The sequence below is a fragment of the Xenopus laevis genome, chromosome 1S (assembly GCF_017654675.1).
Source record: "Xenopus laevis strain J_2021 chromosome 1S, Xenopus_laevis_v10.1, whole genome shotgun sequence".
Classification (NCBI taxonomy): Eukaryota; Metazoa; Chordata; class Amphibia; order Anura; family Pipidae; genus Xenopus; species Xenopus laevis.
The window spans coordinates 107,980,926-108,269,283 of NC_054372.1; the positions used below are offsets into that span (position 1 = coordinate 107,980,926).

The 288,358-nt window shown below is 38.4% G+C and overlaps 1 protein-coding gene and 1 pseudogene across 1 annotated transcript; both read left to right on the plus strand.

The window, feature by feature from the left end:
* The first annotated feature begins 6,765 nt into the window (after positions 1-6,765).
* LOC108704809 lies at positions 6,766-143,307 on the plus strand (annotated as a pseudogene).
* Positions 143,308-184,504: 41,197 nt separating this feature from the next.
* sh3gl2.S (SH3-domain GRB2-like 2 S homeolog) lies at positions 184,505-267,257 on the plus strand. The gene is given in 9 exon segments (NM_001096047.1): positions 184,505-184,633; positions 250,848-250,916; positions 255,440-255,512; positions 258,814-258,957; positions 259,644-259,777; positions 260,644-260,802; positions 261,355-261,458; positions 264,008-264,141; positions 266,742-267,257. Coding segments are annotated over 9 exon segments (1,062 nt in total). The 5' UTR covers positions 184,505-184,588; the 3' UTR covers positions 266,942-267,257.
* The last annotated feature ends 21,101 nt before the right edge of the window (positions 267,258-288,358 follow it).

Consider the following 288,358-nt stretch of genomic DNA (forward strand, 5'->3'; position numbering starts at 1 on the left):
CAAATAATTTGGGTTTCATGTTTGTTACTTTTTTTTATACTGCTTTGTATCTGGGTGACAGGTCCCCTTTACATGGATATTAAAGCAACAGCAGCACTAAAAACGGAAAGTGTTTTATATAGAATTAACTATAATGTGCTGTTACCCTGTAAAAAAAAATTGTCTTTGCTTCAAAAACAGTAGCTTATATAAATATGTTGCTGTGTAGCCATGGGGCAAACATCCACGTTTATTAGGGCATAAAAGAACAGAACAAAGATCTTCCTAGTGTAAACCTGGCAGGCCCACATCAAACAAATCTGTGCCCATGTCCAAGCTGATTAAAATGAGGGTTCAGCCACACGTTGCTCCCTCATCCTGGTAGGCCCTGGGCATTTTTCCCCTTTGCCCATTTATTAAATCACCCCTAATAGATTATAATAGGTCTAGTTCTCACATAAAAAGATAAACAGAGGTCAAATTCCATTCATGCCTCTCCACAGGACTATGGAAACTCTTTCTAATATAAAATAGTGCATGTTTTGCCAACATACAGTTTATTTCTGAATGTGGATGAAGGGATACAAACTTTTAATGCTAACAAAAATATTTTCATGTTACTGGTACTTTAACACTGTTGCTCAACCATTCTTTGTAGGCCATTCTTTGTAGGTGAGCTGGGGCTTTAAGAACTTTAAGGACCCTCTACAAAATGCTGCATCAACAATGTACATTAACTAAATTTTTACAATGCTTCAATAGGACATTGCATTTCATAAGACCAGTATTATTAACCCCAGCAGATTCTAAAAGGCAGAATGGTAAAGTAGCAATAGGGCCATGTTTTATTTATAAACCTAGCAATTATTATCACAGTTAGCCAAATGTGATCCTAACTCCGATTTCATTTGTACTTTGCCTTAAGGGAAAATGAATTTCTCTTTGGAAATTGCTACCTGCACCATATGGTATAATGCTTGGAAATTTACAGATGTTGCAGAAATGTGTTTTTTTTGTGAAATCAAAGCAATGTGTAAGTTGATTCCTAGGGTTTCACTTGATGAAACTTCTGTCTACAACATTCATCAGACACTGTCACAATGAATTCATTTGCAAGAGATAAGTTACCTGTAATCACAAACTCAGAGTGATAATCTAATGAGTTAAGCATTGAGAAGACATATGTAAACATCTTACGAGGATGTTTTCCAACATCTGCTGGGTGTTAAGAAACACACAGCTCTGAGTTTTGAAAAAGACCTCTACAGAATTATAAACTATAATATCAGCCATGCTACTGTGTATCTGGAAGTACATGTAACACAGGTTTGGATCCATTATCTGGAAACCCATTATCCAGAAAAGATGCCGTCCATAGACTCTATTACAATCAAATAATCTAATTTTTTTTTTTATTTAGAAAAACGCTTTCCTTTTTCTCTGTAATAATAAAACAGTACCTTGTACTTGATCCAAACTAAGATATGATGAATCCCGACTGGAAGCAAAACCAGCCTACTGGGTTTATTAAAGGTTCTAATGATTTTCTAGTAGACTTAAGATGTGAAGATCCAAATTACAAAAAGATCCGTTATCCGGAAAACCCCATGTCCCGAGCATTCTGGATAACAGGTCCCATACTTGTACTTTGTTTTACAGATAACAAGGAATATGATAATTGGAAATCATTCAGTTGCTACAACTAGTATAATAGATCACAAGCTTGTCTGGTCCAGGGTAAGAATATTATTCAGTTTCTAAATAATTAGAAATATAATAGACAATTAATACATGTGAGTTGCTGTGCTACAAACGTAATTACATTCAATCAGTGCTACCCTTCTACTTTGGTTTTCAAGAAGTGTCCCCAATGTTCAGTTGATCTAGAGCACTTACGTGTAGCGATGAGCGAAATTTTTCACGAAGTTTCATTACAAAAGCGACAACCGTAGACTTCAATGGGTGAAAAAATTTGTTGCGCCATTTGTTGCATGTCAAAAAAAAATTTGACACCCATAGACTTTAATGCATTTCATCTCATTTATGCTGTTATGCAAATTTTTGGGGAATCTAATGGGTCACATTCGCCCATCACCACTTACATGCCATTTCTAAACTGTTAATAATAATATGGAACAGCTTTGCAAAAGGAACAGAAAAATGCAGAATGCTTGCTGCGATTATCATCTATGTTACCCTATTAATATAGAAAGATATACATAACACATAATACATTATTATTATCTATTATGTATAGCTTACTATTTTAATCGGGTAATTAAGATGATAATCACAGAAAGTAATGCTGTAATGTCAGCAAGGACAGTTATAGGATCTATCATCCAGAACATTTGTGACCTGGGGTTATCTGGATAAGGAATGTGTAAGGACTTAACCTGGTGGTCTAGTGAGGTCTAGGGACGCCTGCCTTGGGGACACCCGCAGCCCTAGCGCTTTCCTTCTTAATGCCGCTTCTCCTATGGCGTGCACGGCGAGCACTTCCTAGTTTTATGCGCCAGAGCATCATGACATCATCACGTTACGTCGCAAAGCTTGAATATTTAAAGGGGCCTTGGGCTAAAAATCATTGCCCATTGCACGACTGAGCATTGACCGGGAGCCTAGCACTAGTTCTGGATTCAGGGTGTCGATCGTGACAGAATGTTTTTCATAATTTGAATCTCCATACCTTAAATCTGCAAACCACTTTACGTTAAAGGCATTCTGTTACAGAAAAACATGTTTCTTTCAAAACCCATCAATTAATAGTGTGCTCCAACAAACATATCTATTTTTTAAAAGAGTAAACACATTTTATTTATATTTAATTTTTAAATCTGATATGGGGCTAAATATGTTTTAGTCATGTGACTTGTCACTATTACTGCTGCAATTTGTAGTGATATAACCCCTCTCCTTAACCCCAGCAGCCAATCAACAGAACAATGGAACGCTCTCTATCACAAGATAACAGCTCCCTGGTAGATATGAGAACAGCACTCAATAGCAAAAATCCAAGTCCAACTGCAGCTCCTCCAGTTACATTAGCTTATCTGAAAGCAGTTCCATTGTGAAGCACTGGCTCTTTCTGAAAGCACAGGATCAAGCACAATGGCCTATGATGGCTGCCTTGACACCAATATTATGGCTAAAAAAATACATTTGTTGGTTCAGGAATGCATTTTTATATGGTAGATTGACTTATTTGTAATGTCAAAAGTGTAATTTGTAAATAAAAACTACAACATAAAAATCATTGAAGTCCTATTAAATATCTACAATAGAATTGTTTTGCCATCAATATGGATTCCTGAAGCTTAGTTAGGCTCAATGTACTGTTTTATTATTATAAAAATGTAATTATTTGCTTAAAATAGACTCTATGGAAGATGGCCTTCCTGTAATTTAGAGCTTTTTGGGTTGCAGGTTTGTTTTAGAGGTATTATATTTAATGGGTCTTAGTTTTAATATGAGTTAAATTAAGTTGGATCTTTTTGTTCTCCTATTTTTACCTCTTCTATACCATTATGTAAAAGAGCACAAAGTGAAGCAAAGTAAAAGAAGGAAAAGGGCTCTGATCTATAAATTCTTCAGTAAGACACTTTGTTAAACAAAAGTATCTGAATCTTAGTAACCACTTGAGAACCAGGTTTTAAACATAGAAAGCCAAAGAATACAGCATGTCAACCTGCATTTAGGAAGCATGGAATGTGGTATTCTAGAACCTATTACTCTTATAAGTTTGTCTCTGTAATCAGAGTTTAAAGTTTTGCAGCACAGCCCATATTTATTTTGAGTGATACGATGTAAAACAGCCATGTGATGTAGAACACACAAGAGTAAATATAGCATGCATAGCATGGTCTTTCAGAGCAAATTATAATAATTTCTCCATATGGTTGGATTATTGAAGCCATACAAAATCCTTTAAAGCCCATGACAGACTGTGCAACCTGACTTGTTCAGTTAAAATTGCCTGGTATCCAATAGGACTTTCACTAGCAGATATCAACTATGCAAAACAGACCATGCTAAAACGTCTGTCTCTGCCATTTTTATGAAAATGTTTGTCCCTTACCAGATCACCAAAACCTATTTATTTTTCCAAATTACAGCTTCTTCTTAAAACAAAATTCGGCATTAACAGATTCACTCAATAACACGTATATTGCTTTGAGGATGACAAATTAATAGAAAGATGAGTAGCAATTCCTTTTAAATTACAAAACAAAAACATTTCTCTTGGGTCAATTTTTGGTTTAGTTTGCTTTTAGTGGGCTAAATTGGATAATAATTGTTTGGTTTATTGAAACATAATTGCTTAATTACTATAAGTGATTAGGCGTACAGTTCAATTCTTATATCTTCTGTTTATCATGTTATTAAAAAGAAAGTTATTAAGCAAATGGCATTTGGGGCACTAACAAATGAGAAATAATTTTTTCTCCACAGCTGTGATTCTCCAAACTGGCATCATGTGACAAATACAATGAAATATGCTGCAGCCTCTTGGGAAATAATTTCTTTAATATAAATAATGAGTAATCAAGAATAATTATGGAATTATCAGGTCAACAATATAAAGTGGTGATACTTTTGCATGCCTGAAAATGCTGAATTTGTATTCATATTTGAGTACATTTACAGAGCCTTTTAGTATCTTCATATGGTATAAACTGTAATAGAATTTATAGTTAAGGAATAATGGAAACACCCTCACTCAATCTGTGAACTTGATGTCACTCTGCTTATAGGCTAGATATGTATATGTACAGTTAACTTGTTTTCAGTTGTTTTTTCCCATTGATTGTAGTATCAAATTCCTTGCTACAGTTGCTCATCTGTCCCAGCTGATTTCTTTTTTCATACTGCTATCCCTTCAACCAGTTTGGTGTGAGCTATATATATTTACTGTGCTTCATTTATTTATTTGAATGTGTATGTGTGTGCATGGGTTTGTGCAACTGAATAAGCTTGGGGTTGCAGGAATTGCTACTGCAGTGCTATTGTAGACAACTATACTGTGATATTTGACTGGTCAGCATTCTGTAGTTCCAGCAAGTGAGCTAAACATGGGAAAAACAAGCTAAGACTATTGGTAAATGGTTCCATGATGCATAGTTGCTAGTACACATAGATGGGGATCAAAGGCTAAAATTTGCACTGGGACACCAGGGTCAGCAGTTATGGTACTACTTCCTACATAAAAAAGGACTTAATGTCCTTCTACACTACCTGATACAACTCTGTATCCACTTACTCTTAAAGGGGGTTGATGACTGCTGTCCACTGAAATTGCTGAGTTGCGTTTCTACACATAGGTCTGAGAAATTCTGGACATATTTCAAATTGTTGGACTAATTGTTACTTACAATATATCACATATAACATGGGGAAACAAAATAAATTAGATAATATGAAATGAGAAGGTCTTCATGTCCATGTGTCAAGCACACCAGCTTCAGACATTGGTGTATAGATAGAAACTGACCTGTAAGTCTTAGGACTGATATTGCCCTAAACACAAACAGTGGGAAGTATGATTGTTGAAGAGACTGCACAAGTCATTTATTGCAATATATATATATATATATATATATATATATATATATATATATATATATATATATATATATATATATATATTTGTGTCCCAATGGTGTATTTTTTCTTTCTAGGATTCCTACTGTCGATACATATATGTAACAATAAATAACATATCGACCTTGCATTTCTAGTATGCAGATGCTGTGCAACAGCCTTTACAAAGATATAAATTGGCTACCATACACTCACCAAAAACAATACAAAACTTTGCGTTATAAGTTTTTAGCGTGTATTTGGGCAACTTATTTATGTATGTTGAAAGGAGAGATAAACCTTTTTCTTAATATTATAGCCCAAAATATTTTATACATTTTGTATATACAATAGCTTTTCCCCTTCTTACTTTTTATATTGCTTTTTCTTGCCTTTGTAAATTACTACTAATTAAATCATTTTTCTAGTACGATATTTTTAAATCCTGTATGCCTAATTGATCTCACAATATCTAATTGTTTAGGACAAGAATCCAGCCTCAAATCCTTATGCATACTGATATTGAAGATCAATAGTGCTACACATTGGATATGTCATTTTTATACTAAATGTGTTTCTGAAAAAAAATATGTACAGTCCATAGGGAAATTACCACTACCACCTGTTACATTATCTAGCTCTGCAAGAAGACAAATGCATTTATTATGTATATTTTCCTCTGTCTTTTTTGTGTTGGAGATATTGACAGAAACCCAATGCCTTACTTTTTTTTTAGTGATATAGAGCTAACATTTGTACTGAATGCTGAATGAGCAATGATATAATAACAGTGCTGTATTCTCAATATGCAAACCCACATTTTAAATTAAGAGAAATTCTAGATTTTTTTAAATAGAAATATTCAGTTTTGCCCAAGAAATTTTGAGGTTTTGACTATGTTAGTGGTGAGCTGGTTGTCAGTATTCTTGTGCAAGGAAGTTATAGGTCTTACTTCTGTTTTCTTATTTTATACTAGTGTAGCACACCAGTGGGTGGGCCTGAGATGTGTGGAAATAGTTTTACTTGCTGCCAGTGTATCCCGGCCACCCTGAGGCTATGGGCAACTCCCAGCAGTGTGTAGTGGCCCCTTTACACACCTTACTCTCAGGTGAATCCTGTGTGTCTCTCTTGATGCACAGAACAGCCAGGATAAAAGTGACAACAGTTCAGGGGGTTGCTTCAAACAATAACTTTTTTATTGGACAAATGGCAGTGGATCTGTCTCACAGCAGTCAGTGCAAAAAGTGGAAATACTTCACACTTGGGGGAATTTCACTTAAGGGCGAATTTTCGCCTGCACAGGCTTCACCACACTTTGCTCCAATTCGTCCGGTACTAATTCGCTACCACTACGCTAAAGGTGGCCATACATGGAGAGATCCGCTCGTTTGGCGATGTCGCCAAACGAGCGGATCTCCCTCCGATATGCCCACCTTGAGGTGGGCAATATCGGGCTGATCCGATCGTGGGCCCTAGGGCCCAACGATCGGATCCTAACGATGCCCAAACGGGCGGTCGGATCGCGGGACCGCATCAACGAATAGATGCGGCCGCGATCCGACGGGATTTTCTGTCCCATCCGATCGAGATCTGGCCGACTTTCGGCCAGATCTCGATCGGTGAAGCCCGTCGCGGGGCCCCATACACGGGCCAATAAGCTGCCGACACGGTCTGTCGGCAGCTTTTATCGGCCCGTGTATGGCCACCTTAAGTCACTAAAATCTGAAGTTATGGTTTGGCAGCCAAACGCTGGCAAAATTTCGCTAGTGTAAATTTGTCAGCGCAAGCATTTCAAAGAGAATTTTCACTAACATTCATTTCTGCATAGCGATACTTCGTTAGTACACTTGCACTTAGGTCAATTAGAATAAAGCGGGTACATATAAGTCATACTGTATATATGTCTTTATCAGTGATGTTGGAAAAATTGCTTGAAGTGGCCACTTATAATTGAAAATATTCAAGGAAACAAAAAAGTACTGTACTAGACATGAGCCCACCCTAAAACAAATGTGGCATGCCCCTCAAATGGTTAAAAAAAGCTATAACAAAAACTTTTAACCGTTACAAATATAATCCCACTTTAAAATATGAAAAAACGCCAGTGTTTTTTTAATAATTTGTTTATAACTTCTTGGGATGCAGGATATGATGTCACTGACATAAGATTGAGGAGGATGTAGCTTCATCTTATCTGTTCGGCATGTCTAAGCTGGAGAAGGAAACGCTGGCAAAAGGAAAATTTGCACTTTAGTGAATTTACGGAGTAACAATCGTTTTAATGAAAATTCACTTGCGAAAGAGAGCAAAACTTCGTTAGCGATGTACTCTTTGGCTAGCGAACTATCCTCTACGCCTGTTGGCAAATTGGCAATGTCCCTGTGGATGGGATTTCTGTCTAATTTTCGCCAGCGACACCCACTTCTGCCCCTTGGTATACTTAGTAGTAGTAACTCAGATAAATCAGTCTCAGGGGTGTCTTGGTGATTTCCCCCAGCACTAGGGATCCCACGGGGGTATCTTGCTCCTTGGCACTTTCCTTGCTCCTCTGCACACCCACCTGTGTCCCTGTCTGGTGACTTGATCAGCACAAGGTTGCGAACCTCAACTACTCTTCTTGTTGGAGTCAGAAAGCTATTCGCTAAATACATTGCCTCCTAGAGTGACTATGGGATCCAGGCCATGAGCACGTGTGTGCTGCCTTTCAAACATTTTAAACACTGCCACCTACTGGGCACAATTTTAACTGCAATGAACCTAGGAAAAGGGACTTAGCTACCTGGGTGAATCAGAGGACCACTTAGGTGTCCAAATACAGGGGAAACTACCTGAGTAAAACATATCTACAGGGTATACCTCTAAATTAATATTTTTCATGTGTATTCCTTATTTTTAAAATATTTTAGAAATGTATCTTATGAGATCTTGGTCCTATCAGCCTTAGTTTTATTAATGTCTCTTCCTAAGAGTCAAGTTACATTTCTTCTTCTCTGTATAGATTTTGTCATTTCATAGATCTATTCACTTGGCAGTAATAGGTGGACTACAAAAACACTGTAATTCACTGGATTCAAAATTATATGACCTTCAGGGAGGCTGCACAAGAAATAACTACAGAAAAGATAACTACAAAATTAACAGCATTCAGGTGGGTAGAGGCAATAGTGGCAGGTATGAGAACAGCCAAGCTGCCACTTCCAACTTGTTGCCCTTGTCAAAAGCACAAAACCAAGGGGAATGGCATTTAAATGCAAAGGAGAGATATGCTTTTTCACAGTACATTTTAGCTGGACACAACTTTGCTATTTATAACATAAAAATATAAATTTGGTGATTCAGAGCCAAGTGAACATTTATCTGTTACAGTAGACATGCCTGCTGTCATCTGAAAACAGCCACAACGGAATCCCGCTAGAGTTCAGACATGGGATTCAAAACTGCAGCCAAAACACACTGATTCTGCCATATGTTTTTCAGCAAGTCTTGCTGAGATGATAGAGTTATAGCCCAGGGCAAGATCCGAACATGACCTAAACCAGTGAGCAATGTGAAATGTAGAACTTCAATTGAGTTAATGTAGCAGCTTCTCTGTATATATACAGAGAATGTCAGCAGTCTGATCATATTTTTTTTTAGGTTACCAATAGAGCTTTGTTGATTTTATTACTAAATCCTCTACTGAAGACAATAGTGCTCCTGTATTCAGGACAGTGCTTGAAGCAAGGCCTTTGATAGTAATACAATGTTCCTGACTAAAGACATGATCAGCAATAGCATAGCAAGAAAAAAAAAAATTAAATACAGACTGGGAAATTGAAAGATGAAAGATGAAAGGGTGCAATACATCCTGCACTACAAATAAAAAATATTTTCAATGCATTATTATGACTTCACAATTTTGTCTCCTTTGCAAACGTCCCACAACTACCCCTTTTTCTAATGGGCTGATTTACAATCTAGGTGCTAAATTGCACCAGTGCAGTTACCAACAGCAACCAACCAGATCTTTGCATTCATTTTCAAACTTGTAGTAGATTGTTTAAATCCAAATGCTATTGAGTCAATAAGCAAAATGCCCTAAATTGGAAAAGATGAAGGTGGATGGTGAAGGTGGGCAATCTTAGCATAGATTATTGTTGCCATCTGTCACAAAATCAGGGAATAGGGAGGAAGGGGTCATGGAGATAAATGAAGAAGCAGGTATAAAGGAGAACAAATCCTCCAATAATAAAAATTCCTACCCACTACCCTACATAGTCCCCCCTCCCTGCTTAGGTGATTACCCCTGAAAGTGTCCCTAATTCATTACTCACATATAGGTGCAGAGTAAGCACAGTGGAGCTCCTGGGCGCCATCTTCCGGCTCTTCTGTATTCTTCGGGAAGTGAATGCAGTATTGGTGCATACGCAGTTGCAGCAGTCTTCCAGTTCGTAGCAACAGCGCATGCTCCAAGGGAAGGAAGAGGACCCAAAGAATAAGGCCAGAAGATGAACTCCGCTACTCTTACTCTGCACCTATACGTGAATAATGACCACTTTCAGAGGTAATCACCTTTGCAGGGGGAAGCAGGGAGGGGGGACTATGTAGGGTAGGAGGTAGGGAGTTTTATTATTGGGGGAGTTCTCCTTTAACGGAAAGAGGGCAGATCAGTCAGGAAGGAAGACACTGGTAATAATAATACTGGATTCAAGTAAAAAGATAAAAGAGGTGACTAACAATCCTAAACAATGTACAGTGCAACCCATGGTGTGCAGTTGGTTTAAACTTGTGATTGAACATCTTTTTTTCTAATTATGAAAAAATCTGAATGTAAAAAACTTGATCGAATGCAATTGTGCAAATTGACTTCTACATGAACTCGCCAACTTTTAGATGTCAACTTTTTTACATTTGTTTTTTTTTTTTTTTTTTGCTTAAAGGGGACTTGTTATCCTAAGAAATATTTCCAAATTCTTTTCTATCATGTTAGTTGAGCAAAATAAGCTACATTCATTATTTGAATTTTGTTTCCTTCAGGCTTGGAATTACACAATCACAGATAGCAAGCAGATGCCATTTTGTGGACACTGTTATTGAGACAAATTGTGTTTCACCCCAAAATCTTGTGTAACACCAAATTGGGGTACCTAATGCCCATGCACAGTGCCCCAACAAGTGTGAGGAGGGAAGGGGGAATGTGAGGAGAGCAGTGACATCCAGGGATTGCTGAATGGAAAGTGAAAGTGATTGACTGCTCCATCACTATGCCTCAGGCATAGAGGCGGGGCGGGTAATATTAATTGACAGCTCAGATATTTAAACACCTTTATAACAAGTATGGATGTTTTAATGAAGAAAAGAATTTAGGATCCATGTGTAATTTGCAAATCAGTGTAGATGACAGGTCTGCTTTAATAAATACCAGACATTTGAGTTTTTGAATTATAATTTGATTGTGAGTTCTTATGCAAAAAAAATTTGAATTGTGGCAAAAATTCAAATATGAACCTTGATAAATCATCCCCTTAATGTATTATCATATATTTAAGTGAACTTGTCTGAGCTGTGAGCCTGTGAAACTAATTTTAGGCATCATATTCAGTTTGGTGGTTTTTTAACTTGAACTATAAAAGTAGTAATTAAAATGGGATTATAACATGTATTTATAGACTGAACTTTAAACTTTAGCTTATTCTATGTTAACAGCACACATTATGACAATAATTTCTGTTGCATATGTTTACCTTGTACCTTCAAAACTTTTTTCAGTTCAGTTGGTTTCAGATAGTTCACCACATACCACTAGATCAGAAAGCAAAATACATGTAAATGTTTATTTTTTTGTGAATCCTGGGTCATAGCTAGTGTGGTCTTACTCCTTTATGGAGCAGTACCAGGGTACTTGCCAGTACCGGTTATCACAGTAGCTCTTTTGGAACCCAGGATATTGTATCAGAGGGCTGACAAGGAACCTGCACACTTCAAAGTTATAACATAAACGAAGTACAGATAAGGGTCAGGGGAAAATGTAGTCAGGAACAGGTTAAGCTCAGGGTGGGTGTCAATAATCATGGTCAAGTACATAATAAACAATATAACAAGTCTTAAAAGGCACCTGTTGCCAGAATATATTATCCCCAACCAAAGGTGCGGGCTAATAGAGCCTGCACTCCAGTTGGGGGTAACTAGATTTTTCTTTTTTATAAATTGCCCTTTGCCAGTGCTTGGACACTCGCACTCGAGAAAGCTCCCAGTGCGAGCAGCCATGCCAGTCAGAGCGCATGGGCATAAAACACTTCTGATGTCCCATGCATAATGAGCAAGTTGCAGCACTCATTATGTACATACGTGCCGGAGCATGGCCCCTTGAATGCAGTGCAGGTGACCTATGGCAGGGGGTATTAGAAAAGAAACAAACTACAGTTACCCTCTATAAGGCTGCACCTTTGGTAGCATAGCAGGCATGGGACAGGCAAAGTAGATAGGCAGGCTTGGGTCCAGTTGCCAGTCAGTGCGTCCAGGTTGGGCATTAATCTGCCCAGATGGATCAACCCTGAACTCTAGCATGTGGCCAGAACCTAATCCCTCATGCAACAGGGTTTCAAGTAGACACACGAGGTGATTGGGAGCAATAATCCAGGATCCAGGACCACAATTTCTCCTAGGGCCATGGACTTCCAGATAAACCTCTAGTATAATGCCTTGGATCTTTTAGAACTCTTACACATGAGAATTTTTAACATGTGTCCATTGCTTGAGCTCAGATAAAATTGCACATCCACTTTACCAGCACTCCCCTTATTATAGTTCCCATAGAGCAAATGCATCAGTCATTTTTTCTCCTGCACGCCCATATGAATGAATGAAGCAACCCCATGGGAATGCAAGGTTTAACTTTTAATCAGCTGAGGCTCCAATTTTTTTGCAATCCAGGGTTCAGTAATAACATAATTAAACTAAATTTAAGGTACTTATACAGATTTTTTAATTATTATGTATACTTCAAACTTCAGTACTGTTTCTAGAATGCATGGTCATTTTTATTTGAAAATAAAAATGTTATGGCTTTTGGGTGCAGTTCATGACTAAGGTTACATTGAACACAAGACTTGGTGGAGTTTTGTTTAGGCTAATTCATCGAGCCGGGGAATGACTTGTCTTTGGTCTAAGGCGCCATGGATTAATAAAGACTTTTTAATCTTGGATAAGATGCTGTTTCTTGCTGTATGGAGTTTTGTTTAGGTACAGATGCACTAATCACTAACAGATTGCATTTACAGGATAACAATAAATATATGTAGATATGGTGCCTGTATCATATTTATATTCATTATTTAGATAAGTCTGAAATAAATAGTAGCTATTTTTATTCTTTATTTACAGTATATAGTTCCAGTATATTCTGCAGAGTTCTACAGTGATATATCATTCATATCAGTCCCAGCTCTAGTGGATCTTACAAGCTGAAGTCTCTGACGTTCACACACACTATGGTCAGTTTTTCTTATCAGGAACCAAGGTTTATTACATCATGGAAATCAGAGTGCAAACCTGCAGGATATTTGGTCAGATTAATAATTTTCTCTAATTTTAATTACTGTTCCCACCCCAAATACCATTGTGACTCAATTTTGAGTTCTAACCCACAGGTTAAGCACTCCTCCATTAGAGCTTGTAGAACTGAGGCCTAGTGACTGACTATACACTGAATCAATACCCACACCCATATCTATAATTTAGTACGACCCCTGAGCTACAACCGACCCACAACAGCTCTTTCTACATTTCCACCCTCTTCCCTCAAAATAAGGAAAGCAAAGGGAGAAGTGCTTTATTTACAAAGTAAAACAGAGTGCTTTCACAGCTAAATGCACTTACCAACCCACCAACCACCATCCCACAGGTAAATGTACCAGCAGCAGATCATGATATAGTGAAATCCACATATTGCTTCAGATATTCACTTCTGCAGAACTCCACCTAGCACCACTGATGTTTTCACTCATCCTGTGAGGCTATTAACCTTGTAATTATTTTTAGCCCCTTCTTTGTGGCCTTCAAATTATTCTTTGTGCAGTTTTTAAAACTGCATGTTTAAATATATATTCCATGACATAGAATTTCTCATTCATCTATTCACACAATACATTTGTTTTAGTTTGTTTCAGAATGCTCATTTTAATTTTGCAGCACTGACTACTGGGTGTAAAACGTGCGTGGACATACAGTATTATAGTATTAAAACGATGCTGCAGTGTTTGTAGGATAAAGTGATTTTACTGTGTATACCAAAGTAAAGCATTCTTTTCTGTTATCCGTATTGCTTATCCACACTGCATCATTTCCCACAAGCCAAAGAGCTGCATATACTGTCAACATTTGGTCATTAGCTTTCACAGAATGCCCATGGGGGGCTGCCATTCAAGGACAAAAGGAACAGGATAGCTCTGTAGTATATCATGGAAAATGTATCTGTTATCTACTGTGTATCCTGTGCTTGAATGGCTGCCCTCATGGCTGCACAGCAGCTTTTTTTTTTAATATAAACTATATTTGTGTTTATGAAGCAAACACACCTATTTTACCAGTGCAGGGCAACACTACATTATATTGTCATTCATTAAAAAAACTTTCTTAATTTTTTTTGTGTTACTGTTCCTTTAAGTTGTAGTTCTCAACATCTGCAGTCTCTGCCCTCATTCTACCAGCCCTACTGTTAAGTCTTATTTTTTTTTATGTACTTTGTTTTCTTACCAGTTGCCATTGAGTAAATGGTTAAATGCTTAGAATCAACATAAACAGAATCATGACATGTTTTTTTTTTGTTTTTTTTTAGGCATGCATACACTTACTAAAATGCACCTACAGTCTACATCGTTTTAGCTTTAACTGTAAGATATTGAATTACAATTCATGTTACTGTCTCAGTGGCACATCAGTGTGTTAGAGGAGTCCCACTTTTGTCAGTTTCCATTCTACAAAAACACCTTCTTTTAGCTGCATCTATTATTAATCGGGACAATACAAAGAGAAAATATTTAAATGAAGACGATGAAAGTAAAATATTCAATCATTTATTATAATTCGATATGATAATGTGTTAGCTGTGCTATTTTTTTTTTCAGCCATCTGGACACCCCGTTTAATTTGCAAGTTATTTTATCCTAAAGGTTGTTGGTTCATAACATTCACTCTATTGGTTAATTACAGTATTGTTCATGCCTTTTATTGTTTATGTTTCTATTTCTTGCTTGACCAGCAAACTGGCCTTTAGGCCAAAATGTTGCTGTTGGGGTCCTGTCTGAACTAAATATCAGATTCCATCAGATTCTATGACAACAGAAAAGGTGGTGATTGTTGAAAATGTATTCGATGAATAGACAGCACCACACATGAGGTATATTCTTAAAAGGCCTTTATTCCAAAAGGGCTTGTTTCTGGACAGAAAAACAGCAGCGACGTTTCAGGCTCACAATCGCCTTTTTTCAAGCTTGAAAAAAGGCGATTGTGAGCCTGAAACATCACCACTGAAACTCGAGGAAGTTATAAGCAGGGATTAGCCCTTGCTACATTTATTGCAGAAGTGCACTTCCGCAATAGGGCTAGTCTCTTCTTGTAACTGCCTTGAGTGCCAGTGAAATTTTCTTATCAGTTTGGATTGGGAGGTTTCCCAAGCCACCATCACTAGGCACTGGGCATGTAGAGGTTAGTGGAGGTTAGTGTATCAGGTTGGAAAAAGGATGAAACTTTTGATGTATATGAGGAGACAAATGCAAAAGTTGATGTCTTTGGTAGAGAAAGAATTAGAGTGGCTGGAGTTCTGATGGGAAGATAAATACAGTGGCTAGAGTTGGAGAGAGAAACAGGATTTTATAGATTTAATTGGACAAAAATGGTAGAAACATTGATTAATTCGCCCAAGAATAGCACTCAGAATCATGATTTAGGGCAAGTAAGGTGCACAGGCTTATGAGTTGGCACAGAGCAGACTAATTCTGTATTTGGGAAAGACAGGCCACTGCTGAATTTCATAGAAAATTTTAGAGACTGATCCAACTGGGGAGAGAGAGGGCAAAGTATAATGAACTGGAAAAAGAGAAAATTATCTGTGGTGACAATGCAACATTTAAACAATAGTTTCTGCAGACACCATTAACCTTACTGGAACACAAAATCTTAGGCCTGTAGACGCAATGTTAGAGGAATTCTGTCATGACCTAAATTTCTAAAGTGCACTGTTTACACTGCAAATAATTCACTATACACTATACACTATACTTTTTTTTTAGTTGTAGTATTGGTGTGTAGGCAGCCTTCTTAGGAAATTGTGCCTGATCATGTGTTTTCAAAAAGAGCCAGCACTTGATGGTCTTAAGCAATCTAATATAATGGTGGAAAATCTGGCATTGGGACGGCATAAAATAAACACACCCTAATAAATTTGTCATTTGTTTAACACTGCTTTTCTAACCATTTTTTTTTTGCCAATTTCATTTTACAGCATAATGAAACTGTGCCAACACTTTACAAGGAATAATCTACCCCTTTTGTAAAAATTTAGGAGTTTCTTATCCCAAATGCTTAGTTTTGGTATTTTACTGTTTGCATATTTTTCCCACAAATACCACATGGGAATTTAATGAAATATAGAGCATTATCGGAGCAGATGTTTATAAAAATCGTTAATTGTGTATTTTTTTTTCAACGTGTGGTGAAAGAGTTCCACATTTAGTGAAAGTATATTGGCCACAGTTGCCAAAAGTGTTATCATCTCTTGCTAACATTCCGTTTAAAAACAACAAGTTAAATGTATTAACCTGATAACTGGTATATGTCTTATATAGATTTTATTATTCTTGCTATAGTTTATAAACAAGTGTACCATTTCTACCAAGTCACTTAGGGGCAAATTTACTAACTGGAAAAAATTTGCCAGCGACGGCTACGCAGCCATCGTTTGCCAGGCGTAAATTCCCTAGGACAACACTAAAATGCAAAGTTGCATCCAGAGAGCCGAACGCTAGCGAAGTTTCGCTAGCGTTACTTCAGCAATCAAACCGAAGATGCTCTAGCATTGGCTAATTTGCATACGCCGGGAAATTATAAAGTTGAATGGACGCATTACGTATATGTTGCAGCAAATAAAATACATTACACAAGTCCAGGGAACCTTAATAAAGAAAATAGAGTTGTTATAATGCCCTACACATGAGCCCACTGTATAGTTTATGTTCCATATGTTAGAAAATGTATGGGGGAACCCGTACCCATAAAAATTTATGGACTTTTGCAGGCTATCACTCTGAAAAAACGAAAAGATGGCAGCGTTTTTTGGGACTTAGAAAATTTTTACACTAAAAATTGATGATCTATGCACTCCAATGCACTGCGCCTGGTCTGAGCTGGCGAAGGCAAGTCTTGGGAAAGAGGTAATGTTCAGTAAAATCGGCATCTTCAAAATTCACCTGGCGATAGTATGTGAATGAGTATTAGCATTGCTTCTATATCAAAAACTACAGATTTAGTTCCATTACCTTCCTTATTTGATGTTACTGCCTCTGTATCAGCAAATTCATACACCAAAATAAGAGTGTTAGGTCAAATATGAACGTCGAACTAAAATACAAATGTCACACATGATGCAAAATAAAAGTTTCTTGCTACCACAATAAACAACATAATGCAAATTAATGTTTATTGCATTGCAGATGTCTTAAATGTATCAAAATATACCATGCTGGCTCTATTAAAAGGTTGTTTATGTTTTGGTTAATCGGCAATTTTGTCAACACTCCATTGGCATATCTCACATTTTCTTTGTAACATGCTGTTGGTAGATTTAAAATACGCAGAGCGCTTTCTGATCAGCAGGCGTGAAACAAGTATACTTGACAATCATTGGGTATGCTGCTGATGGATTCCTCGCAGGGCTGGACAGCTGGAAATTCTGCTTCCTGTGCCAATTTCAGGCAGAATGTAGAGTTTGCTTTTTAAAGATGTTGTTTGGCTCCTGTAACCATTAAGGGAGCAATTTTAGGATGTCTATTAATTGTGCCAAGATGTTTGAAAAGCTGTTTAATAATTAAACAAAATAAATACATGTGAGTCTGAAACACTTAGAATTGCTCATCTACAACCAGATCAGTGTATTGCATTGTTAAGTTGTATAAAATGTTTTTTTATGAACTGGAGAGCTAAATAAGTGTTATTTTCTATAGTTTTTTCATTAGCTGTTGATTGACTGTGTGGGCATTAAATTGAGACTGTTTGTCAAAATAAATTCATATAAAATGGAGATTTTTGCAGCCTTTAAGGGCAGAGACACAAGCTCAGATTTGGGGAGATTTAGTTGCCCGGTGATAAATCGCCTCTTCTTTGGGTCGATTAATCTCCCCGAACTGCCTCCCGCCGACTAGAATCTAAATCTCCAGAGGGATGGCACTTGGTGCGCTTCGTTTCCGAATTCGCCAGAAGTTTCCTTGTGAGGCAACTTCGGAAGACTTCGATAAACGAAGCGCACAGATTGCCATCCCTCTGGCGATTTGCATTCTACCCGCCGGGAGGCAGTTCAGGGAGATTAGTCACTGGGACAGAACTTTGTAGGAGTAGGAGTGAATAAGTCTTTTTGTTTTTTAATTGGCAGACTGCGACTTTTTATTATTGCAATCATTAATTTAAAAAAAAAACACTCTAACTAGACAGTGATTTTGTTTGTTTACTTGAAGGGTACCTGTTACGATAAAATATTTTCCCCCACCAAAGGTCTGGGATAATAAGAGCCCACACTCTGGTTGGGAGTAACAATAGTTTTTTCTTTTTTGCTAAAAAATTGGTCACCGCAGAGCTAAGACACACGCACTGGGAGGGAGCTCCCTGGTTGAGTGGCCATGTTGGAGCACACGCATGAGCATAATAAGCAAATGCTGCAAATTGATAATTATGCACATATGTGTGATTATGGGCATGCTCTCTGCAAAACATGGCTGCTCACACCGGGAGCTCCCTATCAATAGTGGGAGCGGGATACATTTTTAAATGTATTTATTTTTTTAAACCACTGTTACCCCCAGCTGGAGTGCGGGCTCTATAAGCCTGCACCTTTGGTGGGGGAAAAGTACTTTAGGTCAAATGTAAGTGTAAACAGACTTTTTATCACTGGCTTATTTTGCTTGATTTCCTGATAAGCAATACTAAATATTCTGTGTATTCTTCTCTTCAGGTAGACAAAGAATTTATATGGTCACTATGGAAGTGTCTACAGGTGGCTAATCCTGATATACCACAAGTGATTAGTTTAATAGTGGACATGTAAGTCTTACCTGAAATGGGAATTCCTAGCTTCTCGAATTTGGGTAAGTCTTGTATTTTAAAAACTCATTTATCAAATGGTAAGCACTTATGTTCACCCATTGAAAATACGCTTTTAAAAATCCCCTAGCATTAACTAGAAAGTGGGTATGTTTTTCTGTGGAGAGCTCTAATCTCACATTTTGATAAATCTGCCCTTAATTGTAAGGCAATTTATTCAGAAATATATATACATGTGTTTGCTATGTAGAGTGATTTTATGCCTTTCACCACACTTGAAGCATGTTCATTGCTCTCATTCTGTCCTTTGATGACCTGGTGAACAGCCCCTTTAAAGGGAGTTATAGTTCACTTGATGAATATAGCTTGACTATTAAGATGCTTTGCTATGTTATATATCAAAGTTAAGGATTGTGGCAGCTAAATATACATAGTCCATATTTCAGGGGACCCAGTGTTTTCCTGTTTTTGCCCCACTCATATCCCCAATACCTTCTTTTCTGCAATCCCCAATACCTTCTTTTCTGCAATTGCAGTAGCAGACACTGTTCCTGGTGGTAGTATGGATATCTATGTAGGAAGGGGAGTGGAAGCTGTTTCTCACAGAACTTTCACTTTATCCGTATTCCAGAGAGCTGCCACATGAACTGCTTTGCATCCAATCAAATGCTAAAATCTCTTTTGCATCCACTGCACGCTATAACTTCCAGAAGCCATTGACTCCCACAAGCTGCACTCTATCTGCGACATCAATCGCGTTCCATTCGGCATCACTGTTGCAGGTCACAGATAAACATAATTATTCCTCTTTTGTATGCACAGATCCACAATGGAGAATGCTGTGAAATTGTCTCCCACTGGTTAATTTTTTATAATCAATTATAAAAAATAATTGTAATAGGTACAAAAGTTATGGGTACAAAGCCTTAAGGTGGCCATACACAGGCCGATAACAGCTGCCGACAGACCGTATCGGCAGCTTATTGGCCCGTGTATGGGGCCCCCCGACGGGCTTCTCCGATCGAGATCTGGACGAAAATCGGCCAGATCACGATCAGATGGGATGAAAAATCCCGTCGGATCATGGCCGCATCTATTCGTTGATGCGGTCCCACAATCCGACCGCCCATTACTATTCATTAGGATCCGATCGTTGGGCCCTAGGGCCCATGATCGGATCAGCCCGATATTGCCCAGCTCAAGGTTCAATTTGCAATATGGAATCCAAAGAAAGAAGGTCCCCCCATGCCAGTGGTTAGTTGCAATGTAGTAAGCAAGAGGAAAATTATTTATGGTAATGAAATTATTGAATCAAATCAGATTGGAATTTTAAGCATGAAGGTACAGCAGAAAAATGTGTCAGACTCTAAAATAGTAGTGACAGATGTAATTGTTTTAGACCTTGCTTCCCTCAATTTATTTTTCCACAAATGCCAGTTTGGTAATGACACGAGCAGAGTGGGAATTGCAGAAAGAGAGGAATAGGTTGTTGCAGTCAGTCAAGAGTGTGGTGGTTTGAATGAATGTGAGATCTGCATTAATCTACTGCAATGCTGCTTCAGCACAACTGGAAATAATGACCTCTTAAGACCAAACTTGCAATTTACTTTATGTAAAATCTTTATGTCATGGTAAAGCCATTACTGGTTTTAACTAGACTTGACTATATCCTCTTGCAAAATTGGGCTCACTGTAAAAATCTCTGTGCTTTACAAAATCTAAAAGCACATAAATGACACATGTAACATTTTATTAGGTGTAAGCAAAATGTTAAGCTTTTATATTATTTTATATTTTATAGCAAAGATGGAACAATTGTGATGCAGGTCAAATTTTATATTTCCAGGACAATTACACTTTTGCAGTTGTTTACTTTGCAAACCTGATGCCACTGTCTAAGTTGAAAACACATATCTTGTATTCCTGCAGTTACAATGAATATTCAGAAATAAATAGCAAAAAAGGGAATGTCTTTACTGTGCAAATGAGTAGAGACACCTGGGAGCTCTGAAAATCTCTAGGTATTTTTAGGAAGTCATTGTGCAATCTATAATGCACTTTCCACCTACTTGAAATACCATTGATCTTTAAATTATGCAAACAGAGTCACTTGTTTCTTTTGTTGCTGTACAGTTTTATCACAGAAGCAGGTAAAGGGAAGAGCTCTATCTAATCCACCTACACTGATTTCTCCCACTGGAGACCTTGAAAACAAATAGAAGTTCGGCCTCATTCATTACAAATCTTGATTTAGTTAGAGTGGTAATGTGGTGTTTGTTACAGAGAGCTTTCTGTTTAGAAGGATTTAACTTGTTTATTTTATTATTTTTTTCCACACAAAGACAAGTTCTTTCAAAAATACATGGCCCAAGAGAACACACTTGTAACCTGAAAAAGAAAACGTTATCAGTATTCGATGTTCTTGATATAAATTGTATGACACCACCATCATGTAGGTTCCATAATTGTTGTTATTTGTTCTGCAGAAACCATTTTTTTGGTCTTTATTAAAATAAAAAACAAGGAATTAATCTGTAAAGGGAAGATCAGAAATAGGTGTGAAACGGAGGCATATATTTTTCTAAATGCAGGGCAATGTTCCCTCTAATTTTTTGCCGGCTGTGTTCTCCAAAAAATTCTTGTGCACACACTTTCTAAACTTGTGTGCACACTTTTAAAAACAGCGAGTACCACTATTTATTGTGAGCACTTACCTCAAAATTTGTGTGCGTTCACACGAGAGCACAGCTTAGAGGGGATATTGATGCTGGACAGTCCACACCCCAAAGTTACACCTACTCAAGACATGTTAAATGAATTGAATAGCATTTTAAATATGCCTGGTTGTTTGCGGAGTTTTGCACTTGTATTTGTAAATGAGCAGCATTTTTTTTGGTGTGTGTGATACAAATTGTTATATTGAAACATGACATTTTGGCAATTAGATTTAAAAAAAAAAATACAGATACAGAATATGTATTTTATGCTACAAGCATAAAGCCATTGGAACATTTTTTAGACATTGGGTTGTGGTTGTGATTGTTACACCTACATTACTGCATAAATATAGATCTATACAGTTGTATGTGCTTAATTGTACTCTTTTTACTTCCCTAGTTTTTTTAATAAATTATAGAACTAGTTGGCAGTGTGCCGGCCCTCCCTGACAGATATATGGCCAGGTTTGGACGAGGTAAAGATCTGCTTGTTTGGTGATCCTTATGTATATGGCATGTTATAGCCCATCACAGTAACAAATGGTTCAAACTTTTAACTATACACATTTTTTTGCTGAACTGTGATGAACAGTTAGCAAATGATTTGTTGGTATGCTAAGCGATTTTGCTAATTCTCTTTAGTCTGTGAAATTTTAATATCTCATTTTGTTTAAAATTCCCTTAGCATTGAATGCAAGGCAGCATTCCATGGAGAAGAGCAACATTATGCAGCCCGCATGTGTGCATATCTGCATATCGGAGCACAAAATATTGACATGATAATTGCAGTCAAGCCTGAATGAACAGTGGCCACTGGGATTTCAGCTGGTGCTGTACCAACTGGATGGCTGCTCAGGACACAGTTTGAAATTCAAGGTGCAAGTTAGCACTTTATTCAGCACAGAAAGGCATCATTTAAAAATCCTCAGGGGAAATGCTAGTGAAGCGCAGATGTTAAAACAGACTGCTCGCAAATGCTGACTTTTTTGTTCTTTAGCCCTTCAAAAGGCTTATGACTGTCTAAATATAGAATTCTTAATATAAATGATAGACATTTGAAGTTAAAAGCTGCATTTAAATAAAATAATTTGAAAATACTATATTTGGCAACTTTGCACTTTCATATTTTCCTGACAGCAATATTATAATGTGTTTTTATTTAATTTTTTATATAGAAATATTTGAGGTCTTTATTTATAGCTTGAATCACGTAGTGAACTAGGACAGTTTGAAGTTTGGTTATTAGTATAGGTTAAGAGCAGCTTAAAGGGGATATTATATTTTTACATGGTTCTAGAAAATGTACAGTTTATGATACACACCTTCATAATATCCAGTTGATAATCTTGACACCCAAGTGAACAAACTGGACTAACCAATGCAATTAAGAGGATCATATATTTTAACTTAAAATTGAATGTCGAGCCTTATATTTTACATATGCTCATATATGCTTTTAGAACATTTCAGTTCTTTTTTTAACACTCATTATCATCTTGGTTAGCCAATAAAGGTATTTCCTTCACACCACATTTGTTATACGTCATATCAAGAGTTTAGCCATCTAGCCAGTATATATTATGTAGTATATGAGAAGTACTGCTACATTAATCTAGGGGATCAGACAAGTCCTTCTGTTTTTCTGTTTGTGACATCATCCAGCCCAGTAACAGGCTGGAGAGCCATCTGATTGGCTGAGCATTCCGGTGCATCCCTGGGAGAGGAGGAGGACCCAGGAGAGTGCTTGACTTTGGAGCAAAATGCACAGGGTTACAGACAGAGCTTCTAAAGGACAGAAACCAGCCAGAGCCAGATCTGTGCAGTGTATCACTGCTGCTTGAAAAAACAGGAAGAGCTTGTGTTGTGCTCTGCTTTGAGTAAGCATTGAGCTTCAGGGAGAGCCAGTTTCTATCTTCTGCCTGTAGATACTGTAGCCACTGTATGATTGCCCAGGGTGAGGACAGGTCTTGCTCGTGTAGCTGCCACATGGGAGCGGTACCTTGGGGCAAGTAGAGCTATCTGAGAACATAAGAGCTGTTGGGGAAGGGACGTTGAACTGACTGGAATTATTCTGCATTTATCCACTCAGAGTGGAGTGTGGGACTGTAGCATTGAGAGCCTGTGCCAGGAGTTGATAGTCCACACAGGTTCCCCAGAGCAAAGCTATATTGTGTGATTTACAGTTTTTGCATACAGTTTTACATAAGGTTTATATTTTTTTTACTGCAAACTATGTTTTATTTTTCCTAGTGGAGATCCCCTAAGGTATGTTCCTCAGTGCTTACTAGGGGGAGACAATGTGCTGTAAATTCCAGTTCCCAGTATCTTTCATAAGCAAAGAGAACTTCAGGGCCCTGGATTGCAAGGGTTGTTATTTAAAGAGACAGTAACTCAATTATGGTTATAATAACTTATGAATAATAATGTGTTCAGAAAAAACAAAATCATTTTTGTATCCCATTTAGGAACGGAGTAGTGCTACAAGTTACCAGTTTTTTGTTGTTTTTTTGCAAACGTGTAAATATTAGCATGTAAACAATGGAGAAGCAAAGCCATAATTGATTAATTATTTCTTTTACTCCTCAATATATTCCATTATCTTTTGGAAGTGTTTCTTTGCTCCAAGCAATATTTTAATTCCTTATATTGGTATCACCACATTACAAGGACTGTTGTCTTCAGGCCAAACACGTAATTGGATTCCATTGCTCTATAGAAAGTCAGACTACTTTCAGCTGAATTTGATCCCAGGAGAAAAGAGGTACTTGTTAATTTGGGCATGAATGAAAAATTCAAATCAATAGACTTATCTGGGAAATGTTTAAATTTCCTTCGTTATAAATAATTGTAGGTATAGTGTTTTCAATAGCAATGACAGAAGCAAGGACTTAAATTCTGTCTAGTGTATATATGCTGTTTATATGCCCTTTCTTTTTTGTGTAGCACTCTACCACTGAAAAATTAACAGATAATATAGTAATGCTATACTGTTTCTTTTGTTTCTTTATGTCTCTTTTTGAAATGTCCTGTATCTAGGCAGAGATTTGTTTTTGCAAGTTGTTAGCACAGGAACAACACTGTACCTTTTTTTAATCAAAGTGACCAAACTCTGACTGTGAAAGTAAGTATAGGTCTCTCATTTGGTTTGCCAAAAGATTAAGGTAAAATGTTATTTCATTTGAAATATGCAGTATAGGTGACCATACATGGGCAGATTAAAGCTGCCCATTTAGACCAACACCTTATTTGCCCGTGTATTGGGCCCTCCAACAGCCTGCCCAGCTAATGTCTAGGAAAAGATTGCCCAGATGTTAATGTGGTTGGTTCAAAAATCAAAAAGCCTCACCGTGATTGCCTGCATGCTTTCCTTGTGATCTTATAGTTTGGCCTAATGGCCAAATTATTTGATCAGTCCAATATTACCCACCTGAAGGTTTTCAAGTTACTCACTTGAATTTCCCATGATGTTCTCTCCTTAGGACTTTTTACTAGCTCAAGATACCACTATTTTAAAGCTTGCCACAATAATAATGTTTTTGGCCTTACGGTAGTACATTCAGGGTCTTACACCTTGATGAGCATGATAATCTGATATAGGCATATATGTTTATAATTATTAATGCCATGTTTTTCCTAGAGTTTAGGTGTTTTTGCAACTGCATGCTGATTTGTGCTGATGTGTCAAAACACTCTCAAAGTACCTTGCACATTGCCATAAATTTGATTAAAGTTGCAGTGAGCATCATCAGAATGGATGCTTTAGTCAGTTTGGATCAAAAATGACATTAGCATCCAATTTGTACAGTGCAAGTTTGTAGTGTCTTTTGATCCAAACTTCTATGTGAACTCTGTAATTAATACCAAGTCCAGGGTGGTGGCAATTTCAGTGTTCCCCATCATTGCCGTCTTAACACAACTAATTGTATGCATAAGAGTGGGAAAACTCTCTCTCCAATATATTCACTTGTATAAGATTTGTAAAAGCATATTGCGCAAAGAATGATGATAAAGGTAAAAGGTGATAAAACACCTTTGATAAATATACTGATATAAATCTTGTGCAAATTAATAAAGTACTGCAAAATTTCCTTTTGCAAAAAATGCACCCATGTCCAGTATTTGTAAAATCACCTAAATTTTTTCAATTTCTTTTTCCATTTTACTGAATAACGGGCTGCAGTAAAATCTATCCTGTGATATTTTTAATTCCAAGCAATGGAGCTAAATATTTAGGACTGCGCTGCCTGGGGGCATATTTTAGATGGGGCCTTACCAGTGCTCTATACATTGGAAGAATGACCCCCTCCTCCCATGTATCTATGCCCCTTTTAATACAGCTCAATACCTTATTTGCCCTTGATGCTGCATCCTGGATGGAATTAATTGGGCTGCCTAGTTTTGTGTCATCTGCAAACACCGAAACATTGATTAATGAACAAGTTAAATAAAAGTGGGCCCAATACCGAGTCCTGTGGAACCTCACTAAGAACCTTACTCCAAGTAGAGAATGTACCATTAACAACCACCCTCCCGATCCTGTAGATAGTTTCCTATTCATGTGCAAACATCTATATTAAGCCCAACAGTCCTTAGTTTAGAAAACAGTAGTTTGTGGGGCACTGTAGCAAATTATTCAGCAGAATCCAAATAGATCACATCTACTGCCCCCCAGGGCTGGTCCTATCAAATGTGGGGCCCAATTGGGACCATGTTGGCGGGGCCCCTAGACAAAGTTTTGCTGGCTCCCGACACACCAAGTATTTAGGAAAATACGGGCATGCAGGCACAAAATAGAAAGGAAAGGGGCAGACAAGGTAAGAGAGTGAGAGGAGTTGGGGGCAGGCCAGGCAGCATCATGTGCTGGGGGAAATATTACCTGTGCTGCCCTCTGGTGCGGGGCCCACAGAGGCGCGGGGCCCAATTGGGCCCAATTGGTCCAATAGGCCTAAGGCCGGCCCTGCTGCCCCCCCCCCGCTGTTCAACATGTTACTTACCTTATTATAAAAAGCAATCAAATTTGTCTGACATGACCTATCCTTCATAAAGCCATGCTGATTACTGCCCATAAAGCCATTCATGAGATCACATAACAAACCTTCAAATAATTTGCCTACCATGCATGTCAAATTAACTAGCCTATAATTGACAGCCTGAGATTGTAAACCATTTTTAAAAATTGGAATGACATCAGCTTTCCTCCAATCCATAGGTACCATGCCAGATAAAACGATTCTGGGATGGCAGTGGATGTGATTTACTTAGACTTTGCTAAAGCATTTGATACAGTGCCACACAAAAGGTTACTGGTTAAATTAAGGAATGTTGGCCTGGAACATAGTATTTGTACCTGGATAGAGAACTGGCTAAAAGATAGACTACAAAGAGTGGTGGTAAATGGAACATTTTCTAATTGGACCAGTGTTGTTAGTGGAGTACCGCAGGGCTCTGTACTAAGTCCCTTGCTTTTCAACTTGTTTATTAATGACCTGGAGGTGGGCATTGAAAGTACTGTTTCTATTTTTGCAGATGATATTAAATTGTGCAGAACTATAGGTTCCATGCAGGATGCTGCCACTTTGCAGAGTGATTTGTCTAAACTGGAAAACTGGGCAGCAAACTGGAAAATGAGGTTCAATGTTGATAAATGCAAGGTTATGCACTTTGGCAAAAATAATATAAATGCAAGTTATACACTAAATGGCAGTGTGTTGGGAGTTTCCTTAAATGAGAAGGATCTAGGGGTCTTTGTAGATAACACGTTGTATAATTCTGGGCAGTGTCATTCTGTGGCTACTAAAGCAAATAAAGTTCTGTCTTGCATAAAAAAGGGCATTAACTCAAGGGATGAAAACATAATTATGCCTCTTTATAGGTCCCTGGTAAGGCCTCATCTGGAGTATGCAGTTCAGTTTTGGACTCCAGTCCTTAAGAGGGATATAAATGAGCTGGAGAGAGTGCAGAGACGTGCAACTAAATTGGTTAGAGGGACGGAAGACTTAAATTATGAGGGTAGACTGTCAAGGTTGGGGTTGTTTTCTCTGGAAAAAAGGCGCTTGCGAGGGGACATGATTACACTTTACAAGTACATTAGAGGATATTATAGACAAATGGTAGGGGACCATTTTACCCATAAAGTGGGTCACCGTACCAGAGGCCACCCCTTTAGACTATAAGAAAAGAACTTTCATTTGAAGCAACGTAGGGGGTTCTTCACAGTCAGGACAGTGAGGTTGTGGAATACACTGCCGGGTGATGTTGTGATGGCTGATTCAGTTAATTCCTTTAAGAATGGCTTGGATGATTTTTTGGACAGACATAATATCAAATGCTATTCTGATACTAAGCTCTATAGTTAGTATAGGTATGGGTATATAGAATTTAATTAAAAGTAGGGATGGGTGTATGTATGGATGCTGGGTTTTCATTTGGAGGGGTTGAACTTGATAGACTTTGTCTTTTTTCAACCCTATGTAACTATGTAACTATGTAAGAAATAGAGGCCAGTCTAAAACTGAACTAAACTCTTTTAGAACTCCGGGGTGTATTCTGGCACTGGTGTCTTGTTCACATAATTTTTATTAAAGCTTTATGAACTATATCCTGAGTCAGCCACGGACTACATTGAGCTGAGCCATCAGTGCAGTTATGAAGTGAGTCTGGGAATTCTGACTCCTCTATTGTATACACCGAAGAAAAGAACTGATTTAGCACATTTGCCTTTTCTGTATCTATTACAACCATACTGGTACCATTATTTTAAGGAACAACGCTCTCAGCCCCCCCTTTTTACTATTAATATAATTAAGAACTTTTTAGGGTTACTCTCAGCCTCTGCCGCAATGCGCTCCTCATTTTCTATCTTTCCCTTCCTGATTGCAATTTTACAACATTTATTATAGTGTTTATATTCATTAAATGCAGCTTCTATCCCCTCAGAACTTTTAAATTCCTTTCTCTTTTTTCCTATTAACTTCTTTACTTCTATATTAAGCCACATAGGGTGATTATTGGTGCTTCTACTTTTACTTCTTAAAGGAACAGTAACACCAAAAAATTAAAGTAGGTAAAAGGAATAACAATATAATGTATTTACCCTGCTCTGGTACAGCTGGTGTATTTGCTTTAAAACACTACTATAGTTGACTTAACAGTAGGACTTAGAACGCCGGGTTAAAAAGAAGCAGACATCCACAGTTGCGCCAGCATTCAATTATATATCAGTGCAAGGGGGGAGGGGTGTCCGCCACATTTAAAGCAATTATACTATATACAAAAGAGGACTTATCCCCCTATCCCGTTGCACTGTAGAAAATTAGACACAATGTATTACAGTAAAAAGCAATATTTATTAATAACCATGCTAGTGAAACAAATTAAAACATATTTAAAAAACCAACAGCGCTGCTGGAAACAAAAAACGGGGAATACCCTGATGTTAATTAGTGACTCATTCTAACAGTAGGACTGGTAGAATGAGTGCATCAGCATGCAGATGTAGAGAACTACTACTTAAAGGAACAGTAACACCACAAACATGAAGACAATATGATGTACTGTTGTCCTGCACTGGTAAAACAGGTGTGTTTGCTTCTTAAAAACAACTATAGTTTATATAAACAAGCTGCTGTGTAGCCACGGGGGCAGCCATTCAAGCACAGGATATACAGTAGATAACAGATACGTTCTGAAGAATTCCATTATATACTTCAGAACTTATTTGTTATCTGTTGGGTATTCTGTGCCTTTTCTCCTTTTTTCAGCTTGAATGGCAGCCCCCATGGCTACACAGCAGCTTGTTCCATACCTGTAATATTTCATAGCCTGGCATCTCATTATAAATGGGCCAAGGCCCAGAAAAAACATAGTGCAGCCCTATCTTTTCCACTTTTCATTACTTGAAGATTTAGAAGAGTAGCCTGTTAATGATCTGGAATAAATGATCCGATTTCGGAAGATCATAAAAACTAAATATGGATAATTCTTGTGTCTCCGTACAGCACAGCTAAATGTTAAATATGTGCAGCCTCATGGGAAAAAGACTAGTGCTTAAAAGTTTTACAAATTGACAGTGTACCCTGACTCAATTTCTCATCCTAAAGAAGTCTTCAAAAATCCATGTCTTAGTCATTATGGTTAGTGATGGGCGAATTTATTCGCCAGGCGCAAATTCGCGGCGAATTTGCGCGATTCGCCGCCAGCGAATAAATTCGCGAAACTCCCGCGAAAATTCGCTGAAAAAATTCGCCGGCGTCAAAATTTTTTTTTCGAAAAACGGACGCCGGCGTCGGAAAAACGGGCGCCGGCGTCGGAAAAACGGGCGCCGGCGTCAAAAACGGGCGCCGGCGTCAAAAACGAGACGCCGGCGCCGTTTCGCGAATTTTTCGCCGTTTCGCGAATTTCGCGCGAAATTCGCGAATTTTTCGGCGAAGCGAAACGCCGCAAATTCGCCCATCACTAATTATGGTACATCAGTGATTCTAATTAGCTAAACAGGAGTTTGTTTCAGCCATTGATCTTCATAAACTTCCTGACAAAGTCTAATTTTCGTAGTGCTTTTCCTAGAATCTGGTAGACTGTGTTTTAACCCAGCAGTTAGTTTTATCTTTTTTTTTACTTTTAAGGTAAATTTTAAGTCAAGGATATGATGTAAATATAAGCAAGCAAAATATATGGGCCTAGATGGAAAAAAATACTGGTACTGTACATAACTGTCTCTCTCTCTCTCTCTCTCTCTCTCTCTCTCTCTCTCTCTCTATATATATATATATATACATAAAATTATGTTTATCGAAATTAGTAATGTTACTCATCGTTCAGAATCAATTTCTTTGCAGAAAAAGAATGTCATAATTGTCTACAGCAATAATTTGCTGTCACTTGCCATATGCACAGTGATTAATTCTGGCGGGGATGCTGGTCACAGATAATTTCATTCTTTGCTACTTAAAATGACATTTATCAACAAGACTTGGCAAATTGAACTGGTTAGGTACAAATTAGCCATGCTAATATATATATTTATTTTTGTAGAGAGAAGTGTAAAGCAGAGTCCAAAGACTGGAAAGTGCTGGAAATTTTGCAGGCAAAGGATGGCAGAATACAGGAACTTGCACAGGTTTGTATGGGATTGCTTCCCCATGATTTTGGATTTATTACAAAAGCTTAGAATCTGTGAAAAAAAGAGAGCTGCAATACTGTTCATACATGGAAAAATATATTACCGAAGAGTCACTAATCACTTCATAATAATGTTAACTATATCTTACATTGTTTGTGCACGACCCATTGCATTGGATCCTCTGTAACTAAAACAGGTGATACTCCAACTATATTTTAGTGCATCCTTCTACTCTTCTGACCCCGCCATTGCTTTTAATTTGGTCTTCCATACGTCTTGCCATATGCATGCATGGGTGAAGGGCAGCCTCTGTTAAAAGATTGGGGATTATGTGATGCTATCAGATCCGTGATCACATCGCATTAACACCAGGACCACTATTACCACTATTTAATTATACATTTTATAAAAGGGACGAATACGTTTTACCTGCAACTTACTAGCTGCTTTCAAAGTAAAACTCCCAAACTTGGCTGCCCTTTTATTATAAAATGTATAATTAGGGGGGCGTGGTTTGGCTATGGCCGCGAGCAGACGTTAGCTGTTTGAGCTCCGTGCACAGAGTCAGCATTGAGCTTGCTTTTGGACCTGTATTTCGCTATGGGCAAGAATAAAAGAGGTCGGAAGAGCCCTGATGACCTGGAGATTGCTCAGACAACTCGTTTGACGAGATTTTTTCAAAGACGGTCTGTTTCTTGCTCAGATGTCCGCGAGGATTCACCCGACGAGGCGCCATCTTTGACATTGACGCACATGGCAAAGAACTTGCCTGTTTCCCCAGAGGACCCCGAGACGAGCACTGACTGTCTAGCAGAATCGGATATGGCGGCAGGTATAGTGCCCTTACCTTCTGTTGCTCCTGTAACTGCCGTTGACCCCGTCATTGCCGTACCTACAGCGGCCTCCCCGCATTGGGAGAGTGGGGAGGATTGGCAACTGTCTCTATCTCCCCCTCCTGCAATAACTTCCGTTATTCCTATATCGGATAAAGGGGACATTTTGGCCTCTAGGGCCGAACCAGCCTCCGAACCTATATTTCCCCAGTCACTGCAAACTGCGTCACAGCAGTCACCTCAAAATGGCGGTCTAGGGCAGCGCATGCCGCGCACTAACAATGATAACGCTACCACGCAGATGGATTGGGAATTAAGGGCACATATTCTCTCATTACCGTCTCGGAGTGATATTGAGACGCTTGTTCATGATACTGAATCTGCATTAAAGATAGAGATTGCCGCCCTGCATGGTAAATTGTCTGACGTCGGGGGAAAAATATTCTCAATTGGAGACGTCAGTTCTCACTAACTCAGAGCACATCGCTCAAATGGATGTAACGATCACTCAATATGAGGCCCGCTTTTGCCATCTGCAGACTCTTTTGGATGATCAGGAAAACCGATCTAGACGGAATAATATTAGGGTCAAAGGCCTTCCTGAGTCGGTAGGCCAACAAGAACTTTCTACTGCAATAACTGCCCTGTTTAATATGCTTTGGGCGAACCGCCTGAGAAATCTATTGTACTGGACAGAGTTCATAGAGAGTTGAGGCCGAAAGATCTTTTATCTGATTCTCCACGTGATGTTATTTGTAGAGTCCACTTTTATAAGGTGAAAGAGGCCATCATGATGAAAGCCAGAAACAAAAACGAGATCGATTTTGCTAATGCCAAAGTGAGGCTATTCCAAGATCTTTCCAGGAATACCCTACGTCAGAGGAGAGCTCTTAAACCTGTGTTGGATCTTCTTCAAGAACGGGACATACGCTATAATGGGGATTCCCTTTTGCCTTGTCCGTTTTGAGAAATGGTAAGCCGATCACTATCAGGGCTCCTAGGGATGTCCCCACTTTCCTGCAACACCTGGACCTTCCACAGATTTCGGTCCCGAATTGGCACTCCTGGGAATGGCTCATGTCTACCGCTGATCAACGGAGCAACCCTGCTACTTCAAAGAATCGCCCAGTCAGAGACCATACACCGCGAAGTGGCCCCAGTACTTCCGACCAAGAAAAGAGTGGTAACTACCTGAAAGCGTTATGTGACTCTTTGTTCCATTTGAACGAACTTCCTATTTTTTCAAGTACCGATGCTTGTCTGACACTCTAAGGGTCCAGAAGCATTACATATTAATGTTGCGTTTTACTTATGTTACTCTGTTGCACTAGCCCGGCTAGGTTGCTGCTACATTTATATAACCATCTTAATGTCTCAGTCCATACTATACCCTACTCCCCCACATAGGGTATTTGAACCATCCGAGATTTATGTAAGGTTTGCCTTTACTAATTGCTTTTTTACTGATGGTTTGGTTCATTTTTTCAAACAGTTAAAATGTTTTGGGAAAACATTGTTTTTGATGTTAATGCCTATTCTTCTTTTTCAGTCACTTGGTCACTGCTCTGTCTACATGAATGCATATCTATCTAAATATGTCTGACGTTAAGATTTGCTCCTACAATGTCCGTGGCTTTAATTCTCCAACAAAGAGGTCGCAAATATTGACAGGTTTGCATAAACAAAAAGTTATGATAACAATGTTACAGGAAACCCACTTCAAGTCGGGTCACAGGCCACAATTTACAAATAGGTATTATCAAACATGGTTTTTCAGCGATAACCCTGAATCTAAAAGTAAAGGGGTGGCAATTGCTTTCCATAAAAATCTTAATTTGTCGGTTATAGATTCGATCGTGGATCCTAGGGGACGGTACCTTTGCATTAAAGTTAATATCTCAGGCCAGATTTTGACGCTGATTAATGCTTATGCGCCAAATCACAGCCAGCATAATTTTGTGGAGAGTTTATTGACCCGACTTGATGGTTTTTCTGAGGGGGTACTTGTCATGGGTGGTGACTTCAATGTCTCTCTAGATCCTAGGGTTGATACATCGACTGGGACATCTTGTGTACCCTTTAGCACAATTAAAAATATAAAATCTCAACTCTACACTAACCGGTTGATGGATACATGGCGAATTTGCCACCCCACTGATAGGGACTACTCCTATTTTTCGCAGGTGCACCAGACTTATAGCAGGATTGATTATTTGTTTGTGTCGCACTTTGCTCTGGATTGGGTGGTGGACTGCAGTATAGGCATTCAGTTGCTCTCGGATCATGCACCCATATTTCTTACTGTCGTTATCCCCTCATTAGAGCGTAAGGCATGGTCATGGAGGTTAAATGAATCCTTGCTTAGAGACACGGATTGTGTAAATGAGATCAAGGCTGAAATTGCCTGTTTTAGGGACATACATAAAACTGATACTACCCACCCGGTGACAAAATGGGAAGCTCTTAAAGCGGTCCTCCGAGGCATCTTTATAAAACATGGCACTAGACTGAAAAGAGCTAGGTCTAAACGTATATCTGATTTATGTACTAGCATATCGAAATTGGAATTGTTGCATAAATCCTCTTTATCTGACAATGTTCAAAGGGAGCTTATTAATGCTAGGGAATTATTAAAAGCTGAATTACATAAGAAGTCGATTTATGGTTGGCAGAAATCTAAATGTTATTTTTATGAACATGGCAATAAACCTGGGAAAGCTCTAGCACGTGCTCTTAAGCAGAAAATGAACACCTCCTTTATTTCAGCTATAAAAACCCGTAATGACAAGGTGGTGTTCAAAACGCAGGAAATTGCCACTGCTCTACAAAAATACTATTCGGATTTATATAACATTCAGAACCCTCTACAGCATACGGATAAACAATTTGTAGTCAAATTGAAGGATTATATTCAGCGAACTGCGCTCCCTTGTCTTAAGCAGACTGATATTGATGCCTTGGAGGACCCGATAACTATGACTGAATTGTTACAAACTTTGAAACATGTCAAATCAGGGAAAGCTCCGGGCCCAGATGGGCTAACTGCCCTCTTTTATAAGACGGTACAGGATGATATTTCGGATCTCTTACTCTCTGCTTTCAATAATTTTGATTCTCCTCTTAGAACCCCCATGACTATGCTGGATGCTCATATCTCTCTGATTCATAAACCTGGGAAGGACCCTTTGGCATGTTCGAGTTACCGGCCTATATCACTTTTAAATGTAGATACTAAGCTCTATGCCAAGATACTCGCAGAGCGACTTCAGATTCACCTTCCATATCTTATTCACTCGGATCAGGTTGGTTTTGTTCCGGGCCGAGAAGCCAAGGACAATACTTTGAAAGTTATTACAATCATGGATATTGCGCAGCGTCAGGGGGTCCCTATATTGGCTCTGTCTACTGATGCTGAGAAAGCGTTTGACAGAGTCAATTGGACCTTCCTGCAAGAAACTTTGTCTCAGATCGGATTAGGGCCCAAGGCTAAACAACGAATTATGGCACTCTATTCGACCCCCCAAGCTAGAATCAGGGTAAATGGGACACTGTCGGACCCAGTGAAAATACACAATGGGACGCGTCAGGGATGCCCCCTGTCCCCGTTATTATACGCTTTAGTTATGGAACACTTGGCTGTAGCAATTAGAAGTAACCCAAACATTACTGGTATCGCTATAAAAGGGAAAGCACATAAATTGGCTTTGTACGCAGATGACCTGTTGACCTTTATATCCAATCCGATTGTATCTCTTCCAGTATTGATGTTAGAATTTAAGACCTATGGGGATTTTAGTAACTTTAAAATTAATATGGATAAGTCTGAGGCATTGAATGTTTCTTTACCAGCCAATATGCAACGTGTGCTGCAGTCCAACTACCCATTCCGCTGGAGGGCGACATCAATAAAATATTTGGGTGTCAATGTCTCGGCAGATCTAGATAAACTTTACCAACTTAACCATGAACCCTTGCTTACCCAAATCAAAAAAGATCTTATACATTGGAGACCTCTTCACATCTCTTGGTTTGGGCGTATGAATACAATAAAAATGAATGTCTTGCCGAGAATTCTTTATTGTTTCCAAACCATACCCGTCCGACCTCCTAAATGTTTTTTTGATAGATTGCAATCTGCTTTTATTGATTTTATATGGGAGGGCAAGAAACCCAGGATCGGTAAAAATATTTTAGAACGACATAAATCGCGTGGAGGCTTAAGTCTTCCCTGTTTGAGAAAGTATTTAAGGGCTACTGTACTTAATAGGATTCTAGAGTGGTTCCACCACCATGGGACTAAACAATGGATTCAGATCGAACAATCATTAGTGGATAGACCGTTACAGGCCTTATGGTGGTTGAATCCCTTTTTGCGCCCTGATGTTAGCACACTTCCCAAAATATGTAGGGATACTCTCTTGCAAGCTGATCAATTCCTTAAAGTATCACCATCTCTTATTGCACGTAATGGTCCTCTTTCCCCTATAATAGGAAACCCTGATTTTCCTCCAGGTATGACCCGAGGCCTCTTCTTGGGGAGGAGATATAATGAGAGTCTTTATTGTTCTCAAGTTCTACAGAACCAGCAGCTTATCCCTTTGCCGACCCTATGCCCTCTAGAAGCTGACACTTTCCTTTTGCGATTAAAATATACACAGCTCCAACATTGGCTAAAGAAGCGGTTGAGTTCTTGGCCTCGCAATTTGTTATCTTCCCCTTTTGAAATGTTATGTTCTCAAGACTCACCAGTGCAGCATGCAATATCTGTGTTATACAATTTACCTGAGCCTGGATCGGATAATGTATTACCTAAATATACGGTTAAGTGGGAAAATGAGTTGCAAACACCATTTACGAGGCAGCAGTGGGAAAATAGTTTTTTGTTGACACATAAATTCTCCATTGCGTGCAAAACTCAGGAAACTAATTATAAAATATTATCCAGGTGGTACAGATGTCCGGATATTCTGCATGCAATTTACCCTACTGTTTCAAATCTTTGTTGGAGGTGCAATAGGGAGACTGGTTCTCCTACACATATTTGGTGGTCTTGCACCAGCCTACAGCCGTTTTGGGCCTCTGTATTTCATATAATGGGTAAATTAACCGGATTAGATTGGCAGCCAACACCGGCTGTGGGTTTGCTGTCTATCCTACCAGGTTCTGCTACGAAATATAAAAAATCGTTAATTGGTTTTTGCTTAGGTGCAGCTAGATCTGTTATCCCCCGTCACTGGAAATCTATTACTCCCCCGACCATAGCTGAATGGATCTGTGAAATGGGTAATATCATGCGGATGGAGGAGTTACTCAGTTATTTCCACATGACGCAAGAGGCCTTTGTAGGCACATGGTCTCCTTGGGTACTTTACCTGGAGCAAAATCGCTGAAAATAGCCACACATGGACTAGGAGCTTGCTTGATTTTATGGACTGTCTTATTTTGTGTCTACTTTGCTATGCTGTTCGTAGATGACATCTTGTTGATGGATGGGCGAGTGACCAAGTGACTTTTCCTTCTCCCTCTCCTTTTCTCTTCTTTCATTCTTTCCTTTCTCCATTTTTTCTTTTTCCTTTTGTTATTATGTTTTTTTGGTTTGATTGATGGCTTATTACAGAAGCTTATTCGTACTGACGGAAATGTGCTCTCACTGGAATTTGCTTTAGACATGCTGAACCTGATGTATGTATTGTTTCCTCATGTGTTATCATACTGCATTTCCATGTACTTATATGCTCTGCAATGATTTCTTTGCTTTTTTGAAAAATAAAGAATATACAAAAAAAAAAATGTATAATTAAACCATAGAATTCTTAATGAATCAGATGAAAATTGAGCATAGGACTGGCCAGATATGGGATGACTTTGACGTAGTTGGCCAGCTTAAATATATTGCAATATATGGACAAACAATCCCTGTTTTGTTTAAAGGGTAAGGCATTTTTCAGTAGCAGTATGCACAAAATGTCTCTGTCTTAAATATATTGATAATGGGTTGAGTGCAGAGGAATCTTGTATTTGTCTATATGTATTTTGTGGTCACACCCTCATTGCACCCCCGCCTAATGTTTTTAAAAACTAGTGGTGAGCACAACTTTCCCTTGTTTGTTAACCGTCTAGGATGCCCAGCGGGTAACTGAAGGGGTAAGTAACATGCAAGCACTTTTTTAAATAGGCTTATACTGTCTTGAGTTTGTTTAATTCAGGACAGTTTAAGCTTGTTTAAAAGATGAATTAAAAACAAATTTGCTGGAGGGCGCAGTTTGCTGTAGTAGATGGCAAAGAGATCATTCTAAATTTATCAATGCACCATAATTGTAAAGTTGTTCTCTCCCCTTTCACTTTTACAGTGAGTAACAAGTCAACAAGTGCCAATGCCCCTAGATTTTTTGACAGATCTCATCCTACCAGCTGAATTTAGATGCAGATGAAGCATGAAAACATTTTGTGTAAAAAAGAAGGCTGTAAATGTTACACATTTTGTTTTGGGCTTCTATACCAGCCCAAGGCAACCACAGCCCTTTAGCAGGGAAGATCTGTGCCTCCAAAGATGCCCCAGTAGCTCCCCATCTTCTTTTCTGCTGATTCACTGCACATGCTCTGTGCAGCTGTCACTTACTGACCTTAGGGACCCACTTACAATATACAGTACTCATAGAAGATAACTGTCACAATATAGGGCTGATAATTACTACATGGCAGCACAGAAACCAGTGCAACTAGCATCAGAATTTAATAATCAGCCTTGTAGCATCAGCTTATATTACAGGCCAACCTCATTTTCTGCTTGATAATTTGCAACAATCCATAAGCTTAGCTTCTCAACAGCTGCTCAGAGTTGAGCAAGTTTGAAGTCCTGAACAGTGATGGGCGAATTTCTCCCGTTTCGCTTCACCAAAAAATGTGCACATTTCCCGCGAAATTCATGAAACGGTGAAAAATTTTTGAGACACTAATTTGGACACTGGCGACAATTCGGACACGTATTAAAGTCAATGGGCGCCTATTAATTATCACCGGCGTAAGAATTGTCGCTGGTGTCGCTGGCCTCAAAATATATTTGAAGTCGGCGAATTTTCACGGAAATTCGCAGCGAATTCGCACCTATCGAATAAATTCACCCATCACTAGTCCTGAATCATTGCTACTGTTGGGAAGCTGCAAATTTAGTCTGGTGCAATAAGTGTAGTATGTAAAATATGGCATTTTTGGCCATATTCATTTTAAGGGTTTAGTTGTCCTGTAATGCCTGATTTAAAAGATGAACAATCAAGGCCCTCCATATTAACATTCTGCACCCACATCAGTAACATCAACGAATTCTGCTTTTGGTCCACTAGATAATAAAGTAGAAGAATTTTCAATAAAATAAATTAGAAAATATATATGCTAAACATCAACCCCAGTAACTCCTATTTAGGTATAACATTAGTGGAAAAATGGGCTAGTAGCAATGAGCACAAATATAGTTACCAGCTTGCACACCCTGGCTCTCCAAAACGTGTATTGCCCGGTGCCCGGCCGATTCGTGCTAGTAGCAATGAGGACATACCCTATTCTAGTCACTGAAATGGGATTTTATTTATTTTGACTGTGACAATCAGTGACATACCATGTGCATATATTTTTTTAATGAATAAAATGAATTTGACTTATTTTATGCAGGTAAACTTTAGTACATTATGCAAATCGAGTATTAATAAGAATTCATAAATATGTCAGATGGATTAGTCTTAATAGGAGTTGTCATAAGGCAGGTCTGTGAAATGGATCTGTTTATGCATGCCAACCAATAAATAATTTCATATCCTGGATGTAGCATGCATGGACTAATTATAACTGATTTTAATTGCTTATAGAAGCAGCATGGGTCGTTATAAGCACATTGCTCTCTTAAAAAAATGTTTCCATTCCATTATTCTAAATGTAGATGTAAAAGTCCATTTTATTATATGTAATCAGAAATGAAACGGGAACATATTTCTTAAAAATCATTAAAGTTTAGATCAAAATGTGCTTGCTTTTTTTCTTAGTAGATGGATACATGACATCATAGAAACTTTAAATCTTAATTTCATTGCAGCAATATGGTGCTGCATTACATAATAATGTGTAACTCTTCCTCTTGGCCCACTGCCTGCTAATGATATGATCATCTTTAAGAGTCTGCTTCCTTCCAATATCTACTTAAACAGCAATATGTATGGGGAGCTTGAAGATACATAAAAATGGATCCAGTATCCTAAAATAATCTTTTTAAGCAAAAAATGTCTGGATTGCATTGTTTAAAGGATAAATTCTATGCTACTGTGTATATGTGGTAGTAGAACAGGTATACCCAGATTTGTGTTGAGATAAGATTCTGTAAAATGGAAAGTGTGAGTTTAGAAAAGCTTTGTAATTTGGCATTTTGTAATATACAGATTACTCATTCAGTTTGGAAGAATGTTTTTAAAAAATGTATGGTTTTTAGGAGCTTAAAACACACCTAAAACATGTAGTGTGTATTTGAAGTAGTTGAAATATAAAACATTAAGTTACATATCCTTAAATCCATATGCCTAATCCTCCCCTGTGGATAATACTGCACCCCCAGCACATGATTGTACACATTAGGGGCTGCCTAACAACAATTTCCAAATTCTAACAAACACAGAACAAACCCTGTTAGGTAGTATAGGGCAGGCAGAGCATGGCACATACAAAGGGAGCATAGGGAAGGCAAAATACAGCAGGAGACAGTCAGAACCACTCTAAAGGTGGCCATAGACGCACAGATAATATGAATTTTCGTACGATATTTGGTGCATGTATGGTAGGAAAAGAACCGATATTGGCAGAAGACTTGGATATCGGTCGGCTAGTCAATCGGGCTGGACGGAAAATTTTTATCGGGTGCCCAAAACATCAGCCATTGTTAGTGCTGAATCGTCAGATACAGGTAGAATTCTATTGTCTCTTCCTGTATATCTGATGATTCAGCTCTACACGTGTGTATTGAAACAAATGTTCTTTCTTGGAAAGATCTTTTCCAAGAAAGATCGTAATTGTTACTTCTATGGCCTCCTTAAAATGAATAAATCCTTAAAATGAATAAATGCCTACAATAGAGGTGTTACAGGTGTGAAGGGGGGGATTACAGGTGTGAACAATGCAGGAGTTTACTATTTGAATTTGAGGTGTAAACAATGCAGGGGGGAAGTTAATCTCAGTACTGATACCTTTAAAAGTTTACTCAAGATAAGGAATCAAAGCATGCAGACTTTTATGTGAGGGGCCACACAAGGGGTGGTTCGGAGGGCAGATGCGGCCCGTGGGCCGCCAGTTGGACAGCACTTTTTTACCTGATTTTCTAGTAGACTTAAGGTATGAGGATCCAAATAATGGAATGATCCGTTACCCGGACAATTTTGGATAACCAGTCCCCTAGTGTGTATATATATATATATATATATATATATATATATATATATATTATATATATATATATGTATATTTTTATATATATATATATATATTAAGTTGTTCTGTAAAATATTCTCCCTACCAGGAAATTCTCCTAAACAGCGAAACAGCACAAATGGTTCGATAATTGTCTTCCCGTACACATAACTAAAGTGTGGAATTCTGGCAGTGAGAGTGTTAAGAACTCAAATTTTCAAATGATATTTCACAGCTGGTTTGTTTTTTTTCTACTTACAGTTACAAAATGCAAATAGTTAGGCTTTCTTCTTCCAGCAATTCTATCAAGGCTGGATATATTCAGATGAGAGTATAAGACCTTATATTTTACCTTGCTGTTACAGCTGTACTAGTAAACATGCTAAATCTTGCTTACAGGTATTTGTTTATAGGTTTTAAGCAAAATCAGCTTTGGTTTGCAAAACCTCAAAGGAGCAATCGATTAACACCGACATGTCATTGCTTTTTCTATATTTTTCCCTTCTTTTAATCAAACAGAGAACATCAGGGCAACAACAAGAAATAAACAACTTACTTCAGAGAAAGATAGCTGTAGATGAAGAAACTATATTGCTGAAGAAGGAACTGAATGACCTCCAAGAATAATTAACAGATAAGAGTCAAGAACTTAAGGTACATCATCTGTTTAACTGTTGTCTTGTTATGAAGTTTCCTGCTTCAAGCTGTGTGCCACTGTGTGACATAGAAAGGGACATGCACTCCAGAAGAATTGCCTGAGGCCTTGATGTAAATCCTCATACAGCTAACTCCATGTTACTGCTTTAAAGGCAAGAATCTAAGGCTTATAGCTTTTAGATAAATAGTTAATGATGGGAATGGAGCAAACGAACGCAGTGTAAAGATGTGGCTTCTTTTAATTACAATCTGATGGGACTGGTATTATTTATTGATAAAGCCGAGGTCTGGAATGATAAGTCTGTGTGGGTCTCAAAAATAGCTGGGGACATCATCAAAGGCATTTTGATCAATTAAAGTATTCCTTGCAAATTTGTGCTCATCAGAGCTGTCAAGTAGTTAGAGAAATAGGTCCTCTCCACCTGCACAAATGAAATGCATAGAATTTCACAACTACCCATACAAGCTTCAGGGGCCAAGGTCACTTGTGCTTGATCTGTTGATTATAACCTGCACAATTTGCAGCCTTTGCTTTGTGACAGAGTAATAAAGAAAAAATTAAAGAAAAGGCAAAACAGGCAGCAGCGACTGTAAAAAATGTGGAGCTGGAAAAGGAGGGGTTGAGTAAGAGTAGTGCTGACCTGCTCAATGACCTGGAGAAAGCAAGGAAGCAGGAGGCACAAATCTGGCATTGATGGCAAAATAAAGGTATAAGGCAGAGTAGCTGCGTTCCACATAAGTATGATCCTCCACACTTCTCTGTGGCATACACTTATGCTTTGTGTTATTTGCTGTGATAACAACTTATGTATTCAAACATGCCAGTGGGGACCAGCATTCATTGAAATTCCTACACTTAAAACCCACAGCTATTTAAAAATTGATGGCGCAAAGCAGGAAGCTGACATCAAATAGCCATCCTAAAGTCTAATCATTAGGCAGTAAAACAGATTCTGTTCTTAAAGAATACAAGCAGTTTTTAAGTTTAAGATGCTTCCGATTTTTAGAAACTCTGTCAATATTTTCCATGTTTAATAATGTAGTAAAGCATTATGCTTTCAAAAGATGTCTTCATTTCATATATATGTAGCATCCATCTTGTGGCTGTTTGGAAATAAAGAATACATTTGTGTTTGAAGTTTAGTTTGTGTAATATACAGACACACTTTTTCCCTTTTGTGTTTCTTTTTTTTCATGACGTTTTTGCTATTTTTCATTTTACATGCTTTTGTATAGGATATGGAAGTTGACTTAAAAGAAGCCAGAAAACAGATGGAGGCTATGCACAGCAAAATAAATGGGCTGTCATCACAGGTCGTTGTAAAGCAGACAGACATGGTGCAGAATGAAACTGATTTTGAACAAGCTGAGGTAAGTATTACCAGTTAAAGTGTTACGTTTGGTACGTGCTGTATCATACGCTGTGAAAAACGTAGGGATCTTTTTATCATGCTGTGTAAAAAGTGGAGTAAAACATGTGATGTTGCTCATCACAACCAATCCGATCATTGCTTTTGTTGAAATGTAATTGCTGATTGGCTGCTATGGGCAACATCACCGGTAATGTTTTAATCCACTTTTATACAGCATGATAAATAGGCCCCTCATTTATGTCCTTGATTATCCTTTGATCATACTTTCTGCATGTAGCTTGAAGGCACTGCCACCTTTTCATGCCTTGGATGAAGCTTTTGGCTGTAGGTTCCCTGTGAACATACTCTATATGGATGGTGGTCGATAGTGTTTTAATACACTGTTCTGCTGATATACAAAGGCTTTAGTGGCCCTTAAAGTATGTGGAGCATTTTAATGAATACAAACATTCTTTTTTCACCTATTTGCATTATTTTATGGTCATGCTGCATCTGTATTGGATGGATGACATCAGCAGAAAAAGAAATCTATATAAAAGGCTTATATGGATCATTTGGAATCAGTCTGTTTTCTGCATATCTTAAATATGGGCGGCTAGAATATTTTTTTGAGCATGCTAGAAGTATATTGGGAATACTGGTGGGAGATTATACTTTCAGGTGCTTAATCTCTATCTTCTTTAAAATTCTGTTTGACCTGCCTCTTAAATGTATCCCACCCATAGCTTTCTAAGGTATTTCAGCTAATGCACGTTTGTTCAAATTCTCAGATTTCATCAAGTACAACTAAGAACCTGTTTTAACTGTTTAAGTGACATGATTTTTGGCACTTCATTTGTGTTAAATGGAAAATTGCTTTTGAGCTCCCCTATTAAGGAACTTTTCCCAGGAACACACTGTCTGTCTGTCTAATCTATCATCTATCTATCTATCTATCTATCTATCTATCTATCTATCTATCTATCTATCTATCTATCATCAATCTATATATCAATCATATCTAGCTATCTACTATCTATCTATCCATCTATCTATCTATCTATCTATCTATCTATCTATCTATCTATCATATCTATCATATCTATCATATCTATCATATCTATCATCTATCTATAATCTATCTATCTAAATTATATCCTTGTAAATGATGCTTGGTGATGTCATCAATTCTAATCAGGGGTGATGTAATTTTGTTCTTTTGGCCTCATGCTTGTATATGATCATGGAACTCCTTGTGATTTATATTATCCTTAAATTTTAAAATAGATGGGTAACTTTTTCATAATAGGAGAACTATATCAGAAATATAACTTATTATAAGCATAGAAATACAATTGATTTTAAAGCCCTATGTTTTTAGAGCACCCAAAAACATATTTGTATTAAGAACATACAACATCGATTCTAAATATGCATTAGATTAATTGTATTATCTGGTATGTAGACACTTTAAAATACAAATAGTGCACATTTGTATGGCTGATCTGTGGTAAAATTTAAATTTTTTGTAAAGTTTCTCAAAGTTGCCTTGGACTTGAGAGTTTATACCATCTTATCTCCAATATGTCTTTTGGAATAGAGATATTGAAATGTAAAATGTAATCTGAATACAACCAAGCAGGGCTGGGAGTCAAAAGCAGCCTTGACAAAAAAATTATAGCAGCCCACATATAAATATGCGACACTGGCAGCCAGGCCTCCACCCAATAAAACAAAAAAAAAAAACAAATATCGGTTGCCAGGGCTCTCTCCCATAAATGTTAAAAAAACATATTGGTGGACAGACCCCCCCAAGTTAAAATAATATAAGTGGGCAGACCCCCAAGTTAAAAAAAAAACATTGTTGGCCAGGGTCCCCCATTAAAGTAAAAAAACATTGTTGGTTAGGACTCTGCCCCTATAAAAGTTAAAAAAAAAAACAGTTGCCAAGGATTTTTTTTTTTAAAAAAAGACCATTGGTGTTCAGTGGAAAATTTGGCAGACAGCCTTCTTCCTCCGAGGAGACAGCAGCTTCTTCATTCTTCGCAGCTTCAATTCTTTTTGGCAGTTTCTGCTTTGGCCCCCGCTCGGCTTTGCCTCCACTTCCCTGGCCAATAAATAGAGACAGTCCTGGCCTGCAAAAAGGCAGCAGTTTGGGATTCAGAATGGAAACTGAATAGGATAGGGGCACTATAGAAGGGTAAACAACCAAAATTGAATTATTTCGAGGCAGAAATAGGAAGGCATATTTTTTTAAAATGGAGACCACTTGAAAAGTTGTTAAGAAAAGGCAAATCTGCAACATTTAGATTTAATTTATAAACGAACTCCCCCATTAAAGTTTTTACTGAAAATATTGCTGTCCTGCATAGTGTAGATACTCACTATGGTTTACTTTTTTCCTTTCACGGTGCAAACCTGTGTGTTTAAAATAAATAAATGTTCAGCCAGTATACAATTCTTACTTTTAGAATCCTATGTCTTAACTGTGGGTTCAAAGGTGGTGTTGGACTTCAAGTGAAAATGTCTTTACTACCTTTGTACTCCAAATTGAAAAATTGGTATCTGTGGTACCTGCCCACTAGACACCTGAAAGAGTGACAATGCAGACCAAAATGTGACAAAGGGAGGGATTCCCCTAGGTTCCCCACCTGTAAAAAATGTAATATTTGTTACATCTGTTGCCTTTCCTTCTGACTGGTGGACTTCAAGTCCCAGCATGCTTTACCCTTTGGTAATTTTTAGAATATCAGAATTTCCTCCCTTTCTTTAATAGGCAAACCACAACCTTGGAAAGAGCAGAAATGGGGTTCTGCTGGCGTACAACAAGGAAACCCAATACAAACTAATTTCCTTTTCCTAACCCTGGCACCAGTTCAGATTATGACATTTGCATTATATATTTTCTAGTGTACCATAGCAGATATAGTTATATTTCTAATGGGTTGATAATCGGTAAGTTACATCCATATTGTTTTTAATTGTGTGATATTCTGAGACAATTTCCAATTTGTTTTCAATTGTTTTAGTATTCATGGTTTTGAGTTAATTAGCTTTTTATTAAGCAGCTCCCTAGTCTGCAGTTTTAGCAATCTGGTTCCTAGGGTCAAAATTGCCCTAGCAACCATGCATTGATATGAATAAGAGACTGGAATATGAATAGGAGAGGGCCTGAAAAGAAAGATAAGCAACACAAAGTAGCAATAACAATACATTTTAGCCTTCAAAGAATTTGTTTTTACATGGGGTCAGTGACTCCCATTTGAAAGAGTCAGAAGAAGGCAAGAAAGAAAACATAGAAAATAAAATAATGAAGACCAATTAATAGTTGGTTAAAATGAGCAAATCTATAACGTACTAAAAGTTAACTTAAAGGCAAACCACCCCTTTAATGTTTTACTGATTTACTTTTTCACTGTAATAACACAGTACCTTGTCTATAAAGTTATTGTTTATCCAGGTCAAGATTTTCAAGATTACTTAGCAAATTCAGCTGGTTTACATTTACCACTACTATACATTGAAAGACATTGTATGACAATGTTTACCACGGTCAGACTGGGCCGGCAGGACACCGGGAATAACCTGGTAGGCTCCCGGCCCTCATAGACCCTGCTGGCCCAGACCTACTCCCTACAGCCACTGTGCTCCTGGACCTTCCCGATCATAAACAGAAAAGAGCAGGTATGTGGAGGTGGTTTGCGACTGTGGCAGGGTTCCATGGTTGTATGATGTTAACTAAGGCCCCAAGTATTCCATATTCCTGCCACTCTCACTGAAAACAGAGATACGAAATGTATATGTTCCATTCTAGGCGTTCAAGGAACTGTCCTTATTGCACAATATGCGTGTAACATGTTGTCCTTGGCTTCGTAAATCAGGCCTGCGTTGTTGACTGCTTGTGGCAACGTTCTCCACTACTGGTAGCTGAGCTACCCATGGCAAAGTCTTTTCATGTAATTGGGAAGGGATCTTGGGTGAGTAGTGATATTTTGATGACCACAAAAAGTAGTGGTATTCAAAACAATGCATGTGCCATAGTCTTAATCATGGTTCTGTTTCTGGTAACAGTGTATGCATAGGCAGAGGGTGATTTTTGTGCTTGGGGAGGCGACTTAACCCATTCCTTGTTTTGATTTTATCTCTTTGCTTATATCCTGTAAACACAGGGGATGTCACAGAGGAAAGAGCAATTAGTGTGTTGTACTGTGTTAAGTCTATGATAGTTAACTAGTAATGAGCGAAAATTTTCACAGAGTTTCACCGCAAAAATGACACCCATTTCTTGCACATCACAACAATTTGTCATCCATAGACTTCAATGACATTTGTTGCTGTTTCACAATTTTTTGGTGAACTCAAACAGGTCACATTCGCCTCTCCCTATAACTCTCTACAAATTAATATCTGTGGCAGGTAGGTGAATACAAGAAGCGATTTTAGTTTGTATAATGAGACTTTGTTAGTTCCCCAGTAATAAATAAACAACATGTCAGAACATTTATTTGCCTCTCACTAGTGGCAAGATGTTGATGTGTAGCGCTTATTTTTACACTCCAGGCTCATTAAGACACAATAAGAGACGGTGTTTAATGAATAGGGGAGGTGGATTTGACACTTGACACTCCATTTTTTCAGGATGCCCCCCTATTCTGCTGTCCCACGTACCCTCCTATTTTTATTGCTCTCCTACTAGTTTCAGTCTGTTGGTGCCGTTACTGTATTCCTCTTTTAATTATTCATTTGTCTCTCTCTTTTTATACTCTGTTATACTCTCTTTTTAAATTGCAAGTCCCAGTCCTGCCATTAGGAGATTAACTAGGCTGCAGAAGGCTTCAAATTTCTTCTACCAGCCTAGCCAATCTTCTTGAGACTGTCCTGGGACTTACATCTTGAGGGGAAGTAAAGCTTTTTCTTTATTATTTTTTCCTTCTCTTGATTCTTTATTATCAACAAGGTTTGGGAAGGCTTAGCCTTCCCTAGCCTTAATGAAAATCCACCCATGAGTGTATGTACAAAATCCTGAAATAAGATTTCTAAAGAATTGAAGGGCATCTACAGCCTTTCTTAAAAAGGATGTCTCTGCACTTTTAAATGGCCATTTTTTCAACTATTGAAAGATACTGTAGGTTGTTGGGGTTTTTTTTCTACTATTTTGTCTGAAATAACTTTTAAGTTTTCATATATTCTTACAACAATAGTTCTGTTTTGCTCACGGATGCTATTAATCATGGACATAATAATATGGATAATTATACAAAAGATGATGCGATCCGCATCGGAGCTCACCCAGTATCGCTGTGTTCTCCTGGTCGCAACCTGTGTGAGACGCCGGCCACTTCCCGCCGGTATTCAGTATGAGACACTCGGTATTCTCATCACGTTCGGCGCTGATCCAGGACACGATTTGCAGACTACAGCATCGGTGTAAAAAGTAGGCTTTATTTCAACACACACATGGTTGGGGGTTACAGCGGTGGGTATGCAGGGCTGACTGACTTACGCGTTTCTTGCCGGATCTCCCGGCACTTCCTCAGAGAAGTGCCAGAAGCTTCTGAAACTTTTATTCTAAATATTCTAGACTTTTTGTTTTTAAACAGTGCTGCTCTGACTTGACTGACTTGATGAATGTATTAAACAATATATACCGATTTCTGTCATGCTCTCCTTCCAGTATGGAACACCAGATTACGAGTGCAGTGCATCATTACATTACATTGTCGTTCATTTAAAACCAATTTTTTGGAGTTACTGTTCCTTTAATTGAAAATCCATCTGCTGGTTGTCCACCAGTTTTACAAAATGTTCATATTTTGGATAACTTGACCTGTTATTCAGCCATAAAGGAACAGTCATACCAAAAAATGAAAAAAGTGTTTTAAAGTAATTTAAATATAATTTTCTGTTGCACTGCACTGGTAAAACTGATGTTTGCTTCAGAAACTCTACCATAGTTTATACAGTATAAACAAGATGTTGTGTAGCTATGGGGGCAGCCATTCAAAGCTGAAAAAGGAGAAAAGGCACACGATTCATAGCAGATAACAGATAAGCTCTGTAGTATGAATGGGATTCTTCAAAATGTATCAGTTATCTACTGTGTATCCTGTGCTTGAATGACTGCCCCCTTGGCTACACAGCAGCTTGTTTATATAGATTATAGTGTTTAAAGCAAACACACCAGATTTACCAGTGCAGGGCACCAGTACATTATATTGTCATTCCCTTTCATTTTTTGGTGCTTCTATTTCTTTAAGGGTGCAATTACATAAGCTTTAATCTCTGAAAGAAGTATCCCGAAATGTCACAGAATGGCCAGAATTGGGTAAATTAAGAGCAGGAACATTGCTAGCAGTCATTTGCACTCTATCGACAGGCGACTTTTCGCTCTGGTGAATGGACATTACTCTGCAAATTCACTCTGCAAATGCAGATTTTACTGAACGTTACCTCTTTCAACAGAGTTGCCTTTGCAACCTCAGACCAGGCAAAGTGCTATAAAGCAGCTAGATTTTCCTCAATCTTCTGTCACTTACATCATATTCTGTGAGCTAAAAACGCATTAAAGGTTTACAAAAATGCTGGTAACTTTTCCTTTTTTGAAGTGGAATTGCCTGCAAAAGTCCTGACTTAAACTTTTTTTTGGCTAACAATCTTTTTTTGGGTAACTGTTTTCTCCACAAATTTCATAACATATGGAACATTCATTTTACCGTGGGCTTATGTGTAGGGCATTATATTAAGTCTCTTGTCTTTATTAAGGTTCCCTGGACATGCATCAGGAAAAGAGTTAACTTCTATACTTAAGACCTCCATAAGACTTTAAATTACCCGCTGTAAACAAATTGGCACAAACAAACGCTAGCGAATCTTCACAATGAAATGCTTGCACTGCCGAAGTAACGCTAGCGTCTGCGCCTGGTGAAGTGGTGCGATGTGTGCAAAGCGACCACTGGCCACAATTCACCCTTTAGCAACTCTGTGTAATGGGCCCGAAGGCACAGTAATAGTGTAGACCAAAGAGGAGACCAGACCAGGTTCGAGGTACAAGAGGGTTTATCCAAAGAATCGTCAAAATACAGGCAAATAGGTCAGACCAGGCAGAAGACAAGCAGAATCGAAAAACAGGCAGAAATCGGTACACAAGAATCAATATAGAAGATAACACCCAGGAACTCTCTAGCAGGAACCTATAGTTGGGCAAGGACTGGAAGGGGAAGTGCGTTTAAGTAGTCCCTGGGTTGGCGCCAATTTTGACGCGCTTGCGTCAGACGCAGACGCCAGCGTCCTCACGCTGGCGTCCTCACGCTGGCGTCGAGACGCCGGCGCCCGATTCTGACGCCGGCGTCCGTTCCGTCGCCGACGACCAATCCTGGAGTGGGAAAAAGGTGAGGTCATAGACCTGTGCCCAGCAGGAGCCATGTGGTGAGGCAGGCAGTCGCCATCTTGGACGCCATCTTGAGAACATGAGATAGATTCCATTACAGTACCCCCCTCCTTAGGGGGGGCCTCAGGACCACCGAGTCTAGGGGAGAGAGGGAATAGTTTATGGAATCTACGAACCAAGATGGACGCATGGACATCTGAGCTCCTGACCCAGGAGCACTCCTCGGGACCGAACCCCTTCCACTCGATGAGATATTGAAGAGTGCCCCTGGAAAGACGAGAGTCCAAGATCCTCTTCACCTCGAATTCCTGGTGATCGTCAACCAGGACTGGAGCTGGGGGAGAAGAAGAATAAAAAGACACAGCAGGCTTAAGGAGAGAGACATGGAAGGCATTCGGGATCCGCATCTCTGGAGGGAGTTGAAGACGAACCGCCACCGGATTGATGATTTCAATGACAGGAAAGGGACCGATGAATCTGGGACCAAGCTTGGGGGTAGGAATCTTCAGGCGGATGTTACGGGTGGAAAGCCAAACTTTGTCACCAGGAGCATAGGGTGGAGCGGAAATCCTCTTCTTGTCGGCAAACCTCTTCTGGACCAGGGAGCTCTTCTGCAGATTAGAGGCAACAGCAGCCCAAATAGCCATCATGTGGGCAGCCTGATCGTTGGCGGCAGGGACATTGGTGAGGAGAAGATCCTGAGGGAACGCCAATGGATTCTGACCGTAGACACAGAAGAAAGGGGACTGATGCGAGGAAGAATGCAAAGCGTTGTTATGGGCGAACTCAGCCCAGGGAAGGAGATCCGACCAATCGTCTTGACACAGGGAAACATGGCAGCGAAGAAACTGTTCCAATGCCTGGTTCACTCTCTCAGCGGCTCCATTGGACTGTGGGTGATAGGCAGAAGAAAATTGCAAAGAAATGTTGAGAGCTTTGCACAAGGATCTCCAGAATCTAGACACGAATTGTGAGCCACGGTCAGAGACGATCTCGACAGGAAACCCATGGAGACGAAAAATATGTTGGATGAAAAGCTTGGAAAGTTCAGGAGCAGAGGGAAGTTTGTGGAGGGGAATGAAATGAGCCATCTTGCTGAACCTGTCAACGACAACCCAGATGACAGTGTGACCGGAGGAGACAGGCAGATCCACAATAAAATCCATGGCAAGATGAGTCCAAGGACGAGATGGAATGGGTAATGGAAGAAGGAGTCCTTTGGGGGGAGAATGTCCAGACTTGGAAATGGCACAGATGGTGCAAGAAGAAACAAAGTCTTTGACGTCCTTCCTCATGGATGGCCACCACACCAGGCGAGAAAGGAGTTCGGTAGTCTTCTCCACTCCGGGATGGCCGGCCTGTTTAGAACTGTGAGCCTGGGATAGAATAGACTGGCGACAATCAGGTGGAACAAAGGCAACCCCTAGAGGAATATTGTCAGGAGCAGAAGCTTGAGCGGAAAGGATTTGTGAAGCCAAGGAGGGAAATAGGGCAGCGACGATCTTAGAGGGAGGCACAATGGGTTCAGGATCTTCGGAGCAGGGAACTTCAGGAACAAAACTTCTTGACAAAGCATCAGCCTTTCTATTTCTAGAGCCAGGACGAAAGGTGATGATGAAGTTAAAACGGGAAAAGAATAGTGACCATCTGGCTTGTCGGGGATTCAAGCGTTTGAGGGACTGGACAAATTCAAGGTTCTTATGGTCTGTAAAGATGGTCACGGGGATGGAGGATCCTTCCAGTAAATGTCTCCACTCCTCCAGGGCGAGTTTCACTGCCAATAACTCACGATTCCCCACATCGTAGTTCTGCTCGGAGGAGGAAAATTTCTTAGAGAAGAATGCACAGGGATGTAACTTTCCATCCGAGGATGATCTCTGTGACAAGACAGCTCCAGCTCCCACATCTGAGGCGTCGACTTCGAGGAAGAAGGGAAGAAGGAGTTCGGGGTGTCTGAGAATAGGTGCAGAAGAAAAGGCAGTTTTCAAGGATTCAAAGGCTTCCAAGGCTAGAGGAGGCCAATGCTGTGGTTTACCCCCTTTGCGGATAAGGGCCAGGATAGGAGAGATCTTGGAAGAGAAACCTTTAATAAATTGTCTGTAATAGTTGGCAAAGCCAATAAATCTCTGGATAGCCTTGACACTTGTGGGGAGGGGCCAATCAAGAATTGCTGAAACCTTGGCTGGATCCATCTTGAAACCCTGCTGGGAGATGATGTATCCAAGAAAAGGGATGGAGGACACTTCAAACGAACATTTTTCCAATTTAGCGAAGAGACTATTCTTTCTTAGGCGAAGAAGAACTTCTTTCACTTGGGAGCGATGCTCGTGGAGATTTTTGGAAAAGACAAGAATGTCATCCAGATAGACGACAACACTTTGCCCCAACAAGTCTCTGAATATATCATTTACGAACTCCTGGAAGACCGCGGGGGCATTACAGAGTCCAAATGGCATGACTAGATATTCGTAATGCCCGTCTCGGGTATTGAAGGCGGTCTTCCATTCGTCCCCTTCACGAACTCTAATGAGGTTATAGGCACCCCGAAGATCCAGCTTGGTGAAGATCTTGGCCCCTCTTAACTGATCGAAGAGTTCGGAGATTAGGGGGAGAGGGTAACGGTTTTTAATGGTGATTTTGTTTAACCCCCTATAGTCGATGCATGGTCGCAGACCTCCGTCCTTCTTTTCGACAAAGAAAAATCCAGCACCAGCAGGGGAGGAAGAAGGGCGGATGAAGCCTCTTTGGAGATTCTCCTGAATGTAGGTCTTCATGGCAGCCATCTCAGAGGGGGAAAGAGGATAGGTGCGACCCCGGGAGGCATGGAACCAGGAAGAAGTTCGACCGGACAGTCATAGGGTCGGTGAGGAGGAAGAGTCTCTGCAGAGCCCTTATTGAAGACATCAGCAAAATCTTGATAGACGGATGGAAGGAACAAATTGGAAGAAACAGAAGAAACCTTGATAAGGGGTACGGCAGGTAAACAGTTCTGTTGGCAATAGGGGCTCCAGCGGGAGACTTGAGTGGAGGACCAGTCAATGACTGGATTATGGGAGCACAGCCAGGGGAGCCCCAAAACGAGTGGAGTTGAAGGGCAGTCGATGAGTAGAAAGGCCAATCTCTCCAGATGCATGGTGCCCACTCTAAGAGAAAGTTCAGCGGTGGTTTGAGAAATAATGGCCGAAGACAGAGGGCGGTCATCAATAGCCAACACTCGCAGAGGAGAGGCCAAGGGTTGTAGGGGAACCGCATGACGAGCAGCAAAAACTCTGTCCATGAAATTTCCAGCAGCACCAGAGTCCAGGAAAGCTTGCACTGGGATTTTCTGGCAACCGAATTGGATCTGTGCTGGAAGAAGGAAGCGTTGAGTAGAGGGTTGGGGAGAATAACAAACACCACCCAGATAGGTCTCCCCAAACCTACCTAGGTGTTGGCGTTTCCCGGCTTCACAGGGCACTCATGGGCGAAGTGCGATTTGCCCCCACAATACAGGCATAGGCCGGCAGCCCTTCTCCGTAGCTTCTCCTGTTCGGAAAGACGAGCCCGTCCGATCTGCATGGGTTCCTCAGTAGATGGAGCAGAGGAAGCAGAAGCCGCAGGAGAAGGAGAGGGGAAAGCAGTAGCCGGATTGAAGCGTAGGGGTCTCTGGAAGCGGGGAGCCAGGGTGGATTGGAACCGGGGATACTTCTTCGAACGCTCTCTGTTGAGCTCGACTTGAAATTCCCTCTGTCGGGTGTCAACCTTTATAGCCAGCGCCACCAGATCCTCCCACTGAGAAGGAATTTCCCGGGAGACCAAGTCGTTCTTAATACGCATGGCTAGGCCGTTGTAGAAGGCGGCATGGTACCCATCATTGTTCCAGGTGGTCTCCGCCACTAGGGTGCGGAACTCGATAGCGTACTCTGGAACAGAGCGAGTGCCTTGCTGGATCTGGAACAGGCGAGCCGAGGATGCCATAGCTCGACCAGGGGCATCAAAGACGATCCGAAGTTCACGGATGAAGGCTCTGGCGTTGTCAATCAAAGGGTCCCCCTTCTCCCACAGAGGTGATGCCCACTCCAAAGCCTTCCCCTGCAGGCGAGTAATCATGTACCCCACTTTAGCTCGTTCGGATACAAACTGTCCTGGCAGCAGGGCGAACTGGATCTCGCACTGGTTGATGAAACCTCTGCATGCATCAGGATCGCCGCTGTAGAGGGGAGGCGCAGGAATGCGAGGTTCCGAAGGCTGGAGTGGGCTTGCAGGAACGGCCACAGGGACCGGGGCCACAGGTGACAATGCCGACAACTTGTCCAGAATAGCTTCTAGAGCCTGACCGAAGTGAGACTGCTGGGCTTCGTATGACTGCATGCGGGAAGCCAAACCGCGGATAGCGCCACCGACATCAGGTGGAGCTGGGGTCTCCTCCGAAGGGTCCATGGCCCAACTATACTGTAATGGGCCCGAAGGCACAGTAATAGTGTAGACCAAAGAGGAGACCAGACCAGGTTCGAGGTACAAGAGGGTTTATCCAAAGAATCGTCAAAATACAGGCAAATAGGTCAGACCAGGCAGAAGACAAGCAGAATCGAAAAACAGGCAGAAATCGGTAAACAAGATTCAATATAGAAGATAACACCCAGGAACTCTGTAGCAGGAACATATAGTTGGGCAAGGACTGGAAGGGGAAGTGCGTTTAAGTAGTCCCTGGGTTGGCGCCAATTTTGACGCGCTTGCGTCAGACGACGCCGGCGCCCGATTCTGACGCCGGCGTCCATTCCGTCGCCGACGACCAATCCTGGAGTGGGAAAAAGGTGAGGTCATAGACCTGTGCCCAGCAGGAGCCATGTGGTGAGGCAGGCAGTCACCATCTTGGACGCCATCTTGAGAACATGAGATAGATTCCATTACAGTCTGCCCCCAGGTAGCCATGGCAGGGTATATCTGCAAACATTCAGTTTTTCTTATATCTTATGGCATGAACACAGGGGTTAAGGGCAGAGCCCGTTGCCCCCTTCTGCTTCACCACTCCATAATATAATCAACCTAATGACATACAAGTTAAGTGGCAGGTGGAAGGCACCTACATGACTTTGCACACTGTATGGTTTATAGTATATGACCCCTAAATTGTCACACATTTTTCAAAAAGCTTATATACTGTATATATACTGTATGTTGGTGTGTGGGAGAATATTGTATCTCAACATTTCAGGCAAAAGTCAGACAACATTTCACACAAAATCTTAACCCTCACTTGCCTTAATGGGTAACATATTTTACAAACTGGAAGAGAGGTCTCTCCTTACTTTTGTTATCTCTCTTTCATCCTTCTATAATTGTAAAATGTGGAAAAATTGTGAATAAATTAAAAAAAAAAAAGCATAACCCTCATACAGAGGAAAATCCAGCCCCTGGCTTTTATGAGTAGATAGCCTGTGATGTTGTTTTTGTTTCATCAGGTAGAGTGTGGCAAATGTTGAAAGACTTTACTCTATTTACAGTGATTAGGGTGCCTAGTTTGGCATTCACTAGTACAGCCTGGTCAACAGGTGGATGCTTTGGTTGTATTATAGGGTTTATCCATAGTCCTTCACCTACCCATGGTAAAGGATGAAAGACATCTTTGAAGCAGTGAACCATACTTATTTTACTCTGTGCTAAATATTCTAGTTTCCTCTTGCCTTAAGGTTCTTTCACTTAAGAAAGCCAATAGTGATTTTTCCCCTACTTCGTACCTACAGTCATTTATCAGCAGTCAAGGTATCATGTATCTAAGACATATCCATTTGTCTCTAATGGTATCTAATGATTTACAGTTACATTTCCCACCGTGTATTGACGTTTGGTGACATTTTGTGCAGGTCAATGGACCTGAAATAAAAAAAAGACTAGAAACGAGCAGTAAATGGAAAGTCTGAAATGTATTATTTTAGTAACCTTTAGTGTGAGATAGTTTCTTTTAAGCAAATGCACTTTTGGTGACATCATATAAAGATTCAGCATTTTCAGGAGTATAAGAATAGATGCCTCAAGACTCATAGTAAATCATTACTACTTCTCTGAACTGACAGAGCCAGATTCAATCACTGACCTGTTACTACTGCTTCTCAATTGAGTATTCTGATATTTAGGGTGCAGAGCTAAAAGAATTACAATTAATACATAGTAGAGTTTACATTTTATTTTGTTTTAAAGTTTGACATTCATTGGTAGTATTGTGCAACATTCAACTTAATTTACCTATCCATCATAACCACTACAGCAAAACTCTGAAACCTACATCTACCTATATATGTGTAAGTTGTAAAAACTACAAAACAATCATTGGGGAAAAACATTAGAGGTTTCAAAGAGTGGGAAAGTGAAATATGCCACTTGAATTGAACTTTTTCTGGTAAAATACTTTATTAAGTGATACTTTACAGTATGCATAAAGATCGGGGTGGGAGGCAAGCCCCACAGCTGATCATATAATTTGGAGAACAAACCTCTTAAATTCGTTTTTGTTCTGTTTATATAACACAACACTAGGATGGCCAAATAAGTGTGTCACTGATTATTATATAATTTGTTTTAAAAACTCACAATGGACCAAAATGGAAGTTAATGTAATTTCATATGTAATGTTTGCTTCAGATCTGGTAACCTGTAGTGTTTAGCAACAGACCTTTTAAGAAATCATTCATTATAATGTCATACATTATGTTCTGTTCATGTTTATTGCTATGCAGCACTGCTAACATTAGAGGGTGCCCTCGAGAGCAGGCCAGAGAGTATCCCCGGCACTATGGTTTTAGCCATGTGGAGCAGAGTTTGAAGCTTTACAGCTTGTTAAATACTGTAAATGCTACAACCAAAACCTTCTGTGTGTGGGTCAAGACTTTACAGTAAACTATAGCCACAAATCAGGTGTTTATAAACAGAAGACAAGTTAGTGCTACAGGTTTCAAGAACTGGAGCAAATATTGATGATGCACTGGTTATTGCATCACTTCAAAGTATTTGAGAGAGCAGGGCCAAATTTGGATCATTTTGGTGGGGACCCTAGGCAATGTGGGCTTCTGGACTTGGCTGGCAAATTGTGTCTGCCTCTTCTGTTGGCTGACGCTTTAATGCTGCCTGCTCACCTGTCTATCCCTTGTTTCAACTGACCCTCAACATTTCATGGCACATTCTGGCCCCCAAGCATTTTCCTGACTGTCTCAATCCCATCAAAGATACCTCAGTTGGACCATCATGTGAACTTGTGAGGGGGTGGCCAGCCAGCGATGCATTATTGTATGCATTACAACGTATTTGTTGAATGTTTCCTAAAGGAAATTTACTACATTTATGATTTGAAAAAGAGGTGTCAAAGGAGGCTGAAAACGCAGGCGATATAAGCAAAAAAATAAAATAAAATTGTGGGAGCTGCTAGCATTGGAATGGCATACCAAGAATACTAGGAAAGTGCATGTTTAACACAAATAACAATTAAGGGTTGCATGTTTGCATTGCAATTTATCATCCTAATGTTGTCATCAAAGTTCATAAGCATATAAGGAACGAAAGACCCTTTTATGCTTCAAGTACTTTTTTTTCTTTTATTTCTTGCATTGTTGGAACAGGAAGTAGTTGCAGGAACTGCAAAATTTAAACAAGCAAAGAAATGAACAGGCATCCCAGCAAGCTAAACTGATCCAACAGCTTCAGGCTCTCAATTTGGACACTCAGGAAGATGCTCACACTACTGAAACAATCTCATACCAGAAGGTAAGTGTAACTAATTTCTAGACGATTTAGGGTGGGATTTGTACAGCAATGTTTTCCTTTATTTGTAACCTTGCTGTGACAATTGTAATATATAACCGTTTCTTTTTGCAAATTTAAAGTGAAATTCGAGAAACAGCAAAAAATTTGCAAAACGCCTTGAAGTCTATGGGCGTCAAAAGAATTATGACGCACAACTAATTTCGTCGAGATTGACACTTTTTATATGTGCGACTATTTGATCCAAATGCATTAAAGTCAAGGGGCGTCCAAAGAATTTTTTCTATACTGCTAATTAATTTGCTTGTGGAAATCCGATGCAAATTTATGTCTGGCGAATTAATTGCCCATCACTAGAGAACAGGTGTCAGATTGTTCGTATCACATTCTTAAACAAATGTAGTAAGCCATATATAGTATAAGACATTTAGGTCATTCATGTCTATTTATATTTACAATCTATATATCATTAACATTATTTTAAAACAGTATCAGTAGCAAAAAAGGAGTATCTGTTTAGTTCTTTCAACATTACATATGCCATTTTACTGTAGAGTAGTCTACAGTCCTTGTTTACTCAAGAATACGTTTTAAAACAGAACCTCTTAGCAACACTTCACTAGGACTTGAATGTCCTTTGTAACAGCTTTATTTTACCTGTGTTCGTGTGCATCTCTAAGTTAGAATAGGCAGGGCTTAAATTCTTCTGTACCCAGTGAAACATTAAACATTTCCAGGGCTAGACTGCCTTTGGCTAATCAGAGGATTAGAACTTCTGCTAATGTGAAAATAGGCAACTGCCACAGGAATAAAACAGTTGTAAAGCATGCCATGTTGTTTCTGAAGTGTTTAATAAATATCTACATATATATATATATATATGTTGGATTTACGCACACCATTACTGGCAACAACTGACCCGAGTGCTACTCACAAATATGTATAAGATGCAGATCCTGGAAACGTAAGTGCACATCAGGAGCCTTTAGACAAAAAAATTTTTGTTTAAAAGAAGAAACTTTTTATTAGAACATTTTAAAAGAACAGGCCAATCAGCAAAGCAAAAAAACTGCACTCACAGGACTACTTAAAGTGCAAAACTAATTAATATTTTATTTTGACGTTTCGGCTATTCACAGGAAGTGGCTTAAGTGAGCAGCCGAACCATCGAAATAAAATATTAATTTGTTTTGCACTATAAGAAGTCCTGTGAGTGCAGTTTTTTTACTTTGCTGGTTATCTATCTACATATAACCAGCACCCAGGTGATCGTGTTTCTGGATTTTTGTGTGCACCAGTTTTGGGTTGGATATATGTATGTAGCACCTATTTGGTGGTATTTTGTCAAATACCCACTAGCAGGGTAGAGCATTGTTACATGCGACTTACACAATAGGGTCAGGGCCTTCGCCATGTGGAAGTGTTCCCTCTATGGCGTAGTGCAACTACTCCCCCAGGCTACTGTGCACACAAAACATACAAAAGATGGGCGCCAGGCGGTTCTTGCAGTAAAACAGGAAAACGGTTTATTTAACTATGCACAAGGCAAGTGACCACAGGTTTGTTACTCACACAGAGCTGCAGGCATTAGACATTACTCACAGAGGAAAGATGTCCATTAGGCATTTGCAGTATTCACACACATTCCCTCCTGGAAGTTGTCAGGAAAGCAGCTTCTACCCTACAGTCCCTCTTCACTGAGGTCCCTGACTGGAGGCAACACACAGAGCCTCTGGGAAGCTACTTCAGCTGCTCTTTCTCTCTAACCTCTCTGCCTTTCTCTCCTAGAGAGACTATAACAAGTCTGGCCTAGTGTAACTATTCCTCATTCACGGGGTTTCCTGGTCCCCGACTTCTTCTCCAAAGCACATGGGCCTTTCTGGGTCTAGCTGTACCCAGGCTCTCCTGGGCACACCCAGCTGGATCACCATCCACAGGCCAAAGAGGAAGTGGCCACTCCCTACACACACTATATAGCAGTGTAGCAGGGGAGTGTCATTACACCTCTCAGCCAATAATGCTAAAGGTTATTCTGCTACAGGGTCTCTTACCCATTAACCCAAAGAAAGAATGAAAAGATTAACTCTCTATAGGGCCAATTAACCCTATAGGGCCCTACATGTGTATATTTATATATATATAAATTTTGTTGGCAGCTTTACAATGACTTGAATGTCTGTTATGAAATGGGCAAAGTCCACTGAGGCTCAACTCCGGCAGAGTAATATTGCAGCTACATCAAAAGGAACAGCAGATTAGCCGGCTCCAAGTGAAACTTCAAGAAGCCCTCAGTGCTTTACCCCAAGTCACCTCAAGAACGCCGGGGCGCGCGCCATAGAGGAACTGGCAGAGCAAGGGAAAGGAGCAGCGCAGCGGGCGTCCATGGCGAAGGAGCAGTGTTGGACCCCGCTGCTCACTAGACCACCAGGGTAAGGTTCCTTTACACACAGGTACAGCATTAAGAACTGTAATGTTTTTATTTTTCATGATTGCTTGGCCAGACCAGCATTATTATTAGATATGGGTTGCTTTCTCTTTCTATTGTGGATATTGACATTCTCTTTTAACCTTCTGACTGCAGAGAGAGACAGCACGCATTGGATAAGGTTTCCTCTTCCTCAGAGAGAACATCATATTAGCCGTTAGTTAACCCTAGTATTAATTATGCATGTTGCAATAACTAGTAACACTAGTGCACAATAATGCTAGGTAAGATACACATTGCTTAAAGCAAGAAATGTTAATTCTTTTTTTTTATGTACACTGTTACTACCTACGTTTTTTTGCAAGCATTGCATCTTATTTTGTTTCTTTGCTGATGCTTGTCATGGAGGTGCCACTTTAAATGTATGTATTGTTGGGTGTGACTTTAAGGGGTTAGACACCCTGCCTCTCAGTTTGTCACTAACCCACAGGTTAGACTGACACAACCACACACCAAAGACAGCTCCAGCACCTACTGGCACCACACAGTTACTTCACGTATTGGGAAACCGCCAACTATTAGGCATCAACAAAACTCTGTTTCATAACAGTCAAAGAGTTAGCTTCCACTAATTCACCATAACTCTAGCAGTACATGGGTTAATTTATCATATCTGTGGGATGTCTGATAAACCAGTCCCCAGAAACCATCTCTCTCTTGTGGGTGTAGGATTTCCCTGTTTGGTATCACCAGGAGAAGTGACCTCATAACCGATATTTGATTAATGACGGTGTGAACTCCTAGTCAGGGAGTATATGGATATAATTTTGTAATCCACATATTTTTCCATACCTGACCCCTACATTTCTTGGTTTACCAGCCATCTCCTTTGATAAATAGTTCAAAAGGAAACAAACTGATATCAGCTGGAAAATTCTGTCTGGCCAGAAAATCCTGTGGCAATACGAATTCATGAACTACTTACACAGCTCCCTGCTGAAGTGCAGGGAGGATTGTTGTGTGCTTGAAAGCAAATGGACCAGGTTTAACAACCCTTACAATGCTAGAGCCCTACTGCTCTGGCATGGCAATGGCCATTACTATAGACCAAGTAAATGGTTTGGGGATTATGTAATAAAAGGTGCCAATTTTATTAAATCCCTTTATACCCATAGCAACCATCTGCAGGTAGCATTTATGGGTCACCTAGTTAAAAGCAAATATATTATTGGATGCTAACAGTAAAGCTGGCCATACACTATAAGATATTCTTAAGGTCACCAAATTAGCAGATCTTTCCCATGATATGCGTGATATTAAGCTACAATGACTAAATCAGAAATACTAAATATAAATAAGCAAATATGACCGCTTACTTAAAAGAAAATTTCTCTTTTAAATGGGCAAAGCCTAATATTAAATACCTACGTATAACAATTCAGGCGGATATTTCAAAAGCTTATCAAGATAATTACTTACCTTTGCTAACCTCAATACAAAAGTCACTTTTCAATTGGGATAAATTAGGACTCGCGTGGCTGGGAAGAATTCAAGCAATTAAAATCTTTATAGTTCCGAAATTCCTCTACTTGTTTCAAGTGCTCCCAAAACTTGCCCCTAAAACCTTTTTCACATTCGTAAAATCTTTAATTTCTAGATTAATTTGGAAGGGAAAAACACCTAGAATTAAAAAATTACTAGTCCTACCTAAAGACAAGGGGGGACTAGGTCTGCCAGACATTTACCGTTATTATGTTTCTGCTCATCGCCTTCGTGTTCTGGAATGGTGCTCTAAGGACAAAGAAAAAGATTGGATTATTCTTGAGCAGACCTTAGTCAAATACCCTTTAGAAAATACTTTATTGATAGAAAAGAGATCTTTAGTGCGGGACATTTCCGACCACCCTTTAATGAAGACAGCATTATTCCTTTCTCTATATATATTACAACCCTTGATGTGTAATCCAGAATGTATTATTTTATTTATTTTCATACAAACAATTAAATTGAAAGATTGGTCTAGAATTTTAACTCCTTGGGAACAGATGTTAATGTCTTCGCTAAAAATTACTCATCAAAGATTTATAAATTACTTCTAGTTCATTCGTCCAAAAAAATTCTGTACAAAATGGGAAAAAGAACTAAACGTAAAAATTACAACATTAATGTGGAATAAAATTATATCACTAAAATTATATCACTACATTTAAAGATTTCAGGGCATCAAAGGCTAGCGAAGCTGCATATAAACTAATTACTAAATGGCATTACGCCTTGGCTAGGTTAAGTAAAATGAGCCCGAACATGTCTAGTTTGTGCTGGAGGTGTAATGTCACAGAAGGTTCCCACCATATTTGGCTCACATGTTCAGCCCTGGAATAATTTTGGACATTGGTAATTTTTATAATTAAAAAATTACTAACCCTAGTCTAGATATTAACAATCAAACACAAATATTATTGAATTTTGAGAATGACAAATTAATTTCAAATTGTCTTACTGCATTTACTACACGCGGCTAAAGCACTCATTCCACAAAAAAAATGGAAATCGACAGAAGCACCAACGATTACCGATCAAACAAATGGAAGAAATTACCCACATAATACATAAAAAGAGTTGTCAATTCTGGGACTTATGGTCACCTTGGATAAACTTTATGGAATCATTAACTTTCCAAATAAAATAAATCAGGTTTATGTTATGGGTAATTATTGATCATTATGTGTTAAACCAGTGAGAGAGAATATTTATGACACAACTGTGGGTCAAATCATGCTGTTTAGGATAAGATTATTAATATTTTTTTTCACCTGTTATTGCATACTGATTATTCCTTATCCCGTTTCCTTTCTTTTTTTTTTGTATCCCCCCCTTTTCTTTCTTCCTTCTATTTTGTGAAAATCACGAAATAAAGAATATAAAAAAAAGCTACAATGACAGGAATACCTTGATCTGATTTGAAAATGAAACTTGCCTGATCAACCTCTTAAATCTTCCAGTGTATGGCCACCTTTACTTGATCTGGCCAAGCTTCCTGTCGTTTTATTACATATGGAGATATGATTTTTGCAGGTATACAGTAGTGCATAGCTATGTTTTTTTCTAGCCTGTTAATGGTTATTTTATAAAGCCTTGCCCCTCAGCTTAGATAGTGTACACGTCAAAGATGAGAATTTTGACCTAGGTGTTAATGATGATAATAGGAGCCCATCTGCAGGGTCTCTGTTTTTCACACTTTCAGTATTCTTTTCTTTTCTTTTAGTCTTTGTTCCATTTATTGCCTCCTGCTGTCTTTTCTTATTAGCAAGTTGGCCGTTAAGATCCCCTTCTAGCTGCCTAGTCTATTGCCCTTATGGTTTTCCTTATGGTTGGCACAATCAACAGCAAGGATGGCAGCTTAGATAGTAGGGATGCACCGAATCCAGGATTCGGTTGGGATTCGGCCAGGATTCAGCCTTTTTCAGCAGGATTTGGATTGAGCCGAATCCTTGTGCCTGGCTAAACCGATTCCAAATCCTAATTTGTATATGTAAATTTGCATATGCTAATTAGTGGTGGGGAGGGAAATCATGTGACTTTTCGTCACAAAACAAGAAAGTAAAACTTTTTTTAAAAAAAATTTCCCCTTCCTGCCCCTAATTTGCAGATGCAATTTTTGATTCGGATCAGTATTCGGCCGAATCTTTCATGAAGGATGCAGGGATTGGGCTGAATCCCAAATAGTGCATCCTTATTAAATAGTATTCAGAGCCCCCACTAGCTGCTCCTTTTTTTAAAATGGTGGCATGCTGTGTTGCTGTTGCCTACCCCTCATTCCAGTCCTGATGGTATTTTGTAAAATTTCTTGAAATGTATTTAATACATTATAACCATATACTCTCCTTAATAGTTTCTCTTTAACACTGGATTTATTGTCATATGATGTGGAGGCAACACACACATTGGAATGCTGAAGGTGTATTTGTTTTGATTGTTTGTTTCCTAGTTTTGCTGATGACCTAGATGTTAGAAGAAGTCTAAAATAACAATGCTGGAGTGGAGAATAGATATGATTAGAAGTAGAACAAAGGCCCTTTTTTACAGCACAAATACAGCTGTAGTCAAAGCTTGCTTCTGCAAATCACAGAGCCCAAGAGCTCCTGAAAGAATGTCAAGAAGGATTATTGTCCTTCCTCACAGTACTTTCTGCTCTGCTTACTCTTCGTTAGAGATGTCGCGAACTGTTCGCCGGCGAACTTGTTCGCGCGAACATCGGGTGTTCGCGCTCGCCGGAAGTTCGCGAACGTCGCGCGACGTTCGCCATTTTGGGTTCGCCATTGTTGGCGCTTTTTTTTGCCCTCTCACCCCAGACCAGCAGGTACATGGCAGCCAATCAGGAAGCTCTCCCCTGGACCACTCCCCTTCCCTATAAAAACCGAAGCCCTGCAGCGTTTTTTCACTCTGCCTGTGTGTGCTGAAGAGATAGTGTAGGGAGAGAGCTGCTGCCTGTTAGTGATTTCAGGGACAGTTGAAAGTTTGCTGGCTAGTAATCGTTTCGATACTGCTCTGTTATTGGAGGGACAGAAGTCTGCAGGGGTTTGAGGGACATTTAAGCTTAGGTAGCTTTGCTGGCTAGTAATCTACCTTCTACTGCAGTGCTCTGTATGTAGCTGCAGTGGGCAGCTGTCCTGCTTCTGATCTCATCTGCTGACTGCTGCAATAACAGTAGTCCTTGTAAGGACTGCTTTTATTTATTTTTTTGTTGTTTTACTACTACTACTACTACTACTATAAGAGCCCAGTGCTATTAGTCTAGCAGTGTTGGGGAGTGGGACTGGTGTGCTAATCTGCTGCTCCTAGTAGTTCAGCAGCACCAACTTTAATTTTTTTTTTTAATATTCATTTTTTTTTATTTTACTTTTTTTATTTTACTACCGCTGTAGTAGTGTATAAGTTGACCTTTTAGGCATTATTTGCCCTGTAGGCATTTTTTGCCCAGTGTGTTATTCAACCAACTGCCATCTAGCTGTGTGACCTTGTTCACATTCTGTCTAAATATCCATAATATTACCGTCTCCAGAAAAAACACCGGAGTGACTTTTTTCAAGCAGCCATAATATATTTTACGTAATCCGTATCCATCGCTGTAGTAGTGTATAAGTTGACCTTTTAGGCATTATTTGCCCTGTAGGCATTTTTTGCCCAGTGTGTTATTCAACCAACTGCCATCTAGCTGTGTGACCTTGTTCACATTCTGTCTAAATATCCATAATATTACCGTCTCCAGAAAAAACACCGGAGTGACTTTTTTCAAGCAGCCATAATATATTTTACGTAATCCGTATCCATCGCTGTAGTAGTGTATAAGTTGACCTTTTAGGCATTATTTGCCCTGTAGGCATTTTTTGCCCAGTGTGTTATTCAACCAACTGCCATCTAGCTGTGTGACCTTGTTCACATTCTGTCTAAATATCCATAATATTACCGTCTCCAGAAAAAACACCGGAGTGACTTTTTTCAAGCAGCCATAATAAATTTTACGAGATCCGTATCCACCGCTGTAGTAGTGTATACGTTGATCTTGTGGGCAGTATTTGCACAGTGTTTTCTTCAACCCGCCATCTAGCTGTGTGAGCTTGTTCACATTTTGTCTAAATATTGATAATATTATCGTCTCTAGAAAAACCACTTGAGTTACTTTTTTTCAAGCAGCATTCATATATTTTACGTAATCCGTATCCACCGCTGTAGTAGTGTATACGTTGACCTTGTAGGCATTATTTGCACAGTGTTTTCTTCAACCCGCCATCTAGCTGTGTGAGCTTGTTCACATTTTGTCTAAATATTGATAATATTATCGTCTCTAGAAAAACCACTTGAGTTACTTTTTTTCAAGCAGCATTCATATATTTTACGTAATCCGTATCCACCGCTGTAGTAGTGTATACGTTGACCTTGTAGGCATTATTTGCACAGTGTTTTCTTCAACCCGCCATCTAGCTGTGTGAGCTTGTTCACATTTTGTCTAAATATTGATAATATTATCGTCTCTAGAAAAACCACTTGAGTTACTTTTTTTCAAGCAGCATTCATATATTTTACGTAATCCGTATCCACCGCTGTAGTAGTGTATACGTTGACCTTGTAGGCATTATTTGCACAGTGTTTTCTTCAACCCGCCATCTAGCTGTGTGAGCTTGTTCACATTTTGTCTAAATATTGATAATATTATCGTCTCTAGAAAAACCACTTGAGTTACTTTTTTTCAAGCAGCATTCATATATTTTACGTAATCCGTATCCACCGCTGTAGTAGTGTATACGTTGACCTTGTAGGCATTATTTGCACACTGTTTTCTTCAACCCGCCATCTAGCTGTGTGAGCTTGTTCACATTTTGTCTAAATATTGATAATATTATCGTCTCTAGAAAAACCACTTGAGTTACTTTTTTTCAAGCAGCATTCATATATTTTACGTAATCCGTATCCACCGCTGTAGTAGTGTATACGTTGATCTTGTAGGCATTATTTGCACACTGTTTTCTTCAAACTGCCATCTAGCTGTGTGTATTATCGTTTCCAGAAAAACCAACTGAGTTTTTGTTGTTGTTGTTTTTTTAAAAATAATGCCAGGCAAAGGCAGGCCGCCACGCAGAGGCCGTGCTAGGGGCCGTGCTGCTATGCAATCCTGTGGCCCTAGCAAATTGCCCAGTTTTAAAAAGCCAATGACCCTGAACTCCCAAAATGCTGAAGAGGTAGTTGACTGGCTTACACAGCACACCCCATCCTCTACCGTTTTTAACTTTACCACAACATCCTCCTCATCCTCCACTGCTATGGCCACCCCACGTAACACTTCCTCCACCACCGGTGCCCCTTCTTCACTGGAGTCAGAGGAGTTATTTTCCCATGAGTTTCTTGAACTGAGTAATGCGCAACCATTATTGCCAGAAGAAGATGAAGGAGATGAGGACCTTACACCAGATTTAATTCTGGCAGAGAACACGATAGAGATGGACATAATGAGTGATGAGGAGGAGGTCCCCGCTGCTGCTTCCTTCTGTGATGTGTCAGAAGAAATTGATGCATCTGAGGAGAATGATGATGAGGAGATTGATGTTTTGTGGGTGCCTAGTAGAAGAGAGCAAGAGGAGGGTAGTTCAGATGGAGAGACGGAGAGTCAGAGAGGCAGTAGGAGAATAAGACTTAGAAGAAGCAGGGAGGACAGCCCGCAGGGATCAGTAGGGCAACAACATGTATCGGCACCTGTGTTCAGCCGGCCAACGCACCCGCCATTGCCGCCAATGCCGCCAACTTCTACTGTTACCGCCAGATCGCACACTTCCAAAAAGTCAGCAGTGTGGGATTTTTTTAATGTGTGTGCCTCTGACAAAAGCATTGTAATTTGCAATGAGTGCAGTCAGAAACTGAGCCTTGGTAAGCCCAACAGCCACATAGGTACAACTTCTATGCGAAGGCACATGAGCGGCAAGCACAAAGCACTTTGGGAGCAACACCTCAAAGGCAACAGGCAAACTAAAAGCCACACTCCTTCTGGTCCAGCATCTTACTGCTCTACCTCTGCTCTCCTTGACCCGTCTGAACCACCCTCCACTCCGCCTTCCACCTTGACCACCTGTTCCCATTCCCAGTCATCTGCCACCAGCCAAGTTTCTGTGAAGGCCATGTTTGAGCGTAAGAAGCCAATGTCTGACTGTCACCCCCTTGCCCGGCGTCTGACAGCTGGCTTGTCTGCACTCTTAGCCCGCCAGCTTTTACCATACCAGCTGGTGGACTCTGAGGCCTTCCGCAAATTTGTAGCAATTGGGACACCGCAGTGGAAGGTACCCAGCCGCAATTTTTTTTCTAAAAAGGGAATACCACACCTGTACCAACATGTGCAGAGCCAAGTTACCGCATCTCTGTCACTTAGTGTTGGGCCAAAGGTCCATATGACTACTGACGCATGGTCCTCCAAGCATGGTCAGGGCAGGTATGTCACCTACACTGCCCACTGGGTGAACTTGGTAATGGCTGGGAAGCAGGGAATGGGTAGCTCAACAACAACAGTGGAGTTGGTGTCACCGCCACGGATTGCACGCGGTTCTGCCACCACCTCTACTCCTCCATCGCTCTCTACCTCGTCTTCTTCCTCTTCTTCTTCTTACTCTGCTGCTGGGTCCTCCTTCTCCTCCTCCACACCTGTGCACCCCCAGCTCCCCCTAGGCTATTCGACGTGCCAGGTACGCCGTTGTCACGCTGTCTTGGGGATGACGTGCCTGGAAAGCAAAAACCATACCGGATCTGTACTCCTGTCATCTCTGCAGTCACAGGCCGATCGGTGGCTGACCCCACACCAACTGCAGATCGGAAAAGTGGTGTGTGACAATGGAAGCAATCTGTTGGCAGCGTTGAGACTGGGCAATTTAACACATGTGCCCTGCATGGCACATGTGTTAAATTTAATAGTCCAACGTTTTGTCTCCAAGTACCCAGGATTCCAGGACGTTCTCACCCAGTCCAGAAAGGTGTCGGCCCATTTCAGACGTTCCTACACAGCCATGGCACGCCTTGCTGACATTCAGCAGCGCTACAACATGCCAGTCAGGCGTTTGATTTCTGACAGCCAGACTCGCTGGAATTCAACGCTCCTTATGTTGGAACGTCTGCTGCAACAACAAAGGGCCGTCAACGAGTACCTTTTTGAACTGGGTGGTAGGACTGGATCTGCAGAGCTGGGGATTTTTTTCCCCCGTTACTGGGTGCTTATGCGCGATGCCTGCAGGCTCATGCGACCTTTTGAAGAGGTGACAAATATGGTCAGTCGCACCGAAGGCACCATCAGCGACCTAATACCCTTCGCTTTCTTCCTGGAGCGTGCCGTGCGACGAGTGACAGATGAGGCTGTAGACCAGCGTGACGAGGAGCTGGAAGCGCGCGATTTCTGGTCGGAATCACCAGAACGAACCCAGGCACCTGCTGCAACGCAGGGAGAGGTGCCAGAAGTGGAGTCAGAGGAGGAAGGTGGCTTTGTGGAGGAGGAGGAGGAGGACCAACAGGAGCAGGCTTCCCAGGGGGCTAGTGGTGACCTTTTGGGGACCCCTGGTCTTGTACGTGGCTGGGGGGAGGAGACCGTGGATGATGCAGTCCTTGATAATGAGGAAGCGGAGATGGATAGCTCTGCATCCAACCTTGTGAGAATGGGGTCTTTCATGCTGTCATGCCTGTTGAAGGACCCCCGTATCAAGAGGCTTAAGGAGAAGGACCTGTACTGGGTCGCAACGCTACTAGACCCTCGGTACAAGCATAAAGTGTCAGAAATGTTACCAACATACCACAAGTCCGAAAAGATGCGGCATTTACAAACCAGCCTGCAAAACATGTTGTACAATGCTTTTAAGGGTGATGTCACTTCAGGAACTCATCAACATTCCAGGGGCAGAGGTGCCAGTAATCCTGCCACGAGCGCACCTGCAAGGACAAAGCCCTTTGGCCAGTCTGTAACGTCAGACATGCAAATGTTTTTCTGTCCAAGGCAGCGCCACAACCCTTCTGGATCCACCCTCAAAGAACGCCTCGACCGGCAGGTAGCGGACTACCTGGCATTAACTGCAGATATCGACACTCTGAGGAGCGATGAACCCCTGGACTACTGGGTGTGCAGGCTTGATCTGTGGCCAGAGCTGTCACAATTTGCCATGAACCTCTTGTCTTGCCCAGCCTCAAGTGTGCTCTCAGAAAGGACCTTCAGTGCAGCAGGAGGGATTGTAACTGAGAAGAGAACTCGCCTAGGTCACAAAAGTGTCGATTACCTGACCTTTATTAAAATGAATGAGGGGTGGATCTCGGAGGGTTACTGCACGCCGGAAGACTTGTTCTGACTTCTATGCAGCTGTCCTTCTCTTCAAGCCTCATGACTCCACACACAGCTGTCCTTTAGCGTCCTCCTCCCTCCGCCACCGTTACAAACTAGGGTGCAAACCCTACTGGTTTAATTTTTTCTGGCCTCTGTGCTTCAGTGGCTGCAACCAAAAAAACTGGGCAAACAATGTCTACAAGGTCAACGTATGGCAAAAAATGACTATTTTCAGCATTTATATGGCATATTTTTTCTGGCAACTGTGCTTCAGTGGCTGCGACCAAAAAAATGCATATTTTCTGCATTTATATGGCATAATTTTTCTGGCCTCTGTGCTTCAGTGGCTGCAACCAAAAAAATTTATATTTTCAGCATTTATATGGCATAATTTTTCTGGCAACTGTGCTTCAGTGGCTGCGACCAAAAAAATGACTATTTTCAGCATTTATATGGCATATTTTTTCTGGCCTCTGTGCTTCAGTGGCTGCGGCCAAAAAAACTGGGCAAACAATGCCTACAAGGTCAACGACGTTGACCTTGTAGGCATTGTTTGCCCAGTTTTTTTGGCCGCAGCCACTGAAGCACAGAGGCCAGAAAAAATATGCCATATAAATGCTGAAAATAGTCATTTTTTGCCATACGTTGACTCAACGTATATGGCAAAAAATGACTATTTTCAGCATTTATATGGCATATTTTTTCTGGCAACTGTGCTTCAGTGGCTGCGACCAAAAAAACTGGGCAAACAATGCCTACAAGGTCAACGTATGGCAAAAAATGACTATTTTCAGCATTTATATGGCATATTTTTTCTGGCAACTGTGCTTCAGTGGCTGCAACCAAAAAAACTGGGCAAACAATGTCTACAAGGTCAACGTATGGCGAAAAATTACTATTTTCAGCATTTATATGGCATATTTTTTCTGGCAACTGTGCTTCAGTGGCTGCGTCCAAAAAAACTGGGCAAACAATGCCTACAAGGTCAACGTATGGCAGTTGTTTAAAGAGAACAGTAGATTACTAGCCAGCAAAGCTACCTAAGCTAAAATGTCCCTCAAATCCCTGCAGACTTCTGTCCCTCCAATACAGAGCAGTATCAAGCAGATTACTAGCCAGCAAACTTACTATCATCTGTCCCTGAAATCACTAACAGCTCTCCCCCTACACTATCTCTTCCAAGCACACACAGGCAGATTTTTCAGATACATTTTTGCCCTTGATCCCCCTCTGGCATGCCACTGTCCAGGTCGTTGCACCCTTTAAACAACTTTAAAATCATTTTTCTGGCCAGAAATGTCTTTTTTAGATGTTAAAGTTCGCCTTCCCATTGAAGTCTATGGGGTTCGCGAACCGTTCGCGAACCGCTCGCGTTTTTGCGCAAGTTCGCGAATATGTTCGCGAACTTTTTTTCCGACGTTCGCTACATCCCTACTCTTCGTGCTAATAACAGCTTTACAATTTATTTTCATAATAAAATCCAATGTTTTGTAAGTAATTCAGACTTCTGCTCTTTTAAATCTTTTTCACCAAAAAACTCCAGAAACAGTGTTTTCCGGTTGTGGAAATAATTGAGATATTTTTGTAGCAATCTTAAAGAACAAAACATAACATTGGAGAAAGTGCTTTTCCCTAGAACATAGTATGTTACTGACATTGTTAGTATGTATTCCTTCCTAATCCTAGATTTAATCTTTTTTTTCCCTACTATACAAGGTTGTGGTTTAGTGGTGCAGCACTGAATACCACAATTTTAAAGAAAAGTGGCTGGATTTAATCATGGCCATATGATCCAAGCAAATCCACATTTGTGCCTTTGGTCAGAAATGTTTTTGTCATCTCATGGCTCATAAAGCTCACATAGTAACCTGGTAAATACAGTGATCGTCGAGAGATGTTTTTTAAGTGTTACAAGGAAGCCATTTCCTATAGAGCAAATAATTAAAAATTGTATATAATGGTAATTAAAATGCATAACTCCATATTAGCAAAACAATGCATTTGGGTTTATTTAACGTTTAAATGAGTTTAGTAGATTTAAGATATTGGCCTTTTAAATTATGGAGAAAACTCTTATCCAGAAAGCTCTAGGCCCCAAGCAGTCTGGATAAGAGATACCAAAAACTGTTTTTGTCAATTTTGGAAAGAAAAGAGGACTTAAGTTGACTATTCAGACAAAGTCAGCAACTCTGATGGGCCTCAAGGTGGGTTCGCTTGGCAAGATTGCCAACTATGCAGATATTTCCATGTATGGCCAGCTTTATTCCTCATGTAAACCCATTAGGCTGGTGGAACAGGGGGAAATTAGCTTCCAAGCTATAAATCTTTGCTACTGCAGGTAACAAGAATGTGGGATGGCATTCACGTAGTTTCGTTTCCCGAAATTGCCTGACGTTTCCTCGTGAGGCAACTTTGGGCTTCTTCAGAAAGTAACAGCGCTGCAAATGCTGGGGAAGCATTTAGAGGAGGTTAAAGAAATTAAGAGGAGACTAAAGCTGTCCATAGACTCACAGATATACGCTTTGATTTTCTGAATGATAATTTTTGTACTGTGATGACTGGTCAATTAGTCGACTTGACAGTTTAGAAAATTTCTGTCAAATAATATCTTTGCATGTATTAGCTATCTGACAATAACCATTGTTTACTGCTCAAATTATTTTCGGGACATAACTTTCATAGAATCTTTTTGTTATCGTAAGGCCAAGCTTATCTTGAAACAATCTTTTAAATATACACTTTGTCCAACGATTTCAAGCGATATCATCTAGTTGAAGCCAGGAAAACGGTGCGTAGCAGCTTGTTTGGCCTTGCAAACAATTGGACAATGGATAAATATTGCTGTGAACGATGGAAATCTTCTAACCTTCCCATTCGATTCTATAGATAAAAATCTATACATTTTATACATTCGATTTTCTGACCAATGACGGACGAAAAACCATTAGATGCCCGATTGTTCGGTGCCCACTAACCTCACGATAATTTGACCGATTTGTCTGTCTTCACCTTTGTAATTGCATGTCTGTGTGTAGACACGCATACATATGCACACACGTGCACACTAGAGACCTGTGCAGTACAATTGCCTATTTTACGAGTTGCCATAAATTCAGGTATAAAGACTCTAGTTGTTCTAGATTTTACATTTGAATGTCGTGCCAAATTCATACATTTTAATGGACTAAGTTTTGCTGGCTGCATCATTTTATACACAGCTTTAGATTAGCCCTGGATACTAGGCAAGTTTTTACTTGCTAAATTGCTACTAACAGGGACACTGGGTGGGGGATGTAACAATAGTATTTTTTAAGAAAATCCCCCTTGCGGGCGGCCATGTTGGAGCACATGCATTTGCACTCACTGTGTGCATGTGTGTGACTTGTTATTGGTTGAGGTCTCCTGATTCTACAGTAACCAGTATGCACAAAATGACCAAGCTAGGACACTCGCCTTTTGTATACATGCATGCTCCCTACTTGTGTGGGGACATAGCCCTCGCAAGAAAGAGTCACTGAAATGTTGAGGGTCCAGTTAAAAATAGGTGCAACTTCCAGTTTTTTTTACCAGAATTTCATTGTCCTTGCAAAAGACCCAATGTCCTATATGAGTTTAATTTAATGAAGTCAATTTTTAATCATGACAGTTTTGTTGGCTGAAGAAATATTTGTTTAGACAAATCTTTATGGCTCAGTTTACTTATTTGAGCAGCTTTACTGGTTACTCATTAATGACTTTAAATTGTTCTACTGTATGTGCATTTGTATACAGAATAGGGTTAAAATGACAACCTCCCTGGCTGTTATCTATTTAATGTCTTGCCAAATATCTTTAGGGAAGTCATGAAAATCTCATAAGACATGAATCAAACAAAGCACTCAAAATCATCCTCCATTTATTTCTGAGCAAATTGCATGCACAAGTACTTTAGGTGCCTCATCAGTAAGGCGATTTGCATGGGGAGGGGATTAGAAGTGGATTGGAAAATTATTAAATTACAAAACATACAGAATTGTCCACTGTGCCACAACCCTTGATGTGGTCCTCTCCCAATTGTTCTGCTTAAGCACCTATTGTTAAGGTGGTCTTACATGATATGATCCACTAGTTTGGCCAAATGAGCGGTTCTTTCCCCGATATGTCCATCAATGGCAGGGCTATATCAGGTTAATCCAATCGTTCAGCCCTAGGGCCAAATGATCAGATTATAATAAAGGAAATGGGTGCCGACAGGACGAGGACCACATCAACTAGCCAATGCAGTCTTCGATCACAAAGAAAAATCAGATTGATATCTGGCCGATTTTTTGACAGAGAGCAATCGGGGAGACCCGTTGGAATCATTTTAAAGGACCGATATAGGCAGCTTTAATCTGCATGTGTATGGCCACCTTTATACATAGGGCCCTAATTGGACAGATCTGCTGCTTCGGCGAACTCGTTAAACAAGCACATTTCTGCATATATACCTAGCTTAATATTCCTCTGCAATCACCATACAAACACACACTAGAATACTATCAATTATAGTTGTAGTTTATCTTTAAAATGTAAATTACGTGTATGATTAATAAATATTTAATTGTGTTTATTGAACAAATGCGGCCTGTGTCTAGCTGTCTTGTTTCTTATGTTTCCACGTGCACCTGCTGACATCAAAGATTGGTTTAGTGGAGAAAGCATACACGGAAACTCTGTAATTAGCTTGAATTGAATATTTTCATTTGTAATAGAAGATCTGACAGGTAGTGATGGGCGAATTTGCGGCGTTTCGCTTCGCCGAAAAATTCGCGAATTTCGCGCGAAATTCGCGAAACGGCGAAAAATTCGCGAAACGGCGCCGGCGTCTCGTTTTTGACGCCGGCGCCCGTTTTTGACGCCGGCGCCCGTTTTTCCGACGCCGGCGCCCGTTTTTCCGACGCCGGCGTCCGTTTTTCGAAAAAAAAATTTTGACGCCGGCGAATTTTTTCAGCGAATTTTCGCGGGAGTTTCGCGAATTTATTCGCTGGCGGCGAATCGCGCAAATTCGCCGCGAATTTGCGCCTGGCGAATAAATTCGCCCATCACTACTGACAGGCATGCTCTTTCTTCTGATATATATGTATATACTGTATATCTGTTGCAACTGCTAGAACAATCTTTTACATTTTCAAATGTAAGTCTCCTCAGTAAAAAAAAAACTGCTACTAAAATGTTCAAAGGATTGATCAGAGGGGAGCACAGGTAGCCTCAACGGGCAAGACATGCTTGTTTTGAACTGTAAACAGGTGCTACAGACTAAATCTCGCAGATTTTCGGACCATTCCAAAACACTGTGATGAAAACATTTCTTCATGGTAGTGCAAATAATTTCAAGAAGAGAAAAAAGTTATCATTATATTTATCATCATCAAAAAAATAACTGAATAATTTGAGAATTTGATGGTGAGAAAGATAATGTCCTTTTAGGTTTCTTTACATAATGCTATTTAGGCTTTTATCAACATGCTTGTTTTGCTGATGTTATTCTAATGTTAATAGCATTTTGAAAAGAATATGACATTGTTTATTCTGGGGATAATTGAGCCCCAACTGTCCAACAGCTCTACAGCAGGTTACCCTAAACTGTGTGTATACATATATAAATACACACATACTCACACTTTGTGTGGAATGTGTCATTCACATTATCATTTGGAATGATACTTTGGGGCAAATTTACTTACCGTGCCAGCGAAGGCTTTGTTGACATCGCAACACTTCACCAGTTGTAGATTCGCCAGGACAACACTAATTCGCGGAAATCCGAAGTTGCTTGCGAAGTTGCACTAGTGTTACTGCGGCAAGCAAATCGAAGTTATGCTAGCATTGGCTAATTTGCATATGGCGGGAAGTTAAAGTTAAATGGACATATATGTTGCAGCAAATACATTACATGCACAAAGCCAGGGAACCTTAAAATAAACTAGAGTTGCTATATTGCCCTATACATGTGCCCACTGTATAGTTTAGGTGCCATAAAAAAATTACGATCTTTTGCAGCCTATCACCCTGTAAAAAGTAAAAGACGCCAGAGTTTTTTGGGACTTTGAAAAAATGTCAACTATTATTTGACCAAGTCCTATCTACTCTACTGCACTTTGCATGGTCTGAGCTGGCAAAGGCAAGTCTGGCGCAAGAGGTAACGTTCAATCAGATGTCAATCTTATTGAATTAGCGTAGTTTCGTTCTTTCACCATTGCGCAACTTTGCCTGGTGTTAGGGTGCGGAGTACCGATAGATTCTATCTCCTTCGCTAGCGAAGTTATAAAAAAGACTTGTTAAGAGATCATATTCAAAGATTTGTCCTAGTAAATAGCATTATGAGCGGCAATCAGCATGGCTTTATGAAGGATAGGTCATGTGAGACAAATTTGATTGCTTTTGATGATGAGGTAAGTAAGATGCTGGATAGTGGGGGAGGGGGAGGCAGTAGATGTGTTCTATTTGGATTTTGCCAAAGGGTTTGATACAGTGCCCCATAAACGACTGCTTTCAAAACTAAGGTCTGTTGGGCTTAAGTTGTTTGCACATGGATAGGAAACTGGCTACAGGATCTTGTACAGAGGGTGATTGGCATTGGTACAATCTCTACTTGGAGTAAGGTTCTTAATGGGGTCACTCAGGGCTCGGTATTCGGCCCATTTTTATTTAACTTGTCCATTAATGACTTAGGGGAGAGTATTGTAAGTAATGTATCAGTGTTTGCAGATGACACAAAACTATCCAGCCCAATTAATTCCATCCAGGATGTGGCATCCTTGCAACACGATCTTGACAAACTGGCAATCTGGGCAGCTAAGTGACAATGAGATTTAGTGTTGATAAGTTATGCACCTGGGATGTAAAAATATCCAAGCCACTTACACCCTTAATGGGACTGCACTAGGCAAATCTAGTAGCAAGAAATGCCAGTCAGCAGCATCAAGGGCAAATAAGGTCTTGAGCTGTATTGAAAGGTGCATAGATTCACGGGATAAGGGAGTCATTCTTCCAATGTATAGAGCACTGGTAAGCCCCCATCTACAATATGCTGAACTGTTTTGGTCTGCTCAAACAGGACATTATTGAATTGTACAGAGAAGGGCAACTAAGCTGGTAAAATCTTAGCTAAGAGGAAAGACTGGCCAAATTGGGGTTGTTTACAATGTAGAAGAGATGCTTAAGGGGTGATATGATAATTATTAAGTTTTTTTTTTTTGCCTTCCTCTGGACCAACTGGCAGTGGTTTCAAAAAGTTGAAAGGTTGAACTTGATGGATGTGTGTCTTTCAATATTAATTTAGCCACTGCCTTTTTTACTATGGTGGAATTGCAGTTCTAAATTGTATGCTACACTTCACTTACAGGTTATTTCCATTTATTAAAGGGAAGCACCCTCTATGGTTTGCTGAAGTTCTACTTTATTTCACTAATGAAATTCTAAACATTTTAGGAAAAATTGGTGTGCAATTATTCAAACTGTTATTACCGGTAATGTACGCTCAATGACTTATGGTGGATTAATCAACCTGTAGCTGGCTTGCCATCTGGGTGAAACATAGTTAGCTGATTTTCTATGAAAAAGAGTAAAGTAAAGTGTTCTTAAAAGTGTGTTTGGTTTAATTTTCTAAAAGAGAAATAGCCTCTGTTCAAAGCCCATCTATATGATTATCTTTGTTTCTTTAGTAAGGCCAGTTAAAGCTGAGCAGTTTAGTGTATTATTTAGAATGAGAATATTTTGCATCATTATTGCAGATGCTCGCTTTTAACGCAACACTGTAAATATGAACAGAAAAAATATAGATATGAGCCTAATCTGATTCCTGTGACTCCAGTGAATTCACTAAATTAGAGAGCCCATTGTTACTGTTCATTAATGATCTCATGTCATATGCTTTAACCGTTCTTGTCAATAGCTGATAAAGAAAAGCTCTTATATTGTGGGAAAAAAGAGAAACAGCTGGATAAAAATATCCTTGTTTTGGACTTCTATCAGAAGAGCTGTTTTGAATTTAGCAAACTACTACTGAGGCAATATGGTTCACAATTTGTGACCCAAAGGTAGTTGTACATTACTGGAATACAGCCTACTGTGCCTCACATTACACAGATGTGAAGGCCTGATTATAGCGGCTTCATAATTAACAGTGATCCGATTTGTTTTGTGGCATAAATGGTGCATGTGTAGAACATTAGCCATGGCACTCTCATTCAAATTCAACTCAAGGGCTCAGCGGCAGGCAGGTCACGAGCTTCAGGGAGTAGAAGAACAAGCTCCTCCATATGTTCTTGCTGCATCTTACTATGGCTACGAATGCAAGATAAGTTCCCCAAAGAACCTAATCGTGTTCTGTAATTACAGTGCGGCTTTCTGCTGGCTAGAAATGAGGGAAAAGCTAAAACACTCCCTCATCAGATAATTTGTAAATCACTTTACATGGCGGATGCCTAACTCAGTTGGTTTTCAACTGCTGAAATTATAAATAATTGTAACAGATGTGGCAATATGGCTGGTCTCCAATAAACGAGGCCCTTGGTAATTTGGCCGACCCTTTGACAGGCCAATTTAATAAAATGTGAACAAAATCTTCTTGCTAATAATTTATCATCCCTTTTCCCCACTGAATAAACTTAATTACCCTAGCAGTTAACAAGGTCACACCCAGATGCCAAACTCGGCTCCAGTTTTGATAATGCAATCAGGAACTGAGAGGTGATGACAGTGTTGTTGTTTTTTCATTACCTGGCTTCACATAAACACAGGTGGCGTAGTTTTCTTGTCAGTTTTTAATAATTACAGGCTATTATGGAATGCATAGTTAGCAGACTGAAAACCCCACTTTAGTGGATTTGAGTATGATTGAGATTTTACTGTAGGTAGAAAAAAAACAAGAGACAAAAAGTCCATAGTTAATACTGTTAATATTAATGTTACAATTTTGCTGTTAAAATTATTTGAAAGCTGTATATTCTGCATCAATAGGATTTTTTTGGCATTTACAGGATTATGAAATTTAGTCCAATGCAGTCTAAATTCTAATTTCTATAATCGGTGAAAAGTAGCAAAACTTGTTGGATATGGATTGGGCAGGTTAAACTGTATGTATCATAACAAAGCATCTAAGCATATTTTTAGTTTAAATATATAAAGTATCATTATATGGATATTAAGGAGGTTATCTATCAAAATCTAATTTTTTTTTTTACATTATTTATTATTATTATTATTTAATCGGATTGAGGACAACCTCAATAAATGATTTACCTGGCCCAGGGTACTTGTGAGTAAGCCATCCTCTTCCTTCGTACTTTCTTCATGTGGGCGTGCAGGTACAGTAGAGTTAAAAGCCCGGCTTACTGCACATGTGTCTGCCACTGGATTTTGTGCAGTTTTCTTCCAACAGGAGCACCGACCTAGGGTATCAGGCTAATTGTTACAGTTTTCTTGGGGGGGTGCCCTTACATTTGCACCTCCCCCCTCGTGGATTGAATCTTTCTTTCTCCTTTATATACAGTAACATGACTTAAAACAGAGTTATAATTAAAGGGAGTGTAGAGATGTCAGCTGTTAATGGGCCCAAAAACCTCAAACAGCCAATACAATTTGGAGGGTGGCAAAAAAAGAAATTCAGCAAATAAAAGGTTCAGGTAACATAAGAAATCCATGACTGGAAAAATAAAGCATTAAAGAATTTTGGCTGGTGTCCTGATCAATATGCAACAAGACCAGAATTTGCTTGCTTTCTGCCATTAGATATATTGTAACATATATGACCACTAAGTAAAGTAAAAAGGGAAACATACGCTTTGTACATAAAGTGCGTTGTACAGCAGGCATGCTTTCCATAGCTTATAATCACAATATTTCAGGTTGAATGAAAAGTAAAGCCTTTTATCAACTAAGGAAGCACCTGCAAAGTCTACATCAGACTCCTGATAGATGCCGAATTTCCCTGTACCTTTGGGCAAAATTCAGTTGTGCAGCAGGTTAGTGATGGCCATGTCTGGCCACGTCATCCTGTGAGTTTCCTGGTCACAACTCTGCTTTTGACTCTCTTCATGGTTTTGCTTTAATACACCTTTCTGGGGACATACTACTTCCTGGTTTCTGAAAAGTCACTTTTTTAAATTGTGAATTGATGGATTCTCCAAATTGAAGTAACTCTACATTTCCTGGTGGGTGGTGCCAAATGGATAAGTGTATGACAAAGAAGTGGTATTTTTACTTATAGTCTGTTTTTTCCTGATATTTCCTGCAATGATCAAAGGTTAATGCAGGGCCACTAGTTCATTCTCTATCAAGCAGACCTCTCTGATCAGAAGCTTCCTGCATAGGGTGCCCTCCTTCTATTTTCTATTATGTTATCTTGGACAAGCATAATATCCAAGGCTATTGTGATGCTAAAATCTATAGTTTGCATAGATATGGGTATATATAGTTTGCAAAAAGATAACCAAAAAGGAAACCAGCTCACCACTATTCCCCTTGACAGGTGCTCAGTCCTCAGCATCCCCACTGTATCCAAATCACAAACTCGGCAAATAGACTGCTGGAAAAGGCCTAACGCATTTCGGGAATGGATCCCTTAATCATAACCTATGATTAAGGGATCCATTCCCAAAACGTGTTATGGCCTTTTCCAGCAGTTTTCTACAATAAATTCTGTCCAGAAGTGCCGTCTATTTGCCGAGTTTATGATATATATAGTTTGTGTGAATGTGTATATGAATGGATGCTTGTAATTACATCATCGAAAATTTGAATTTACTATTCGACCCTTGATAAATCTATACCTTAGTGCTATGACATATGCAGCATATTGATCGCTGCATTCAAATGAGAGCAAAGTGATCCAAAGAGAGCAGCGGAGTTCTAATTTCTTCCACAAAGCATCTAATAAAGTTGTAATGTTTTGTTTGTGGGATAAATAGCTACACACTAAGGGGGTTATTTAGTCAAAGAGGAACTAAAGTCTAAAATAGAATAATGCAGTAGTATTTTGGATACTAAGTATAAACATGAACTTACTGCACCAGAAGCCTAATTAAACAAACGATTTATGCTTTTAAAGTTGGCCGCAGGGGGCTGTCATCTTGTAACTTTGTTAACAATCTTTGCAAGACCAAGACCCTGCACATGCTCAGTGTGGTCTGGGCTTCAGTTGGGAGATTAAATTTAGGGATTCTCATAAATTATCAAAACAGCACAAGTTAAATAGTATCTGATACAGCAAGACTAATTAATAATCGGAATATGCAGACTGCACTGGGTATGCAGATACAAATCTCTATGCGGTCACTGGCTGCTCCAGTTCTGGGGAGTAAGGTGGGGGGCTACCCCCTGCTGTTTGAAAGTATGATTATTTCCCTGCAGAGCAGTTAGGGATGTCTGAACTTTCCTATCTGCAGCAAGTAAAACAAAGGGGGAATTTCACTGCATGCAGTCAGGTTTCTTATAAAAAAGGTAGACATTTTTTAATTAAAGTATATTGATGATAGCTTTCTTTTTCATTAAAGAAAGTAAACATTGAATATTATTTTTTTGCCTTTACATCCGCCTTTAAGTCTGAATGCCAAAAACTTGAAACATTTTTTTACTATAAAATATGAATTTTTAGTGGAAAAAAAAAAACCTCAAATTTTTAGAGATTTATTATACCCTGAGGATTGAAAAAGTCTGAATCTGAAAATCTGGCATCCCTATTCAATTTGGAAGTTTCTGGAATTAGCCCGAAAATCCCATTATTTCAGACTTTTCGTGTTTGTCCCTGATCCAATTAAATCATTATTTTTTTTAATAATAAATAAGGTCCAATCTTGGATTCTAGTTTGATCGGACTTTTTGTATTATAATACTCAGATAAATTCGGACTTTGATAAATAAGGCCCCATGTGAGTAGTAAATTGGTAACCGACAGAGTGTCATTTATAGTATCCTATAAAAGCTTTGTTGATAGAACAGCAAGTAAATTTTCTTGTTGAATGTGTTAAATCCCACCTTACAGTGGGATTTAACATAGCAAAAGCAGAACTGCATACATCATTACTTGTTAAAGTATGACCTGGTGTTGGGTGCATTGGCAGTACAATATAGGATGTTAAACTACAAGATTTTTTTTCCTGGAATGTGTCATTATATTCAGTTTTGTCTTTGAATCCTGTTAAGTGAACTACACAAATGTTTCATTTGTTATATGAAGTTTAGCAAGCCAAGGAGAAATGCCACAGTGAACATTATTCCTTCTTACAGTATGTAAAATATTTAGCAAATAATAGGCCTTTTGAGAAATCTCTGGGAGCCGTTCAAGCGGTTTTATTTATTTTTGGTATATCGTCTTTGGTTTTTAATTACCTTTCTAGGACTGTGAACATCCATCCTTGGTAGAACTGGAACTCATAATAGCTTCTCAGAAATCAGAAATCAAATTTCTACAGGACAATCTTAAAACAACAGACCTTCAGTTAACTTGAGTAAATAATTGTGGTGCCGATCCACTTGAGAGAAGCATCCTGAGGGCTGGGAGAAAGCATGAGGTAGGAAACCTTTATTGTCTAGTGCATTTGTGTCAAATTGAGGTTATTTGAATCAAAACATTTTTCCCACAAGGATTTCAAGAACTAACTTTTTTAATAACACACTACTTTGCTCATAATTTTTGCAACCTCTTAAATCATTTGCCAAAGGCTTGTTATATCTTTTGCTCTATGGCAATGACTACAAAATATTGAGGTAATTTTCTGAAAAACTGCTTAATTTCTTACTAGATATAATGAACAATTACAGTTTAACTATTTAGTTCCTTCTGATTCTGGTGACTGTGGTTAAATTTCCAGAATAAGAAAGGCAGCTCACAAACTTTGGTGTTAACATTTATGGCTACGCTAGGGTATGGGACAAATCGGATTATATATTGGAATATTAAAACACTGTAAAAAAATGACCTTAATGGATTCTGTTATGGCTGCCATATGAGTAGGTATTTGCAAAGATAAAGGAGGAAATTCACTAAAGGGTGAATTTTTGCCAGCGACCGCTGTACCACACTTCTCCCCACTTTGGCAGGTGCGAATTTTCGATAGCATTATTTCGGCAGTGCTAGCAATTCAAAGTTTCATTAGCGTTAATTTTTGCCTAGCGAAACTTTGTTACTACTCTTACGCTTAGGTCAAGTTGAATAGGGCGGTACATAAAAGTCGCGTGGATGTCTTCATTAGAGATGTTAGTGCAAATGCTTGAAGCGGCCACTTTTTATTACAAATGTCCAAGGAACCATAATACAGACACAAAAAATCCTCTAACACCTTAGACATGAGCCCACCCTAAAACAAATGTGGCATGCCCCTCAAATGTCTGGAAAAAAAAAAAAATATTTAATAGTTAGGACTTTTGAAGGAAATTCCGCTTTAAAAAAGTAAAATTCGCCAGCGTTTTTGACAACCTTTATGAATTTCTGGCATACATGTCACTGATATAAGATTGAGGAAGATGTAGCTTTGTTTTATCAGTTCGCCTGGTCTAAGGTGGTGAAGAAAACTCTGGCAAAAGAGGTAACGTTCAGTAAAATTCACACTTTAGTGAATTTGCTGAGTAACGACCGTTCAACAGAGTGAATAGGGCCACAGGGTACGAATGTGTACTAGTGACGGTCTCTTTGCTAGCAAATTGTCCTCTTTATTAGTAAATTGCCTGCGGATGGGATTGTCGCTAGCGACAGCCACTTCGCCCTTTAGTGAATCTGCCCCATTGTATTGGAAATCTGGGGATCTGTGTGGTTTAGGAAAGTGCTGACCTTAATAGGTAGCAAATACATAAATGGTGCATAATGCAGTCATAGCACCAATTTTTACTTATGCAATCTGTTGGATATGTTGCTGTGCATGTTTTCATACATATTTGAAATTCCCAATTATATTTATTATTTTAATGCAAACAAATCTTTACATTGACTGAACATAATTTAGTTTTTATATGCATAATGTCACATTGTTCTGGTTCCCATCGCTTTTTTATGGCAGTGTAAATCATGCTTTATTTATTTGATAATTGGTCAGATGAATTGAAGGCCAGAGGTAACGATATTCAGCCTTGGAAGATTACCAGCTGGCCAGATTTTCTGTAGTGATCTTCACACTTTTACATATAATGAGTTTATTTGTAATGAGCGTAATTTGCATGTGTAAATCCCAATCTGTTTGTGACATTGCAGATTGTTCATTCATGCAGTTGACCTAAAGGAATTTTTTTAGTAACGGAGGTTTTCTGCATGGCCAAATAAAAAATTTGACTTTATAACTTAACATAACTTAAGTAATGCCTTAATGTGTAAATCTGTACTGCTGTCATTTCAGGCTTTATGGTATGTGAGAGATGCATACTTAGGGGTTTATTTATCTCAATATCGGCTACAAACTGCGATCTAAGCCGCTCAGGTTTTTAACACTTATTTATTATTAAATTTTCCCAAAAATTACCTTTGCGGGAAAAGCTCAGAATTTACCTGAAAACTCAAGATTTTTTGGGAGTTTTCACCCAAAAGCTCCGAAAACATTGTAGAATTTCCCAAACCCCGACACAACCAAAAATCAACGAGACTGTTCCCATTGACTTTTATGCAACCTTGACAGGTTTGAGATGCCGTGTTTTTATATTCTGGCTTTTAGCCCTGGGGGTTTAATCAATTCCGAAAAAATCACAAATTTTTCGGATTTCGGAGTTTAGTAAATAACCCCCTAATACTTTGTGTGATTTAAATGTGACAAACTGTTTATTAGCGCTTTTTTTTTAACAAAGGTTTGCGGCGTAAGAAGAAATTATTTTGTTTGCTTGTACATATATACCCTCATACCGTTGTGTTAATATAGAGTATGGGTAGAACCACACATGGGCTAGGATGACCAATGTGACTCTATTTGATGGATCTAGCCAACTCTGTATAGAGCTAATTAAATACACAATGCATCTGTTGGGAATAACATTAGAAGCCTCCATAACTTTTGCTAGCCTAGGTTTGCAATGGACATGAGGACCATGTCTTTTGTTTAGCTGAAAGCAGATGGTGCTTAATAAAACACTACCTGCAGTGGTCCATGCCTTGTAATCGCCATTATACTATAAAGCACCACAGGAATTTTCTCATCTGGCATCATACTTACTAGGCCAACCACTATGTTTGCTTTGAAATGTAATAACTCTGCCGCTGACTATTCTGTCACATCCATAGTGCTTCAATGGTGGGGCACTAATTGTGGTATTCATTTTAGACATTCAATTTTTTTCCTAAATAAAATATCATTCGAATTGTGGATAAAATCACATTTATTAGAGTTTGAAAAATTCACATTACAGGTATGGAACCTGTTATCCAGAATGCTCGGGGCCAAGAAAATCATGTAAACATTAAATAAACCCAATAACCTGGCTGTGGCTCAAATAAAGATTAGATATATCTTAGTTTGGATCAAGTAGAAGGTACTGTTTTAGGGTAGCGGCACACAATGCTATTTGGGGAAGGTTAGTTGCCCAGGACAAATTGACTCTTCTTCGGGCGACTAATCTCCTGCAGTGCCTTCTTGCCGTTGCCTCATGAGGAAACTTGGGGCAACTTCGGAAAATGAAGTGCTCCGACTGCCATCCCGCCGGCGATTTCGATTCTAGCCAACCGGAAGAATTGCGGGGAGATTACTTGCCTGAAGAAGAGATGATTTGTCACTGGATAACTAATCTCCCCCAAATAGCATTGTGTGCCTCTACACTTATTACTACAGAGAAAAAGGTAATCATTTTTAAACATTTCGATTAATTTGATTATAATGGTATAATGGATTGGCACTTTAACCGGTGCCCTTTTGAAGCCTTGAGCTTTCCATGACAGGAGTTGTGTAGACCAACACACATCAGGTGATTAGGGTAGTGATACAATGCAAAATGAGCAGAGGCAGTCTAGACACAGAAGAACAGACCATAGGTCAAGGCAAGCAAAAAGGCAAATGGGAAAATATGCTAGAGATCTGTGAAGGCAGCAGGCAAAATGCACAACTTTAATTAACACTGTCACCTTGAGACATAACCATTTTTGCATGTTTATAAGAAAATACTTTACACAGTTTTGTAAACAGTCCTTACAGTTTTTACAGCCCTTGGATCTGTGACAAAGGTGTTATTCAGAGAAAGATTTTGACACTTTTACAGATTTTTTCAAACTTTTACAAATATTTTTTTTACAGTATATTTACTTAAAACATTTTCAATTAAATCTTCTCTATACTATACACAACTGAACATCTTATCTGTTTTGTACATATCTGCACGCAATTGTTTGTGTTTCACACAGCTTTGATTTCTGTACCGAATCCAAGATAGTGGACTTAGCTTTGGTATACACATTAATTAAAACAGAGAATAAGCCTGTGTAGCACCAGACCTTATTCTGAACAGAAAACCTAATCTTAATAGTTGCATCTATCAGTATAAAAATGGTGCAATATTCAAAGAGCAGTAGTTTTGGGTCAGTGACCCCACACCTGAAAGCTAGAAAGTGGCAGCAAAGGAAGACAATTTAATTTAAAAACTATAGAAAATATATACGGTAATAGAAATATATATCTATATCTATATATATATATATCTATATATATATATATATATATATATATATATATATATATATATATATATATATATATATATATATATATATATATATATATATATATATATATACATATATATAGTGAATAAAGTACACCCTCTTGTAAAATATAAGGATATTATAAGTTACCGAGGAGTTTCATGACCATATAAAAACACGAGGCCGAAGACCGAGTGTTTTTATACAGGTCATGGAACTCCGAGGTAACTTCTAATTTCCTCATATTTTACAACTGGGGGTACTTTATTTATTATAATACACAAGTTTCAATGAGTCATGTACAGAAATTACATCAGAACTCACCGTTTATAACTGATGACATCAGAACTCACCGTTTATAAGGATATAATTTACAAGATATTCATGGCTTTTGTGTATTATATATATATAATCTTCAGAATGGCCCGCACTCCAAGTAGTTCAATTAAAGTGAATTTTATTGAATAATCACTCACGGGTCCAACGTTTCGGCCCACAAAATAAAATTCACTTTGATTGAACTACTTGGAGTGCGGGTCCATTCTGAAGATTGTATGTTATAACTTGACCCAGTACCCACCACAAATCACAAGGGATTGAGTGCAGGTACTTTCTGAAACTTAAAGGTGAACCACCTCTTTAAAGGATTTTGTTAAAACATTTTTAAATTAAATTAAATTTGTTTAAAATCTTTTTTGCAAATAAAACAGTGATAACAATGTTTATTGGCAATGGATGTGATTGCATGTAAGAGAAAAGAGCAATCTTAATTGTTGACATGCTGTGTGACTTTAAGGGGGTTATTTACTCAACTCTGAATGCAAAAATCACAAAAAATTTGAAAGAAATCACACATTTTTCAGAATTTATTAAACCCTGAGGATGAAAAAGTCCAAATCTGAAAATCTGGCATCTCAGACCTGTCAAGGTTGCATGTAAGTCAATGGGAGAAGTCCCAATGATTTTTTGATGTGCGCTGGGTTTTGTGCAATAACCCGAAGTTTTCAGATTTTCCAGGTGGAAATTCAGAAAATTTTTTTGAAATTCGTGAAAATCTTATTTTTTCCTGCAAAACAAATTTTCGGGAAAATGTAATAATAAATAAGCATAAAAACCCCGAGCAGATTTGATCGGAGTTTGTAGCAGAATATATTGAGATAAAATCAGTATTGATAAATAACCCCCTAAGCATTGGCCGTAGTTGTAAATTGTACAATTTGACTCTGACCAATTTGTAAGATATTAGAATCTAGTAGTACAGTAATGTAGAACCAGAAAACAGTGTGTATCATCTATTTTGTTTGCATGGTTGTTGCTTTCATTGCTTGTACAAAGTATAAATTGTGCAAGGAAAAATCAAAGTATTGGCATTCCATTTTCCTTACTTTTTATACTTCTCTTAACAGATTGTTATACAAAGCTGTACATAATAGAAACACATATTCTCTTCTCTTGTTAACAACATTATAGTTAATGACCATATGGTCATTACTGTATAAGATGTACTGTCTGTTGTATTTATATTCCTCAAGCATATTGTTCCTTCTACTTCACAGTGTGTTAAACCATTTCAAAGGGAAAAAAATCTTCCCCTCTTGTTTCCGGTTGTCCTATCAAGTGTAACCTTGGACCCTTATAGAGCAATTAGACCATCCTCTATCCCCTCCTTTGTAATGAGGTTTCTTGCATTCCTGAGTCTATAACCCTTTAGTCTTCCCTAATGGGACATCATTATTCTGAAAGAAACAATGTAAATGTAAATGAATATTCTCATTAACGAGTCACAGAGAAACCTTTAGCAATAGCACTGTGGTAATTCTGCTTGTTATTTCTCTAGTATTCCAGGCAGAATTTTTTTTATAATTCATTATTAGTATTCTCAATTACTTGTTCTTTAATTTTGCACGTCTTTCATAATCCAATGTTCAACTCCTTCAACCATGTCCTTGTTTTATTCTCCAGGTGCAACCTGCGAAACGTTCAAGGTCTCTTTCCCCAATAGGATTTTCCAAGTCAGAAGAGTTAAAGAAGCGGAAGATAGCAGAAAAGAGAATTGGGCATTTAGAGAAAGCATTCCAGATTAAGGTGAAAGCTCTATAAACCATGGCCTACCTATGTAAAGCCTGCAGATTTAAGGATGAAAAATGTAGTTCTCTAATTAAGCTGAAGTCACTTCGAATAGAAGTTGTGGAATAAAGCTTAGGCTGTAGGGGTTTATAGTAATGGGAAACACAACACGCCTATTTTTTTCTATGATTATCAGTATAACATGCTTATTTAGTTATGCATTGTTCATCTGTCTCACCTTCTTCAACTGAAATTATGACTGTGACATTTTTCTATAGGGCATAAAAATATTTTTTCCACTGGATTAACTGGTGTACATTAAAATTATTGCTAAATTTCTGAAGTCTTTAGAATAATTGCAAAAACAGCTGCTTTACAATCACCAACAAAAAATGCAGCTTCAGAATTAGGTCTCACATTGGCTGGCCTGCTGAATGGTGGTTTGGATAGTTATAAAATGTGACCACACTGTTGGGTAAAAAATGGGAAACATAATGGCAAGTACAGGTTATGCTAATGCTAATACGCATGCTCATTGGTCACCCTGGTATTGAAAGCAGTGGTAGGATTTGGCATATTCTGTGATCCCTTTCTATTGGGCCTTAAAACCACAGAAGTTAATTCATACAAACAACTCCTATTGTTATTAGACATGCATCATGTGCTTAGTATCGGTCAGTACCAAAGGCTTGGACAGACAACTCTGTTTAGCAGTTGTTGTTTCAGCAGAAACCAGGGTTTCTTAACCAGATAAATGCATTTCAATGTATTAAAATGGATCATTGAAACCCACCCTTAATGCTTTGATAAACCATCCTGGCTTAGGCAATTCTACCTCTAGGCTCTAGCTATAGCACTGCAGAAAAGCACATCTGTTATAAGCCTGTTAAAGGGGTTGTTCACCTTTGAGTTAACTTTCAGTATGATATAGAGAGTGATAGACTGAAAGTATTTGTAATCGGTTTTCATTTTTTATTATTTGTGGTTTTTGAGTTATTTAGCTTTTTATTCAGTAGCTCTCCAGTTTGCAATTTCAGCAATCTGGTCGCTAGGGTCTAAAGTACCCTTGATTTGAATAAGAGACTGGAATATGAATAGGAGAGGACCTGAATAGAAAGAGGAATAATAAAAATTAGCTTTACAGAGAATGTTTTTTAGATGGGGTCAGTGGAAAAGAGTCAGTAGAAGAAGGCAAATAATAAAAAAAACTATAAAAAATAAACAATGAAGACCAATTGAAAAGTTGCTTAGAAGTTTATCTTCAGTGTGTGCCAATAAAACCATCTTTGTATTACTGCCATCGCTTTGTATAATTTTTATCCTGCATGGGCATAAAGATTATTCTGGCAATATACACTTGGGGGCAGATTTATCAAAGGTCGAGGTCAATTTTCGAATGAAAAAAAAAAATCGAATTTTGAGCTATTTGTTTACTTCGACTAGGGAATAGTCCAAATTCGATTAGAGTATCGAAATTTATCATGTACTGTCTCTTTAAAAATTCAACTTCAACCGTTCGCCATCTAAAACCTGCCGAATTGCTGTTTTAGCCTATGGGGAACCTCCTAGAACCTATTTGGAGTCAATTGGTGGACTTTGAAAAATCTAAGGTTTTTTTTGGGAAAATCTTTGAAACCAATGCGCTATTCCCGATTCATATGATTCATATTCTGCCGAATACGGAACAATTTGACGGAAAACGGACCTATTCAACCAAAAAAAAACTTTGACTTCATTTCGGTTGGTCTTTTTGAATTCGAATTTCGAAGTTTTTTCAATTCCAAATTCGACGCTTGATAAATATGCCCCTTGATCTTGGAACTCACTACATAACTGGTACTTTACTTCGAAAATCATTTTTAGAATAGCATAACAGTGATATTTTACTACAGTTTACAGTTGGTCTTTATTACTAATTTTACTTTTTGTAGGGGTTGAACTATTTCAGCCTCTCTCCAGAGAAATTTCTGTTTGGCTCACTGCTAGCCTCACATTCAAACCATTGCTTGTTTTCTAGGTAACTTTGGTCCTAAAAGCAAGGTAACAGTTTAAATTTCAAGCTGGATAGCCATAGAGCAAAATGCTAAACAATCAAAAACCCACAAAGCATAAAAAATAAAGATTAATTTCATACTGTCTTAGAATATAATTGTCATCATACAAAAAAAAATTAAATTCAAGTTTAGCTTCCACTTCTATACCATTGTGTTCTAAATACCTTGCTGTGCAAAGTGAGCCCTGTAGGCAGTCTTGATATTGAAAGTAGAGGTGATGAAAAGCCCTCTCATCCTGTGCCATATAACTGATGCTCCGCTGGATCCTGCCTACATAGTATACTCCTCTGCTATAAAGATAGTAATTGCTAAAAAAAAAAAAAAAAAAAAAAACTACTCTAGCCATGCAGACATGAGGTGTCTATACATACAATTATATGATCATTGTTTTAATGCATTTCATGCATTGTCTTATAGTGATACCATTTCTACAGACCACCTTGTGATTTCTTCTTTAACTTTATTTCCTCAACTTCACCCTGCATTTAACAGGACTTGACAGAAAATATTTCATATTTTGTTAAGATCAAAATAATGTTCCTTAAATGGTCATATGAATAATCACTGTAAAAATAATGGGAATTAAAGCAGTGTTTAGATAGATTTCAACCTCAGTATAGTCTTAAGAAATGCAGTGCTTCATCAACATGCTACATTTCTTATGATGATGTAGCATATGGGGGCTTCCGACAGGTATCCCTGATCAATATCTGGACAAGATATTGATTGGGGAGGTTTGATTTTTCTGGCAATTGAGGACTGCATTTAGTTGATGTGGTCCTACGACCCGTCGGTGCCCATTCTCTTTGTTGTAATTCCATCGCCGGCCCCATTACTGGTGCTCAACTGCACCGGATGCTGGAAACACTGTTCTCTTTGCTGCCATTTTTCTTTGTGGCATTCCAAGTGCAGAGAGATCATTTCACATGCATAGTATAGCAATACCAGAGTATGCACAAGTTTCAGTCTGAAGATGAATGGCTTGGAAAGGTAAGTAAGATGGCAGCACTGTATTATTTTTTTTCCTTCAAAAATTGGGGTGGCTAACATATTGGCACCTCGCAGTGAATCTAGGTTTCATTGACATTGAATAGAACAATACATGTGATGTTTCACTTTTTTTTCTAACTAATGGTGGCTGTACACTGTTCCCATATGGTAGTCCAGCTTATTAAACCTGGATCACCTCTGTGTTCTATTAGTCCTGCTAAATGGAATAACAACCTGGGGGGAAACTTAGGGATTTGATTCACTGGGGGGGGGACTAACATATAGGCACCTCCCAGTGAATCTGAGTTTGGCCATACATAGGGTGACCCATAGAGTAGTCCAATGTATTGGCTTGTGGGTCACATCTTTATTGTTCAGTTTTGTGCACTGACCACCTGAATGCTTACAATAGCAGGTAGAGGAGCAGCAACTTTTCCTTTCTGCCGACCAATGAAATGTTTACATCAGATCCTCATTCCAGTTGGATTGTATGATTATAAGTCTAAATGGCACCCCAACTTGGGCTTGCATGACTTGATAGTCCAGAAGTATGATTAAAATTGGCCAAACTGCCACGTTTTTCAAAAATTACTAAGATCAAAACCAAGTAGAAAATTCATCTAAACTTACTCAGAGTGCTCCGTTGAGCACATTTCCATTAATTATCTATTTTTAGTGTTTTCTAGAATCTTAATACCATGCTTTCAGCTCAGCAGATCCCCTTTAATAGTTTTACCTCTGGAGGCCACTTTTCATTAGAGTCTGTTGTTAATGTTACTGTGTCAGAGCAATTAAGAATGTCTCCACCTATATGGATATACACAAATATGCAGATGATTAATGATCCCTGCTCTTAATTATCTATGCCAATATGTTCTGCTAAGCATTTTATTAAAGTGAATGCAAGACATACTTATGAATAGGATATAGTGTCCCTGTAATGTGAGAATGTAGAAGGCTGAAGCATTTATTTCTTTAGAAGTAATTTACTTTCTATTTCTTTGTCATGGATTAAAGTGTATTGCTAAAGGGAAAAGAGCTGGCATTAGAACAATTATTTTCCAGAGAGACACATTAAGAAATAACATAGTGACAGTTATAGGAGAAAAATGCTGGATATTATATGCTGAGCTTAAAGGGGTTTTTCATAGTGATGGACTAATTTATTTGCCAGGCGCAAATTCGCGGCGGATTCCCGCGATTCACCTCCAGCTAATAAATTGGCGGAACCGCCACCAAAAAAATGGCTGTCGGCGTCAAAAAAGAGACAATGTCACCGTTTTGCAAATTTTTCGCCATTTTGCGAATTTCGCAGGAAATTCACAAACTTTTCAGCGAAACACCCCAAATTCGCCCATCACTTGTTCACTTTCCAACACTTTTTTCAGTTCTGTTGTTTTTTTGATCATTCGCCGTAAACAAGGACTTTTTTCAATTGCATCTTTTATTTTTTACCATTTTCCCAGTTTAAGTTTAAAGTTTGTCTGGCAGCTCAGTGATCCAGGAGCATCTGAACTATTACAATTTGCTACATGTATTTGATACAATTAGTTGATACATTTCTCAGCAGTATCTGTGGAATATTAGCAACTATTGTATCATTTCTAACAGCTGCCATTAATGAAACCCAGGGATTCTGCTCAGCAGGGACAAAGATAACAACTGTACCAATTAAATGTATCAATTTAGAACAGTTAAAAAGAGTCGGCGACCCCCCCCAGCTGCTTTAGAAGTTTAAAAAATAATACTTTACACTTCAATATTAGAAAAACAGTCACAAATAGAAAATAATTGGAAAAAGTCTTAATTTCTGGTGAAAAATTTGAAACCAACTGAACTGAAAAAAATTTTGAAGTTCAACAACCCCTTTAATGCATTGGCCTGAATTTTCAGCACCCCTACAACAGTAATGATCCATGCTTTCAAGCTGTGTATAGGAGCTCCCCATCTTAGATTTTATTATCTTTTGAGTGTCAGTGGCACTCCTATGGTCAGTGCAATTTGGGCATTTGTTGAGAAGCTAAGCTCAATAATCGTTGAAACCCAAATCAGGTTATCCTGTTATAAAAGTTGATGTGACAGGGATGATTATTATATTCTGATGCCAAATGGACCATTTTGAACTGCTCTCTGCTCTGTAATTGGAATATAAATGAATTACCAATTAGCCTTTTTGTTGAAAATGCCATGGATGGACATTTTTAAGGTTTATAGAAATTAAGATTGTTAATATTTTTTCAAGTTTGGCAAAAAAATTTGACCTGCTGTAAAAATTAAAATTTTTAATGGGAAAAACAGTTTGTATTTTGATAAATCTGTTGACTGGTCCTTTGCCATGTGTTACTCTAACCAATGATAGATCTGCAATGACAAGCGTCTGACTTAAAGTCCAGCAGGTAAAGGAATACACATTAAACATTCAGTCCTAATCATTGAATAAGCTGAAGCAGGAAACAATATGCTTCTAACAGTGGCGTGCAGGTTTGTCCGCAGTAGCCGAAATGGTAGAGTGCTTTGCAGGGATTGTGTTAATTAATGTGGCTCTTATATGTTGGAGGTGTCGCTCTTCATTAGCCTGTATTTTACACACTACCTTGCTTCATTTCTGGAACGAGGTGGTGAGGGGATAACCTAAGCAGCCATCCTCGTTTCATCTCCCTGATACATACACAATGCAGAATGCCTCAGCTCTCTTGGTTCCCTGCCCTGTCCTGCTAATCCCAGCTGAGCTCATTATGATCTTGCTTCGCTGCTACTCTTGGAGCCAGATCTGTCCAAGCTAATTACTACTACCAGCAGAGCTGCCTGTTAAGGGTCTGCTATGGCTCTGCTAACATGGTCCTTGGTACTGACCTGCAAAAAACACATGGGAGTTGCTTTCTTTCTTGCCGTGTACCACCAGTCCCTTGGGCTCAGTGCTTATCCCCATCACAGTTCTCTTAGCTGCAGTCAGAGGAAAGGTTAGTGGAGAAAACTCATACTAGAGAAAACATGGCATTCATTTCTTTGATCTTCTATGAGTCGGAGGGTTTTAAGAAAAAGAAAATTGAGGAAGGTCTTCTTTTATTCCATAGAACTGTAATGGGAAATAATCTGCCGGTATCTGCTGGCGAACTACGTTTCTAATTAACATTGCTGTTTTGTTTTCTTAAACAAATTTCTGTGCAGAACCTTTTTATAACCTACTATTACTTTTCAGATTAGAGGGAAAATAATTTATGACTCATGTTGCGGTTATACAGCAGATGTTTATTTAGGTATAACCCTGCATAATATAAAAATACATGGTAATAATAATAATAATAATAATAATCTCACAAACATAAGCAATAAAGAGTGGCCTTCATATGATCTTTTGATTGTTTCAATGCCTAGAAAAGAAAAATGGCTGATAGATTTCAACACTAATACACTTCTTGCCTTATTTTTTTCCTTAACATACAAACATACTGTTGAAAGTACATGGGCAAATTTTGACATATGCTCTGTTTTTCTGACCTGCAACAAAAATATTGTTTTTTACTAACCAACAACTATTCCAATAGTTTGAAAAAGCCTCCTTTCATAGATCTCAAAGGTTATGAGAGAATGCTACATTTAGGGGGTCACTTATAAAAATCCAATTTTTTAATAATTTTCAAATAAAAAAGGTCCAACCAAACTAGAATCCAGATGTGTTCTTATTTTGTATTTAAAAAGCACGATTTAATCATATCAAACAAACTCAATAAAATCAAGCAATAACCCAAATTGTATGAGTTTTTTCAAGAATCATATGATTTCTTTGGCTTTTTTACACATGAAAAGTCAGATTTTCTGGGCTAATTCCAGCACAGACAACAGAAACTTCAAAATATTATAGGGATCTCTCCCATTGACTTATATACTGGCAGGTCTGAGATAATGGGTTTTCGTATTCAGACTTTTTCCATCCTTGCGGTATAATAAATCTCTAAAAAATCGTTTTTTTCCACTAAAATTCGGCTTTTATAGTAAAAAAAAAACTCAAATGTTTGGAGTTTTTGGAATTTGGACTTTAGTAAAGTACTACATATACTACATTTATGTTTTGATATTAAACAAACAGTTGTGCTCATTTTTTCTAAATCCCCTCGCCCCCCCACACTTTCTTTGTTTTAAAGTGATAATGGACTGTGTGGCAAAACCGCAAATAATACTGTGCTTTTTTCACAGCTAATATTTTGTGCTGTACCTTGCAGACTTTTTTCCTGGTAAAACGTGTAAGACAAAGTAGTTAGCAGATTCATAATAATGGAGAATCACAGAACTGTACAAGTCATTATGGTATATGGCATTTTGGCTGGAGGAGACCTGACTGCAACAACATTGTTTTAGTAATATTGTACATGTAGACAGGACCAGCAGTGCAAATAGCAAGGGGCAGACAAAAACTGCTTTCACTAGCAATTACATGTTACAAATAACTTGTATTTTAGTAATGTATAATGGAAAGATACTGTATGTTTGGATGCATGACTCAAAATAATACTGTAGTGTAAAACTGTAGTATTCAATAGTGTGCATTACCGTCAATTACTTATGATGGCACAGTTTTACTGCATAGTGCATTGAGCAAACTTAAAAGATTGCTCCTAGTATTGCTTTGCTTCATGTAGGATAATAACCTTACATGGGGCTATTGTCACGTTCTGAACCCTATATCCAGAACCCAAGCTAAGATCCCTGGTCACAGCTTTCACTTCTGCCTATAACCGCCGCCTTTCACCTTGGGAGGAGCCCTCGGCTAATCGGATGCCGCCAGGTCTTATTTGAAAGAGGAGCAAAGCTAACAGTTCTGGACAAGCAAAGGGGCATGAATCCGATCATCTCACCAGGATACTGGAAGGAAGAACACCACCAGGAACAGGCAGGTCGGGCCAGCACAAGCCAAGAATCGTCAGACAGGCCGAAATCAGGATAGGAGAACGTAGAATAGTCAGTGGACAGGCAAAGGTTGGATTGGAGAGGATCAGAATAGTCAAAAAGGCAGGCAAGGATCAAACCATTAATAACAGATAGAATCAGGCACCTAGAAACTTTACATATAGAACCTAACAACAGGCCACTTGATAAACACTGAATTCCCCTTTTATACGATGACATCATCACGCCAACGCATAAACCAGGAAGCGTAGTCTGTGTCTGGAACCATAGGGGAACCAGACACAGAAGGGACAGGACGCATGCAACTATACGAGATTTATTAAAGTCCGATGGTCTAAAAACTCAGAATCCGAAACCCCAGCATCAAAAAGCTCTTAAGGTCCTCTATAAGTCAATAGGGAAGGTCCCAGTGTCTGCGCTGATGTCCCTACCAATATCCAATGATTTTGGAGTTTTGGCACAAAAAACTCTTCATTTTTCTTCATAAATAAGGTTCATTTCGGAATTCAGAGGTCTTACAAAGTCAATTTAAACTATTGTCTATTTTGTAGCCGTGACAAGTAGCTGCTGCTAGTAGCTCTGGGTGTCTTCACCCTATAAGTGCTATCCTAAAACTAATGGTACAGTACATGCAGCATAATTGGCTTAATTTACTTGTGTTTTATACACAGGCAGTGATAGGCCATGTACTCCCATTTGCTCCTTCCTCTGCTCTGACAGGCATGGTGTCTGCCTGTATAAATAAGAAACAAAATTATATTTAGATTTTATTGAAATAAAAGAGAAAATAATGGCCATATTGGTCATCTAAGTCATTTAAGAACAAGTGAGGTGCTTGCATAAGTACTTTTAGCTCTTGCCCAGTGCAGTCAAATTGAATCCATTATCAATAGGATAAATTACTGCTCATCTTAAAAAACAGCGTCCTGCCGAGTGTGACCACTACAGGCCTGATTGCAGACTTTGAATTTAATGAAGTGTAATGTATTTTTACGTACTGATTTCTGTTTCATCTAGATTGTTAATAAATATTAGAGGTAATGAATCTCTATTGTCAAAGTCCATGGTGAATTATGATTTTGCATATTTTCAGAGACCATACTGGGAATATTTCCTGCAGATACTTTAGGGTCTTATGTTAATCTTGATTTTTAAATAGCCCACCTGTGGTGTTCGCATAAACACCACCCCAATACTTCTTTTACTTCATAGTTTATTTAATGCTCACTGTCAAATTCTCTATAGGCAAATTCTCTAGCTAAGGATGTTTTGCAAAAGAGTAGGTTCACAGCACAAAGTTAAGATATTCCAAACCCTAATATAAACTTAAATACATTAGACGTCAGAGTTAGTACAGTGTTTTTTTTTGTTTTGTTTTACATTATTATTGGTTGATTGTTATCTTGGTCAGTGAGGCAGATTTTTTTAAAGTTTGATCTGTGAATTGTTTTGGATACCAACATTTTCACACTGTGATGGAATCAATGCAATAGGAACTCGAATTTGCAGGCGGGGTGGCACTCGTATTGCTTCATTTTCCAAAGTTGCCTCATGAGGAAACTTCGGGCGACTTCAGAAAATGAAGCGCTCCGAGTCCCATCCCACCAGCGATTTAGATTCTAGCCGGCAGGGAGGCAGTTTGGGGAAAATCGCCCGAATAAGAGACGATTTGTCACCAGACGACTAATCTCCCCGAATCTTCTCATCTGTCTCTGCCCTTAAAGGCATTTAAAGAATCAGCCATTACCTGGCAGTAAACTTTTGCATGTTCTGGCCTTTTTGAGAAACCCTTCATTAATTGTCACTGTACCTCTTCTGTGTAAAACTTAAATCAAAAATAACAGTTTAGAGTCTCTGCCATGGTAATTACTCCAGTCAGTGTTTGCATTGACTACAGTCTTGCAGAGTAGCAACTTGGCTTAATTGCAAAGCCTGCTGTAAAAGTAACTGGGCTTCATTTTCCTCACTAGCGATAGGCGAATTAGTGCGATTCATCGTTGGCGAATAAATTTGCAAAACCGCCACGGAAAAAATGGATGCAGGCGGCAAAAACTAGACACCGGCGCCGTTTTGCTCATTTTCCGCCGCTTCGCAAATTTCTTGGGAAATTTACGAATTTTCCAGCGAAACGAGCCAAATTCGCTCATCACTATTTCTCACTTATACTGGATGGCTTATATCACATATAAAAATTTAAAAAACTTAGGGTAGTGATAGGACCATTTTGACCTTATGAGGATAAAAATCACATATATTTAAAATAGATTTAAAATAGATGATGCCAAACAACCTAAAAGTAGATTAGAATTATTAATACTTTATTGACCTCTATATTAAAAAAAAAATCAAGTTTGTTTTCTACAAACTAGCCAGCCAGATCCTTAAAACGTTATCTTAATAGTAAATGTAAAAGAGCACAGAATTCATTAAATAATCTTCATCAAAAAATTCATCAAAGGTGAATAATGAATGAATCCATTTAAATCACAAAAGTCAAGCATAATCTCCTTCAAAATTCATGTCAGTTCATATATAAGTTGAATTCAACTACACCTAGAGAGATAAAAATCAGCAGTAATTTATTTCTCAATTCTTTCAGTTTTCACCAAAATTACTGCTGATTCTGATGATATAATTAGAGTAATCTCCTTGCATTATACCGATTAAAAAATGAATCACTGGAGGGAGTTATCACTCTTTGGAGCAGCTCCTACCATTTTTAGGAAAAATCTCTGCAAAGCACCACTCCTGGACACTACTTGGATGGATATATAATTTACTCTGGGGCATCGACCTAAACCACCTACTATAATTGCTCATAACCCTCAAGAATGGAAATTTGTCACCACAACCATTACTGTCTGCCATGTCACAACTTTAGTCTATTTTAGTTTACTTAATAAGCATTGCTAAGTAATCCATACCTGTGAGTATCTAATAACGTCATGTGCAATTGGACAGGTTATTGGACATTTATTTCAAGCATTTGCAGCCCATTCCATATACCTATGTACATGGTAACATAAGATATTTATGCATGCAGTTGTCAGAGGTAGAAGGAGGCAAATCAGCTTTTTCCAGTGTAGATGTCGGAAGAGAAAAATGCAAGGCCTGTTTACTAAAATGTTAAGTTTTTTTCAAACTCAAATTTTTAAGATTTACCTAACACAAAAAAATTTGAATGAAAAAGGACTAAGTTTCTACATGAAGAATATCTGAAGGGAGTAGATGTTCGATTTTTTATAAAAATGGTTGAAATTGTACTTAATTGGAAACATATAGAACAATTGTTTTATTTTTGTTTGTGGTTACCTTTTTATTTCTCCATAATTAAATGCAATTACAATACAATTTTTATGTACAAGAGTGACCATGTATTACATTTATAAGCATACAAAACCTTTTAATTTTTTTGGTTGTATGGGTTATTTAAAAATATATAAGGGCAATAAAATATTTTTGTAGTTCCATAGCTAGCATCTAGCACATTTATTTTATTAGCTGATGCTGCTTTTATTAGATAGGAAATGTTACTGGATTTCCAGTCCTCTGATGGAGCTGGAAAGGTTAATTTAACAACTAGACAATGAGCTTCACAGTATTAATAATGTTCAAGATTAAACTTTTGAACCTTTCCCAGAGTGGAATACTGCACAGACTAGTGTTTCACACGTGATAGTTGGATTCCCCAATGGTTCTGATGCAACTGCAGAGGCAGGTCCGTCAGATAATATATTCTTGTAATCATGTAACCGTTTTAGGCACTTGATTTCTCTGTATATAATTTGATTGCGTGTGGGTTACAACCTCAAGGCAGATAAAACTATTTTTGTCTTCAGGGCCATGAATGCTTCATGTGAATAGCACTAGTAAGTTTATTATTTCAGTTAATTATATGGATGGGAATAGCTGATATTAACATATGTAACTATGCAAGAATATTCAAAATATAGAAAGCACTTCATGATTCATGAGGCTTTTAGTAGAGTAACACTGTCCTACAGTGTCGGACTGGAACACCATTGGCCCACCTAAAAAACTTAGACTAGGGCCCCACCGAAAAACCTTAGACTAGGGGCCAACTCTCATTGCTATTATTCTTCCTCTTCTCACTTTTCTTTACATACTATAATCCATTATTTCATCTATTTAGCCTCTTTTTCTCATAGAAATAGGGAATGACCATGAAATAGATCAAATGTTTAGCAGCATTAGGGTCCACTGACACCTGGGCCCACCGGGACTTTTCCTGGTATCCCTGTGGGCCAGTCTGACACTGCTGTCCTAGGATATGCATTTTTGAGTTTCTGGAATGTATAGCATATGGAATGGATGCAGAAGTAATTGAATTGCACTTTCAGAGCCCTCCATTTATTAGATGTGTAGTTCTATAGTAAAATCAGTAGTCTGGAAAGCTATGCACATTTGTACCACTAGCATATTTCCTTCTGGTTGAATCCATAAACTTTTTTCCTGGACTGAAGAATAAAAGGGACATAGATAAACCCTGCATAAGTCCCATTTAAGAATGACTTCCCTTCTTCGGCAGCTTGTGTCAACATTGATAGTGTTTTCTTCACAACAATTATAATTGCTTTTATGCTAATAGTCAGTGCGTATAGTTAAACACATCCATGAATTAGAACTCTCAGGACCCAAAAAGATGTAAAATATGGGAGAACTGTAATTTATAACTTTTCAACATACTGTATTTGGCCAAATTTTGAAGGTCCTTTGATATTTTTCTCTATATGCAAACCTTATGTAAGTTTAAGGGACCTATTTATTAAACCTCAATGTTTTCTGATCAAGGTTTTAAAGGTGAAAAACTGAAGCAGCTAAAAATATGAATCTGAACTACTCCTGTTAAAACCTTTCAAAATCATGTAAAAGTCAATTGTAGATTATTCCTTTAAAAATTGAAACATGTTTATCTTCAGGGTTCTCAATAGTTTCTAGCTGTTTGCGCTGGTTTTCTTTCGATAGTCCAGTTTTTCAAATCGAAAAAGTTGCACAGTTCGACTTATCACACAATTTTGATGTAACTTTTTTTTCTCACCAATTTTTTTTCGAGAATAATTCTTGGTAAATTAAGGGGATTCTGGTTTGGGAGTTTGGCCCCTAACTGTTGGCCTTTTTAAATATATTTGTATTCCTTCCCTGATTTTGTGTTTTAGTTGTAATTTTTAATAACAGTAATGAAAAACTACAATTTGATTCCATTAGCTTTCATTATTAACCCACTAGAAACGCAGAGTGAAAAATCTGCACATGGGTGAACCAATTGGTGATCCAATGTTTGCTTTAAATTTCCTTGGTGCCACTCACTGGTGCTTACTAATGTTAAAGAGATTGTTCACCTTTAAATTAACATTAAAATGATGTAGAGAGTGATATTCTGAGACAATTTTTTTTTTTTATAATTATTTGTGTTTTTTTTTATTTATTTAGCTCTTCATTATTCACCAGCTCTCTAGTTTACAATCTAGTTTACAATTTCAATCTGTTGGCGAGGGTTCAACTTACCCGAGCAACCACACACTGATATGAATAAGAGACTGGGTTATGAATAGGAGAGGGAGGCCCTGAATAGTCATACAAAAGTAGCAATAACAGTACTTTTGTAGCCTTACAGAGCATTTGCTTTTAGATGGAGTCAGCAACCCCTATTTGAAAGCTGGAAACATTCAGAAGAAGAAGGCAAATAATTCAAAAACTATAAAAAAAGAAAAAAATGACTGCCAATTTCAAAGTTGCTTAGAAATAGCCATTCTTTAGCATACTAAAAGCTAACTTAAAGGTTTAAGTTTAATTTAATACAAAGTACGGTAGACACACAAAGGGCTATTATTTTTTAGTTCTTACAGGGAACATTTCACTTTATAGTGGCTACAGGCACTACTAATTGTAAATCAGCCTAACTAAAACTTGGGATATGAAATATAGTTGTTATCAGTAGTGGGTTTATATATTGCTTAGTCCTCATTTCCCCTATTTCTGTAAACTTGTTTGGAGTCTTGTTTTTTTGTGAATTTTTGTGAATTACATTGTTTTGTAATATCTTCCTAAGCCTGTCATATAACTGTTAAAGTGTGATATGCTTAGGATGAGCAGTATCTGCATTAAACAGAGGCAAAGTGGGGGCGTGACCAAAATGGCGTGGTGAACAGACGTTTCTGCCTGAAGCTCCGGGTAACACATTCTAATACCCTGCTATATACTCCGCTAACCTATTAATAAAGAGAGCAATTACTCACCAGAACTGACCAGAACTGACCACGGGACAATGAGGAGGAACACTATTAAGGCAAAACCTGAGATGGCGTCCTGCCTTGAGTGATTTGCCCGGGAACAGCCACAGCCGCCATCTCCTTACCAGGCCAGACCGCCATCTTCTCCTAGAGACTCCGCATTGGAATCACCGGCGGCACCACCTGAACCACACTGGGAGAAGTGCTAGCGGCTATTATGGAGAGCCATGCATCTAGCAGGGCACACTTTGAAGAACTATGCGTCGATTTTTCCCTGCTGCGACAAGAATATCAGGATAGTGGGCCTACCTGAGAGAGCTGATGGAACCAACCCTACGGCTTTCATAGAAACCTGGCTCCAAGAGACCCTAGGTCCAAATATCTTTTCTCAAGTCTTTATTGTGGAGAGAGCCCATAGCCCCCCCCCACGCTCTTTCCTCCTAAAACTTCTCAATTACAGGGATAGAGATGCGGCCCTCACAGCTGCCAGAACAAAGGGCCCACTCTGCTACCATGGAGCAACTGTGTCACTTTACCCAGACTTCTCTCCCAATATCCAGAAACAAAGGGTTGAATTTACAGGGGTAAAGAGACGCCTTAGAGAAGCACAAATTAAATATAGCATGCAGTACCATGCGTGTATGCGCATTCAAGATGGCGACTGTGCACATTTTTTCTCCTCGCCCAGGGAGGTTGACGACTGGCTTAACCAATGAGGACCTCGCCGGTCCCCTAACCGCAATGCCAGACCTGAATAACTAACAAATATCCTCAATCCCTAATCCAGATCCAGTTCATAGACAGTTCTCCAAGGATGATCTCCCTCAGCTATGTTGACATAATTTCATCCGGGTACAAATACCTCCCCTTTCCTCAGGTTGGCAACCTGCGGCGGGAGGTGTGTTGCAATATGTACAGTGAAAGTGGAGATGCACTTGCCGGGCCCGGGTGACTTGCACAAGATTTCAAGTTTTGGGACACTACCTATTAGCTCAATGCATCCTGTCCCTTCTTCCTGCATTGGGAGTTCCGCATCTGGCTATATACATACACTTTAGTCCTGCAATTTCCCCCCCCTTTTTTTTTATCTAGGGGCTAAACCTCCATTTAAGTTCTAAATTGTTATGGGTAACAGACTCGCCCGAGTTTGGGGGGTGAGTAGGGTGGGTTGGGAATATATAAATGTTGGGTCTATGTTTCAATGTGTTAGGCAGACTATTCATTTTATGTTGACTAATATGGTAATTAAGCACAACTTGAATTGTATGATGTTTTATTTGATGAATGCAAATGGATAGACACGTCCTTTGGCTTGTCATATACCCTCACTCAGGAACAATGGCTAATCCATCAATCCTCTCGTGGAATGTGAGGGGCCTTAACTCCAAATTTTAAAGGAGAATAATGTTTAACTACCTCAAAAGATACCCCCCCCCCTCTATCCTTCTCCTCCAGGAGACTCACCTTATCGGGCAAAAAATTCTAGCACTCAAGAAACCTTGGGTAGGATGGCACTTCCACTCCACTTTCTCCTCTCATTCGAGGGGAGTCTCCATATTAATTCGAAAAGGCCTGCCATTTGAACTATTAAAGCTCCACTTAGACCATTATGGCAGATTCCTGATTCTCCATGGCAGATGACCCTAAAGACTCTCTTTCCACCCTCCTTGACCTGGTCAACCAATTTGGCTTGTTATCTGGCCTATGTATCAATTGGGAAAAGTCTGTTTTGTTCCCCATAGACCCCCGCTCTTTGCCAGCTGAGACCCCCCTCGAATACCTGAGGGTGATAGTTCACCCAGACGCTAACAAATATACCGCCCTTAACCTCGACCCAATCCTCAACAATCTGACAAACACCTTGAACCGCTGTTCCGACATTCCTTTATCCCTTTATGGTAGGGTCAATATCATCAAAATGGAGCAGTCTATAAAAGAAAAGGAATAAAAATACAGTATCTATAACCTGCAAATGTATTGTACCTTTGTAAAGTTTGCACTGTATAACAAAAAAGAGATATCATTGTGATGTTCCAAAGCCTTCATAATTGTATATTAGACTTTGAACAGAGGCAAGTGCATAAAGAAACTCCACTTTTTTTTATATAAGAAAATGGACAGATTTACACAGGATAGTTAAAGCAAAGAACATTTTTTTTCCTGTTAGGAAATGACAAACATGTCATTGTAGGTCAGCGTGAGATAGATCACTAATATAACACATACATATGTATTTTTTTTATGCAGAACTGATTTATATACTTGCCAAAGAGGAAGAAATTATCAGCAGCACCCCAAAGAAAAATAAAGATGAGGTTTTGCACCAGGCCTTGCATGAGGTATCCTTATTTGCAATAAAAATAAAGTATTTAACATGCATTCATTATTATATTATATTACTTTTTATCACAACAGAGTTTTAACATTGTGCCTAATCCTGTGCTTTCAGAAAGAGAGCACTTTACAATGGAACTTCTTTCAGATAAGCTTCTGTTTCTCCTACTCAATGCAACTGGAGGTGTCTTGGGGATTGGTGTTTTACTATTGAGTTCTCTTCTTGTATCTACCTCTAGATGGGAGAATTGGAACATTTTTTAGCAATGCAGGTGTCCAGGAGCTATTACCTAGTTGCCTTCTCATTATTCTATTGATAGACTATGGGCTGTGGGGAGAGAGATAGGGTGATATCACTCCAATTTGCAGTGCAACAGTAAGGAGTGACTGAAGCTTAGAGGGCATCTGGGAAACTAAGAAAATGTCTAGCCAAAGTCAGATTTAAAAATTAAACATAAAATATGTTTGCTCTTTTGAAAAACAGATTTCAGTGTAGGATTCTGCTACAGCAGCACAATTAACTGATGGGTGTATTTCATGACATAATCCATTTATTTGTCCTTCAGCCATGTGCCTGACTATTTTTTATATGAATAAATAAGAGAGATCTTTTGCATAGTAGTATTATAGGACTGGCAAAGAGGGAGCAATGATAGTACACAAATGATGGGTGATTCATACATCTGTTAAGGCTAATGCCACAGTGTGATGTTTCTCAGTCAGCTTTTAAGCTCAGGCAGAGAAACAGCCCCTCCTCTTATAACTTTAGTCTTTTGTGTCTGCACCCAGAGACACTGCATTGGCCCGGGTACAGACGGGCAGAACGTATTTCATTGGCAAAATGCAAGCTCACATTTAGGAGCCAAAATCCAGTCCCTATGTCTGCACCTGGCCTGCACTTATACACAGGCTGAAAAACAGCCCAGTGTGGCATTAACTTAAACTAACCCATCCGCTAGCCAGATCCCTGGTTTTAGTCTTGTAATAGTGCCAACCAGTAATCCATATTCGTAAGTAGGGGGACAGAAGGTATGAAATCAAGAGGAGGGTGAGTAGAGGCTGAAAAGGATGGGGAAAAAATCTAATGTAAAAGATGACACAAAGGGAACTGCCATAATGGAGAAAGGCAAAATATGTTCATTGCAGAGACACAGTATTGTGAAGTGTAGACAATAAGAAATACAAAATAGCTTTAAGATATTAATTGATAACCTTTAGGTGAATTTCTCTTTTAAATATTTGCAATAGTAATATTAACTTAACTCTCAACATTTTCCAAAAATGGGTCTTCATAAAAAAATAGCTTTTTTTTTTTATACTTTCCTCCATACATTTCCTTTATGTCTGTGGTCTGCAAAATATTTATATGTGGAGAAGCTTTAAATACAAATATGTTCTACTTAATTGGCGACATACAGTGCAAGTAATTGAATGACAAAACACCACATTAGTGTCTTCCCTTTGTCTATGGGCAAGTTATAAAAGGAGTGTAGTTATTTGAAGGCAATGATTGGATTGCTTGTTCTTTTAACCAATGCCAGATGGCCAGCTAATGAATGCTGTCATCTCGTTATTATGGAATGACAAACATCATGTTTAAGTAATAACACACAGAACAGGAAATACTCACATTCATTTATCTTAAGGTGGAATGAGCAATGAAATAATATGAGTGCTTGTGTTTATAATGTCACCCGTTTTGTTTTAGTTTATCATCTCTGAATCAAAACTCTAATTTTACTTGCAAGGTAGAAATGCTCATCTCGTAGCTGTAAAGTGCTAGTCTGCTTACAAAGGGGATAAGCCCAAAAGGCATTTTGCATTTCCTTTTAATCATTTTGAGTGACTTGTTGCATTATTTTATACACAGCAAGAGAATGAACACATTCAAATGAATGTAAAGCACGTATAGCTAAAGGGGACAGCATTGAAAAGGTTTCTGTTAGTTCTAAAGGCAGAATCACTAAACATTTCCAAGGGATAAGTCCTGTCAGGGAGTATTTTAGGCACTGTGACAATTTTTTTTCATACTAATTTGACAAGCCACTCGCAAATTCTAATACATAATAATCCGATTAATTCTATGATAAGTTTCTTTCTATTCCTTCACTATATTTATCGAGGAATGTTTTTTATTCAGTGTCAGTGACACGTTTATAGTGTAGTGTTCTGTTTGTGAGAAACATTCATTTGATTTTCATCTGAGGCAAATCGTTTGGAAACAAATCTAAGTGGATTAGAAGCAGAAGTTAAGAGAATTAAAAGGAATCAATGAAGAATTAATTGCAGAGAAAAGCTCTTTAAAATTATTCACAATTAGTCTAAAGATGCAGAAACTAGAGAGATCAAAATGCTGAATCTGAAGACAGAAAATACAGAATCATATGAAGTTAGAAATGAAGAATGCAGAAATAATTAATGAGATCACAGCACTGAAGACACTGTTGGAAGAAGGTAACAAGCTGCAAAATAAAAACCGGGATCTCCTAAGGCAAATAGACTAGAGAACTTACAGCATGCTCTGGACCAGGGTACAACAGTTCCTGTTATGGCTATTAGGGAGTTGAACAGTAGGCAAAGAATTAAAAAGCATACAGTAAACAAGGTTAAACAAAGAGCAGTCAAGAAGATCTCTTTGAGACGTCGCCAAGCTTTTCTTAATCAGTCTATCAAGGTTATGAGCAGTGTGTTTGAGAACTTGAGCAGAGACGGATGGGAAGATGCTATTGAAGACAGGTACGGCTCTCATTAACTCGGCTCTGTTGAGGGGACATTGTGCATATGCAAAGCACAGGCAAACGGAGATTGAATTTCAAATACTGTCGGCATTCAGAAAAAAAAAGCCCTGTCAGATCCTTTGAAATATCTTGGGAGGTCTTGTTCTGAGCTTATTGACTGAAATTTGCATGCATAATTAGCCACAACTGTACTAGCAGTTGAATAGGTGCCAGAAAGCCCAAAAGAAGGCAATGCTTGATTTCTTCCAGTGATGCTATTTTCATGCAGTCATGAGGCTTGAAATTGACAGTTTGGCAGGTTTATTTAATTTGCTGGCCCTTTGCATATTCACCACTGACAGCTAAGGATTCCCAGGCAAGCCTATGAAGTCAGTTTAGTTATCTTGTGACATGCTGATCCTTGAGGAAAAGCCGTCCCCCCCCCTTTAATTTAGTTAGATACATTTTAAATGACCCATTTCAGCTTGCCACCAGATGTCTACAAGCTGTTTAACATCCCTTAAATTAAAAACCATCCTCACTAAGTATTTCATGTATGTTTTATGCTCAGTCATTATACTAACTTTAATTGAACATTGTTTAAAAATGACTTGTTTTGCAGCAACTTTCCTTAGAGGGTCTTTTCCTATTTTATTCTCCAGAAAGCAATCCAGGGGCATTTCTCTGCATAATGCATAACATACCGATCCAGTTCTAGAAACGTTCTCAAAACTTAATGTGCATATTAAAAATAATATTTATAGAAAACTGTACTCCACACCCACCACTGACACCAGATAGAGTGAAAGAAAATCCATCCCACCAAAGACCCAATTGTAGTTTTATCACCATGGTGACCATATGACTTTTTTCAAGCTATTCCCACCTCTTGAGCCAGGAACCATATACCGATAGAACACTAATGTAACAGGGACAAACAACTCATGTCTTAACCCTTGATGTACCACAACCCTTTGTTTGGGGGAAACCTTGGGTGAAGCAACCAGGCAGAGAGTTGTTGTTCAATCACATTCTCTTTATTTGTCACGGCCCTCAATAGAACAGCAGCACATTTACAAGGCACCATCTCGCAGCCTTATGCAGAATTTTGCCCATAACAGCACACTGCCAGGGGAAACACACACTAGCAGGCACCCCTCTTGGGTCCTGGTAACACTATACCCACACACACACTCCTAGTAGGGACCATAGCTGCCCATGCTAGTTACCTCTCTCACTTACACTTTGTAGAGCATACTGTTACACCACTTGGTCTTACACTACCTAGGCTCAGTACCTCTTTCAAGAGATAACTCTACTGCTGCACAGCCCTCTGCTCATCTCTCTTCCCATGACGAATCTCTGAAAATCACTCCCTGAAACCTTCCCTTATATTACTTACTATTCTCCCCCCAACCTAAATTTATGTATTAACCATTACTTACAAACATTTATATTTAACCATTAACATTTTACCCTATTACACTAACACTAGACTTAAAGGGAAAATAAAGATTATTATAACATAATTCAATATATACTACAGCAGCTGAAATTGAGGAAAAAAGAGAGATAACTTGATCTTACATAATATCATTGGCATTCATTTATCAAGCATTGTTCATTCAATCCAATCCTAGTGAGGATCTAGAAGCATTCTCATTAGAGCAGTGATCTTGATCAATCTCCTCCCATTTTTAGTGGTGGTATATGATTAATTGCAATATATATGCTGTGTTTATAATACCACTATAGGTGCTTAACCACCCTTTTGAAGGCACAATGGTTTAGAAACATCCCTCTCAATACTAAGAGGCACTTATATTAAAGGCCAAATTTCGAAATCATGTGAGTTTTTAAAAAACTCCTTTAAACTATAATAAATTTAAAATTTGACCAATCTAAATTTATTTTTAAAAAATCGCATTTTTCAAACTCAGATTAATTAAATAGTCACAAAAAATGGAATCGAATTCAAATCGAATTTGATTCGAATTTAAAAAACTTGATTTGAGTTTTTTCTTCCTGAATGTCAGGAAGGTTGCAAACAACTCCAAATTGATCCCTGGACATCTCCCATTCACTAAAACAGCAATTCGGCAGGTTTTTCTTACAGTACAAATTTTATTCCGATTTTTTTCAAAAAGGTTACTAAAGTAGCATGTTCCCATAGATTGCTATTATTTATAACACCAAACAATGTGTGTTTTCTTTGTAATGGCATGTGCAGGTCAAAGTGTACCAGTATGGTAACGTATGTATATTTTTATTTGTATATTGCTCGTTGAGGGCAAAGCAATGTACCGCTAAACAATAATTAGTATAAGAAACAGGGAGTCATTATACTAAGTACAAATAAGTATACAAATGATAAACACATAATTATAAAGAATACTTACAATAAATATTACGTTTTTATTGTCAAGGAGACAAAAGGGTGGAGGTCCCTGGCCTGTAGAGCTTACAGTCTATATGGGAGGGTAACATACAGACACAAATTGGGGGTTAAACAATGGTCTTTAAATATGAGTATTGGTGATGGGTGAATTTATTTGACAGGCATGGATTTGCGGTGAATTTCCACATTTTGGCCACCCTCAAATTGGCATGGGAAATTCGCAGCAACACAAAAAAATGCCGCCCATTGACTTGCATTTTGCAAATTTTTCAGCGTTTCGCAAATTTTTCAGCGAAGTGAAATGGGACAGATTCGCCCATCCCTAATGAGTATACATTCGAACAAAACAAATTTGAAAATTCGAATTTTTACTTCAATCCTTAATAAATCTTTAATAAAAAAATCCAACTCATGCCATTGGTTGAATAAGTTTGATGGGAGTTGTAGTTTCATAGCATCTGTTGAAGGGCAATGGAAATCCCTATGCTTGTCCCCAGTAGTGGTATGAAATGATCAATAAGGCACTAATAAAAGCATTGCTTCCATAAGAAATAGGTTTCCATATTGCTGCTTGTGATTGCCTATCTAAATAAAAATGTTCTAAATTTAAATGATTGCATGTCAAAACGATTTATAAGTAATAAAGCATGAGCTTTGTTTTTAATAATATGAAATTAAAGAATAATAATAAAATAATCATTTGAACAGTTTGATTGAATGCTCAGACCTTTTCCTCAATTCATATATGTTTAGGGCACCAAGAGAAGAGAAACAAAAACCTGGCATATGGGTATATTTCCTCTGCGTTGTTAAGACAAAGAGTTGCATTCTTACTGCGCCAGGTGTCTGTGTTGCAGAAAGGGAAGCAAGGAGATAGAGCTTCTGTAGATGAGATAAAGAAAGAGAAGATAAAGCTAGCAGCTGAACTGCATCTGGCACACCAAAGACTTCAAATCAGCAAGCAGATGGCAAAGGTAAAGCATACAGTAGTCTTTACTTAAAGTCTAACAGAAGATTATTACTGAAATAATTGCTGTACTTAAATAAAAGGTTAAACCCATCAATAAAGTTATTTTTTTTTTCATTTCATTTTATTTCATATATTTCACTAGTGTTAATCCTCTCATACCTCTTGTAAACTGCAAAACTAACCCAACGTAAAAAACGCTGGACTGTTACTACATGTATACAACTATATTCCAAACAGGCCTGAAAAAGGAATTCCAATTCACAAGAGAGTAACCCCCTCAGCACACTGTAATAGAAATATATAATTATTATAGTCCTACATAAAATGTCCTTAAATGAGCAGTACCCTCCTTTTCTTACTGGAGCTCAATGAAGAGGACTTATACGGAACACATGTTTTGCATAAAATTAAAGGTGAAATACTCTACCATATAATTTTATGTAATGAATATTAATTAATTTTCTTCTACATTACATGATATTAGCCATTTAACACTTCTACTTTCATATAGATCAGTGATCCCCAACCAGTGGTTTGTGAGCAACATGTTGCTCTCCAACCCATTGGATGTTGCTCCTAGTGGCCTCAAAGCAGGTGCTTATTTTTGAAATTCCAGGCTTGGAGGAAAGTTTTGGTTGAGTAAAAACCATATGTACTGCCAAACAGAGCCTCCTGTAGACTACCAAGCCATATAAGGGCTACCAAATAGTCAAGCACAGCCCTTATTTGCACCCTGAGCTCCCCATGCTGTTTCTCCTGGGTGAGGGCTGGGAAAAAGCTTATTTTACAGAAGCAGGAACATTTTCTTGACACTTCCCTGCTAAATTCTATTACTGAGCAATAACACTAAGGTTTATATATTTGTATGCTGCCCCTTGAAAGCATTAGTACTTGAAATAATTATAATTCATCTCTACATGTATTTTCCTTTACCTTTCAAAAGGTTATGCTATACTTTTTAAGGTTGTTTTTTAAATATATTTGAAACACATTAATTACACGACTGGTTAATAATGTTTAGACAAAAATGGCACACCAACTCGTTTTTGCACACTTTCCAAAAATCCGATACCACTTTTCCTGCATCATCCTTTGAGTTTTACTATAACTCCCTACCATCTGGCCACCTTCTCTTTGCCCCTTTTAATGAATCAACATGATATGATTCCTTTCAAGAAGAGTCTTTTGCACTGGGCAGCTGTTCTATCCCTTGATGGTGAGCTGATTCAGAATCTTTCCAGGCTGTGCCACATCAGCACAATACAAATCAGCAGGATGTTATACCGGAGAAAACTAATAGGGGGAAAATAATTCTCTTATCATTTACATATATGGAGGCATACTAGTGGAATATCATTAATATGATGCCTGGCAAAACTATTCAGACCTTTGACCAGATTTAAAAAAAAATCTACAACGACATTTTATTTTCTGTGATTTTATACTTTGCAGCAATAACAAAAGTTTTTAATATTTTGACCAGACCATGTAAGTGCTTTGAGAGATTTTGGAGCATAGATTCAGGCATATTTGCCCAAGGTTGTTTAGGATAGTCAGATAATGGCTCATGTGCTTCAGTTTCAGTTGTACCATGGACTGGGCTGATCTGAGCTGTGACTAGACCATGGAAGCATATTCATATTTTTACTCTTGACCCACTCCATTGTTATTTAAGTCTTAAGATCATAAAGATCAAAATGTGTGAATGATTGGATATTCAATAAATATTAGAAGAATTCAAGGCTCTGAATAATTTTACAAGGCTTTGTATAAATCTATTTATCTACCTCAAAGGGACCAAGCATTGAATAACTTTAGTTTTATAGTATTAAAAACTACACTATAAAAATCATGTCATAATCCATCTTATTTCATGTTATATATTTTATATGTTCATTTCTGTTACTTTTTCTTAATATGTATGTATGTATTTATAACTTTATTTATAAAGTGTTAATAGGATACACAGTGCAGGACCTGGGGTTTTCTGGTTAAGGAATCTTTCTGTAAATAATATTATCATACTACAGGTAAGGGACTAAATAATCATGAAAACGTTTAATAAACCCAATAGGCTGGGCTTACTTCCTATAAGGATTAATTATATCTTAGTTTGGATCAAGTACAAAGTACAAGGTACGGATTTATTATTACAGAGAAAAAGGAAATACTTTTTAACAATTTGAATTATTTGGATATAATGGAGTCTATAGGAGACAGCCTTTCCATTATTCGGAGCTTTCTGGATAATGCATTTCCATATAACAGATCCCATACCTGTACTGTTACTACTATAACTACTACTACTACTACTAAATCTACTTTAACATTTTACACACATTTAGGGGCAGATTTTTCGAATTGAAAAAATTCAAATTTAGATATATTTTTTGTGTACTTTGACTAGGAAATAGTCCAAATTCAATGTGAAAATAAAATCGAATATCAAAATTTGTCATGTACTGTCTCTTTAGAAATTTGACTTCAACCATTCACCATCTAAAACCTGCAAAATTGCTGTTTTTGTCTATGGGGGACCTCCTAGAATCTATTTGGAGTCAATTGGTGGACTTTGAAAAATCAAAGTTTTTTTTGGTTCGAATTAGATTGAATGTGCTATTACTTCGATTTGTATGATTCTAATTCGGCCAAATACTGACCTATTTGGTCGAAAGCTAACTTAATTTCGGTTGGTCTTTTTGAATTCAAATTTTGAGGTTTTTAGAAGTTTTTCAAATTTTAAATTCGACCATTGATAAATATGCCCTTTAAACACATAAGACACATAGGGGCACATTTAATTAGAGTCGAATATCGAGTGTTAATTAACCCTCGATATTCGACCATCGAAGTAAAATCCTTCGACTTCGAATATCGAAATATAATAAATATTCGATTGAACGATTAAATCCTTCGAATCAAACGATTTAAAGGATTTTAATCTATCGATCGAACGATTTTCCTTCGATCAGAAATAGGCTAGAAAGCCTATGGGGTCGAAGTTTTTTTTAAAGAGACAGTACTTCGACTATCGAATGGCCGGATAGTCGAACGATTTTTAGTTCAAATCGTTTGATTCGAAGTCGAAGGTCGAAGTAGCCAATTCGATGGTCGAATTAGCCAAAAAAATACTTTGAAATTCGAAGTATTTTTTATTCTATTCCTTCACTCGAGCTAAGTAAATGTGCCCCATATTGTTTCTTTTGGGGGACAAAGACACCCTGTAAATATGATGTTATTTAACTCCGTATAGGGGCAGGCTTATGAAGAAACTATTTCCAGATCCTTTCACATTTACACATCTTTTTGCATGTTTACTGATTTGTTAAGCTCAATAGACTTGCAACACAATGAAGTCAGTGCAGGGCTTTTTCATTTTTTGGGGACTTAACAAATTGATTTAGTATCATCCTGTAGTTCAGCACTGGCCCAAAACTCTAATTCACAGAAAAGTACTGAATTCAACAGATTAAAAAATGACAAATTGGCACAGCTTTATGTACCGATTATTTGTTTTTTTATATTCATTTCTATGTTTGCCATGATATTTTCAGTTTATAACCAATTGATAGGTTGCACTGGGTTACTAGCTTTGGGAAAACATAAAGCTTTTTTTCAATTACCATGGAAGTTTCTATCTGGCAGTCTGGCATCTATATGTGGATTTTTCCAGTTCTGCTACACCCTGCACTAGGTCACCATGCCACCTCTCTGGAAAACCTATTGGGAGAGTAGATTAAACCAGGAGACAGACCACTGCCAGGCAACAGTTAAGCAAGCTTTTGATAGCGGCCACATAATCAAGTGCTAATATCTTCATGATCACCTTTTTAAAAAGTCCCTTTCAGGATCAAAGTGATACGCTGCCTTCTGCTAGAGTTGTTTGGCACTCCTTGTTTCTACAGATACAGTACATTAAGATATTCCTCTATAAAGAATTAACGTGCCTTATGAATACTAAAACTCCTATGGATTAGTTGGTATTCATTGGCATATGAAACTCTCAGAAAAGAAGAAAAAAACTTTTTAGGAGCAAATATATATTTTAGGTTATTTTTCCTACCTAGTAAGAGTGACCTCTTTGCCTTTAAATAATGTTGCATGGCATAAGGGGAAGGGGCATTCATTTTCAGACTTTATTTGCTCTAACATATGCTTCCTTCACATCCAGCTCTTTCAACAATCCCCGCAAGGTAGCTTTGTTGGCAGAAACTACAATGCTACTGACGGAGACAGATGTTTTTGCAGTCCGTACTTTCTAATCTACCAAAAGTCTCAGAGCTGAAAATAACATGTAGATGTGAGATTTATAAATATTCCACAAGTTTTGAAGCAGGTTTGTTTAGTTCTTTCAAACTGAGGAATGGTCAGCATCTGGTGTTTCCTATGTTATGCTTGTTCCCCCAACACTCACCCTTAATTTTCTCTTTTCACAGTATACAACATTTAACCATTCTGCATTTTGTAATGGCTTCTTTGTTAGATGTGCGATTGAATGAGTCTTCCTTACTATATCTCATTTTTGTTAAAGGAAAACTATACCCCCAAAATGAATACTTAAGCAACAGATAGTTTATATCATATTAATAGCATATTCAAAAATCTTACCAAACTGGAATATATTAAGTAAATATTGCCATTTTACATCTCTAGTCTTGAACCCCCATTTCGTGATGGACTCAGTGCTGCCTCAGAAATACTGCAGCTCTAACTGTAATAGGAAGAAGTGTTGAAGCAAAAGACACAACTCTGTCTGTTAATTGGCTCATGTGACCTAAGAAATATAGTTTGTGTGGTTTGTTTGTGTGCACAGTGAATCGTACAATCCCAGGGGGATATTTACATGAAGCAGGGTTTTGCATATGAGCTGTTTTATGCAATATCTTTTTATAGAGACCTTTGGGGGGTATAGTTTTCCTTTAAGGAGATAGTGGGACATATTCAGCAATGCAGGGATATTAAAGAATCGGTAACACTAACATTAAAAGGGGTTTACTGTATTTACCTACTCACTATAACTGAGTAGCATAGCAATGTTATAGGACCAGTAACACCATTTAAAAAAAAAAAATTGTTAGTATAGAATAAAAAAAAAACCGCAAAGATAAATTAAACTTTTAAATCGTTAAGAAATAACTGACTGAAATTCTGCTTGCGCTCCTCTTTAGAAAAGGCGACACAACGACAATCCATCATGTGACGCTCGATTTCTCCTCCCTGGCTATCTCCTATAAGGAAAGCAGGAAGGAGAAATCGAGCACCGCACGATGGATCGCCAGATCACCTTTTTTGAAGAGGAGCGGAAGCAGAGTTTCGGTCAGTTCTTTCTTAATAAAGACTTAGCGATTTAAAATTTTAATGTGTCTTTGTAGAGACCTACATAGAGACCTTTGGGGGGGGGTATAGTTTTCCTTTAAGGAGTTAGTGGGGCCTATTCAGCAATGCAGAGACATTAAAGGATCAGTAACATTATTTTTTTTATTTTTTTTTGAAAATTAATTTGTATAGAACAAAAAAAAACCACAAAGACAAATGAAACTTTTAAATCGATAAGTCTTTATTAAGAAATAACTGACCAAAACTCTGCTTGTGCTCTTCTTCAGAAAAAAGCGCCACAGCGAGGATCCATCATGTGGCGCTCGATTTCTCCTCCTTGGCTATCTCCTATAAGGAAAACAGGAAGGAGAAATCGAGTGCCACACGATGGATCGCCATATCGCCTTTTCTGACGTGGAGGGCAAGCATAGTTTTGGTAAGTTATTTCTTAATAAAGACTTACCCCCATATGTAATAAAAGGCACTAAGATTGCCCAGAACAACCTAAAAGATGCTTGCATTTCGACTGGTAAATGCTATCTGCTGATTGGTTGCTATAGGTTACTGCACCTGGGCAATCTTAGTGCCTTTTATTACATAACCCCCTTAGCGATTTAAAAGTTTAATTTGTCCTGTTTACAGATGGTTGTTCCAGTCTGGCATTTTGACCTTCATGTCAATCCATTTGTCTTCTCTTTCCAGAATGTGCATGTCCTCAAAGGAGTGTCCTTTTTCCTTTAGAGCTATATAGACTGCTAAGTCTTGGTCTGAAAGTAAGCCCTTCTATGTTGGAAAATTCTCTTCTTTCAGTGTATAGATCTGTGCCTTCTTTATACTGAACACACCAGGTAAAGGTGGCCATCCACAGGCAGATTAAAGCTGCCAATATCGGTCCTTTAGACCAATTTGGCGATCGATATCTAGCCAAAAATTGGCAGGTGTGATTTTTCCTGCGATTGAGGACCGAATTGTCTAGTTAATGCGGTCCTACGACCCGTTGGCACTCATTTCCTTCATATAAGGAAGGGATTAACCCAATATCGCCCTGCCATTGGTGGGCATATTGGGGAAAGATCTAGTTTGTGTATGACCACCTTTACCTATCTTGTGCTTTGGTGTTCGGTTTATTTGTTGTACCAGCTGGTGTCTCAGGGTGTTGCTTGATTTGAAAAACACAAGAATATGATGTTTGTTAAAATTCTTGTAATATTTCAGGAACATATGGGGTGGCTATGTTATTTTGTCTGCTATACCCTTACTTTTTGCTTGATCACAATGTTGTTTTGACCCAGTGCAAGTTTCCAAAAAATTTCAAAGCTTCTTTGAGATCCTTGTCCTTAGACTATGGGGCAGATTTATTAAAGGGCGAAGTGGCTAACGGTATCGACTTTTCGGCAGGAATCACATCCACATGGACATTGCCAATTCACTAACAGGCGCAGATGACAATTTGCTAGTGAAAGAGACCATCACTAGAGTTCGCTCTCACTCTATTGCCCGGCGTCTTTTGCGTTTAGGCGAATGGTCATTGCTCCGCAAATTCACTAAAGTGGGATTGTTCTTTACCTCTTTCGCCAGAGTTGACTTCGCCACCTCAGCACAGAAGTGGTGTGAAGTGTGCAAAGCGGTCGCTGGCGACAATTCGCCTTTTAGTAAATCTGCCCCTATGTATTGGTTGTCACTCCAATAAGAAAAAAAGTCAAAAGCAATGCAATTCTTTGGGAATTCTCTGAGGTTCTATGAATCATCCATCTGCAGATTTTTGCACACACAAAGGGGGGCATTTATAAAGTTTGCACAGTGCGTATTTATTCGCAAATGGTTGTATTGCCCATGTTTTTTCCTGAATTCTACAATATTGCACTGATCTGCCCATTTTTCCGTTTTTTGTGAATTTGCTAAAAATAGAGATGGGTATTTGTGGCTACAGTGTGAGGCCATTGTGCGTGAAAATAGTGTCAACAGAAATATAAATTCACAATTTATGGACATTTGCAATGTACAATTCAGTTTGCACAATAAATACATCACTCTAATTCAGCTTTATAAATATAACCATGCGCTGAGCAAAGATATTTACTGTGCGATACATTCTGTGATTCGTGAAGTTTATAAATGAGCCCCACTGTGTTTTAAGGAATCTTTTCAGCAGAATGAATTTGAAGTTGAAAATCTGTAGTTATTTTCAGTTGGTATAAAACTATTTCTAGTTATTATTTCCTTTAGCCCTAGGTTTTGCGCCAATCCGTAGGCTGTTTTACAGGGTTAATAATTTTAGACGTATAGCATAAATTTGAAAAATAGTTGTTGCAGGAAGAAGCTCCAAAACTGACTTTTACCATTCTTATAATGAATTTCATAACAATTAAAAAGGTGGTATGATGGAATAGAAGGGCAAATTCTAAGCAACTTTTTAATTTGCTTTCATTTTTATTTTGTATAGTTTTTGAATGACTTGCCTTTTCTTCTGATACTTCTGAGCTTTTAAATGGGAGCCACTGACCAACCACATCTAAAAAACAAATACTCTGTAAAGTTACGCATATTTTTTTGTTGTATCATCATATCTTTTATTCCAATAAGTGCATGGTTGCAGCAAACAGACTGCAGAAATTGCTAACTGGAGAGCTGATAAATAAAATGCTAAATAACAAAAATAAAAATGAAAACCAATTGCAAATTGTCTCAGCAAATCATTCTCCACATCATCCTAAACGTTAATTTAAAGGTGAGCAACCGCTTTAAGCAACATGCAATATCTTGTTTCATTGACCCCAGATTAAATACCAGTTCTAGAATAAAATATTAAGTAAAATAAACTCTAAATCTCATTTCTTTGACTAAATCACACTTTTTCACATTTTGTTCCACATTGTCAAACACACTTTTTTTAGGTTTTTAATATAATATTAGTAAAAACAAAGCAAACCGCAAAAGAGGTTTGGTGGTTTTGCAGAATATAAAGATAATTTAAAATCAATGGCATTTTTAGACTTTTGATAATGAATAGGGCTGTAAAAATCATTTGCCAACAGGTTTTTTTGCAGTACATATCTTCCATAGGTTTTTCTTTCCTTATAGATGTCAGAGTCTCTAGGGCCATGGCTTTTACCTGGTAACTTTTATTTATTTTGATTTTGAAGCTAATATATCACAGTGATGTTATTGATCTGTGCATGACACAGCCTGTCTGTGTGCTAGTGGAATGTAGCAACATTTATTCAGGAATTTGCGAAATGTCACTAGGATCATGTTCCCTGGGTAAACCGTGCACGAAACAGGTTGTGAGCTAAGTATCCACATGGATCAGGACGTGACTGCCCTACTCTTGTATCCCATCATTCTGCCAAGACAAGGTTATTTTTTAATGTAATGTCAATGCTTTCAGTTCATCTAGAAAAGAAACCATCAAAAATGTTCAGACTGTCATGTTATGTCAAGCCGCTATTCTCACATCTATAAACTGACTCTGTAATTGCTGGCAGTACAGTAAAGTAATTTAGGGATCATTTTGAAACACCCATGTTTATCAACAGATTAAGAGAATCAACAATAGATTCTATATACTTAATATATATATATATATATTACACCATTACACCCAAGTAGTCTCCTGGACTCCTTGACAAAATTACGTGAATAATATCTATGGCTTGACTTCACATTTCTTACCATGACATTGTCTTACTAATGTAATGCAATAAAGCAAGTTGTATTGGTACACTTGTGATCAATATCATAATAAACATATGCTGATATGTGGAAACTTATTTATTAAAGGTCAGATTTTAGAAGCTTTTGAAACCACAACTAAACTCTCTCTCTAAAACCACAATTTCCACTGAATTTATTAAAAGATGTGAAAGTGCTGAATAATGCAGTAGAATATTCGAAAAACCTCTAAAAGAGTTTTAAAGTGGCCCAATAAGATCAGCGCAACTCCCAATGACTTCTATAGACCCGAATATGTTCCCCTCCTTTATGGGGAAATTCCGTACTTTCCTGCGGTGCCTGAGATTAGTCAGAAACACAAGGTGACATTGTGAAATAGGGAGACCTAAGACAATTTGCAACCACCAGCTATGTAAATTGTACCCCCAAATATCAGATACCTACCCCAAATGCACTTTGGAAGCAGTCTTTTTCTTTCACATGTTCTGGGAATGCCCAGCAATTTTGGTCCACAGTACTGAAATATATTAATGAAACAATGTCCCTTCCCCCCTTTTTTGAAGGTGTGTCTGCTGGGGGTGCTAGAAGACCTTGGTTTATCATCATACCAATGTCTGTGTTATTTCCAACTATTATTTCATGTAAAGAAAGCTATTCTGCTAAAATGGAAGTCCACTGTAGCCTCTTCACTCCTACACACCTTCTGCAAAAAATTATTTACTGATGTGTTACCTAAGCAAAAATTATTTTATATGTCCAGAGGCTGTCCAGGTAAATTCAATGCGGTGTGGGACCCATGATTAAAGGGATCCTGTCATCGGAAAACATGTTTTTTTCAAAACGCATCAGTTAATAGTGCTACTCCAGCAGAATTCTGCACTAAAATCCATTTCTCAAAAGAGCAAACAATTTTTTTTATATTAAATTTTGAAATCTGACATGGGGCTAGACATTTTCTCAATTTCCCAGCTGCCCCTGGTCATGTGACTTGTGCCTGCACTTTAGGAGAGAAATGCTTTCTGGCAGGCTGCTGTTTTTCCTTCTCAGTGAGACATGGGTTTTTACTATTGAGTGTTGTTCTTAGATCTACCAGGCAGCTGTTATCTTGTGTTAGGGAGCTGCTATCTGGTTACCTTCCCATTGTTCTTTTGTTTGGCTGCTGGGGAGGAAAAGGGAGGGGGTGATATCACTCCAACTTGCAGTACATCAGTAAAGAGTGATTGAAGTTTATCAGAGCACAAGTCACATGACTTGGGGCAGCTGGGAAATTGACAATATGTCTAGCCCCATGTCAGATTTCAAAATTGAATATAAAAAAAATCTGTTTGCTCTTTTGAGAAAAGGATTTCAGTGCAGAATTCTGCTGGAGCTGCACTATTAACTGATTCACTTTGAAAAAAATTTTTTTTCCCATGACAGTATCCCTTTAAGTGTTCAACCTTAACTATTGCGCTAGGGTCACTTGAGCCGTACATGTTATTTCTCCTTTCCTTTCTTCCTTTCTTTCTCTATACATTTCTTTTTTGCTGTTAAAAAACATTAAAACCTTAAATAAATACTTAAAAAAAAATCCCAAAAGCAATACCAAACAAATTTTCAAAGCACCACTCCTGAAATGCTTTTAGTTGCATTGCCAAAAAGACTCATAATAGTAAACTAGCCTCAAAAAAACATACACATTCTGATGAATTCAAAATGGCTCCAAATATTTTGCTGCTCCAAGCCACAAGCTTATATATATGACTATATATTAGACATTGTACAAATGTTTGAATTGGCAACTCATTATTCAAACTGTTAAAGGAAGCAAAATAAAGGCAAGAGAGATCCTCTATTGTCCTAGACATGAGCCCATCAAAATGTGGCATGTCCCTCAAATGGTAAAAAAAAAATGTTAAAACTAAAATTTTTCATAGTTACATCTTTTAAAGACAACCCTACTTGAAAATATTAAAAAACGCCAGCATTTTTTGGATTTTTATGACTTTCTGGGAATATGACTTTCACAGAATATGATGTCACTGACGAAATCACTGAGAAGGATGTAGCTTCATCTTATCAGTTTGTCTGGTCTTAGCTGACGAAGGAAACTCTGGCAAAAGTGATAACATTCTGTAAAATTCGCACTTTAGTGAATTTGTGGAGTAACGATCGTTCGCCTGAGCGAAAATCCGCCGGGCTCAAGATTCTTTAGCGATGTACTCTAATGCTAGCAAATTGTCCTCTACGCCTTTTAATAAATTGACAATGTCCCTGCAGATTGGATTTCTGGCAAATTTTCTCTAGCGATGGCCACTTCGCCCTTTAGTAAATCTGCCCCCATAGCTTCATAGGGCAATGGCACATAGAATATTTTGTCACCCACAGTAAATCTGCACTACCAAGGCCAAGAAAATGCTGCTAGTGTCCTACCCACCTGCAGTATCATGAATCCCTGGTGGGAAAAAGCAAATGTTTTCATATTACTGCAGGGGGGGGAAAGAAAGCTAGCGTATGTCGCAGTATATAGCCTAGATCATGATCTGTTTGCCATTGCTCTTAGGAATGAAGGCTAGTTGAGTTAGTAATCCTATTACTAGAACTAACAGCATTACTAATACAGTATAATCAAAAAAAAGCAAATATAAAAATAAAAATGTATTAGATCAATGGCACAAGGGACCGGGCTCGGACTGGCAATCTGTGGGTTCTGGCAAATGCCAGAGGGGCTGCTATAAGGTGCCATAGAAAGTCACTATTTAGTGGGCTGGTGGGGTCTGTTTGGGCCTCTATGTGGGCTGTTTGTGCCTCTGTGTACCTGAAATGCCAGGGCCTATTTTAATTCTCAGTCCAGACCTGAAAGGGACCATTGCTTTCCAGCATAACAGCAACATGCAAAATACCCCTGTCAGTCTGTCGCTGCTGCTTATACCAGAAACCGGGCTGACTCAGATAAAGTGGTGAAAAGTGGCCCTTGCCCCATTAAATGAAAATGTGTGCTGTAGTGACAACAATGGGATCTTCTATAGCCTTCAATCAATAGTGCAGATCTCTGGCTCTGTACAAAGAATGCTTTGTTAGGGAAACTATTGTTTCTAGAGATATAATATATAGAAAATACATGAAATTGCTTTGCATGCACATTAAGCCATGTGGCCATTCATAGGGTTACTGACAATTGCAGGCAAAGAAGGTACAAGGTAATGCCTCCTTATAAACAGAGCATATTTTTCTTTTAATCATAGTATTTTTGCAAGTGAACCAGAAACATATTGGCTACTTTCTAAGATGGTAGGTTCTACTCAGTGGAATTAAACAACTAGCATCTGTTATTATATCCACTTCCAGCTTGGCTTCTACCTATTAAGTGATTTAATCCACTGTCAAGGTTATAGAAAGTGTTTTTCCCTGGCCATGATGCTTATATAGTAGATGTTTAAAAATACAGATCGTCCATCCAGCAAAATATTATCCTCGGCAGCTGCTCTGTTTTTATTTAGTTTGTAAAAGACCTAGAAAGTTAAAGCCAAAAAAAGGTCATATGTTTTAAAGACACCCAAAATTCAGTTTAATGGGTCATTGGTATGAGATTTTAAATGCAAATCCCTCTGCTAAGTGCCACTGCATCTCAGCTTAATTAAATACAGTATATTTTCCTTGAGTGATGTAAAAAATATATTTTTTCTTATCTATTTTTAAAGTCGTATCATGCAACAAAAGTAGCTGATGTAAAAATATGATAAAAAAAAATATGAAACATAGGCAAGGCTTAATTTGTACCTGTTTAATTCTTAAGTAGGGTTACATTTTTATCTTTGGGGCTGTTTTGGTGATCAGTTTCAAAACCGGATCAACCAAAATATATGAAGTGGTCAAAAAATGAGTGTACACAAAACATAACATAAATCAACAGTTCATTAATGTTCTTACATTTGTAGTGTTTTGCCATCCTGCAAGATATTTAAACAGACTCTTTCCTTACAATCATTCTGTTTTTATTGATGAGGAATACCCTTTAAGCAAAACAAACAGACAATAGTACTTGTTTTGAGGCTGTAAAAACAGGGTTGAAGTTTTTTTTCCTCCTCAATCTGAATTTTCTCTCTTTGAAATCCTCAGATTTCAGACCATTATGCTTCACTTCCTATATTTCATTCACATCTGTCCCTGACACGGTGGTGTCTTAGGTGCCTATCATAAATACACTTAGGGGCAGATTTATTATGAATGGTAAATTTGAATTTGGATTTCCAAAATTTTTCATTATTGGCCAAAACTCACAAATTCAAATTTTAAATCACCAAGTTGAATGTGAGAATTATCACACCTCGACCCTGGAAACAGTTCTAGTTTTTGCCACCTAAAACCTGCCACGTTCATTTACATGTCAATAGCAGAGGTCTGCTGAACCATTGGAAGATGTTAATTGCCTTCCTGACATTCGAGATTTTTTTCGGGGGGAAACTCAATTCGAATTCGTTTTGAATTCAATTTGAGTTTTTGAGTCGTTCGTATTCGATCGAATATTATACGTTCACGTTTTTTTCATAGATAACTTCCCATTCGAGTTGTGAGTACATTCTAATTTATTAAAGTTACAAAAATTCACATAACTTGACCTTTGACAAATCTGCCCCTTACTGTGCTCAATTTTATCAGGAGTCAGTTCATCTTCCTGTTACATTTTAAAGTGTTGAAGGAAACCGAAATACCCAGAGGAAGCCCATGGGAGCATGGGAGACTGTACAAACTCCTGACAAATACTGTAGTGTGTAATGAGCAGATATCAATTCATTTCATAATTTTTACTATTACTTCCAATCACTAGATGGCAATGTTAGGCTGGGAATTCAGTTGTGGAGGTTCGAGAGCTCTATTTGCTTTATGCAATGTTCAATATTATTGGTATCTCTGTATTTTTAATATTATTTTTTTATTAAATAGCAAGCATCTTTCAATGAAATGTAAAGTGAAAGGTGCACTGTTTATGAGATTTAGTTCCAGTTTTCATGTAAAAGCAGCAGGGCTAGACAAGCAACTGATTAGTAATTAATGGGATGTTTCCCATAGAAATACAGGTGAAATACTTCTTTAATTTATTTGCATTTTTGGTCTTAGAAATTGTTTGCAGAACTTTATCAGGAAAAAGACTATTTGGGAAGATCTGCATAGTAGAAGAAAGAACAGCTGAATGTAGCCAAAAGATCATCAGAAACACAGAGTCTTCTGACCTCAGTTCAGTCTCCAGTCACTCAATTAACTCAACCGCAGTGTTCAGACCTCGCAGTGTTCAGACCTCGATGAAGCAGATTAAACCAATGGTGTAACTAGAGTTTGGGGGCCCCCTTCAGACAAACATGGCCCCCCCCCTCTACCTTGGAGAACTAATGAAGCACATATATACCTTGCAACTCTTCCAGACTTGCCTGTAAGACCACTGCAAATATGTCCAGTGATCACTCCATTAACTCCAGACGTGCCAGTAAAATGACTGCAGAAATGGCCTCTGGCCATTGCATTGATAGATTGAAAGCATACCTCCCAACTGTCCGGTTTTCAGCGGGACAGTCTCCCTTTTGACAGCTCAACCCACAGACCCTCATTTGTACTAGAAAGTCCCAATTTCCTCTGCACTCAACAGCTAAAAAAAGAAACAATGTTTCTAACTTAATTGGCTTTTGGCAGAGAGCCCAGAACAGCCATGAGGTTCAGTACTTTTTTAACAATTTTGAGATAAGCAAATAAGTAATTGTAACAAATTAGATAACAGGTCCCATGGGAAAAGTTAGACTTAAAGGGCAATTCATCTTCATTAGCAAAACTGTAATAACTAAAAAAAAAAAACACAGAAATATGTTAAAACTTTCTTAACCTGCAACATTTTGTAAAATGAACATGGTAATTAGGGGGTGTGGTCACAAAAAGGGGCATGGTCAAAAAGTTTTGTCCCTCTTTTTATTTCCAAAATGTTTGGAGGTATGTTGAAAGCATTTTCTCACCAAGCTGAATGCTACACTTTTCTTCTGACTGTGCTTGTCTCTCTCTCCTTCTTCCACCTCAGGGAAACTTCAATGAAAAACATGGCCGTGCATTCAACAGGCAGCAGCGCCCACTCAGGACCTGCCCCCGCCCTACAGTGCAGTCCTGCGGGGACACTATTTTTATCACTGGATTAAACTTAATGTACAAAGGAATGCTCTGTCACAAACTAACCTTTGTCCTGCACTGTGAATTTTCTATCATGATAAAACAATAGCAGATAAATAGGCAAATGCTAAAGGTTAGATTTATCAAATATTAGATTGGAGGACTGAGATGGATTACCAGGAGAGAAGAAATCTGTGTCAGAATGTGTTTGGTGAGCAGTTCATTACCATTCTGTTTAATAGGGGGGGGGGTAGTGTTGAATGCTAAAAACTATCACCTTTCAGTATCTAATTCATTTCCACACTGGAAAGAATCATTCCAGTGCAGAAAAGAAATTGTTAAATGATTGAAATGAAGGGGAACTAATACTCCTGTATACCATTATTTAATGCTGATTTAGGATGAAATCCCAAGCTCCAGAAAGTTCACCTATTTTCTGCATAACGCTGTTCCAAAAGAAAAATAGAAAGGCCTTACATTCCAGTTGATGAAGTGAAATGGATATAGTCAACCAGATGGAACATAAAAAAATAAATAAAAAAGTGAACTCATGCCTTTATGTAACAGTTCATGATCAGAGGGCCTAGGACCGTAATAGCAGAGCTGGGACATTAGGCTCAGGAGGGAGGATGTGTTTCCTTCAGTACTCATGTTGTGCACGCTACAACAGGATCTATGATCTCTTAGTCCTGTCAGTTTCCTAAAGAGCTGCTCACTAACTGCTCTAACCAACACTAAAGGCTTTGGAGGACAGCTGACAACAATAGAAAAGAATGCAAACACAAAGCAAAAATTGGACAGAGACTTATACATGTGCTGAGGTCATTATTAAGGGTGTAGTTTTGATCTAGTTTTTTTTCCTTCCTCTTTTCTTCCTGCTAAAGCTTTCAGGCTTTAGATTCTTTCATGTACAGTTTTGATCTTAGGTTGGCGCATTGATTGTTCCAGCACATATGATCCCTGTTACGTTTGTCCCTTTAAACATCTGTTCTCATTATTAAAGCTTTGCGGTTTTTCACTTCATGCTTTGGATTGTGCAGAATTGCTGAAACACCGTGCAGGATAAAGTTGGGCTAGTCAGACTTAATGTCAGCCTGCAGCAGATCATTTATTTTGCTACAAAATGAACATTGCTGAAGTCACACTGGTTTAAAAGCAGCCTTTGCAAAATCCAAATACTATGAAACTATGAAACAGGGCTTCTTTTAAAAAAAATTTCAATACCACCTTTCTGTGTAAACTCTCTATATTATTAATCTCACATGAACCCCACTCCTTAATTCGAACACAGCATGGCCAAACTTTTCTTTACCAATTAACCTTTAGTAATCCAACACCAGGGGAAGGTGGGTACTCACAAACATTTAAAAGTTGTGTGCTTTTCAATTAATTGTTTCCAGACTCTGCTCCAGGTTTACTAGGGAAGATGCGCTTCAAATAATGTAAAAAACTTGAATATACATCAAATAACTTAACTCACATACTGTTAAACAAAACAGAAAGGCGCCTATCAGTCTCTCCAGGTTCTATTGCGTTTTCATAGTTTGCTGCATTTAGAGTTCAGTTCCTTGTGCCGACAGAACAACGTCACTAAGCCCCACACGGGGGATGGAAATTTTTCTTTTTCTTGCTGTCTTCTCCTGAGCTTCCTTGAGAAGAGCTGTTTCATAGTATTTGGATTTTGCAAGATTTATACCGGTTGGAGAACGGAAAGAAACAGCTAAAGGATTGAACTTCCGGAACCCTTTTAAAAGCAGCCTTTGGTTTACTATGATTTATTATACACTGAGAAACTTTTTTAGGCACTATTCTAGTCAAGTACTAGTAGAAAGTGTTAAAATGAGAAAGTTGCAATATACGTAGCTGTCTGTGATAGATTTGGTGAGAATTTGTACCTTAAAGTCCATGCAGCGCAGAATGATTTGCACAGTGAATATATTTGCCCTGCACATAGTTATATTTATTAAGCCTCTAGTGAATAGTGATGGGCGAATTTGCGACGTTTTCGCGAAATTCGCGAAACGGCAAAAAATTCGTGAAACGGCGCCGGCGTCTCGTTTTTGACGCCGGCGAATTTTTGCCGCAAATTTTCGCGGGCGTTTCGCGGATTTATTTGCTGGCGGCGAATCGTGCAAATTCGCCACGAATTCGCGCCTGGCAAATAAATTCGCCCATCACTACTAGTGAAGCCTAAGCCTCTAGTGTATGGCAGTAATGTATTTTTGACTTTGCCTCATGCCTATCTCCTTTGCTTACTGATCTCTCTCTACTTGCTGCACTACACAAGTATAGCTCAATGTGCAGGTCGGGTTTTGGGGGTGGATTTTCAGTTACAGTTGGTGGTGGTGACAACAGGTGGGAGGTTAAAGGCAGCCTGGCCTTGTGGGAGGGAGATTGTAAATCCAGCCCTGGCTATCTAGAACTCTGAACCACACACACACACCCACACACACCTACACACACACACCCCCCCACCCCACCCCCCTGCCTGTTCAGACGGCCATGTTACACAAATCAGGGGACACCAACAGATTTATGTAGTACACTTGGGAGCCGGAAGCACTTTCTGGTCCATCAGGTACAATTTACTTCTGCCTTCCTGCTAAAGTCTTCTACTTCAATAATTAATGCAATAAGTATAAATGCAATAATAAATAATGAACAATACCATCTGTGCCAACCCCAATTCCTTTAGTGATAGTACACGAGAGCTAAAAATATGCGCTATTGTTTCCAGCAATACATATATTTCATTAAATGCATTTAGTGCTTGTTATATTTATTAATAGAACTGCTAAAATGTGCTCCAGATTGCTTGGACAGGTTTCAGTGCTAAAGCCTGTATACCAAATTGCTGAAAGACATATCCTTAACAAATAATTCTGTATCTATTGCTTTTTTGGATTTTTAAATGTTCCCCAATAACCCTAAGGCACAGTGCTCCAAATTATTAGTGACGGGCGAATTTGTCCCGTTTTGCTTTGGCAAAAAATTCACAAATTTCCTGCGAAATTTGCCAAAGCGAAAAATTAGCAAAACGCTTTAAATTCAATGGGCGTCCAAATAATTTTGATGCATGACATTTTTTATGCTTGTGACAATTCTGATGCGCGCCCAGATTTTTCGCAGGCAAATTTTCTCTGCCGTTTCAATTCAAATTTATTCACCAGCGGCGAAACGTGCAAATTTGCAGCGAATTTGCGCCTGTAGAATTAATTCTCTCCATCACTACAAATCATGGAAAGACCCCTTATCTGCAAAACTCCAGGTTGCAAGTTTTCCAGGAGTGCAATGCCTGTAGTTTCGACACTTACATATAGTATCTTACAGCATCTGTGTGATATTAATGAAAGAACATGTAGCACAATGTAACATGCAGTGAAGTGACAATTGTATTTGTAGATTGAACCTTATAGAGGATTTACAGTTGAGATGAGGTACGGTAAGGGGCCCATTTACTTAGCTCGAGTGAAGGAATAGAATAAAAAAAACTTTGAATTTTGAATTGTTTTTTTGGCTACTTCGACCATCGAATGGGCTACTTCGACCTTCGACTACGACTTCGACTTCGAATCGAAAGATTCGAACTAAAAATCATTCGACTATTCGATAGTCGATGTTCTGTCTCTTTAAAAAAAATCTTTGACCCCCTAGATCACCACCTAAAACCTACCGAAGTCAATGTTAGCCTATGGGGAAGGTCCCCATAGGCTTTGCTATCTTTTTTTGGGTGAAGAAAAATCGTTCGATCGATGGATTAAAATCCTTCGAATCAAACGATTTTTCGTTCAATCGTTCGTTTGATCGAACGAATTGTGGTAAATTCTTTGACTTTGAATTTATTTACCAGGCATGGATTCGCGGCGAAATTCCGCACTTCACCACCAGTGATTTTTTTCTGCGAAACTGATGAAAAATGTGCAGAGGAAAAATTTACTGTGACAAAAAAGTTGTGTGTGTGAAAACATTTTTGACGTCCATTGACTCATTTGGACAAAAGAGTTGGATGTGTAAAAATTGTTGCGTGCATAAAAATTTACGAAACTATTTTGATGGCCATTGACATGCTTTTGGACAAAAAAAGTAATGCGCGTCCAAATTATTTTGAAGCCCATTGGTACTGTCATTCATTCCCCTACATATATTCTGTCTTTTTGCATTCACAAATGTAATCATAAGAAATGAAGCGAACTGAAATGTATTCCACACCTTTACCTTTAGAGGAAAGAGGCAGCAGTGAACGCATATACGTAAAGTAATTGCATCCTTTCTCTTCATTTTCATTAAGAATAAGAGAGAGACCCACACACAATAAAGGTTGCGGAAAGGTTATTTATCGACTGAAATTTGTCATGCCAAGAACTGATAAACCAATGTTCCGCACTGACATATTAAGTTAAATATGATGTCTGCTTGAATTTCAGTATGTTTTACTTTAGTAGTAGCAAAGAATATTATTATTTGTACATATATTTTTTGTGTTTAGTGTACTGTCTTACTTCCAGGAGATTTTATTTAGGTGTAGAGGGGAGAGAAATTGACTAAAATGTGTAATATTATACATCATTGCTTGTCTGTACAAACATGTTTTATGGAGTGATTGCACATTTAATCCCTTCAGTGCTGGAATCCAGACAACACACAGTAATTCAGTATGTTGCGGACCTCCCAGTAGCACCAGAGTTGAATTAAATTCCACACCAACATCGTTCATTATGCCTTTTTTTTCCTATCTACTTCAGAATATGACTGTTGAAATAACGAAACGGACCACAGCGATTAAATATTTGAAAAATGAAGTCCAGGAAAAAGAGGACTCTATTCAGGAACTGCAGGAGAGGTATGGTTTTACATTTCTTTTCAACTTTTCCTTTATTGATCCATTGTGTTTGCTGCCACCTCGTGGAATATATGGATCCATGTACACAACTTTTTTTTTTTTTTTAATTAACGGTTCTCAGACTGAATTTTAGCCTTGTATATTTTTAGGGTCAGTTAACGGAGACAGACAGAGGTGTTAATGCTTTACATTTGTTTTTCGTTTCTCTGTTTTGAGTTTAATATTGCAGATGGATTTTCTGGTTTTATAAGAAAGCTGAGAAGTGGAACTGAAGGTCACAAATTGGGTGAACTTGGATGATTTGCTGCAGTAACCAAAGTTAGACGGAGACCCCAGAGTGGACTTTATAATCCTTGATGTAAATTCAAATCAGTGCAGAGCTAAGAAGAATGTTTCAGATACAGTAATTCCTTGCCTAGGGGCTGAGAGATGTGTCAAGGTTTAGTTGCTTAAACTGGATTAAGCACCACAGCTTATATGTCTAACGAGTGCAAAAGGACAGTTTTGTTTGTTTAGATTTGGATTATTTGAGGCCTTTTAAAAATCAGAATTCAAGAGCACTGTAACTGTTTACAAATTATGACATTCCTCTTTTTTTTCTCTTATTTTATTTTCTAATCAGTCAGGGTTTTTTAATACAGATAGGTTTCCCTATCTCCCTATGTCTATTCAACTTTAACTTCCCGCTGTATGCAAATTAGCCAACGCTAGCGCAACTTCATTCTGCTTGCTGGCGCTACTTCGACAACGTTCGCCGCCCTGGATGCAACTTCGCATGTTAGTGAATTATCGTTGTCTGAGCAAATCTTCGACCGGCGAAGTTTTGCGCTGCCTGCGAAGCCGTCGCTGGCGAATTTTCGCTGCTTAGTAAATTTGCCCCTATGATTCTAGGCTAGTCATCAGATTGTGCCTTGCCATTATGCCAAATGAGTTGTGGGCTAGATTGTTCAAAAGAAAGTGAATGTAAAGCATAGTTATTTGGATTCCACCTTATGTTGATTTTCATGGTGACCAATTCATTCAAAATAGGAATAATAGCCACTTGCCAGATCTACATATAGAGAGCTCATGATTACCTATTTTTCTTTCTTTGACAGAATTTATGATTTCATTAAAAAATAAATACTTCAAACATACACTAGGGCCGTTGGTTGGAATTAATTAGAAATCTCAGGTTCATGATTTTAGCTATCACAGAGAATTTATTGATTATCGCAAATGGATAAGATGGAAGTCATATCTACTGTAACAAAAAGCATGGAAATATTCATTTAAAACAGTGCTGTCCAACTGAATGCTGGGTTAGGGGGTTATTAGTACTGATAACCCTTGACTTGCTACTGAACCTTTTATTAAAAAATTAAGATTTAAGCTTAAATTGGCTCATTGAACAAAATTTAACTGAAATATTTTCAGAAATGCATACAACTAATCGATAAAATCAGTGTTCATTTTATTTGTAAAACAAAACAAATGTTTCCTATTAGGTTTCATCCTTGTATTGATCAGTACTCTTAAAAGGGTAGCATCACCTAATGGGAATAAGAAACTTTCTAAATATACTGTAATTAATCAACATTTCTGTACCATTTCTAAAATAATCAATTTACTCCTATCTATCCCCCTCTTGACAATCGGTCTCTCTTTAAGCAGGAGTCAGAGTTTAATTGACAGGCCAAATACATTGATGTGAAGATAACTGTCCTTTAAAATAAACCGATTCTGACACATAAATGTAGAAGGAGAGACAGATTACTGAGATGGGGGCAGTAAAGCCTAACTTAATTATTTTAGAAGCTATATAGGTATTTTTTTACATTTGCATTTTGCAAATGGTAGCATTGCATTTGCAATCGTTCCATTTTGAGATTCTTGTTTCTTTAGTTTTTTTCTTGTTTGAAGGTTGTATTAAAACAGCACAGACTTAGTTAAAAAAAGTGTGCTAACACCTATACTGTATTTTAAAAAGGTACATTTAAAATGACAGTGTATATACTGTATGTAGCCAACTGCATGCCATTATTTGTTAGAAATGTAATTATTCTAATCATGTGTTAATATAACACCAGAAATACTTCAAGGCTATTTGTAGAAGGACCTCTGCTTACCAGTTATCACAGAAAGTAAGATAAATACCAGTAAAGGAATATTGCATTGTACATTTTCTGGCCGATAAATGAGAAACAAACGGAAAAAAACACCATTGTTCTTGTACCGAACACCCTTTTATTCGAACAAATGTGTTTTTTGACAAATAGTTACACAGAGAGGCACATTTATCTAAAGTCGAATTTCAAATTCATGTGAGTTTTTTTAAACTTTCTTAAATTCAAATATACTTGAAATTCGACTGGGGGGTTATTTAATATCTAAAACTCAGACGAATTTTACCAACCTGAAAACTTGAATTTAATTTGAATTGAATTCGACCAAACTCGATTCGAGTTTTTCGCTGAAAAAGACTTGAATGTCAGGAAGACTACAAACATCTCCAAATTGGTCACTGGACCTCTCCCATTGACTTATACATGAATTTGGCAGGTTTTAGGAGTTGTATAGTCAAATTTGATCAAATTCTTAAAGGGCCAGAGTTTAATAAATCTCTTAATTGAAATGCGAATCTTTTAAAAAGAACTTGATACTCCTTTGATAAATAACTTATGGGACCTGTTATCCAGGATGCTTGCTACCTTGAGTTTTCTGAATAAGGGATCTTTCCATAATTCAGATCTCCTTACCTTAAGCCTCTAAAATTATTTTGACTTTAAATAAACCCAATAGGATTGTTTTGCCACAATTATAGATAAATTCAGCTTACTTACCATAAAGTACAAGGTACTGTTTTATTACTGCAAAGGAAAACAGAAGCCATATATAAAAAATATAATTATTCACTTAAAATGGACTCTATGGTAGATAGCCTTCCCATAATTTGAAGATTTTTGAATAAAGGGTTTCTGGATAAGGGATCCTATACCTGTATTAACATGTTTTAGTTTACTTTGAAAAATAAGTTGAATGTGAGCCCGATTTGTAAAATGCCCCATTTTCCCTTTAAATAATGTAGCTAAACCTAATCAAGTATGAACAGACTTGACCTGTATAATCGTATTAGCTGTCAAGTTCAAGTTTAATGCTCTTGCACTCTGGGGTTGCATATAATTTACTGCATGTAATATAGCAAGAACAAACATAACTGTTACATGTGTGTGCCATAGATTGCACATTAAGGATTTATTTTTTGTTAGTCATCCAGTGAATATATGTAGCTCTTTGAACACTCAATGAAATATTTATTCTGTTTGCGTGATTCTATAACTTCCTCGACATATGCATGATAACCATTTAATTTGCTTGTTAAAATAGATTTATTTTCTTCTTCCAGTTAGTAACAATATTTATAATCATTTAGGATAGCTCCAGGGATGAGGCAAGGTGAGGAACTTGCCCTTCATGTCTATGCAAAAAAAGCCACCCCTAGTATTTTCTGGACACGTTCTGGTGTGGGTGGGGGCAGAATTGCCATTGACAGTAGAAAAGTATCACTGCATATTCTTTATCCAATAATCAGCACTGCAAATTATACCAGCTCTATAATAATAATAATAAAAATTATAAACTTAAACTTAAAGTAAAAAATACTCAATAGGCTTAATATATCAATAATTGATTAGACACTTCATATTATACACAGGAAGCCTGGGTGAACAGATATGTGTTGAGTTTAAGAGAAGCGTGTGTATGCAAAGAGTTCCGTACTATGGGTGCTGTGTAACAGAAAGCACAAGGTCAATGTTCCTTCTAAGCTTTCCTTGGTTGTGCCCTGCACTTGCATTTTAGGGTCAGGGTTTTTTTTTCAGGGGCTTCTTTTTGACTAATGCACAGTGGGGAGAGGGGAGGGGGCAATGGCTTTTTCTGGTAAACCCAAATTGTGTTTGAGGAAGAGATCACTGTCTAGAATCACATCCAGGCTACGCACCTGGTCAGACATACCTAAATTTATGCCCCAAGTTACTACTGATTTCTAAGGAAAGCACCCACTGAGTCACTTTAAGACAAAATAATATATATATATATATATATATATATATATATATATATATATATATATATATATATATATATATATATATATATATATATATATATATATATTTTTTTAACACTTTATTTTTCTGTAATTTTTCACGCACATATTACATGCAGTAATTACATTTGGTAATGATAATGTGCAACATCTGATGCAAACACTGCATATCAAGATACAAATATGAAAAGAACATAAAAACATAACAACATAACACTGCAGATCAGAATTGGGTTCTACAATGAGCTTTTTATATGTATGTTCATCTGGGTACTCAAATGGGCTGTACCTTATTGTATGTCTTGGGTAGCTAGTTTTCCCTGTCAACCTGCAGGGAAGCAGTGGATCCAATTACCCCAGATCTCCTCATATTTCAGCATTGTTCTATTACTCAAAGCGGATAGATATTCCATATGCCTTACTTCCTCAACCTTATTCTGTAGTTCCCCTTTACTGGGGGTATTCCTTTGTTTCCATTTTTGATATAGTAGCCGCCTGGCCACTAAGACAGAATAATAATTTTAAAAAATGGCTGAGAGAAATGTTTTGGCTAATGTCACACAGGGCAGAGAAAATACTTCTGTCCGGCGAACCGAATCCGAATCCTAATTTGCATATAAATTAGGGGTGGGTAGGGGAAAACATTTTTTACTTCCTTGTTTTGTGACAAAAAGTCACGGGATTTCCCTCCCCATCCCTAATTTGCATATGCAAATTAGGATTTGGATTCGGTTCACCAGACAGAAGGATTCGGTCAAATCCTGCTGAAGAAGCCAGAATCCTGACCGAATCCTGGATTTGGTGCATCCCTATTATTTATTCTGATTTATATTATTAGTGACTTGTGCACAACTTTATTTCCAATACCGTAATGTAAAATTCATTTGTAGATATAAACACAGTGTTCACTATGCTGTGAAGGTTCAAATTTTCATCATCATGTTTGCATTTTACTCCATGTATAGTGCTAGCCATAGCATTTCCCATATATGCCAACGACAAGTGTTTCTGGGAATGAAACCCTAAACATTAATATGGCTAGAAATGCTGTATTTTAGATACTAAGCGTACTACACCAGCTGAAAGTTGCTTTTAAAGTTGTGCATGGGAGATCACCATCTTGGATTTTGTTATTAGTGTCAGTGGCACTGTGCATGATTAATGATCTCTGGGCAGCTGTTGAGAAGCTAAGCTTAGGGGTTGTCTCAAATCACCAAGCAGTGATTATCGCCTGTCAGGCTGGTTATTTAATCTATGATGCACATCATTTCTATACTACTTCTTTATGTGTCCTTTAATTATTTTGTTTGTAGCCAAGTGTCTTCTAATGGGGTCCCCACAACTTTATAATTGTTTTTTGGGCCCCATATATATATAGCAATATAATGCAGGCAGGTGGTGCAGAATCCATTTGGTAGAATCAAAAACAGTTTATCTGATGAAGTAATTTGAGGAAGGTTGCTGCTACATCCGAAATATTGGTTTCTGCAATAACAGTTGACTAACTGTTCTCAATACACTGGGAAATATACAGCGGTTGAATAATTTTCTTCTGGCTGGGCACTATTTCTTTCCTGATAAAGCCTAATATCAATCTATTTTATTGTTTTTTTTTTTTATCTGCATGTAGTGTTCTTTCATGGGTGTTATTTTTTGACTGCCACCCAAGAATATTTATTGTCTTATTGCAACAGTCTCATTCATATCAATACAACAGGTTTATTGGAAAAGTAAGTGCAAACGTGTTCTAGAATACACCAACTTTAAAAGGGTTTAATAATGTGAAGAGCAATGTTTTTCTTGTGTAAAACAACTTGTTTTATTGATAGCAAGGCTGCACAGACACTGCATCTGTTTCATTCTATAAGACGATAAATCTGAATTGCATAGTAGTAACATGGGTCTCTCGTCTCTCTTAAGGACTGCATGAATGGAAAGGGATGTCAACATGAAAAGGCATTTGAGAGAGGATCAGAAAACTCACCTGAAAACCTACCAGGAAAACGAGAGACCTAATGAAATGTTAGAACATCTTGAAAGGAAGGTAATGCACACTGTATATTTATTCCCTTAACCCACTATTCACAAAATCACCTTGCAATGCAGTAACAAGTATTACTAGTGCTGCATAATAATACACCAGAGACCAGCTACAATCTTCCCATGACAGGCATTACCTTGATAGCAAACTAAAAACATAAAACGCATCACAATAATGTTGCTGTAAACAGAATCGGGAAGGAAATTAATCTATTGGCCCCCCACTGGTGTTAGTCCTTTTACCGACTGGTATTACATTTCCATGTAAACCCTTGCAAGTATCTACACTGTATGTTTTTTATCACAGTCCATAACAGTAAATAAGCTTTAAAAGGAAAATGATAATCACCATGTTTTTAGCAATAAACGCAACTTGTCTTTATTGTTCTCAAAAATAAAGACTATCAAAAGTAGTTTAATTCTTAAAATATATGAGGTATGTTATATAAGGTGCAGAGTTTTCCCAGCCTTAGTAGCCGATAGCAAAAAAACAGCTGTTTTCTTTGAAACAAGTGACTAGCAAAATGCTACTTGTTTGCTATAAGGGATTAGCCCTATAGCAAAGTGTGTGCTTTATTTTAAATAATTGTCTTTTAAAACATATTTTTAGAATTTTTACAACCTTACATATAGTGTTGCCACATTTTATTTTACCAGCCGGGCTTTGGTGGGTGTGAGTAAGGATACTTACATATCCTTGGAGCGGCTCCGTCCAGCAGGGATGACGCCACGGCCATCGAGTCACAGACGCGTGCAGCAAGGAGGGCATCCTGATGGATGCCGACGTGCGCCTAGGTTATGGTGCAGGACGTCATGATGCTGGCGTTCTGTCGCAGACGTTCTGACGCTGGAGAATTGGCGCCAAGGTCCGGTATTTAAACCAATTTTGCTTTCTTATCTGTGCCTGGTTATCGTGGTTTTTCCTGAAGCCTAGCTATTCAATCTATTTCAAACCTATTGCTGATTCCTATAAATGACCCTTGCTTATTCCCGACTTCTGAACCTGCCTGCCCAGACTTCTGCTAGTCTCTGTCCCGCTGAATAGCTGCCTGCCCTTGAACTCGAATCCGGTTTTGACTACACTTTGCTCTAATCCCTGGTACCTTCCTTCGGTTGAGCCTCACTGGCTTTTCTCCACTCACTTCCTCGTATCACTTCCGGGTGGATTCTGTGTTGTGTGAGCCGCTTGTGAGTCCTTATCTTCAAAGATCCATCCACTGTTTATCCGGTAAGCCTGACACGTGTGTATGTTGTGACAAGTGGAGGATAGATGATCTAAGGAGGAGGACAGTGGCATAACTATAGAGGAAGCAGACCCCACAGTCACAGGAGGGGCCCGGGGAACAGGGGGCCTGAATAGTGGGGTCTGCTTCCATACCAGTGAGGAAGGGGGACAGAAGTGGGATCGGAGCGGGTGCAGTCGGGGCGGGAGGTGGCTGGACAGAGGTGGAACAGGATGTGGGCGGGAGGATGTGGATGGGAGTGCACCAGACCCCTCTGAAGATTTATTTGCAGGGGGATGGCACCCTCTATGCCACTGGAGGAGGGTGATGACATGGGGGGAGCAATGTCATAGTGGGCAGATCATGGACAGCTTTTGGTCTGATTAGGGAAGAAAATAGGTTAAAAACTGGGACTGGGAATTACAAAGTTACCAGTAAGTATTTTGCCACTAACATGCATTTTCTAGCTTAGTTATCATCAGGTTTAAGGTGCTGTTTTAGTATTACAAAGAAAAATGTAAATATTAAAAAAAATAATTGTTTTCTTAAAATAGACTCTCTGGGAGGTGGAGGTGTATTTCAGAGCTTTCTGGATAACAGGATTCAAGTTAATTGATCCCAAATGTGTGTAAGACAAGAAAAACAAATGCCAGGAGTGTTTAGAATATCGCAGGTGTTACAACCTCATTATTTATCTGACCTTTATTTTTAAATATATTTCTTGTTGCAAATCACACAGTGGCAAATAGTACGTTAAGCCGTCTTGTAAGGTATACTATAAAATTCCATCAGTTTAGATCTGTTTTGTACATGGACTGTCTGTTAATAAGCATTGCATTAGTCATTTGTTTCGATCATGATTAATTCTTCATTGTGGTTATCCTCTAGGTGAAGGCATTGATAGAAGACTGTTCTCTCACAAGCAGTCATCAATTGATTCATTAAAGCAGAGGCTTAGTGTAGCTACAAAAGAAAAGGCACAGTATGAGCAGTTGTACCACAAAGTACGAGAAGAACTGGAAAAAAAGGTAAATAACAGGTGCAGTTTTTTTTTATAATCTACAACGTCAACAACCATCGTAACCATAATTCTTGCCTAAAAAGATGGACAGATTTCAGTGCAATATGCAACATGGACTGGTTATGTCAACTAGTGCCACTGATTCTGGTTGGCTTTAGTCTAAACTTCAGGCTAGAACATTTGATATAAAGCACAACAAAAGTGGTGTAAAGGTGATTCTTTCATTGGCTAACTAAGATGATAATCACAGCAAGCTTTCAGAACATTGCAGTTCCTTCTTCAAAGCTGATTACAAACTTCTTTGTAATCGGCTTTGAAGTAGGAACTGCAATGTTCTGAAGGCTTGCTGTGATTATCATCTTATTTTAAATGTTGTTTTGTGGATGCAGTTTTACTCACATTCACTGTGTGATACAAATGATTATTCATCTTGCCCACTGTATCCATGAATTAATTGTCCAACACTTGATATAAAGCCATAGACACATAATTTCACGTTCTTATTCATGCACATATTAAAGTGTATATTCAAAGTCAATAAAAAGATAGCTGTACCCCAAGCATTTTCCAGAATGTATTTTCCCTGTGATTCTAGATTATGCTATGATTAGTAGAAAATTGAGCTTTATGCACACATTTTAGGGCAGGTGATTAACCCATTTTTAAGTGTGTTACTCACCCACACTGAAATTTGTTAGTGCAAGTACATTTTATACTCAAATAAAAGCCAAGAAAGTAATGAAATTCATACGTGTACGTCCAAGGTGATTGTATGAATATATATACATGTAGATACTGATATGGCAAGGTCATTCTCGCTCATATAAGTACAAGAAACATGATTTCCCCTGGGACCAAAACCAGGCAGCTTCCTGAACTAGATTAGTGTCCATATACTGCAAATTTATCCTATGTAAGTTTTCTTAAAGGGGACCTGTCACCCAGATATAAAAAAGTACATACAAATTATTTTCAAATTAAACATGAAACCCAAATAATTTTTTATTTGATGGCTTTTTAGCAAGTAAGGGAATACAGGGTTATGGGAAATAGCTCATAGTCCAAGTTGATCCAGGGACTAGTCCGATTGCCATTTTGGAGTCAGGAAGGATTTTTTCCCCCTCTAAGGCAAATTGGAGAGGCTTCAGATGGGTTTTTTTTGCCTTCCTCTGGATCAACTGGCAGATAGGTAGTTAATAAAAAAAAAAGGTTGAACTCGATGGACATGTGTCTTTTTTCAACCTTACTTACTATGTTACTATGTTACTATGTTATTAGCGAATCTGTACTATCAGCTGTCAATCATATATTGCCTGTCCTGCCTCTATGCCTTAGGCATAGAGGCGGGCAGACAATTACTTTCACTTTCCATTCTGCACTTCCTAGATGTCACTGCACTCCCCACATTCCACCTCCCTTCTTACAATCTAATTTTGTAGCCGTGTATAATCATGTTCATCAGGTCCCCCCCATTCTTCCTCATAAATGAAATTTTGGCATGATGCAAAGCTTGACTTAACAAAATGGCACCTGCCTGCTTGCTTTGATTGTGAATTCCAAAACTAAACAAGATTTTAATAATTTATATATGTAAGTAAAGTTTATTTTCCTTGGCTAACATGATAAAATAGGATTTGGAATTATTTCTTAGGGTGACAAATCACATCTATTGAATACACATTTTAAAATCAAGCCCCACATCTTTAAAACAAAAAAAAGGAAAGACTGAGAGGCTGCTCCATTCCATGTTGCAAAAATTACATGTACAATTATACTGTATACTGCATTTTTAATATATTACAGATACTAACCGCAAAGAGTTCATATTAATATATACTGTAAATAATATCTAATATACTGTAAATATCTAAATGACTAACTGATGCAAACTTCTTGTAGATGCATAAGATGCATAAAAACATTTATAAAGCAAACCATCTTGTCCAGTTCCATTCTGTAATTATAATATAATGTAGTTTTATGTGCAATTATTGTGGCAATCATATTAATGCATGCAGTTGTGTATGAAGTTTAAATACATCAAAGAAAACACTGATTGTTTTGCTTAAATGCATGAGCTATCATAATGCCAAATACTTTGTGTATTAGTTTAAGATTTTGCCATCTCTGTTCACACATAGGGCCATGCAGCAATCACTGTGGACTTCCACACTTCAGTTTCCCACCATGTGATCTGCTGTCTTCACGATTAATAGCTGCACCTTTTGCTAATTGCTTCAATAATGTTGCTGCAATATGTAAACTGCTAATATATAAGATGCATGACACCTGTGATCTAGTGTTCCACTGTCACCTTTATTTTTGAAGGTTAGGATTTGAGTTTAACATTTGAATTTAACAAATGTGATAGTATATGATCATTTTTGTCTCTGTAGGGCCCTGTTTCTTGTTCCTTGATTTTGACCAGATACCATATATATATACTTGGGCTGTCATTACATTTCAGCTGCCCAGAATGCCAAAATGTCATAGTTTTGAAAAATAACCAGCCTATTTTTTACATTTACAATATTTTGAGTGTTATTAAAAAATATATGCTTTTCTTATCATTCAGAATAAGCAATAGCATTCTAATTCTTTCCTTTTCTGCTCATGTTTGGATCTTCAGCATGACCAAAATTCAGAAGAGCCTTTGAGATGAAATTCAAATGTTCACAACATGTGCTCACCCAGTTTCATAAGAAAAACTAATTTATACTTTATATTTTCCTTATTAAAGATCTAATGTATTTTACTCATACTGTAGTTCTATAAAGTGAAAGGAATCTGCTAAGGGGGACACTTTGGATCAGTATTTCTTGTTTGATCTGTGAGCAAAAAATATTTTGGTATTTTGCAGAATGTTAAGGTCAGCAACCTTGAGACTAAAGTGACAGAATCTGAGTGTGCCTTATCTAAATGGGAAACAGCCACTCAGCAACAATTCCCAATTTAGCGGTGCAAAGTGAACAGGCTTTGGAAGTATTTCAGAATAAACTGCTGCTGGGCAGCAAAAGGGTCGAAGATCTTTGTAAAGGTATTATTATCGCTTATTCAGAGAATAAATAAATGATATAGAAATAGATGAAGGGGAGAGTTTGACAGAGGTAGAAATTAGAGCCTTGCAAGATTTAGAAGCTTTAGTTTGGATATTACGAATCCGATTCCTTTAACAGATGAATGGATTAAGAAACTCAAAATCAAATCACAATTTATTCGAGCCTTATATAATATTTGCCCAAATGTCGGCATATTTTTGAATTTGGTCATTAAGGATATACTAACACTCCAACCACACATATATGAGAACAACATAACAAGAGATGAAAGGAGAGCAGTTAAAGATATGCAAGGGTGGTGGGATGTTCAGATTAAACCTTCTGATACAGGGGGTAATATCGTAATATGGCCAAATACTATATATCTGGAAGAAGCTAATAAACAACTATTCTCAGTAAGCTATAGGGAAATATTGAGGGACCCGACTGAGAATTATAAGCTCATTTATGAAAATATGTTAAAGGAGGCTTTTAAAGATAATCTTATTACCAAAAAAGAAAAACTTTTTTTGACAGTAGATAATCCCAGAATTAATAAATTATATTGTTTTCCCAAAATTCATAAAAACCTAGAGAAACCCCCAGGGAGGCCCAGTGTATGGGGCAATTGCAACTTAAGAGACAAAGCTAGTCAATATCTAGATTTAAGAATCGTCAATATCTAGACTTAAGAATCAGACCAATAGTTGAAGGATTTGCTACTATGCTAGAGATACTTTGGATACTTTATCTCAAATTGAGAATTTGGTAATCACTGATAGGACATTTCTAATGACTCTGGATGTAAAGTCTTTATATACTTCTATCAAGCATGAACTGGACTTAACTGGATATTTTTTTTGTCTAATTATATGGGTGAAAGGGTATGGTAGATATAAGATTTGTTTTGTGTTTTAATTATATCACATTTAATGGGAAATTTTATTTGCAAACACAAGGAACGGCAATGGCCACTTCCTGTGTCCCCTCATGAAAATTTTTTTTGTGTGATTCTGGGAAAATACTGTGGTTGAAAATGAGGTTATGTCACCATATTGGTCCAAAATCCATGATATCCTAGTAGTATGGGAAGGCACAGAGGAGGAAGCTTTACAGTTTGTAACTAAACTAAATGAAAATCATTTAAATATTAAACTAACGATGGACATCTCTGAAAAGTCCATTTCCTTCCTTGACTTACAAATCGAGATTAATAATGAGGGACATTTGGTGACCAAAAACGATTACTTACTCAAGCTTTCATCCATATCCAGTGAAAAATTCAGTCCCTACGGGTGAATTTCTGTGGTTGAAGCAAAATTGCTCATCCCTAGAATTATTTAAGGAACAGGCCAATGAATTTAAAATAAGATTAATACAGAAAGTCTATTCCGTAAAAATAGTCAAAAAAGCATTTCATAGAGCATTGCATAAAGAAAGATGTGAGTTATTGGTAATTAAAGATAAAGTGCAAGAAACCGATAACACGGTACGATTTATTAACCACATATAACACAAATAGTCTCCAGATACAGGAGATTATGAATAAACATTGGCCAGTACTTTTGGATGATGCTACCTTGGGTTCTACTTTACAAGAAAAAGTATCCATATGTTATAGGAGAAGTCCCAATTTAAGAGACATACTCACTAGAAGTCATTTCCAAACATCTCGTTCCAAAACAACTAAAAATTGGGTGTGCTTTCCCTGTGGGGAATGCAATATGTGTGATAAGATAAAAACAAGAAAAATTGTGTTATTGTTTTTAAATAAATAAATGAATGTGGGGTAGTTTATTAATATGCAAAATTTATGATCATCTATTCAATAGCAGAAGTAATCAGATAGATACTCCAAAAGGACTGTGCATAGAATGCATCTAGATAATGGGACCGTTTCCTGGGTGGTGTAGAATGGTCTGATAGGTCCCCACTGAAGCAGTGAAAGATGTTAGCTTCCAGCATTTCTTGACACAACTATGTAGCATATTTAGTAGATAGGGATTACGTTCTGCAAAGACATTAGCATGGTAGTAGAGAAAAGTTCTCATGAGATTCCCCCAATGACACTATACACAGAAGTGATTTAAATCACTCTTCTTCGGTAAAGCCACCATTCGCCTTGAAAAAGCTAACTTTTCGGTCTGTTGAGACCAATTTATTTTTTTTAATTTAGCTTTAAGTGGTTATAATTTTATTAGCGAGTATGGATGCGGGGTGGTTTTTTAATAGCGGACTGCTCAATTTATCTCATTTTCTTCTCCTTCTATATGGCAATGATTTGTTGTTTTTGAGGCAAAGGTAGTCCTTTATCAGCTCAGGGTTTAGCTAATTACCAAGACCCCAGTCCCGGTTACCATATCTTTCTCCCCTTTGTGGTGTCCCAGGGATAAAAAAAATATTGGCAGTAGCTTTTGGGACAACTCCACCACTCTTCTTTTTTCAATTTCCCTGCTATTCACCTATGAATTTGAGCAGTTCTGTGATATAATTTATCCAAATTTTGTTATTGGTCACAAATTAATTTTAATAATTATCAACCATAATTATTATCTTTTTAAAATAATGAATGCATCACCATATATTAGCACTGCACTTTAGATCAATTAATATCTCATACAAGTACTTCATGAATTTTTAATGCATACTGTTTACAATAATTAATTAATTACTTGCTATCAATTAATGAAGGAATTTGATTGCCTTTTAATTGGTCTTATCAGTTAATCTAATTGATTGTCCTTAGCACAATCCAAGTTTCGAATTACCTAATAAAGTGGGATCATCTGCATTGTCAAACATTTATTTATTTTGTTATTTTTGTGGTTATTGGTTGGTACAGGAATTGGTATTTTGTTTTTTGGGGTGACCAATTGTGGTTGATAACATGGTAGAAGCGAGGTATCTTTCTTTCTCTCCTTAATTGTTTCATGTAGTAATTATCTATATTAATTACTAACCAGCCTTATATTGTGACATTTATATCCTGTATATACAGTATATTGTGAGTTGGTCCTAAGCTCAGGTAATTGACAGCAGCACAGAGCATATGCAGTGAATCAGCAGAAAAGAAGATGGGGAGCTACTGGGGCATCTTTGGTGGCACAGATCTTCCCTGCTAAAGGGCTGTGGTTGCCTTGAGCTGGTGCAGAAGCCCAACATATAATTAACAACACTTCTAGCCAACTTCTACAGTTAGACTTAAGTTCTCTTTTAAACACCCTTTAATTTTAATGTAGTCACAGAAATGGTTTCAGACATATACTATACATATGCACACGTTTGTGGGTTGCTGAAGCTGTAAATCTGTTTATTGTTGGGTAGCAAATGGGTAGCACACACACCCTTCAGATGTCTCTTGAGAGCATGCTTCGGGTAGCCTTCCTGTCCCATAATCCCTAGATATTCTAGAAATCTGTTCTTGCTTGCATATGTATATATTAATATGTCAAAACACATACACACTATTTATTGCTGATAAATGTACTTAATCTCTATCACTTTGCATCTGAGATGTGGGTAGAATGAATTAGAGACCAGAACAATGACAGTTAATACCTATTAGGCTGTAAACTGAATAATAGATTATAATAAATTAGGAGTATAACTGAGCTCTTACAGTTTGAGAATGGTTTACAGTTACTGAAGCATGCACCTAATCTACAGTAGATATTTTAATGGGCTGGAAGCTGGTGCTTCAGTTTAACATTTTTCTGAATAAGGCAGCATGATGAATGGGATTTTAAATAGTTAAAATTAGCAAATTAATTATAAAATAATATAATTTGTTCTGTACTAAAAAGCAACCAAGCAAATGCTTTATTTGATATATCAGAACCAATAAATAAAAATCATTAGTGTTATTTTTTGTATCTGTAAAAGATGTGCTTTCTTATGTGAAAAAAGTACTGTAGCTTATTATTAAGGTACTGTATGTACTGTGTAATGGAACCCCTGCTTTGAAATCCCTGGGTAAATACAATTAGAGTTGAATCAAATTGCTCTTTGTGCAATGGCCTTGTGTTTTTGCCCTAATGCTTAATGCCAGGAGCAAATAGTTATTTGTTAGCATTGCTACAAAGATATTAGATGTTCAGGATGAAGGTACAGTATGCTGATATTCATTTCCAGTACACAAGTAGTTCTGTGAAGGAATTCAGTGTTTCAGTGTACTTTGCCATAAACAATGTACAAATGTAAAGTCACAGCATTTTGCCTACCAATGTTTGTTCCTGCTCAGAACAGTAGTGGGAATGGCATTAGAAACATTGGTGAAAGCTAGAAAGAGTCAGAAGAAGGCAAATAATTTAAAAAAAAACTATATATAAAAAAAAATAATGAAGACCAATTGCAAAGCTGTTTAGAATTGCCCATTCTATAATATACTAAAAGTTAACTGAAGGGTAACCACCCCTTTAACTAATGTTCTCCATCTCATTGGTTGCTAGAGTCCAAATTCCCCTAGCAACCATGCATTGATTTGAATAAGAAACTGGAATATGAATAGGAGAGGACCCAGAAAGCTGAAAGTAAAAGTAAAATAACAATACATTTGTAGCTTTGCAGAGCATTTTTTTTAGATGGGGTCAGTGACCACTATGTGTACGTTAGAAAGAGTCAGAAGAAGACAGCAAATAATTAAACTATAAAAAAATAAATAATGAAGACAAAATGAGAATTTGCTTAGAATAGGCCATTCTATAACATCAAAAGTTAACTTAAAGGTGAACCACCCTTTTAAAAAATTGTTGTAGGGAAAGTTAGGAAACTGGGCCAGGCACTAGTTCAAAACTTAATATATCACAAAGTATTTTATTGGTGCTATTTAAATCAGTGGTGATTAAATGTGTTATAAGTATAGAAATATATTTTATTTCCACCTGGTAGTGATGCTGTTTATTCTATAATTCTTGGGTTTACTATGTAACTATGTATGTGTGTATGGATATTGGGTTTCATTTGGAGGGGTGAATTGTGAATTTTATGTAGCCTGGGCATACCTGGACTAGCAAGATGAAGCCATTTATGCTTTTATAGACAGCAGAGGGATATTGATTGTTCCTTGTTAATAAAATAAGCCTGTGTAATGCATATATGGAACACTTTGATGACTTGATGCTTGGTACTTCAAATACGATACATCTATTTTATTCTGTGTGCACAAATGCTTTCAAAATCATAAATTATTATATTTCCTTCTCTTCTATTAGGAAGCAGTTAGTGGAAAATGATAAAGAATGGATGAGCCACATAATGTACAGGTATTCTGAATGTGTATATTTTAGTATAAGCCATTACATATTCCTTTACAGTGAAGGAACAAGACAAAGGTTTCCATGGTATCTCATCACTGTCTAGTGATAATTATTTGCATTTATAATTACATTTTACTAGAGGGTGTATTTAGGTTTCAAAATATGAATTAAGCATTTATTAAATGTGGTCCTCAGTTTATGAAATACATGGTATATGTTTTGTACATACAGTAGCAAGCTGTTTGACTAAACACTGATGACTGATGAAAAAGGTCTTTCCAGCATGTGTGATTATTCAGTTCTAACTTAGAATTCATGTGCATCTCTCCATGTATTTAGAGCATGCACCTGAGCCTAAACCGAAATATATAGTTTGTGTACTTTCTTTGAAGAGCCCGTTCCTTTTCACTCGTGAGCCCAATGCATGCAGCTGTTCAGATTTACTTTCTTCGAGTGGGTAATATCTACGTTTTAAGTTGTGCTTTTGTCTTATATTCTTATTTTTGTCAAGATATTATTGATGCAGGGGAGCATTTTTCCCATGAACTCCCCTCCAGCCTGTAAGAATTCATTTAAAATATGGCTACTAATGGAAACAAACTGACTAAAATCCAGGCTAATGTCACACACACACAATATATTTTCTCTACTGTATGTCTGATGCCACCCTATGTGTGTAGTAGTGTGCAGTGCTTGAATTGGGGTGGAAAATGTAGAAACGGAGGCTATATGGGCTGCGTGTAGCGCAGCATGCCAAAAAAAGCTCCTCCCACATCTATTATCCATGCCCACTGCTTCACCCACTAGCACTTTCTGGCTTCACCTACTTTAAAGAAACAGTAACACAGAATAATGAAAGTATTTTAAAGGAATCACAATATAATGTATTGTTGCCCTTCATGGGTAAAACTAGAGTATTTGCTTCAGAACAAGCTGCTGTGTAGCCATGGAGGCAGCTATTCAAGCACAGGAGACACAGTAGATAACAGATAAAATCAGAAAAATCCCATTGTATACTACAGAGCTTATCTGGTATCTGCTGTGTACACTGTGCCTTTTCTCTTTTTTCATTTTTGAATGGCTGCCCATGTGGCTATATAGCAGCTTGTTTACATAAACTATTGTCGTTTTTCTAAACACACCAGTTTTACAAGTGCAGGGCAACTGTACATTACATTGTCATTCCTTTAAAACATTTAAATTTTGTGGTGTAACTGTTCCTTTAAAGCAAAGGCATTTTGCTATTTTCATTTAGGTGTTTCGTTCTAATGAGAAGTTTAATACCCAGTATGCATAGAGTTACCCAAGTATGTGGCCTGTAGGGACCTCAAAATGAAAATTGTGCATATGACCTTTCTTGACTGCCAATTCAGCTTCTGAAAACAAAAGTTCCAGTATTAGAATAAGAAAGATCCAGTATACAAAACTCTTGCTATTTCATAAAATAAAAGTGCAGGTATGGCATCTCTGCACATCCACATGTAGATTAAGTATATTGGTTTCTCTATTATGGTTTACTGGTAGATCCTAAATTCATAACTCAGCCCTTTATTGAGTGACATTGCTACTGTGCCACCTCCATCTCTGTTTGGAGTTTGAGATTCTTTTAAAGCTAAATCAAGATGATATGAGGCTGACTAGCACTAAGATGTCACTGTTGAGTGATTTCTTTAAAAGACATTTTAAACCGCTTGCCTCCCTTACAATTGCTAATCTATATCCCATGGTCAGCAGTGTTAGCTGAGGTCGCTGTGTCTTTTCCCCAGAGGCAGGCAAGTGTTGCTGCAAAACATTCCAATCCAGATTCAAAATGAAGTGTCTCAACAAGCACTTCACTACGCTTGTTGGTATACCCACTATGACAAGATGCAAATAATTGCCCATTCCTATTATATCCCGGTTGTCTCTTAACCCTATTATAAAGGACTGCTGCTGGATTATTCCCAGGTTTGATGTGTTTTGAGCTCTCATACCTAGCTGAAGTTTTTATGTGTTAGCATGTGGCACATTTATGCTTTCCACCTATATGCTTTCCTACTGATCACATTTCTAGCAGTTTGCAATGTTTAGAAATAAACAGAAAGTCTTGGTTTAGCTTTTAATATTGCCTCTTAATGTTGTATAACTCTGTGATATATTATTAACTCTATATATCTGTACAATTGATGATAATCGCCCCAACATTTATCCCAAGATACAGCTGCTGCTTTATCTGCACTTGAGGAAGCTCTGCAATGTCTTTTTCAACAGCTAATGGTACTGTCAAGAAAACAACAATCTGGCAATGAAGTGGTTACTGTTTTACATTTGCTGCTGTGATTTTGATGTTCAGCAAGTTCATGGCAAAGAGTTAACAAAGAAGAAAAGGGCCTAGGGAATGCCCGTATCGAATCTTAGCAGATTGACTAATTTAATTATCTAGCTGGCATACATGCTGTCTGCCAGTGAAACAAGTATCTATTTCTTCGTCCCTCGCCGGAAAAGCTACTACTTTAAAGTCAGAGCTTGATAGGGACACCTGAAGAGTTCACGGGTTGCAATGACCTTTTACAATGGACCTGCTTCCAGTCAATTCATGTTTTCCTCACAGTTAGACAGCTGTTTATTACCGTGTCTTCCCGCACGCTCTGCAATATTTTCTACTGAGACCTCGAGCAGCTTGTTAGTGGGAACTAAATATTGATTTGGCATCCTGTCGATGCAGAAAGAATGAAAAAATTTCCACAAGAGGCCCCTCAAACATTTTCCTATCGACATTTTCTGGGCAGAGTGGAAAACTGCATAGAGGATGACAAGAGCGAGACTAGTTGAAACCCCAGAGGGTTCCGCCGAGACTGCCGCTGTGACCTGTGTGATACTTTTTCTTCCCTTTCAAGTCTCTCTCTTTTTACTCTGCACATTCAGTCAGCTGGGAGGATCCCCTCTTGCAAGTGATCAAGGGCAGTTTATTGGCAGGTGAGAGCCCTGCTTCTCAAGCCATAGATTTGCTTTTGTTTTGACATCATTTACAAGAATCCATGAAACATTCCCTTCTGTTTCATGTAAGTTTTCTCTTCCTGTGAAAAAAATCCCTCATAGGGGGAGATCTGTTGAAATATTTGATACTCCTTCATGATAGATGCAGTTATGGAGAACAAGGAAAATTAGATATCACCGACTAGAAATCAGCAAGAGTTCTGCTCTTATCCTTTATATATATACATCGCCATTGCTCTGAAGCTCTTTATATTATGTTTCTTTATAGCCCTTTATTTAGCTTTAAAGGGGTGTAAAGAATAATGCGTTGCTCATAGTGAAAAGAATATCTAATTGTATACATTTCAGGATGCCTTCATTTTGGCAGCATTATATCTTATTAGAAAATGGTATTAATAAACAGTATTTAATATAAAAAGTTTTAGCTTTCACTTCGAAGACAGAGAGCAGAGTGTTATTTTATAGTCATAATTTTTAGTGCATTAAAATGCTGCATCCGATCTTCTCTAAATAGCAGATAAACCAAATAATCACAGTATCAATCACAAATGGCCTTTTTGGTCCCTATTGACTTTTTTTTATCTATTAAAGAATGTTGCTATCTCTTTTGGGAAAATGATGGCACTTTTAAATGTCACTGGATTTTGAAGGGACTTCTGGATACTGACACTTGTTTTTTAACATCAGGCATTTAACCCCTTGACTTCCAAGGCTAAGTAGGGCTTCTCATGTTTGCTTTGGAGTGTTAAGAACCTTGGAAAGGACTCTGATTTAAAGAAGATGTAAATGATCGAGTGTCACAGTTCAAGTGCAAGAATCCTGTAATGCACAGTCAGGAACTCCCTGTGTCTCCGTTATATATAACAGTCATTACAGGGATCTGATTTAAGTGATTGTGCTGTTAAGCAAAGTGCCATTTACAATGTATCATTTCTCATGTTTTGGGTTAATGCGACTGAGATTTCTGCAAATTCCTTAGCTGTATCACCAAAGCTTGGAGATAGGGATTGAGGTACCTAACTCATCTCACAGTCATATCCGATAAAAACGAGTCGTATAGTTCAGTTGCATTATTACAACCCTTTCCCCCTTATTCTTATTATATTGGAAAGCTTTATTGCTTTAAGGTGAAAGCAGCAATCTTGAAAGAAGCCCACCGTGTGCTCAAATGAATTAGGGACGGTGAAGTTCTTGTTAGTTTCACATCAGCAATTTGAAAATATAACAGTCTGTTTAAGCAACTCCTTGTTGGTTGCACATTAGGATATTGCGGTTGATTTTTAAATAAAAGCACTGTTTTTCCCCCAGGTATGTTGAACTTACATTCTCTATAGATTCATGATACATGGAATCAGACAAAGTTTTATATCTATGCTAATGATAAGAGTAATAATGTTGATTGTTGCAGCAGACCGTTTAATGGGGCAATGTAAAATATACAGTCTTTCTGTGCCACTGAGCTTGGTCAATGGAACATAATAGTCCAGCAGTATTGGTTTAATTGCCTGGGTTTATTTGTGGACTCCTAATTATTGACTGGAGGTAAATTTAATAGAGCAGTCTTTATGAACACACGGAAACCACTGCCCTTGCTGTTTAACATAATGAACTGCTCTGTATCCCTTTAGATCATTTTCAGGCTCATTTTATTCCTATGTGACACAACAATTATGCTTGAAAGACTCTTTATTTTTATTTTCGTTTTCAAATTTTCTTTACAATCCAGCCTTTGTAATTTAAGGTGGAACAAAAGGGGGGAGTGTGAGAGTAGTACTTCCTAATCAGTAATTGCTCTTTCCCATTTAACGGCAGGGAGTCTGTAACCTTCAGTGAACCATTAGTTCATTTATTGTTAACGTCCATTAAGATTCATTTGGGGAGGGGGGTCACATAGTACTTGACAATGTAAACTCTTTAATTGAAGAGGTTTATTCCTCCTTTGATTACATTTTTTCCCTTAGATTTCTTTTATGTGTCGAGCTTGCCGTGTGCATGTCCCACCATTAATATTCAAACTGTTCACTTCGGAATGCAGCTAGATTGAAACTCCAGCCATCACTAATCAGACAGCTGCGGAGAGCACTTCTCTGCTTAACCATAGACTCTGCTCTTGTTGTTCTCACTGCTTTAACAATCCTTTCTCAGACCATACAGCTCACATTTACATGAGCAGCTTCAGTATGGCATCCATTGCCTTGTGCTGCCTATTGCACTGTATATCTCCAGAAATATATAAATTAAGAAATGTAACACAGCACGAGAATGCTACCCATTCTGTATTCATTTTCATATTTATGTTTTGGAATTGTTATCTTATTATTAGAGGGAGAAAGAGCAGAGAAAGTGATGTTGGGGGTCACTCGGTTCATTTGACCTTGGTTAAATCAATTAATCTCCCTGAACCCCTCTTACTGAACTTGTAAGCTCTTCTTGTGCAGGACTGGAGATAGCATAGAGAACCAAATGCTGCAACCAAACTTTAAAGCAAGTTATTTTGTGCATAGGGTTACTACCTCATAATGCTTTTTCACCTGTGTTTGGTCTCTGTTGCGTTCTGCAATCTCCTACAGTGGGATGCAGGAAAACTGACCTTGTGGGAGCACAGGGCAAAGACGCCCATAAGTACAAGCGCTAAATGTGCAGGAGAACATAGACACAGTCATTTGCATTACCCATGCTGCCCCTGATACAGTTCTATAGTATAAAACATGGCAAATGATAAACATTTACTGTTTTTCCTTGAATGCTTTCAATTGATTAGTAATCAGGTTATTCCATATTCTATTCCATATTGTAACATGCAATTCATTGCAAGTCCAATGTTCTCATTTTTGCACTTAAAAATCTGAGGTGTTGCACTGTACATCACAACAGTTGATGCAGTCAGTTCTTAGAAACGGAAATCATATATTCAGGACAAAACAAAATAACTGTTTTCTCTTTGAGAAATATTGAAATGATACTGTGTACTTTTCTTCCCTTAATCGCAGAAAATGGAACAGGGAGGAGATTTATGCATTAATGTCAGTTTTTCCTTAAAAACACTGATCCCCAAAGTTTACCCTGGCACTTCCTACTGAATCTCAATCTGTGAGGCAGTACCTAAACAAAGATTATACATTGGCTCCACCTTGTGGCAACTAAAGAACATTTTAACTCACTGTTCTATAGTTGATAGCAATGGAGTAGAGCTTAGAAAATTGTTGCCTTTCATTTTTCATTGAATAGAAGTATAATATTTATTAAATAAATGCTGTCATCCTTGTTAACCCCTTCAACCTTGTAGCAACAGCTTGCATTTCCTTCAGAAGGGTATGGTAAGGATGAATAGTACTCATCACATATTCATAGGAGTTGATGGAGTTGGTGTGCTGGTTTTGCAGCAACAATTAACTCAGCTTGTCAGATAAGCACACGTTTCAAAGATTTCCTTTAGTGATGGGCAAATCTGACCCTTTTCCCCAAAAATTTGCGATTCGTGAAAATTCGCGAAAATTCGCGAAAATTCGCCAAAATGCATTGAAGTCCAAGTGCGTCAAATTTTTTTCATTGTGTGACAATTTTTTCACTCATTGGGTTCTATGGCCATCATTTATGCAGTGAAACTCTGCAAAAAAATTTCACTCTTCACTAGTTTCCATATCCGGGTCTGTATAGTCTTACATGCACTGCTTATAGCACACTTGTGAAAGCACTTTTTGTTTTGCCCTGATTGCATGAGAACCTTCGTACCCAGAAGTGATACTTTTAGAAGGAAAATAACTTTCCACAATTATTGAACTGTTTGGATAAAATTATGGGTAGTGTTGTGTACAAATGTGCATTACAATGCTATGAATAAATGTAAGTCGATATGCATCTTCATACGGCATTGAAATTACAAGTCTATGCAAACCAAAATAATATTTCTGTTGTGGATTAAAAAATGTGCCATCTGGTATCACAAATGCTCACTATTTACTCATTTCTGTACCTGGAGAACATTACAGGACCTATACTGTAACACCTTCAGGTTGTAGCTCCTGCAGGAATTTGTCAAGGCCCATTAACAGCAAAAAACATTTCCAAAAGCTGGCTGCAGGTAATACACTCTATGAAAAACTATCATCTTAAAAATGAAAGGGACTGTAGGTGATCAGGAAATGCTACCTGATAATGTGTTGATATTAAGAAGGCTGTTAAGGAATGTTACCCAACAGGAATATAGATATCAATAAATATTGCTTTTTTTTACATATTTTACCTTGAGAAACCATTGTATGATATTATCTGTTCTGCCTCGGAGATCACCTGTCCAGAAACACTGCAGCTTTAAAGGAGAACTAAAGCCTAAAGAAGTAGGTAGAAATGTTGTACATGATGTTTTGTGCTTCTGTACTAGCCCAAGACAGCCCTTTACCAGTAAAGATCTTCAAAGATGCCCCAGTAGCTCCCCACCTTTTCTTTTCTGCTGATTCACTGCACATGCTCTGTGCTGCTGTCACTTTCTGAGCTTAGGGACCCACTCACATTATACAGTATACATAGAATAGAAATGTCACAATATAAGGCTGATTAGTAATTAATAAAGATACTTACTACAGGACAGAAACCAGTGCAATTAGCATCAAAATTTAATAATCAGCCCTGTAGCATCATCTTATATTACAGGCCAACCTCATTTTCTGCTTGATAATTTGCGACGACCCCTAAGCTTAGCTTCTCAACAGCTGATCAGAGCCCACTGAGCATGTGAGACACTTTCCAAGATGGTGACAAGTTTGAAGTCCTGGATCATTGCTACTATTGACAAGCTGAAACTTTAGGCTGGTGCAATAAGTTCATTGTATAAAATATGGCATTTTTAGCCACATTCATTTTTAGCGTTTACTTCTCCTTTAACTGCAAAAGGAAGATGTGTGGAAGCAAAAGACAGAACATTGTCAGTTAATTGGCTCATGTAAACTAACTTGTATGGTTTGTTTGGTTTGTTTGTGTGCACCATGAATCCTAGGATCCCAGGGGGTGGCCCTTATTTTTTAAAATGGCAATTTTCTGTTTATAATTACCCAATGGTGCATACTACTAAAAAAGTATATTTTTATGTATATTAATATAAAAATGGTTTATTTAAATAAAGCAGGGTTTTACATATGAGCTGCTATGCAATATATTTTTATAGTGACATTGCTTGGTGGTAGAGTATATTTACAATAAGTGTAGAGGATCTCTTTTCTGTCTGTATGAATATGGTTACACCTTTATTACACCCCCACTTTATAATTTTCTCAATTGACTTACTACATAGGAATACCTGTGGAATTATATCTCTCCATATGATCAAGCTTATGGTGATTTTCCAACTTATATTATGCCTGTTCGAAGTCATGATCAACCACTTTTGGCACTAAGTAGCCTTAGTGGCATCCGATTATGATTTCTGATACATTAGTTCCTTGGCACACTGAGTTTGTAATCCCATGATGTTTTTTAGTTGGCAAAGGAGTGCCCAATGTGTGGCCATGCTGCTTGTTAATTGTGTGAATAAATCAGTGACAGGTGGATTTTTGACAGAAGAAGCACATAGGAGTGTTTTCTGTCCAATATCTGATTTTTAACACTAGTGATAGGCAGATCCCAGTAAAGAATACAAAAGGTTGCAGTTGCACAACAAATTCCCAGTGTCCTAATACAGTGGATAATACACCCTGTGTACCATTGGCTTTAAAGAAATGGTAACACCAAAAATGAAACAGTTTTAAAGGAATGACAATATCATGTAGTGTTGACCTGCACTGGTAAAACGTGTGCGTTTGTATCAGAAACACAGCTATAGTTTATATAAATAAGCCGCTGTGTAGCAATGGTGGCAGCCATGCAAGTACAGGATACACAGTGGATAACAGATAAGTTCTGAATAATTCCATTGTATGCTACGGAGCTTATCTGGTATCTGCTGTGTATCCTGTGCCTTTTCTCCTTTTTCAGCTTTTCATTTTAGTTCATTTTAAACACATTTTTTGGAATTACTGTTTCTTTAAGCCAATATAAAATAGTAGGAGGAATGTTGTAGGTAATAAGAAAAGTTGTGGCATACCTGCAAGCATAAACCCCCAAGCTGAGTTGGTAACTGTATCTTATATACAAGGAAAAGCAAAATAAATAGGCATGCTCTTCTCATATGTCTTTCACATTACATATGCAATAGTAATGATGAAATGAAACAGTTGTGAACACATTCAAAGAGACACATTGGGGTAAATTTACTAAGCGGCAACAATTCGCCAGCGACGGCAATGCAGCCATCGAATACTTTGCCAGACGAAAATTCGATCAGACAACGCTAATTTACTAAAATGAGAAGTTGCATCCAGGGCGCCAACGTTGGCGAATTTTTGCTAGCGTTACTGAGACAATCAAAGCGAAGATGTGCTAGAGTTCAATTATGCCTAGCGCAACTTCGTTAGAGGTCTTCGCTCAGGCTAATTTGCATACGATGGGAAATTATAAAGTTGAATAGACGTATATATTGCAGCAAATACATTACATTACATAAGTCCAGGGAACATTGATAAAAAAAAAATAGAGTTGTTATAATGCCCTACACATGAGCCCACTGTATAGTTTATGTTCCATATGTTAGGAAATGTATGGGGGAACCCGGTTACCCAAAAAAAATGTTAAGCACTTTTGCAGGCTCTCTATGCACTTCATATGGATAGTCGCCAGCGTTAGTTACTTTGCCCTTTAGTAAATCTGCCCCATTGCATCTGCTAGTAAGTAAACTGAAGTGCTCGGGGTGGAGCTGAGCAGTGGCATTCCTTCTGTGCTTCTGGAATTGTAAATGCCAGTATTACATTTTGGCTATTAAAACCATTAAAACCTGAATATGAATTTTATGACCTGTTGATTAAAATCTCTAAAGAACCTATGTTATATCCTTTTTACAGTAAGAGGCAAATAAAACATGCTTGTGACAATTGCAGTCTGTAATGTGCCATTATTTACAAAATGCTAGTAATGGAAAAGAGCATTTCTATTAACATTTAATGCAACAGAGCATAAGTGCACACTGGCTACAGAAAGAGATTAATTAGAAATGCCTCCACATCTTTATTTTTATTTTTTTATTCACATCCATTTACACCAAGTGGCATGTGATGTGAACAGAAAATCAGGACTTCTAAGAATACGTTCTGTCTCTGAAGATTACCAAAGGGCTGGATGCTTTGTGACTGCCCTGCAGATGACTGTAACCTCATATTGATCAGATGATTGAAGATAAATGTCAGAGCTGCTAGTATTGCAAATTACATCATTAACATGTTCGTCAAACCGTGACTCCTTCAATGAAGTGTTCATCTTTATTCATTTTAATCCTGCTCTTCAGTCATTTTCAAGATAAAGCACAACATGAGCTGCGCTAACCAGTATGATCAGTGCCGAAGTTATGAGAAGAGATCATGTTGACAAGTTGCTAGAACTAAATGGAATCTAATATGGAAAGCAATTATTGAATGCATCTTGGATGAAGCACAAGCCACATTCAATAGTCCCTTATTCTCTTCTTTGTGTTTCAGTTCCCTTTTGCTTCCAGCCTCCTGAAAGCCACGCAGGAAGCTTATTGAAGAATACATACTTCTGAAGAGAAACATCTCCAGGCTAAATCTACTCTACTTCTGACAGGGATATTGCACTAATTTTCAGCAATTTTGGGGACCATATTGCACACATGTATCATTATAAGCCATTTGAACAATATTGTTTACAACACTAACATTTCTTTGTTTAAATTGGGTTTATATTGTGCTCTAATCCAGTATTCTGTGAATTGGTTTTAATCACAGTATTGAGGTGAAGGCTTCCCCGATCCAGCTCACTAATGTCAGCTATTATAAGGTCGGAAATAAAGAATCTACCATAAAAAAAAAAAGATCTGACAGCATGATTGTTTCCTAATATACTGACTCCTAAATGAGTCATTACACCTTTCCCCTCCCCTAATTATGCATATATGCTAATAGTATTATGGGAGCAATATAGAAAAAGAGCCAAGTGTTTTTGCAACGTTTTAATTGTATTCTTTCAGCTGTTTATTTAAAGGAGGGTGTTTATTAAATGTGCAATATCCCACTAGATGGAATTAGTGATCAAAATGCCATGTTTACTTTTAGCCTAAGATCTTAGGGTCCTGTCATCCAATCTCCTTGCTGAATTGTGATGTTAACATATTGTATTTGCCAAAGTGCTAACAGATTAAAAATAGTCATTTCAGCATTTGACGCTTTTTCTTGGAAATATTTATGGGACATTCTAGCAATGGTTTTAGGAATCTTTTCAGAGCCTGGAATAAGGCTTTATACATAATGTGCAGATGAAGGTTCTGGATAATGGTCTACTTGAAGAGCCACAAAACAGGGATGCCATCTCTTAACCATGTTCTTTGCCCTAGCCATTGAACTGTTACCCATACATTACTGGGCCTCCTGGGGAAATTATGGAGTTCTGCTTGATTCATTGAAAAAGTATCATTGTACAATCATGATATGCAACACTGAAATTAGTAACAATTAGCTACTCTGGGCTACATGAGAATCAGTTGGTCCAGTGCCCTCAGATTCCCCAGCCATAGTTGGCCATCTTCAGGTATTACAATTAGTGAAATATCTGTGTTTGAAGATGCTAACCTCAGCTCTACAAATCGTTGAGCATATTCTCCAGATACCCCATCCATAGTTGGTCATCTTAAGGTGATACAGTCAAATATCTGGAGATTGTTATACATAGAATCTCCCATATACAAGTTCTGCTATACAGAACAATCAGTAACTTCTAAAGTGGAAGTTTGGCAGAACTGATCACTTTAAATAGATTTTCTCCCAAGATTCATGTGCTTCACAACATCCCACCCTCCCAGGCGCCAGGCTAACCATTTAGCCTATTTCATGGTCATTCCCTATATCCTTATTGAAAAGAAGTGTAATAATGAAAGAATATAGTAAGTAGACATAAAAGACTAGTAGAATTGAGAGAAAAAAGAGGTTGAGTGAGGAGAGGAGGAATAGTAGTTTGGAAAGTGGGCCCAAGATGTAAGGTTTTCTGGTGGGCGCCAGGCTAACCATTTAGCCTATTTCATGGTCATTCCCTATATCCTTATTGAAAAGAAGTGTAATAATGAAAGAATATAGTAAGTAGACATAAAAGACTAGTAGAATTGAGAGAAAAAAGAGGTTGAGTGAGGAGAGGAGGAATAGTAGTTTGGAAAGTGGGCCCAAGATGTAAGGTTTTCTGGTGGGCCCCTGGCATTCCAGTCTGATACTGTATTTAGGCTTCTCATATTAATTTTCCATTCTCTTATTCATATTAATTTGATTTATTTCGGACCATAGCAGCCAGATTGCTGAAATTGCAAATTGAAGAGCTGCTGAATAAAAAGCTAAACAACACAATAATCCATAAATAATGGAAACCAAATTTCAAATTGTCTTACAGCACACACCAATGTTCACTGCTGTGTTAGCTTTTATTGTGCCAATGTGTTGAACCTGAGGAAGGTTGGTGTGTATCCCCCCAAACATTGTTTTTCATTTGGTATGGCACAATAAAAGCTAAGACATCAATGAGTGGTGTGTGCTGGTCACCTTTTTTCAGAACTTCGCTGGTGATAGAGCGTTACTTCACAAATTCACTAAGTGCCTTCGCCAGCAATGAAGTGCATAGGGCTTCTTCAATTTTTAGTTGAAAATTTTTCCCAAAAAACACTGGCGTCTTTTCCTTTTTTTCCTTTCTTTTCCTTTTTTCAGAGTGATAGCCTGCAAAGGTCCGTAAAATTTTTTTGGGTAACCGGGTTCCCCCCACCATTTTCTAACATATGGAACACAAACTATACAGTGGGCTCATGTGTAGGGCATTAAAACAACTCTATTTTATTTATTAAGGTTCCCTGGACTTGTGTATTGTAATGTATTTGCTGCAACATATACGTCCATGTAACTTTATAATTTCCCCACGTATGCAAATTAGGCAACGCTAGTGCCTTTGATTGCTGAAGTAACGCTAGTGAAAATTTGCCAGTGTTCAGCGCCCTGGAAGCAACTTCACATTTTTGTGTGAATTTACGCCTGGCAAAGTGTTGCGAAGCCATCGCTGATGAATTTTCGCTGGTTAGGGAATTTGCCTCTATGGCTGATACAGTATTCTCTTTTGATGTTATTGAGGCCTTGGAGCAAAGAAGCCATTTATTTAAATTAAAAAAAAACTGCTGGATATTTCTTCATATTCAGCCCACATTGTATTAAGAGTAAATTAATAAACCTAACTTAACTGTGATTCCAGAAAATGTTGATGATAATAATAATAATTATTATTATTATACTATATTAAGTCTGTACTCTGTCTATCTGGTGGCTGTATTTTGTTGTCTTTCTTGTGATTTCCAGCATTGCTATAAAGTAGTGCTGCAGTGGCCTCTAGATGGCAAGCTTTACCCAATAATGATTTCTTTCTTACAGAATAGTGCAGTGGTCTTGAAGTACATAAATAGAAAAGCCAGAGATGTTACACTTTAGAAACAGTGTTGCCTTAAAGGGGCACTATAGGCAAAATGTTTTTAAGTTTGAGAAAATTTTACTTAAATTTCTGTAATGCTTTTTCATTCATTTAAAGTATCCTAGCAACCATGCACTGATTTGAGAGACTGGAATATGAATAGGAGAGGACCTAAATAGAAAGAGGAGTAATAAAAATATAGCAATAACAATTAGTGATGGGTGAATCTGTGGCGTTTCACTTCACTGAAATTCGTGAATTCACTGAAAAATTTGCAAAACGCATTGAAGTCAATGGGCGTCAAAATAATTTTGACATGCAACAATTTTGACATGAGCGACAATTTTTATACGGTTGACTATTTTGTCCAAATGCATTAAAGTCAATGGACATCCGATTAATTTTGACGCACGACAATGTTTATGCACGCAACTATTCTGATGTGCGAAAATTTGTGCCGCATGAAATTCACCTTTACAGAGCACTTGTTTTTTAGATTGGGTCAGTGACCCTCATTTGAAAGCTGGAATGAGTCAGAAGTAAAAGAAAAATTTAAAAACTAGAAAAAAAACCCCAATGAAGACCGATTAAAAAGCTGCTTAGCATTGGCCATTCTATAACAAACTAGACATTAACTTAAAGGTGAACCACCTCTTTAAATGAGAACTAAAGCCTAACTAAAGAAGTAGGCTGGGAATGTTGTACATGATGTTTTGAGCTTCTGTACAAGCCCAAGGCAACCACATCCCTTTAGCAGTAAAGATCGGTGTCTCCAAAGATGCCCCAGTAGCTCCCCATCTTCTTTTCTGCTGATTCACTGCACATGCTCTGTGCTGCTGTCACTTACTGAGCTTAGGGACTGTCTCAAAATATACAGTACACATAGAATATAAATGTCACAATATAAGAATGATTAGTAATTCATACAGATAATTACTACATGGTAGCACAGAAACCAGTGCAATAAGCATCAGAATTTAATAATCAGCCTTGTAGCATCAGCTAATATTATAGACCAACCTCATTTTCTCCTTGATAATTTGAGACAACCCCTAAGTTTAGCTTCTCAACAGCTGCTCAGAGCCCATTGAGCATGTGAGTATCACAGACACTTTCCAAGATGGTGACCCTCTGTGACAAGTTTGAAGTCCTGGATCATTGCTGCTATTGACAAGCTGAAACTTTAGGCTGGCGCAATAAGTTCAGTATATAAAATATAGCATTTTAATCATATTCATTTTTACGGTTTAGTTAGTTAGTTACTTAAATGTTTTAAAAGTTACATCTTGCAATTGCATGTGATTTTCATGTACAGTAACTTGACATGGTTTAATTTTAATGGGAAATAAACTGTCTGTGAATTTATCTCCAATTACCAATTACAGAAGAGCAGAGTCCTATACTTCATCTGCAGTACAGTGCACCCACCTAGACACCTTCTAGCATAAATGAATCTCAGTGTGGTGCTGGCTCTGGTTATTAACCTATGAAGCTAATATAGTCACAATATTTAAATATAACCGGTATAACAATACAATTATTTTAGGGGACAGAACCCCTTTATTGGATGCACACATTAAACCACCATCACCTTCTAGTCCAGTGATCCCCAACCAGTAGCTCATGAGCAACATGTTCCTCACCAACCCCATGGATATTGCTCCCAGTGGCCTCAAAGCAGGTGCCTAGTTTTAAATTTCTGGCTTGGAGGCAAGTTTTGGTTGTATAAAAACCAGGTGTACTGCCAAACAGAGCCTCCTGTACGCTGCCAGTCCACATAGGGGCTGCCAAATAGCCAATCACAGTCCTTATTTGGCACCACAGGAAGTTTTTGCATATTTGTGTTGCGCCCCAACTCTTTTTATATTGAAATGTGGTTCATGGATAGAAAAAAAGTTTGGGGGCCCCTGTTCTAGTCTGTGTACCAAAATGTAGTACATAATTAGTATGCTTTGAAGTCAATTCTAAAGTATCACAAAGTGAACCAATAAGTTTTTGAAATTGATACTACATTTTATAATTTCCCATATGAGCTTACATATACATATATAGACAGGCCTTCTCCATGGGAATTTAACACATAATTAACTAACAATGATGATTTGCATTTATGTTCTTGTCAGTTTATAAAGAATCAGGCGCACACACAGTTGACTACGAACCCCTCACAGTGACAGACATGGAGAAAAACAGCTAAGCCTGATAATAGGTATAAGTATCCAATGTTTCATGTAGTATGGGAATCACTCACGACAGCAGAATAACTGCAAATATGCTATTTATTATGTGTGGTGACATAATAAATAGCATATTTGCAGTTATTCTGCTGTCGTGAGTGATTCCCATACTACATGAAACATTGGATACTTACAGGGTGCCAGAGACGGAGCATCCGGGGAACCACCACGGGAAGGAAAGCGTAATCACTAATCAGTGTAAAACCGTTTACTATGAATAGGTATAAGTAAACACTGTTTGTAACCCTCAGTAATACTTTATTGGCAGAACAACAATCTCCACTGTAGTTTTAATAGCTTATAAAATACCACCAGAGGTGCATTTGTTATTTGTTTCTATTGTTTAAGCTGCAATTTAGATTTCCTATGAGATCCTTGGTAAACATCTGATCATGTTTCACTCTATTTGTTCAAATAACACTGATCCAAAACACAACTGATATGACGCCAGCTGCGTGAAGATACATGCACATCCTATTTTACACGGTTAGAGCAAACTGTGACCAAATAGAAGAGAAAACAAAATGTGATACTCGTAGGCATATTGGTTGGCAAAAGCAACGTTTAAGTTCTGGTCACAGTTTGCAATGTCCCCCCATAATAAATTGGCAGTGCACAAATGCCCATAGCAGGTGTTAAGTTTAAAAAGGGTGGAATCTTTCCATGACACAGAGTCATAGTTCCATGTGTCAGTAAGAACTGAAGCATCCTGGAACCATAGAATGTTGTTGTTGGAGTTGAGGTGTAAGTGAAAAGGCAAAAATTGTATAATGTCACAGCTCAGGCACATTTCATAACTTGTTGAGCTAAAACTAAGTTAAGTCAGGAAGTTGTTGCTGCTCTTTCTTTTTCTTTCTTCCTCTCTCTCTCTGTCTTTTTGTGACAGAGCTGTTGATTCAGTAAAATTGCTGTGCAAATATGTGGTCCTGGCCCAAAGGCAATATTTAAAAAGAGACTACAGTCTTACCATACAAATACGCAAGTCATACTTAGTGCTTATTTTCTTATTTACACAAGTATGCATATTTTTGATTTAGCTTCATGTTTTTCCCTTATATTTAAGGAAGAGAAAAGCACAGTTTGCAGCAGTGAGACAAGACAAGAGAGGTATAAGTGCCAGAGCAGGGTTATAGTTGCACAGAAAACAGGCTGACGGTCCTGTGATTGGTTTGATTGTATGCATACTTAATAATGATTAGGCAATGACTAGAGTGAGCACTGTGTTAGGCTGTGCCTTTTAGGGTCCACCAGTGAACCCAACATCCAGGGCCTACTCTCAAAACAATTAGATGAATGGTCAAATTAAAAGAAAGGGCTAATATGAATTTCTTAGACAGGGACACTAGGCAGGTCTTTCTGACCCTAAGTGAGTGAGTGGACAGAGCTCTAAGGAACTTTAAATCATTGTAGCACAAAATGAAATCATTGTTGGCAATACACTGAAAATGTAGTATTTTATCTACATTGTTTTCCAGCTCCACTTACTTGTAAATATTAATGTTTAACAGATATTTTTAATTATGATTCACATACAGGCTCATTTACGAAGTGCTGAGGTCACGCAAAGATGGCATTGAATTATTGTCAATCATTAAAGGTAGTTGTATCCAAAGTCACTTCAAGCGTCAATTTACCCCACCCCTCTGTTCACATGATCACAAGCAGTACACCTCTTGACAATGGGGAAACCTGAAAATAGACAAAGTGATGTGCTCCTAAAATATCACATGGCGGCATCCGTGCACTGAAGATTTTGATGCATTAAAACAAATTTATTGCATTTATATATGTTCCATTCAAGTGTCCATACTCCAGACTCCATACTCAAAATGACAGTTTTTATTTATTTCACTTTCACTCAAAGCCCTTTGCATTTTTGACATACTCTGCTTGAAAGCAGTCTGAACTTCCTTGTGCTTGGAGCAACCCCATTTCTATCTGTTTAGCAGCAGTTTTATGATTTCAAAACATAGCCATGAATATCCTGCAAAATTTATAAGAAAATCCTGTAAAATATACAAAAAATCCATGTACACCCCCTATCGTAAAATAAAAGGATATTATACGTAATGGAGGAGTTCATGACTTTTCAAAGGTACAAGGTAACTTTTAAACAGGTCATGGAACTCCAAGGCATGCTATGGGGGTTATTTATCTCTCTGAGTTGTTCTGGTTGCACTTTAAAGAGGAAAATACAATTTTTTTAAGAGAAAAAAAACTAGAATTTTTCAAGACTTATCAAAGTCCGATGGTGCTAAAAGTCCTATGAAAAAAAGTACTCCAACTCAGGCCTGCCGAGAACATGTAAAAAGTCAACAGCAGATGTCCCGTTGACAATTGGAACATTTTCTGAGTTGCGCTGGGTTTCCTAAAGAATCATAGCTTTCAGGCAATTTTATGAAAAAAAAAACATGGTTTAGAGCACAAAATACAAAACAATCACAGGTTAATGAATTTTTTATGATTTTTTCGTGACTTTTTCCGCACAAGAAAAAACAGTGAAAATGTATTGATAGATAGTGGGAAATAGTTAGTGCAGATTTGGTGGACGTAGTTTTCAGAAAATAGTGAGAATTTTTCGGATTTTGATGAATAACCAACCCCCTGTGTGTCAGGTAAAGAAGACTTTAACAATCTCAGTTGTATGTTTCCCTTCCCTCCTCTATGCTTGATAACATGGCAATCACGTTGCGTACAATACCTCTCCTCCTCTTTCCCCTTAACTATAATATCACATAGCTTGTGTTTGAGTGCATGCATTGGACACTCCATTCTGGCACGTATACAAATTTTAGGGATGATTCAAAGCTTGCCTTAATCGTACCAATAAAGGTTTGAAATAAACGTTGTTTTACACAAGTAATGTTTATCTTGCACAGTTAACATGATAGAAGATGCTTTAGAACTGTTTGATAGAATGGCAGGTCCGTTTTAATATCCAGCCAATAATGTTCCCTCTAAGGTGTATGTTCTTACATAAATTTTAAGGCTAGTGCACAACAAATTGTGTTGCGCACAAAGAATTTTGTGTGAAAACGCAACATTTTGTATTAAGTCTGACATGAGCACACAGTTTTAAAAAACTGTCCATACCAGTTTAAAATGTGCGCACAAAAGAATATATTTGCACACATAGCCGAGAAGGAATTAGAGTTCAGTCAAAAACATTTTTGTGAATCAAACGTGGATGTCCTTTGTACCCTTAAATGTAGAAGTAAGGTAACATAACACACAGAAGGTATAAAAATTCTGATTTTAATATCTTTATACAATGACCTCTAGCAGAAGCAAAGTGAGAAAACCCAATTACATCTTCCCCAGACATATTCCAAAAATACTTTTATTGTAAAGAGAATGTTGATATAGATCACAAACCCATTTGATATAAAAATGGATCCAATTCTACAATTTAAAGTAAAAGTATACCCTCAAACAATGTAGGTCTCTATAAAAAGATATTGCATAACAAAGCTCATATGTCAAACCCTGCTTCATGTAAATAAAACATTTTCATAATAATATACTTTTCTAGTAGTATATGCCATTGGGTAATCATACAGTAAATAGAAAACTGCCATTTTAAAAAATTAAGGGCTGCCCCCTGGGATCATATGATTCACGGTGCACACAAACATACCAAACAAAGCATACATGTTAGGTCACATGAGCCAATTAACAGACAGAGTTGTGTCTTTTGCTTCCACACTTCTTCCTGTTACATTTAGGGGCCGATTCACAAAGGGTCGAATATTGAGGGTTAATTAACCCTCGATATTCGACTGGGAATTAAAATCCTTTGACTTCGAATATCGAAGTCGAAGGATTTTAGCGCAAATAGTGCGATTGAACGATCAAAGGATTATTCCTTCGATCGAACGAGAAAATCCTTTGAATCGAACGATTCGAAGGATTTTAATCCAACGATCGAAGGAATATCCTTCGATCAAAAAAACTTAGGAAAGCCTATGGGGACCTTCCCCATAGGCTAACATTGAATTTGGTAACTTTTAGATGGCGAACTAGGGGGTCGAAGTTTTTTCTTAAAGAGACACTCCTCCACTATCGAATGGTCGAATGGTCGAATGATTTTTAGTTCGAATAGTTCGATTCGAAGTCATAGTCGTAGTCGAAGATCGTAGTAGCCCATTCGATGGTCGAAGTAGCCCAAAAAACACTTCGAAATTCGAAGTTTTTTTTACTTCGAATCCTTCACTCGAAGTTAGTGAATCGGCCCCTTAGAGTTGTAGTATTTCTGGTCAGGTGATCGCTGAGGCAGCACACAGACCATCACGAAATCACGTTTTACCAGTTTGGTAAGATTCTTTACTTTGCCACTTACTTTCATATATACTATCTGTTGCTTACGGTAAATATTCATTTTGGGGGTATAGTTTTCCTATAAAAGGTTATGCAAATGCTTCAGCTACCCCAGCCTTGTTTTTTGTTGTTGTTATTCATCTTGCTAGTATTCTTTGCACAGGGGCCTATTTCTTAACATGCAGGGCTGATGGCCTTGAGAAGCCCCCAGGTTTGTACTTTGAATGAAACATGGACAAAGATTACAGTCCATTACATGTCCTTTAATTATCCCTTACACAGTGTTAATGATGATCTTTGCAGTTTAAATTTAAAATTCATATGCAGCCAAATTATGACAAAAACTGGTAACATACATGAGTTGCACTGATAATGAATTTCTTCATCTGACTCAACTAGACATGTAATATTTTAATGTATTTCAAACATTTCTAGCATGTGAGTGATTTGGTCACACAATTTATCCTGTATTTGTGTCAATAAAATGATCTTGTGAACTTTTCATGTGCCTTGGGAATCTTTGTCTCATAAAATTGGCAAGTATTGTTCAGTAGCACACAGCTTTCTTCAGAACTAAACCTTGTATTCCTATCTGGACAATCTTTAGACTTTCACAAGGCCTAGGCCCTGGTGTGAATAAGACCCAGTATGGCCATCAACGAACTGAAAACTAAATTGATCTTGTGATACATGTGGGCCAGGGTGTAAAAAGAAGAAACTGTGGAGGTTTATCTAACAATTTACTGTAGGTGGATCTTTTGCCTGTTTCTACTAAATTCTCCTTGTATGGACATTTTATCAATGCACCCTCCTAGGTAATAGTAAGGACCATATAGTCAATCAAGCCCATTTCTTCCAATGTTAACTTAAAGTAAGCTTAACTGAATATGTAGGCTAGAAATGTTATACATTATGTTTTGGGCTTCTGTACCAGCTCAAGGCAACCACAGCCTTTTAGCAGGGAAGATATATGTCTCCAAAGATGCCCCAGTAGCTCCCCATCTTCTTTTCTGTTCTGTGCTGCTATCACTTAATCCAATGTATAGGTATGGGTACAAATAAGCCCAGAAGTCCTGCTGCAAAATGTGCCTTTATTCACAAACACGACATGTTTCGAGCATCACTACTCTTTATCAAGTGTACACTGATGCTGAACTTTTAGGTTGGTTCAGTAAGTTCAATATATAACATTTTTAGATATATTGCTAGGGTTTAGTTCTCCTTTAAAAAAAATACGATTGTACGGTAATTAGATTAGTCTTCTAACCATAGCTCACCATAAATTGGCAAAACAATAACAGTGGGTAATTATGCAATTTTAGGGAATTAATAGGATCCGGACGGTCTACAGTAAAAAGAGAGCAATTCTAGTGCATTTACTTAACCGTGTTTTTTTATGATTAGTTCTCCTTTAACAATTTTTTTAAAAAATCCTCTGACATCATGCACATATTCTGTAGAAGGTTGCTGTTCCTTTCATCAAAGTTATAATAGTGTGTATCACAAACGACATATCTGATAGCAGTAATTGACATTGTTAATGTGTTTACTTGTTCCATCAGTCTCATTTAGAGCATGAATAACTATATTTGTCTTTATTCAGCCGCTTGTAATTGGGAAAATGTTGGAGATATGATATGCTTAACATTTGTTCAACATAATTTTTTATGATAATAAAATCACATAGAATTAGGCATAGCCCTTTATTTGATTACAAAGTTATGGCTGAAATATCAGGTTTACATCTCTGATTTATGTATTCCCGTCATATTGGTGTTGCTCTGTTTGGGATATACCAGTGGCACATTTATACTGCCCACAGACACCTTTGAAATAGTGAAGGGGGGGGGCAGGACTGTTTATTGGTTAATGATTGGCACACTACACAACCATAATACAGGTAAAGTTCAACTTTAATAAACTTTCCCTATGGAATATACGGTTCCTAGCAAATTTGAGTTGGACTTTACATTTTTCTACATTTTGAATTACTTGCCTTCTTATACTGTCTCTTTCCAGCATACATCAGAGTGCAATCTGGCATCAGTAACCTTGCCGACCCAAAACAGAAATTCTGTGTAGCTAATTTTTATAATTATTCTACTGAGACTTCCCTGTCCCTATTTATTCTATTCATTTATTGTTCAGCTGTACAGTAATGTGTGCATATGTAGCACTATATAAATAAAAAAATGCACACAAATAATTAGGTTCCCTTTTAACTTCCAAACCACTGCCTCATGGTCAGGAGTGAGATTTAAAAATAGGCACTGGCAAATACAACAGCTCCCCACCAGCCCAATAAATAGTGACTGTCTATGGCATTTAAAGACACCCCCCTGGATTTTTCCAGAATCTACATATTGCCAGTCTGGGCTTGACTGCCTGTTGCTAGAGTAACAACCATCAACATTCCTAACAAGATAGATGTAGTTCAAAAAGTTAGAATTTCATTGTCTACATCAGTGCTGTCCAACTTCTGTGTTAATGAAGGACGGAATTTTTCTGGCCTATATGGAAGCCAGTATTGACGACTCCTTGTTTTAAGCCACACCCATTTTAAATCACACCCATGTTACCACAAGACCATGTCCACTGCAGGGATATAACTCATCACTCATATGTGAAACTTTTAAATTATATTAAAACATACCCTTCAATCCATATGCTCCTCTCCCCCCCCAGTGGATAACACAGCTCACCCCAAGCACATACTTAAACACCTTAAGGTGGCCATAGACACACAGATAATATCGTACAAAACAAATTTTCATCCGATATTCGGTGAGTGTATGGTGGAAAGAGAGCCGACCGATATCGGCAGAAGACTTGGATATCAGTTGGCTCGTCGATCGGGCTGGAAGGGTGGATTGGGTGCCTTTGAAAGGACCCAAACATCGGCCATTGTTAGTGCTGAAGCGTCAGATACAGGTTGAATTCTATTGTTTCTTCCCGTATACCTACCTGTATATCTGACGATTCAGCTCTACGCGTGTGTATTGAAACGAACAATCTTTCTTGGAAAGATCGTAATTGTTACGTCTATGGCCACCTTTAGAGACCCCCAAACAACAATTTCCAAATGCTAACAAACCCCCAGAACAAACCTTAAAGGGATTCTGTCATGATTTTTATGGTGTAGTTTTTTATTTCTAATTTACACTATTTACACTGCAAATAATTTACTCTACAATATAATATTTCATTCCTGAACCAGCAAGTGTATTTTTTTTATTTGTTATATTGGTGTATAGGCAGCCATCACAGGTAATTTTGCCTTTTCATGTGCTTCAGAAAGAGCCAGCACTTTAGGATGGAAATGCTTTCTGGCAGGCTGTTGTTTCTCCTACTCAATGTAACTGAATGTGTCTCAGTGGGACCTGGATTTTACTATTGAGTGCTGTTCCTAGATCTACCAGGGAGCTGTTATCTAGTTGCCTTCCCATTGTTCTGTAGTTAGGCTGCTGGTGATATCACTCCAACTTGCAGTACAGCAGTAAAGAGTGACTGAAGTTTATCAAAGCACAAGTCACATGACATGGGGCAGTTGGGAAATTGACAATATGTCTAGCCCCATGTCAGATTTCAAAATTAAATATAACAAAATCTGTGTGCTCTTTTGAGAAATGGATTTCAGTGCATATGTCTGCTGAAGCAGCACTATTAACTGAAGCATTTTTTTTAAAAAAAATGTATCCCTTTAAGAGGTATTCATCCCAAAGGTAATTTAGAGCAGGCAGAGTGTTGCACACACAAGGAGCAAAGGGCAGGCAGAGTATGGCACACACAGGGAGCATATGGTAGGCAGAGTATAGCACTCACAGGGAGCATAGGGCAGCAAAGTATGGCACACACAGGGGGCATAGGGAAGGCAGATTATGGCACACAGAAGTGGCATATAACAGGCAGAGTATGGCACACACAGGGAGCATAGGGCAAACAGAGTATGGCGCACACGGAGCATAGGAACGGCAGAATACCTCAGGAGACAGGGGGGTAGTGGCCCACTGCCAGTTGGCAGGACTGGTCTACATCATAATAAGTGAATTTTAACTAAAATGACTGATATGAGTTCAGAATACTCATATCATACGATAAATGTATTATACATTATATATAGGTGGAACAACAAAAACAATATAAAACCATGGCAATGTATTATACATGATATATAGGTGGAACAACAAAAAACAATATAAAATCAGGAGATGTAAAGCTTAAGTTTCATTGTATTTCAAATTCACTATCACATTTTATTGGCAGTAAAGGCAGAGTGCAATATCCATCCCTTATTTAAGCTGTTTTGGAATTATGTGTAGAGTAGATCAACAAAGTGCACTTCTGTTCACGGCTCTATTTACATTAAGCTCATGCACTGCCAAAGAAAGTTGTGTATTCAAAAGCCTACTGGAAATGTGTTCCACTCCATCGCATATGTTTGAAACATTGTATTCCTTGTATTGCCATCCATCCTTTATGCCCAGTTTCCAAAACAAGTTGTCAATCATACCCTTAAAGGACTTCTAACACAGAAAAATTAAATATTTTTGTTCTCAGTGTCTACCCTACACCAGCTTAAAAACAAAAATGTGTTTGCACAGATAACCTGCCATGTAGCTATAGGGACAGCCAGTGGGCTATTAGCTACACATACTGTAGCAGATAAGGAAAAGCTGTATAAAATACAATGGTTTTATTTGCAATGGGAGATAGAAAGAGTAAAATGACAATCATGGCTACAGAACTGTAGGATAAAATGGTGTTCATATAAAAAAGGGCATTTGTTGTATTTGTTGAATTATTATCCTTTTTTCTTTTCCCCTAGGCTTCTGTGAAGGTTAATAATCAGCTTCCAGTTTTAGTTCCCAAACTTTTATTTACCCATGAGCCAGATTTAAATGTAAAAAAAAATTAGAAAGCAACAAAAGCATTCATAAAGTTCCTAGGGATGACATATATGGACTGTGATTGGCTACTGTTAGCCCCTATGTGGACTGGCAGCCTACACGAGGATTTATATATATACGTACATGTTTAGTTTTTTTAGCATCATTTTCACCTTCTATAGATTCCAGCTTCCATTATTTTCTATTGCATGGCACCAGTGGATAAAACAAAAAATATCAAATGTGCCATTATCTTTAAAGGGGTTGTTCACCTTTGAGATAACTTTTAATATGATGTAGAGAGTGATATTATGAGACTATTTGCAATTGGCTTTCATTTTTTACTATTTGTTGTTTTTGAGTTATTTAGCTTTTTATTCAGCAACTCTCCAATTTGCAGTTTCTGTTATCTGGTTGCTGGTCTAAATTACCCTAGCAATCATGCATTGATTTGAATAAGAGACTGGAATTTGAAATCTGGGTAATAAAAAGTAGAAAAGTAACAATATCAATAAATGTGTAGCCTTATAGAGCATTTGTTTTTTTTATATGGGGTCAGTGACCCCCACTTGAAAGATGGAAAGAGTCAAAAGAAGAAGGCAAATAATTCAAAAACTATAAAAAAATAAATAATGAGGACCCCAATCCCACGCATACTCATAATCCCACTCACTCATATGCATAATCCCACTCACACTCATAATCCCACTCACTTATACTCATAATCTCACTCCCTTGTATGCATAATCCCACTCCCTCATATGCATAATCCCACTCACTCATAATACCACTCATATGCATAATCCCGCTCACACATGTAATCCCACTCACTCATAATCCCACTCCCTCATATGCATAATCCCCCATGGCCCCCATTTGAGAGTCTGTTCTCAAACATAAACATCCCTGCCTTGTGACAATCAACCACACAGCCATGCACACGGGTTTCACCTGGCTGGTATTTTACACACCAGCCAGTAAAAATGATGCATGTTGTCAATGTTATAAAAAGTCAATATATGGACAAACAATCCCTGTGTTGTTTAAAGGGTAAGGCATTTTTTAGTAGCAGTATGCACAAAATGTCTCTGTCTTAAATATATTGATAATGGGTTGAGTGCAGAGGACCTCTTGTAGTTGACTATATGTATTTTGTGGTCACACCCTCATTGCACCCCCGCCTAATGGTTTTAAAAAATAGTGGTGAGCACAACTTTCCCTTGTTTGTTCTAGTTCTACATGAGCAGTGACCAGCTCTATGTTGTAGCTCCCACCCCTCCCAGCTATAGTCAGGTGATCCCACTGGTGTCTAATAAAAGGGCAGCCAAGTTTGGGAGTTTTACTTTGAAAGCAGCTAGTAAGTTGCAGGTAAAACTTAGTCCCTTTGTAAAATGTATAATTAAGCAATTGAATTCTTAATGAATCAGATGAAAATTAAGCGTAGGACTGGCCAGATATGGGATGACTTTGACGTAGTTGGCCAGCTTAAATATATTGCAATATATGGACAAACAATCCCTGTGTTGTTTAAAGGGTAAGGCATTTTTTAGTAGCAGTATGCACAAAATGTCTCTGTCTTAAATATATTGATAATGGGTTGAGTGCAGAGGACCTCTTGTAGTTGACTATATGTATTTTGTGGTCACACCCTCATTGCACCCCCGCCTAATGGTTTTAAAAAATAGTGGTGAGCACAACTTTCCCTTGTTTGTTATAGTTCTACATGAGCAGTGACCAGCTCTATGTTGTAGCTCCCACCCCTCCCAGCTATAGTCAGGTGATCCCACTGGTGTCTAATAAAAGGGCAGCCAAGTTTGGGAGTTTTACTTTGAAAGCAGCTAGTAAGTTGCAGGTAAAACTTAGTCCCTTTGTAAAATGTATAATTAAGCAATTGAATTCTTAATGAATCAGATGAAAATTAAGCGTAGGACTGGCCAGATATGGGATGACTTTGACGTAGTTGGCCAGCTTAAATATATTGCAATATATGGACAAACAATCCCTGTGTTGTTTAAAGGGTAAGGCATTTTTTAGTAGCAGTATGCACAAAATGTCTCTGTCTTAAATATATTGATAATGGGTTGAGTGCAGAGGACCTCTTGTAGTTGACTATATGTATTTTGTGGTCACACCCTCATTGCACCCCCCCCCCTAATGGTTTTAAAAAATAGTGGTGAGCACAACTTTCCCTTGTTTGTTAATGTTATAAAAAGGGCAGAAATATAAAAATAGGAAGGCCAGTATTTTTTTCAACTTTCCAATTTCAGCCATTTGGTTGCTAGGGTCCAAATTACCGTAGCAACCATGCATTGCTTTGAATAAGAAGCTGGAATATGAATAGAAGAGGGCTTGAATAGAAAGATGAGTAATAAGGTGGCAACAATAAATGTGTAGCCTTACAGAAAATCTGTTTTTTAGTTGGAAAGCTGCAATGAGTCAGAAGAAGAAGGCATAGAAGTAAAAAACTATAAGAAAAAATGCAGACTAATAAATTTGCTTAGAATTAGCCATTTTATAAACATACTAACGGTTAGCTTAAAGGTGAACCACCCAAACTTTCCTTTAAAGGGGTAGTTGACATTAACCCTTTCACTGCCAGCCAATTTGGTACTTTTATTGCCAGACAGTTTTTGAAAATGTTTTGCTTTCAATTTATGTGCCTTTCCCGGGGGGGGGGGGGGATTTTCAGTTGATATGCTTTCCTAAAGTAACCAGTTTTTGAAAAATGTTCTGGACACCAGGAGTTATACAGTTTGATGCCCAATATGCATAGATATATAGAAGTATGTGCTTATGTATGGACCCCAAATGAAAATAGTGCATGTCAATTTTTACCTATTCCATACCTCCCAACATTTTGGAAGTAAAAAGAGGGACAAAATTTTTTTTTCCACACGTAGCACAGCAATTTTTTTGACCACACCCCTTTCTGTGGCCACACCCCCTAATTACCATGTTTGTTTTACAAAATTTGGCAGGTTATGAAAGTCAATCCCTTTTAGAGAGCCGTAAAGCATAGATGCTACACTTCCAGGCCGTGATAACTCACAGAAATAACAGATCAGAGACACCTAAAGCATGTTTACTGTGAAGGATGGCTGATATGGATCCGGGTTGGAGGTATACAGAGTGTAGCATTATACAAATCATGTTTAGTGTATAATGATTTTAAGCCTGAATCAAAAGCATTATTAGAATATCCATAACAACAAATGCTTTATCTGCTTCAAAACTGGAAGTAACATACAGTAATACTTGACAAACCTAGGCTGGTTATCTGTGTCAGAAAACACATAGATTACACCTAGATTGTTCATTTACAGGTGTTTCGGAGAAGTCATAGAGAATTCTGTTGTAATAAAAAATAAACAAATAAAAGTCACGTTGTTAATGAACACATTTACTGCATATTATATTATGAGCACACATTATATATAACACACACATAGGGAAGACACAGGTGGAGCCTCGGGAGTGGTGAAATCAATGCTAAAAATTAAAGCAATACTGACAGGGTTCTATAAAAATCATAGGAACGTGTTGGTATTAAGTAAATGCTGCAACTGTAATCATCAAAGCCCCCTGCAAAGCCGCCCCCAGCCCCACAAACCTGCACTCAGCTGACCCTCCGACATTTCTAAAAGACCTTTTGAGCCATTTTAGTTACGCTGGGCTGTGAGCGCCGTGATCCTTCCATAGGCTGATTACGAATGAAAACAGGAATTCAGCCTATGGAAGGATCACTCCACCTCCAGCCTAGCATCACTGAAGCAACCCAGAAGATCTGGTAGTAGTGTCAGTGGTTTGGCGGGGCTGGGGGCAGCTTTGATGGGGGGCTTTTCGGGGAATGATTACGGGTGCAGCATTTACTTTATAATGACACGTTCCTATGATTTTTATAGGAACGTGTCAGTATTGCTTTAAGGTTTTTATTTGCCCACAGAAGCCGAGTGCAGGACATTTTCAGTCAGCACAAAAGAAAAGTAATTTTACAGAGATTTTATATGTACAGAATGCTATTACTGCTCTAACAAGCAGTTTAAATTTGCAATGTTTCATTAAAGTGAGCAATGCTGCTACATGCCCCAAATAGAAATAATGTTTAGTCATCAGAAAGTCTTATGGTTTTCTATCTTTTGCTTTAATCTTTTTTTTAGATTATTTTATTCCAACTTGATACATGCCTCTGGTATATAAGAAATGCATTATTAAACATGGATATTAGAGTTTTTTAATATTAAAATAAAAAAGCAATTTTTTTTTCAAACTCTTAGTCATGAAAATAATTAGGGATGCCCCGAATCCAGGATTCAGTTCAGGATTCGGCCAGGATTCGGACTTTTTCAGCAGGATTTGGATTCAGCCGAATCCTTATGCCCGGGCCGAACTGAATCCAAATCCTAATTTACATATGCAAATTAGGGGAGGGGAGGGAAATTGCGTGACATTTTGTCACAAAACAAGGAAGTATACATGTTTTCCCCTTCCAACCCCTAATTTGCATATGCAAATTAGGATTCTGATTTGAATCCTTCCCTCTTAAACTACAGCCCCCCAATGGCTCTGCCCCTTTTTACGACACGGTATGCCCCTTTAGTTCCCGCCCCCACCACTAGCCCGTAATTTTTTTTTTAAAAGGTGGCAACCCTAGCTGGGAGCTGTAGTTTAAGAGGCTTAATGTAGTAATAACAAAGTACAATAGTTATATTAAAAGGTAGCATTGATCCCGGGGGCTTTTTTTCGAGTTGGGGCAAAATTAATCTACTAAACAGTTCCAAAAGGCAGTAATCATTGGTGGTTACGTCAGAATTGTTATATGCCAAAATGTGCAGCCAAACAAATAAGAAAGAGTTGGTATAAAGCCTTACTCCCTGCCAATTTGCTGTTGATTTCTTCTGCTGGATAAAAAGAGGGGAAGCAGCGTGAGGGAGAGAGAGCCCTTTGTAGCAGGAAGGAGAAGCTGCAAGGGAAATGGAACCAGAAGCTCCACCCCCTTTGTGAAATCATTGAGCTCACATTCTGACAGGAAGCAGGAGAAAGCTACAGTCTGGCTGTCACAGTCGGCCACAGTCAGCGCTGATTCTAATTAATGCGCCACCTGAGGAAGTTCCTTCAATGCCGCCCCCCCTGCCTGCAGGAACACTATTGCGAAGAGCGCAATTGCACTCTCTCGCAATGGTAAAGCCGAATTTCTGGTTTAAAAACCGGTAATTCGGCTCTTAAAGGTCCCAAGAGCGACTTTTTGCCGCACCTGCATACCTCTCCGTCGTTGCTGCCTGAGGCGAGTTTCTCAACACGCCTCATTGGCGGTGCACCCCTGGCTACAGTCGGATGCAGAACAACCAGTCATAAGGGGCAGATTGGAAGTCGTTACTGAAGGAATATCAGCAGCAACAAGTCAAACTAACTAAGTTGTGGTGGACCGTGTCCACTTATAAAAAATATATAGAAAATAATATCATCCCTAGGGGACCACGCATTAAAATTCTACCCACGTTTGAAGAACAGGATGATAACTTCAAAAGAAGGTGGGAGGAAATATCACATAGAAGTTCTATGCAATTACTGAATCTTGCAGTGGAACATGAAAATCACATAGTATCTAGTTTAAAGGGAAACTGTCATGGGAAAACATGTTTTTTTTCAAAACGTATCAGTTAATAGTGCTGCTCCAGCAGAATTATGCACTGAAATCCATTTTCAAAAGAGCAAACATTTTGTTATATTCAATTTTGAAATCTGACATGGGGCTAGACATATTATCAGTTTCCCAGCTGCCACCAGTCATGTGACTTGTGCTCTGATAAACTTCAGTCACTCTTTACTGCTGTACTAAAAGTTTGAGTGATATCACCCCTCCCCCCCAAAAGCCTAACTACAGAACAATGGGAAGGTAATGAGATAGCAGCTCCGTAAGCTGGCATAGATGTTGAGATTTTTAAAAGATTCGATCATCATTGTGAGACCGCGATTTTCTCGGAACGATCGTACGATCGTACGATCGTACGAATTGACCATCAACTAAAAAGACCAATTTGGCAGGAAAACAAAGGGGAGCTGCCTGCTTGGCCCTACAAACATAGATAGATTGCACTGGGACCGACAAAGATTTTTTGACCTGCCCGATCAATTTCCTGACAGATGTCCGCTGAAAATAGTAAGATGTTCGATCATTCGAATCCAACTAACCGCACGATAATTTCGAAGGATTGGTCAGACTTCCCTAAAATCAGTCGTTCTGCAAGAAGAATCGTCGCATATATGGGGAGCTTAACACAAGATAACAGCTCCCTAACACAAGATAACTGCTCCCTGGAAGATCTTAGAAAAGCACTCAATAGAAAAAGCCAAGTCCCACTGAGAATGATTCAGTTACATTGAGAAGGAAAAACAGCAGCCTGCCACAAACCATTTCTCGCCTAAAGTGCAGGCACAAGTCACATGACTGGGGAAGCTGGTAAACTGGCAATATGTCTAGCCTCATGTCAGATTTCATAAGTGAATATAAAAAAAAACTGTTTGCTCTTTTGAGAAATGAATTTCAGTGCAGAAGTCTGCTGGAGCAGCGCTATTAACTGATGCATTTTGGAAAAAACATGTTTTCCCATGACAGTATCCCTTTAACTACTACTATTAATGATATAGAGAAGCAAATGTCAGCTTTCTCTCAGAATGAGCAATTCATTTCCCGTATGTCTAGAGTCAATGTGGAAATTGATCACGGTGTACAGGAAACAATTGATAAGAAAAAACAAAAATACATTAGAGATATTAGATTAGATTATACCATTGGGACGGTGTTCATGTGGGGCGGCAAAGCTGATAGAGGTTCACGTCACAAAGTGAATTTTCAGCATCAGAGAAATCAACTGATGATAATTCACTTTGTTCTACTTACACAAAGGAAGGTGGGCTTACCAGAGACAGAATTATTGGGAATGGGGACACAACAGGAGAAGGAGGGCTCAGAGACTCTACATATTAACAATCTAAGTGATCATGTCCTCACTACAAACCCGAGTAAAATTCTAACTAAAGTTTTATCTTTTTCCCCAAGCCATGACATCAGTCCGTTCACACTTTAAAAGGATTTATTCCTTTTCTGTCACAAATTATTACCGAAGAAACATTTCAACAAAACTGACCCATCAGATGGACAAATCACAATTAATCCCTTAATGGCCACACCAGACCCTAACAATTCCCATGATTTAATTGAGTCTACAGCTCAGGCTCACTTTGAACAAACATCTTTTGATCAAGCTATGACTGACCTTACTGATCTATTATTAGAACAAACCGCAGGGAAACAAGTGCTTAAAACCCAAAAGCCGCTCTATGCCACCCAAAAACACTAGTTCAGCGTGGTGGTCTTTGGAGAATTAGTAATTTCATGAATATAGCTTAAATGGGCCATAATAACCGCAGTAAGGGTGAAAAAACAGCATTGCAGGAAATCACATCTTGGGATTATGTTGTTATCAAACCCTCAGATAAGGGTGGTAACATCGTTATCTGGCCAGGCGTGATGTATTTAACAGAAGCTGAATGACACGCTGTGTTATCGTATATTACATCAAGATCCAACAGTTAATTTCAGAACTGCATATAATAATCTCATTACTGAAGGTTTTCGGACAGGACTGATTGTAAGATGTGAATATAGGGCTCTCTTAAATGACATCTCAATGACACCTACCTTTTACATGCTTCCAAAGGTACACAAAAACCTCACCAAACCTCCGGGGCACCCAATTGTCTCAGGTAATGGCAATCTATCTGAAAAAGCCAGCCAATTTATTGACACTTTAAGTTAAGAAAGTTTGTTATCAATCTTCCCTAATATATTAGAGACACAGGGGACCTACTGTACAAACTGGAACATGTCAATACGAACAGGGGCAGCATCTTAGTGAGCTTTGATGTGGAATCCCTATTCATCCATATCACATAAACATGGGCTACAGAGACCGATTGGGATGGCCAATTTATAGATTTTATGTCAGATTTGGTTGTTTTGTTTGAATCGTAACCAGGGCCGGATTTACATAGTGGGCTACCCTAGGCCCACTACCGTTCGTCACCCCTGTCGCCTCAAGGGGGACAGGAGCAATGGGGATTGGCGCACGGGAAATTAAAAACATTATTGTCTCTCCAGCGCATCCCCAGTGTTTTTGAAAAAATGTGGGTGTGGTTGGGCAGCATGACGCCCCTCTAAAATCCTGCCTCCCTAGGCCCGGGCCTAGGTGGCCTTTCCACAAATCCGGGCCTGATCGTAACTTTTTCGTCTTTCATGATAAGTTTTACTTACAAGTAAAGGGTGTGGCGATGGGAGCAGCATTCGTGCCGAACTATGCTAACCTTTTTATGGGATGGTGGGAGGCAAACTGGGTATTTGGGGATCGTTTATCCCAATATACCCAGCATATATCCCTGTGGTTTTGTTACTTCGAAGATCTGATATTTCTGTGGACAGGATTCCTTACAAGAGTTCCTAGTGGCACTTAATGACAATAATTTGAATATCAGATTAGCACAGACAATCAGTAAGGAAAGTATTGATTTTCTCAATGTTACATTATCAATCAATGAGAATGACAACATCTCTTCCAATCTGTTTCGTAAAACCACGGCAACTAATTCGACTTTACATTTTGAGAGCCACCACCCAATTGCAAGAGGCATCCCAGTGGGTGAATTTCTGTGCCTGCGATTTAACTGCTCTGATCTAACCACCTTTAAGCTCAGATTACAGGAACTCACCAATAGACTAATTGAAAGGGGATACTCTTGGACAGTGACAGCTTACTCCAGAGCTATCAAGACTCCCCGTGATAATCTACTCACAGGCCGTAAACGTTCTCCATTGAAGGACAATCAACCTATACGGTTTATTGGCACATATTGTAATCAATGGCAATCAATTAATTCTGTGCTCAGTAAATATTGGCACATTTTGAGGACTGACCCTGTATTAGCAACAGCCCTTGGTGCTCATCCTTTAACCTGCTGCCATAGAGCACCCAACTTAAGGGACAGATTGGTAAGGAGTCACTTTGCGAAACCAATTCAGAAATCAACACAAATGGGCACCTATCCATGTGGAAAGTGCAAAGCTTGCAGCTACATATATAACAAAAAGGTCTGTAATTGATAGGTTTGGCAAACGGCATCCCATCACATATAGGCTTTCATGTACCACTGAAGCCATAATATTTGCTTACATGTCCTTGCAATAAGGTATATATCAGCAAGACCAGCCGTCCCTTCAAAAAACAAATTTTAGAACATGTTTCCAGTATTGAGAATGCCTCAGAGTGGATTAAGGCAAGCAAAGATTTATCAACTGTCAGTCAACATTTTGCTGAGTGCCATAATCAATCCAGCAGGGGACTGAAAGCTATGAGTCTCTCCAAGCTATCACTAGGTATCAGGGGAGGAGATCTGGAGAAAGCTTTATTAATTAAAGAGAGTGAATGGATTCTCCTGATGAACACTCTCAGCCCTGTAGGATTAAACAAAAGTATTGTTATGAATATGTTCATATAATGAAACCTATATTATGTGCTCTGTTTTTACAAAGGATATACGCCTCTCCGATAAATAAATACATTTTTACAAGTATTATCTGGGTATCAATTGGAGATTATAATGCCGTTTAAATGTTACTTTGTGTCCAGTTCCTCTGTTGGACACACCCACATTATTAACTGCAACAGTATCCAATCCGAGTATAATGAGTATCAATGTTTCTTATCCTATTTTTATATAGGATACATTGCATAGTTTACCATATATTATGTTAACACTATATAATTGATCATTTCCTTGGGAGATGAATTATGCATAATTTGAAATGCCATTTTTCGGTGGATCATCAATGTTTCTTGTCACAGAGATGAGACTGATCAAATCGCTACCTCCTCCTAACAGGACTTCCTTGTCCGCAATTGGCAGACAATAATTACGTCAGCAGGTGCGAGCGGCTATAAAACTCAATATCCATTTCCGTGATCGCTGCCGGCTTTAATAAAGCCTGGGGTTGCCGGGCGAAACGCGTCAGCTGCTATCGACTCTTTTTAATAATAATAGGCAGGGCAGCCACATCTTTTCACAGAGATGTGAAAAAATTTAAGAAAATAATAAAAAAATGAATGCAATAACATTTGAATGTCATTGGTGGGGAGGCACGGGTCTATAAAAGAAACACGAAAGTCGAGCTCGGGCAGGCAATTATCGGCCGGGTGCAGGTAAAACCCGACCCGCACATCACTAGTGGAAACCAAAAAAGGTGAAAAGCAGGAAGTTGTGTTCTGTTGTTATGTTAGACATCAAGTCACTCCAGCATTTATACATTACATTTTTGCCTAACTAACTATATTAGAAACATTTTTTTTATTTTGCACACACTATCTATGTACCCAGTTTTTATTTTTATACTGAACAATTCCTTTAAGGGGGTTATGTAATAAAAGGCACTAAGTTTGCCCAGGAGCAGTAACCCATATCAGCCAATCAGCAGGTGGCATTTATTGGTCACCTCTTTAAAAGCATGCATCGTATTGGTTGCTATGGATTACTGCCCCTGGGCAAACTAAGGGCCTTTTATTACATATGGTGGTTAGAGTCCTACCAGAGTGTACAAAAATGACATGTTTTCCGGTAAAACTCCAAAACCATACTTTTAATTGCTTTCTGGTAAAACCGACCATAGAAGGGAGTGTATTTATACTATAGGGACTTCAGACTGAATGGCCATCAGAATATAGTTTCAGGTGGAGGGTGTCAATATTCTGATTACCCTCCTAATTCTGATTGGGTGGGTAAGAATTCTGGTCACTCTGTACCCTGCTCCTATGTTACATTGTAATTTGGGGCAAATCATTTTATGTATTTGCTGAGGAATACATTGACCTAATTTAAAAACACATATCAATTACATTAACAAATGACCTAACCACATGAAAGCAGTACAGTTGCTTAGAATGACATGTTCTTCCAGGCTACATGTTATTATTATTTTAGCAAACAAATACACATACTGAGAAACAGGGGAAAAGAAAACAGCGTTAAAGGAGAGGACAATCTGGAATGTTTTCTATGTGGTTCCCAGTGATCCAGTGCCATCCTCTGCCCCCACTCCAGGGAGGCCCTAAACCAGAGGAAGGCAGGTGGGTGGGAGGCCTGGCGCGTGACGTCACGGCTTTCCTGCACTGAGGCAGCGGCAGCATCACAGGATTATACGAATCCGAGCAGGGAAGAAAAAATTCTCTTGCAGTCCCGAGCGCGGCTGGCCTTCTGCAGCTCTCACCCACCGCACACCAGCAGCAGCAGCAGCAGCAGCAGGAGGGGACCGGCCATATTGCAGCATGTCGGTAGCAGGGTTCAAGAAGCAGTTCCACAAAGCTACTCAGGTAAATTATCCGCAGCCTGTCACCGAGTACCGAACGCCTTCCTCTTTTCCCTTCCCACTGGCTCGTGCCTTCCGCTCTTTGGAAACAACAGAGACGCAGCTTTCTGCCTTGCAAGGGTTAAACCCCATAGGAGCTATTCTTAGCGCTGTAATGGTGATGTGTTGCTGTATGGAGTGTGTGCATATATAGACCTGATTCTGTGGATGTATTTACTAGAAATCAACCCCCCACCATAATAGATGGAAATACTAGCGCAGGCTGTCATTTGCAACTGCCAGTTGCTTTCTCATAATGTGTATCCCATCGGAACCCTCCTGTAGCAGAGATGGAACTAGGGGCTCAGTGGCTGATTGATCATCAACATACACACAATACAACTTTGCAGCACGCCATGGGTTAAAAAAAAAAAAATCCCAGCTGTCATTAAAGGTCAACGTTGCATGGAAATCCAGGTCACAATGAAATGTGTTGGTGAAATCAGTGGCCTGCCTAATGTTCACGGTTGCATTTCTATAAAGTAGGAGGGTAAAGAGTAGTAAATGCAGGGGGAAGCGTGTGATCCTAACCAGGGTGAGAAGAAGAAATGCAGGAAAGGGTTATCTGGATGTGTTGTGGAGGTGTCCAGCAGCTCTCCCCCGTGTATAACAGCAAGCTCGGATAAAATGGAGATTAGGAGCTAGACACAGCATAGAGGGATTACTATAAACTGAAGCCAAATCATGATCTTTAGATTTGGGATTTACATCAGTTCTATGTGCAGTCAGTGCTTGCACAGAAATTCTCTTATAGAGGTCACCTCCTCATCCCTACTGATGCCTGCTGCAGCCAAAAGCTCCATGCAGAGCTATCTGATATCAGCTGCATTATTAAACAGCTTGGGGAGGTCTCCTCACTCTGGCTCTGTCTCCTTCCCTCTACACTAGGGATGTAGCGAACGTCGGAAAAAAAGTTCGCGAACATATTCGCGAACTTGCGCAAAAATGCGAGCGGTTCGCGAACGGTTCGCGAACCCCATAGACTTCAATGGGAAGGCGAACTTTAACATCTAGAAAAGACATTTCTGGCCAGAAAAATGATTTTAAAGTTGTTTAAAGGGTGCAACGACCTGGACAGTGGCATGCCAGAGGGGGATCATGGGCAAAAATGTTTCTAAAAAATCCATTGTTGACACAGCGCTGCGTTTTGTGCTGTAAAGGGCAGAAATCACACTACATTTCTAAACCTGTGTAATAAAATGCTTTAAAACGTCCGGCGTCTACATGCCAATCAAGTCGTGTAAAAGTTACAGCCTGTTCACACGCAAAGACGAAACGCGGTGCTTACTGCAACGCAAAAAGACGCAAAGAGCTTTAATGAATGATACCGTCAAGTGAGCAAATAATAGTTTTTAATTACTAGTTGCTTGTCACCTCCAGGATGTTCGTCCTGTTGGTGGCAATATTTCTGTAGTGGTGTGTTTAGCAGTCACCGTGCTTGTGCGCACGTGCACGGTCAGGCAGAGGTAATTCAATGTACAGTGAAGTGAACCAAAAAACACAGATTCTGCAGTGTGGGCCCAGTTTTGGTCTACTTTATTGATCACCTGCGGTGACCATAAAAGATGCGATTTTGCCACTGTTGCAGAACCCTGAAAAATTAGGCATGTGTACTTTCCTGAAAAATTATGTTTTTTTTGTCGCAGCCACTGAACCAGAAGTCCAGAAACAATATGCCATATAAATGCTGAAAATATTAATTTTTTTTTGTGGCAGCCACTGCAGCACAGAGGCCAGAAAAAATATGCCATATAAATGCAAACAATATTAATTTTTTTTTGTCGCAGCCACTGCAGCACAGAGGCCAGAAAAAATATGCCATATAAATGCAAACAATATTATTTTTTTTTTGTCGCAGCCACTGCAGCACAGAGGCCAGGAAAAATATGCCATATAAATGCTAACAATATACATTTTTTTTGTCGCAGACACTGAAGCACAGAGGCCATAAAAAATATGCCATATAAATGCAGAAAATATGCATTTTTTTGGTCGCAGCCACTGAAGCACAGTTGACAGAAAAATTATGCCATATAAATGCAGAAAATATAAATTTTTTTGGTTGCAGCCACTGAAGCACAGAGGCCAGAAAAATTATGTCATATAAATGCAGAAAATATGCATTTTTTTGGTCGCAGCCACTGAAGCACAGTTGACAGAAAAATTATGCCATATAAATGCAGAAAATATAAATTTTTTTGGTTGCAGCCACTGAAGCACAGTTGCCAGAAAAAATATGCCATATAAATGCAGAAAATATAAATTTTTTTGGTTGCAGCCACTGAAGCACAGTTGACAGAAAAATTATGTCATATAAATGCAGAAAATATGCATTTTTTTGGTCGCAGCCACTGAAGCACAGTTGACAGAAAAATTATGCCATATAAATGCAGAAAATATAAATTTTTTTGGTTGCAGCCACTGAAGCACAGAGGCCAGAAAAATTATGCCATATAAATGCAGAAAATATGCATTTTTTTGGTTGCAGCCACTGAAGCACAGAGGCCAGAAAAATTATGCCATATAAATGCAGAAAATATGCATTTTTTTGGACGCAGCCACTGAAGCACAGTTGCCAGAAAAAATATGCCATATAAATGCTGAAAATAGTCATTTTTCGCCATACGTTGACCTTGTAGACATTGTTTGCCCAGTTTTTTTGGTTGCAGCCACTGAAGCACAGAGGCCAGAAAAAATTAAACCAGTAGGGTTTGCACCCTAGTTTGTAACGGTGGCGGAGGGAGGAGGACGCTAAAGGACAGCTGTGTGTGGAGTCATGAGGCTTGAAGAGAAGGACAGCTGCATAGAAGTCAGAACAAGTCTTCCGGCGTGCAGTAACCCTCCGAGATCCACCCCTCATTCATTTTAATAAAGGTCAGGTAATCGACACTTTTGTGACCTAGGCGAGTTCTCTTCTCAGTTACAATCCCTCCTGCTGCACTGAAGGTCCTTTCTGAGAGCACACTTGAGGCTGGGCAAGACAAGAGGTTCATGGCAAATTGTGACAGCTCTGGCCACAGATCAAGCCTGCGCACCCAGTAGTCCAGGGGTTCATCGCTCCTCAGAGTGTCGATATCTGCAGTTAATGCCAGGTAGTCCGCTACCTGCCGGTCGAGGCGTTCTTTGAGGGTGGATCCAGAAGGGTTGTGGCGCTGCCTTGGACAGAAAAACATTTGCATGTCTGACGTTACAGACTGGCCAAAGGGCTTTGTCCTTGCAGGTGTGCTCGTGGCAGGATTACTGGCACCTCTGCCCCTGGAATGTTGATGAGTTCCTGAAGTGACATCACCCTTAAAAGCATTGTACAACATGTTTTGCAGGCTGGTTTGTAAATGCCGCATCTTTTCGGACTTGTGGTATGTTGGTAACATTTCTGCCACTTTATGCTTGTACCGAGGGTCTAGTAGCGTTGCGACCCAGTACAGGTCCTTCTCCTTAAGCCTCTTGATACGGGGGTCCTTCAACAGGCATGACAGCATGAAAGACCCCATTCTCACAAGGTTGGATGCAGAGCTATCCATCTCCGCTTCCTCATTATCAAGGACTGCATCATCCACGGTCTCCTCCCCCCAGCCACGTACAAGACCAGGGGTCCCCAAAAGGTCACCACTAGCCCCCTGGGAAGCCTGCTCCTGTTGGTCCTCCTCCTCCTCCTCCACAAAGCCACCTTCCTCCTCTGACTCCACTTCTGGCACCTCTCCCTGCGTTGCAGCAGGTGCCTGGGTTCGTTCTGGTGATTCCGACCAGAAATCGTGCGCTTCCAGCTCCTCGTCACGCTGGTCTACAGCCTCATCTGTCACTCGTCGCACGGCACGCTCCAGGAATAAAGCGAAGGGTATTAGGTCGCTGATGGTGCCTTCGGTGCGACTGACCATATTTGTCACCTCTTCAAAAGGTCGCATGAGCCTGCAGGCATCGCGCATAAGCACCCAGTAACGGGGGAAAAAAATCCCCAGCTGTGCAGATCCAGTCCTACCACCCAGTTCAAAAAGGTACTCGTTGACGGCCCTTTGTTGTTGCAGCAGACGTTCCAACATAAGGAGCGTTGAATTCCAGCGAGTCTGGCTGTCAGAAATCAAACGCCTGACTGGCATGTTGTAGCGCTGCTGAATGTCAGCAAGGCGTGCCATGGCTGTGTAGGAACGCCTGAAATGGGCCGACACCTTTCTGGACTGGGTGAGAACGTCCTGGAATCCTGGGTACTTGGAGACAAAACGTTGGACTATTAAATTTAACACATGTGCCATGCAGGGCACATGTGTTAAATTGCCTAGTCTCAACGCTGCCAACAGATTGCTTCCATTGTCACACACCACTTTTCCGATCTGCAGTTGGTGTGGGGTCAGCCACCGATCGGCCTGTGACTGCAGAGATGACAGGAGTACAGATCCGGTATGGTTTTTGCTTTCCAGGCACGTCATCCCCAAGACAGCGTGACAACGGCGTACCTGGCACGTCGAATAGCCTAGGGGGAGCTGGGGGTGCACAGGTGTGGAGGAGGAGAAGGAGGACCCAGCAGCAGAGTAAGAAGAAGAAGAAGAAGACGAGGTAGAGAGCGATGGAGGAGTAGAGGTGGTGGCAGAACCGCGTGCAATCCGTGGCGGTGACACCAACTCCACTGTTGTTGTTGAGCTACCCATTCCCTGCTTCCCAGCCATTACCAAGTTCACCCAGTGGCAGTGTAGGTGACATACCTGCCCTGACCATGCTTGGAGGACCATGCGTCAGTAGTCATATGGACCTTTGGCCCAACACTAAGTGACAGAGATGCGGTAACTTGGCTCTGCACATGTTGGTACAGGTGTGGTATTCCCTTTTTAGAAAAAAAATTGCGGCTGGGTACCTTCCACTGCGGTGTCCCAATTGCTACAAATTTGCGGAAGGCCTCAGAGTCCACCAGCTGGTATGTAAAAGCTGGCGGGCTAAGAGTGCAGACAAGCCAGCTGTCAGACGCCGCGCAAGGGGGTGACAGTCAGACATTGGCTTCTTACGCTCAAACATGGCCTTCACAGAAACTTGGCTGGTGGCAGATGACTGGGAATGGGAACAGGTGGTCAAGGTGGAAGGCGGAGTGGAGGGTGGTTCAGACGGGTCAAGGAGAGCAGAGGTAGAGCAGTAAGATGCTGGACCAGAAGGAGTGTGGCTTTTAGTTTGCCTGTTGCCTTTGAGGTGTTGCTCCCAAAGTGCTTTGTGCTTGCCGCTCATGTGCCTTCGCATAGAAGTTGTACCTATGTGGCTGTTGGGCTTACCAAGGCTCAGTTTCTGACTGCACTCATTGCAAATTACAATGCTTTTGTCAGAGGCACACACATTAAAAAAATCCCACACTGCTGACTTTTTGGAAGTGTGCGATCTGGCGGTAACAGTAGAAGTTGGCGGAGTTGGCGGTATTGGCGGCAATGGCGGGTGCGTTGGCCGGCTGAACACAGGTGCCGATACATGTTGTTGCCCTACTGATCCCTGCGGGCTGTCCTCCCTGCTTCTTCTAGGTCTTATTCTCCTACTGCCTCTCTGACTCTCCGTCTCTCCATCTGAACTACCCTCCTCTTGCTCTCTTCTACTAGGCACCCACAAAACATCAATCTCCTCATCATCATTCTCCTCAGATGCATCAATTTCTTCTGACACATCACAGAAGGAAGCAGCAGCGGGGACCTCCTCCTCATCACTCATTATGTCCATCTCTATCGTGTTCTCTGCCAGAATTAAATCTGGTGTAAGGTCCTCATCTCCTTCATCTTCTTCTGGCAATAATGGTTGCGCATTACTCAGTTCAAGAAACTCATGGGAAAATAACTCCTCTGACCCCAGTGAAGAAGGGGCACCGGTGGTGGAGGAAGTGTTACGTGGGTGGCCATAGCAGTGGAGGATGAGGAGGATGTTGTGGTAAAGTTAGAAACGGTAGAGGATGGGGTGTGCTGTGTAAGCCAGTCAACTACCTCTTCAGCATTTTGGGAGTTCAGGGTCATTGGCTTTTTAAAACTGGGCAATTTGCTAGGGCCACAGGATTGCATAGCAGCACGGCCCCTAGCACGGCCTCTGCGTGGCGGCCTGCCTTTGCCTGGCATTATTTTTAAAAAAACAACAACAACAAAAACTCAGTTGGTTTTTCTGGAAACGATAATACACACAGCTAGATGGCAGTTTGAAGAAAACAGTGTGCAAATAATGCCTACAAGGTCAACGTATACACAGCGGTGGATACGGATTACGTAAAATATATGAATGCTGCTTGAAAAAAAGTAACTCAAGTGGTTTTTCTAGAGACGATAATATTATCAATATTTAGACAAAATGTGAACAAGCTCACACAGCTAGATGGCGGTTTGAAGAAAACACTGTGCAAATAATGCCTACAAGGTCAACGTATACACAGCGGTGGATACGGATTACGTAAAATATAAGAATGCTGCTTGAAAAAAAGTCCACTCCGGTGTTTTTTCTGGAGACGGTAATATTATGGATATTTAGACAGAATGTGAACACGGTCACACAGCTAGATAGCAGTTGGTTGAATAACACACTGGGCAAAAATGCCTACAGGGCAAATAATGCCTAAAAGGTCAACGTATACACAGCGGTGGATACGGATTACGTAAAATTAAGAATGCTGCTTGAAAAAAAAGTCACCCGGTGTTTTTCTGAGACGGTAATATTATGGATATTTAGACAGAATGTGAACACGGTCACACAGCTAGATAACAGTTTGTTGAATAACACACTGGGCAAAAAATGCCTACAGGGCAAATAATGCCTAAAAGGTCAACTTATACACTACTACAGCGATGGATACGGATTACGTAAAATTTATTATGGCTGCTTGAAAAAAGTCACTCCGGTGTTTTTTCTGGAGACGGTAATATTATGGATATTTAGACAGAATGTGAACACGGTCACACAGCTAGATAACAGTTGGTTGAATAACACACTGGGCAAAAAATGCCTACAGGGCAAATAATGCCTAAAAGGTCAACTTATACACTACTACAGCGATGGATACGGATTACGTAAAATTTATTATGGCTGCTTGAAAAAAGTCACTCCGGTGTTTTTTCTGGAGACGGTAATATTATGGATATTTAGACAGAATGTGAACACGGGCACACAGCTAGATAGCAGTTGGTTGAATAACACACTGGGCAAAAAATGCCTACAGGGCAAATAATGCCTAAAAGGTCAACTTATACACTACTACAGCGATGGATACGGATTACGTAAAATTTATTATGGCTGCTTGAAAAAAGTCACTCCGGTGTTTTTTCTGGAGACGGTAATATTATGGATATTTAGACAGAATGTGAACACGGGCACACAGCTAGATAGCAGTTGGTTGAATAACACACTGGGCAAAAAATGCCTACAGGGCAAATAATGCCTAAAAGGTCAACTTATACACTACTACAGCGATAGTAAAATAAAAAAAAGTTAAATAAAAAAAGAATGAATATTAAAAAAAAAAAATTAAAGTTGGTGCTGCTGAACTACTAGGAGCAGCAGATTAGCACACCAGTCCCACTCCCAACACTGCTAGACTAATAGCACTGGGCTCTTATAGTAGTAGTAGTAGTAGTAGTAGTAGTAGTAGTAGTAAAACAACAAAAAAATAAATAAAAGCAGTCCTTACAAGGACTATTGCTATTGCAGCAGTCAGCAGATGAGATCAGAAGCAGGACAGCTGCCCACTGCAGCTACATACAGAGCACTGCAGTAGAAGGTAGATTACTAGCCAGCAAAGCTACCTAAGCTTAAATGTCCCTCAAACCCCTGCAGACTTCTGTCCCTCCAATAACAGAGCAGTATCAAAACGATTACTAGCCAGCAAACTTTCAACTGTCCTGAAATCACTAACAGGCAGCAGCTCTCTCCCTACACTATCTCTTCAGCACACACAGGCAGAGTGAAAAAACGCTGCAGGGCTTCGGTTTTTATAGGGAAGGGGAGTGGTCCAGGGAGAGCTTCCTGATTGGCTGCCATGTACCTGCTGGTCTGGGGTGAGGGCAAAAAAAAGCGCCAACAATGGCGAACCCAAAATGGCGAACGTCGCGCGACGTTCGCGAACTTCCGGCGAGCGCGAACACCCGATGTTCGCGCGAACAAGTTCGCCGGCGAACAGTTCGCGACATCTCTACTCTACACTCTTCTGCAGCAAGGACGTGATATTTCAGTTCCTCTCCTTATCCCCTCTAATAGGAACGCTACAACATACCTCTGTTATTGTCTGCCTCAAGCCTTTCACTATAAATACAGTTATTTCCAGCAATCGTTGCTGGACATCTTCTGGTTCAGGTTGGCACCAGCCACTATTATGCCTACATATTAGAACCAGTATTGGAAGTTTACTGCCAACGTAAATACTAGTAAATTTAGACCCCCCCCCCAGTGGCTACACCCCAACATTTCTAGTTATGGTTATGCCAGCTCCCCTGGGCAGTGGTGTAACTAGATGTTAATGCGCACCACAGCAAATTAATTTTAGGGCCCCCAACATATCCAGAGGTTGTCCTGTTTTATCAATATATGTTGAAATTGCTCATTATTTGAGCCTCTATACGTCTTGGACCCCCCTGCAGCCACAGGGTTTGCTTCCTCTGTATTCATGTCTCTGCCACTGTATGTCTTCCCCTTGCCCACTTCACGTGACCTCTCACAATTTGGTGGCAACACTACATCTTGTGGAACGGATACTGTCATCAGGCTAGTTTTGCCTTAAAATATTGTTTAAATAGTGTCGTTCTAGAGACACATATTTTTATTTCCTTTATGAAAAGTTATTTTATGCTTCGTAGAGGAATCAATTTCATGGGAATCTTGGTGACCAGATTTATATCCTCTCTGGAAAACAACAACATCTCAAGCTTGCTTTTTGGCAGAAATTCTATTCAGAGCCACTGTCTTCCAAGACAAAGCACAGCCAACTACCTTTTATAAAAAAAAGCCCTTAAACATTTACTGCACTGCTGCTTGTAGAGGTTTGGCTCAGACTAATTTAGCGATGAGAGTGAAAGAGATAGGGTAGCTTGCATGAGGCAAAGTAAATAGATGCATCAAATTAATAAAATATATAAATATATTAACCATGCATCGCTATCGCTAACAGAATGCTATAGGTTGTTCATAAATTATTTCATATTATAATAAACGCAGAAATTTGATGATATTAATCCATTAAATACACCTTTAGTAACATGAATTTATATAGCACCAACATATTGCGCATACTGTACCCTATATTAATCCTCCAGGGGACAGTAGAAAACCTTTCTTCATATCCAGTTGAATAATTGAAGGGGTAGAAAGGAAAGTGACTGCACAAGGTCTGCCCCCAACCTCCCTATAGGCCAGAACTTTGTAGATCCTACAGCTGTAGGTTTGGCAGTTTGTCCTTTTGACTAAAGATCAAGTAGACCAAAATGTTTGTAGGGCAACTGGCTGAAAGGAACAGTTTGGTATAAAAATAAAAACTGGGTAAGTAGGATGTGCAAAATAAATAATGTTTTCAATATATTTAGTTAGCCAAAAATGTAATGTATAAAGGCTGGAGTGACTGGATGTGTTACATAATAGCCAGAACACCATTTCCTGCTTTGCAGCTCTCTTGCTTTGCACTGATTGGTTACCAGGCAGTAAACCAATCAGTGACTTGAGGGGGCCACATGGGTCATAACTGTTTGCTTTTGAATCTGACCTGCATGCCGAGGATCAATTGCAAACTCACTCAACAGTTATGTCCTATGTGGCCCCCCTTATTTTGCATAGCCTATCTATTTACTCAGTTTTTATTTTTACACTGAACTGTGGCTAGACATGACCAATATTATGCCCAGGTCTGTTGTACCATATCCTCATGGATTCTTCCACCTCTGCCAAGAGCATCACTGGGCATGTATGAGTATGCTGTTTTGCCCTAAGCGTGAATAATAAGCTCAGCATTCAAGGCACACTGAGCACATGCATTGCTTCTGTCACTAGGGAAAGAGCTGACACAAATCTGTAGGCTGAAGGATAACTTTATGGGCATGGCTCTTCATTGTTATCGGGCCAGGCCCAGACTGCAATATGTGGGTTCTGACAAATGCCAGAGCGGCTGTTATAAGGTTCCATAGAAAAGTCAGTATTTAGTGGGCTGGTGGTGCTTGTTTTGGCCTCTGTTTACCTGAAATGTCAGGCCTATTTTGATTCTCAGTCCAGACCTGCATTGGGCCCCTGCACCTCTGTGCTGGTAAGAGTTGTTTGTGTTGTAAAACAAGTTGTGAATCCCCTCCCTCGCCCCCTCTGGGGGCTGGAGCTGCGGGTGCAGGGTCCATTATCGGTTCAGCTTCCTTAGAAGCTCCCCTGGGGCTGCTATGTAGGGGAAGGCCTATGCATTTATTGCATTATTTACTAAGTCTGCTGATTGTTGTCTTTACATTCTGTTTCACTAGAAAGCTCTGTAAATGCTGCTATAACTGTATTCATTTGAATCTATAGCTGTATCTCTGCATTTACACTTTTGTTTCACTTTCAAGTTTTGTGACACTTTAAACATAGAGGACTTTACTAAACGTGCCAAGGTAAAAAGCATCAATAACTGAATCTTTTCAATTTTTTTTCCTGCTGAATCAGCAAAACAGCCCACAGGGATTTCTAGCCTCCTGACGGGGGGAATTTAAATCAACAGCACATCAATATCTGAATGACTGGATTGCTTTGAATCAGACAGAACTGTACTGAACCAGGTGTACATCTGCACATGAGAAAGGGCACAACTAGCCCGAAACATGTGTAAAGCAGCATGAATAATAAATAATCACCAGCAGCGTTTAGGGTGCTCTCCTCTCTTTCATTGAAACAAGTGGGTACATCTGCACATGTACATTCAGATTCAAGGGGCAGTTCACATATATCATTTTCATATAATGCACCACATATAATGACTTTTTTCAGTTTTCCTGATTTCTAAAAATGTTCTCCCGTGTCTCATATACATTTTATAAATTTGATTAGAATGCCTTGGAAACTGTTAAAAGGAGATGCATTTCTCAGCAGCATCAGTGAATTATCAGCTACGGATGTACCAGTTGTGTTGCAGACTAAAAGCTCAGGGAGAATGTTCAGCGGGGACTGAAGTTACAGCTGCTGCTTTTTATGCACTTACTGTATGTTTCAAATTGTAACTGTTTAGAAGGTCTGGATTACTGAGTTGCTTGCTGGAATAAAAACCTTAGAAGGGAAAATGAAACAAATAAATTTTTTTGTTCTAAAAAAATCCAATATGTTTACTGCAGTCACCCTGCTCATTTCTATTACTCTAGTTGCCAGCTGCTGCAGGCCACTTTCCCTGGGTCTCACACACTGCATCGGTATTTAACATTTTTATGCTCGCTTTCCTATGGCTCTCCAGACCTTCGCTTTCCTGCCAGAAGCAATAACCTTTTCCCATGCTTGACTTTGCTAATATGATACTCGGCCTTTGCATCATAAAAGGCTATTAACCCCATTTTCAGTGATGTTGCATGTATCTGTGTCTTTTTGGCCTTCTCCACCACATGATATCTTGTCCATTCAACTCTAGACCCACTATTTGTGTCTTCCAAAGCTCATTCTGAGGTTCATCCCTGCTTTACAAGTTCCCTGTAGAGTCACAGAGCTCATGGATTCTAGCAAGGGCACTATCTGCAAGGAGTCTCTATGTTCTCCTGGTGACTGCATGGGTTTCCTACTTCACTTCAAAAACATACAGGCACTTGCTATAACTGACCTTAGTTGTTGTGGAAGTACTGCCTTTGATTGTATGGGGCAAGGACTGATGTATGATTTATATAAGCTCTTTTTAGATCTGTGGAAAATGTTGGATGATATATAAATAAAGGATATAATAGCAACAGTAGACCAGGAAATAACTACTAGCTCACTATCTAAGATTACCAATAGAGTTGACACATTTTCTAACCTCTCTTGTCTTTCTTTCATTGGCATCAGGTATAATTTTTACTGTTAGGCATATCTTATTATGGGGAATATAATATAAACTAGAACCCTCCGATGTATTTTGTAGACAACAGATTACCTGATTAGTGTGCAGTATGCACCATTTAGCAGATGCATTGCGGAACTGTCAGCCTTCTGATAAAATGATTGCCTTACACAAGGAATATTATGCCCAGGTCTGTTGTACCATATCCTCATGGATTCTTCCACCTCTGCCAAGAGCATCACTGGGCATGTATGAGTATGCTGTTTTGCCCTAAGCGTGAATAATAAGCTCAGCATTCAAGGCACACTGAGCACATGCATTGCTTCTGTCACTAGGGAAAGAGCTGACACAAATCTGTAGGCTGAAGGATAACTTTATGGGCATGGCTCTTCATTGTTATCGGGCCAGGCCCAGACTGGCAATATGTGGGTTCTGACAAATGCCAGAGCGGCTGTTATAAGGTTCCATAGAAAGTCAGTATTTAGTGGGCTGGTGGTGCTTGTTTTGGCCTCTGTTTACCTGAAATGTCAGGGCCTATTTTGATTCTCAGTCCAGACCTGCATTGGGCCCCTGCACCTCTGTGCTGGTAAGAGTTGTTTGTGTTGTAAAACAAGTTGTGAATCCCCTCCCTCGCCCCCTCTGGGGGCTGGAGCTGCGGGTGCAGGGTCCATTATCGGTTCAGCTTCCTTAGAAGCTCCCCTGGGGCTGCTATGTAGGGGAAGGCCTATGCATTTATTGCATTATTTACTAAGTCTGCTGATTGTTGTCTTTACATTCTGTTTCACTAGAAAGCTCTGTAAATGCTGCTATAACTGTATTCATTTGAATCTATAGCTGTATCTCTGCATTTACACTTTTGTTTCACTTTCAAGTTTTGTGACACTTTAAACATAGAGGACTTTACTAAACGTGCCAAGGGTAAAAAGCATCAATAACTGAATCTTTTCAATTTTTTTTCCTGCTGAATCAGCAAAACAGCCCACAGGGATTTCTAGCCTCCTGACGGGGGGAATTTAAATCAACAGCACATCAATATCTGAATGACTGGATTGCTTTGAATCAGACAGAACTGTACTGAACCAGGTGTACATCTGCACATGAGAAAGGGCACAACTAGCCCGAAACATGTGTAAAGCAGCATGAATAATAAATAATCACCAGCAGCGTTTAGGGTGCTCTCCTCTCTTTCATTGAAACAAGTGGGTACATCTGCACATGTACATTCAGATTCAAGGGGCAGTTCACATATATCATTTTCATATAATGCACCACATATAATGACTTTTTTCAGTTTTCCTGATTTCTAAAAATGTTCTCCCGTGTCTCATATACATTTTATAAATTTGATTAGAATGCCTTGGAAACTGTTAAAAGGAGATGCATTTCTCAGCAGCATCAGTGAATTATCAGCTACGGATGTACCAGTTGTGTTGCAGACTAAAAGCTCAGGGAGAATGTTCAGCGGGGACTGAAGTTACAGCTGCTGCTTTTTATGCACTTACTGTATGTTTCAAATTGTAACTGTTTAGAAGGTCTGGATTACTGAGTTGCTTGCTGGAATAAAAACCTTAGGAAGGGAAAATGAAACAAATAAATTTTTTTGTTCTAAAAAAATCCAATATGTTTACTGCAGTCACCCTGCTCATTTCTATTACTCTAGTTGCCAGCTGCTGCAGGCCACTTTCCCTGGGTCTCACACACTGCATCGGTATTTAACATTTTTATGCTCGCTTTCCTATGGCTCTCCAGACCTTCGCTTTCCTGCCAGAAGCAATAACCTTTTCCCATGCTTGACTTTGCTAATATGATACTCGGCCTTTGCATCATAAAAGGCTATTAACCCCATTTTCAGTGATGTTGCATGTATCTGTGTCTTTTTGGCCTTCTCCACCACATGATATCTTGTCCATTCAACTCTAGACCCACTATTTGTGTCTTCCAAAGCTCATTCTGAGGTTCATCCCTGCTTTACAAGTTCCCTGTAGAGTCACAGAGCTCATGGATTCTAGCAAGGGCACTATCTGCAAGGAGTCTCTATGTTCTCCTGGTGACTGCATGGGTTTCCTACTTCACTTCAAAAACATACAGGCACTTGCTATAACTGACCTTAGTTGTTGTGGAAGTACTGCCTTTGATTGTATGGGGCAAGGACTGATGTATGATTTATATAAGCTCTTTTTAGATCTGTGGAAAATGTTGGATGATATATAAATAAAGGATATAATAGCAACAGTAGACCAGGAAATAACTACTAGCTCACTATCTAAGATTACCAATAGAGTTGACACATTTTCTAACCTCTCTTGTCTTTCTTTCATTGGCATCAGGTATAATTTTTACTGTTAGGCATATCTTATTATGGGGAATATAATATAAACTAGAACCCTCCGATGTATTTTGTAGACAACAGATTACCTGATTAGTGTGCAGTATGCACCATTTAGCAGATGCATTGCGGAACTGTCAGCCTTCTGATAAAATGATTGCCTTACACAAGGAATATTATGCCCAGGTCTGTTGTACCATATCCTCATGGATTCTTCCACCTCTGCCAAGAGCATCACTGGGCATGTATGAGTATGCTGTTTTGCCCTAAGCGTGAATAATAAGCTCAGCATTCAAGGCACACTGAGCACATGCATTGCTTCTGTCACTAGGGAAAGAGCTGACACAAATCTGTAGGCTGAAGGATAACTTTATGGGCATGGCTCTTCATTGTTATCGGGCCAGGCCCAGACTGGCAATATGTGGGTTCTGACAAATGCCAGAGCGGCTGTTATAAGGTTCCATAGAAAGTCAGTATTTAGTGGGCTGGTGGTGCTTGTTTTGGCCTCTGTTTACCTGAAATGTCAGGGCCTATTTTGATTCTCAGTCCAGACCTGCATTGGGCCCCTGCACCTCTGTGCTGGTAAGAGTTGTTTGTGTTGTAAAACAAGTTGTGAATCCCCTCCCTCGCCCCCTCTGGGGGCTGGAGCTGCGGGTGCAGGGTCCATTATCGGTTCAGCTTCCTTAGAAGCTCCCCTGGGGCTGCTATGTAGGGGAAGGCCTATGCATTTATTGCATTATTTACTAAGTCTGCTGATTGTTGTCTTTACATTCTGTTTCACTAGAAAGCTCTGTAAATGCTGCTATAACTGTATTCATTTGAATCTATAGCTGTATCTCTGCATTTACACTTTTGTTTCACTTTCAAGTTTTGTGACACTTTAAACATAGAGGACTTTACTAAACGTGCCAAGGGTAAAAAGCATCAATAACTGAATCTTTTCAATTTTTTTTCCTGCTGAATCAGCAAAACAGCCCACAGGGATTTCTAGCCTCCTGACGGGGGGAATTTAAATCAACAGCACATCAATATCTGAATGACTGGATTGCTTTGAATCAGACAGAACTGTACTGAACCAGGTGTACATCTGCACATGAGAAAGGGCACAACTAGCCCGAAACATGTGTAAAGCAGCATGAATAATAAATAATCACCAGCAGCGTTTAGGGTGCTCTCCTCTCTTTCATTGAAACAAGTGGGTACATCTGCACATGTACATTCAGATTCAAGGGGCAGTTCACATATATCATTTTCATATAATGCACCACATATAATGACTTTTTTCAGTTTTCCTGATTTCTAAAAATGTTCTCCCGTGTCTCATATACATTTTATAAATTTGATTAGAATGCCTTGGAAACTGTTAAAAGGAGATGCATTTCTCAGCAGCATCAGTGAATTATCAGCTACGGATGTACCAGTTGTGTTGCAGACTAAAAGCTCAGGGAGAATGTTCAGCGGGGACTGAAGTTACAGCTGCTGCTTTTTATGCACTTACTGTATGTTTCAAATTGTAACTGTTTAGAAGGTCTGGATTACTGAGTTGCTTGCTGGAATAAAAACCTTAGGAAGGGAAAATGAAACAAATAAATTTTTTTGTTCTAAAAAAATCCAATATGTTTACTGCAGTCACCCTGCTCATTTCTATTACTCTAGTTGCCAGCTGCTGCAGGCCACTTTCCCTGGGTCTCACACACTGCATCGGTATTTAACATTTTTATGCTCGCTTTCCTATGGCTCTCCAGACCTTCGCTTTCCTGCCAGAAGCAATAACCTTTTCCCATGCTTGACTTTGCTAATATGATACTCGGCCTTTGCATCATAAAAGGCTATTAACCCCATTTTCAGTGATGTTGCATGTATCTGTGTCTTTTTGGCCTTCTCCACCACATGATATCTTGTCCATTCAACTCTAGACCCACTATTTGTGTCTTCCAAAGCTCATTCTGAGGTTCATCCCTGCTTTACAAGTTCCCTGTAGAGTCACAGAGCTCATGGATTCTAGCAAGGGCACTATCTGCAAGGAGTCTCTATGTTCTCCTGGTGACTGCATGGGTTTCCTACTTCACTTCAAAAACATACAGGCACTTGCTATAACTGACCTTAGTTGTTGTGGAAGTACTGCCTTTGATTGTATGGGGCAAGGACTGATGTATGATTTATATAAGCTCTTTTTAGATCTGTGGAAAATGTTGGATGATATATAAATAAAGGATATAATAGCAACAGTAGACCAGGAAATAACTACTAGCTCACTATCTAAGATTACCAATAGAGTTGACACATTTTCTAACCTCTCTTGTCTTTCTTTCATTGGCATCAGGTATAATTTTTACTGTTAGGCATATCTTATTATGGGGAATATAATATAAACTAGAACCCTCCGATGTATTTTGTAGACAACAGATTACCTGATTAGTGTGCAGTATGCACCATTTAGCAGATGCATTGCGGAACTGTCAGCCTTCTGATAAAATGATTGCCTTACACAAGGAATATTATGCCCAGGTCTGTTGTACCATATCCTCATGGATTCTTCCACCTCTGCCAAGAGCATCACTGGGCATGTATGAGTATGCTGTTTTGCCCTAAGCGTGAATAATAAGCTCAGCATTCAAGGCACACTGAGCACATGCATTGCTTCTGTCACTAGGGAAAGAGCTGACACAAATCTGTAGGCTGAAGGATAACTTTATGGGCATGGCTCTTCATTGTTATCGGGCCAGGCCCAGACTGGCAATATGTGGGTTCTGACAAATGCCAGAGCGGCTGTTATAAGGTTCCATAGAAAGTCAGTATTTAGTGGGCTGGTGGTGCTTGTTTTGGCCTCTGTTTACCTGAAATGTCAGGGCCTATTTTGATTCTCAGTCCAGACCTGCATTGGGCCCCTGCACCTCTGTGCTGGTAAGAGTTGTTTGTGTTGTAAAACAAGTTGTGAATCCCCTCCCTCGCCCCCTCTGGGGGCTGGAGCTGCGGGTGCAGGGTCCATTATCGGTTCAGCTTCCTTAGAAGCTCCCCTGGGGCTGCTATGTAGGGGAAGGCCTATGCATTTATTGCATTATTTACTAAGTCTGCTGATTGTTGTCTTTACATTCTGTTTCACTAGAAAGCTCTGTAAATGCTGCTATAACTGTATTCATTTGAATCTATAGCTGTATCTCTGCATTTACACTTTTGTTTCACTTTCAAGTTTTGTGACACTTTAAACATAGAGGACTTTACTAAACGTGCCAAGGGTAAAAAGCATCAATAACTGAATCTTTTCAATTTTTTTTCCTGCTGAATCAGCAAAACAGCCCACAGGGATTTCTAGCCTCCTGACGGGGGGAATTTAAATCAACAGCACATCAATATCTGAATGACTGGATTGCTTTGAATCAGACAGAACTGTACTGAACCAGGTGTACATCTGCACATGAGAAAGGGCACAACTAGCCCGAAACATGTGTAAAGCAGCATGAATAATAAATAATCACCAGCAGCGTTTAGGGTGCTCTCCTCTCTTTCATTGAAACAAGTGGGTACATCTGCACATGTACATTCAGATTCAAGGGGCAGTTCACATATATCATTTTCATATAATGCACCACATATAATGACTTTTTTCAGTTTTCCTGATTTCTAAAAATGTTCTCCCGTGTCTCATATACATTTTATAAATTTGATTAGAATGCCTTGGAAACTGTTAAAAGGAGATGCATTTCTCAGCAGCATCAGTGAATTATCAGCTACGGATGTACCAGTTGTGTTGCAGACTAAAAGCTCAGGGAGAATGTTCAGCGGGGACTGAAGTTACAGCTGCTGCTTTTTATGCACTTACTGTATGTTTCAAATTGTAACTGTTTAGAAGGTCTGGATTACTGAGTTGCTTGCTGGAATAAAAACCTTAGGAAGGGAAAATGAAACAAATAAATTTTTTTGTTCTAAAAAAATCCAATATGTTTACTGCAGTCACCCTGCTCATTTCTATTACTCTAGTTGCCAGCTGCTGCAGGCCACTTTCCCTGGGTCTCACACACTGCATCGGTATTTAACATTTTTATGCTCGCTTTCCTATGGCTCTCCAGACCTTCGCTTTCCTGCCAGAAGCAATAACCTTTTCCCATGCTTGACTTTGCTAATATGATACTCGGCCTTTGCATCATAAAAGGCTATTAACCCCATTTTCAGTGATGTTGCATGTATCTGTGTCTTTTTGGCCTTCTCCACCACATGATATCTTGTCCATTCAACTCTAGACCCACTATTTGTGTCTTCCAAAGCTCATTCTGAGGTTCATCCCTGCTTTACAAGTTCCCTGTAGAGTCACAGAGCTCATGGATTCTAGCAAGGGCACTATCTGCAAGGAGTCTCTATGTTCTCCTGGTGACTGCATGGGTTTCCTACTTCACTTCAAAAACATACAGGCACTTGCTATAACTGACCTTAGTTGTTGTGGAAGTACTGCCTTTGATTGTATGGGGCAAGGACTGATGTATGATTTATATAAGCTCTTTTTAGATCTGTGGAAAATGTTGGATGATATATAAATAAAGGATATAATAGCAACAGTAGACCAGGAAATAACTACTAGCTCACTATCTAAGATTACCAATAGAGTTGACACATTTTCTAACCTCTCTTGTCTTTCTTTCATTGGCATCAGGTATAATTTTTACTGTTAGGCATATCTTATTATGGGGAATATAATATAAACTAGAACCCTCCGATGTATTTTGTAGACAACAGATTACCTGATTAGTGTGCAGTATGCACCATTTAGCAGATGCATTGCGGAACTGTCAGCCTTCTGATAAAATGATTGCCTTACACAAGGAAATAGAAGACAGAGCATTAGCCCATCTATCTCAGAACTAGCCTTCAATACATTGTTAGTAGAATGAAAAGCTCCACTTGTTGGAGACATTCAATAGAATATGTTGGTTTTTCTTGACTAATGTGACAGCAACCAAAATATCTATCTATCTATCTATCTATCTATCTATCTATCTATCTATCTATCTATCTATCTATCTATCTATCTATCTATCTATCTATCTATCTACTGTATCTATCAAGCAGAAATAGGATAAAAGAAATGTGTGGTTTTGTGAGTAGTGTCAGGGTAATTGGCTGTTGAAAATGGAATGACAGATAACTGATTGCTCAACAGGTTTGTTACTACTATCATGGGTGAGTGGCTGTACTTGTGTATCTTGCTCCCATGGTCTCCTGTGTAACCTTAGGGTGGAGTCCTGTCCAACCGACACTGTTGTTTGCACAGCTGTAAAGGGAACGTTGTAAACAGGCTGAACTTAGTTAGGGGGTTCGACTGCAGCAGGCTGCATGGCCTGCACCCGGGCCCCACAGGGGTAGTTATGTTACTGAATATATTGTGAAGGCATTCATATTTATGGATACCTTGTAAGCATTTATTTGCATTTGGTGATGATAAAGTGATTTTTTCCTCTAGAAAATTTCCTCTAGATGTTTCAAGTGATGGGCATTAGAGGATTCCTAGAATCCTCTAATTTAAATTAACTTTTAGTGTGATGTAGAGAGTGATATTCTGAAACAATTTCCAACTGTTTTTTTTATTTTATTATTTGTGTTTTTTAGGTTATTTACGGTAACTCTATTCAGCAGCTATCAAGTAGCAATTTCAGCAATCTGGTTGCTAGGGCTCAAATGCATTGAGACTAGAATATGCATAGGAGAGGGTCTGAGTAGAAAGATTAGTTCTACTCAGTTGTTTTTAGATGGTGCCAGTGCCCCCATGTGAAATCTGGAAAGAATCAACAGGAGGCAAATAATTAAAAAACTATTCAAATATATGAATGCCAACTGAAAATTTGCTTAGAATTAGCCATTCTATAACATACTAAAAGTTAACTTAAAGGCAATATACCCCTTTAAGAGTTGTTTAAATAAAATAAATATGTAAACCCCAGTCATAAACATCAAAATAACTGATGGTGTGTAAATTAAGCTTTCAATAATTCCATTACATTTTTATATTATGCTGCTTTATTATGGGTCAAATTGCAGCAAATGGATAGCTTAACATGGTTAAGCAACACAATGGGGTTAAATCCTCTCTTAATTTCCTTTAAATATGGCGCTGAGATTATTAGATGTGTAGATAGGCAGCTTTGAGTCCTGAGAAATAAATGACACTGCAACGCAGAAGCTGTAAAGCTACAGTTCTTTTTTGGAATACTATGTATCAGTATCAGTAACTTTTTATATTTGGGTGCAAAGGAAAATATTTGTAACACAATTCCTATAGAGCTGTTATGCATAGATTGTATGTTTTGCAACATTTAACTGTATATCTTATTTTTCTAGGCATAAACCCACTTGAACTCTGTAAGTTATGTTACAATAATACAACTGGCCTACAGCATTTTCACTTAAAACGTGAAGCACTCTTCTTGACTATGTGCAAGCATTTTATAATGCAGTTATTCTGGTTTACGAGGTGTATAATGCAAACCATGAAAAGTGCACATTGTGCCCATTTATTTAAGCAGATCAGTAATGTAAACTAAGAATTGAATTTTAACATTGTGATCAAAATATTTAATCTAATACAAATGTTCCAAGCATTTACAGTACTTTTTAGCAGGGTTTAGCATCACAACACAGATTGAGCACAGCATTAAAGTAATTCTTCCCAATAAACAAAATTGTGCATTCTTGCATTTGTATTGCAAAAGTGTTTCCGCCATTATGGAATGTGGAATAGATTCATTTTTGTGGCAGTGCTGAAATGTCTTTAGACAATTATTCACTATAACATTAGAGAGCAGTTACAGATCCACAACTTTGCTCACTGGGGGGCAGTGAAGTCTTCTCTTACTGCAGTTATTTCCCATTTCTAAGAGATATTCATCATGGTTCTTATTTTTGCCCTTGGAGTTTCTCAGTTATGCACCTAAAATGTACACATACTATATAACATTCTATCAGTGTAGTGGAACTGGCCTTTTCTACACAGTGTATGTAGTTATAAACAAAAACCAAATGTCAAATTATCAAATGCACCCCACGAATCACCTTATCTGACTTACTGGGCATTTGGGTGTATCTAGCAGAGCAGATAGTAAAAAATCCCCACCAAAGAGGTCCAAAGTGGACTGCTATATAGCAGATAACATTTGATGCTGGATTATTAGAGATGGAGGATGGATATAAAACAGTATGTCTAATGGAGTAAGAGGAAAGGATAAAACATTAAAAGGTAAGTAGAGTTGATGATACACAAAAAAACAGATAGGACAATGTTTCCATACTTTCAGACACTGAGAGCTCTTGTACTGTGATTTTTTTATCACTTACTTAGATAACAAAAAAAGGATAAATATAGATTTGTACATGTTGATTGTGATAGCAATGTGTGAAAGTCTTGCCAGAGCCAGTCTGACTTTGATCATCCTAAACACTCTCTCTTCTATTCTGATACAAGTATAAATACATATTGCTGGCATGTGGCACATCATATAGGTGTTGAAAGCTGGAGATGCTTCCACAGTCAGCTCCCAGAGGTACATCTTTAGTCATTTCATGTTTCAGCTTGGCAATATGTACCATACTGCTATGTTATTCAATTTTAATTTTAAATAGTTTTTTTTTATGTAATGCTGTTATGACTTTGAAATCAACATAAGAGGGCTCATTTACCAGGTTCAGAATTGTGCTCACTTAAAGCCATACCTGCACTCCTGTGTGGGAGCACTAAGGAGTAGTGATGGGCAAATACATTAGACTGGCACAAATTTGTGGCAAATTTCCACGTTTTGCTGCCAGACGCGTGTCAAAAAGTCGCTTGCGTTCTTGAATTAAATGCATGCATGCAGATAGCATTGTGAATTATGTTCTTAAATTAAAGGTGAATTATAAAAGGAAGCACAGATGGATTGATAAATGTGATCCCAGCACTCTAGAGGCCCATGCTGTGGCCAAAAGTAAACATAATCAATGTTTGCAGAGAAATTCTGTGTTCCTTGCCTTGCAAGGACATTAACTGGTTCTGTCACTTTTCTGCCTTATCTCTAGAAAAGCTGTTGTGCTTTAGGAAGTCTCTGCAGGGTGTGGGCTACAGCCACAGAATTATGTGTGCAAAATATCTCTGGCAAACTATAAGCAGTGTAACAGTGCTGAAAATAACCTTCATAAATAAGCTCTAAATTAGAAAAATAAGATGGTTTACAGCCTCAAGCAATGATGTGTCAATCTGTTTTATTGCACATACAAAAGATAAAAAAGGTGATGAAAGTAAAAATAGTAATATTAAGTAAGAGAACCCTTGTCTAATTATAGAAGGTGAGAGAGCCCCTCCATGACACATTCTATTGATTCTTTTTCACAGAAAGTAGAAGCCACAGTACTCCTGGGTTAATCATACAATTATGTGTTTCCCAATATAATATAACAGGGATCCCCAACCTTGTGAACCCGTGAGCAACATTCAGAAGTAAAAGGAGTTGGGGAGCAACACTAGCATGAAAATGTTCCTAAGGTGCCAAATAAGTGCTGTGATTGGCCATTTAGTAGCCCCTATGTGCATTGTCAACCTACACTGAGGCTCTGTTTAGCAGTGCACCTGTTTTTTATGCAGCCAAAACTTGCTTCCAAGCCTGGAATTCAAAAATAAGCAACTGCTTTGAGGCCACTGGGAGCAACATCCAAGGGGTTGGTGAGCAACATGTTGCTCACGAGCTACTGGTTGGGGATCGCTGTAATATAACATTCATTGGTATATATCTGAGTCATTGGTTAAATGTAGAACTGGTTACTAATGAGTGTTTGTGTGGTGCTGTGCATCTGTCTTTGTGGGGGGGGGGTTATGTTTATTATTGGGACTGGGGTGTGTAGGTAGTTTGAAATAGCTTTGTATAAGTGTTAGTTCAAATCTCCTTGTGTGAACTAACCCTAAAAGGCATGATCTGTTGTTCCTCTGTACACTATCTCTGGTTAAAAACAGGGAATCTTGAGGATCAGAGGAAGTGTGTGCTTCTCAGTCCAACCCTAACCTGCAATGTATGGCCAAATCTTAACCTGAACCTGCCCAATCAGTGGTAAACCTGGATATCACTGCAGGTTTCAGGTCAACCCATATATTTCTAGTGCCCATGTTACACCAAGTTCTGTTTACCACAAGTGTGTCCCTGTGTTTACTTATGTCATCCCATGTGACACACCACAGTTTACAATACAGAAGATTCCTTTGCTGGTCTAGTTAGTCATGTAGGATTAATTGAGACAAGCTCAGCAGTGTTTTGTCTTGAGAAAACAAACTGGAAGAATGTTGAATGTGCAATGAAAATGGTGCAACAGTCATTGAGTTTATTTAGTGATGGGATCAAATGGCAACTAAGATGACTTTTTATGGGCAAGTTCAGCAAGTACAGAGGTTTGGCTTCAGCACATGGAGTGCACAGTTCAGAAGCTTGCCAAATTCATCTGATTTATGACACTGAAATGTCTAGTTAACAATATTAGAAACAATCCAAGGTCGGGTTTAGTCCCAGCATGGTGTTCAGAAGCAGCAGCTCCATGATAAATGATCCCAATATGTTCTTGTTAAAACTTCACTGCGTAAAAAAAAAACTTGCATAAAACTCCACTTTCCAAGCAACATTGCCACAAATTGCTATTGCAGAATGAAACACAACACAAATGTCATGACTGTCACAAATAGTCATTTTCTCCATTAGGACCATGCAGCTAACTGATCATAAACAAGGGGCAGGTATGAGATCCATTATCTGGAAACCATTTTTCCAAAAAGCTCAGAATTACGGGACGGCCATCTTCCATTAACTACAATAATTGGTTTGTTTTTTTTTAAAACAATGTAATTTCCATTTTCTCTGTAATAATAAAACAGTACCGTGTACTTGACCCAAATTAAGATGTAAGTAATCCTTATTGGAGGTAAAACCAGCCTATTTGGTTTATATTATATTATTTTAGTAGACTTAAGTTATGGAGATCCAAATCCTTATCCTTATCTGGAAAACCTCAGTTCCTGAGCATTTTGGATAATAGGTCCCATGCTTGTATATAAACATTAAACTGGTAATTGGGGATAGTCTGAGGAATACTACATGCCACTTTTTTATACCACACAATATACCCACTGATATTTGTTTCCCTGTTCCTTTGTGGATTTAAATCAAGGGATAGCATCTAAACCTGCAAAACATGAATATCTTTTCTTCCTATGCAGCAGAATAAGCTGTCATAGCATTCTTTGATAATAAATTCTGCAACCTGGGAACAGTTATTTATGGTGAAACTTCCTGGAAATATATTTTTAATCATTAAACCGTAACATGACTAAGAAGGATGGAAAGATACTTAGGGGCAAATTTACTAAAGAGCGCCAGCTTGAAGTCATTTTGCCTCATCGCCGATTTACGAACGGGTGCTGGCGTAAATTCGCTAGCGAAGTGGACCTACTCTAGGGGGCAAATTTACTTAAGGGCGAAGTGGCTAATGCTAGCCAAAATTCACCAGTGTGACGTCATTTTGCCACTTCGCCAATTTAGTAACGGGTGCTGGCGTAAATTTGCTAGCGAAGTGGGCCTACTCTATCGCTACTTCGCACCCTTACGCCAGGCGAAGTTGCGCTATGGCGAAGGGACGTAACTACGCTAATTCACTAACTTGCGGATTTTACTGACCGTTTCCTCTTGTGCCAGATCATCACACTCAGATCATCACAATATGGTGGCTTGAGGGAAAAAGATGTAAAAGGGCAATATTTACTGCAGGAGGGAAGCTGTTGGGCAGTGAGGAATGACTGTGTTACCAAAACATGTTTTGCTTGTACAGTATGTGAAGAGTAAGTCCCAGGTACCTTTTAAGAATGGTGCCAATATTTGCTCAATATTTGCAGTAGTGACCATTAATTAACCTTATCATTCTTGTTTTTTTTTTTGTTTCAATATTTTTATTAACATAAAGATAAGGCCTTAGCAAGATTGCGAATATTTTTAAAATATACAATGTGTAAAAATAAAGAACAATGTAAATTAACAACACTTTGTGCAATGGTCTTTTTTCAACCATTTTTATTTTTTATCAAAAATAATTTTGATTGATTTTCAAGATTTAGACAAGTGGGGGATTGAAAGGGGGGTACTATTGAACTTGATCAGGCTTAATTAAAAAAATAATGATGCAAAGACAAAAAAGAACCGGGGAGCAGATTGCCTAAACAAGTGAGCCTTATCATTGTTCTGCTTTATTTGTGTTTGGGAGTTTTATGAAAGAGTATGTGAACAGTATTTTAGCAGAAGAGGCAAAGAACGAAAAGGATGAGGTATTATTTACATTTATCTGTTTGAGTTCACAATGTCAAACTGAATTCCTGATTCAGAAAGGTGACCTTTGGAACAACAATCTGTTCTGTATAAATAAAATAGCAACTCATTCTCACTGCATTCTTTTGATGTATAAAAACCACATTAGATTACATGACAACACAGGTGCACTCTGCATATTCCGATTATTTAATCAGTCTTGCTGTATCGGCTTCTATGGCAGATATTATTTGACTTGTACTGTTTTGATAAATTTATGACGATTCCTAAGCTTAGCCTCCCAACTGCAGCCCATACCACAATGAGCATGTGCATGATCTTGCAGAGATATATAACAAAGTTACAAGATGACCCCCTGTGGCCAAATTTGAAAGCATAAATCATTTGTTTTATTAGGCTTCTGGTTCAGTAAGTTCAGGTTTATGTTTAGTATACAAAATACAGCATTTCTAGCATTATTCTATTTTAGACTTAAGTACCCTTTAATGCTTAACCCTTTTGGTGCCAGAAACAAAGCAGTCCTGACATCTCCTCATTTCTGCATTATGGGACAACGCTATGTTTGCAGAGTTTAGATTTCATTTTTATTATGTTCTTTGCAAATGGATCCTGCTTAAAACACAATAAAAAAGGGGAGACTTGAACACATGCAGATAGCTGCATGCACCTTAAATGAATAATGAAAAAATCGGCCTTTTAAATGTTTCCATGGCCCAATTGAAGTTAATTCGCCTTGGCTGTACATATGTATTTCAGCCTGGCACAAGTGATATGATAAACCATACAATGAATCTGCCTGCTGTTTTATACAAACAATAGTAAATGTCTAATATATTACCCTTGCTCTTGCTCTACAATTTATCCAATCAGTCAGCTGCCGTTGCCATCCTGTGAGATTGGCACCTTCCATGAAAAGGAGAGTGATCTGACTACATTAATCCCTTTATTTAAGAGATTGCCTTGTGCACTTCACGTGTTTCTGCGGCAGGTTCCCTTGGAATACTTCTAGTTCAAAAGTAATCTTACTTTACCATGCCACTGCGGGGGGGGAGGATTACACTGCTACAGTAATGTAAGCGCTTCAGTATGTTAAATCCACGTCTAAATCTGAATCGAACTGTAATCTCTTTTAAAAGCCTAAAGGTAAATTGTTTTGATTTGCCTGCACCAAGCAAGTCCCAAGTGACAAGATAACAGAGATACCTTTTCCACTGGGCCTGTAAGCTTGGCGTGCTTCTAAATCAATATCCAGGAGCAGGGATAGTATATAGCTCAATGTCATTGTATATTGCAAAGTTATTATGCTGCCAAGGAAAATCTGTTTGCACTGCAGTCTTTTCAGTCAGTTTTTTTATCACTTTATTACCCGACTGGTCTATGTAGACCAATGAAGTAATGTAAAAGTTGCAACCTTTGCACTGTCTCTTTTAGCCCATGATGTTTGCTTTTGGTTTGGTTTTTTGGATGATGTCACAGGCAGACAAACAGGGGAAGGATTCCTCACGTCCCCTACACAGCTTTATGTTCTTCCTCTGAAACCAATTGAGAGTTTTCTTGGCAGTGTGTTTGGGATCATTGTCTTGCTGAAATGTCCACCTTGATTCTTCTTTAGCATCCTGGTAGATGGCAGCAGATTCTTATCTAGAATGTCCCGGTACATTCCTCCATTCATCCTTCTTTTAATTATATGAAGTCTGCTAGTACCATATGCTGAAAAACAGCCCCACAGCATGATGTTAACATCTCCAAACTTCACTGTTGGCAGGGCGGGGCCCTAGGCAACCCGGCGTGTGACGCACCCGACTGTGCATGTGCCATAGCAGATGGGAGTGGCTGTGTTCACAGACTAGGGGTAGGCAGAAGACAATTTATCTGGTACCTGCCCAGCACCTCCCCTATTGTTGCGCCCTAGGTTGGTGCCTCTTATACCTCCCCTGGGGGTGATGTGCAATGCCATTTCTCCTACAAACATGGTATGTGTAATGTAATCCAATGAGTTACATTTTGGTCTCATCTGACCAGACTATATTCTACCAGAATTTCATTGGCTTGTCCAAATGTTGCGCAGCAAACTTTAAATGAGCTTCAACATGATTTTTCCTCAGTGGTGAAGTCTTGCACGATGTGCATAGAGGCCATGTCAGTTGAGTGTATTACTGTTTTCTTTGAACCAACTGTACCTGCTAATTCAAGGTCTCTGTGAGTGATCATTGGCTCTTGGACAACTCTTCTGATGAAAATGAAATGATGTTCTTTCCACTTCCAGATTATGGCCCCAACGGTGCTCACTAGAACATTCAGATGCTTAGAAATACATATGTAAGCAATGCCACCAGTATGTTTTGCAACAATAAGATTGTGAAGGTCTTGAGAGAGCTTTTTGCTTTTACCCATCATGAGATGCTTCTTGTGTGATACCTTGGTAATGAGAAACCTTTTTATAGGCCATCGATTAGGAATAAACTATTGATTTGCACTTATAGGGAGCAGGATTGCTTTCTAAATACTGCCAGTTTCAGCAGGTTTCTTGGCTTTTCATGCCTTTTTGCACCTCTTTTTCTTCATTTGTTCAATACTTATTCCCTGTTAGAGATGTCGCGAACTGTTCGCCGGCGAACTTGTTCGCGCGAACATCGGGTGTTCGCGCTCGCCGGAAGTTCGCGAACGTCGCGCGACGTTCGCCATTTTGGGTTCGCCATTGTTGGCGCTTTTTTTTGCCCTCTCACCCCAGACCAGCAGGTACATGGCAGCCAATCAGGAAGCTCTCCCCTGGACCACTCCCCTTCCCTATAAAAACCGAAGCCCTGCAGCGTTTTTTCACTCTGCCTGTGTGTGCTGAAGAGATAGTGTAGGGAGAGAGCTGCTGCCTGTTAGTGATTTCAGGGACAGTTGAAAGTTTGCTGGCTAGTAATCGTTTTGATACTGCTCTGTTATTGGAGGGACAGAAGTCTGCAGGGGTTTGAGGGACATTTAAGCTTAGGTAGCTTTGCTGGCTAGTAATCTACCTTCTACTGCAGTGCTCTGTATGTAGCTGCAGTGGGCAGCTGTCCTGCTTCTGATCTCATCTGCTGACTGCTGCAATAACAGTAGTCCTTGTAAGGACTGCTTTTATTTATTTTTTTGTTGTTTTACTACTACTACTACTACTACTACTATAAGAGCCCAGTGCTATTAGTCTAGCAGTGTTGGGGAGTGGGACTGGTGTGCTAATCTGCTGCTCCTAGTAGTTCAGCAGCACCAACTTTAATTTTTTTTTTTAATATTCATTTTTTTTTTATTTTACTTTTTTTTATTTTACTACCGCTGTAGTAGTGTATAAGTTGACCTTTTAGGCATTATTTGCCCTGTAGGCATTATTTGCACACTGTTTTCTTCAACCCGCCATCGAGCTGTGTGACCTTGTTCACATTCTGTCTAAATATCCATAATATTACCGTCTCCAGAAAAAACACCGGAGTCACTTTTTTCAAGCAGCCATAATATATTTTACGTAATCCGTATCCACCGCTGTAGTAGTGTATACGTTGGCCTTGTAGGCATTATTTGCACACTGTTTTCTTCAACCCGCCATCGAGCTGTGTGACCTTGTTCCCATTCTGTCTAAATATCCATAATATTACCGTCTCCAGAAAAAACACCGGAGTCACTTTTTTCAAGCAGCATTCATATATTTTACGTAATCCGTATCCACCGCTGTAGTAGTGTATACGTTGGCCTTGTAGGCATTATTTGCACACTGTTTTCTTCAACCCGCCATCGAGCTGTGTGACCTTGTTCCCATTCTGTCTAAATATCCATAATATTACCGTCTCCAGAAAAAACACCGGAGTCACTTTTTTCAAGCAGCATTCATATATTTTACGTAATCCGTATCCACCGCTGTAGTAGTGTATACGTTGGCCTTGTAGGCATTATTTGCACACTGTTTTCTTCAACCCGCCATCGAGCTGTGTGACCTTGTTCCCATTCTGTCTAAATATCCATAATATTACCGTCTCCAGAAAAAACACCGGAGTCACTTTTTTCAAGCAGCATTCATATATTTTACGTAATCCGTATCCACCGCTGTAGTAGTGTATACGTTGGCCTTGTAGGCATTATTTGCACAGTGTTTTCTTCAACCCGCCATCGAGCTGTGTGAGCTTGTTCACATTTTGTCTAAATATTGATAATATTATCGTCTCTAGAAAAACCACTTGAGTTACTTTTTTTCAAGCAGCATTCATATATTTTACGTAATCCGTATCCACCGCTGTAGTAGTGTATACGTTGACCTTGTAGGCATTATTTGCACACTGTTTTCTTCAACCCGCCATCGAGCTGTGTGAGCTTGTTCACATTTTGTCTAAATATTGATAATATTATCGTCTCTAGAAAAACCACTTGAGTTACTTTTTTTCAAGCAGCATTCATATATTTTACGTAATCCGTATCCACCGCTGTAGTAGTGTATACGTTGACCTTGTAGGCATTATTTGCACACTGTTTTCTTCAACCCGCCATCGAGCTGTGTGAGCTTGTTCACATTTTGTCTAAATATTGATAATATTATCGTCTCTAGAAAAACCACTTGAGTTACTTTTTTTCAAGCAGCATTCATATATTTTACGTAATCCGTATCCACCGCTGTAGTAGTGTATACGTTGACCTTGTAGGCATTATTTGCACACTGTTTTCTTCAACCCGCCATCGAGCTGTGTGAGCTTGTTCACATTTTGTCTAAATATTGATAATATTATCGTCTCTAGAAAAACCACTTGAGTTACTTTTTTTCAAGCAGCATTCATATATTTTACGTAATCCGTATCCACCGCTGTAGTAGTGTATACGTTGACCTTGTAGGCATTATTTGCACAGTGTTTTCTTCAACCCGCCATCGAGCTGTGTGAGCTTGTTCACATTTTGTCTAAATATTGATAATATTATCGTCTCTAGAAAAACCACTTGAGTTACTTTTTTTCAAGCAGCATTCATATATTTTACGTAATCCGTATCCACCGCTGTAGTAGTGTATACGTTGACCTTGTAGGCATTATTTACACACTGTTTTCTTCAACCCGCCATCGAGCTGTGTGAGCTTGTTCACATTTTGTCTAAATATTGATAATATTATCGTCTCTAGAAAAACCACTTGAGTTACTTTTTTTCAAGCAGCATTCATATATTTTACGTAATCCGTATCCACCGCTGTAGTAGTGTATACGTTGACCTTGTAGGCATTATTTGCACACTGTTTTCTTCAACCCGCCATCGAGCTGTGTGACCTTGTTCACATTTTGTCTAAATATTGATAATATTATCGTCTCTAGAAAAACCACTTGAGTTACTTTTTTTCAAGCAGCATTCATATATTTTACGTAATCCGTATCCACCGCTGTAGTAGTGTATACGTTGACTTTGTAGGCATTATTTGCACAGTGTTTTCTTCAACCCGCCATCTAGCTGTGTGTATTATCGTTTCCAGAAAAACCAACTGAGTTTTTGTTGTTGTTGTTGTTTTTTTAAAAATAATGCCAGGCAAAGGCAGGCCGCCACGCAGAGGCCGTGCTAGGGGCCGTGCTGCTATGCAATCCTGTGGCCCTAGCAAATTTCCCAGTTTTAAAAAGCCAATGACCCTGAACTCCCAAAATGCTGAAGAGGTAGTTGACTGGCTTACACAGCACACCCCATCCTCTACCGTTTCTAACTTTACCACAACATCCTCCTCATCCTCCACTGCTATGGCCACCCCACGTAACACTTCCTCCACCACCGGTGCCCCTTCTTCACTGGGGTCAGAGGAGTTATTTTCCAATGAGTTTCTTGAACTGAGTAATGCGCAACCATTATTGCCAGAAGAAGATGAAGGAGATGAGGACCTTACACCAGATTTAATTCTGGCAGAGAACACGATAGAGATGGACATAATGAGTGATGAGGAGGAGGTCCCCGCTGCTGCTTCCTTCTGTGATGTGTCAGAAGAAATTGATGCATCTGAGGAGAATGATGATGAGGAGATTGATGTTTTGTGGGTGCCTAGTAGAAGAGAGCAAGAGGAGGGTAGTTCAGATGGAGAGACGGAGAGTCAGAGAGGCAGTAGGAGAATAAGACTTAGAAGAAGCAGGGAGGACAGCCCGCAGGGATCAGCAGGGCAACAACATGTATCGGCACCTGTGTTCAGCCGGCCAACGCACCCGCCATTGCCGCCAATACCGCCAACTCCGCCAACTTCTACTGTTACCGCCAGATCGCACACTTCCAAAAAGTCAGCAGTGTGGGATTTTTTTAATGTGTGTGCCTCTGACAAAAGCATTGTAATTTGCAATGAGTGCAGTCAGAAACTGAGCCTTGGTAAGCCCAACAGCCACATAGGTACAACTTCTATGCGAAGGCACATGAGCGGCAAGCACAAAGCACTTTGGGAGCAACACCTCAAAGGCAACAGGCAAACTAAAAGCCACACTCCTTCTGGTCCAGCATCTTACTGCTCTACCTCTGCTCTCCTTGACCCGTCTGAACCACCCTCCACTCCGCCTTCCACCTTGACCACCTGTTCCCATTCCCAGTCATCTGCCACCAGCCAAGTTTCTGTGAAGGCCATGTTTGAGCGTAAGAAGCCAATGTCTGACTGTCACCCCCTTGCCCGGCGTCTGACAGCTGGCTTGTCTGCACTCTTAGCCCGCCAGCTTTTACCATACCAGCTGGTGGACTCTGAGGCCTTCCGCAAATTTGTAGCAATTGGGACACCGCAGTGGAAGGTACCCAGCCGCAATTTTTTTTCTAAAAAGGGAATACCACACCTGTACCAACATGTGCAGAGCCAAGTTACCGCATCTCTGTCACTTAGTGTTGGGCCAAAGGTCCATATGACTACTGACGCATGGTCCTCCAAGCATGGTCAGGGCAGGTATGTCACCTACACTGCCCACTGGGTGAACTTGGTAATGGCTGGGAAGCAGGGAATGGGTAGCTCAACAACAACAGTGGAGTTGGTGTCACCGCCACGGATTGCACGCGGTTCTGCCACCACCTCTACTCCTCCATCGCTCTCTACCTCGTCTTCTTCTTCTTCTTACTCTGCTGCTGCTGGGTCCTCCTTCTCCTCCTCCACACCTGTGCACCCCCAGCTCCCCCTAGGCTATTCGACGTGCCAGGTACGCCGTTGTCACGCTGTCTTGGGGATGACGTGCCTGGAAAGCAAAAACCATACCGGATCTGTACTCCTGTCATCTCTGCAGTCACAGGCCGATCGGTGGCTGACCCCACACCAACTGCAGATCGGAAAAGTGGTGTGTGACAATGGAAGCAATCTGTTGGCAGCGTTGAGACTAGGCAATTTAACACATGTGCCCTGCATGGCACATGTGTTAAATTTAATAGTCCAACGTTTTGTCTCCAAGTACCCAGGATTCCAGGACGTTCTCACCCAGTCCAGAAAGGTGTCGGCCCATTTCAGACGTTCCTACACAGCCATGGCACGCCTTGCTGACATTCAGCAGCGCTACAACATGCCAGTCAGGCGTTTGATTTCTGACAGCCAGACTCGCTGGAATTCAACGCTCCTTATGTTGGAACGTCTGCTGCAACAACAAAGGGCCGTCAACGAGTACCTTTTTGAACTGGGTGGTAGGACTGGATCTGCACAGCTGGGGATTTTTTTCCCCCGTTACTGGGTGCTTATGCGCGATGCCTGCAGGCTCATGCGACCTTTTGAAGAGGTGACAAATATGGTCAGTCGCACCGAAGGCACCATCAGCGACCTAATACCCTTCGCTTTATTCCTGGAGCGTGCCGTGCGACGAGTGACAGATGAGGCTGTAGACCAGCGTGACGAGGAGCTGGAAGCGCACGATTTCTGGTCGGAATCACCAGAACGAACCCAGGCACCTGCTGCAACGCAGGGAGAGGTGCCAGAAGTGGAGTCAGAGGAGGAAGGTGGCTTTGTGGAGGAGGAGGAGGAGGACCAACAGGAGCAGGCTTCCCAGGGGGCTAGTGGTGACCTTTTGGGGACCCCTGGTCTTGTACGTGGCTGGGGGGAGGAGACCGTGGATGATGCAGTCCTTGATAATGAGGAAGCGGAGATGGATAGCTCTGCATCCAACCTTGTGAGAATGGGGTCTTTCATGCTGTCATGCCTGTTGAAGGACCCCCGTATCAAGAGGCTTAAGGAGAAGGACCTGTACTGGGTCGCAACGCTACTAGACCCTCGGTACAAGCATAAAGTGTCAGAAATGTTACCAACATACCACAAGTCCGAAAAGATGCGGCATTTACAAACCAGCCTGCAAAACATGTTGTACAATGCTTTTAAGGGTGATGTCACTTCAGGAACTCATCAACATTCCAGGGGCAGAGGTGCCAGTAATCCTGCCACGAGCACACCTGCAAGGACAAAGCCCTTTGGCCAGTCTGTAACGTCAGACATGCAAATGTTTTTCTGTCCAAGGCAGCGCCACAACCCTTCTGGATCCACCCTCAAAGAACGCCTCGACCGGCAGGTAGCGGACTACCTGGCATTAACTGCAGATATCGACACTCTGAGGAGCGATGAACCCCTGGACTACTGGGTGCGCAGGCTTGATCTGTGGCCAGAGCTGTCACAATTTGCCATGAACCTCTTGTCTTGCCCAGCCTCAAGTGTGCTCTCAGAAAGGACCTTCAGTGCAGCAGGAGGGATTGTAACTGAGAAGAGAACTCGCCTAGGTCACAAAAGTGTCGATTACCTGACCTTTATTAAAATGAATGAGGGGTGGATCTCGGAGGGTTACTGCACGCCGGAAGACTTGTTCTGACTTCTATGCAGCTGTCCTTCTCTTCAAGCCTCATGACTCCACACACAGCTGTCCTTTAGCGTCCTCCTCCTCCCTCCGCCACCGTTACAAACTAGGGTGCAAACCCTACTGGTTTAATTTTTTCTGGCCTCTGTGCTTCAGTGGCTGCAACCAAAAAAACTGGGCAAACAATGTCTACAAGGTCAACGTATGGCAAAAAATGACTATTTTCAGCATTTATATGGCATATTTTTTCTGGCAACTGTGCTTCAGTGGCTGCGTCCAAAAAAATGCATATTTTCTGCATTTATATGGCATAATTTTTCTGGCAACTGTGCTTCAGTGGCTGCGACCAAAAAAATGCATATTTTCTGCATTTATATGGCATAATTTTTCTGGCCTCTGTGCTTCAGTGGCTGCAACCAAAAAAATTTATATTTTCAGCATTTATATGGCATAATTTTTCTGGCCTCTGTGCTTCAGTGGCTGCAACCAAAAAAATTTATATTTTCAGCATTTATATGGCATAATTTTTCTGGCAACTGTGCTTCAGTGGCTGCGACCAAAAAAATTACTATTTTCAGCATTTATATGGCATATTTTTTCTGGCCTCTGTGCTTCAGTGGCTGCGGCCAAAAAAACTGGGCAAACAATGCCTACAAGGTCAACGACGTTGACCTTGTAGGCATTGTTTGCCCAGTTTTTTTGGCCGCAGCCACTGAAGCACAGAGGCCAGAAAAAATATGCCATATAAATGCTGAAAATAGTAATTTTTTGCCATACGTTGACTCAACGTATATGGCAAAAAATGACTATTTTCAGCATTTATATGGCATATTTTTTCTGGCAACTGTGCTTCAGTGGCTGCGACCAAAAAAATGCATATTTTCTGCATTTATATGGCATAATTTTTCTGGCCTCTGTGCTTCAGTGGCTGCAACCAAAAAAATTTATATTTTCAGCATTTATATGGCATAATTATTCTGGCAACTGTGCTTCAGTGGCTGCGACCAAAAAAATGCATATTTTCTGCATTTATATGGCATAATTTTTCTGGCCTCTGTGCTTCAGTGGCTGCAACCAAAAAAATTTATATTTTCAGCATTTATATGGCATAATTTTTCTGGCAACTGTGCTTCAGTGGCTGCGTCCAAAAAAACTGGGCAAACAATGTCTACAAGGTCAACGTATGGCGAAAAATTACTATTTTCAGCATTTATATGGCATATTTTTTCTGGCAACTGTGCTTCAGTGGCTGCGTCCAAAAAAACTGGGCAAACAATGCCTACAAGGTCAACGTATGGCAGTTGTTTAAAGAGAACAGTAGATTACTAGCCAGCAAAGCTACCTAAGCTAAAATGTCCCTCAAATCCCTGCAGACTTCTGTCCCTCCAATACAGAGCAGTATCAAGCAGATTACTAGCCAGCAAGCTTACTATCATCTGTCCCTGAAATCACTAACAGCTCTCCCCCTACACTATCTCTTCCAAGCACACACAGGCAGATTTTTCAGATACATTTTTGCCCTTGATCCCCCTCTGGCATGCCACTGTCCAGGTCGTTGCACCCTTTAAACAACTTTAAAATCATTTTTCTGGCCAGAAATGTCTTTTCTAGATGTTAAAGTTCGCCTTCCCATTGAAGTCTATGGGGTTCGCGAACCGTTCGCGAACCGCTCGCATTTTTGCGCAAGTTCGCGAATATGTTCGCGAACTTTTTTTCCGACGTTCGCTACATCCCTATTCCCTGTGTCATTCCACTTTATTACACATAATTTAATTTATGGACTTTGAGTTCTTTGTATGTGTGAATTATTTGGGTTGTTACTGACATCTGGTGTCATGTCAATAGCCCCATTAGAAATATATCCTATATATCTGTAGACAAAATGCTAAAAAAAAAAAAAAAAAGACCAGCAAAATCAATCTACACAGTTGCTAAAATGGCTTATTTAAACTATACACTGGCGTGGGTACTGCAGGCTATGATCTATGAAATTCTAGGACGCCAGTGCTAAAGTACCTTCAAAAAGACCAATCTGTCTTCCCCTTGTACCCAAGCTGCTTTATGTCTCCCTGAAGCAGGTTTTTCTTGATTTTTACACCTGCTGTTTGCTGTCTCATCTGACTTTTGCTTGGACCTCCACTTCAAATATTGCTGCCTGCTGTTATTCTGTTACTTATTTAGTCATCTTCTGTCTTTCCAGACCCCTGGCTTAGATTTTGTCTGCTATAGTGCAGTTGTTCCAGCAGGGGCATTATCTTATTAGGTTCCATCACAGAATGTCCACACTGGAAACAGTTATACCACAAAGTTTAAATAAGGAGTGTGACATCAAATATTATATAGATAAAATAGACTTACTACCATAATAAATAATATAAAGAAATTATATAGTCTGGAGTGAGAAATATATATGTGCCCGTGATTACATTTATAATAAGTTTACAAAATTACATCAAAAATAAATGGTAATGATTTAACTGATTAGTTGCAGCAATCAAATGGTTAATCAATTATTATACCCCGATGAACCTAGTTACATCTTAGTAGTAGCACTATACTCACGTGTTGAAAAAGTATACTGTTTGGACAACTTGACAATATGTACATAATGTATACAGAGTTATATGCTTAGCCTTTTAATAGTAACATTATAAAGATGATATTATCACAATTTATAAAATCACTTTTATGGAATTAATGTAATTTTTAATCAATTAACTGTCACTTTTAATGAATTTTACACAAAATAATTATGAGCTATAACCTTCACTTTTGTTCCCTTAACACCAATGAATTACAAATATAGTGTGATTTTATGTTTCCTTTATTGCACATATTATAAATATATATGGAATTGTATAGCACAATATATACCAATTAATTGATTAATATGTAACACGTGTTTTAAGCTATTTGAATTCTGACGTCACTCTCACTGAACTCTGAGGAAGTGCCCAGTGTGTGGGGCACGAAACGCGTTAGTTCTTCGCACTCCAACTCTTTATATACCACAGTGTATGTTTAAATAAAGCCGTTTATTGATATTAATCCTACCTGCCTCCCGTGGATATGTCCACCTGCGCTGCCAGCGGGTATTTTTCTATATGCATTCAAGTACTCGGTTGAAAGTTATCTAGATCCCGCGATAGCTGCGGTGGATGAGGGAGATAGGAAGGAGTGGGGAGAGCTCCGCCATCGACTCCTCTTCTACTATTGGTGTCCATCACAGAATGGGTTGTCTTACTTACACAGCTATAGGGAGAAGTATTGGTTTTGTTTATAAGTCTTTATAGACACAACACAAAAAAAATCACATAAATAGGAACAAGAATTATTTGTCATTAGGCAGTTATTATGTTGCAAATGCATAGCTCATTTTAAGTCCTACTTAAAGGTGGCATAGTCTATATACACAAATAGAAGAAAGACTTTTTATTATTCACAACAGGTACTAGTGCTAACAATAAAATTCTCAGTCTTTCCTCCACTGGCAGATGATGTTGCTAAATATTTTTTGGGTTGGCATATGCTATAGTATGGATGATGTAGGTTGTTTGCATTCTATTAACACTATTTATTGCATTCTTATGTATGGTCCTGTATCTGTAACCAATACACACACTGAGGTTATTTTTGAAGTAGTTAGCTTGCCTTTATGTTTTGGACTGTTTGAGGAATCTGGAGCACATGGAGGACATCAGTATAGACATGTAAAGAACGTACCAGCTCTTTGCAGATAGTACCCTGTCAGAATGGGAAATCTCCTAGCTGAAAGTTAGCACAGAGCTACCATGCTACCCGTAGTATTATTATTATTATTATTATTATTATGATGATGTTACAGAAATACAGACTTCTTATGTTTGCTTTCATACTTAGTAACAACTTTCCTCTCTAGTCTAGCTCATTTCAGGCTCTTGCACATAAGAATAAGGAATATAATTTGGCTTATTGTTGTTCCTCAAATTTTGGTATTCATAAGCTATGAACCGGAATGTTGTTTTTCATATTCTGCCCTACCAACTCATGGTGCAGACAGCTCTCATGTGCACAGAACCTATGTGGCATCAAAGTGCGTGTGATATGTAATTCATAAAGTGTGATTCACTTACCTAATTCCCTTTGGCTGTTCATTTCTCCTCTCTAAAAACATGAAGCCATGATTATATATTGATGTTAACACTCTCCATAACTAGATTCTTTTGAGTAAATTCTGCAGAATGTGTCTCTACAATTGTTTGGGTTAACTGGAAATCTGTTCCATTAATAATAGGTAGTGATTTTGTATAGATCTGTTTTTGTAAGCGTGTTTAAATAATGCTGATGAATTATTAATAAGATTTCAAATATATTTGAATATTTATTTACAATTTTTCGATGCTGATTAAAACAAGGGTGTTAGGGAATTTTTCATGCAAAAGATAAAAATTCTGTTGCAGTAGGAAGGCTGTATTTCTGGAGCCTATTAATAAGTTTTAAATGGTAAACCTTGAAAGAAAACCCAAAGACCATTCTCTGTCATTAAATACTTGAAGTGAAGTAGGCAAAAATAAGGCAATAGCAGGTAGAAAGATTTCATGTACTTTCTGCAGCTCCTCCTTAGAGTATCTAAATAGAAATTGGTCAGGCTTTTTCAAGTAATATGTAAGATTTGCTGATAAGAAGTGAAATGTCACCAGCATCATATTACAATTTTACCTATTGTACTACCTATTGTACTACTATCAGTAGTAGCTGAGAGATGATGCATTAAAAGCTATTTTAGTATAGTTGAAAAAAGAGAGCAGAGTCAATGGGATATTTATCAGCACTAGATAATTTTGTACATTCACCCAGAGCAGCCAATCATCACTACTGCATGTTATGAACCTGAGATAGTGCATGACAACTACTCCACTGTTCCACATTTCTCTGTAAACACTGTTACATTTCTTAGATATATTCTGAAGCCTTGTTACCTGGTCAGTGGCCTTACCCATGAAGAATAGATTAATTGTTATTTATCAGTTTCATTACCCTGCAGCAGCTTTTATTCTAAGGACAGGAGGCCTATTTCAATTAGTACCAAATGGCTTTGTGAACTGAACACTGCCTCCTCCCATTGCTGGTATTAAAAATGCTGATCTCTTTGTGGTTAGAATATGTAGTTGCATTGCATGGTTTCCTGCACTTTGATTTGTGTTGTGTGCCTGTTGACCTCAGGCAGACTTTTTGCACAACAAGCAAAAGTTATTCCAGGACTAGTATTGCTCATGAACCAAGGATAATATGTTGTACCACACATTTATGTTCTCTGCTTCCCACACATTAAACATCTGTGCCAGTAAAACTGGAATCCTTTTATGTACAGTAATGTTTTCTTTTTTCAGTCTGGAAGAACTTACAAATAAACAGAGGAACTAAAGTGGTAACAATATTATTTTACAGCAAATACCACTCTCTCATTTATTGATATACAGTAGGACCCCACTCTTACCTGACTGTACATATTCCGAGAAATTAAGTTGTGTCTTTAAGGTCCGGAGCTGGTAAAGCCACATTCTTTTGGTCCCAGATTTTACGTTTTCGCTGGTTTTATGTCGAAAGTGTAAAATCGCGGTCCTACTTCATCTAGACATTCCTGACTATTTGACATCAGCATTCATTCTTTTCTTTAGGAAAATTTCTCCCCTCGTTGACATGAGCTCATTCATTTGGGCTTTTTGAGAAATGGTGCATAAACACTATATGAATTTACAGAAATAAATATAAGTGCAAATGTTTTTACACAAACATATCTGAAAAGAAAACCATAATTTGACAAACCATTTCCAACATCCCTTAGGTTCCCAGTGTAATGCAGAGGTGAGCCACCTTCATTTTGCAATTTTGCAAAAAGAGTTTGAGAGCAACATACACATGAAAATGTTTCTGGGGGGTGCCAAATAAGGCCTGTGATTGACTATTTACCAAACCTCCCAACATTTTGGAAATAAAAAGAGGGACAAAAATGTTTTTGACCACACCCATTTTTGTTGCCACAACCCCTAATTACAATTTTCCACATCCCCAAATAGTGGCTCATGATTAATGTGGCCTCAAAGCATGTGCTTATTTTTGAATTCTTAACTTGGAGGCAAATTTTGGTTGCATAAAACCAGGTGTACTTCCAAACAGAGCCTCTTTTAGACTGCCTACCCACACAGGGGCTACTACATACATACCTCCCAACTGTCCCATTTTTAGAAGCGCCAGTCACGCTTTTCAGTTTCTGCCTTTGTACTAAAAAGGCCCGACTTTCTCTGCCCCGAACAGCCACAAAGAGAAACAAAGTTTCTAACTTAATTGGCTTTTGTCAGAGAGCCTAGAACAGCCACCAGGTGCAGCTAAGATACTTTGTAACAATTTTGAGATAAGCAAATAAGTAATTGCAACAATTTAGATAAGGAGGTCCCTTGGAAAAAGTTAGACTCACAGCTTAGAGAGCAAATCACCATCATTAGCACTGCCACTGTTTGAGGGTTACTGGTAATGCAACTCCTCCCTCAGCTTGTTCCATTGTGAAGTGATGGATTCTTACACTTGAAATTCCTTAAAAAATATGTGCCCCACCCAGTATGGAAAGCAGAGACATTCATTTAGACATTAACTAAACCAAATAGAATTGTTTTGCCTCCAATAAGGATTAATTATAATTTAGTTAGGATTAAATACAAGGTGCTGTTTTATTATTATAGAGAAAAATATTTTTAAAAATTATAAGTTAAAATTAAGTCTATGGGAGATGGCCTATCTGGATAACTGATAAAGGATCACATACTGTACCTGTATAATCACAATAGGTTGTGGACAATAAAACACAAATCATCATATCTGTTATTGTACTTGTTCAGTGTTAATTTTCCTCTTGACCTACAGAACATAACAACAATTGGTTTGTATCTAAAACAATGCCGTGTTTGGACGGTTAGTAATGTAATTATAATATATTTATAATGTGGTCAGATTTACCTGATAAGATTTACTTGGGAAATTTTGTATGTTGTAACTTAGTGTGACAACAAAACTGTAACCCCAGAAGTGGTGTATTTAGGACAAGGTTATTTGAAAATAATTTTATACTGTACAGCTTTGAAAAAGGGTCACGTGTATATCTGTTATCCAGAATGCTCAGGACATGGGGTTTTCTGGTTAAGGGATGTTTCTGTAATTTCATTAATTTAGTCTACTAAAAAAATTATTTAAACATTAATTAAACCTAATTGTTTTTCCTCCAATATGGATTTATTATATCTTAGTTGGGATCAAGTACAAGGTACTGTTTCATTACTGCAAAGAAAAAGGAAATCATTTAAAAAAAAAATTGAATCATTTGATTAAAATGTAGTCTATTGGAGAAAGCCTTCCTGTAATTCGGAGATTTCTGGATAATGGGTTTCCGGATAATGGATTCTTCATCATGAAACACCAGGAACAATTCAGTCCTGTGAACGGTTAGATGTTTAGGGTTGCCACCTTTCCCCCGACGAACTCCAGGGGAGGCGGGGCCATGACACAGCGGGGGGCAGGGGGGTCCGCAGCAGGGCAGGGCTGTGATGTAGTGGGAGTGGGACTGTGCAATTGGGCTGAGCTATAACGTGGCTTAGGAAATCCTAACCGGGCACCCAGTTTTGAGCCAAACAGCCCTTCAAAAAACCTGGCTGTCCGGGTCAAAACTGGACAGGTGGCAACCCTACAGCTGTTCAATGGAATCCCTATTCCATTCTGCTGTGTGTCAACTTTCCAGTTTCCAATGATTGCCACTCTTCATTATTACTTTCTAGTTTTAACGCCTTTGCCATATATTGAATAGATTTACTAATGATTCATTTGCTGGTATCCACCACTGGCACATGATAAACACTCAGAATAGTATAGAGTATATGTAATAGCTGCTCTTGTTTATCTCTCTCTCTCAGGTCCATGACTTCCCTTTTCTCCTCCCTTGCTGTAGCTTGTCCTGCTATATTTAGTGGCTTGCTTTGATCACCATGAATCACCATAAAAAAAACCCTGACCTTTGCACACCAGCTCAGTAAGATGACACATCATCTATAAATCTAGCTGCCACTGTTTTTGGGGTATGAAATGTAAGAATAAGGATTGCTTTATGTTTCCATACAATCCCTTTGGAATAATAAACTGTTTGCTATAACACTTTTGGCTGCATTGTTTATATTAGGAAATATTCATCTGCTTCATATTTTTTAAACTAGCTAGCATAATGAACGTGTTGCCCCTGGTTAGATTTGTTTCATAGGGATGCTAATTATTGAAGGCATGCTGTCACATTTGTATATTCCGTAGGTGTTTCTAGATGAGACACAATGGAGGAAGATAACAGATTGACCTGGAACAGCATTAATGCTGATGTGAAGATTAATTGAAAATTAATTTGTAATTCTAAACCAGTTGTACAGTGCAAACAAGTTATGTGTTATACATTAAAAATGAGAAAGATTGCCAGTGCACATTACTGGTGCATGTCAAAAATAACAAATAGTTATTTCCCTTTTTCTTTGCATAATATAAAATGTAATTCTAATTGTTTATTCCTCAGCTGACTCCTGCTGCATTGTTTCAGGAGTCAAAACCAATAGTGAAAATATAAACATCTACACATTTACTGCTCTTAGCTGCAATTACATTATGAATACCTTTAAAATTATTGTAAAACTTAATTTATATTTTAAAGTTGCTTAGAAATAGAATTAAAATTCCCACTGTGACACTTTACCAGGGGGCCAAAACTGTCCTGTTAATTTTAAATGAGTTGTTCACCAGGGACTGCATTGAGCAGGAAATGCGAAGCATCTGATTGGTTGCTATGTGTACAAAGGCTTAGTACAAGATGTGTGACTTACAGAGTACCTACAGTATGTGTTCTACACATGTGTATTACATTCTGTAGGAGTGAGATATTTTAGTTAAGTTTGTAGGGAGTGGAGTCAAAGTGTATTTTGACCATGAAATGTATTGCTGAATGTGTATTTTATATAAAGTGCTATGCATTTTGTGCAAAAAAGGGAAGAAAGCCTTTGGCAGAATCCATTTACTTGTAGACAAAACCGTGTCTGTACCAGAATAAAACAAAAAGCAGTTATGTGCTTTAAAAGTGCATTTGGAAACAAGTGCACTTACTAACATCAAATAAGTATAAGCTACCTGTATCAGCTTTAGTAGCACATTACTATTAAATATCCCCTGCAAGCACCTGTGAGGCCATACTCACAGGTGCATATAAGTGTTGAACACATGTGGAACACAACATGTTGCATTCCACCTGCGTTCGGCACTTATAAGTGCCTGTGGAATACGTCTCTTGCTGTGCTCCTCTGCGGTCAAACACATTACAACTGAGCGCAGGGGAACAGAGCAAGAAATGCTTGTCTGTAAGAGCCCTGACTGTTAAATTGAATGCTGTGATTTAAAGTCTAAATCATTTGTTGAATGCTCCATTTACTTCATCATTTGGGTCTTGTGAACCTTGACATTTGTGCAGCTATAAAATTGAGTTCAGCAGATTCAGAAATGATGAGTTTTGGTCTCGTTGAATACCTGGGCTTTGCTATGACAGCTGGAATTCCAAAAGTAATATCTGGATTTCCTTCACTCTGATCTAATGCTCGTTTGATTTAGTACAGGATAGAGTAACCCCTATTAACAACTGGGTCAGTACAGGCACAAATCTCTTAGCTCACCTGTTGCAATCTCACACATGTTAATTAAAGTTCAATAAATATAGTTTTTAGTATTTCGTTTTTATGATTGCCATTTTTGTACTCACGACGAGGTTAAACCTATATGAAACTTTTTCACAATTTAGTTTCATTAGCAAAAAATGAGACAGTGCTTATAGGGATGGGTGAATTTTTGCCTTGTATCGCCGCAAAAATGGCGCCGATAGACTTAAATGGAGTTGTACGTCAAAAAAAAAAAAGACAAGCGTCAAAAAAATTTTCGTCGCGCGCCAAAAAAATTTTTTTGACGCCAATGGGTGTCGGCGAGATTTCGCCAGTGCTAACCTTAAGGCCATTTATGAACTATTGAAAACAAAAGACCAAATTTATTTTGCCTGATGAAGGGGCCTTGGTGCTCCAAAAGCTTGCAATGTATTTTTATTGTTAGCCAATATAGGTATAACTTCTACAATACTTTTGTGTTTGTTTGTTTTTTATTTGTTATTTGTGTTTAGTGCCAGAAATATCAGAAACCATAAAAATGTCTTAATAAAAACAATAGGCAACAATAATATTTAGCACATGCTAAAGAGCTCATGTTGCAAAGATTACTGTCAGTAATCAGTAACCTGTTGTGTGGTACTATATCAAATGTTTTAGCAAAGTCTAATCAGATCACATCCACTGCCACCCCAGAGTCTAGGTTCCTGCTCACCTCCTCATACATTTTTTGAATAAACTACACATTTGTTTCTATAATGCTTATGTCACAGCACAGGCAAGGAAGGACAGAAGGTACAAAAAAAACGGGCACAAACAAACACATCGATCAGCTCTGTATAATTACAAAGCACTTGCTGATCCGTGTCTCGCTACTTTCATCCCATGTGACCATAGCAACTTTGTGATTCGGTTGATATTGGTGCGCACAGAATAGCGGGCGGGTATTGCAGGGATCAATGTTTGCAAGTTCTAGTGTATATATAGTAAAAAGTAGTTTCACCAGCTGACTTTAGGCAGAAGTGCAACTCATTGATTTTAGCTAATACGCATGCTCATGGTGTTGGTCTGAGTGGAGGAGAGCTGCATTCTGGGAAATTCTTTCATTAGTTTGACATTCTTTTCTTAAGTCTGCCATTCAAACTGCTGAATGGATGGAAATAAATGAGAATCAACAGTACTGCATATCACTCAAGAGATATGTCTCTCCAATGGGCTTTTCTCTTTTATTAATCTTTCATTTTCCTTTAAAGGGATACTGTCATCAGAAAACATGTTTTTTTTCAAAACGCCTCAGTTAATAGTGCTACTCCAGCAGACTTCTGCACTGAAATCCATTTCTCAAAAGAGCAAACAGATTTTTTTATATTCTATTTTGAAATCTGACATGGGGCTAGACATTTTGTCAATTTCCCAGCTGCCCCTGGTCATGTGACTTGTGCCTGCACTTTAGGAGAGAAATGCTTTCTGGCAGGCTGCTGTTTTTTTGTAACTGAATGTGTCTCAGTGAGACATGGGTTTTTACTATTAAGTGTTGTTCTTAGATCTACCAGGCAGCTGTTATCTTGTGTTAGGGAGCTGCTATCTGGTTACCTTCCCATTGTTCTTTTGTTGGGGGGGGAGGGAGGGGGGTAATATCACTCCAACTGGATTTCAGTGCAGAATTCTGCTGGAGCAGCTCTATTAACTGATTCATTTTTAAAAAAAATGTTTTTCCCATGACAGTATCCCTTTAAACAGGGAAATAAATCAAACTGCTGGGAACTCTTCTGGATCCCATTTTAATCATTAGTCTTCCCCATAGTATGAATAACAATATTTGTGTGTATTCATATGTTATACAGAGTGCTTAAAAACAGACTTTTCTAAATGACTGGCATAACATAGTATTTTAGGTCATTTTTGCAGATCATCTCTCACCGTTATGATGGAGGTGAAAGGTCAAGGAAATAGAAATTGAATGACAGCAACTTGCACATTTCCACTCCTGCCAGTGTGTGAAAGAAACATCTCATGGTTCAATAACATCTGACTTGCCAGATTTTTACTTGTCACAGTCAATTACTAAATGTGGCATATTCTAACAAAATAGTTAGAGACATACTGAAGGAACAAAAACCATACTGTGATTAAGGTGCCTATCATTCTAATGGGTTAAAAACTATTTAAAGCAAACACCTGCTATGAAGACTGCTTTTTATACCTGGTTTGTTGCTCAAATGTACTGTTCCAAAGAGCAGTAATTTGATGTGAAAGGCTCTTTTCATGCTATGTTAACTTGCTTGCTGGGCAAATTTTTCTCTGCTTTGTTCTGATAATTTTGCCAGTGTGAAGCTTGCAAAAAAAGGAAATGTAAGTACTTAAATTGGTTTGCAATGAATAACTTTATTTCAGGACAACACCTGCTGAAATGGATAATGTGATGAATAAGTATTTTGGAGGACATGGAGCCTCTTAAATGTGGAGGACATGGAGCCTCTTAAAAGTACAATTTTGGTCGCCAGTGCTCAAACTGGGCATTATTGAATTGGAGAGGGTCCAGAGAAGGGCAAAAGCTGATAAAATGTTTGGAATGTTTCAGTTACGAAGAAAGACGGGCCAAGGTTGGGGTTGTTTATACCGGAGAAGAAGTGCTGGAAGGAGAATTCACCCGTAATGTAAAAAAAAACTCACACCCCAATACCATACAGAGACCCCCCTCCCTCTTCCCCCCAGCCTAGCTTCTACCCCTGGCAAATGCCCCTAACGCTTTACTTACCCCTCGGTGCAGATTCTGTCCAGCTGAGTTCGCAGCAGCCATCTTCCGGCTCTTCGGTAATCTCTGGAATGAGATCGGCTCTTTGTCATTTGGTGTGACTTTCGGCGCGTGCGCAGTTATCGCGAACTCGAAAATGCTCCAACTACGCATGCGACGATATGGCATTTACTTCCAGAAGATTACCGAAGAGAAGTAGATGGCTGGCGTGAACTCCGCTGGACAGAATCTGCACCAAGGGGTAAACAAGAATTAGGATTTGGCAATCTTCAAACGTGTGTCCATTTTCTTTTCTGGAAGGTTTAATAACACATCAAAGAACCAATCTTGCTAATAACATCAACACTTAACTTAATGACATCATTGTGTATTATGATACACAGATTATGCTGATTGGAGCAACATTCCAGAGGATATATATTCTTGAAGGAAGATTTACAAGTTATACCAGTTAGATGACTAGTGAAACGTCTTCAAAGAAAAAACACAGCAAGTCCCTGTAGTTATGCCTACTCAAAGTGCAGAGTACACTTTCCACACGGGGTAGGTGTAAATGGTGCTCTAAAGGGTAAAGTGCGCTTCTTAGTACACCAAACTTTTATCTCTCCCTCAGTAAATCAGCCAATTTTCTCATTGTGTAACTGAGGTTAAAAGCTTCTCTGTAGGTGCAGTTTAACTATTTCCTATCGCCATACAAAATATTTTCTTTTTTCCAATACACCCTATTTCATTTGATAGAAAACAAAATGTCAGCTCTTCAACTCCCACTCATTACTTGTGTGGGGAAGACTTCTCTGATATATTGTTAAACACAGCGTGCTGTAGAAATGTGTGGGTATGAATAGTACAGCAGCATTACATTGCCGCTGAATTCAGATGTGTGTCGAATTCCTTTCATTATAAAATGCAAAAAGAACAATAAAACTGTAGAAAAAAACAGGAGTTCCATCTATAATTGTACCTGTTTCTACATCTGCATCCTTTACTTAATAAAACACCAGGAACACCAGTTACTCTACAGGTTATACTTCAACAATGTGGACAGTCTACTGGAATTAATATTTCATCGTCAATATTATTTTTTGAGGTGTAATTCAATATAGTAGAATTTACTTCCATGTAATGACCAAATATTGGCCAGTATTTCCAGCACAGCCATAGCTGGAATTCTTATTCCACAATTGCACTTGGCTTGGGTGATTACCATGGTATGAGCTAATGGGGACCTGAACAAATGCTGAGTTTCATATATATTTCCATAGCACATACAGTATTAAGGGACTTATATAAAACCTGTTCGCATAAAAATAAACACTGCTGGAGATAACTTCTCTTGCTATTTTTTTACATGCCTATTTAGATTTAAAACCATTTTACTGCAATTATTTTTTGTTTTTGGCGAGCATAAGATTATTTTTTGTGCACTAAAATGATAAATCCTTTCATAAATGGGAAGATATCTCTGGTCCTAGAACAGTTTTTTTCTAATATCTATCAGCTAGGAAAATAATTGCTTCTTTCGTATCCTCTGGTGCCTGGGTTACCATGGTAATCGCACAGACTGCACAGAGCTGTGGGGCGACACCAATTTTTAACAAATCATGCAGCATTTCATGTGCCCGTATCGACTAGCCAAATGCATCACATTTAAGATCATTTACATTGCAAAAGTGCAATACTTCAACAAGTTTTATTCAGGGTTATGTATTTTTTAAATCTCATATTGAGCAGTTCACTGGCACATACAGGCACCGATGCTAAAGCATTTCACCTGTAATGCATGTTCTATTACACCCTAAAGTTGAATTAGAGCAAAGCTTGAGAAAGATTGCACTATAGATGTACAATGGTCACTCCAGTAATTTTGTAGTTTTATATTACAATACCCACCTATACCTGAGAGCAAGTTCGTTTTGCAATGGTAAATGGCAATATCATAATGTCTTGCCATGACATGTGGTGAAAGCAACAGACCATAAGGTTTATTTACTATGATCCCGGATATAAGTGCTAGTCCCTTTTATGGCTGAGCTTTGCATCTAGCATTCTGCAGGCAATAAGTACAAGAAGCATGTGCCCCTTGGTGTTGCCTAACCCCCCTCCGCCTGCCCCTTATGAATACAGTTGTGTCAAATGCAAGTGGAACTATATTCATGGGACCAGTGGCTGATAAATGACATGTGGGGCCCCTAGGCTACATTCACAGGCCTTCCTTCTAGGATGCTGCTGGGTCTGGATATGTGCAGATCCAGGCACGTGTGCACCTAAACTCAGGATTTGGTGTGAAGCAGTGATTTAACTGGATCTGCATGCATATGCACCCACACACCTTGTCTGTCTTTTTCTCCTAGCAGGTGCACCTAACTGGACCTATCAGCACAAATAAAAATAAATATTAAATGAAAATAGAAATAATAATTGAACAAAGCTAGATGGGCCCCTAAGCTACAGCCTAAGGAAGCCTGAGCATTAATCCACTCCTGCATGGGGTGTGTGCAGGTCTCTGCTCTCCAGTATAGATACATGTGGAAAATCAGAAAAGTGCATGGTAGGACACAAAGTATTGAAAAACACTGCTTAACACCTGTTTGTTTCACTTTGCATCCTCCCCTGCACTCTGTAAATGACCCCGACTTTGCAGCATACTGCATTTAAAAACTTAATCTAGGTTCAATGTATAAGAAAGCTAAACGCAGGGAGTTTGATAGGCCACTATTGTACTTAGCCTTAAATTGTTCCCTAAAACCACCCAGATTACAACTGGAATTTCTCTCGTAAAGAATGCTGGCATCCATGTTGGTACACATTTTGTTTCCATTTAGGAGTTCAAGCTACTGTTAATTAAACAAAGTAGAAGCATTTCAAATGAATGAAATTGAATTTACACTTACTGTACCAGCTGCTTCATTACTCTTTGTCCTCACTTTAATCTGATAAATCTCCTTGATTAGGTTTATAATTACAGCCAATTTTGCAGATGGCCTGATAACACTGTGAAGCAGACTAACATTTAATTATTGTGTTCTGCACTATTGTGAAACTAAATATGCTGCATATGGCTTGTTGTATTGAAATAACAAGCACTCTGGCACGCGCTTACTGACATGAAGTAAATAATTATAAATTTTAAACTGCCTTACATTTTATCATTAATAAATTTACATGTAGTTACATAGTTACATAGTTAAATTGGGTTGAAAAAAGACAAAGTCCATCCCCTCCAAATGAAAACCCAGCATCCATACACACACCCCTCCCTACTTTTAATTAAATTCTATATACCTATACTAACTAAAGAGCTTAGTATCACTATAGCCTTTGATATTATGTCTGTCCAAAAAATCATCCAAGCCATTCTTAAAGGCATTAACTGAATCAGCCATCACAACATCACCCGGCAGTGCATTCCACAACCTCACTGTCCTGACTGTGAAGAACCCCCTACGTTGCTTCAAATGAAAGTTCTTTTCTTCTAGTCTAAAGGGGTGGCCTCTGGTACGGTGATCCACTTTATGGGTAAAAAGGTCCCCTGCTATTTGTCTATAATGTCCTCTAATGTACTTGTTAAGTGTAATCGTGTCCCCTCCCAAGTGCCTTTTTTCCAGAGAAAACAACCCCAACCTTGACAGTCTACCCTCATAATTTAAGTCTTCCATCCCTCTAACCAATGGTAGACTTAAATTATGAGGGTAGACTGTCAAGGTTGGGGTAGTTTTTAGAAAGTCTTTCTAGAGCTAAATCCAACTTAACCAGTACATCAAAAGAAAAAAAAATGTTTTTGATCCATTGAGTTTCTATGTGGTTTGTTACCTTGCATATATTTGTCTATGACATTTTACCATGACCCAAAGCAAAAATAGGGGAGTAAAGTGTAAAAAATGTTGCCATAGCACTGTAGGGGTCAATTACTATTTCCCAGGGTGCAAATCCTAGAGCACTAAGGGGTGTAAGAGTTCTCCTCTAACAAGCAATTGAGCCCCAGGGTATGCTGCTTTCTGCTCTTCATGTCACATTGAAAAGACCACAGCATCAAGAGGCCGAGATCAGCCCTGCTATAGGGCAAGCATTAAGGACAGGGGACTATTATAAATACATCTGAATAATACACAAGTTAGAAGAAGGGTAGGGAACAGCAGAAGGGACACCAACATGCCTCCCCCTGCCTTACCCCTCTTGGAGAGAGCATTGCATAACCAGCATTGGGCTGGCATGTCCGGGGCCCACTGGGGCTGTCATTTGGAGGGCTCACCACCCCAGCCTTGGTGGCCCCCAAACCAGAAGAAATCCCCCCATCCCCACCTTTCTCATTGAGTACCTTCATGCCGTGCACCAAGTACTTCTTCTTGCTTGCCTCTAACTGGGGTGGTGGGTTTTTTCCCCAATACCCCACTGGTCCAGTCCAATGTGGTGCCTCACATAGGCAGCACTCTTCAAGAGGCTAATCACAGGTCTCAATGCTCCTATATGCTGGCAAATTCAATAAAGGGCGAATTTTCCCCAGTGACCACTTCTCCACACTCCGCGCCACTTCGCCAGGTGCAAAGTCATTACCACTATGCTAATTCGGTAAAATGCAAAGTTGCATCTCAGCAGCTGAACGCTGGTGAATTTTCGCTAGCGTTACTTCGGCAGTGTGAGCATATCATCGCGAATTTTCACTAGCGTTCATTTCTGCCTAGCCAAAGTTTGCTAGCACTCTTGCGCTTAGGTTAATTTAAATAGAGTGGGTACCTAAAAGTTATACGAACGTCTTTAAATAGTCTTTTTGTTTTTTTTAATAACTGGTTATAACTCAGCTTGCTGAAAAGGGCACAGCTGTCATGGTTGTCTTACAGCAAGCTGGTGATATGCCAGTGCAGACAGACATCCCAGGAACCATTGAGCATAAGTCTCTGAGCTACTCCTAACAGTAATCAGGGGCGCTCCGCCAATGAGGTGAGTCGAGGCACTGAAGGTGAGTGCCATGGGGAGATGGGGGTGGCATAAACGAAGGCCGCCTCGGGCGGCAAATTGGGTAGGATCACCCCTGACAGTAACAATACATTGCTTACATGCTATACAGACTGTTTCTTTAAAATGTGGCAGGAATGTATATTTTTAAAATTGCAACATAGTTTTTAAAAACTAGGGACAATAACTATTTTATCTCAGGGCAGAGCAGCAGATACTATGGGTGGTTAAAATCAGTTGTTAGGCTTGGTTTATCATGATACAATGCATAACCAAACAAACCCAAAAATGTAGGTCACAAATTCTGCAGACATGTGCAACTCTATGGGGCCCATTTACTTAGCTCGAGTAAAGGAATAGAGGAAAAATAGTTCGAATATCGAATGGTCGAATATGGCTACTTCAACCTTTTGACTACGACCCTCGACTTCGAATCGAACGATTCGAACTAAAAATCGTTTGACTATTCGACCATTCGATAGTCGAAGTACTGTCTCTTTAAAAAATTCTTCGACCCCCTAGTTCGCCACCTAAAACCTACCGAGGCCAATGTTAGCCTATGGGGAAGGTCCCCATAGGCTTCCTAACAATTTTCTGATCGAAGGAATATCCTTCGATCGATAGATTAAAATCCTTCGAATCGTCCACTTCGAAGGATTTAATCGTTTGATCGAAGATTATTCCTTCGATTGTAGGAATAGCGGTAAATCCTTTGACTTCGATATTCGAAGTCGAAGGATTTTACTTCGATGGTCGAATATCGAGGGTTAATTAACCCTCGATATTCGACCCTAGTTAAATGTGCCCCTATGTATTACAGGTATTTATTGTTATGAAGTATTTAAGAGAACGACTTTACACCTTGGTTCCTGAAAGCTTGCTGTATGTATTCTACACTGCCTTGCTGTGTATGTTTCTGATGTCCTGTACTGGTAGCTGGAAAATTATGTCACTTTTATTTAAAAAAAGTACTTTCATGGTTGTCCAGTTCCAGAAAGTTGGTAGCAGATTAACAATACCCACCAACTGATAGGATGGATGCAGGAGATGTCTATCACTGGCCAGTGTGCTAGTGCGACATGGCTGTTCTTGAATTTCATTTGGAACTAATGCTTGTCTTGTTTCCTGGTAAGAGGACATTTCTTAGCATGTTCTAGTTAGAATTTGTTTTTGCACAGAGAAACATATGGACACATGTTATTGTGCATAGAGAGCCTTATATATATATATATATATATATATATATATACACATATTGCTGTTTATTTACAGTATATGAATGTAAGCTGCCAAAGCTTCTCTTGAAATCAGATGAACAACTTTTTAATGAAGCAAGATTGAGAACTACCGTATATACTCGAGTATAAGCCGACCCGAGTATAAGCCGAGGTACCTAATTTTACCTTTGAAAACTGGGAAAACGTATTGACTCTAGTATAAGCCTAGACACAACTACAGCCCTGTCTCCCAGCAGCGCACATTCCACCAAAGCTACCCCCCAGCGATCAACCGGAATTCTTTGCAAAGTTGATGATGACAGAGAATTGCCAAACGGATTACTGTGTGCATTGTCCCACTGTCCCACTACCATGTGCAGAGGGTGCTGTGTGATATTGCCATCACTGTTAATCTTTCGTATAACCAACAGAGGGCGCTGTGTGATATTGCCATCACTGTTAATCCTTCATATAACCAACAGAGGGCGCTGTGTGATATTGCAGTCACTGTTATTCTTTCATATAACCAACAGAGGGCGCTGTGTGATATTGCAGTCACTGTTATTCTTTCATAAAACCAACAGAGGGCGCACTGTTATTCTTTCATATAACCAACAGAGGGTGCTGTGTGATATTGCAGTCACTGTTATTCTTTCATAAAACCAACAGATGGCGCTGTGTGATTTTGCAGTCACTGTTATTCTTTCATATAACCAACAGAGGGTGCTGTGTGCTATTGCAGTCACTGTTATTCTTTCATATAACCAACAGATGGCGCTGTGTGATATTGCAGTCACTGTTATTCTTTCATATAACCAACAGAGGGCGCACTGTTATTATTTCATATAACCAACAGAGGGCACTGTGTGATATTGCAGTCACTGTTATTCTTTCATGTAACCAACAGAGGGCGCTGTGTGATATTGCAGTCTCTCCCCAAGTGAACTGTTGGTATAGGAATGATAAAAATTGACTGCAATCTCAGCTACTGCCTGCTGACCCAAGTATAAGCCGAGGTAGACTTTTTCAGCACATTTTGGATGCTGAAAAACTCGGCTTATACTCGAGTATATACGGTTTTCTAAAATCACAGGTAGCCCAGGCCATGTTCTTTTCAGGAGATTTATAAATGCAGTGCAGTGTGTAGACTTTGGACCCAGCTTGTGTATTTTTCCAACAATGCAACATTTCCCCCCCACAATTCATGTGTTATTTTGTGGCTGCTAATTACCTTAATCAGTGGCATAAATGACTAAAGATGTTGCCAGTGTCGGACTAGGATGCCAGGGGCCAACCAGAAAACTTTAGTCCAGGGGTCCATTCTCCAAACTATTTCTCCTCTTCCTCAGCTCACTCAACCTCTATTATTCAAGTCTCTTATCTTTCAATTCTATTATTTATTATTCTTTATCTATGTAGCCTCTCTTTTACCATAAAGAAGTAGGTATTGACCATGAAACAGGCCAAATAGTTAGAAGCAGGAGGGCCCACTGACATTTGGGCCCACCGGGAATTTTCCTGGTATCCCGGTGGGCCAGTCCGACACTGGATGTTGCTATGAAACACTGTAGAAACACTCTTATTACTGCCATGTTCTGGATGACGGTAATTCCAGGGTTACAAGCATTAATAGGTGTACTTATGCACTATTTATCAGAATATGCTGGTGCATTTTCCCTTAGCACAAGGATAAAGAAGTACAAGGAGCATGTTTTGGAAGCAAGTACCTTTTTATAGATCACACATCATTCTGCCCATTTTCCAACCCACAATAACTAGACACCTTTCTTACAGATAAATTCTCTGTTTAAAAAGGATAGCTGGATGGTATACTGTAGCATTTTTTAGTAAATGGCTACTTTTTATTTAAACCTGCATTACTGCATATACTAAATGCTGCTTCCTCTGAAGGTGAAATTACAGCTTGACAGTTACTTCAGTTTTCCCTTTTCTTTTCAAATCTATTTCAGTACCATTTCCTTGTACTGTCATTTTATCATATTATCCCCCCAGGCAGATCTAACTATTTGGAAACACTAAAAGTGCTATGAAATCAATTATGTTGCCTTATTTAATTTCTATATTGATCTGCGTTTGCTGTGAAGATTACAGAATGGATAAAAACCCTGCCATGAGTCCTATTTTGAAACTTAACAAATTATATCTTCTAGAAAATGAATAAGCAAATTAGAGCCTTTTTTTATTTTGAATGGTTATCTTTCACATCAGAGGGATATGGGCTATAAATTGTGTATATTTAAGATTTTTGAGATCTACTCTTTAAAATCATCTTTAAACCTTATAGCAATAAAAAATCTGCAATATAACTGTGGAGTGCATGTAGTGCATTATGCATGAAGCGATTTATGACTTTGTCCAGCTATCTCTAATCAGCATATCTGATATGTCTCATCTTCCGCCTCTGCTGCTGTTGCTGTGTGCCACTGAGAAACTGTGTTTCTAGCATTTCTTTATAAAGTCTTTATTCCTGGGAGATTTCCAATTCTTGCTTTATTGGTTTATTGTGTGCAGCTTTATTCCCAGTGATTTTCTCTGTGGGCATAATACATTCTTTGAATATTAAAGATTGTTGTATTTTTATATTTTGCTTGTAGTTCCAAAATACGGCTATTTTTTTCTGAATCCAGTAATTGCTTTATTAATCCTTCTTGTGCCATTAGAAACATATTGATTCCTTTTCAAAATAGAATACTGTAACTGTTTAGACTCTAGTCTGTTTTAATAGTAACTGTGCTACTTGTGACCTCTAGTATGTAACAAACACTATGGGGCAGATTTACTAAAGTGGCGAAAACCAAAAGGGACTTCACCAATTTACTAAAAGGTGTAGAGTACAATTCGCTAGTGAAAGAGCTCAAAGTGCGAACTTTACAATTCGTTACCCTTGTCCCCAAAATCTGTTTTGCCAGGTTGTACCTGGCAAATTGATGAGAAGTTACATAATCAACAATCTTATGCCAAAAAGTCATAAAAAAAGACAAAACACTGGCGTTTTTCATATTTAAATGTGGGATTATGTTGTAACTTTAAAATATATTGAAATTGAATTTTTTTTTAACCATTTGAAGCTCATGCCACATTTGTATTAGGGCGGGCTCATGTCTAGGACAATAGAGGATCTATTTTGTCTTTATTTTGCTTCCTTGGACATTTTGAATAATAAGATTATTTAATAATAATCTAGCAATTTTACCACCAAGACATAGTCGTTGTGAATTTGCGTCTGACGAAGTTGCGCGAAGTGTGGTGAAGCATTCCAAGGCAAAAATTTGCACCTAAGTAAATCGGTATAATAGTATTGACGTTATTTGTAAGTATTGCATTTTACAAATATTTTAAGTTAATTTTTGCTTGTGTGTATTTTTTTTTTTTAATATTTTGCCTGATGGCAGGTTTATATGTTTTTCTTTAGTGGCATAAGACCTCTCTGGTATTGAAGGGACCATACCTCAGTTATGATTAGTGGAAATGGAAGGGGGGCCCCAAAACTGCCTCTGCTGGGGTGGAGAGGCCTGAAATTTCCTCTGCTGGGGGACCCCAAAACTCTAGTTACCCCATTGTTTTTGTTATTATTTCCAGAAATATGTTTTCATTTAGCAAATCAGAAGCGCCAAATCATAGACAGCTGAGGGGTAATTTATTTGCAAGAGCGGAGTGCAATAGCCATGTTTTTTTATTTTAATCATATAACTTTTTCCCCGCTCTTCACCCCTTCCCCCTGCCAGAACACTCACCTTTTTATGGCAGAGCATAATCTCAAGTGGCTGTGGGGAGCAGGTCTGGGCCCCTGGTGTCCTGCCGGCCCAGTCCGACCCTGCACATCTACAGTATATGGCGTTGCAAGGAGCACAAGGACTCAAACAAGTTTAAAGAATGGGACTCTTCACATAACTGACTGCAGGCTAGTACAACTGTGCTTGTGGACATAAATGACCCCTCTTGTTTTGAATTATACCAACTGATTTAAGCAGGCATTGTAAGGGCCTATTTTAAACATCTGGGCGGGCAAACTTCTGAGCCTTGGTTCTATGCATTTTGGGGATATGGTATATCTGCTCCACGTTTGGTGTCACAGTTAGTTCTGTGATCCATTTTTGGAAAGAGTGAGTTATTTGGGTTTTATATGGAGCCAGGCAAAATTTATGTGCTGGGAACCAAGCAAATTGGACCTTGGGAAGGTGTGCACAAGTTAAAGTACACTCATAAATCTCTCTGTGATGTTTCTTACAAATTCATATTTGTGTTTGGTCACATGGCACGGAAAATTTTGGGATGGTGTTTGTAGTAAATTCCTGTAACAATGCAGTCACGGTCCATTTAAAAACGTAGGTTGAAAGTAGGAGGATCAACACATCAGCAGGTTTACTCTATTTCTTTTACACTCTGTTTTGTAACAATTCTATCAGTATCAATGAATTGCAAATGAAACATTTCATATGGCACACTTTGTTTAACAGTGCTTTTCCCACAGTTATCTTATTGACATTAGAAAAAAGGGGCAACTCTATGCAGTGTTTTAGACTTATAGCATGGGAATATTAAACAAGTTCCACCCCCAAACACCGTTTTTTTTTTAACAGACCTCAATATAATCAGCATAATTTCAGACGAGTGCATCAGGCATCAACAAATGCAATATTATTTGAACAATTGGTTTTAGTTGTGGATAGGTGCATTAATAAAATGGAGGACACAGCCACTGTTTATATGTTATGTCTTAAATAGTTAAATAACTAGTTAAATAACAGCTGAAAAAAAGACAACTGCCTGCTTGCAGTTTCTGTATAAAAAGGTGTGGTTACAAACAGTCCTAAATATATAATAAGGAATGTTGATTCAAATGTTAGTATATAATAGGGCAAACCATTTACATATGGCAAATGTATGACATTATTACTGTTTTATTACTTTATTTGACGGTAATGGATTTTGTAATTCTTAGCTGTTATCCTTGTTATTTACAACACGATAATAGATTGAAGAAGTGATTCCTCATGCATGCATGAGTAGCTGTTCAGTGGAAAGGGGCGAAACAGCTAATTACAGTCATATGAAAAAGTTTGGGAACCCCTCTCAGCCTGCATAATAATTTACTCCACTTTCAACAAAAAAGATAACAGTGGTATTTCTTTCATTTTCCACCAACATCCAGGAGTACTGGGGTGTTTTCTGAACAAAGATTTTTAGTGAAGCAGTATTCAGTTGTATGAAATTAAATCCTTGTAATTTTGCTAATTTGACTGCATGTATTTGTAACTGCTCAATACTGATTACTGGCAACACCAAATTGGTTGGATTAGCTTGTTAAGCCTTGAACTTCATAGGCAGGTGTGTCCAATCATGAGAAAAGGTATTTAAGGTGGCCAATTGCAAGTTGTGCTTCTGTTTGACTCTCCTCTGAAGAGTGACAGCATGGGATCCTCAAAGCAACTCTCAAAAGATCTGAAAACAAAGATTGTTCAGTATCATGGTTTAGGGGAAGACTACAAAAAGCTATCTCAGAGGTCTGTTTCTGAAATCATTTATGTAGAGGGAGAAGTACAATATTCTGGAATGGCCATCAAAGTCCTCCCACTTGAATATCATCGAAAATCTATGGGATGATTTGAAGCAGGCTGTCCAATCTCGGCAGCCATCAAATTTAACTGAACTGGAGAGATTTTGTATTGACGAATGGTCAAAAATACCGCCATCCAGAATCCAGACACTCATCAAAGGCTATAGGAGGTGTCTAGAGGCTTTTACATTTGCAAAAGGAGGCTCAACTAAAAATATCTCTGTTGGGGTGGCCAAATTTATGTCTAATTTTGTTATGATGCATATTTTCTGTTAATCCAATAAACTTTATGTCACTGCTGAAATACTACTGTTTCCGTAAGGCATGTTATATATTAAAAGGAAGTTCCTACTTTGAAAGCTCAGCCAATGATAAACAAAACTCCAAAGAATAAAGAGGGGTTCTCAGACTTTTTCATATGACTGTAAGATGCCTATACATTTGCAGATATTATGTGCTGACTTGTCCTGTGCTGACTGTGTTGTGACAAATTATCTTGTGTATGGGGCAAAAATTATGGCTTCCAGGATAGATTGGTGCTCATTCTACTGTTATATAGAAAGACTTTAAAAGCATGTTGTTAAGGGACACACCAAGCTGTGGATGCTTTTCTTTTCCTTTGCCAATTTCGAAACACAATACCACAATAATAAACACAATAAACATAAGACATTACACAAATATATACACCCTTACATTCTCCCCAAAAATGTAGCATAAAAATAAAGTATATAGTATTAGCCTTGGCATACTTTTATATATACTGTTTTTTAATTCTAACTTAATTAGAATTTTGCATAATACATACAATAGATATTGCTGCAATCTCAGAAGTATAACAAGATATTTTAATTGAACATAAAATGGCAAACAAAGCTCCCCATGTTAAAAATCAAAGTGTTTACTAAAAGTGATTTTACTATAATTGCGTCTGAGTTTATTTCACCATATTATTTCGCCTGAAAAGGGAACTTTTTAAGCCTGGAAACCTAAGCTTAAATTCCTATCAAACCATAAATTAATTTTGGATATAGTTATATTATATACTAGCCAAAATGTATTCTGTTAGAAATCTGAAGGAGAAATAGAGTGATGACAATAAGTTTTTATAAGGGGCTGTTTTGGATGTGATAGCTGGTAAGGTATATTGTATTACTTGTTCTCAAGGTCCACAAGAAAAAAGAAGAAATTCTCTGGAGGAAAAAAGAAGAAATTCTTCTGGAGGATGTTTTGTAGAAAGTCAAGACTTTTATAAATTGTTATTATAGGTATAATATTATTTAACAAGTACATTATGGAAGAATGCGAAAATTTATCAGAGCATAGAATAATAATTAAAAATGATCAATTAAAACATCAAGGATCATAAAGACATTATTCGCATCAATAATATGTACATTTATTGAAATGTTTAGAAACGAAATAGATATTCAACTATCTGATGTTTGGCTAATGGTTTAGAATTGTCTTTCATGGCAAATAATTTTAATGATATCTTTTTAATACTTCTATTAAACCTGTCTCCCCAATGGGACTCATCAGTAAGGCATGTTTTTTCTGCTTAGTTTAACGGTCCTAACTTGTGTCTAATAACAACCAATCAGCAGATAATATAACTGATCAACTGTTGGAAGCAAATATCTGATTTTTTGGCTAATATGGTTGCTATGGTTGGTTTAACATTGATCTTATTACATATTCTGGATGACTGCCTTTTTTATTTAGTAAGTTGCAATTCTACCATACAAATCTTGCACCTCTTTCAAACCATGCCAGTTATTTACCCACTTTTCCTTTCTCTTCATCTCACATGTTTGATCTTAAATGTGCCCAATTTTCTGTTCATTATCTTCTACCTATTGCACTTTTGCTCCCCCAAAAGTCTACATTTTTAAGTCTTGGTTTTTAAGTCTAGGTTTCATGTATACTCTCATTGTAAAATTTTTGACTGACCTAGGTCAACGACAAGATCAGACAAGAACAAATGACTGACTGTACCAGATATCAAGGCACAGCCGAATGAGTACAGACAGAAGAAAGTGTCAATTTTTTACCTCCTAGTGGAAATGTGTTTTTTAGCTAATTTAACACCCCTGTGAAATGTAATGGAAATGTGAACCAGACCATCAGTAATGAAAATCAGTCTTTGATAAAAAGAAAAAGTAGGAACAGACTGACCAGATATTGAAGAAAACTAAAATAAATGTTCTTGTTAAATTTTGTGTAATGATGACACTTTTCTGCTATCCAACAAAAGCTGAATTGCTGACCAAATATAAAAAAAAGTCAAATAGTCAAAACTCAGCAATTACATTAAAGTAACTGAGAACAGAGATAAGAAAAGTTTTACAGATTGCATGTTAAGTTACACTGTTTTTCTAAAAATGCAAAAATATAAAAAAACTGTGCAGCCAAAAGCTTATCTATAAAAATCTCTGTAATCAACTGATACTTTCCAGTTGGGTTAATTTGACATTTTCTCATTGTAAATTTGTTGTTATAATTTAATTAGTACTAACCCTGAAATTGAATATGGCTAGAAATTCCATATTTTATATATTGCATATATTGAACTAGGCCAAAAGGTTCAGCATCTCAATTGCAGTAATGATCCAGGCCTTCAAAGCTGTCATAAGAGTTTCACCATCTTGGATTTTTTAGGAGTGTCTGGGACCCACACATGCTCAGTTTGCTTTGAGCAGTTATTGAGAAGCTAAGCTTAGGGGTCGTCACAAAATCAAGCAGAAAATGAAGTGTGCATGTCAAATAAGCTGATGTTACAGGTCTTATTTTAAATTCTGATACTAAGGGGCAGATTTATCAAGGGTCAAAGTGAATTCGAGGGAATTTTCGAAGTAACAAAATTCGAAATTCGTAATATTAAGTAATTTTTTGGATACTTCGACCATCGAATAGGATACTACGACTTTGAATTTACTTCGAATTTGATTCAAAGTAAAAATAGTTTGAATATTCGAATATTCGATAATCGAAGTATTGTCTCTTTAAAAAAACTTAGACTTCAATACTTCACCAAATGAAACCTGCTGAAGTGCTATGTTAGCCTATGGGGATATTCTACAGCATTTTTCTAAGTTTTTGAAGTCGAAGTAAAATTTGTACGATAGAATCGTTCGAATCGTTCGATCGTTCGATTTTACTTTGATCGTTCCATGGCCAAATTCGGTGAGAAATCCGAATATCGAAGTCGAAGTATTTTAATTCGATGGTCGAATTTCGAAGTATTTTTTACTTCGACCCTTGATAAATCTGCCCCTAATTGTGCTGGTTTGTGAACTGCCATGTACCAATAATTATTTACCAATCAGCCTTATATTGTGACATTTATATTATATATATTCAGTATATTGTGTATCGGTCCCTAAGCTCAGTAAGTAACAGCAGCACAGAGCATGTGCAGTGAATCAGCAAAAAAGTAGATGGGGAGCTACAGGGACATCTTTGGAGGTGCAGATCTTTACTGCTAAAGGCTGTGGTTGCCTTGGACTGGTTTTTGAATTTGAAAAGTGGAAAGCATTCACCTTGACACATGTAGGTTCTGTCTCTCACGTTTAATTTCCTCCATTTAAATAATTTCAATTGCATAACCACTGTAAAGTTTGTGCCATTACCCTAAACCTTAACAAAAAGGTGGCATTTTATGAAATTCAAATTCTTTCAAAGATTGGTAATCCTTTACTACATATTCCACTATTGCTTCAATATAAAGACATCAAAATATTACATTCTAAGTTATTTTTATGGCTAGAAGAAGAGCAAAAATATTCCTTGGACAGGTTAGAAAATATGAAGTTTTAGGCAGGCCAAAAGTTCCAAATCCCAAAACAAATACATGTCTATGAACTGTTACATATACTTTGGATTACACAACATACTAAATTAAAGCCTGAAGTCCTCTCTGTAGAAGTACAGGTATTGGGACCTTTGATTTTCCTGATAACAGATCTTTCCGTAATTTGGATCTTCACACCTTAACTCTACCAGAAAATCATATAAACATTAAATTAACCCAATAGACTGCTTTTGCTTCCAATAAGGGTTAATTATATGTTAGTTTGGTTCAAGTACAAGATACTGTTTTATTATTTCGATTATTTAGATAAAATGGAGTCTATAGGAGATGGCCATTTCTTAATTCGGAGCTTTCTGGACAACAGCTTTCCACTACAATTTATGTCAAACTGCATTCATTTGGCAATATAATCAAATACTTTAGAAATACATTCTCAAAATATATTTACAAAATAACATTGCCCCTGAATTTGAAACTCATTTAACAATACAACTTTTTTCAACTGATCATAATATCTCTTCCAACAATTTAGTAAAATTAGGTAAATTATTTAATACACTGATAAATCCTCAAACGGGAGTGAGCAAAATTACCTGCTAGTTAATACAGTTATTGGTTAAACAAAAGAAGATCAATCTATTACACATCAACAACAAAATATAGGCATTCTACACTGTCTCTGTAGTTGACCTAATTTTAAAAAAAAATCTTTTAAAGGCAAAACTTCATATGAACCTGAACTTAAACTAATGTTTTGCTGCTTTTACTATATTAGATAAGCATGAAACAACAAAGTCAAAATACAAAAAGAATACAATTTAAATTGCATTAATTTCCTCCAGATTATAATGGCAGTGAGAAAATCAATATTTTTAGATTGGATTTCTCCTGACTCTCCTCCATCCTAGACAGTGTATACATATATCAAAGATTTGTGTACTCAAGAAGTCATATTTTTCCAATTCAATAACACAAGGAACAATGTTTATAAGAAAGCTGACCATGTTTTCTGGACATTTTAGATAAATCAAAAAATAATAAAATGGAAAACATGTATAATACTAATCTGTATCCTTATGTTATTGGCATTTAGATGTTCAACATCCATCTAGAACCTTAAGCATAATTTAGTGTACTGATATTGCATTTGTTATACATTTGTTATTCTGTTTGACTTCCTATTTCCAAATACTGAAAGCTTTAGCCACACTAAAAAAAAGTCTAATAAAATGTATATATTTATGTTCTAAAGTCTAAACATCTAACCCAGTGTTGTGCAGCATGTTGCTCCCCAGCTCTTGGATGTTGCTTGTAGGGGCCTCAAAGCAGGTGCTTATTTTTGAATTCCTTTACTGCCAAACAGAGCCTCCAGTAGGCTGCCTGTCTACATAGAGGCTACCAGACAACCACTGCCCTCATTTGGCATCCTCGGGAACTATATTCATGCTTGTGTTGCTCCCCAACTCTTTTTAAATTTGAGTGTTGCTCACAGGTAACACAATTTGGGAACCATAAGGTGACATAAATAATGAAGACAGATCTACTGCATTATTACAAATGTCTTCTTTTTCAATTGCAATCTGATGTGGGCAGAAGTACTAAAAACTAGACTAGATGACTATGTTTTAGCATGAAACTATGAGCAACTACTACCTAAAAATGTTTTGCATTTCTATCAGCTCTCCATGCTAATTCTTATTGTTAATGTGCTGAAATAACTATAAAGAGCTTCAAGATTATAATAGCCCACATTACTCTGTCCTAGCACATGCTATCTCAACCCTAGCTTTTATCACTGTGGGCTTCTTTCACTATCTATATGATCAAGAGTGTGCCTCTTTAACTGGACAATTAAGTCTAACAGCCATATGTTATTCAGTCGGTTTAAATTGCACAGCAATAAAGCAATCTGTAGTAGTAGTAGTTCCTATATGAAACTACTTCTTAGTGGGAAATGTATAAATAGCATATGAAAAAAACGTCCATGTGACACTTTGTCTCTAAAATGTTGAACAGTTGGTCTCCCTATAAGCAGAATAAACTGTGGAGTTCTAGGTTTGTTTGCATTCTAGAATCAAACATATATGCCCCTGGTTTGTTAATGCAAATATATTTTCTAAACACATAGATGCATGCCCTGTGTGTTTTCTCTTGTATTGAATGCAGTGTCCACTTAACAGAACACATACATGTTTTATATTCCTTTGTAAACATTACTATCAATCAGTTCAGCTTACATTCAGTTTCTATTTGCAAAAGTGAATGCATGTTAGGCCAGAAATCACATTATCCAATTATTTTCTGTTATACATGTAGCAGTTATATAATAAGCCCTTATTTTTAGCTCATTGGCTCAGCAAAATGACACCCTAGGGCAGTGATCCCCAACCAGTAGCTCGCGAGCAACATGTTGCTCACCAACCACTTGGATGTTGCTCTCAGTGGCCTCAAAGCAGGAGCTTATTTTTGAATTCCAGGCTTGGAGGCAAGTTTTGGTTACATAAAAACCAGATGTACTGCCAAACAGAACCTCCTGTAGGCTGCCAGTCCATATAATGGATACCAAACAGCCAATCACAGCACTTTTTTTTGGCACTCCCATGGACTTTTTCATGCTTGTGTTGCTCTCCAAATCTTTTTACATTTAAATGTGGCTCACAAGTAAAAAAGGTTGGGGACCCCTGCCCTAGGGAATACATAGCTCTAGAAATAAAAGAAGGTCTAGTAGACCTGTGAATAGACAGATTAGCTACTGCTTAGGCCTGTTAATCACATACTCTTGGTAGGAAAGCAACATCCATCCAGTCCTCATTTTGGGGGTTATTTATTAAAACTTTCTCTCTTTATTAGAAAAAATTGTACAAACTCCCAAACCTTAACCCCCCTAATTTACCAATAATTTTTCTCAAAATAAATTGGTGCGGAAAAACATTAAAATAAAATGACGCTAGAACTGTATGACTTTTTTCGAGTTGTCACCTGAAAACTCAAATTATTCTCATTATGCAATGAAAACCAGCTCTAAAAGCCCGAAACGTTCGAGAACTTTGTTCCATAGATTAAAGGGACCATCTGCAATTGACTTTCACGTGATTTTGACAGGTTTTTGACAGTATTTTCCCCAGGTGAACAGAATTGTATTGATTTTCCTGGCCCTCAAAAACTGAGTGGGGCTAGCAAGTTTAGCAAATCCTGAGAGTGAGTGAAGGAACAGGAAACAGCAGCGGGGCTCATTTATCAACAGTTGGCAAATTTGCACATGGGCAGAAACTAGGGATGAGCAAAATATTTCGGCTCATTTTGTCAAGAAAAATCACCCATAGACTATAATGGATAGAAAAAAAAAATATTGCATTTTGTTGAACAGTTGCCAGTAACCCATAGCAACTAATCATTGATTAACTTGTTACATCCATCTGCAGGTAGAACCACAAGAACAGAAACTTGAGTGGTTGCTATGGGGTACTGGCAAGGTTTAAGTTTGCCTAGTGTTGATAACCACTGGATAAAGTTTTGTGGTTGCACAACCATACATTATTCATTGTATGAATCTTTATGAACATTATTTTTTTTCCATATAGGAGCATTCTATATTTGCATAAATTTTAGCCATTGAAAAAAATGCTTGCTAAAAACATGCAATCTTGAAAAGATCTTTATTTCTCTTGAAATTTGCCTTTCCCTTTGCCTTTTGAATGATGCATGTGTGTGGATAAATACAAGACTGTAGTGTTTAATATAATTTCACTGGCAGATAATTCTGATAAGTGGTCCCTTTGTGTGGAGGCAGCCCTGCTGAATTCATTTTCTCTCATTACAGAAAGTGAGTGAGAAAGTTGGAGGAGCCGAGGGGACCAAGCTAGATGAAGACTTCAAAGAAATGGAGAGGGTGAGTACCTGCCACCTGGGCATTAATGTACCAGAATCAGTAGCTTCTGTCATTATATCAAAACTTTTCTTTCACCTTGTGTAAATTGTTCACTCGGTCTCAGTAGGAACTGACATATCCGCTATTTAATCCTCGCTTGCAAGGCATGCTGGCTTTTGTAATGTAGCAGCAACAGGACAGTTATAAAGTTTTACTGTTGCAGAGGAAAACAACAAGCCTTTTTATTACTATAGTTTTCACCTTAATACAAAGGGATAAATTCCCAAAAGTGTCAGTGTCAATGCAGTTCTACTTTCTACTTTTAGTCACCAAAATGTTCAACAAAGTCACCAAAATGTTTGGCAAATTCAAGGCAGAGATCTGGTAGTATTATATAAAAGTTAAAAATATTGGTTTTGCACCTTATTCACAAAAGTGACATAAGCCAAATGGCATTGCAATATTTATATTGCGATTGCAAAATTGTGGCAGAAGAAAACTACAAGTAAGATGTTATAGCTATGGCAAATTTTCAAAAATGTAGCTATTTGTGACAAAACATCCATTTTTGTAGAAATGATGATACATACATAAGTTTGCCCAGGTGCAGCAACCCATAGCAACCAATAAGGTAAATGCTTTTAAACAGGTGACCAGTAAAGGCTCTCTGTTGATAAGTTGCTCTAGGAGCTGATTTGACCATTAACAAGCATTGCACCTTTTATTTTTGTTCCTTAATGAACCCCCCTTCCAGCATTTTTGAGTGTGCAAAGCTATTCTCAACTTCGAATTGCATAATAGAAATATTTTGAAATCCTGGAATATAAATATATGCTGTGATGCACAGCTTTTAAAACTATTAAACTAAACTATTTAAACTAATATTTCATAAAGAAACTTCCTAGAATAATAATGAAAGAAGATACTTCTCAAGCATTTGTTCAACCTCTTAATATCTTTATAGCACAGTTAAAATAATGCATGAAGTACTTAAATAATAATTAATATCTATATGTATGCATGTGAGGTATCATTTTTTTGTACTTATTGTGCATGCACACAAAAAAGTTGGGGGAGCAGTCTGAGATAATGGAGCAGCACTCTGCTGGAACCTACTGGTCCTTTATTTTATCTGCATGGCTTGGGCTGACTGGAAATAGCTCTGCTTCTTTATCTGGAACTGGTCTCTTGGCTGGAGGAGAGCTGACTCCTGCTACATTGGCTTAAGAGTCAGAACCAGCAATGCAGAAATTGAATGCTGTTTACAATAGCATATACAATTATACATAATGTTAAAAATTTAATAAGTTCAGCAAAGTGCTTGGAATACAGATAATAGAAACTATGAGGGGTGAGTCTTGAGTGGTGTCCTCTCCATTAGTGTGACTTAAAGAAGAAGGAAAGTGTTCTTGATTGTATTGACTTACCTGAGACCCCGGTCCAGCAGAAAACTGCTCCTGCCCGGAGTGATCCTATTACATCTTCCTCTTTCTTTGTGTGGTTGCACAGAACTTTAACTAAAAAGTCGACTATTTCATTTAACTGCGTATGCGTCTTCCCAAAGAAATTTGAAGAAAGAAGAAGCCGGAAGAGGATCACTCTGTGGTTAATTGTCATTTCAGGCATATACAGTAAATACAGTACATAGTATATAGAATAATCCCAGGCTGGTGCAGTTTTCTGATGATAGGAGCACCTGCCCAGGGTTTCACGTAAGAAAATACAATCGATTAGGGGTGCCTAACATTTGGCACATCCAAGTGCAAAAAGACTTTCCTTTGCCTTTAACTGTGCTCCCCTGCAGAAAAATGTATAAGGCATCCCTCTACTGCAACATTACTCTCAAACACCCTCTTTACCTCCGGGGAGAGCAGGCCCTTATTGGACTTCACTGTTATGGGGTCTGCTGTACTTCAGTTAATCCTCTGGTTCCATAAATGCACTATATCCTTTTAATACAAATGTTGGATTTAAGTGGTAGTTCACCTTAAAATTAGCTTTGTACAAGCAGGAGATAACACCCGCAGGGCAATAGATCTTATAGATATTATTCCATGTCGAGGCTTTCCATCTTTGGAAAGCCTTTGATAGGCTGGACTGGGCCTATATGACTCAGCTGCTCCAGTCTATGGGATTCCATGGACCTTTTCTCCAATCTCCTGCACTGATGCCAGAAAAAAGATACAGTTTCTGAAACGTAATTAAATAAGAGGCTTTTTGGCATAGAGCCCAAAATACATAGCACTGGCACTTAGATACATTAGTAACAATATAAGATAAGCAAAGATACAATTTTAACTATTTACAATCAGCAGTCTCTTAGGAGAACTGAGACTCTAGGACAATTTCACCATCTTTAGCAAAAACACATTTATAACCCATAAAACATGGCCTTAAAACTCCCAGAAATGTGTTCAAACGTTCATAACTTGCCAAATTTTGTAAAATGGTCATGTAATTAGGGGGTGTGGCTATAAAATGGTCATGGTGGAAAAAAATTCAACTCTCAGATCTTTTTGTCCCTCTCTCCATTTTTCAAATGTCGGGCGATATGAATAACTGCTGAAAATAGAAACTGGGAATTTTATAATTAATGAGGGGTCTTTATAACTCAAGGGGCTTGTGTTTTCTACAATTACCTTAAGGTGTCAGGGATAAGAGGTTATTTCATTTTTTCTTGAGTGTTTCATTCAGTGATGTGTGTCAGCTCATCAAAATGCAGAAATCCAACAGATAATACAGAGCATAGCCATCTGTCATGAGAACACAAGAGCTTCACTTCTAAAGCAACACTAGACTATCATTAAATCCCATGTACTGCACTGTTATTCTGCTAGCTATTGTGCTCTAGGGAAGTAGGGAGTGGAATTATGTTACCCAGACATATAAACATAAACATGTTTCATTTTGCTTGGCTATTTGTTTAACAGTTACAATAGCACCCCATGGTTGTACAGAGTAGATGACTAGTTGGTTTCCTTCCCACACACTCCACTGATAATATTCTTGTTTTACACATTTAAATAAAACATTTTTATGTTCTGAATAGACACATTTAACAACTATGCTTTTTGTGAGCTTGGCTTCTTCGGGCCTTTCTCATGCATGCTATATAGGAAAGCTAGTAAGAATGTTAATTATATGGTACAAGCCTGTATTACTGTGAGATGAGGCGGTTAAATAGTACATGCAGAAAGAGAAAGGTTCATTGGTATATGCACCTGTACCATTGTAATTCTCAACAGGAGACATACGGTGGTGTCATTGCCATTTGAGGCCTGTTATTGATTAATATCTGCTGTCTCATTTCACAGACGGGGGACCCGTCACCCAAAAAAATTATTCCAAATCCTATTTTATCATGTTAGTCAAGCAAAATGAACTTTAATGACACTGTATAAACTATTTAAATTGTGTTTCCTTCAGTCTAGGAATTCATAATTATAGCAAGCAGGCAGGAGCCATATTGTGGAAACTGTTATTAAGGCAAGCCTTAATCTCATCTCAAAATCTTGTTTGTGCACCAGAATGGGGGACCTGATGTCCATTCCCATGCCCTGGCTACACAATTAAATGGTTAAGAGAAATGGGGGAATGTGGGGAGAGCAGTGATATCTAGGAAGTGCTGAATGGAAAGTGAAAGTAATTGTGTGCCCGCCTCTATGCCTAAGGCATAGAGGAGGGGCAGGCAATATTTGATTGACAGATGAGATTTTTAAATGAGTTTACAACAGCTATGAATGCTTTAATTTAAAAAAAGCATTTGGATTTCATGTTTAATTTGAAAAGAACTTTTATTATCCAGCTTTTTATGTCTGGGTGACAGGTCTACTTTAAATTAACACTTTTGTGTATTTATTGACAGTCTTTCTGTAGTACATATTGTACAGTATGTGCCCAGAACTGCTAAACTGTCACAGCTGTTGCAAGAAAGTCTGCTACTTATCAATGTTTTGTTACGAGGACCAAATGGAAAAAATAACCCTGTGGATGGTGGGCTGAATACTGCAAATCTCAGCATACTACAAAAAAACTGAGCAACTGAAATTATTTCTGGAGAAACTGAAAAGTTATAATTTGTTGTTCCCCAGTCTGCTATTTATCTCTCTAAATTCCACATGGGGAAAATCACAACTCTTACAACTGAAGATATTATTGAACAAAACCAATCCCGCTAATTGTCCCTATGTCAGCAAGATATATTATCACAAAAGCATTTAGCCACATATTTGTTGTCATGGGGGCTGGTGTACAACTTGTCATTTGCAATCTCAACTACTTCCATCAAAATACAAGTGCAGTTTTGACGTGTCAGTTGTGGACCCAGTGTTATGCTGGAATTATGGATAAAAGATGATGCATTATGGGTCAAAACCATAGTCATTTGCTTCCAAAAACTGCACTTTGACTTTGCAAATGATTGTTTCTCCTTTTTCAGTTTCTTTTGTAAAACAATTAAAATGAAATAAAGAAAAAAAGGTTGAATGTGGACTTCTAATTAATTCTCAGTGATAAATCTTAAATTCTATGTTTCTCTCTTCCAGAAAGTGGATACAACCAGTAAGGCCGTCATGGAGATAATGACAAAAACAACAGAGTATCTCCAGCCTAACCCAGGTAGGGAAATGACAAGTACACATCAATTTAACTTATTTGTAGTAGCCAGTTGTCATCATTTTCCTAAGGAGCTCAAAAGCATATTGAAATATAATTTTTTAATTATTCTGGGAGACCTTCTTATCAAAATTTTAATTTGTGCAATTTTTTTTTCAACCTTCGACTAAACTCCCATTTTAAAAACACACGTACTGTATGTCTAATAAAAACAGGGAATTTATCTTCTCTGCTCCCTGTTAAATTGCATGCCTGCTACTAACTTTTCATGGCAGGCTCTGGAGTTACCGGGCCACTGGGAAGATTTTTTTGCAGGGGGGGGCCAGTCTTGTTAGGCCGTTGACTTCTACATGGCCTTGATAGCTTTTAGATGGAGATGTTTTGTGGCTTTCACACTTAATAAATAACACATTTTTTGTGGTTTTAAGCGACAATTTATAATTACGTGATTTTAGTGCTAAAAAGTTTGCTTTGGGAAAACAGAAAAAATATAAATGTTAATAAATTGGCCCCTAGGAGTCGCAACGCCTATACCAAGTTCAGTACTGCTCGGTTATTATTCTGTTCCTCATTTCCTTTGCACACACTCAGCACCTTTACACAGATAACCATAAATGGATTAAACCCTGCAATAATATGTACTATACCGTGACACTTTTTCAGAAAGAGAAATAGTCTCATGCTTGATTTAGCAGAACTAACTCCTGTGGTTTTACAGCAGAATGCTGTTTCAAATTACCTTCGTTCTAAAGGCATCATCATGGTTTGTATTGAAGCTTTTACTGTGGGGAGTCATCTAAATATTTATAAATTAATAGCATTATATAAAAAGAAGTGACTTAGTCCTAGCGGAACAATGATTAGAATGAATAGAGCTTTTATACATATGTGCTACTGTTAAGTGGGGAATATTTCTATGTTGTCCATTGCCCAACACAGTGATCATCATCATTTATTTATATAGCGCTGTCAAGATACGCAGTGCTTTGGTGATGCAAATGTTTTATTTTTGTATTATCTTTAGTTAAAAAGTGTTTGTGGCATTATCTCAAACACACAACTATATCAACGATACTGAGAACAGCATTCGTGGTTACTTAGAATAAACCATTGTTGCTATGGTTGCACATATTTATACTATGCCTTGCTTTTTTGTACCTTCTGTCGAAAGCTATTTATAAACCAAATTAGGAGATTATTCTGTTAGATCAATACATTTCTGGTGGAAATTGAAAACTGTTCCCATTGATCTCAGTCAGTAAACTTGACACAGTAATAAATATTTCTGATGAATTCTACTTTTAAAGAGGGGGATGTCCACCTAAAGTGAAATTGTAATTCTAAGCAATTTCCCATTATAGCAGTGCCTATTTATTGTATGCTGTTATCCTTTCTGGTCCCGACTTCATAGCAATGAAACATTTTATGAGCTTTTCCTCCAGCCAAGACTTCAATTCCAACAATGTTTTCCATGTTCTGTGATAACAGACCTAAGAAGACTCTTACCAATATGTCTCTATGGGGCCTATTTATTAAACCTCAGATTTTTCTGGTTGAGTTTTTAAAGTAGAAAACCTCAAATCTTTAGAGGAAAAAATAAACTTGAATTTACTATTTATCAGTGCATGGTGCTAAAGTTTGTGTCAGTATGCTGGAATTCTAGTACAAAAATTGCATTATGGGTAGAAACATAGATAATTGTGACAACTGTGGTATTACTACTAGTACTACTAATACTACTTTAGGAAATAAGCCCTCAACCTTAAGTGCATGATATTTTTTAAATAAATATTTATGAACATACCAAATACAGGTATGGAACGCTTCAAATTACAGAAAGTCTCTCTCCCATAGACTCCATTATAATCAAATAAACCACCAAATCCACATTTTCTAAATTGATTTCACTTTTCTCTGTAATAATAAAACAGTACCCTGTACTTGATCCAAACTAAGATATAGTTAATACTTATTAGAAGCAGAACCAGTCTGTTGGGGTTATTTAATGTTTACATGATTTTCTAAAAGACTTTAGGTATGAAGATCCAAATTAAGGAAAGATAAGTTATCCGTACAACCCCAGGTCCTGAGCATTCTGCATAACAGGTCCCACACCTGTACTTAAATATTTTCTGCAAGTTAATTGAAGAGAAAAATTATCATTTTAATTGAACAATCACAACTGTGGTTTATGAAATGTGGTTATAAAACCACAGCTGAATTAAGCAAATACAGCTTTAACTCTCTCTTCATGTTCACTTTCTGTGTCACCATCTTTTTTCCCTCTCTTCTATTATATATTATTTATTTTTCCAATCTTTTTGTCCGTTTCTGCTTTCTCCTCTTCCTCATTCATTATGGAAAATGTTAGTGTTAGCTTCAATTATATATGCATTTTTATCACCACATATCAGTGAATTTAGTCTTTTGCCCTGTCCATTTTCTAAAGCTCATTTATTTTACTCAGAAAGATGATAGATGAGGAGAAGGCTACACTGGATTGGATGGCTGGGGTCTTGGATTGTCCATCACAAACACCATCTTTCAAGATCCTTATTGCTGATGAATGAAATAGGAACATGATATGCTTTTATTAGGAAGGATGTTTCATATTTTCTTATTCCTTATTCTTACTCTGTTTACCGTATGTCATCAACACTGTAATAAAATAAATAATGCTAACAAAAAGCACATTTTATTTATTTGTACATAGCATCGTGCGGAGAAAGGTGAAAATAACTGTGCCTGTATTATCTCATTATATCAGTTTGCAGCAAAATGAGGAAAAAATGTTCCTTCTGATTGCAAGTTACATTTTCACTTGATGAGAATGCATACATTTCTTTTTCTAGTCCTTGGCCCATCCAGTTGCTTCAGGAAGAGATATCCACAATTAGTTCTTGCAGTAAGAAAAGCCTTTCTACAGTTTACAATGAAATGTAACCCCATTGTTTCCTATTATTTCATTTGGTTTGCATTGGCTTTCAGACAACTTGATGGTTCACATAATTTGCCTGTACAAATACTTGATGTAAAATGTGCAAATTAACTACTGTCTTTATGAAAAGTATATGCCAACTTTGTACCATGGGGTGCTGCAGCTTCTGTCAGTGTGTTCGGAACCTGGGTTGCAGCTGAGTATATGCTCAGAGTCAGTGTTATTCAATGTCTGATTTGTAGAATGAAAAAGATTTGATACTCCTAAAACAACAAACCCTCTTTTTTTTAGTTTTACATTGGCAGAACTTGTGGCAGGAATTGCCTTAGCACTTACACTTAGCCTTACCTGCTTTTCTGTATACAGCTTCCAGGGCAAAACTCACCATGCTGAACACAATGTCAAAGATTCGAGGGCAGGAGAAAGGCCCGGGTTACCCTCAAGCTGAAGCTTTATTGGCTGAAGCAATGTTCAAATTTGGAAAAGAAATTGGCGATGAGTCAAATTTTGGTAATTACATTTTCCTTTTGCTGTATGTGGTATTTAAATCTTATCGGATTCCTTTATAATGTAGTAATCATGTTATGGAGTGTGGATCATTTTAAGAACTTTGGTTGGTCAGGACCATCACTCTTTATTTCTGTCGTACACAAGTGGTATGTAAAATAAAGATATAATATATATTTAATATATACAGTATATAATGTATATTATACACAAAATCCATGAATAACCTGTAAAGTATATCCTTATAAATGGTGCTTAGTGATGTCATCAGTTATAAATGGAGCTTAGTGATGTCATTTTTGTCAGATGACATGTGTATTTATAAAGTACCTCTTGTAATGTGAGGATAGTAGAAGTAACCTTGGAGTTCCATAACCTGTATAAAATGATATGGTCATGGAACTCTTCAGTGATATCCTTAAATTTTACAGTAGGAGGTATTTTATTCACTATACATATAAATATATTATGCCATCTTATGTTAAAACCAAGTTTACTTTATCTGATACTGATACTTTAGGACACAATATGATTGGACTGATGTAAATTTATTGGCACTATTAGTTTCATTTCAAGGAATTGCAGAAGGGCCCTCTCATTTGTTTGGTTGCAATTTGTTTATAGGAACGGGTGACAGTTTCGTTGCTTCCTGTCTGTTCCCTGGAGCTGATGCTATTTTTTACCCTTAGGCTTAGCGCTGCTTGATGTAGGAGAAGCAATGAGGGAGCTCTCAGATATCAAAGACTCCTTGGATATTGATGTGAAGCAGAACTTCATAGACCCACTGCAGAACTTACATGACAAAGATCTCAGAGAGATTCAGGTATGAATACATAATAAAAACAGTAGAGAAAATCCTTGTACAAACATACATGTTTATATGGTATCAAATCTTTCATCCAACGTTAGACGTTAAAGGGGTGGTTCACCTTCAACTTTTTGAATGGTCAATTCTGAGCAACATTTCAATTGGTCTTAATTGTTTATTATTTAAAATTTTATAGTTATTTGCCTTTTTCTTCTGATGGAGCTTTCAATTGGGCGTCGCTGACCCCTTCTAAAAAGCAAATGCTCTGTAAGGCTATAAATGTATTGTTATTGCTACTTTTTATTACTTCTATTCAGGCCTCTCCTATTCATATTACAGTCTCATTCAAATCAGTGCATGGTTGATAGGGTAATTTGGACCCTGGCTACCAAATTACTTAAATTGCAAATTGAAGAGCTGCTGAATAAAAAGCTAAATAACTCATAAACCTTTAAATAATAAAAAATTAAAACCAATTGCAAATTATCTCAGACTTTTTACTCTTAGCATCATACTTGCTAACAACCCCTTTAATATCTCTAATGTATCATTTAGTTTTAGTTTGTTGACCTGTATTTCTTAAAAGGTAAGGCCCCCTGTTTTGTAAGTACTATAGGGGTTACGTTTTTATTCCTCTGCTTTTGCAGGAGTATAGTTTATTCTATTCTTTTCATTTTATAGTAAATTATGAATGGAGAGCTACTGTATAATTTGGGAAACTAAAGTAAAATACATTCTGCCTGTACAATGAGTGTGTTTTCCCTTCAAAATCGAAACGGAACTATTAAAAAGGCGACTCTGTTTAATCTTCAGCAGAGGAATTTTTGTCTCTCTATTTGTACAAGGTCTGCAGCAGCATCAGTGTTGTGTTTTGCTTTTAGCATCACCTGAAAAAGTTGGAAGGCAGGCGACTGGACTTTGATTACAAAAAGAAACGGCAAGGCAAAATTACAGATGATGAAATCCGCCAGGCATTAGAAAAGTTTGATGAGTCCAAAGAAATTGCAGAATCAAGCATGTTCAACCTGTTGGAAATGGATGTAAGTTATCTTTGACGTTTCTTCCTGTGTACACTCTTGTCAAATGTTATCATGTGACCATTGTATATTTATTATATTCTTTGAACCAAAGTGTTGATTAAAAAATAATAAAATATAGCCCTATTTTCTTTGAAGGAGTAATTGAATGGTTTGCTTTATTAGACTGCATAATATGAAGGTGTTTATTCATGTAAAGCCTTGCATGTAGTTATACTGCCTTCATTTATTTTATTTTCCTGTGAAATTTTCTTGAGATTGTTCTTTTCTGTTGCCACAAAGACTGCACCCTTATAACCTGGACAGTTAGATGTAATTGACTGTAGACCCCCAAAAATGAGATTGAGAGCAATAAGATCAGTTGCATTATTGTAGCTTTCACAATGTATCTTTCATTGTAAGCTCTTGTGGGGTTTGGCCCTCTGATACAGTTTTTACTCTTGAACCCATTTTTATTAAATCATTGACCCCTGTTTCTTATAAATCAATGTAGCGTGCTGTGTTACTTCTGGCACAATATAAATGATGATGATGAACTTCTTTTCTGTTTGTCAGATTGAGCAGGTAAACCAGCTCTCGGCACTTGCACAAGCACAACTGGAGTATCACAGGCAAGCAACGCAAATCCTACAGCATGTTGCTGTGAAACTGGAGCAGAGGTAAGTTTTCATCTTATGTAAACTTGATATTGCAATTAATGATGGGTTATGAAAATATTTAATACCAGATTAAATGGATTGTGAATGATACATGGCTCATAAAAAAATGTACAGCCCCCAGGAGCGATTCTGCCTGTTTTGCCACCTGAGGTGGCCTTTGTTCTGCCGCCCCCCCCTCCCTACGGCACTCACACTTTCAGCGCCGGAGGAGGTCGGAGGGGTCCATGTCGCTAGTGCAGAGAGCGCAATTGTTCTCTCTGCACTAGAAGAGCCAAATTTCGGGTTCAAAAATGGAAATTCGGCTCTTGAAGTTACCAGGAGTGGCATTTTTGCCACCCCTGGCAAACGGGGGGCACTGCCGCATGAGGCGAGTTTCTCAACTCTCCTCATTGGAGGAGCGCCCATGGCAGCCCCCTGGTATGTGTTGCAATATTTATCATTTTGTAACAGCACATTTAGGGGGGTTATGTATCAAAAGTTGAATTTTAGAGTAATGTGAATTTCTTCAAAATCTCATAAATTAGATTTTATTCACACATTCACAATTCAAATGGTATTTTATTTTTGAAAAAATAAAATTGATAGATTGAATAGTCTGGACCCAAAAACTCGATCAAGTTTTTCCTCAAAAAAGGCAACATTTTTTTTCTCCTATTGGAGTTTATGGGGCATCAACTTGGCAAAAATTTCGCTCATCGCTACTATTAACATTTTCAAATAGTTCAAGGGAACTCTGCCATTGACTTCTACATGAGCTTGGCAATAGTCGAATTAGAACTGTTTCCAGGGTGAAGGTGTGATAAATCTTACATTTGAATTCAAATTCGAGTTGGTGATTTTAAATTCGAATTTGTGAGTTTTGACCAAAAAAACTAAATTTGAAAATTCGAATTTGCCTTTCGAACCTTAGTAAATCTGCACGTTAATCATTTGGCAAGGCGCACAGGCATGTTTCCACTGTATTTTAATATTGCATAGGCCTAAGCAGCATGTCTTTATTTTTTTAATGATGAGGCTCAGCATTGACTTCTGGAGAAAAACATGGAATTAGAGGAGACATTACATTTTCTATATACACGTAAATGCATTGGCTGAAAGTTAAATCCAGCTATGACTGAAGTGCTGAAGACCAATCCTCCACAGCAGAGTGCAAGCCAGTAACACAGCTAGCTTGCACACTGAAGGGGATAGATTCATCCAGGCATATCAGCCTTTCTTATAATGCAATGCTTGTACACATTTCGTATAGTTTGGTTTATTTGTGTGTGTAAATTAGTACACTGTAGTAGTAGAGTATTATTACCTCTTTAATAATTTAATAAGTACATTTTGCCACCATGTGTTACAGAGTTGCCAAGTCTGTTAATTAAGCCATTTGAAAATGGATTATTGGATGATATTGTGATGGTGTTTTTCCCTTGTTAGCAGATCAGCATTAGGCTGTCTGAGGGAGCACGTTGATTACATAAACAGCAATGCTTAGGGCAATGTGTGAATTCTTTATTCTACTTTTTAATATAGATTTTCTTTGTAATAACAAAACAGTCCCTTGTAGCTGTTCAAGCTAAGATTAAGATAATGACAAAACAATCCTATTGGGTTTATTTAATGTTTAAATAAATTTTTAGTAGTTGCAGTAGTAGTAGTATACTTACATATGTATATATGTATACTTACATAGTAGTAGTATAATTACAGAAATATACCTTATACAGAAAAGCCCAGATCCAAAGATAATAGATGCCATACCTGTAAGAGTATGGTAGTAATTAGTGTAATGTGTTTTTAATCCAGTTATCTAATTAAAGGACAGTCACCATGCAACCATGAAATCATTTAAATAAACTGACTGGAAGGTTTATAGGAGACTGCTTGTATGGAAATATAAATAATAAAACAAATCAGATTTTTGGCTGCACGGGTTACCAGCCATTATGTAAATAACTGATAGAATGAGAATTCTTTTGGGTAAAAATTCATCTTTTTGCCTGAAATTTATAATCTTACCTCCATACATACCTTCCAGATCCCCGTAGCTCCAGGGTTCCCCCTGTATCAGTTATATGGCAGGGCAAAGGTAGCACTTATACATAAGTGCAAGGAATTGATTTGCAAGTATTTTAACCTATGGCATAAAATCACACAATGTGTGTTAGTAATAATAGGCACTCCATCTCAATCCCTAAACACAATCACAATATATAAAGGCATCAATTAAATTGTATTTATGTCCCTTGCCTATAGCATGAGGCTACACAATACTACCATGCAAAAAATACACCATTCACTCTGTAGTACTATAAAGCATTGTGCAGCAATCAGCAGTATGTGTTGTGCTGTAATTACTTTACAGCAAGGGAACAATAATATTAATATTGTAGATTTTGGATCTCCTTTAAATGCTGAAACACTGTATTATTTTACCATCATAAAATATGAGGAATTGGGGCAGCTCAGCTATATATTTTAATCTGAAACTTAACATTATTACATCTGGCCTCTCTAAAAACATGTAAGATGTATTTCAATATTTCTATTCAATTTTACAGAGTAAGAGATGCTTCAGATCAGCCCAGAAGAGAATATCTGCCTAAGCCACGCATGAGCTTGGAGCTTGCACCCCCAAGTGAAAACAGCCAACATAATGGGGGTATTGCTCTTGCAGGGACCCCCAAACCATCAGGTAAATTGATTTTAAATAGATATATTTTAAACTTAAGATTTCTGGTTTGATGAAGCTATAACTGCCAGCTTCTGCTGAGCTAGAAGGGAAAAGACATTGTATGCCACAACCCTCCCAAACCCAGCCCACTTCAAGTAAGTCATCTTTGCAGCTCCTGGTAGAGATACGACTGCTACTGGTACAGCAGGTGCACTGGCTTCTAGGCACTTTGCGAAGCCTGCTCATTACGTAAAATGGAAATGTGCCTCACAAGGAAACTTCGGGCGTCTTCGTAAAACAAAGCGCTCAGAGTGCCATCCCGCTGGCGATTTAGACTCTAGCCAGTGGGAAGGCATTGCGGGGAGATTAGTAACCCAAAGAAGAGGCGATTTCTCGCCGGACAACTAATCTCCCCTATCTTCCTAACAGAAGATGCTTCTACTACAGCTGTGGTCTACTCAAGTGGAAAGAAACACAGAATAGTAGGTTATGGGGGACATTAGGCAGAAGCAGGGCTGCCTATAAAAATACACAGCTTTATAAATTCACCATTTATTTAACACTGCCCCTTAATAGTGACAAAATAAACCAGAACTTTCCCATAACTTGAAAATTTGCATTTTTGGTGGCTTTCTGTCTAAATCCATACAAAAGAGGACTATTTGTAAATACCTTTGAGGTGCTCTGCAGTTATTGTCTTCAGAAATGTTTTCTCTAAAAAAAAAAGAAATATAAAGTGTTTTTCTTTTCATAAATTTCTAAATTATGTTAATATGCATAAGCCGGCTGTGTAGCTAGGGTTGCATGGCACAGTTTGTGCTGGGAAACAATATGCCAAGTATTCCACCCAAAGCCAATCTGTTTTCCTTATGTACAGGCTTGTGATACATACTGTTTAATGGGTAGGAATTATTTAGTTCATCAAAGGAATACTATACCTAGAAATGCAGGATCCTCCTAAAACAAAAAGTACTTTGTAACTTTAACAAAAGCTTGATAATGTCTTTGTATAATCCTTTCCTTGCCCAGTTTTTATATAATGTTTTTAAGTAAGCCAGCGATTTCAGACTTTTGTAAGCCTCCAGTATTTACCATCTGTCTGGTCAGAACCTAGTTTGTCAATTGTCCTCACATATGCCTCTGATATCCTCATAATCTCCTTCCAAGATGCCAGTGTGAGTCACAGTCAGGTGTGACTATAATTATATAATCATGAGTGTACTCTCAGTATCCAATCCATAGGCTAGTAGCGTCAAGACATACAAATAAGGGCAGATTTATCAACGTTTGAAATTAGAGCTCATCCTCAACGGTTGAAAGTAGGAGTTCGATAAGTAAAAGTTGTCAGTTATTTATTTTTGTGTAGTTGTTATAGTTAGTTATTTAGCTTTTTGTTTACTAACTCTCCATTTGGTATTTCAGCATTGGTATTTTAGGTATTATTGTCCTAGCAACCAGGCTTGTGGTTTGAACAAGATGTGAATATGAATAGTAGGAGCCTGCATAGAAAGATATGGAATAAAAAGTAACAACAATAAAATTGTAGCCTTGCAGCATTAGCTTTTAGCTGCAAGATCAGGGAGAGGCAGAAGAAGAAAGGAAAATCATCCAATAATTATAGTAAATACAGGCATGGGATCCTTTATCTGGAAACCCATTATTCAGAAAGCTCTGAATTACGGAAAGGCCATATCCCATAGACTCCATTATAATCAAATAATCCTGAATTTTTAAAAATCATTTCCTTTTGCTTTGTAATAATAAAACAGTGCCTTGTACTTGACCCAAACTAAGATATAATTAATCCTTATTGGAAGCAAAAACAGCCTATCGCAGGGTCGGACTGGGGGGCCCAGGGCCCACCGGGTCTGTAGCCTCAGGGCCCCCCACACCATCCCCCCGGGCCCCCCAAAGGTGAACTGTTCTGACCCTGGTTCTGTGCCTCAGATACCTCCTGCAACGTTCCCATCCCCTTCGTGCAAGCGTACACGCAAGTGTGTTCCTACCTTTACCGGCACTGCAGCGAGACCAAAGTGAGTGTAGGCATGGGTCTGGGCCGGCCGAAGTATCTGTGCCTCAGACACCTCCTGCACCTCACCCCCTGCTCATGCACATGTACACACACGCGTACCTATGTTTTCCGGCATGGCAGCATGACCAGAGTGAGTGCAGGAGCGAGTCTGGGCCCACCGGGTTTTTTCCCGGTGTCCCGCCGGCCAAGTCCGACCCTGGCCTATTGGGTTTATTTAATGTTTACATGATTTTCTAGTAGAGAAGGTCCAAATTACGGAAAGATCTGTTATCTGGAAACCCCCAGTTCCTGAGCATTCTGGATAACAGATCTCATACCTTGAGGGCATTCGATAACATACTAAAAGTTAACTTAAAGCCATCCCTTGAAGAGCTGGTTGGTAGGCATCTGGAAGCTTGGGAAAACTGAAAATGCAAGCATATTTAGCAATATATAGAGTTAAAGACTCAAATGTTGGATGCTCAGCAGGATAAAAGAAATAAAGTAAGTTATCTGTCAGAGTTCGACTGACCAACTGAAATTATGTACCTCAATGGTATTTCATCTTATATTTATAATATAAGTTAAATTGGTTCTATCTTCGTTATAGGGACTCCCATGGACCAGCCATGCTGTCGATCATTGTACGACTTTGATCCAGAAAATGAAGGTGAACTTGGCTTCAAGGAGGGCGACATCATTACTCTCACCAATCAGATTGATGAAAACTGGTATGAAGGGATGCTTCATGGCCAGTCAGGCTTCTTTCCAATCAATTACGTTGACATCCTAGTACCCCTGCCCCACTAAAAAATCGAACCCACCAGATTATACAGTTTGTACCACTGCTTTTACTGCTGCTTTCTTCAGATCACAAGTACAAATTGCAGTGGGTTTAAGTTGTTACATTCCATTGTCATTTTTATTGGTTTATATATATAAATATTTATATATGTTATTATTTCTTCTAATGTTGTATTTCTTTTTATCGGAGTCTTAGAGTCCTTTATATTGAGCAAATAAATAAACGGTATTTGTTGTGGCATCTCTGCTTTTAAATGGATTTAGTGCACACCAGCCAGAAATTACATTAAGCATTGCCATATCAATACTATCTAATCAAAAACCCAGATTTGTTTCTTTGTTAGCAAATGCAATGATTTGCTAGGGGCTATGCTTTGCAACCTGTGGTGGAGCTACATCTACTTTTGGTACAGCAAGTACACTGGGTTGTAGGCACTTTGAAGAGCCTGCTCAATGTGTAAAATGGTAATGTTATAGGTGCTTCTTTTTTTATTTGAAATCTGAGCAGTATTCTTGCACCACAAACTCTTTAATTCTATTGACTAGCCACTATGGCTGTGTAATATTAGATCCCTCAGTTTAATAGCCTGACCCTGTTCTGGCACATGAACATTAGTTACAGGCTCAAGAACAAGTACTTTAGCTTTGCCATTTTTATGTTTTACTGCTAAATACTCTTCAAATCCTACACGTCAGAACCAATTATTTCATATCAAGCACTCATGTATGTTATATCATGGGGGCTGCTTTGGCTCTGTATTTTGGCTGTATCTGTCTTTTAACACTAGCAGTTCTCAATGGATATATTTGGAGCAGTTAGTTACTCCCTGCCTACAGCTGCGAGGGTTGTGAGGGTTATGTTTTCATGAGGTGGTTTTCTGGAGCAATGATGTGCTTACAGCAGGACTTGTGCATACCTTCTGTTTTAAGAAGGCCCTTACTGTATCTATTCGATATAAACTCAAGTATAAGCCTCACCACCCAATATCAGCTATGGTCTGCCCACTGAATTTGTGCAGTTTGATCGTTTTTAAGCAGATACTTCTATTATTATTCTATTGTAATAAAACAGTAGCTTGTGCTTGATCGTAAATAAGCTGCATGAATAGTATGGTGAACCAAATGGTGTTGAGAAAAGCCCTTATTTAGAAATCCCCATGTCCCAAGTGTTTACAGTGATAACAGATTGCATACCTGTAGAGTTAAATTGGGTTATTTAGATGATGACAGTATCCCTTTATCTCTACTGACATTGTGCATGGGAACAGACCAGTCCGTTATATATAACAAATACTGTTGCTGCAGTTCATTCATTCTCACTTTCATTTATAAGTGTAAGGCATATGGAAAAGTAGGAGTCTTGCCTCTCTCATCATGATCTGATTGTTGGCAAAACAAATTCATCAGCCGGATTTGGCCCATTATGTGGATGGCCAGATTGGTAAAGGATCTGCTCATTTGTCAGTATCACCAAACAAACAAGCATATTTGTATATGCATGACTGGCTTAAGACAAGTTGCAGTGAAAATCAAAGCACAAAGAAGCATGTGGCATACAGTTATACATGTGTGTGCCCATTGTTTTACCTGCATTTGCTTCTGCAAAGCAAGGTGTTTTTATTAAACGGGTCTTCATCATATGAGTGTTGGTTGGCTTTGCTGAAAATAGCTTCCAACTGGGTTAATAAAATAACATGTACATGTAACTTGGCGTGTTCCTCTTAAGCAATAAGTGATAAAGGTATTTTTGCAAGATAGTATCAGCCTCTATATTTTTAACTAAAAATGCATTTTCAGTATAAAAAGCAAGAGAGCCGATTTATCAATACAGCATACAGAAAATATTTTTGGCATAACTTTATATACAGAATTATGGAAGGTTCATATATAGTTAGAAGTCTTCTTTCCCTTTGTTCATCACATCTGCTTTTCAGATAACCATAACCAGCCCATTCCCAGACTCAATGATGTAAACGATTCCTTTTTAACTAGCAGGTCAGGATAAGGGAAAGGTGTCCACAACAAAATGGATATTGTAGATGAGGGATTTTGAATGTACATTAAAAATTACCTATAGGTCATGTTGATTATTTTTTGCTGAGAGGTTTGTTTATGTAAGTAATTGTTAGTTGAAGTTTCTAACCCTGACTGTTTTGCCAACCTGACTGTCCCATCTCAGCCTGTCAGTAAAAGTTTCTAATGCTAATGGACTCCTGTTGCACAAATATGGCAGCCCCCTCATACAGGAACATGGGGCATCAGATATGTAAAAACATTGTGCAAATACTTTATGGCAAAGATATAAGTAGCTTTCAAAGGCAATATTATGATAGATGTAAAAAAGAGTTTCATTTCTGGTGTTGGTATCTCTTTAAAACAAAAATAGCTTTAATTTTTCACTTGATCCCACCTCATAAGTTATTCAGAGAAATTGTGGTAGAAGGAAAAGTTTATCAAATTATCCTTCTCATTTAAACCCCTTGTATTATGAACTCCATTCCCCCTTATGCACCAGGCAGCAATTGGGGAAGGTAGGGACATATTCAATTAAGTGAGAAAGAGTTATCTAATGGTTTATCAAGTAAAAACTCATGGACGAGATTCAATTTGAGGAGAAAAATATTTTCCCCAAATTCAGTTCCAGTTTTTTCCATAGCCTTCAATAGAGTTTTCACATGCTAAACCTTTTAAAATCTCAAATTGATTCTGAGCCTTGAGTTTTCATGTGATAAACCTTTTTCCTCAGTGAATTGAATCTGGCCCTAATTTTAATGGAAATCTAATTTGGTTACAGATTTCCCCATTGAGAATTCATGAGATAGTTATATATGATATAGTGCATTAAATATTACTAGTGATGGGCGAATAAATTAGCCAGGCATGGATTCTTGACAAAGTGTTTCCGTGTTTCACTACCAGCGGATAAATTCGCTGGTGAAAAATCTGCTGGCGAAAAATCCACCGCGACAGAAGAAAAATTTCAGAATTGTCGTGCGCATAAAATTATCATTCGTCAAAATTATTCAGACGCCAATTGACTTTAATGCATTTTGACAAAATAGTCGCACGTAAAAATTTTTTCGATCGCATCAAAATTGGTGCAAGTCACAATTATTTTGACACCCATTGCGTTTTGCACAGATCAATGAATATGACCCTTTCATTGATAATGTTTTTTTGTGTTCTTTATACACAGCACTATACACCTATAGTATAAAAAAAAAATTTCAACATGAGCAAAATAAATACTGAATTTATGATTTTTTTGGCTGGTGGATAAGCAGCTCGGTAGAGTGTTTATCGATATCTGTTTCTTCAGGGGGTTTCTATATGCACTGGTAACCTGAGAAATAATCTGGCAATTAGTAGGATGTCTCTTTTGTTTTTCCCTTCACCTTGTTTAACTCCAAAATAACAAAAACAATTCTAATTAAAACAACGGGCAAAAGTGTGTTTAGTACAACACCTATTCATTGAACGCATGTTGAACAAGGGGAGTTCTAATACAGGTATGGGATCCGTTATCCAGAAACCCTTTATCCAGAATGCTCTTGAATTATGGAAAGACAATCTCCCGCAGACTCCATTATAATCAGTTAATCCAAATTTTTCTCTGTAATATTAAAACAGTAGATTGTAATTGATCCCAACTAAGATATACTTAATCCTTATTGGAAGCAAAACCAGCCTATTGGGTTTATTTAATGTTTATATGCTTTTCTAATAGACTTAAGGCATGAAGATCCAAATTATGTATTATTATCTGGAAAAGGTCCCAAGAATTCTGGATAACAGGTCCTATACATGTATTATCAGTTATCTTTTCCTCCAGTTGCTCTGAAGAACCACAGAAATTAAATAACCAAAGCACTTTTCATTTTAATGGTTCTGAACTGATCATTCCAATGAAACAAGAAAACTATAGCTATTTTTTGAAAATAAAACAATAGGAAGTGAATATGTTAAACACAATAATTCACTGTTGTCATGTTGAAAACAGCCCTTTAATAAACTGGATTAATCAACCTATTTTCATATAAATTCATATAAATAACAATCTTTTTTCTGTTTCTAATTATCACTTCACATTTTTATAGTCAAAATATTGTGATTACATACTGATTTCAATTGACTCTTTTGAAAGAGAAAAAAAAACATCCCAGTAGGCACTCATACCCCGTTGCAAGTCACCTGGAAACGAACATTTTCTTTAGTTATGCAAAATAAATAATGTAAATATGTTTTAGTGAGGCAGATTAAATGCACATATAAATATGTTTTTCTTTTTCAGATATTTATATTGGTTCCACATAAACAAGCAATTGATCAAAAGCAGAGAAAATCTGTGTTTCTAAACTGATGAAATGAACATTCCTGTTTGGTTGCACTCAGTAGTGAATAAAATAGCGATAGTTCGGGGCACATTTACTATTGGTCGAATATCGACGGTTAATTAACCCTCAAAGTTAAATCCTTCGACTTCGATATTCAGCGCAATTTGTTCGATCGAAGGAAAAATCCTTCGAATCGAACGATTCAAAGGATTTTCCTTCGATCCCAAATTACTTAGAAAGCCTATGGGGGCCTTCCCCATAGGCTAACATTGGTGCTCGGTAGGTTTTAGGTGGAGAAGTAGGTGGTTGAAGTTTTATCGAATGGTCGAATAGTCGAACTATTTTTAGTTTGAATCGTTCGAATCGAAGTCATAGTCGAAGGTCGAAGTAGCCAAAAAAATACTTCGAAATTCGAAGTATTTTTTATTCTAATCCTTCACTCGAGCTAAGTAAATGTGCCTCTTCATGTTGGCTGTGAATCTGCTTGGCCTGCTTCATGAACACTTCTAAAAAGGATCATTCATAATAAAGGGAGAATGGATGTGAAGGGCTCCTCTGCTCTTTTATCATTTTCATTTCTATCTTTTTTTAATTTATGCTTTTCCTACATATTTTAAATATCTTTAAATATGCGACCTTCTCTCGAACACACAAATGCAGCTATTTTGCCGAAATGTCCCCAAACCAAAATAACAGTTCAGTACATCAATGAATATATTAATCAATGCCATCAGTAATAAATCATAAGTAAATGCATTTCAGGTTTGGGGAGAAATGGTTGCAAATGAACTAAAACATCAGGATCAAACAATTATAATGTTATAATGGAGAGCAGGGATCTTTAGATATTCTCAGTTAATCCTGAAATCATTTAAACTATTTTCCTTTAAGGTACTAGTTTGGTGTATCAATATGGCTTGCAGGAAGTATATGTTGATAAAGAAGCAGCATCCAATTAAATAGCAATAGGAAGTCCAGGTTATACAGTATGCTTCTAAAGGGGGCAATAAACAGTATGGACTATTAAACCCTTGTTACAGCAAAACCACCTAAGCAATGCCTATTCGGCAAACATCCACTTCACTATGAGATGTAATTCTAATCAACGCTCATCCCTCACTATCTGACCTAGTGCATGGCAAGCATTATTACCACATTCATACATTCATTCTTTTGGAACCTAGGCTAGTGCTGGGGGTCAGGCAGTTCAAATACATATACAGATGTAGGATCTGTTCTCCAGAAACCTGTTATCGAGAAAATTCCAAAGTTCATAGGGACAGATTTACTCGAGGGCAGAGTGGCTAACGCTAGCGTCAATTCGCTAGCGTTACCAACCGCAGGGACATCGGCAATTTACTAATGGGCACAGGCATCACTTTGCTAGCGAAAGTGATCGACAATAGCGCTCATTCGCACTCTATCGCCAGGCGACAATTCGCTCTGGCGAATGGACAGTATTCCGCAAATTCAATGAAATGTGGATACCTCTTTAACCAGCTCAGACCAGGTGAAGTGCATTGGAGTGCATAGATCTTCCTCAATCTTCTGTTATTTACAGTACATTTAAGTCCAAAAAACACTAGCATCTTTTCCTTTTTTCAGAGTGATAGCCTGCAAAAGTCCTTACATTTTTTTTCGGGTAACCGGGTTCCCCCATACATTTTCCAACATACTGTATAGAACATTAACTATACAGTAGGCTCATGTGTAGGACATTATAACAAGTCTATTTTCTTTATTAAGGTTCCCTGAACTTGTGTAGTGTAATGTATTTGCTGCTACATATACATCCATTCAACTTTAAATTTCCTGCCGTATGCAAATTAACCTGAGCGCAAGACCTCTAGCAATTTGTGTTAGGCAGAAATGAACGCTAGCGCATCCTCACTTTCAATTGCTCTCATTGCCGAAGTAACGCTAGCAAAACGTTGCCAGAGTTCAGCTCTGTCGATAAACCTCCGCATTCCAGTGAATTAGCGTTGTCTAAGCGAATTTTTGCCTGGGGAAGTGTAGCGATGAGCGCGAAGTGATTGCTGGGGAACTTTCTCCCTTAAGTAAATCTGCCCCCTAGACTCCATTTTAATCAAATAGTTCACATTTTTAAAATTGAGTTCCTTTGTCTTTGTAATAATAAAACAGTACTTCATCCAAACTAAGATATAATGAACCCCCACTAGAGGCAAAACAATCCTATTGGGTTTATTTAATGTTTAAATGATTTTTTAGTAGTATTATAGCAATCCAAATTACGGAAAAATCCTTTATCCAGAAAACCCCAGGTCCCAAGCATTCTAGATAACATGTCCTATATTTGTATCTTAATTGAAGATACTATTAATTTTGAAAAACAAAAAAAAAGCTGTAGAAAACCCATAAAATAGTACAATCCACAGATCATGCTACTTCTAGAAATGTCAAATAGTATCATCGCAAAATAGCCATTCCTGCTCGATAACTAATATTTTTTATTTTTATGCATCTTGGTAGAGTTCAGTCCTTTTAATTGAACAAAGGTGACATTTTCTATAACAGCATATTCGTTTAGTTAGAGGGAATATGATACTCTGTGATTTCCCAAAATGTACATTGTATGGAGTCAATAGCTCCTCTTATGTTGTAAATCATTGGTATGTATTGCAAAATGGCTTATTTCTGTGGATTCTAATATCTATTCTATATTTCCCATTTTCTTTCTAAATAATGAATCTGATTGCACTGAGCTGATACAGCATGATTGTTTCTGAATTGATTTACTGTAAGTGTGATTAATTTACCAGGGAAGTATTCATTTAATAAACGTCAATCAATATTTATCAAATTAAAAGGAGACAAAAACAAAGACAATAGCCTTCTGTGGGATTAGACATGCCAACCTAGACATTATTTTGGCTCTGACAATGAATTTGGATGGTACAGATTGTTATAAATATTGAAACCAAGTGAATTGATTGAGCTGCCCTGTCAAAATGACCAGCTAGTTAGATTGATTCCTAACAGTTTCATCTACATTTGAATATCTGGGAATCCTATATTAAACTTTGGTAAATTTATGTAATAAATACATAATTATGTATTCCATTTTCTTCTCCTCTGGATTCTTAAATCTCTTGCAATTTGCACTTTGTAGCCATCAAGCCATGATTATGCATATTAGTGTGCTGGGGACACAGAACATGTATACAAGCCAATAGGAGCCAACAATACAGTACTTCTAATGCTAACCTATCTTTTAATGCTGAGTAGGCAACGAAGGATATATTAAAACTGCCTTTATAGCACATACACTCTTGGCTGTTTTCAAAGTCTAACACTGTGGGCAGAGACACCATTGAGCAGCCTACAACAAGTATCAGACCATAAATATGTACATGCCGTTTCTATTACGGTGATTAGCTTGTCTGGACCTATTTAATGGTGTATGTATTCTGCCCTCAGTGAGGACTACAACTTGTGTACTGGGCATTAAAAGAGTTTTTTTAAAAAGAAATATATACTCAATGTTTCGATGTAATCCACATTCATTATGTGTATATTGTGCTGTCCTTTGCATTTTATTTTGTACCCATTGTCCCTATAGTTGGGCTAACTAGATTTCTCTTTATATAAAGAGTACAGATTTTTTTTTTTTGTGTGTGTGGGGGAGCAGGGACCAGGTTTCATGTAATGTGCCACTTCAGTACTGTGTTGGGCACCATGAAAGCAATGCTTACGGCTTCATGTGTTAACAGTATCATGAAAAACATTGACCTTGAAAATAAACTGTGTCAAAAATACTATTGGTCTGTGCTATATTTTTTGAGGTTGAATCTGCTTTTTGTGGATTACGGAATTCTGTTCTATGCAGAATTAAAGGATTAGTAATAAAAGGGGTACTGTCATAGCCAGAGGTCACAAGCGGCTGCTCATATACACTAGAGTGAATGTTTAAAGGATAATGAAAGGCTATTTAAGAGTTAACTTCTGTTGAAAGGCTTAAATTTATTGTTAATATCAGTGCTATTCAATCTCCTCCTGTTTTATGCCCATTTCCTGTTTAAAATCATATTGGAAAAAAATAAAATAAAACGCTGACTTCAATAAAAAAAATTAATCATTTGCTTCTCCCTCAGCAGGACCAAGACAGAGTAGCATGTGTAGTACATAGAAGTCTTAGGCAGGGCATGCGCATAATTAAAATTTGTGAGCTCACTTTAAAGGGGACCTGTCATCCAAAAAATGTATTCAAATTCCTATTTTATCTCATTAGTCAAGCAAAATAAACTTTAATTATACTATTTAAATTATTGGACTCTTGTTTCCTTCAGTGTGGGAACTCATAATTACAGCAAGCAGGCAGGAGCCATTTTGTGGACACTGTTATTAAGGCAAGCCTTGTATCATCTCAGAATCTTGTTTGTGCACCCGAATGGGGGACCCGATGGCCATCCCCATGCCCTGGCTACACAATTAAACGATAAAGAGAACAGGAGAATGTGGGGAGAGCAGTGACATCTAGGAAGTGCTGAATGGAAAGTGAAAGTAATTGTCTGTCCCAATTGTCTGGAGGGCAGACAATATTTGATTGACAGCTGAGATTTTTAAATGAGCTTGCAACAGCTATGCATGCCTTAATAAAAAATAGAAATTGGATTTCATCTTTAATTTAAAAAAAAGGACTTTTATTATACAGCTTTTTGTTTCTGGGGAGCGCTCTCATACAATAAAGCAGAAAAGCATTCCCTTCAGCGCTTGGGTCAAATGGGAAGTTGTAAAGCTCACGAATGGACAAATCGCTCAGCGTGGACATCTTGATGACATAACCAAAGGGAAAATGGTGACCATGATGTAAGGATTATAGTGTAATGTTAACAGACTGCAGTACAGTAAAAAATTGAAAAATAGAAAAATTATTTCAGCGATCAGGTACAGCCATGGACCTTCTATTAGAAACTGGTACTTGAAGCACATCCTTTCTTTTTCCTTTAATAAACCCCTTCTTATACTTCCCTCATCCATGTTTACCAAGATGTGTCTTCCATCTGACTGATACCATATATGTTTTCTGGTGTAGGAGGATTAAGGTTTTCCAAATCTTCATTTCATGTAGTCCCCCAAGAGGATTATGGCCATCTTAGAGTTGGGTCTGATTTACAGTTGGGAGGGGAAGTATTTCCCATTTTTTCTATTTTTCTGTCAGATCCTATTCTTTAAAAGTAAAAGCCACCACATGTTCTGTCTCTTTGGTTCCCACTAGCTGAAGTAGGTGGTGCTCCTGGCGGGACTGAGGTGGTGGTAGGCCTTAGTGAGTAAAGGAAGAGTAAAGTTTTATAATAGCTCACTCTAGGAGGCAGGATTAGGGCAGTTAGAAGAATAGCCAGAGGTTCCAATGAGAAGGACAGTGAAGGCCTGCAGTGTTACTCGCCAGTACAGGGACTCAAGCAGTTAGGCTCAGGAATAGGAGATTCCTGCAGGGAAGGGACCACTATGAGCATTGCCTAGTGCTGGGGATTAGTTCACCGATCTGTAAATACTATCTCTGTGGGGTTGTGAAAACTAGTGATGGGCGACTTTGTCCTGTTTAGCTTCGCCACGAAATTCGCCCATCACTAGTGAAAACTACAGCTGAAAATGTAAGAGAACCAGATGAGGGATAGACATGTTTGAGCATTTATGAAATGATTTATGATTGGACCATCTAATAAAGAGACTGTGTGCCATCTTGGCAATGAAAAGTTACTATTTTGTTTAAAGACCTCTGGCACCCAAGTTCATTGAGAGATCAAGATCAAAGTTAACCCTCCTCCACAGTACAAGAAGGACCCACCTGAGCGGAAAGAGTTACATATAACCCTTGTTCTACTGGGATTTGCAAGGAGTTGCAACTGGTCAAGTCCATGTTGGGTAAGTAACAGAAGTGATTGGGCACCACAGAGTAAACCCCATTTCCTAGTGTTAAACTAGTAATGGTAAACCTCTACCCTTTTGGGGTTTAACCATTCAGGACTGTCCTGCAGAAACTGGGATGATTGGGAGGTAAGATATCTTCTAGTCTTTGACACATTAACCTGTTTCATTGTGCTCTCTCAGCTGCAATTGTTTAATTTGTTGATCTGTAATCAGTCTCACTACCTAACCCACATTCCTTCATCCATGTACATTTTACCTGGTACAACCTATCTGGAGCTTGCTTATAAATCAACAATAACTTGCAAGAAATATATCTAAAACAGTTTTATTAGTTTGATTTTTAAAATCACAGTTTGAGTTTCCCTTTACAAACATAATGTAATATACACCTATTCAGTTTCAACAGAGAACAAGATCACACTGCTCAACAAAGAATATAGGGGGGAAATTAATACAATTCGCAAAGTGCAAAACTTTGCAAATAAAAATTAACATTTTGCAATGTAAAATTCTTCATCAGGCTTTTATTGCGAATCTTATTTGCACATTGCGAATCTTATTTGCACATTGCGAACCTTTAACTCCTGCTCTGGAGTTTTGTTAAATATTTTGTGTGTGTGATTGGGGATTTTTATTACACTGCGCACTTTCACAATCTATAAAATTCACAATTGTTATCTTACTGTCACAGGAGGGGCAAAGTGTTGGCAAAGGCAACATTTTTTATTTTGCGTACATTTATTTGCATTGTGAACGGATTGCGAACGATTTTTGCATTTGCAACCGATATTACATTCCCCCATTGGCTTCTTTGGGTTGGGGCTCTACTTTCAATATTTTAAGGGATCTGTAACACCCATTTACATTTTTTACATCATTACTACAAAGTGTGTTAAAAAAATGTAGTTTAATTTTAGGGGGCTAGTCCTGAATATGCTTTTGTAGTATAAAAGATGTCTGTGTAGGTCTGTTTTAAATACTAAATTTTATATGTAGAAAATATATGGAAGAAATAACTGGTATAATACAATAAACAATTCCCATTCCCTTCTGCAGCCAATTTGCTGGCGATGAAGAATGTTTAGCTTTTATTTTCGCAAAATAGTGCATTTTAATTGGTATTCATTATGACTCATTTAAATGCATCACCTCTCGGAAACTGGGGTCTCCTGGTTATGACATGGACATGATTTTTGAGTAGTCAATATAATTAAAGATTATAGTAAGATTTACATTTCATTCAACCAAAAATATTCCAGTGGTAATTAACGTAATATCCCGACACTGAGTAATGATTCAGTAATGCCAACCTGAGCCAGTGCATTGTTGTATGGACAGCCACAAGATGGAGCTCCTGACTTATTAACAATCTTTTCAAAGGCAGTAACACTGCATTCCTTTGTCCAACATTCTCTTCTGATTCTGTCATTAGTCAGATATTGTTCAGGTTCAACTCTGCAAATAAAAGGCCAGACATTTCTGTAACATCCATTATGTAGGCGCAGTATAAAATGATTATGTACAGAAAAGCAAGGGGTGCATCTGCCAGGGGCTTGCCAATAAAATAGTGTTCAAGACGTTCAAGTTTTTTATGTTTTGCTTAAGAGTGATTACACGCAGTAGGTCTTTCTGCACTATGGGGGAAATTTACTAAAGGGCGAAGTGACTAACGCTGGCGATAATTCACCAGCATGATGTAATTTCGGTACTTTGCCGATATATTAATGGCTGCTGGCATAACTTCGCTAGCGAAGGAGATAGACTCTAGCGCCAGTTTCGCTCTGGTGAAAGAGATTCACTAAGATGTGCATTTTACTGAACGTTACCTCTTGCGCCAGACTTGCCTTCGCTACCTTAGACCAGACGAAGTGCAATAGAGTAGATAGGACTTAATCAAAAAAAAGTTGAACAAGTCCCAAAAAACGCTGGCTACTTTTCATTTTTCAGGGTGATAGGCTGAAGATCGTAAAAAAATTTTTTGGGTACTCAGCTTCCCCCTACATTTCCTAACATATGCCACATAAACAATACACTGGGCTCATGTGTAGGGCATTATAACAACTTTATTTTATTTTATTAAGGTTCCCTGGGCTTGTGCAGTGTAATGTATTTGCTGCAATATATACGTCCATTCAACTTTAACTTCCCGCCGTATGCAAATTAGCCAACGCTAGTGCAACTTTGCTTTGCTTGTCGCAGTAACGCTAGCGTAACTTCGCCAGCGTTGGGCACCATGAGCGTAACTTTGGATTTTAGTGAATAAGCGTTGTCCTGGCGAATATGCGTCTGGCGAAGTGTTGCAATGTGAGCGAAGCCGTCGGCGAATATTCGGAGGTTAGTGAATTTGCCCCTATGACTCCCAGAAACCTTCTTTAGTTATTAAATGTTATGTCAAGGCTAGTAGGAGCTACAGTTCAGCAGCAGATACTTTTAAGCAGATGTGAGCGAACCACAGAAAGTAATGTTCTTTGGGGCAGATTCAATCTGTAGGGCTTTCCAATGTCATAAACACACACACATTCCCATTCTAAATCCCTGATTTATTTCAGCTTCTAATATCACACTTATCCTCTCTTAAACCATCAAACTAGACCTCACTTGCCTCTAGAGCAATTTGTTTTTAGGCCCCACCAAAACATTGTTTCTCATTATTATAAAAAGTTAGGATCAGTTAATTCCTTCATGGTGCCCACACCCCAGAGCTGACCCTAGTGTTATAACCATGGTACCAATGTTGATTTCCTTTTTGCTTTTTTTTCGAATTATTTTTTTCTTTTTTCTTTCCGTCTTTAAACTTCCACTGGCTGTTTATTCTTTCTCGGTGGCCATAAAAATGGTAAAGTGGCAGCTCTGTATGCCCCTGTTGGCCCAATGAACGAACCAGCAGTATAAGTTGCAGTATAAGTTGCAGAGTTCAGTATTAGTACTGTAGTATTATACTAAAATCATGCTTCATTTCTCAGTACAATGTGATACTTCAATTTTTTTTAAAAATGTGCAGAATAGCATGTTTTTTAGAAACTGCTTCTGATATGAATGGATGTGAACTGTTAGCCTTTACATTAGATATCCACTAGGCCTTTGTGTCATAGATATAATTACAGTATCTAATAGGAGCTATATTCAAGCTACTCCTCCCTTACATAAATGGAATTGCCTGATGTCATGCTGTAGAGATATGTGTTTGGATTAGGTAATGTAACTGATTTCCATGGAATTTGCCATTTATCCACTTATCTGTTTGGACATCCATTAATTGCAAAACCCTGCAATAGCAGGGCAAAATTGATACTGTATATGTGAAGCTGGATTCAATATGGTGCAAAGCTCCATTGTTCAACATGGATAAAGGATACAGTTTTTTCTAGTATTAAATGGAATGGTTTATTGTATGACTTTTAGGATTACTTCATTTCCTCTTTTATACGTCCTTTCCACAGTGTGAAATTGAACCCTTTCTTTGTGTTTACCTGCCCAGCTTCCAAGTAAACTGTTTAGAGATTTTCATTTAAAAAAATGGCTAGTTTGATGGCCCTGTCTAACAGTAATCCGAAATCTATTGACATAACAAAAATAAATAGAAAACTGTGTAATGATTTCTTAGCTGTATTGATATTGTGTTGTAGGGTATTTAAAGGTTTTAGGTTAATGGAAAACAAAAAAAAGGTTAGCTGTTGAACTCTATACATTGGAGCTACAGAATCAGTCCAGAAGTTAAATAGCCCCATGTGAGTAATAACCCACCATTTTTCTTCAACGCTGGCCATAGAAAGATACAATCTTTCTGATTTTGATCAACCCTCTAAAAAGTGACAGCAACTTAATTATAAAGATTTGTTAAAAAAAATTGTGGTCAGTATTAACATTAGATGTCCTCTCATTGATATCATATATTAAAAGTTGGATGTAGTTGCGAAACTAATGTCACTAATATCCCAACCGGATCTGTAAACCACATGAAAGTATTGCCATCTGATATAACACGACGGCCGTAAGGGAACACTGCATGCTGTGTTTTCATCTGTAATCATAAATTATGTAGGGATCGTAGGGTTATTTCCCCTCCTTTCTATCCACATGGTTTGGAAATCCCTGTTTAGATTTAGCTACAGTGTTTCCCAGGGGCCAGAGCCTTTGTGCTGGTGCAGCAGGGCAAATATTGGAGGATGCCATAAGGTGTCGGTGCTGCACCACTATAAAAAGGGATGCCATGTGCTTACACGGCAGTGGCAGACCTCAGGCTATGAAGACACACCACATGGCTGCTATGCCCTGTGTGGGCTCAGGGATAACTAGACCCTGATATTCCTGAAGATGGATGCCAGACACTGGACTTTAAAGGCTTGTGCTATAGATAGTACTGGGAGGTACAGTTCAGCAAATGAATCAAGCAAGTGTCTGCTCGACTGGGAAAGTCTGGAGCCTATGAGGATGCCATCAAGTTGGATGCCTGCTTCAACTTTGTGTGAGCATGCAAGCTCTATGGGAGCCTCTGGGTGAGTCTGCCTGGGGAGGGTAGAGGAAGTGGATCTAGCATGTTTCAGTGTGATACAGGCTTTTGTGTGCCTGCCACAAGGGAGCCAGTAAGTATTTTGGGCTGCTAGTGCTGCCTGGGACCAATTGTGCTCATTGGGAATAAGGGACTGAGACTTTGCCTGGTAGGGATTTACCAGGACTGGCACAGGATCCCCAGGGTAGTGGGTCATTGCTATTTGAATGCATAATTGTAATGCGACCATATTACTTACCCTTTAAATCTGCATTTATCTTGTATAAAGTTATTTGTTGCACCATACAAGTGTGTGTATTGAATGTTTCCTAATGGGGCCAACCGCAGGTGTATTCCCAGATCCCATTAGGTGGAGGCATTAGCAGAGAAGAGTTTTCCCAGTACCCTTTCACCTAGCAAAGGGGACTCAGGACCTGTAAATGGTAAGAAATGGTATGATGTATGAGCTTTGGCACAGGGGGTGGCCAAAAAGGGGTTACAATTACTATAGGCTTTTGTTTCTCTTTGAAAACTTACATCAACTTACAATAGTCGTAAGTCGACAAAGGGTGTAATTTGAACTCTATATTCAAAAAACTTCCCCATGAAAGACATTTAATGCCAAATCATACAAAAGTCTGTATTCATGAAATGGAGTTTGTACATCTGACATTCTGGGAAGAACTATTTAACCCACATTCCTTACTCCACATTTGTGAATCCGTATATTTTAAACTCAAAGATTCCATAATATGGTTTGAAACTTTCACTACTGTACTACCCTTCAGTATAAGTGCACAAGAGTCATTCTGGAGGGACAAATATCCAACTGCCAAAAATGCTAGAGCAAAATCCATTCATTTTTTTCAGCAATCAGTTGTCTGAATGGCCTATGGAGCCGTTTTAAAAATGCTCAAGCCTTCCTGATAATTTTTTCCCCCGACAAAATAATTAAAAGCTTGGTAGAATTTAGGTACCATGCTTTTTATTTAAAAAGGAACTCTTTAGTTGTAGAGGAACTCTTGTGTGATTTTTGTAGGGGAATGCTTGAGCATTCCTTAACCAGTCCCTACTGTATGTCTAGTGAATAACTAATTTTTAATTAATCATGTATTAATCATGTAGAATGGAACATGGTGTTTTAAAATTGACACCAGCAATTATAGTAATGTTGTTAACTTAGCTACTAATGGGATAAGGCAAGCCGGCATCTCGTAGCGTCTCTCGCAGCTTAGAAGATTCCTGATTTCAAAACAGCATATCAATATCAACTCCAGGGTATTCCTTTTTCTGTAAAGACATTAAAAAGCAGGAACAGTGCCCATAGTGTAATTTGCCTTTATTTTTTAAAAGGTTGTAAAACTTATTGCACTTACCTAAGTCAAACTTCTGAGCGCATATGAAACAATCCAGTCTTAAAGTGCAGGTCATGGAGGTGAACCTTTGCAATACAAAGAGATCGGTTCTGCCTGCGTCTCCCTCTCCCGTATGTTCCACATGTACATCCACAGACTGCTGAGGCTGGAAGTGATGTCACACATGACGCGTTTCACTTAGTTCAGCTTCTTCAGAGGTGGATTTCCTTTCCCTGCTAATTTCCTTATATTGCCTGCTTTGCCATGGTTACACTTCACATTTCTTTTTCAAGTCCATTCAGTGATCTGGTAACCTTCCCCCCCATAAAGTCCATATAGACACCAGGTTAAAAAGGCTGTTTATACTATAAAAGTACTAGATTTGCCTTTAGAGCACAGGTTCACTTTCAATCAATGAGTAAATAAATACAATACATACATTTTATTTTGGAAATAGCACCTTGTAGAAATCACTATACACTTTAAAACACATGAAAAATCTGTGCATAGACTTTCTATGTTTCAAGACACACACAGATTAGCATGGTGGTTCATTGAACAGAAACTCAGTGTGGAGGAGAAAAACAGTGACTCCTCCCTAAAATTGTAAGCTCTTGTGAGCAGGGCCCTCTGATCCTTTTATTTTGTAATCCTTGTTTCTTAAATTATTGTAAGACACCTAATTGTTATCAGTTAATGTGAAGCAATGCATACCTTGCAGGAGCTATATAAATAAAAGATGATGATATTTACACTGACATACAAAGTTAAGAGACAATTTAATGAAGTAACTGAGAAATGCAGATTGCAGAATGCAGAAGTAACTGAGAAAGACTAGGATAAAAGTGGGGGTTTGGACAAAGTAATGTGCCCAGGCCAAAGTCAGTAATATGATTGGTGCACATTTAATGCAGGACACCCTTATACATGCTCTCAACAGGGCTTCAAACTAGTCAGCAGGCTATATCAATCACTAAATGTCTCCCAGTGATACCATAATTATAACCATATGAATATGAAAGACACAGACGCATACTAGAGAAATCAGATATGTAAAGATGAAAAGTTTTGCCATTTGTGGTCTTGGACGAGTGTTCTTGATGTGTTCAGATATAGTATGACAAATTGCGGAAAAACATCCTAAGGACCAGTATTCAAAGGTAAACTTTGCTAGCCTTGGGAGATGGAGAGATAACTATATTCTTATCTTTACTGATGGGCGAATTTGTTGGGTTTTGCTTTTCCGAAAAAATCGAGAATTTCCAGTGAAATTCGCGAAACAGCGAAAAATTCGTCCATTTTTTTTTACACTGGCAAATTTTGGCAGCAGTTTTGCAAATTTATTCGCCGGCGGCAAATCGCAGGAATTCACAGCAAATTCGTGCCTGGCGGATAAATTCGCCCGTCACTATTCATCTTTAATCGGTCTAAAGGGCTCTATTTTCTGTGTCGAATATTAATACCTTCACCAACGTCATTATAGGTAATTTTGCTACCTTATGCCACTCCTCTTTGGCAATAAATGACTGCTTTAGATTGGTGAGTGATGCTAAAGATCATCTTTTCTGTGACAAAAATCACACAAGCTTTCTATCAGTCCTTGTGCAGTTGTTTAAAACAAAAAGGATTAACAGATTAATTTTGACAAATTTATTTTATCTTTAATAGATAAGCAACATGTTCTTTCGGATGAATGTTCGGGACTTATTACACAATAGCGTATCACAGCTTTCTTAGTATGTGTGTCATGGAAGCTAAAATCATAATCATATCTGTCTGTTGATTTGCTCAATCAAAATTTATTTCAGATTCTTGACATATCCCAGTTCTATTCTTTATTGTAACTAAACGTACAGGCATGGTGTTTGGGCTGCACTGTAATGTATTTGTAGCTGATGGAATGAATTAAAGAATCTTCACAATTGTGATGAAGGCCCCCTACCATGGGACCGAAACAATGGGATTTGGCATCCTGTAAGTGTAACATTTTTCAATGCACAGCGGTTTGAATTGATTAATGGTGTGAACTGCAGTTTTCTCATGTGGTCTGTAGAGTTACATGCAGCATTTTTTTCAAATACAAAACGTGAAATTGCTGTTTTCCCCCCACTAAATAGTAAATGTCATCACTACAACAATAGTAGGTGCATGCCTTTATACTAAATCTTGGAGATAACTAAATACTGAACCCAGAGTAAATATACAGTACCTGATTATAAATTTTACTATGTCTTAGTAACACATTAATTCATGTGGTCACAAATCTGTGTTCAAGGGGAACAAACCCTGAGTGATGTTTATATTCTTATTTTCTCCTAAAAAGACATCTTCCTCACATGCTGACATAACTGGATACCAGAGAAAGCGAGCATATTGCTTGCCTCTGGAAAGAAAAGTAGAAAAATACAAAAGAAATGAATATGAGAAAAATAAGTCAAATTAAATCCAGTCATTTCATGCCTTAATGAAAACTCTTCTTTTATTAAAGGAGAAGGATAGGCTAAAATTAAGTAAGCTTTATCAGAAAGGTCTATATAAATACCCTCAAAGTAATGCTAACAGAGTCCTCTGTCAAACAAAACACAGCATTTGTTTCCTTCTATTATGTACACATGGGCTTCTGTATCACAATTCCTTAAACCTCCAGGGCAGGGAGTGAGCATTCTCAGTTTGCTCCTCTCCCCCTCCCTCCCCCACCCTCCCTGCTGTAATCTGTGCCCAGAGCTATGAGTGAGCAGGGAGGGATTTAGACAGGAAGCTAATATGGCAGCTGCTATCCTAAACAAACAGAGAGAGCTTCTAGAGCTGTTTACTCAGGTATGGTAAAGCACTCTGCAGAATAAATATAGTGTTATAGCTTGCACTATTGTGGCTAATCTATTGGCAGTAAACTGCCTCTGTATCTTTAGTTCTCCTTTAAGACTTCTATATAAAGAATTCATGAGTGCAAATATTTAAATTATACAATTACATGCAGTGTTGAAAACATGGGCATTTGCATATTCAAAATCTTAATAGATTCTTCCTTAATTGTATCCATGAACTGGACCTTCTTTGGTCCCATCAGAAGTAACCTCTCAAGCTCTGGTAGTTGCATCCTCCAAATGAATACATTTTAGATACAAAAAATAGGAAAACAAACCATTACATATTGAACATAACCGGCAGAAGTGTAGGTGGCTGCACTGTCTGAGGTTCAGGTTATCTGATTGATTGTCCTACAGGCTTAATGGATAGACCCTGAGTGACTAACACAGTGATGATGAAATGCCACTGATCTGTCAACAGGTCACCTGAGATGTACTTTAATAGAATAACAGTATAATCTCTTCACACCTCACCCAAAGGTTCAAGGAAATTTTCAGACAGTATGCTCAAAACTGGCCTCACTATAACACTAGTAGTGTCCTGCTGCAGCAAAATGAGACTGGTTGCGTACCTGCAGATAAGATGTTTTGTTAATGGTCAGTTTGTAGTAGCTCAGGAATTGCTACTAGTGATACCAGAAATCACAATATCTGTGTATGTATGTATGTATGTATGTATGTATGTTTTTATTGGTATAGTGCTCCTTGAGGGCAAAGCACTGTACAGCAGAACAATAAATTTGAAGAAGAAACAGGGGGTCATTGCAATAATAAGTACAAAAACATAATACACATTAAATATAAATTATAGTTACAATACATATTAAGTGCTTATTGTCAAGGAGACAAAAGGATGGAGGTCCCTGTCCCATAGAGCTTACAATCTAAATGGGAGGGTAACATACAGACACAAATCTGAGGGATAGTAAGTGCTGTAGGTTACAGTGGGTGACATTTAAATGCCAGATCCCAGCTCCAAGAGATAGTTTTTGAGTTTAGTTTCAAAGACACTTAAAGAGGATTCTCTCCAGAGAATTTCAGGAATGGTATTCCACATATAAGGAGCAGCAAGACAGAAGGGTTTGATGTGGGAAACAGCAGTAGTAGTGTTTTTAGAGATCTGAGTCACAATGTCAGTTGTTAATGAAGGGGTGGATAAATATATTTGGGTATCATCCAAATGATCGGATGAGATCTCCCAAAGACAGAGTGTACAGGGAGAGCAACAAGGGCCAAGTAGAGAGCCTTGCGGCACCCCTTCATTAGGTGGAATGGAACTGGAACATTTATTAATGCAGTGTAACATGGAAAAGGTCACACCGGTTAAAATTTTGCCCAGCGCATATTAAATGATTAAATTTAATAAAAGTTTTAAAGTGCAATTAATGTGCTACTTAGGACACTGACATTTGTGGTACAAGAAACTGTGTATTTTCCGTCACAAGACTTGTAATAAATCATACGCAAATTTTTAGCGCTACTGGCCACAACCGCATTAGAAGTATGCCACAAACTACCAGCCTTAAAAAGCCTTAAAAATATCAATGCAGCTGTGAAGGCTCACATTTGCACACACATCCACTCATATTGGTTAACTCCCGCAATACTTGCGCACTGTAACCATGCCCACAGCCACACCCCCAAGAAAGATACCATTACTTGCAACATAATTGCCCAATATAAACAAAAATAATCTTTTACGGGCAATGTAGCACAAATGTATTTGCGTGTGTGCACAAAATGATTCGGGTTGCATCAGATTAGGTGCTACACTGCAAGCAAATACAGAATTTGTATCAGGAGAGAGTGGTCAATCATATCAAATTCAGATTCCAAAATCAGATTATTGGTCAAGGAGGATAAGGATAAATAAGTGACTTTTGGCTTTGTCAACCTGAAGATCATTTGTAACTCTGCACAAAGCAGTCTCAGTTATTGTGTGAAGGCCAGAAACCAGATTGCAGATGATCCATCTGATTATGGGCATGTAGAAAGTTTGTAATACGGGCAAACACAATATGTTCTAGGAGTTTAGAGGCAAGTGGTAGAAGAGAAATAGGGCAGTAATTCATCAGCCAGGATGGGTCAAGTGTGGCCTTTTTAAGAATAGGCTTTACACATGTCTGTTTGATAGAAGAGGGGAAGGTTCCAGAAGCAAGAGAAGGATTGAAGATGTGAGTAAGTGGTGGAGTAAGCTCAGCAGCACAGTGTTTAAGCAGAGAAGAAGGTATAGGGTCAAGTGGGCAAGTTGTGAGTGGGGAGGACAAGAGAAGCTTGGAGACCAGAAGTTTTTACCAGAGGCAAGTAATTAAGACATACAGAAGGGGCCTTAGGACGGAGGAGCTGGTTTCTATTAGTAGTGGTAGGAATCTGATGGCGGATGGACAAGAAATCAGCAAAGAATAGTATGAGAATAGTATGTCAGGTTGACACATTGAATAGAAAATAGGTGTTGTGGGTTGGATTTGTGGTTGTTTATAAGGGAACTG